The 250933-nt window shown below is 43.4% G+C and overlaps 5 protein-coding genes across 8 annotated transcripts; 3 read left to right on the top strand and 2 right to left on the bottom strand.

The window, feature by feature from the left end:
- Positions 1 to 24948: 24948 nt before the first annotated feature.
- GRK5 (G protein-coupled receptor kinase 5) lies at positions 24949 to 181247 on the bottom strand. 2 transcript variants are annotated; one of them, XM_083866633.1, is made up of 16 exons: positions 181101 to 181247; positions 118850 to 118945; positions 85557 to 85669; positions 76436 to 76513; positions 58470 to 58570; positions 55458 to 55550; positions 53239 to 53302; positions 52587 to 52727; positions 51273 to 51463; positions 46821 to 46858; positions 45924 to 46013; positions 44419 to 44627; positions 35729 to 35866; positions 33285 to 33422; positions 32354 to 32485; positions 24949 to 31573 (listed from the first exon to the last, which is right to left on the bottom strand). In XM_083866633.1, the coding sequence occupies exons 1-16, from the start codon at positions 181150 to 181152 to the stop codon at positions 31475 to 31477; spliced, it is 1773 nt and encodes a 590-aa protein (XP_083722759.1). In that variant the 5' UTR covers positions 181153 to 181247; the 3' UTR covers positions 24949 to 31474. The 2 variants fall into 2 exon arrangements, with proteins under 2 accessions (XP_083722759.1, XP_083722760.1); XM_083866634.1 differs by lacking the exons at positions 118850 to 118945; positions 181101 to 181247 and having other exon boundaries at positions 55458 to 55554; positions 85557 to 85591.
- Positions 181248 to 188614: 7367 nt separating this feature from the next.
- Positions 188615 to 194471, top strand: PRDX3 (peroxiredoxin 3). The gene is made up of 7 exons (XM_083866632.1): positions 188615 to 188661; positions 188742 to 188817; positions 188900 to 189041; positions 189769 to 189904; positions 192016 to 192119; positions 192927 to 193092; positions 193611 to 194471. The coding sequence occupies exons 1-7, from the start codon at positions 188626 to 188628 to the stop codon at positions 193662 to 193664; spliced, it is 714 nt and encodes a 237-aa protein (XP_083722758.1). The 5' UTR covers positions 188615 to 188625; the 3' UTR covers positions 193665 to 194471.
- Positions 194472 to 195203: 732 nt separating this feature from the next.
- On the top strand, positions 195204 to 205795 carry SFXN4 (sideroflexin 4). The gene is made up of 14 exons (XM_083866469.1): positions 195204 to 195269; positions 195346 to 195411; positions 196207 to 196281; positions 196621 to 196647; positions 196736 to 196790; positions 197574 to 197599; positions 199002 to 199052; positions 199138 to 199203; positions 199314 to 199382; positions 200654 to 200744; positions 201954 to 202069; positions 202783 to 202868; positions 203954 to 204068; positions 205218 to 205795. Exons 1-14 carry the CDS (start codon positions 195231 to 195233, stop codon positions 205293 to 205295), a joined length of 960 nt encoding a protein of 319 aa, XP_083722595.1. The 5' UTR covers positions 195204 to 195230; the 3' UTR covers positions 205296 to 205795.
- A 4750-nt stretch (positions 205796 to 210545) lies between these two features.
- DENND10 (DENN domain containing 10) lies at positions 210546 to 218792 on the bottom strand. 2 transcript variants are annotated; one of them, XM_083866177.1, is made up of 9 exons: positions 218729 to 218792; positions 218050 to 218246; positions 216868 to 216947; positions 215212 to 215360; positions 214913 to 215024; positions 214431 to 214531; positions 213241 to 213348; positions 212591 to 212685; positions 210546 to 211922 (listed from the first exon to the last, which is right to left on the bottom strand). In XM_083866177.1, exons 1-9 carry the CDS (start codon positions 218772 to 218774, stop codon positions 211746 to 211748), a joined length of 1065 nt encoding a protein of 354 aa, XP_083722303.1. In that variant the 5' UTR covers positions 218775 to 218792; the 3' UTR covers positions 210546 to 211745. The 2 variants fall into 2 exon arrangements, with proteins under 2 accessions (XP_083722303.1, XP_083722304.1); XM_083866178.1 differs by lacking the exons at positions 218050 to 218246; positions 218729 to 218792 and having other exon boundaries at positions 216846 to 216944.
- Positions 218793 to 220851: 2059 nt separating this feature from the next.
- On the top strand, positions 220852 to 249816 carry EIF3A (eukaryotic translation initiation factor 3 subunit A). Of its 2 annotated transcripts, XM_083866875.1 has the most exons (23): positions 220852 to 220969; positions 224561 to 224751; positions 224966 to 225102; positions 226965 to 227128; positions 228204 to 228403; positions 228904 to 229112; positions 229605 to 229776; positions 230750 to 230854; positions 231636 to 231734; positions 232408 to 232524; positions 232666 to 232851; positions 234987 to 235334; positions 235574 to 235678; positions 237414 to 237527; positions 237792 to 237914; positions 238673 to 238826; positions 239742 to 239926; positions 241608 to 241696; positions 244124 to 244441; positions 244472 to 244911; positions 246199 to 246373; positions 246797 to 246975; positions 248548 to 249816. In XM_083866875.1, the coding sequence occupies exons 1-23, from the start codon at positions 220921 to 220923 to the stop codon at positions 248787 to 248789; spliced, it is 4101 nt and encodes a 1366-aa protein (XP_083723001.1). In that variant the 5' UTR covers positions 220852 to 220920; the 3' UTR covers positions 248790 to 249816. The 2 variants fall into 2 exon arrangements, with proteins under 2 accessions (XP_083723001.1, XP_083723000.1); XM_083866874.1 differs by having other exon boundaries at positions 244124 to 244911.
- Positions 249817 to 250933: the final 1117 nt, after the last annotated feature.

Genomic DNA, 250933 nt, shown 5'->3' with positions numbered 1-250933 from the left:
ACATTTTGTACTTCTTTTTTTTGGGGTCAGAAAGGCCAGATATGTTTCATACATGCTGTCACTATCAATATTTAAAATCTATTTGTCATTTTTAGAATGCAAACTCCCTTGGTAGACTTGAGTATTTCTTTTATCTCTGAGCTGCTCTTGCAGGTATTGTGTAAAGAAAATTGTTTCCATGGGCTTTTCCCTAGTTAAAAGTGGGGATGGGAGTTCTGATTCTCCCCTTAGAGCTCCATGTCCTGTTCATTTTTAGGAAGTCAAAGAAGAAGTTGGTGCCTCCATATGCATGTTGTAAGGTGTAATTCTTATGCACTGAGTTAATGTTCTTTTTATGCTCTCGAAAGATTTGATGGTGAAGTCATATTTCTTCAGGCACTTTCAGTGGTATTTGACCTCGTCCTTAAGCTGTATTTCAATGTTTTACTGAATAAGAATGAACTAAACATGTGCATGAATTTTTTTTTTCCTCTGATGGGGCCTAGGAAATGGGAAGATCCAGTTCTGGACTTGCCAACTCTTTGTAATCTCAGGATTACCTCTTTTGAAAATCCACTGAAATAACAAACTCTTAATGCCTGCCACAGCAGAGGACAGAACTTCTGATAGCATTGAAGCCCTTGGGAGTGGGCAGCTTAACCAGTTTAGGACTTGGGATTTGTATTTTCCCAGTGTTTGCTGCATTAGCCTCAGTGATATTGAAAAATTCAGCAAGGGGACATCCATGGGAAAAATGCAGAACGAGCTCTTACCACATTCATCACATGGATGCACAGCAGATTCATTTTTAATCATATTGATTTTAAAAATGCATGAGCAAAAAAGGGAGAAGAGTCTTTGACTATCTTGTTTTAAAATGGTAATAATAGAGAATGAAACCAGGAGCGATATGAACAAAGGCAAGGGTGTTAAAGAGACAATAAGTTTGCAGCTGCTTATGAGCAACTTGGCAATATGCTCCCTATCAGGTGCTGCCTTTGCTGGCTCAGAGCAAATGCCCCACATGAGTAGACACAAAGGTGCTTTACACTAACACGAGACAAAAGTTACTGAAATGGAAATGTATTTTTTAGCAGCATCTCCAATCCTGTGGTGTTTATCTCAATACTATTTTGTTTCTCACCTAATGTACCTTAACCCACAAAATTTTTAATCTTTGAGTTGCTCTTTTACCTCAGAGGTAAAAAGTTGAGGGCAGCGTTCTCTTTGTGATGCCTGGGTTTGTTTGATTCCTCTACAACACCAACAAGTAGACTTGCAATGTGCAGAAAGCAAAGATGTTTTTCCTATTCATTAGACTATCTGTATTTTTCAGTTAAAGGGCAATCAAATTAAAACCATGCAAGCAGGTATCTGTAATTGCAATATGTGTATATGTGGGGAAAGTTAGTATTATTGCAAACTTGCTTCTGGAAATAGGTGACACTTACTCCATGTGGCACAGAACAAATCACACAGACAGAAAAAAAGAACCGTTTCCCCAGGAGTAAAACCCTCATTCCAGGAACAACTGTAAACATTGCATCCAACCTCAGGCTGTAAGCTGGTGCTCAGAGTTGCTTTATGTAGAGATTAAAGGTAGATTCCTCTTCACAGAACTTACACTGAAGGTATGAGCACACAAAACAAGCAAGAGAAGTTTCATGCCTGATTGCATGCCTTAAACTCTACCCTATATTGTGTCTCTCAGCTAAAAAATAAAATATTCTACAAATACACCAAATCTGTGTGCTGACAGCTCTTTTATGCTCTAAACAGAGTTTGGGTCGAGATGGCTTCATGTCCCATAATTATCCCATTTTCAGCTCTCAGTCCTTGCTGACACAGTTTACACTCTGTCCTAGTGTGTAGGTGTTTTTTCTTGGAAGGAAGGAATGGCACAGTGGGGGTCACTTCTGACTGGGCTGTGGTCTGGACAAATTGCAGTAAGTCACTGGAACAGGGCACCTGCTCCACCTCCCATTTCCTTTGTTCCTGCTGCATTTCTTTCATTGAACTTTCCACCCCATTGGTGTGGAGAAGGAAGGTTTGAAAAATCAGAGGGAGAGAAAAAGATTCTAATGTTCCTGTTTGGATAACAGTTTGGAATGCTGGGTTTTTTTACTGACAATTCAAACATTTTAAGTAGGTAGCATCTGCATCTGGGTTAAAAACTAATTAGCTGTGTGATACAGAGAGGTCCTAATATAGTTCTGTGACTGGTCCAAAGCTGAAAAGTGGTATATACTCCTTTTTATAAATTGTTTATAACTCTTTTCATCCTAAAACAGGGCAGCAAGTCTTCCAAAGTCACCCATTTTTGCCAAATGTCTGCCCCTGACAAGCCAGACGCACAGTTTACATGACAGTGATCCTTTCCCTGTGCCAGAGTTAGTTCCTCTTGTTTTGCATCCAGCACAGCTCATGTCCCAGGGCTTTTGGCAAAGGCACAGTTCAAAGCGAGCTGTGGGGCATCCTTTATCCTGAGGATTTCTGTGACTTTGCTGTGCTGCCATACAAGTGCTCAGCAGCTGCAGCCACAATTCCAATTACTCCAGTTTGGCTGTAATTAAGCAAAGGATGCTTCTCATCAGGGCTGTCGTATCCTGACTGATCCCTGTGCAAATCCAGGAGTTAAAAGGCTCCCCATTCCAAGGGGTTTGGGGTGGCAGGGGAGGAAACAGGGAAAAGAGGCATGTAGCCCTGGTCCTGCCCAAGGTGGATCCTGGAGGCCTTTCAATAAATCCCTACTTTATTCTATAGCTCTGCCCAGTCTCTGTTTCAGAGATCTTACATTATTATAAGTTTTGGTCCATTTGCATATTTGGGTCTAATTGGTGTTTAATTGTCCAATTCCAGCTCAGGTTGTGAGGTCCCATCCTTCAGCCACCCTTGTTTGTGCTTTTGGGCCTGAAAGTTGTCCTTGGTGTGCAGCAGGAAAAGGATTTGTTTTGTCTCCCTGCTCTGTGAAGAGCTGAGTGGCACTGACTGTGAGCTCAGAACTGCACCCCTGGGCAGCACAGAACCTGAACAACATGAAAGCTCAAACTTAAGGCATCAGCGGGAGGAATGGGACCGCTGCCAAATTTAGCAGCACCCTCTCCTGGCTCTCGGCTGAATAACTCGTGGGTGTGAAAAACGAGGTTCACTTTTTAGTAAATTTTAAGGAATATGTTTAATAAAATAATTAAGACAATTAGGAGATAAGAAAAAACCAAAAACGGCCGGCCGGGTGACTTGGCACTCAGCCAAGTCCACACCTTGCCTTCTCAGGGATACTCGTTAAATACCCTTTTCGTTATATCGATATATGAAATTCCATAAACTAGTTTCCATATTCCAGGAACTGCCCTGCATGATCCCTCCTTGGATCCGCCTTTTTAGAGCATGCGTGTTTCGTGGCTGTGTCCTTGTTATCGCGTCCAGCTTGGGCCTTGGTCCGTGCCTTCTGCGGGTGATAGATGCTGATAGTTGGTGTTATCAGTAGCAGAGTCTTCTTTACATGTTCACTGGATGTTATCCCAACCAAACAGACAGTTTAAGCAGCTGCTACATCAACTACTCCCTTTATATCTAGTCTTACCAATAGCAGAAATAAACTTATACCTTTATATCTTTACTATGTTATTAATCATATAGCACACATCTTGCGAAAAGCCAATTTTATAATACACACATATAACAAACCCCACCTCTTCTTTTTTATAATTCATTTGGCTTTGAGCCATATTCCTTGTTTTCTAGCTTCCATTATTTCCTCTTATAGACACTTACTTTCCAACCAGTCACCACTGGTCCTTAAGTTTTCCACAATTTAATATTTTCCCAATTATGAATACAACTATCTAATTTGGATGGGTTATAACAGTGACTGTCGATACGGGTATGTGCAATAAGAAAGGAACCTCAGTGTCTTTTCATATAGAACTTTCAATAGTATCTGTAGCATGATTTTGCCAATATCCTATAAGGCAAAAGACAAAGAATGAGTGAAGTGACAGAAAAAGGAATAACAGAGGTCTGGTATGGCTTATACCTCCACCCTCCATGCCTATGGGGTTGCTACCCACAGCAGGAGTAGATGATCTTCTTGGTGGCAAGTACAGCGGCCAACCCAGTCTTGCCCTCTATTTCCTTGTTAATTCTTTTTGTTTGTTTGTTTGTTAGTTTTCAGACAAATTGCCTTTGACCTTTTTTTTTTTTTTTAAACCGTAATTCTCTCCACTGTTCCTCAGGTATTTCCCACTCAACAGGCACTGGTAATCCCCATTTACTGGGATATATGTACACATGCATCACTAAAAGGCAGTAAAGTCTTTTAATCCAAAGGCCAGCTGCAAAGCCTTTTTAGAACTGACAATTAATTATGCTGGCCATAGCTGCACTCCGAGTAAAACTGCATCTTTAGTTCAACTATTCCATGTCACTTCTGATACCATTTAATTTTTGAAAGCTTCCACCTTTTTAACTGTAACTAGGATTGAGGGACAGGTTAAAAAGAAATTGAAAGAGAGAAAAAAATTTACTCAACAAAAAATAACTTAAACTACAGAGTGAAAAGAAGAAAGAAGAGAAAAAAACCAACAAAAAACAACAGAAACTTCTTTTACCCCTTCTGATGTTCGAGTTTTATCATATTGAAGGTTTCTGTTGGGCCAATCCTCTGCTCAGCCTATTCTTAGGGCAGGAAGACAATGAATTCTTGCTATTCTAGAAGATTTTCCTTCACTATTTAGGAGAACTCAGAAAGATACATACACTATAAGATTTATTTCTATCTAAGGCAAACACACTCACTCAATTTGACATGCATTGATTTGAAAGATTAGATGCTCCTTAGAAACTTCGATAAGAACCCCCTTTGACAATCAACACCACCAGTTTTGTGAGCTAGGTCTTATCTGCAGCCAGCTGGAAAACTAAGAAAAAAAAAACCTTCCAAAACAGTTTCTGCAAAATTCATAGTAACTTATCAAGCAGGGAAATAAATGAAACTACTAGAAAAATTTTGCATATACCACAATAATATTTCCAAGCAGCAAGTATCTTGTCATTCATACTATCTCTCCTTATATTCCACAAGAAAATCTGACATCTTCTTATATAAAAAAAGAAAACCAAAACACCTTCAAAAGTTTCTTAACAAAGACACACAAAGAACTGCCCACAGAAAAAGAAAAAAAACAAACAAACAACAACAACAACAAAAAAAAACTTCTCAACCAATATCTACATCTCAACCTCTGTCTCAGAGGCGAATGACAAAGTTTTTCCACCTTATAAAGTTATATAATTAGTACCTTAAATTATTTTTGATCCACCTATTTGAAGAACAAATCTTTATATCCCTTCTCATGACTTCTAAATAGTAGAAGAAAAATTTGCTCTTGAGAATAAACTTGACAGAACTAGATTTCTATCAGTAATTATCTGTACCTTTTTGTGGGGACAACGCTGCCAGCGTAACTGAAGAATGTCCTGTATTGGTTACAAATGTTGTGTGTGTACACAAAGGAATCACAGCTCCTGTATTAACTTTGACACAGTACCAGTTTAGTTGAAAACTCTTTCCTTAGTTCCCACTCTGCCGGGTAGTAGTTCACCCTATATTTTGTGAGCACTAACATATCCTCTTGGTATTTCACATAGGCGCTCTTCTCTGCCCTCCTTCTTTAAACAAAACAGATTAATAAGTAATAAAATGCCTTTAAGTTAGTATGAAAGAAGTACCTTAAACACACACAAAAATAGAAAAAATAAAAGAAGCAAAAACATATTGTTTGTTCTGTAAGATATAAAACCTAAAATAAATTAGCCAAAATGTTAGGGATATGGAGCCCGTCTTCTTCTTGTGATTTTCATGTACCTGCAATATTATACAGTGGAGTGACATAAACACTTTCAAAAAAACCCCAATATTACATATTTCAATTTCAACTCCCCACACTAGAATTACTTGAAAGTCCATTTCCTTTGTAGCTGTGAAGAAACAGAGGTAGCATTTGACAGACCGGACTGATTTTTAGGTGTTATGCAGAGAAGTAAAACAGAGAAAGTCCTTTGTCCATAACTTCCAAATTTACTTGAGTCTTTTCCAGTTCATGACCACTCAGCTCTGTTTAAAATTCAACTTTGTATCACCTGGTTTAGATGCTACAGTTCATTCTTGGGTTCTCACACCGGTCTCTTGATTTTGCTGACGTTGATTCAAAACTTGCAGCTTTAGTTTTTCAGCCATACCGCAGCTTCAGTTGCCTGCAATACCTGAAAAAGCATCTTCCCACTATGGGGTTAAAGAACTTCCTCTCCCATTTTTGCAATTGTAAAGCTATACCCTCTTAACATTAATTTCTCTTTATTTCATAATTTAAACATTATCTCAAAGGGTGTTACTTTCAGGTTCCAATCTGGGTTGCATCTGGACTCCCAACATACATTTTACTCATGGCATTTGAGCATAAATTTTGTTTAAAAAAAAATCGCCAATAACAAAAGATCTAATTTCATCCATAATTCCTTCTTCTTCTAATTCCTTCTTATCAAACACCAGAACTCTCACAACTCTTTTGACTCCAATCTCCTGTTTCATTAAAACTATTTCTTCCTATTTCTGAGGTCACCCCCCAGCATTTGATGTCTTATAGCTATCTCTTTAGGCAATTTCAATGCACTCCAAAAAAAACCAAAAAACCAAACCAAACAAAAACAACTTCTAAGACCTCTAAGAATTTCTAAAATTCTCAAAAAACCTTTCAAGACCTCTAACATAAGACTCTCCAAGCTTCTGTCCCACCTTCAGGATTCCATCCAGTCACTGCCTGGTCTCCTCTCTGCCATCCAACAGCCTGAACACCACCCCCTCCCTTTTTCCCCCGAGGCACAGAAAACTCATCAGCTCAGCAGCACAGCACCATGTGCTGCATAGACCATCTTTCAAAACAAAAACTCCTATTTTACTTCAGCAGTCTATATTACACATACATTCACTCAAGAACAACAATAACAACAACAATAAAAACTCTTCAAAATGAATTTCCCCATTAATCTGCAAAACTGCACCAATCCTCTTTTTAGACAGCCCTCTTGAACCTGAATTCTTCATTAATTCCCTTGCAGTTCCCCCTTTTCCATTCAGACATTTTAACCGTTTCAACAATTCACTTCCTTAACACAAATAAACTCCACAACAAGCACACCTCTTCAGCTGCACTTACTTCCACTTACACAAAGACAACACAAAAAGATTGGTACCCTTTTTAAAAAAAAAATTGTTAGTTTTTACTCATAGGTATTTGACTAACCCCCAGATGTTCTTAGATTATCACACTTTTCAAGCCTTTAGTATTCCTCAACCTGGCAGCCTTTTCCAAAGCCCAGGTGTCTTGGACCTTACACCTGCAAGGCTTTTTTGTGTTTCTATCCTCAATCTGGCAAAAACCCCAAAATACCTATATTTGGCCAAACCCTAAATGCTCTTGGGTCTTACGTAACCCTTTTAATTCAACAGCAAGTCTAGGTGTCCTTTGCTTTCTTCCTTTAAGGGGTTGAACCCCTTTTCCTGGGACCCCGTCCCAGACCAGGGGGTTCAAACGTTTCCCCCCCCCAGTATCCCGTTTTCCCAGTGGGTTGTATAGGAAAACTATCGGCTCCCTTTCTGAGGGTCCAACCCCTCCCTGGGACCATCCCAGCCACCCGGGGTTTTTTACAACCCCTCTTTCCTCTGGGATCCCGTCCCAATCACCCGGGGTCACATTCACACTTTTTATCTTTTGCTTCACCTCTGTGCTAGTCGTTTCCCTTGCGAGATAACGAACAGCATGAGAAGCCACACCACACTCACTTCACCAGTCTGAGGTACCCAGCCTGTCCCATTCACACAGCACGCAGACCCCCTTTTTAACCCGCTCCCCTGAGAAATACTTACCAACCATTTTCTTCCTCAGGTTCTTCGTGCACGAGGTTTTTATGGAGCAAAAATACTGCAGTTTTAGGGAGCCTTTTCCCTTTTCCTTACTTGCTTTTTTCTTTCTCCTTGCTTGTCTCTTTGGATGTTTACCTGCAATCCCCAATTCTCACCAGGAAAAACAAAGTTTTGGGCCGCCAAAAACCCAGGCGGGGCGCCTCCCTCACTCTGCTTTTCCTGGGGTTTCAGGGTCGAGGTATATCCCGGCAAGAGCCCCCAAATTGTGAAAAACGAGGTTCACTTTTTAGTAAATTTTAAGGAATATGTTTAATAAAATAATTAAGACAATTAGGAGATAAGAAAAAACCAAAAACGGCCGGCCGGGTGACTTGGCACTCAGCCAAGTCCACACCTTGCCTTCTCAGGGATACTCGTTAAATACCCTTTTCGTTATATCGATATATGAAATTCCATAAACTAGTTTCCATATTCCAGGAACTGCCCTGCATGATCCCTCCTTGGATCCGCCTTTTTAGAGCATGCGTGTTTCGTGGCTGTGTCCTTGTTATCGCGTCCAGCTTGGGCCTTGGTCCGTGCCTTCTGCGGGTGATAGATGCTGATAGTTGGTGTTATCAGTAGCAGAGTCTTCTTTACATGTTCACTGGATGTTATCCCAACCAAACAGACAGTTTAAGCAGCTGCTACATCAACTACTCCCTTTATATCTAGTCTTACCAATAGCAGAAATAAACTTATACCTTTATATCTTTACTATGTTATTAATCATATAGCACACATCTTGCGAAAAGCCAATTTTATAATACACACATATAACATGGGGATTTGGGGTTTAGGAGTCCGAACAGAGAAAGGTGTTTGTTCCTCAAACACAGCTCGCTCAGCTCGACCTTTCTGTCAGCAGGAGCTGCGGCTCAGGCAGAGCGCTCTGTGGATGCTGAACCGGCTCTCTCTGTTTGTCACCGAAGGCACTTGATGTCGCTCTGATCAACACTCGGGGGGGATCCCCGTGCATGAGATCAAAATTGCTTTGAAAGTCGGTGTTGTGGAGCAGAAAAGGCTCGGAGCTCCCGAACGAGCTCGGTGACACAAACCGCAGGGAAAGGGCCGGCAGCTGCCCCTGCCCTGAGCTGCTCCTGCCCTGTGCTGGGCCCCTCTGAGCCACCCAAACCAGGATATTTCCTGCAGGGAGCCGTGCTGAGTGCTGGGCCACAGGCTCTTACCTTTGTTCCTGCTGCACTCCGGCCTTTCCAGAGCCCAGTGTGCCCAAAATGCACCCTGCTGTCTGCCTGCACCCCCGGGTGTTTCACTCTGCACAGAACTCTGCAAACCAGCAGGAAAGGCTGGGTGGGAAGAGCAGGGCTGGGAATGGGGATGATCCACTGCTCAGGCAAGAAACAAAACTGCTGGCAGGGGGATGTCCACACACAGGGGCTTCTGTTCTCTTTGCCATATAAATTTCAAGCAGAATCCATCAGTTTTTCCCCTTAGGGGAGCATAGCAGCCCCCCAGGGCACATTTTCCCCAAGGAATCCCAGGTGCTGCCTGGCCAGACCCCTCAGCCCGTGGGGATTGTGGTGTCAGTGGGTCTTGGACAGGGTGATGTGCCAGGCTGCACTTCAGCTGGCAGCAGCTGAGCTCAAGCTCTATCAGCATTAGCAAATGTGCTTTTCATCAGGCCTATCTCACCTGGTGAACCTTTTGATTAGAGAGATTTCAAGTGTTTTTCCATGTCATGACTAAGATGAGGTAGGAACTTGAAATATTTGACCAAGCTGAAGCTCTCCCAGAGTTACCAAAAAATACACTGACTTGGCTATAAATTGAAAGCTTTCAGGCTCTTTTTCAAGCTGCAGTCCAGAGGAACAGCTGAACATAAATTTTTTCCTTAGTTCCTGTTCTGTATTTACTGATTTCATAAATTTTCCATGGTTTGAATACTAGGTTTAGACATTTTTTACACCTCTGCACTACACACAACATAAACATATCCTTTTTGCATACCTGAAGTGCCACAGAGATGGATCTAACAACAAAGAGCATAGAGGAGAAGCTCTGCCCCTCTTAATCTATAAAGAGTTACCAAACAATATGAAACCCCAAAGCATGAAGGACAAAAGGCAACACTGCTACAGATATCACTGAGACTGGGAACCTCAGTACGTGGTGAGACCTCAAGGGCAGGATTTTGGTGCAGGTCATTCCCTAAAAAGAATGGGAAATCCATCTCTGTTGCTTTTCTTGCAGTGTTCAACCATCCACTGTTAAAAGCTGTTCTCAACATCCTGACCAGGCTCCTTGGCAAATCCCCAGGCCCAGGGAAGACCTGTGGGATTCAAATTCCAATCTAACCCCATAATGAAGATAATTGGGCTCATAGAACTCTGCCTCTGACTGCTGCTCGCTCCACATCTTGGGCACCATTTCTCATTAAGGAAGTATGAAATTACTGGGGTTTTTTTTAAAGCAAATCTTTTATCCTGAAGCCAGGAGGGTCCAAGCCGTGTGTTTCATCCTTTCATTCCTTTTCCCCACCCACTTCCTTTTCTACTGTAGAGAAATAAGTGAACTCTTTGTGATCTCTGCTTTCGGGAGGTTTCATCGCCCAAGCTGCTCCGTGGATTATCAGTGACTTCCCAGCTAAACAGATGGCTGGAAGTGACAGCAGTGCTGCAAGGAATTAAGGAAATTATTTCCATCTCGGGGCCGGTCTCACTCACTACATTATGCAGCTTTTAAGCATTTTCCATCCACTCAGATGATCATTTGTGTATCATTTACGGAACGCGAACAAAATCCCTCTGAAGCAAAATTTCCAACCTCAAGGCGAGTTGTTGTTTTTGGAGTCATCACTGGGGCTTGGGCAAAGGCTTGAGGGAAATCCTATCCTCTGTATTTGGGCCAATAGCACTGCAAACTTAAAGATGATCTGTCTTTTTCTGAGCTCAAGATTAGGCAGGGAACCAGCCTCTCACTGGGCCAGTAGCAGCAGTCAGAAAAACTACTGAGTGTGGCAATTTTTTTGGTAATTGTTTGTGTTTGTCATTTTGACTCTTTGCTCTGGTTGGCTAAAAATTTCCTTTCATGTGCAAGCGTGGAATATTCTTCTGTGAGAGGAGAGCTGCCAAAACCTGAATCAGTCTTTTTTTCTTCTTCTTTCATTTTTGAAAAAGAGAGGCTACAAGTTAGGAAAACAGAACTGGGAAGTGCTGAGCCTCTTCAGGCTCAGCATTTTCAAAGAGGGATGCCCAAGGATGCAACTGACCCCCAGAGGGATGGGAAGGGAAAGCTGCAGGGCTGGGAACTGCCAAAGGTAGATTCTGTTCCAGGTTACAGTGCTGAGGATCAGCTGTCCTTGTGTACTTAACTGATGTCCCAACAGAGCTCTCAAACTGCCCAGAAAAAGGAGGGGGAAAGTCAGTTTATATTTTTTATATTTATAAGTTTTAAAATGTCCTCATGGTGTGTCAAATAAAATTAAGAAAGGCATAGTAGTGACCAAAGTGACATGGACAAAGTCTGCATTCAGCCGAGGTCCAGTTTTCATCTTGTGTGAAATGACTGATGAGACCAAGACTGGGAGAGCAGGGGAGCTCTAGCTACACCCTGAAACCCATTATTTACCTCACTGTTGTTTCTTAATTTGCCTCTGGGTGGGTGCAGCTGGGAACCAAGATCTCCCAAATCATGATATGGGTATGTCCTGACAACTTTAATTTAATTTATGTGGCAGCAATCCTCTATTAAGCAGCATTTTGCTTCAAGGCACGTCTTGCCTCACCAGGATGGGAGATTTATGAGCATCTGGGCTGGAGCAGAATGAAGCACCCACTTCCCAGAGGATGTGCAGACACCACACCCACCCTCTCTTTGGTCTGTGTGGTCTCCACCCTGCTCCTTCACCCTCCCATTTTGCACAGGCATAACGTGAACCAGGATTATTACTCTTTCCCCTCCTCTTCATATTCTCCCTTAAAGCTCATAAAAACAGTGGGCAGCAGTGGTTGTCCCTCTGGACCACAAAGCCTCCTAAATACCTTATAAAAAACCACCAATTAAAAAAAAAAAAAAAATGGGAAAAGAGACAGTGATAGGAAGAAGAAGTAATTGTTAATGAGCTGAAAAAAAGGAAAATCACAGCTCACAGTGTGGTGAGCATCACTATTTTCCATGTAACCTGTTCCATGATTATTTTTTCCCCTAACACTGGGCTGTACTAAGTTCTGGTGCATCTCTGCTTTAATAAAGAAAGAGAAGAGTTTTGCTTGGGGTTGTTTTTTGGTTTTATTCTTTGCCAGGGAGACTGGAAGCTAAGGCTTCAGTTTGCTGCTGCTGCAGCTGTGCTGATGTGGGTAGAGCTGTGGCAGAGGTTCCCCTCTGTTCCTTGCAGGGGGTCATTTCTGGAATCCTGGAGATGCCACAGGTTGGCACTGCCCTACTCTTCTGGCCTGGGAGGATCTGCAAACACGTGTTCCAGCAAGGCTGCACCCCCATTTTCTATTCTTACAGATAACAGCACTAATTTAAACATGATTTAATCAGGTGACAGCTTTTGCTCCTGCTGCAGGTTCATTGAATTAACACCATTTAATAGATTTGCTTTTTGGGGAACCTGTCTCAGATGCCTGTTTGAACTGACAGAAGCCAGAGATACAACCTCCACCATTTCATTAATGCTGAGATTTTTCAGAGGCTTAAACAGCACCTAAAATTGCAGCTGGAGCCAGGGGTAACATTTTGCTAAATGTTCTCCTTGCCCTGCTGCAGGATGGAGCTGTGGTGTCCTCAGGGACCAGAGGAGGACATGAAGATGTCCAGGGGCTGGACCAGCTCTGTGTGAGGAAAGGCTGGGAGGATTGGGGGTGTCAGTCCAATAGAGGAGACTCCAGGGAGACTTTAGAGCCTCTTTTGACACTTAAAGGGGCTCCAGGAGAGCTGGGGAGAGACTGGGGACAAGGGATGGAGGGACAGGACATAGGGAATGGCTTCCACTGCCAGAGGGCAGGGCTGGATGGGATATTGGGAACGGGATATATTCTTCCCTGTGGGGGTGGTGAAGCTCCACTCCCGGTGAGCTCTGTGTGAGGGGGACACGGCAGAGCCGGGACCCCAAATCCCCATCGCATTTCCAGGACCCCCAACCCCCCATCCCAGCCCCTGGACCTCCAAACCCTGAGTGCAGCCCCGGGACTCCAAATCCTCACTGCGGCTGTGAGACTCCAAATCCCCACGGCAGCCCCGGGACCCCAAATCCCCATTGCGGCCCCAGGACCCCCGGCCGGTGCGGGGCCCCGAAGCGCCGGCAGAGGGCGCGCTGGGGCCGCGCGGGGCTCGGAGGAACCTTTTGGGGGGCGTTATTTGGGGTTTAGGGGTCCCTGTGGGTTATTTGGGATTTAGGGAATCTCAATGTTTTATTTTAGGATTAGGGGCCCCTGTGTTTTGTTTGAGGATTAGGGATCTCAGCGTTTTATTTGGGGTTTAGGGACACCTTCCACTGTCCCAGGCTGCTCCAAACCCTGTCCAGCCTGGCCTTGGACACTTCCAGGGGTCCAGGGGCAGCCACAGCTTCTCTGGGCTTCTCTGACACAGCATCCTGTGCCAGGGTCTCATCACTCTCAGAGAAAGCAAACAAAACCATTCCTTCCTTTCCCAGGAGGGAAGAGTTGTGGTGGCATAGACCCAGATATGACACTTTTTGTGGCCATCAAGGCAGCAGTCCCAGTGAAAATTACCTGGACTTTCTAATCGTGCTCATGACCCTGATTCTCTGCCTGTGACATTTTGGTAGCACTGAGAAGAGCTGATACGATGGATGTGCTTTCCACTGACTTGCAAACACTGCCCTGATAATTGGAGACTGCCCTGTGTTATCTCAGGGTTTTTCAGCTCAGCTGGTCCCCAGGAAGCAGCAGCTGATGAGGGCAGAGGGACAGAAATGTGCTCCTGGGCTACCAGAATGAGCATGGGGAGTTCCCTTGCTGACACTGTGCTTCAGTCTGGCTCATCTGCACGGTCTGCAGCTCAGCACAGCTCAGGCCCTGAACACAGACAAAATGAATGGATCTGTGAAGTGAATCAGATCATTTCTGTACCTGACAAGCAGCCACCTTGTTCATGACATTTAATTTTACTTTTGCCTTATTTTTCCTGCACCCTGGGTGCTCAGCCAAAATGCCTCCCTGTGCTTTGGAACCTGCCATGGGATGAAGGTGGGTGGATGAGGCACTTTGGGCCTCTGAAATAACCACACTGGGTTAATGTGCCCAAAACACGCGGCAGTGTCAGCACTGTGACTGTGTTCCAGAATGGAGAGGGAGGAGGCTGCTTCTGTACCTCATAGAGCACTTTTTTTTCGGGATGTGCAATGTTGTTGAAGTGCCACAAAACTGCAACAGCAGGTCCAGGTGGATTCATTCCTGGCTCGGAGCAGCTGCGAGCGGAGACAAGGAACCGGCGCTGCTCTCCCGGAGGGAACAGCACGTTCCCTGTGCTTACAGCCAGGGAGCCAGGAAGCTCAGACACCGGGAGGCAAAAACAGGAAAAGAAACAAAGAAACAAAAGCCCCGGGAGCCGTGTTCTGGGGGATGAAACAGCGACAAACTTCACAGCTGCTTTGTTCTGCCACAAGAAGGGTGGCACCTGCTGCTGCACTGCTCTCCTGGGAAAGCTTGTGTGGAAGGACAGCAGAGTGTAAATCAGAGTGCAAATCAGTGTAAATCAGAGCATTCATAACAAACACCTGTATCATTGCTCCCAAGTCAGCTTCACATGTACTGAGAAATGTGTGTTCTCTCCTCCTGCAGCTCTGCCTTTTCCCTCCCACGAGTGCAGGAGTTATATTTTTTTATTATTATTTTTCCATCTCTTCTTTAGCACCCAATTCCAATATTCTTCTTCATGAACTTCGGGCATTTAACCCCTTTTCTATACTGCAATCTACAAATTACTTTAAAAAGAATCAGAAGCAGTAAGAGATGTAACTCTCTCACTGTGAGCCAGACTGAGTCAGTGAGTGTTTACTTCCCATTTCAAGCTGGTGATTATGACTAAAATCTGGCTATCTGGGCCATGAGCCTCTGGTGCCAATCCAATAGTGAACGTGCCACGTGAGGCCAGTGTTTGACATCTGCAAAAGGGTGCCATCTGTTTCTCCTTGTAAGAGTATTAACTGTCTAAGAAAGGAAAAGAGATGCATGAAACTCGTTCTGAGGTCAAAAAGTGTGTGAGATCAGGGGTTTCTGACTGCAAAGTGAAATGGGGAATAGATTCACCCCTCACACACACACAGAGCTCTTCCTGGCAAGTGGAGGGGAGATAATTGCAAGTGACATGAGGTCACACCTCCAGACTTGTGGGAACTCAGGATGCACAGGCAATCATAGAGTCCAGACTTCTTTTTAGGGCCACACCAAGGCCTTTTCTAAATGAGGAACTGAGTAACATCAGGAGACAAAATTTTGACTCAGCACTTTGCAATTCTGCTTCCAAGCCCTGGAACAGGGACCAGGGCCCTGCTCTGTGCCAGAAACAGCTCATTGCTTCTCTTTTCATGACACATTTTGCTCCCGTGGTCAGCGGCAATGGGGTTGGTGTGTTCACACTCATTTTTCCCACTCCTGGGCTGTTTCAGACCCCTGGGCTGTCAGAGGAACTTCATCTCCTCTTGGCTCCCCTGCAATCCTGCCTGGCTCTGGCTTATCAGGGATTTGGGACTGACTTCTCTGTCTCTGTTTTTAGGTGTTACAAGCCAGCACTCATCCCAGTCTTTGTGAAACTCCTTACAGTTTAAAAGCTTTACATCACAATTGGTGCTCTGTAGGCACTAAGGCAGCTCTGAGGGGATTTGCTGAGCTCTGGGTGTTGTAGCAGGACTGTTGCTGGTGTCCTGGCAGACTCTGGACTGTTTCTAACACAGGACAGTGCTGGAGCAGTGGCATCCCTTGAGCAGCACTGAGGAAGAGATCTGCTGTACAATTGACTTTGTTCTTGCTGTGAATGTTTGCTCTAGTTTGCCTATGCACCCAGTCTTACAGGGGAGCATCCTTCTGGACTTGGATGCAGGCTGTGCACATCCTGAGTGCCTTATCTGACATGAGGGGTGTGACTGTCCCTTAAAATACCCAAAAATTCTGTTTAAAATGACCTAAAGGTCGGTAAATAAGGTGGGTAACTCGTGAAGCCTGCACATTACCAAAAATCATGTTTCCTTTCACTGGAGGCTCACAGGACTAGGCAAAGTTGTGCATTAAACAGGATGGAGAGTTTTCTCAAGAGGGAACTGCCTTGGCCCCGCTGGTGCAGTAATGACACAGCATGAGAAGGAACACGAAAAAGAACAGAACTCCTTGAACCCCAGTTTCAGAGTGTGGGAGTAGGATCAGAACTTCCCATTAAAGCGGGAAGGGGGGACTGTTTTTCCCAGCTCCCCGCAGTCACCCGCAGTTGTGTGCAGCACCCGCAGGTTCACCAGGCACAACGCGCAATTACAAGCGAGAAGCTGCTGGTGTCTCACTTGAACCGGGGAAACGCTTTCGGGGACAACAGGATTTGATAATGAGAGGGTTTAGGCTGCAGGTTTACATGGGAAGAGGGAACTCTTTACGTGTGGCCAACCGTGTCGGCGGCAGCTGTTCCACACAGCTCCCGTTTGTCTGGGCCGGGGGACAAGCGTGGGCAGCGCCACGAGCACCTTGAGCTGTGAAACAAAAAAACTCTGTCCAGTGCAATCAGCTGGGCTCCTGCTGCAGCTGAGTTCTCTCCCCCTGGGCAGGGTAAGGCACGCTCTGCAGGGCAGATTGCTCTGTCTCTACACGCCTGAAGGCCTTTGGACCTGGAGGCAGTGACCTGGTCTGCAGACTCACAGGCAAAACCATCTCCTGCTTGTCCACAGGGACTTACTGATCCACGTTTGCCTGGAACACATCCCCAAAACAACTGTGGCTCTGAGAGTATCTGAACAAATTTGGAAGGATGAGTAGTAAATTATTTTTTCCTGCCAAATAGGACGAGGAAAGCCTTTTAGGGCAAAATCCCTTGCCAGGAAATCTTTTTGATGCTTTTTAAAATTTCTCTCAGGTACTCCTAGCAAGGCCACATTGTATCTCTATATGAAGGTATCATTATGTATACAACAGCACTGCAAACAATCAGGGCTGCAGCAGGGATGACTCAGAGATCCATTACTTTGTGAGCATCCTGATATCTCTACATGCAAATTGTTACCGTCAGCCTCATATTTGAATTTGTGTGAGGCTCATACAGAGCTGTGGACACAGACCCTGACCCCTGAGGGCTGGTGGGGCTGCAGCTGCAATGGCCACTCACACGAAGAGGAGAGTTTGTTCTCTGACTGAGAATTGCTTTACCCTCAAATGAAAAAAATGACAGAGCAGATTAAAAAAGGGAGTGTTGCACCTTTGCAGCTGGGCAGTGAAGGGCTGTGTGGAAGTGTTTCTGTGGCTCCTGTCCCACTCCTGACCTGCTGGTCCAGCAGCCAGGGGGTGTTGCTGTTGAGGGTCCTGTCCCACTGCCATCTGCCAGAGAGCCTAAAACACTAACCTGAATCCAGCCGATGGTCTCATGGATCACACCCAAAGCTCTTTAGCTCACGGTCAGGGCTCTGAATACGTGCATGCAAATGTTCATGGATACCCTGGGTTGATAAGGGTCTCCAGCTCATCCAGGGCACCCGCAAGTATTTGCGTGAATGCATTCAGAGGGGGCAAACATTTATGAATACCTCAAATAATCGAGAAGCCTTGGAGGGTGAGGGGATGGCAAATCCCCTCTGTATTCCTTCCACCAGCAGCAGTGAGCACAGTAATTACCCCACGCTGTGTGATGGGGAAGAGGCAATTCATCCCTCGGTGCCAAAGCTCTGCGTGCAAACTGGCCCCAGAGGGGCAGTGAATGGAGGTGCTGCTCTCCCAGTGACAGGAGGTGTCCCCTGCCACTGGGGACAAAAAGGAGCCCTGTCCTGCCAGAGCTTATGATGTGCCAACTGTTGCAACTACATACATTAATCTGTTCCCAGCAGATGATACCACCGTGTATCTCCAAATCACAACTGGGGAGCTGCTTCCCTGGCTGCCCTTCCTCTGCAGTGGTGGGTTGTGAGCTGTTCAGGGCAGCTATGGCTTCTTGCTGGGAACATTTGCTCAGCTTTGGCTGAAAGGAATCCTGCTGTTTCCACCATCTCTTGCCAAACCTGCACTGGTGCTGGGCTGTTTGGAGGCAGAGCATCCCTCTCCTGACACAAACAGAGAGGCAGTCTGGATCTCCTCAGATCTCCAGGGCTGTAGCCCATCTCCAGCCACACTGAGGAAGTCAAGAAACACAGGATTTTTTGGGAGGATTTTTTTTTTATTACATCTTCCTGCACTGTCTTTCCTAAACCGTTTGTTTATTGTGTTGACCTAATTCACCTTTCGCCTGGCTGAGCTAAAGCCCCGAATGTTTTGGTGTCAGGGATCCCTGGGCAGTCACAAGGGCAGTGATTTTCCTGCTCCAAATAGGCTGAGTGACGAGTCCTGCGTGTGGCCGCTGATCCCCTCTAATTGCTGCCGCGTCAGCAGCCACAGCAGCCTGGGTGAGATGACAGTGGGAGACTCTGTAATCCCTGCAAATTCTCCTCTCACCTGAACCTTTTGCGTTCATGCTGCAGATTTGCCGACCTTCTGTGAAGAGCTGTCAGAGGATAAAAGCAGCATTAATGGTTTGAGGGTCTCAGACCTCAGCAAAGGCTTCTGCTGCCTGTGATACTGCTGGGGGGGTGTTTGTCTGCTGGTGCCCAGCACCGCAGGTCCTACCCTGGGACCAGATTGTGCATTAGAGGGGGACTGGTAGGGAGAGTTATTCTGGAGTACACACTGCTCCCAAACACCTCTGGACCCTGCTGGAATGGAAGGACCTGCCTCCATGCTGTGCCTGAGGACTTGCTACATAAAAGAGTGCAAACCCCTCGGTACTGCTGAAAATCCACCCGAGCTGGGGCAAGCCCCTCTCTCCAGGAGCTGCAGCTGCTCCCGTAGGATTGTCAGACAAGAGTGGTCAAACAGTGTCAGCAAGTGTGCCCTGCCCATCATCCCAGAATATCCAGGCTTCCAGGATGTCAAGGTTTGTATGCCAGAACTCTCCTTGCAATATATGGTGACTGCTACCTATTCTTCTGCAGGATGAATAGTTCCCTTATGTTCTGGAAAGCTGATGTTTGATATGATAATAAAGTCTGAGCTGTGGTTGGGCATAGAAAAACCTAACTTGAAAGGCTTTTGTTCTGCTACATTTTAAAAACTGATTATTATTTTTAGGTTGATTTTGTTTTTTTTAAAAAAACAAACATTTTTAAGGGTTTGAGTTAGGAAGACTGCTTTGGTCAGGTTTAAGTGTTCAATTACCTAACTTATTCCAAAAGTACAACCACTCTAGGCAGGGCCATCAGATTTGCTGGGTTCCCTCCAGAATGAAGTGTGATGGAATAGTGGGAGATCAAAAACTTGATTGCTTTTCAGTTTATATGGCACGTCCAACCCCCTATTTCTCATTTGAGCTCAATGTTGTTCATTCATTACGAGCAGGCAGCGTGCCAGGGGCTGATGATGGAGTGCCCTACTGAGACATTGCTGGGCTCTCAAACCAGATTTGTGGCTGGACCCTTAGCGAGGATCTAGACTTAATTAGAGCTTGTCAAAAACTGCATGAGTGATGGCTTTTTTTTTCTACCAAAGGCATTGTCAGGCGTAATAAATGATTGCAAAATGTTCCATGACCCTGCTGAGGCTGTCATCTACATACAGTGTAGTCTTTCTTTTTATTGATTAGAAACAGTAATATAATATAAAACAGTTCTTCTCTCGAGCCAAACTGCCAAGGTTTTCAGAGAAAAAGCCATGGTCTGGCCTAACTTGCTGTACAGAAACCAGCTGTTGCTCATGGTGGCTTGGGACAGGCCAGGGTGTCTTGGAGTACTTGTGAGAAAGGTGGAAGTGGCAGAGCAGGGACTCTGAAAACCCAGAGGACATTAAACTGTGGAAAGGCAACCTTTTACATGGTGAGTTTTTGCCAAAATTTTATCTCCCAGTCAATAAAAGGACTCATCACACGGATGTTCCCCTGAAATCAACCTAAAGACACCCAATGTGGGCTGGACCAGGACTTTCTTTACTATTTAAATAATTTGAGTATTAATTTGGCTGGTTAGAAAGGAGAGAGGCATCCTGAAATGGGAAAGGAGGGAAAAAAATATGCATATGGATGATGATTATGATGATAATAATAATAAAAACAAACTTCATAGTTTTAAAAGGTAGAATTAATGAATGTGAAATGTCAAATGTAGAATTTATTGAATATGAAAATTGCAATTCTTATAAAAATACACTGAGTTCAATAGTTACCTGGGGTTAAAGAAAGGGCGGAGGGGGAAAAAATTAATCTCTTAGAAGTAGGATCAAATTTTGTCATGGGAAAGAGCAGCTACAAGCTAATGGGATTTGAAAAAGATAAACCTAAAGTTCTGCTAATATAGACAGGTGAGAAATTGTTTCAAAAAGTGAGATTTTTCACAGAGACAACACAAAATTGTGGCAGTAGGTGACGGTCAGCTGGAGGTAAAAGTGCTCAGCATTAACCTCAGCCCACTGGACTTCTGTTCCAGAGAGGAATTGGTACCAAATTGCTTGGTCTTCAGGCAATTTTGATTAAGAATCTCAAATATTGTCTAACAGCTGTTTATTGTATGGAACCTCATACCTCAGATCCTATTTCTATTTAAGCCTATATATTTTAATTCAGATTTCCTTCTTCCTTCTGCCCCCAACCCTGCCTCTCCCTCCCCCTCTATTTAAAACAGCTGTCAAAAAGTTATTTGGGAAATCCTGCCTTCAACCAAATTTTCCAGGATCTGGAAAGAGGGAAGAACTCCTCACCAAAACTCAATAATTTCCCAAGGAGAGGCTCGTTAACCCATTGCCTGGGGAGCTGCTGCTTGAAAGGCCACCAGCCCACCAGCCCTGGCTTCCAGGACAAACCCCTGCAGGAATATTTCAACGAGAGGCTGATGGAGCTGGGCAACTACGAGAGCAAGAGGTGCAGCAGGAAGACAAAGGGGTTTGCAGAGAAGCCCCCGAGCCCGTGCCCGGCGCTGCGGGGCTGCCGGCGCAGGAGCAGCTGCAGTGCTGTGCTGCTGCTGGGCCATGGCAAGGAGGGAGAGCAGCCCTGCAGCTTAGCAAACCAGCACTGCAACCGAGGGACAGAGTGCAAGGCTCAAAAGGAAATCCAGAACGTCCTCAAGCTCTACACTGGTGACTTTGTGGACCTTCAGACATTGAACGTCACCGCTCCTCTGGAAGCGTTTGTGCAAAAGAAATGATGCTGGAGCTGATCGTGGATTTTCATGCAGTCCTAGAACCCAGGAAGAGCTGTTCCTCTTCAGCACCATTCTTATTTTAGCTCATATATATCAGGCCCCTCTGAAGCAGAAAGGTGCTTGTTTTGGGATTGTTCTTGATTAACATTGCATATATTTGCTTTCAGTTATTTCCTGAAAAGAATGGGCATGATTGAGCCATAGGTGCAGCTTATAGCAGTGTTTTAAATACATGCATGTATTACTAGAATACTTAAGTTGCCTTCAGAAAAGGTGATTACTGTCAGAGGAGTAGCTTGTTCCCTGCTGTGCAGTTTGTGTTAATTAATCTGAAGAAAAACTGTTGTATTCTGTCTCGTTATTTTTCTTGTTTTAAGCCTCTTGCTTTTATCACGTCACTGTGGCCCAACTAATTTATGTTCTTACTGTGACTTATTTCTGGCACAGATGCAAATAGTTGATGAGAAATTACTGATTTTCACTCATTGCCACACGAAATCATGATTACATGCCACAAGTAATCCCACTGCAAGAGTCTGATGCATGAAGAAGCAAACACAGACATAAGATCTACTTTTAAATATGATCAGCCATTATGGTTTTATTTGCAGACTCAGAACCCCTTGATTCGAAAACCACCACAAGGGCCAAGAGGAAAAAATGCTACATTTAAGTTAGAATGATGGAATTAAGTATGAAAGAAGGCTCCTTCCCTCTTTCCTACTGTAAATACAAGAACCACAGAGTGAATTCCTAATGTAATCTGAACTTCAAATTGTTTATTGTATTTTAATGTTTATCATGGTCTTGTAAGTATAAAATGTCAGCTGCAGCTGAGTCTTTTTACTATGGGAAATGTCAATGTTTAATTCCACAGTGAATATCAGACCCAAAATGAGGCAATGATTTTAAGCTTCCAGAAAGATCTATGACTGCCTGTGGTATCATCAGCAATAAATTCCTCATTATAGTTGTGGTTTGAATTGATGTTTCTCTCTGCTTTCAGACTTGTTTTAATGTGAGTTAACAAGTAAACCATGCCTCTGGCTGCACCTCATCCCTTCCAGTGCTGACTCCTCCTCATAACTTTTCCTTCCTTGTTCCTCCCATTTCTTCAGCCCTGGTGAAACTTGCCTCAAGTCCCTTCTGCAGGTCACATTTTCCTTCTTCCCAACACCTGTTTGCAGAAATGTTTCTTCTGCATTGCCTCCTCAGCTCTTGGGACTCATGTTTGTGTTTTTCAGACTATGAAGATATGAGGAAAGGGGAGGGCAGGTGAAGGAACTTCTCACATCCCTCTGCCACTTCCCTCAGGAAACAGCCAAGAGTTTCCCCCCAAAAAAGGGAAGGGAAACACATAAGACTCATTCCACATCCTTTTCCCCATCCCGGGATCAAGATAATCTAAGAGAACTGAGATGGCATACTGAGAGCTCTCAGTCCTTTGTGTGTGGGAGAAAGCACTAAATATTTAGCCTAAACGAATTTTTCTGAATTCCCAGTTGTCTTCCTGCTTGAAATGGAGGGAGCAGCCAATTAGGTGAGATTTTCCCTGCAGGAAAATATTTTTAATTTGATTTTTTTTTTAAAGATTTAAATGAAAGTCTGAAACTCATAATGTATCAGCAGATGCCATTGAAGGGATGCATCTGGTTTTCATTGTGAGTTTGCCAGAGGTTAGTTTCTCCTCTAGGAGTGAATGCATAATAATAACATGGTATTATGTGAGGGCATAATAATAACAGAGCATGAGGGGAAAGGAACCATATTAATGGGACACAGGCAACCTTAATTCTTTCATTTTTAAAACATGTGGCTTTGCACACTTGAATGTGTCCTTTTGAAGTTGGGTTTTGCAAGTCATTTCCGATCTACAAGCTCCTCAGAAAAGGGAGACTGCCTGCCTTTTTGCTCCCGATATTTTAATGACTGTCACACTGCAATAACCCCAGATTAGCAGGTCTGGAGCATCCCGAGCCTCTCTGCCATTTAAATTAACAGAGGTACCTGGAGACTTGCACTGTTAAGGTGTGACTGACATTTGCTGACAGCAAAGGAAAACAAAGCTTCCTTAAGAAAAAAAAAAATTAGCAGCAATAAACTAATTAAAAATAAACCAGAAAAGCAGGTATTTTTTCTTCTAAAAGAGTGGTGAGGCATGGGAATGGGTTTCCCAGGGAAGGTGGTGGAGTCCCTGGAAGTGTTCCAGAAATTATTTAATGCGATGGTTTAGTGGACAAGGTGGTGTTTGGTCGAAAGTTTGACCTGAGGATCTTGGGAGTCTTTTCCAACCTGAACGATTCTATGGTTCTGTGATTCACCCAAGCATCTGTAGATGGGCTATTCAAGCTGCTCAGCCTCTGGGCAGTTCCTTTTCTCCACTCAAGACAATTCAGAGCATCAGTTTTTAACAGGCCGTATTTAAATTTTATTTGTTACTTTTACTGAATACCAAACGTGAAACAGAATTTCAAAACCCCAGAAAATAGACTCTGACTTGGCAGAAACTTGCAGTGTTTCCTCCCCCAGAAGAACCCCATAGACCTGAAATTTCACAGTTAGGCCCATTTATGGTATTTTTCATCTGTAAAGCACCCTGAGGAATTAAAAAAGTTGATGTGCCTTTTAAATTGGATTTCCTTCAAAATAGTGTCATGACTTTCCTCTGAGAAGCTGAGCATCCCATGTCAGAGATAGTGGAAAAGTCTAAGAAGATTAGATCTCCCAGGAGGGAACATATCTATGTTTCTGCACAGAAAAGACATGAAGTTACAGAGAGAAAAAAAGCAAAACACCAAGAGCTGTTAAGAGAAGAAATAAAATTTCATCTCACAGTCTCTCAGATTGTTAAAACCTTGTGAAAAAAATGGCTTGGGTTTGTTTAGAAAGTGATAATATGCATGACCTGAATTTATATAGTCTATTAACTCAGGTTTTACTGAGTTTAGCTGTTGGATGTAGCTGCTTCTTTCATGCAGATAATCTGTTTTCTCAATGTTCTTCTGTGAAACTTAATGCAGACACTGCTTTCCATTAGTAGTCTCATAAAAATATTATTTATGCCTCTCTGAAAAATTCTTCTTTTGCCTCTTATAGAAAAAGCAGTGCATCATCACTTTCCTGCTGGTGATTTATGCAGCCACTCTTTATCTCTGTTTGAATCTACCTGTGTGGAACACTGAACAGCACTCTTGGCTAGTTGTTGTTTTCCTTCTGTAAATATATTCTCTCTGTCTGACTGCAGCTTAGGCAAAGCAGGGCCTCATAAATCAGGCAGTGCTCACTTCACCTAAAAGCAGAGCTCATGCCTTCTGAAGGCTGCTGGGATTTTGTCACCCTCTCTCTGAACTTACCCCTGAGGCTGCAAAAACTGTGTTGGCTGATGGTGCAGAGGGAGGCTGGGGAAGTGAGGGTGGGAGGCAGGGGAGGGAAGGAGTTCTCAGGGGAAACACAACCTGAGGAGGACCAGAACCTGCACAAAGTGAGGAACAACCTCAGGTTGGTTTGTGGTTCCCTCAACCTCTGTGAAGGTGTGGTGGGACAGAAAACACAAACCACATGAAGCCACAAAGGCATCCAGGAAGAGATGGGCTGCACCCCACTCTCACTGCAACCATCTTCAGGATCCAAAGGGTCTGAGGAATCTGTTTGATTAGCTGCCTCATTAAAGCAAAACATATAGTTTTCATGTATTTAAATTAAGGAATTTATTAAAAAAAAAAAGCCAAAAAACCCAATCAAAACAGTGGTTTGATCTAAATACAGCAGCACTGTGACATTACTAGGACATTATGTACGAAGAATCCAAGCAGCCATAGAACACAGAAGCCTTTATCTTCAGTAACAATCTCAAAATGAAACTAGCTTCATCAAACAATGTTAAAGATCTCCCTGGAAAGAGAAACAAAACCAAACAGACCCTCCCCACCCCTAACCCTTTGGATATTAGAATGACTTTTTTTTTTTTGTACAATATCAACAGCCACTAGCTCTTCTAATTGAGAACACTTGCTTTAGTTTATTACAAAAATGATCTGTTGACTCATTTATGAAAGACAACTTTTAACATTGCTTTAGAAGTGTCTGCTCCTCTTATAGACTACAGTATTAGAAGTGCTTAAAAACATTTACTCCTGGATATGCTCTTGAAATTCAATCAGAAGGATATTCTGTGTGTGTTTATATACCAAATATGATTTGTAATTTTTAAAGCAGGTGAAAAGACTAACCCTAATATGAAACTGCAATTTTACAATTTAATTATTAGTCAGATATGGGCAACCACATGATAGTTCATGAAATCTTTAGGTCTATCTACATTGTCAGAAACACAAAATAAAGTTTTTACAGCTTTTAGCTTCAAAAGGCTAAAATGTTCAGTCTTTTAGAAGAGTGTCCAGTGTTTAAAAGAGATGCAATTAAGGGAGACCGCATTCAATACACATGAAACAACTCGTTTGAGCTTGCTAATTAACATATCTAACAGCTGCATGGGGGGTGATGAGAAAGGAAAACACATTTGCCATCCAGCCACTACCTGAGATGTTTCTTCTCTGGGAGTGAATCTTCTCTACAGACCCACTCCAGAAAACTTGGAGTTTCCCCTCTGGAGCCCACTGACCCCAGGCATGTTGCCCCTTTTGTTTCCAGACCCAGTCTGCCCCAGATCCATCTCTGGGACTTCACACAGCACCTCACACAATGGGTACCTAGGGAATCCTTTGCAGGCTTGGCCAAAAAAGTTGAACCAATGAATGTTATTTTGTTCCCTTCCTCATAACTATTTATCTCCATCCTAAAAACAGAGGAAGTGTTTTCATGTGAATAGCACAATTACTGGCCAGCTCTTCAACAAGAAATGAATACTTAAACATTTGCACTGTCACCTCTTTGTCTGCTGGAGATGTCTGACAGAAGTGCAGTTTGTTCTGTTTCAGTATCTCTAAGGAACTAAGACAAACCAATAATAAAAAAGAGTCCTAATTTAGGAGAGTCGTCTCACTAGTCATGTAAATAAAGAGCAACTATACTAAGCCTATTTCATTTAAATAATAATACAAAGAGTTGATACTGATCTGGTTTATGCACAGACTCCAAAGTGCTTTCCATTGATAGACAGAGAGCATCCCTCCATGTTTGGGAATGGGAAAACTAAATTGCACAGCGTTTTGCCCGGGGCAGTGAAGAAAAACACAGAATAGGAATACAAACCATCACTTCCTGGCTCCAATACATAAAGCAAGGAGAATACATATGTGCCAGCAGTAATATTCATGTTAATGAATAGGCAGCAATCTGTTTAAAAGTGTTTCTTTCATAAAAGCCCATTTGTCAGTACACCAGCTTAGCTGATCCAACTGCAGCAGATTGTATTTGTATTATCACAGAGACATTTGCGGGAGGTCAGCCCATAATACTATAGCATATTGTTGGCTTTCACCTTCTTTGATGAATTTTTTTATTTTCCCTAAAGGAAATAATTTAAAATTTCTCTGAACCAATTTATTTATCTTTTTGGTTTTTGCATTTAAGGGAAGTCAATTATTACCAGCCAGCACTCCAATATTATTTAGCACAAGAGAGTCTTGCCCAGCACACAAAAGAAAAGAGTTGTTTTAAACTGATGCAGAATTTCTCTTAACTTTGGCATGAGGGTGTTTGTAATTATTCTCCTTACTCTGAATCTTTAATAGCATTTTAAGTTAAAGTTCATATTTGTGAAAGGCTTGAGATAGACAACTCTGGAATCTCCTGATTTCCATGGAGCTACCAAACAGGCTGATTCTTCCAAAATTCACTGCCAAACGAACCTCCCTGCATGATGGAAGATGGTCCACATGGCAAGAGACAGAAAGGATGTTCTCCCAAAGAAAAATCCAGTCTTCCCAAAGATTGCATGGGAAATGCCTGACAAATGCTCTCCTCTGCACTAACTTAAGTGAGTATGACAAATATTAACTGAACAAAGCAATGACCACAACTAATAGTGGAGCAGGAGTGAAAACACCCACATCTTGTTGACAGTGGAGCCAGTTCCTGCAGCCACCATTCCGTGGACGCTGGTGAGAAGCAGCAGCTATGCTGTAGGGTTGTGCATTTATTGCAGAAAAGCCTGTGCAGGGAGCTCCTGACTGAGCTGGGATACACAGACCTGGGTGATGCTGTCCATGCAGGCTGGGGGGATCCCTACTTGCCTCATGCAACTGTCCCCTCTGACCCTCAGAGGGACAACTTTGTTTTTGAACCATGGGCCAGACCCTTGTGTGTGCAATTCCCAGGTCACTGATGAAACTCTGACCAACACATGATGACCCCAAGGAAGAACGTGCAGCAGTGTGGCACCACCTGCCACTGCACCCCTGCTGAAGATTCATACACCATGGGACTTCACACACTGTCCTCCAGAGCTCACAGCTTCTGTGTCTCCCTCATCCTGCCTCTGGTTTTACCACTAATGCAGGTTGGTTTCCTGTTGGGTTTTTTCAGTTTTTTTCATGGCCACGGAAAAAGATCAACTGGATTTGAAATGTGAGCAAAGAATTCAAGCTGGATCCTGAGGTTTGGGTGAATGACCTTATGAATCAGTGTCTTCAAATCAGGGTCAGCCAAGTTTGATTCCTTCTGCTGATGGCACTCTCAGCCATAGTTTCTGAGGTGACTGCCAATTGAGGTGGTATCAAGCTGTGTTTATGGAGGGCTGTTATGTCTCTGAACTGGCAAGAACCAGGAGTCCCAATCAGCAGGGCCAGGTGAACGCTGTGATATTGAATTCTGCAGCTCCCTAACACTCAGTTTGATCTGCACTACCTGTTTGGTTTGATTATCTTCACACCTTTCCGAGCTTCACCAGCAGGTTTTTTGTTCAGGAACAATATCTGAGTCATGGCCATTCTTGTGAAAAACCTCTCTTTAGATAATCCAGGTCAAGAGTGCACATCTAAGAGGTTGTTGTGGTTTTTGTTTTTTTTTTTTTTTTCTTCATTATTTCATTTGTTTAAAAAAAGTCTTTTATCCAACAGTGAGAAAAAATGCTACAAGACACAAGTGAACCTTGAGACACTGCAGAAAATGAATAGCAAACACCTGACTCATGAAAGTCTGTCAACTAATTAGTGTTCATCAGACTACTCAACAAAGATTTAAAAATAAAAGGCATGCTTGCATAATTCAGGATCAGATTGCAAAAGATTTCTGATTCTTAAAAAGAGCTAAGTTTGCTCATCTGTCTATTTAAAACAAGCAACCAGATCTGAGCATATGCATTTTTTGGAAAGGATTTGGACTGTAACTGAAGAGGAGATAAAGAAAATGAATCAGTCTGGAAAGCTATGACAGAACTACTCCTTTCTACTCCTTTGTTACGTGCAAGCCCATCTCAAAATTCACCTGGAATCAAAATACTAAAAATCTCATTGCAGTGCTCTCCAAGGTTACATGATGAAACTGTAAGGTGTTGGGTTTTTTTTTCAGAGTTCCCAGTGGTTTTTAAATTTGATTCCATGTAGCCAATGGCCAAATGCCTGTGGAAGCCTGGCTGTGCAGGGCACTGCCTTGACAGGGCTTCAGCCCTGAGTTCTGGTAAGCTGAAAAAAAAAAAAAATCCCAACAAAAATCAGAAGCAATAAAAAAGAAGTCCTGCAGGGTTTTTTGACAAGAAGATCCCGAGGATTGGTCTTTTGATGCATTTTAAGTCTTCCAGGGCTGGGTGCTGAAAAGTTCTGCTGTCCCAGCATGATAATACTGTTTGTACTTTGTCAGGACAGAGACACTTAAAGGATGTGGCATGAAATCTCCCTCGACTGGTGGTGTTTTTTGCCTCTCTCCTTCCTCTCTCACTGCTCCATCCCAGGCTTGATACTTTCAGGTGCACATAAGCACCCTTCTTCCATGCCACCTTGAGAACTCAGGATATCCAACGCTAGCACAGGGTCCTCCAGCTATCCAGGGAGAATGAATGCTCTCATCCTTCCAGGATTCTGCATTGTCCCTAAGTCCCCACTGCCTCTCAGTCCTAGAGCTGCTGTGTGAGGACTGTCCTGGCTGAAAGGAGAGCAGGACAAGGCACAAATGCTGTCATCCACTGTTCTCCCTAAAATGTCATCCACCACTAGTAAAGGCTGGTAGCATCTAACAGGTGTAAGACCAGCTATAATCAACATTTGAAATTTGTTCACCAGCTTTCAGTAAGGGATTTGCTGGTATTTTTCAACACTGGGAGATGGTGAAGAATGAAAATTTTAGTCTTCAGATGCCAAATTAGCAACATCTCTAAAATCCTGCATTGTCTATAAGATCTGCAATGCCACCATCTGACATGGGAGAATGGCTGAAGCCTCATCTCCCTGTCTTGACTTTTCTCTGTTAGTTGCTCTATGCAAGTCCCTGTTCTGTCTCTGTCTCACAACTTCCAGCTGCTTTACTATGTCATTCCTGTATGTTTTGCACTCAGGGATTTGCCACTATGAACCTTCATCCTTTTCCCTCTCAGCACTGGCCACACAGAACATACACATGGCAGTCTAATGAATTTTGGCTGTTAAGACTCCCACTGGAACATTGCTTCCTTGGACCCCAGGGTAGCTCCACTGCTGGCTAACAGGATTTTAGACACACAAGGGTGGCTTTCAGATGTTTCTGATGATCCAAAGGTTTAAGAAAATCATTGTAAAGAGTATGGGGAACCAACACACTCTACAGAGCATTTTGGGCTGTAGAGATCCTGCATGCAGCTGGGGGCACAAAGGTTTTCCAATTCCTGTGGAAGGGAAGTAACCATATTTTTCATCTGGTTTTCCTAACAATAATAGTGAAACACTTGAGAGGAGCATGATCCTGATGCCTGAGGTACTGCTACTGATCCTGCCTGATCCTGTTCATCCTAGTGGGGACAGAGCTTTTGTCGATGGTTAAAGGATCCTGGACAAAGAATGATGGAGCTGGAAGAGGGAGTTATTTCCTACTGGCATTTTATTCAGTTGAAGATCTAATTGAAGGGATGTGTCAGGGGGTATTTGCATGAGACATGGAATTATTTTAAGTGCAGGCACAGCCTGTAGATTCTGCTACTGCCCAAAAGCATCTCAGATCCCACTCTGAACCTCCACAGCTAGGCTCTACAAAGCTGTTACAAATCTCATGGTTGGCACAAACCAGACTGCTGAACTTCTCTCCTGCTGCCTCTTTGATGTGGGCAGCTGTGGAAAGACCTTGGGCTTTTGCAGGATAGACAATACTTTGAGTTTTTCTCTCATTTCAGCAGGTGCAGGTTTGAAGTCCTAGAAAAACAAATGGACATTTGCTTTCCTGGTCACCTCTCCCTCAGCTTTGTTCTATCTGTCGTTAGACACAGCACAAACACTAGCGGAGGAAAAGAGCTTAAAACAGGGCTCCCTTTCTAACTAAAAAGCCTTTGATGGAATAACAACATAAGTGCAAATCTCAGCTGTGCTGGTCCCAAGACATCACAAATCTTCAGCATAGCAAGTAGCATTCTTGAATGCATCAAAATCTTGTCTTTTAGCATTTAATGCGAGACATTACAAACTAATGAAGAGGAGAAATGTATGCAGTGTTGCTGTAAACCAAATACACAGATGTAAAATAATTAAGAATAAACTGTTCCATAAAAATGCGTGTCAATAAACCCCCCGTCTGATAAAGTGATTTATGAAGAATTTTCTAGAATTGCTAAAAAGAATGATTTCTCGTTTGAGGCTCTGGAAGTCTTGAGTCACATTTTGTTTCTTTTAAAAAAATGTCTTAAAACACATGGCTTTACAGCTGCTGCTTGGAAAATATACACCTCCAAAGTCTGACTTTCATTTAAATACAAATGTACAAAATGTAAACTGAGACAATAGAGAAATTTACAAAACTTTTCTTTAAAAATAATAAAGACAAAATTCAGTTCTAGTATGATGCTATTTAAATACGTGCAAGTAGTCATGTTCATTGAATTTCTATTGCAATGTTCTAAAGAGACAAATTTGATTCACACAGTCTTGAGTGCCACCTCCAAAAACAGACCTGAGTGGAAATTTCTTCTTAAAATGTGAGGCTCCACTGGAAGGAATGGATAGGAAAATCTCCATTTTGGGAGATCCAGATTTTCTTTTTTTCACTCAATGGTGGAGGCTCTCTCATCCACAGAAGCTCCAGAGATTATAGTGGAAGGATGCAACATGTTGTTTCATAGGACTGAGCTGGAACTAGCTGCTTCCAGTGGAGTTTGAACTTACGTGATTTGAATTTATGTGATGATTTAAACTGGCCTTTGAATTTGGAGAACTCTTTGAATTGTTCTGATGCTGTAGGAAGAGGGAGAAAATGACAATTAGATTTCCACAATATGCCATGGTTTTATTTTTAATCCAACATTGTTCATTTTATGGTACTGACTGGACTGCAAGATTCTTGTTAGAAGATCTTTGGATGCAAAATATTCTCCACTTTCTTACCTGTAGTCTCTCTAGGTCAGCAGAACCCTGGCAGTTCTTGAGGAATGCAACAAAGAAGACTCACTCGAGCTCCAGGAGACAAATCAATTCACTGCAAAATGTCAGTATCTGCTAAATCTGACTAATACAGAGGATACCTGCCAATGCTCAGGCATGGCTTTCACCCTACAGAAACAGATCAGTCTAAGAATGTTATTGACATTTGCCAGTGGTGCCATTGTGCCTCATGAAAGCCTTCTTTATTGTCTTGGTTTCCTGCCATGACTACCTCCCTCAAAATGTGCATTTTCCTTTTTTTTTTTTTTTTTTTTTTAATACATAAATCAAGGATTTTCACAGAGAACTTCTTAAATCCATAGAACAGTTTCAAAAGGCATTTCAGCATACCACTGAAAAATAGGTTGGGTAAGAAGTTTTCAACTGCTGGAAACAAAACTCACGAGCAACACTGGAACTTCTGGTGGCAAAAAATCACACAAGGTAGATGAAAAACTTAGATATGGAGGTAAATGTGAGATCCAGCCCTCTCTAAGATGCACTGTCTCTCTCCTAGCAGAAATATCACCAGAACAGGACTGTGAAACCAGGCATCTACAGGAGCTTCTTGGTCTTAGTCATAAAAGATCTCACCTGTCGCTTAAATATTCTCTGTAGCAATCCTTTCTTGGGTGGCTCTGGGGGGTAGCTTTTGTTTAGGTCTGGTGAAATAGTACCATTTGGTCCAAATACATTCAGCTCCTTGAAGCACTCTGTTTCTATCATCTAGTGGAATATAGTGAGAGAGAGAAAAAAAGGAATTATTCATCTGCACTAAATAAATTCCAGTAGTGCTAGGTTCTTCGAAGTCAGCAGCGTGTGAGGAGAGTTAACAGTTGGATTCCTGCTGGTGTCTGTAGATGGAAAATAGAGTGTATGAAAAACAGAGGCTGAGTCTGCTCTGTGTGTTTGCACATCAGACTTGCCAGAAGCTGCCCCACAAGACTTTCTGTTCATTTAGCATTGTAGAGAATATCAGGCAAAGACAGGTACTCTTACAAAATCCCAGTTATTAGCACTCCTCTGCCCAAGTGGATCTGCTGTTTGATGCAGAGCTGGATTCTGAAATCCACTGTTGGCTGTGTGTTGATATCAAACAGAAACAAAGACCCAGACATAGACATGCTGGAGGAGGTCAGGGTCCAGAATTAACAGCTGCAGCTGGGACTGTGCAGACAATGGGTGAGAGCAGGGTCACCAGTGGAGGATCCTTCTCTTAAGGATTTCCAATTGTGCCACAGAAGGTGCTGAGAGCTGTCGAAACACCTCTGTAGAAATCCAGGAGGAGGAAGTACAGTAGGATCCTTGCCAATTTACACAAATACACAGAGCCAACAGATACAGCCACCTGAACCTGACATCTGTGGTACATTACAGATCTTGAAAGGGGCCATTTGTAACTCATGAAAGCATTAGAGTCTGGCAAGTTATCCAGTAGCTATACAGTACTGGAAACATAGAGCTCCTCTTAAACCATCTGTGTTATGGGGTTTATTGCAGTAATTTTGCTATGATACATCCTTACCTCATTTTGCCATGGAATAGACACTGATCCTGTGGAAAACTTGGAATAGAAATCGTCATCTGTTTGGTCCAGGTTAACTCCTTTCACTGTGGAGAACTGCTCAATGTCTAACACATCCTTGCAGTACACTGCTCTGGGCTATGTCAGCAAGAAAAAAAAGGAGAAATGACAAGAGGAAAAATATTTCTGAGTTGGACCATGTGCTTTCATTCACAGATTCAGTCAAGTGAGAATGCCTAACAAGTGTGTGTCTGCATCCTCCTTCTCCAGACTTGCTCTGCCCGCATGTTTATCATCAAAGGCTGACTTCACTTTAAGCACATTAAGCTTCCTATTCTGAAGTCCTCAAACCATCAGTCAAAGTGGGTTTTAGTCATCTATGTACCATCTGGTTAAGAGGTGAGAGGAAAAGGACAGAAAGAGCCAGAAAAGAAAAATGGAACCCCTCAGTAGTCTTTTCATTTAGAGAGGGAACAACAGAAAACCAGAATGTTTATGAATGACACACTGGAGAGAGCTCTGAAAAGAGGCCTCAGATGGAAGTGCCCTCCTGCCCAGATAGCTGTGGCGTTTGCAGCTTGAAAATTTAAAGGAATGTATCTTAATTGCTAAAGAAAACAGATGAGGTTTGGCATTTATCCATTGTTTTTATTAATAGCTCAGCTGCTGGAAGCTGCCCAGAATTTACCTCTATTAACTCTTTTAACTTGGCTGTGTTTCTTCAAAGGAAGAGTCAAATGGCTTTGCCTTTTTGAACTACTTAATTTTCTGGGATGACAGAGACAAAACTCTTTGCAGTGACGCAACTTTCAGCTCATATTCCAGCAGACAGCCCCAGGGAGCAGAAAGAACCACCAGTGGCTACCTGTCACAGGCAGTGTGTGTGCCCAGAGATTTCCCAAAAACAGCACAGCCACCCTTTGGTGTGCAGGGACAATTGAGGGGTGCCTTGTGGGACCAGCTTGACCTGCTGAACCCCAGCATGTGTAGAGTCTATCTGTGGTACCAGGGCTGCACAGCCCAGGGGTTCAACTGTGCAGTCCCTTATTTATCTAGTTCTGAGCACTGTGACCAAACTAATTGACCTAATTCCTGACAGAAGTCCTATTTGCTGAAGGCTGTATCCCTCTGCATTCCTGACAGCTGCAATCCACAACATTTTTGTGGGGATGGAGTAACATAGAAGAGGATGGAGAGACATGGTTTGGATAACAACCTCTGCCATTGGCTATATAGCTTTGGGTGATTCAGCTAACTTCAGTAAAGACTGGGAGATCTATGGATGAAGTGCCAAATAAATTAAATTAGGGGCAGCTCTTGAACTCTCAATAAATAGCCATAAAAATTTATGTGCCTTTGCTTTTGCAAATATGTCTCTAAGAGGTGCCTTCTAGGCTTTACATGCTACAGTTTTTATGCACTCTGGCAGATCCCAAATTTGAGCCCAGAATTTTATTATTTTCTACATCAGAAAGAAATAGTAGCTTGTCTCTTATTTCTTCCCACTAAAGCAGGTCGTAACACCACAGGCTAATTGGCAGGAATAACTAGGCCGCATAGTAAAATGTAAAGCAAAACCAGAGCAACTAAAGTAAACTTTTGTAGCATTCAAACCACTTTGGTTTGGTTGAGCTTGCAGCAACCAAAGGGAATGGGAGCTGCCAAGATGTTACTTTCCTTAATATGTTAAAATGGCAGTGTTTACTTAGAACCATATGGGGACTTTAAGGATAGAAGCTCCAGCCAGAAAGAAAGCCCTGCAGGAGGGAAATAATCAGATAACTCTGTGCACTGGGCTAGAAACAGACACCACAAAAGGGTGGAAAAAGTTTTGTTGTTGCCAATGCAACAAAGACTTTCAGTATGTGAGCCTGGTGTGTAAATCTGAGTAAGGATCCAGCGTTGGGTTCCGTGCCCCATGAACACCAAAAAGCTCCAAATGTTCTCTTAGGTCCAAGTCACCTTCTCTGCTTGAGGTGAGACTTGATAGCTGAGCCTGGCTCAGATTCTCTGTAGCAAACTACTACTCATGATGATCCAGTTCCACAGAGCTCTGGACTTTGTATTTCTGGTTTCACCTCCATAAACCTGTATGCACACACGTGGCTTTCACTGCTGATTGTCCCAAGCAGCAGCTGGTTCTGAACACACTTATTTTCACAGTAATACCATGGATAAGGGAATACAAAGGTTCACAGTGTATACAGGAAGGCTGTGGTAAAAAGAGTAGGAATGGATCAAGCCCCAGATTGCCAGCCTTCATCCACATGCCCACAGAGCCCTCTCCTCTTCCTCCCAGCCTCCCCACTCCAGCCCTGCCACTTATCACACCTTCCTGGGGTAGATACCCGTGCAGAGGGCGATGACAGCCCTGAGAGAGAGAAGCTATTTTAGAAACAAGCCTCTTAGAAGAGGCCACTGGGGGTTCTTGCTATCATACTTACATCAGGCACAAAGGGAGGGTCCAGCATTCCTGCTTCTAACCGCTTGAAATTCATGCTCTTGAAAAAGGGGTGTCTCTTCACTTCTGCTGCACCTTCCCCTTGACATCCCAGCCGCTGCTTCACATCTTTGGTGAGGAGCTGAAACGTGCCAAAAGGAATGGTGAGGGTGTCAGAAAAGCAAGAGCTCCACAAAGATATTTTTATCTCCACTTGTTGTTGAATGTGCCCACAGGGAAGTACAGAGGGGAGTTGCAACTGCTGTTACTTAAAAGCTGAAGTTAAATGGATTAGGACTGCACTGTTCTACATGCCGGCAAAATCCTCAGAAAATCACCTGCTGTAAAGTATTTACAGTTGAAATAGAGACCATTTCTTTTGCCTGCTTTCAGCAAACACTTTCAAGAGGAGGTCTGACATACCCTACTAACATATAAAGATGCACATTCATAAGTTCCATGTGCTTTCTCTCAGTTCTTTTGGTTTTGTTTTTTACGTTTGTAAGAATAATTTTCCCTCAGAAGAAGAGGTACTTAGGAAAAACCAAAAATACCAAACTGTATTTCCCTCACCCATTGCACTACATTCCAGTGCATCACATAACACATTGAACCAACCCTTTACAATCATGGGCTTATCTCTGCTGAGCTCAAGGGGAGCTCCATCACAGAGCCAGTGCCCAGTAATTACCCTCAGTTCTGCCTTCTTTGTTTTCAGAGAAGGGCAGTGCACAACCCCTACCTGCTACAGCAAGTCCTGCCTGTTTCCTGGGTACCCATAATGGAGCAATGCCCACAAAGTGAACTCAGCATCTTTGGTCTGTCAGATAAACAAGCCCATGAACAGAAACACTGTGATATTTACAGAGGAGACTCTACAGCACCTTCCAGGGCAAGAGAGTTGAGAGGGACCTTGGATAAGGGCATGTTACAAACAGACAAGGGGGAATGGCTTTAAACTGAAGGAGGGCAGGGTTAGACGGGATATTAGGAAGAAATACCTCCCTGAGGGTGGTGGGGTCCTGGCACAGGTTGCTGCGAAGCTGTGAGAAGAAGACTTTGAGTTCTCATGGTCCTGAGACTAGGATTTTTGTTGTGAGGGGTTTTTGGTGTTGTGTGTGTTTGTTTTTTAATCCCAACCGTTTTATGCTCTAGCCTATTTGAAGATGGTCGCTTTGGAATTTCCAGTCAGAAGCTGCGAGAAGCTCACAGAAGCTGTGGCTGCCCCATCCCTGGAGGTGCCCAACTCCAGGCTGAACAGGGCTGGGAGTGTCCCTGCCCAGGGCAGAGGGTCAGACCGGACGGTGTTTAAGATCCCTTCAACACAAACCTTCCTGCGATTCCATCAGTGATCCTGAGCCGCCCGGGCGGTGCCGCCGGGAGGCAGCAGAGGAAAGGGCAGCAGAGGAAAGGGCAGTGTGACGGGGTCGGGCGGCGATCCCTGCCCGGGGAAGGGGCCGGGAGCGGGCCCCGGGGCTTTTCCCAGGGCACAGGGGATGGGAAGGCTCCCGCCGCTCCTCCGCCGCTGTCCCCGGCTCTGCTGGCCGGCGCTGGGGCCGGGAAGCAGCGCTCGCCCCTGCCCGGGTGGGCTGTGCACGGCAATGGCACCGAGAGCATCAGCAAAGCCCACCAGGCCGGGAAGAGGCTGGGCTGGGTCTCTGAGCCCGGGCAGCACCGGGCCCGCGGGAGCACCCCCGGGAGAGTCCCCGGGACCGTCTCGACTGCGGATGGTGGGATGTGAACACCTTTGGGAAGGCTGGGCAGCACTGCCGTGTTCTCGGGTGCGGCCCGGCAGGAGAAGGACCAGGAAGGCTCCCCCCTGGGGCAAGGGTACCTGAGGATACTGCCTGTGTGCCCAGCTCAGGGCTTGTGTGCCCAGCTCAGGGCTTGTGTGCCCAGCTCAGGGTTTGCATGCCCAGCTCAGGGTTTGCATGCCCAGCTCAGGGCTTGTGTGCCCAGCTCAGGGCTTGTGTGCCCAGCTCAGGGTTTGCATGCCCAGCTCAGGGTTTGCATGCCCAGCTCAGGGTGTGTGTGCCCAGCTCAGGGTATGTGTGCCCAGCTCAGGGTTTGCATGCCCAGCTCAGGGTGTGTGTGCCCAGCTCAGGGTTTGCATGCCCAGCTCAGGGCTTGTGTGCCCAGCTCAGGGTTTGCATGCCCAGCTCAGGGTGTGTGTGCCCAGCTCAGGGTATGTGTGCCCAGCTCAGGGTTTGCATGCCCAGCTCAGGGTGTGTGTGCCCAGCTCAGGGTGTGTGTGCCCAGCTCAGGGTTTGTGTGCCCAGCTCAGGGTTTGTGTGCCCAGCTCAGGGCTTGTGTGCCCAGCTCAGGGTTTGCATGCCCAGCTCAGGGCTTGTGTGCCCAGCTCAGGGTATGTGTGCCCAGCTCAGGGTTTGCATGCCCAGCTCAGGGCTTGTGTGCCCAGCTCAGGGTTTGCATGCCCAGCTCAGGGCTTGTGTGCCCAGCTCAGGGTGTGTGTGCCCAGCTCAGGGCTTGTGTGCCCAGCTCAGGGTGTGTGTGCCCAGCTCAGGATTTGTGTGCCCAGCTCAGGGTATGTGTGCCCAGCTCAGGGTTGTGTGCCCAGCTCAGGGTTTGTGTGCCCCAGCACCTTCTGCCTGGGCTGCTGCCTCGGTGGCTGAGGCAACAGCCCAGCTCAGCTACTCATTTCACCGAGGGGGAACTTGGAAATTGTGTGTTGCTAATGTCATGTTGTGCTCCCTCCTCTGGTGCCTGGCTAGAGTGGGGCTTTCTTGTCCTTATCAGAGATTTCCAGTGTCACAGCTTTCTAGGCTTCTCTGAATGCTCTGCTACCACTGGGGCATTTCTACCATCTGGGCATTGGTGGTTTTCTTATCTGACTTCCAACAGCCACCTCAGCTCTGCTTCTGTGTTGCTGGGGGCCTCATTTTCAGCCTGAGATGGCAAATGGCTTTGGCAATCCGTGTGCCCCATGGGTACAGAGGCCACCCTGCAGCTGCAGTGGTAGCAGCCAAGCCAGAAATGGTTGTGAAGGGGTTTGTAAACATAAGAGTTTTCTGCTCAGGTCTTTCTGTCTCAGAGGCAGCAGCAGCAGCAATAGCAGGAGACTGACCGGTTGGAGGAACGGGTTTAAAGACACTGCTGCTGGCCCCAGTAGCAACTTTCAGCTTCCAAATAGCAACATCTCTTTCTTCCCCACAGTTTCCTCTGCTTCTGATGCTGTCTAGGTGGTGACATCTGGGCTGACAGATCACAAGTGGCTGATCCATAAATGTAAAAAGACTTGAGGAAACATCTGTATGCCTTGCCATTCTCTGAGCAGAGAGATTCACATGATACTGTACCACATCCATCTGGCTCACTGCAAAAGATCTGTCTCAGAGCACTTCTCTGGACTCTGCTTTCCCTGCTAGAAGGAAAGAGGAACACTTTGCTTTCAAATAATCGCATTAGACTTTGAGTTCTCATGGTCCTTAGACTAGGATTTTTGTTGTAAGAAGGTTGTTTTTTGTTGGTGGTTTGTTTGTTTGTTTTGTTTTGGTTTGTGTGTTTGAAGATGGTCACTTTGGAATTTCCAGTCAGAATCGGGCTTGCTCTATTCTGGCTGGGCAAAGAAATCAAAAGTTCTTTTAATCTTTTATTCTCATGTCAATAGGACTTTCCTGATGGATGGAAAGAAGAATCTGAAAGCAGAAGGACCATTTTTAGTACCCATGGCTCTGATATACTTTTGGAAATGATACCTTGGACCTTTTAGGAATAGCTGAGGAGCAAGTGGTGGTAGGAAGGGGTAGATTTGGACTTGGCTGGAGATGATACAGGAGACCTCTGCAGTCTCTGCTCTCAAGTCAGCTCTGAAGGGATGAAAAGGGGGTTATTTCCCATCTCTGCAGTCTGGATTCTGGACTAAGTGGGGAGACCAAGCTGATCTGTGAATTTGCCCTTGTCAGGCTGTAAGATGTTTGGAGTGTGCGGTCAGAGAAAAGGGTAGCTGAGGACAGAAAAAGGCTGCCTGGGGATTCCTGGGTTCCTCCATGACATACAAGGGAGTATTCAGTAACTTCAGATGCAAGAAGGAAGTTTCTGGAGCATGAATGCAGTTGGTTGTGGGTGGCTGGCCACTGCTGGCTGAAAGACACAAAAGGGAACAGGCCACTGGGAATAGGCTGGGACTGAAAGAACACAGAAAGGAGAGGATTCTCCTGCAAAACCCTGCTGCAGGGGACCAGCTGCTAGTCTCAAGTCTTGAGATTCCCAGGAGAGTCACAATGAAGAAAAAGGTAAGAAATAAATGGAATTTGAAAAGCTGTAGATGCAGCCAGCTCTAGAGGTGGCAACAGGTGAAACCAGACATTCTTTCCGGCTTCTGTTGTGGATATCAAGACATAACATGGACTGGAATATTTTTCAGAAGGGAGAATTCTTCCTTTCACCATGGAATAATGAGTCTTTTGCCATTTCCTGCAGCCCCAGAAGCTTCTGCAATAGTAAACCTGTGCAAGAGCCTGAAATATACATCCCATTTGGGAATCTGACATGGAAAAGAAAATGGAGATAACAACAGTGTGTTGTAACTCATCTCTACACTTTTGTTTAATTCAGTTTCAAAGGGTTTATTTAATATGAATAGAGAGCAGAACAAAAGCAACTCCATCAGGCTGATGACAAGCCCTCCTGGGACAGCAGTGCAAGGGACCCCATCAAACACAATTTGAATGTAATTCTACAGTAGAGCCTGCAGATAGTTCACAGAGTTTCAAATTTGGAGATGGCCCGAGCCACCCAACTGTGCATGAAATTAATGCCAAACAGCAGAGCTGTGTGTTCTGGTAAAAAAGGCTCCAGCTGACACTGGACATTTAGAGTTTAGTCTGCAGAGTTCATGGGCAGAGTATGACTAGAACAGGACTTTCAAAGAGAATCTTGAGTAGCAGCAGAGAAGTTCCATCAAGATCTTGATATAAAGAGCTCTCTGATACTTTCATGTCACTCTTTTGATCCCCACTGGGGATTCAAACTCTGCAATGTCTGAGACTTTTTTCCATGACTTTGTTTTGCTTCCTTTACAAAAAGAAACAACTGTTGTGAGGATTGCTAAAAAAAGCCAAATGTCCCCAAAGCACTGTTTTATCTTCATGTGATCAGTCAGTTCATATCCAGATCATACCATGTAATAAATAATTCCAAATTCTAAGATGTTAGTCCTAAAATTATAGGAGTAAGGAAAACAAAAAATTGCCACTCATGAAAGTAGACAAGGGGAATGCTAAAAGCATTTCCATTCACCCAGTTGATCAAGCAGTGTAAGGAATCACCTAGCTGAAGTTCAGCCCCGACAGTGAAATAAACATATTCTTTTAAGCAAATTTCAGAGAATAGAAAAGCAATACTCTGATCAATTACTAAATGAGAGAAGAGAGATGAAAGAGCAGTTATCCTTGGGTACTGATAAACTGATAAACTTTAAGGTGTCATAATGTTGATTTCCATGGGATGAAAGCAGCAAGGAGGGATGGCAGCAGCCAAGGAATAGCTGTATGATGACAGAGCTCCTGATGGTAAGTAAAGAACAGGGGAAAATTGCTTTTAAGGAAAACAGAACCCATTATCTTTTAGTTGGTTGGGGGGAGGGGGGGGCACTATGAAAAGGGAATGGAGATCAAAAACATGGAACAGCTGAGGCTGGAAGCCACATGTGGACATGGTCTAGCCCAATCTCTCTGCTCAAAGCAGAGTTTCCTAGAGGAGGTTGTTCTAGACTTGTCCAGCTGGGCTTTGGGCATCTCCAAGTGTGGAGACTGCACAGTCTCTCTGGGCAACCTGTTCCACTGTTTGGCTACCCTCACCATGGAAAAAAAGTTTCCTAATATTCAGAGGGAACCAAACTGCTTCTGAGCCTCAGTTTTTCCCCTTCCTTCCTGTCTTGTTATGGGACACCAAATCAAGAGTTTGGCTCTGTCTTCTTTACACCCTCCCTGTGTGATCAGAGATTCCTTGTGTAGGGTAAAATGGGAGCTGCAGGGATAAAAGGCACCAGGGAAGACAAGTCTGTGGGAAATGCAGACAAGCAGGGCACTGAGAGAGTGACAGAGGAGCACAGCAATGTGGGCTCATCCAACACTGCTGACTTGAATGCACTTCAAGTCACATCTTTGGATGCATGACTGCACTTGTCAGGAGAAACACGCATGTACATCAATGAAGTATGAGGCACAACAACAACAAACATGAGCATTTCCTAGAAAGACTGGATTTTTTTCACAGAAAAAACACACCAGGAACAGCTATGTTATATGGGAACTATGGGTTGGGGAGCTTCCCAGAAAGCCAGCTGCCCCTGTTCCTAATTATTTGTTATTCATCTCTGTTTCAGTCCAAAATGAGGTCTGATTTATGGGAAATTACAAAATGAAACATGGAAATATGGGATGGATGATGATTAATGGGACCTATGATATGTGCCTGCAAAAATGCAGAAGGGCACAAACATTTAGGAGGGGAGGGTTGACGTGGGGTGACACTAGAGGGTTTTCCTATGAGTAAATGAATAAAGACAATGCATTTCCTGGTGGTGATGCTATTAGCTGATGAAGTGAGCTCTGAAGAGAAGTTTGGGCAACATGGTGGGAAACATTTCCTCACTCCTGCCCTGAAGAGTCCACTAAGGGAAAGCCTTTTGTGCTGAAGGCCCAAGTTTCATTTATGTATTGCAACTTTTTGTTTCATTTTGCAGATGTGATGGGTACTTTATTACTCTTTTGTTTCCTTGTTAAGATGATGATGCAAAGCAACAAAGTTCTGGCTTCCAATATAAAAAGCAAAAAGAATTTGAGAAAATATGTTTGAATAATGGATTTTTTAAAAAACATCACTTGATAAAATAAATTGCTTTTGGATGGGCAACTACAAAAGCCATCACACTCAGTATCAGGACTCAGACTCTTCCTGCCTCAAGATATTAATGCTCAGAAAGGGAAAGGTTATCTTTGGATCCGTTAATAGTTTGCACAAACCACCTCAATAAACATGCCACATGATTGGACAGGGAAGCAGTAGTGATCAAGTTTTCAGGAATGACTTATATATAGTCCAAGCTTCCCTGAGGCAAGAGAAAGAACTGGATGATCTCCTGAGGTCCCGACTCCCTGAAACCAGAGTCTCCATGGCTGGAAGATGAAAATGACCACTACAGTGTGATGACTGTCTGCTGTCCTGGGAGTGTGGTAGGTCATCTACAGCACCATCCCATCAATGCTACATTTAATTCTTCTCAGCTTTAAGTTCTCATGGTTATTTTCAAAGTATTATGTCCATTCTGTTATGCAAGGGACATAAAGAGTAACAAGAAGGGCTTCTACAGTATGTCAGCCAGAAAAGGGAGGTTGGACTATGTGATCTTTAAAGGTCTCTTTCAAACCAAACTCCTCTGATTCTGTGCCTCAAGCAGCAAGGTAAAATTTTTGCCTCACATCTCCATTTCAGATGAACAGCAGGACACATATAGGCTCTCTGCCACTCCAGCAGATGCTGCTGCTCACCTGGTGAGAGCTGAGATGCTATCTGAGGAGAGAAGGCAGCCTGTTGGGCACATGGGATGGTCTGTGAGAGCCTGTGGCTGCCCCACATCCTCCTGTGTCAGCTTCACTGGGGGCTCTGCATCACCAATTAAGGGCAGTGAAGGGCCCAGAGCATCTATCAAGAGTGATGTCAGTTAATTACCACCCTGAGGATTCAGGAATGACTTGGTGCACTGTGAGTTAATGACTTCCAGGCATGATACTTGGCAGTGCTACCATTATTATTTTGCAAGGAGACTTCAGTGTCTCTTCATGCAGCCAGCCAGCCAACCAGAGTATTGTGGATCTGCTCTTTGCTTGCCTGTTGCACAAGACATTGGTGAAACCCTCCCTACCTATTTGTTGACCTTTCCTCCCCTTCGTCCTCCCTCTACCAGCAAACACAGATAGGTCATTGTCTCCAAAGGAGACTTCACTCGTTAAGAAACAACACCCAGAAAAAGGCCACATCCTTTTCCAGATTACAATTCAGCCTTCTAAAGATGGATGTCAACAAGACATTGATGAATTCAGACGCAGCTTTGAGATTTCTCTGAGGGATTGAGGATTTCCATTGTCAGACATGGCTATTGTGCTACGAAAATGACTCCCAGCTGAAGGAGTGAGAAAACATTTTGAAGAACAGCTCAACAGTATTAAGAAAAGCTGGATACCCTGGCACCCCGGGGGAAAAGCTGCTAACAAAGTTAGTGAGATGGGCTGGGACAACATTTGAGTGTCACAATAATTTCATTGCATAATCTTTGTCCTGCTTACCCCCAGCTCTCACCAAAGACAATGGAAGCGTGGGGTTTGCAGTTCCTTGCAGGAGACAATCAGGTTCTTGCATCATCAGGCCCTTTTTATTTTTTTTTCTACAAGGTTATAAAAGACAGAAATGCATTCTTGACTGCAAACTAACATCCAAAGTCTCATGAGAACAGATACTGCTCCCATGGCCATAAAACTTTGGAGAGGACTCAGGATGACCGTGATGAATCTCATGGAGAAACAAGCCCAAATAAGCACAGTCTGAATGAATAGAGAATGCAGTCATCCCATCCACAGATGAGCTTGGTTAGCCCTTGTTTCTGCAGCCCCTCTATGGCACCCTGTTACTGCTCAGATTGTGTCAGCTGCCCCACTGGGCCTTCCAGCCCCTTACCATTTTACAGATGGACTTGGCCTCCTCAGAGAACTTATGGGAGTACACCTCCTCTGTCTCCAGCACTCTTCTGTCCACTTCTTCCCTCTTCACCTTCTCTTTCCTTCCACGGAATGGCGATTGCCCAGCAATCATTTCATAAATGAGACAGCCTAACCCCCAGTAGTCAGGGCTGAGTGTGTACCTCTGGTTGTTCAACACCTCTGGAGCTGTGGAGGAGAGTGAGATGCCTTGTGGAAATGCTTGGTATTTACACAGGCAAAGCACTTAAATGCCTAGAAGTTTCATTTTGGTGACTGAATACACATGCACAGAGAATGGTGGGTAAAATACAGAAATATCTCCTGATTTCAGTTGAGGGCATTACAGGAAATGCAGCATGCTACATGCCATGGTGTTCTCTCTACATGCTACATGCCTCGTGCATGCTGTCTTCTGACTTCTCTATCAACTCAGTCCAATTTAAAAAAATCACTGAATTACTTGGATCTAAATATTAAGCAGACATGTAATTTTAAGAGTTCCTCCAGATTTCTCCATTTAGGAAAGAAATGAAATGCAAACACACATCCTGTAAACAGCCGTGACATTTCTTCAAAAGCAAATTCTGTCTCTCTGGTTAATTCATGGCTTTTCTTTTTGCCCTTTGAAGAAACCCCCAATCCATTAATTTTGTGTTGCAACCACAGGCAATGCTTTTGGGCAGAGAGTCACTGCCTTGCAGGCACCCTCACCTCCATGCATGGGTACAAACACACGTGCTCACAAGCACAGAGCCTTAGTGTGCACGCAAACTTACACTGGGATAACAAAATTTAGACATGACAACTGATTTGCTTGCTTTCATTAAAGTCTCCATATGGTGTAACAGTGGCTCACATCAGCTAGTTTCTATTCAGTCAAATAAGCATAAGCAATTTTTACTCCAAGAAATATGCCCACCCAGAGAATGCATGAAAATAATTACATTGAGTTTAGAAAACAGGTCTAGTTAAATAAGGGAGCGTAGTTTTTTGGGTGTTTTTTTACTAATGTACAAATCTCTACTCATCTTTTGTGCAGCCTCCCCTGCACATAGAGAAAAACTCAAGATGACCCTGGCCAAGATGACCATAGGTGTGGACTTACCCATTTTACCATAAGCACACAAATACATTGCAACACCTATACAAAGCAGCAACTAGAAAGAAACCTTTATTTTGGCACATAACCCTCCTAAGATAAATCTACACTAAAATCACTAGAATCCCAGTTGCTGTTTCCCTTCTCAGTTTTCTTTGCTGATTTAAGATTATAGACCAGCCTCACTTAGAGCTGTAGAGGTGCAGCCTTTCACCCTCTTCTGATTTTCACTATCAGGATTTCTGTGGGAGTTGCTGCATGGAACTGGACCCAGCTGAATGTGAATCTTTTTATTCCTTTTCTTAAGCTTACTTGGCAGAAATATCTCTAAAACTCAAGTAATCTTAGCAAATTTTTAAAAAGATGAGCTGTGGAAGACTTACCCATATACCCTACTGTTCCTACTCTTCCACGGATTGATTCACCCTCAGGGATTTTAACAGCTAGACCCAAATCAGATATTCTAATATGGCCTGGAAGGAAAAAGAAACAAAACAATACAAAGCAGATATAAGAACATGACCCAAATTAGTCCAAAACCCACAGCTGTGGTCATTGCTAAAACACTCCTACAATTTACTGCTCAGACATTTTTAGAAAAGAGTGTTCTGAATCACTGAATCAGAGCAGTTTCATTGATGTGGAGAAGAGGAATTATTAAGGGCACTACAACACAGTGAAATGTTAACAGTAAGGCTGTGGACTGCAGCGGATTGTACTAAGTATTTTAAAACCAATGAAAATAGGCAGAGAGAAGCCTGCTATGGGGAAGTATCTTGAACTGATCACAGAGGATGGATGGGCTGACACAATTCTGTAACCCTGTGATGGCAGAAGAGGCTATATCTGGTCTCCAAGTCAGCACGAGATTTGATTATTGCTGCCTTCAGCAACAAACGGGTACCTGGGTCTGCATAAAGCCAGACTTGGCTCAGCAGAGGAGGAAAGTACTTTCAAAAATGGAGAGGGAAGCACAGAGTTAGAAATTAGAACTCCTTTGTGTTGCATCAGCCTAGCAATGAGGATGGAAAAACAACAACGAAAGGCAGAGAGCCCCAGCAGCGCCGAGCTCTTGAGAACAGCCCCTGCTGAGGGCACGGCTGCTTCCTTCCATCTGTGCACAGAGCTCCAGCAGCTCACCCACCCCAGGACAGGAATATTAGTGAATGCTGAGCCTCTTAATCACTTCAGAGCATTATTTGTCTTTGTACAATATATATCCTAAAACTAACTTAATCTACTTTACTGTGAAAGCATCTCTGTAAACCTCTGAGACTTACCATAATCATCCAGCAGGATATTTTCTGGCTTCAGATCTCTGGAAATGAAAGATAGCAGTTATGGATATGAAGCTGGTTTTGATAACATAACCATACAACTGAGTGAGTGCATTTATTACTCATAATAAACTAGCTGAGTGTCAACTCAGACAGCGAGGAACTCCTGAAACCAATACAACCTTTTACAACTCACTTCACAGATAGACTGAAACCATATGTCTTTTTCTAAACTGGAGTTACGATTTTTCACTAAGCCAAGCTTTTACTTCCTAATCTACCCTGTAATAGACTCATCCATCTAGTCCTGTAAACCCTGTAAATGAACCCCTACAGTCCTCTGTGTTGTTAAATTTCTGTAACATTTTATGTTATAAAATCTTACATTAAAAAAAAAATAAATTAGGTTTTATAATACTTTATTTACACGTGAAAATGGAAATAGCTATTTGCTGGGCTCAAATTTTCTATGTCTGGCATCTGACTCAGACCAAATATGTGAATGTGTGTCCATGCACTTGCACACATGTGCAGTAATTTTGTTGAGTTTGGAAAATGCGGAGCAGTGGGGGGAATGCTGTGCCCAGATTAAGATTCTTCTTACAAACATTTGTGAAACTCTAGTGCCTGTGTGGTTTGGAGAAATGCCATGAAAATTGGCAAGGTGGTCAATCTGATGTCAAAGATGTGCCTTTTACTGTTTCTGAAAAAAAAGGAAAAAATAATCCCCAAATCTGGGCAAGGTATAAACTTCTGAAGTAAATAATCTCAGTTTTCATATATTTAGCAGAACCTTGGCAGATCATTCTCCTGAAAAGTTTGTCTGCACAAAACCTGTCCCAATAGCTGCTGCTTGGAGATGCTTCCCAGCCCAGCCACGCCATCCCCTCCTTGACCAAGGCTGTTTTCCAAACCTTTCCAAGCCCAGCACAACTCTGCTGACATTCTTGGGCTGCTGTTGAGGTGGGAGCCAGGCAGGCTCCTTCCCTTCCTGCTCGTGCAGAGTGGGAATGAAGCCAGCCTGGGAGATGGCACCAGAGGTGTCAGAGGGGAGAGATGGACATGCTGGGCAGGGAGTGTCCCAGAACAGCCCCAGGACTGGGCTGTGCTGGCTCAGGAGCCTGAATGAGGCACCAGCAGCTGGGTGAGGCACGGAAAACAACATTGCTTCAATTCAGCACATCATGCCCTGGCTTTTATCTAAAGACAGTGCTTAGCCTGGTGCAAATCCAAGCACTGCTTGGCCTCTTCTTCTTGTAAGGCCTCCTTGCATCTGTGAACCAGCTTGGTTCTGTTAACTTCCCAGCAAGAGGCATTTCTGTGCAGAGAGCAAAGAGCGGGCGCGTACGAGAGAAACCCTTGCACCAGGGAACAGGGCAGAGCACAGAGCCTGAGCAGGAGCCCACCCCGCCCCTCAAGCTGTACCACTCCAGTATCATGAGTTTTCCTCTGTATGGAGAGGGGTATTTTATAGTTTTGACAATGCCAAGATTGGAATTTGAAACGTGCCTTGTTTTCATTTACGACTGCAAGCAAGAACACAGAGCACTGTGAGTAATCTCCTTTTCTTACTTGCTTCAGACCTTCCTGACCTCCAAGATAAACCTCACCCAGTGCTCAGTGGTACCAAGCCTACTTTTCAAATAAACAATGCTGAAATATATGAAGGGCAGCTGAATACTGAGGAGAAGCTGTGATTTTGTTTAACATACCACTGTGGGCCTTCCCTGCCTATCAGCAGAAGGCTTCCAATGCTGCAGCAGCACGGTCAGGGGCATCATCTATTTATTTGTGAAAATGTGTTCTAAATCCTGTAAGAATCATTTCTTTGAAGAACTCAACCTTCATCAGTTACTTCATCTTCTGCTCAGCAGTTATTAGTCCCACTGAAAACTGTAACTGGGGGCCAATGATAAGAATCTTATGGGCAATTTGGGTAATGTTGTCTCTGAATGAGAAAATGAGAGATTCCATAAGGACTCAGAACACCAGTTCAGTTCTTACAGTCCTCTGTGATTCAGGGCAATTCAAGGAAGATTTCCTTCTTTTACATGGCCAGCACTTCCGAGGGTTCATGACTGAAATGTCCAGGAGGGATAAAACTCCCTGGTGGACACGCTGACATGTAAAGCTGCTTCCCAAAGGCTCAGCTTCCCATTTGTAAAGTAGCCTTGCCCAAACATACTGAAACATAAACTGCTGGCACTGTGCCCATGCTCAAAAGGCAATTGTTTGTGCAGGACAGCCTAAACAACTCAATTAATCACTGTGGACAAGGCTTTACCATGTGTTTGTGCAATGCCTGGGACAATGTGAACTTGATACTGGTTGGAGCTTCCAGGCATGGCTATAGCATAAATTTAAAAAATTACATACATAATCATATTTTTATAAAACAAAAAATGTTATATATATACACATAAATAATCATATAAAAATAAAACTAAACATATAAATACATAATATAAATAATGTAAATAATATAAATAAATCATATATATATAAATAATTTGAGGAGAACCAGCAGCTTTTTACATTTGCTTTCCATGAACAACCAACCCGTTGACCTTTCCTAACACGATGCAGTTGAGAAATGTAACACAAGTGCCACGTTTGACAAGGGAATTCTGAATGAGATAAATCTGACTGTGAGCCTGGTTGTTCTCCCAGGTCACGTCTGCAGCGTGCGTCAGCAGCGGCCCAGGAGATGGGGATGCATCTTCCACTGCTGTGATTTACTCAGGAGCATTTTGTTTATAGAAAATGAAATTAAGTCTGAAGAATAAGTGTTTTGTGATGAATTATTCGCCTTGAGAAGGCAGTAGCATTTAGCTGCGAGATTTTATTGACCTATATAGCGCTTCTCACGGGTCCCACAACACGCTGTGCTCTTACAAATGAGGGGTCTCTGCAGATGCTCCTGAAATGCTGCTAGAAAATGTCACCTACGAGGATGTAGTATCATTCATCACCAAAATCAATGTGCCATCTGAGGTGTAAAGTAGCAGCTCTTTTAAGAGTAGCATGAAAGCTCCTGTTTAAGGAAGTAAGGTGCCATTTCTCTCAAAGCCACGCACTATTTTAGGTGGCCAGATCTGATTTGTTCTATTAGAAAATGGCATTAGTATGGCATTTTATCAGGCATGTTATGAATGCATCAGTCATTTTTTTCAATAAAATATGACTGTGAAACACTATACTACCTCCTAAAATGTGGTAGGAGGTTTTCTAAGGGAAAAGGAAGCCAGACGCTTTCACTTACAATTTGATTTTTCAATTGACATTAAACACTTAGTACCATTTTGTTCCTTGGGGAAAGAAAAACCCTCTTTCTTGGGTGAGCACCAACTAAATCAGCATGGTATCTGTCTGCCCTCTGTGTGCCAGCTAGCAAGATACAAGGCAACCAAGTGTCAGTTTGTTAGAGATCTCCAAGGAACAACAATATTGCAATTTCTATGCATACAAGCACATGCATCATATGTATTACACACAGGCATATCAGATGATTTAAAGCGTGGCTTGGCTTTTAAAAATAGCATCTTATTGTCTATTAATCATTGTCCTTGGAAGTTCTTTCATCAATTTACAGGCCCTCTTCTGCTGTGAATGCCAGCAACGATGATTTCACAAGCAGGGATGATGAAGACAAACATTAACTGTTGTTTACAACTACAGTGGCTGTTGATTAAAAAAAATAAATCCTCGTGGAGTCACAAGAACTCTGTCTGCAATCTGCTTGCTTATCCAGCCTGCCCTGGAAAAGTGCTTGTGTAGAGCTGCAAGCCAAACTGGAAGCTGAGAACTTGGGATCTGCCCTCCTGGAAGCGGCAGCGGCGGCGCCGGGCAGTGCTGTGCCCGCTGGCTGCACCCATGGATGGTGGGATGCTGCCAGCAGGATGCCTCTGCTGTGTGGCTGGGAATGGGCCCCCTTCCATGGCTGGCACGCCAGGATCACCACAATCCCATCTAGCTAATCACACTCACAGCAGTGGAAATCGATGCCCTCTTGTCTCAGACACCCTCTTGGGATTGCACGCCCTCTGCAACACAAGTTTTGCCACATCTGACGTGCTGCAGCCCCTCATGCAATATAACCTAAGTAATTAAAATAGAGGCTTGGATGGAATGATTTCCATTTGATCCAACTAGGAACTCAGTTCATTAATGAAATCCCTTTAAAGGAATTTCCACCACTTTCTTATGTCATCCAGTACACGCTGAGGTAGGGTTTGGGGACTTTGTGCTAGTTCTGTGTAATTTAGACAGGATGTATTTAGGGAAGCAACTGCTTCCTTCTACGATCACTGTATCATGCTGTATTTATACAAGACTGCAAAATTTCAGCCAAAGCACTCAGGCATCTCAGCTGTACAGCACCACAATGAGAAGGGAGAAAGCAGACAATTCTTGCCTACCCAGAAAAGACATCCTAAGACTCAAGAGAGAGCTTACCTGTACACAGTATTTTCTCTGTGTAGGTCTTCCAAGCCACAAAGAATCTCTGCTGCATAAAACAAAGCTCTTTCCTCCTCAAAGCCTGGGTTTCCCATGTTGTAGATATGAAACTTCAGGTCACCTCCGTTCATTATGGTCAGAACTAAACACAGTGCGTCCTTTGTTTCGTAGGCATAGGCTAAATTGACCTAGAAAAACATTTGCAGCACAGTTGTGACAGTTCAGATGGCTGCTAAGAAGGAAGTGCTAGCTTTTCATTACAGATTTTCTCCAGAAAATGAAAAAAATACAATGGATTTCGTATGGGCTTTCTTACAATGGCAAACATGTATGTTAAAAATACAGAAAAATCAGATGTTAGGATTCTACAGATTAATTTGTGGAATCCAGCCTATTTATCACCAGAAACTCTCAAGGCTCAGATGGCTTCAGAGGCTGGACAAATATACTAATTCCAGGCCTATTTTCCCATGTATGAGAAATCTTAGTAATCAAGGGAATCTACACCTCCTGCTGCACCGCTTTGCATCTCAGCTGATCCCTGGAAGGCCCAGATATCCCAGTTCTGGGGTGATCAAATGGACATCACCATCAAGGTCAGCATCCTCTCTGAGAGGCTCTGGTGGGTGCCCAAGGAAAAATCAGACCAGCTAAAATCTACCTATCACTTTTAAATATGTGCCATCCTCTGGCAGAAGCAAGTAAACATGTAAGCAAACACCTTGCATCTGTTGTATACACAGTGTTTCCTAAAATAAGTATAAAGAACACGACAGATGCTGAAATAACACCTTTTTTTTTTTTTTTTTTTTTTTTTTTTTTTTTTTTTTTTTTTTTTAATGTGAGGCAAGTTTTAAAGGATGCACAAGAGCTGCTGGTGTGACTCAGGAGAGCTCTGCATCAGGCTGACCTGCTCCACCTCACGGCTTACATGCTTCTGCAAGCCAATCTCATCTGATCTGTCTGGGGTGAATTTCCTTCAGTCTCCTCCAAGCACCTCTCTCTCTCAGACCCTGGGAATTCAGGTAATCACTCTGGATAAGAATAGCTCATCCTGATGCAGCTGTGAAGCAAGCCGAGGCTGTAGAACACACCATGTTCCCGTGGCAGGCATGGCCCTTCACTGCTGCATTTCTCACAGACCAGAGACTGACATGAGACCCAACAAAGGTGCATGAAGCAGGGCTAAGATGCAAAGCAAAGGGATTCAGCTTCTGGCACCTTTCCAGGAGCAGGAAATGGAGGAGGCACTGGATTCAACCGGAACAGTGCTCAGCAGGTGAGCCGGGAACCACAGACTTCAATACTCACTACAAACTGACTATTGACTTTTTCTAAAATCTGCTTCTCATTGAGTGCCATGGATTCGCCTTTCCTCTTCTTTATCCTCTTCTTCTCTAATCTCTTGCAGGCGTACATCTTCCCCGTGGCTCGCACTTGGCAGGCGCAGACCTGCGAATTGAGCAGAACAATTGCCGGGTAATTCGAAGCAAACGCCGTGTCTGGGCTGCACTTTACTCCTCACCATCTCCTCCGATTTAGTCCTTTTAAGGCCACAGACGGCGGCTTAGCGAGGTGGGGGCAGCCGGGGGACTGACTACTGTTTCCAAACCTGCTGTGGAATATTGGTTTAATTATTTCACTTTCCTCCGCCTGCTTCCTCTCCCACCTCCTTTTGTCTGTGCGGATTGTAATCTCTCAGTCTGCACCTCCCCTGCCTCTGCTGCCACCTCCAGACACCAGGAAAATACAAATAAGGGTGTGACCCCCCCAATTCCATTGTGAATGCAACAGCCGAACACAAAATAACTCTCAAGAGTCCTTTTGAGATTACTGTGTCATCAGAGGTTAAATAGAACTGTCAGCAATTAATGAAAATCAGCCTCTGTCACATCAGGCTCCTGTACCTGCAGTGTCTAAAAGGTAAAAAACACTCTTAAGAGGAAGTTTCAGAATTACTCACCTCCCCAAAGCCACCTTTCCCCAGTACCCTGTACTGCCGAAACGTGTTTTTTGTTACTGGTTGCCTGGAAGAGAAAAGGAAATAAATAAATAAAACCCCAACCACACTATGCTTAATGCACTCCCTGTGATTTATTTATTTCAGAGCATACTTTTGAAAAGCAAAATAGATAAATATTATATAATCCAATTATTTCAAGGTAATCATATTATATAATATAATATATAATTATGTAATTATATTACTTCAATACTATGTATGGCTTGAACTTTTCAATTCCAACATATTAAGCTGTAATAAAATACAACACATTAGTGAGTCATCAGTATAATTTCTGCTAGTATCTTAGGACCAAGGAGGGTTCTGAATCTCCATTATACAGCTTTGGCCTTCGTTAAGCAAAGAGGAAGCCTGAGATCTTCCAGTAAGATATTAATTCCCATGACATACAGGATGGGCTAACACATTGCTTTACTTGGCCAGCAAGATGAGAAAAAGAGATCCAGAATTCAAACAACTAGAAAATACTGTTGTGTTAAACAAAACATGAAACTTGTACGAATTAAAGGCAGAAACAATTCTGGGAGCAGGAGAGGTGGATTTATGTGACATTTGCAGGCTGGGAGAGCAGGAAGATCCAAGCCAGTCCATTCCCTCTGGACTACCTGCTTCCTGGGGGAGCACCACCGGCAAGAAGGGAGCAAAAGCCAAATTAAGGTTAAACAAGTCTGTCCCTGAGGGCAGAGTGCTCCCCATCACTTGATAAGCTCCCTATACAATCTCCCCAGGCTTCCCACAAAACCTGCTCTACCAGAACGGCTTCAGCTCTACATCCAGCTTTTACTTGGCTACTGTAAAAGTTTTATAACACGACAGAAGAAGAATTCTAGTTTCAGCGAGATCCCATCTTGCTTCCACACCGAGGTTTCACAAGGATCCCAGCAGTGGACAGGAATATTCCGGCTATCCTCGCTCCCCTCTGGCAGGCAGCCAGCCGGCAGAGGGAGCACAGGAACGTGGCTGTTCCCACCACAGGGACGATGAGGTTGATGACAATGAAGAGTAAATGCTGAAGTGAATCCTTTCATTAATGCCCATTACTTTTTTCCAAAGCAGGGGAAGAACAGTATGCAGACAGTTAAAACTAGGAGAGGAAAATATGTTATTTTCAGTATTCCATTAGGCTGCTGCAAATGCTTTTGGGGTTAAAAGCAACAATTAGTAGTGATAACTACATGTTCAGCAATGTCCCTGGAATAAATGGACTCTGTGACTGCTCCTTTGGAGCCAGCAGGCTGTCAGAAGGAACTGTTGATCATTCCATGCTACTAACATCTCTTTGCTAATCCTGAAAACAACTCTCCCAGCTTTTTAAGCCATGCATATCCAATAGTTTGTCACACTTGTTGGGGGAATGGAAAAAAAAGAAAATCCTCAAAGCATTGCAGAAAATTCCTTATCCCTAATGTGAAAATAGATAGGAAATAGCCTGGCTAGAGATGAATCACCCGATGTTTTTTTAATTGAAATGGAAGAGTAAATGCTGGCCTCAGTAAAGATGGCATGTGGAGCATGTCTTGGCATGGAATGGCTCTTCCCTCTGCCCACCCCTCTTGAGCAGCAGCTTTGCAGCTTTCCAGGGAGAGGAACTGGCACAGCTCCTTTGATCTGGAGGCGTCCTGCTGACACACAACGCTCATGGATCCGGCCCTAACTCATCCACCGTAATTAATTCCATTTGTGGAAAATGGGGCTTCTCTCAGCTCAAGGTCACTGTCACCCAGCAGTGACCGTCTGCTACAGCACTCCCTGACAAGGGAAAGGCAAAAGCCCCTTTCCTCGCAAATTAATACCCACTAAGGCTGCCTGGTTATTAAATGTGCTCAGGAATGTCCAGCCAATAAATAGAGTGAGAGGACCAATATGCCACATTTTTTCTCTCTTTGGAGTGATTTAATAACAGTGACAACTGGTCCAGACAAAAAGTCACCACATTCAGAGGGTAGCTAAACAGAAAGACAGCTGAAGTCGCTGAATGTACATTAATCATATCTAATAAGTTTAATGTACCTAAGACCATTAAATGGTTGAGCACTTGAGCTGTAGAAGCAAACATTATCTCAACTGTCAGATTTTGAGCATATTCACAGACTTTGCATGGAAAGTAAAAAGAAACCTTTATTTTTATTTAAAAAACCCCAACATATTGTGACACTTACCTTTCCAACCATTTCCACTGGAGAAACCTGTCGAAGTACATGCTGTTTAGGTACTCTTGGAATGGTTCCCCACTGAGGTGGTCAAGGACAGATCTATCTCAGATGAAAAGGATATATAAGCATTTTATAATCCTGAACTTTGAGCAAAAGAGAAACAAAACAAGAGAAGAAAAATCCAGGCTTCTTTTACAGCATGATTCTGTTATTTCTGTTTTATTTTGTACTTTATTTTGCTCACTGTTTCAATATAGAAACAAAGTGATGTGCTTGATGTATTTCATAACAGGAGGCCTCATACAAGCTGAATACTGGTCATACTTGCTGTAAATTATCAGGGCAACTCCCACTGGCTTCAATGGACTTTTACAGAGGTTGTTAACCACCAGACAGCGAATGTCTTTGCTTCTGTTAGTAAACTGAAACAACACTCTCAGGAACTGAGCTCCTTAACTTTGAGGGATGTTTACATCTGGATAGAAAACTTCTGGCTGAAGCCCATTTCTATCAAAGAGAGACCATCAGAGATATCATTTTGAACAAAAAGACCAGTTTAAATTCCTGCTATATAGAAGAATTAGTACATGTGACTAAAGTCAAAGGGGATTTCCTAACAGTTATGTGATTTGCAGAGTAAAACAGAGGAAGGAAAAGTCTGAACAGGGATATGGATTTGCTTCTGGATCAAGAAAAGAATTCTGGGGCTCACACAGTGGATCCAGTCTTTTGCATAATGGAAAGAACAAAGGAAAAAAAAGGTCAGTCTGCAAATATGAGAAGAAAGTCTGTTGCTTGTGACAGGCAGCAAACAGCCAGAGAGCATCAGGCATGCTGTCAGAAAGGCCAAAGATCTGAAACTAAGAAAGCATGGGCTGAGCTCGGAGTTGTCTAAAATGAAGGTGGTTATGTTGTGTAACAACTGCTGGTGTTGGTTCTTGCTTTGCTTTCTGGGGCTCCTGCATCCACCTCTGCTGGCGGCACTGGCAGAACAGAAGTTGGGTTTGGGTGAAAAGTGCCCAAGGAAATGAACATTTCTCTCTGGATGTAAAAAGACACATTTGTGCCCCTGTCTAAGGGCATACAGACACATTTCCAGATCTTGCTGGAGGGGGGAAATCCTCTCTGAATGACTGCTCTAGTCTGGGGATGGATAGTCTGTGTCTTACCCTGGGGCAGTTCTCTGAGCAAACAAGTCACCATGAGTAATGTGTCTCCTCAGTTTAGTTCCTCCCTCTTCATGAGCTAGTATTTTTGGAATTTCTCAGCTGTTTCATTATTATTTTTTTGTAATTCTTGTACCATCAGTTTGGAGAAGGCAGGTAATTGCACATGTTCAGTATTCAAAAGTCAAATTGCTGCTGTCTTTATTAGCTTTGACTGGACACAGATCATAACAGTTTCCCCTGACAAATTAAGCATTACAAAATAAAATAAAAAGTAAGTCTTAATTTGCTTTAACAAATTTACATTTTGTTAAGCTGCTTTAACAAAAGTAACGTTTTTGCTTAAATGTCCAAATTCAACATCAGAATTCTAGGTGAAGTTGGAGGGCAGGAGCAGTCAGTCAAAATATTAAAGGCAAAAGCAGAAGTTAAGCTATACACACATTTTTCTTGCAGACTGATTTTTATCTATGAAGATGGGAATGAAACTCATCCCATCTCTGCTCCTACAGGACAGCAGGCTTCATATTTGTATGTCTGCCTCCCTTTTCTGGTCTGACTGTGAGCCCTTCCAAAATTAACATCATTCAGTACCAGTAAATACCACCGGCAAGTTCTTAAAACTTCCTTTTGACCTCATTTTAGTCCGTGTGAAATGATCAGCATATTTATTAACAAGGTCCCAAACCTGGCTCATTCCTGAGTTTCAGCTGGGATGAAGGAAGGAGCCTGCATTAAGTGGTGCCCAATGCTCGCCCTTTCCATTCAGTTAATTAAAAGCTGCACGTATTTTAAAAGAACAATAGCTGCCTTTCAGCAGTTGTTTGCTTTTTAGTTCCCCTCTTTGGCAACAACAAAGTGCATTTTAGAGGGAGCTGTCAGCTTTCAAACCGATTTGAGGACTGGAAACAGGCACCAGGGGGGTTTGTGTGGAGCACAGCTCTGCCTTTGTCACTGGGACTGGCACCCACAAGTGGTGCGAGTTACAGAGCATCTCTACAGGACACCAGGCCAATGCAAGGAAACTGCCTGTGCTATAAGAGCAGGCCAGAAATAACCCACAGCTCCTACCAACGCAAAGAATAACTGGAACCAGAAAAGGTCAATGAAATGAGTCAAAACAATGAATGACAGCGGAGCAAATTTTACAAATCCCCATTACATCACCCAGGGAAAACAAACCGCGCTCGGCCAGAAACCGCATGGGCCCGCGTGCCATGATCCCTCCTCTTCATATTTTTATTGGTTTATGATCTACTGGCGTGGACGGGCTCGGGGCAGGGTTTGCAAGGGCAGATTGCATACCTGGAGCTTTAGCACATAATGGCACAAATCACTGCAGAAACTGATAAGCCTATTCCCAGACAAAGGGTGAAATAACGCACGTTCATTGAACGCCACAGACAGACATAAAGCATTAAAAAAGCCCCGTTCTCCTGGTGAAGATTTTCTGGAAAAGCCATGCGGAGCAAGTTTGCACATTCCTCTGCCTAAATGGACTGTATAGCCACTTAATTTTTATTCACTTTGAAACAGAGATGTTTTCTTTGGATACATTATCATTGTAGCTCTTTTCACACAGCATGAAATCCACGGCTGGTTTGCTTGGCTAGAACACTCCGTCAAATACCTGAAACAGTAAGTGCCTGTGTGCAGCCTATATAATGGCATGGAAATATTTATTATATTCTGTTCAGATGAAATGACTTCACCACTTGTCAGCTCTGCCTCTAGGAATGTGAGCAAAGATACCTGCCTCAGGTTGAGACTGAAATGTCTCTCTCTACCTGACACGTTCCTGACAAGCTGCTGGCTGAAGCCCTGTGATCTTCGGGTGTCGTGTTATACTTACTTTGTACAGGGAGAGAACAGCTCTTTGCAGGGGCTGTTTTCGAGTTTCTCCTCTGTCTGTTGGATAAGTTCTTGACTGACTTCGGGAACATAGGCTGGAGACTGGGGAGAGAAGAGAGGGGCACATTAACTCCCTGAAGAGGTGCAGATTCTCCTCTCTTAACGTGTGAGAGGCACATTCATTATTTATGCCCCTGAGCTGCTTCCATTCAATTCCAGCGGTTGTGTAAAAGCAAAGGAGCTTTACGTCAAAGAGCAGTAAAATAGGATACCGTGGCAACTCGCTCCACATTCCACTCTATCCTCACATTGCTTTTCTGCCTTCTCCTGTACCTTCACCTCCTTGCCCAGCCTCATGAATATGCAGGACCCACTCCTTGCCAATTCTTTGAACTGCTCCCTTGCATCCCATGAAAAATGTGCTGGCCTGAACTGTGTACAGGCCATTCTATTAAACAAAAGAGAATTTGCCCAGTGTTTTCACTTCATGGGTGATTCATTGTGCTGTCTGAAAAATCCATTTTTTTTTCCTTTTTTTTTTTTTTTTTTTTTAACCAGCAAAGCCAAACAAGAGCAGAGCATTGGTAGTTACTGATAGAGACCTACATCTATCTATATATAAAAAGATGTTCACGAAAGTATTTGGACACCTTAGTTCATCCTTGGAAAGACAAAAAATAATTCAGCAGCTTTAAAAAATTAATTTCGAAAAGGAACTTTGCCAACCAACCACATAAACTCTTTTCATCTTCTCCTCCCTTTGGAGAGAATATATATTCAACCCTGCAAAAAGCCCTTACCAAAGAGAGGTCTCTTACAATATGTCTTGATGGTTAACCAGTTTAGGACTTTTGGGACTAATTATCCAAAAAGACAGTTTTTAGGCAGTCCACATTCTTACACATTGACTGTATACTGTAATTATATTACAAAGTGTATATTTGTGTGTGTATGCACCTATTTATAGGCATTTCTCCCATGTACATGAAAGTCCCTTTTATATAACCATTTAGATTTGGGTATTTTCAACAAACCCAGCCACAGATGACAAAATCCTCTTTCCTTTCAGGAGCCTTAATGCTCAGTAAGGTCCCCCATCCATGCCCAGTACCACCAGATGTGCTGAGTGGGTGGGTCACAGAGCATCATCCCTCATTCCTGGCCAGATGTTCTCATTAACTCACCCCTAGTTAGAGAGATCTTGGCAGGCACTGAAATGCATTGCAGGCAGAGTTCAAAAACACTGGGAATGAGGACAGAGGAAGGGGCAGAGGTGGAGCCACAGAAAATCTCCAGCATACTGAAAGCTGAATTAAGTCTTTTATCTTTTCCTTCCCACTGCTGAAATGTGAATATGATCCTGGTTGTGACATGAAAAAGTAAGTTTGTTCCACTTGAATGTTTTTAAATAGGAACATGGTTTACAGAACTGTCTGTGCATGCTGTGCAATGCACTCTCTCTGCTCAGCCTTGACAGACAATCTGCAGAACGTGCTGGGGACACCTCTGACCCCGCTGAAATATTTCCTCATTTCCTCAATATATTCCTCCTTTTCTTCAATATATTCCTCCATTTGTTCAGCAAAAGCTATCTAGGGAACACTCACTTTTAATCACAGACAGAGTAGATTACTAATAATTAAGAAGTCTCATGGTTTCTTGAGAGGTAGATAAGCCCCTCATGTTATCATCTAAAAGACAGAGGCTGAGACGAAGCCAAATTTTCTCAGCTTGATTGACCAGTGAGGTAAGTATACATGCCCACAACAAAACCTAAGTCCCAGTTTTAGTTCAAGAGAGTAAGTAGAGGCAAGAGGGAAGAACTATAAATGAAAGAACTACGAAAAAACCTCAGAAGTCCAGTTTCCCAGTCCTACTGAAACTACCGGGGGAAAAGACAGGGAAGCAGATTAAACCAAAGGCTTTAAAACCAATATTCATATATGAACAAAAGCCTAATAATTAGCAGTACTTCAGCTGATTTTGGCTAGAAATCAGATGAATGAATACCTTTAATGTACAATTTATGTACTCAGTGGATACACATTTGCACACACGTGCTCACTGGTAGCCCAAAGCTGGTAGGTGGCTGTGTGAATCCAGTGGTCCAAGCCCTGGTTCAAGAATGATCATCTCTCTGATTTACAGGGAACAGAAACACCCTTGAACTCCACAGTTTTGGGACTGCTGTGGACTAGGAGTGTCATTTGATGTGAATGGAGCAGCACTCCAGTAAAATCCATACCAGGGCCTCTAACAGAAGTTACTACTGACTACATCTGGAACTTGTTCTGCATTTAGAGGTCAAAACTGGAATCCAAAAGCTAAGTACTAAACTGCATAATTAGTCATTTAGACCAAGTGATCTGATTCTTACTCATGCCAGGCAACTTCATCTCCCATTGGGAATTCATTTCCCAGTGGAAGGTAAACTGCCTTGAGGTTAGTGTTCAAGTTCATGCCCATGACACATAACTAGAGCACTAATTCCACCAAACTTTGTCTGAGATCAAAGTACATTTAAAAAAATAAAGTATAAGCATCAGCTAACTCTTATTCATAAAGAGGAAATTAAATTCTTGTAGTGAAAGGGGGGAAGAATGGGCAAAAGAAATAGTAAGTAAGACAATGTGGGAAGTATTTAAAAATTGCACAAACTGTGATTCCTCTCTCCAAATTTGTGGGAGATACAGTCACCACTTGGTTTTTCAAAACCACTCATTGTTGACCTCTGAATCTTTACTTCTTCTGCTTAAACTGAGAGCAAGGCAACAATATCAAGGTAGGCAAAGACATGAGCACACTGAAATCCTGGGCATGGACTAAAGGCTTAGAGTGCAGTGCAAACGCTTCCCTAGACCACTCCATTTTGATAACAAGGAATAGAGTTGGGTTTCTTTTTTTTCCAAAGGCTGATCATTTCCAAAGCTTCTGTAGACTCAGCAAAACATTTTGTGTCATTCTACAGCCCTTCACAGAGTTCAGGGCACTACATGCCTGGGAGGAACGTACCCAACCCTTTCCAACTCTGCAGTTCCAGGGAGCCTTTGTATGATCCTTCCTGAGAACCTCCTTGAGACTTCACAGCTCCCACTGCTCCCATTAAACAGCCATGGCTGCCATTTTCCCTGTGTGAATACTGTGCATACCCACAGCCTTCAGGAGTTCAAACAAAGCCAGAAACAATTACAAACCAAAACCCAACCCACCAACGTACTTTTGCTCCCCTGGAGAACCATTAGGTAGCACAGGTTATGCATGCAAGGAAGCATTTGGATCCCAAGAGTGAAAGCTTCCAAAGGTAATACTTTGGCCATTTACAGATGAAAAAGTTGCTTCTTCCCTGGAGGGGTGCAGAAGATTTCTGCAGCCACAGTGAAATGGTTATTAACACCATTCTCCTGCTGCATTATGGGCAATGGCTGTAAAAGCAAATTTGGCTTTTACAAGGGAACAGAGACAGCTTTTCCAACATATTAAATGTCCTGTGGCAGCTAGGAGAGCCATATACTGTGATTAAGACCATTACATCTGCGCTTGTGACAAAGAATATTCTGCTAACTCCTCAGAAACACCTGCAGAAACAAGTTACACTTTCTTGCTTTCAAAAGAAAACACTGGGGAGTTATAACAAGTATAGTTCCATATTTCCCCCAATGGCTATTGTGTTTCCTGAAGGCAAAGAAAGAGATTCTTGATCTCACTTACAATAATGTAATCAGAAATTATACCAGTCAAATCAAATTATTAACACCAGGATAAAGCTGATGGAACTGAAGCAGATTCTTGGCAGCACAAGATGTGCTTAAATTGATCCTTAAAATTTTTCTCATCACATTATCCTTATTGATCATACATTTTAATAATACTCCAAAAGTCCACACTACTTTTAGCAGGTTTTAACCAAAACCTCCTACCTCCTGTACCTTCTCTTTTAAGGCCAAAATCTGAAAACCTTTGTAGAAATATTTTGCTGGCATAGAAATAGATCAGTTTTATGATACTCTTCCATTTAATTTTTAAGAAAAGAATGCAACTAGGAATTGTGTTAGTGGTTATTCGAGAAACAAGAAATGGATATTCAGTTACTTCTGAGTGCCATTAGCCCATCCTGAGAATAGTCTCCACTTCTAATTTTTTTTTTCTGTCTTTATAAGACAAAAGAGTTCCTCTCAGATGCTCCTCCCTTTCCATAAAGGGCATGAGAACAGCTGATATGTCTCACACTTGCTCAGGGTTAGTTGTGTTCACATCCACAAAAAGTCTGGATGCCTGCAGAGTCCTGTCCAGCAGCAGTGTCTGGTGCTGCCCATGGCCTGGCACCCCACTGAAGTACTGAGGAGCAGCAAAGTCTGGTTCAGATCAGATGAAAGCTTCCAGGCTGTGTGGCTCCCCATTATCTGTTATTTTGAATGTCATGTTGCATCGCTGCACTTTAAAATGTGGCCTCTCCTTTTCTGACAGCTCTGTAAGTTTTGCTACAGGCTATTTCACTCAGACCTCCAAGATCCAGTCTTTGCTGAGTTCACTGAACAGACAGCCATCAAAAAAACCTTCTCCTAAAGTCATCTCTATGTGTTTGCATGGGACTCACAACATATCTCAGTGTTTCCCATGCAACTCTGTGGGGGACACCCAAACTTTTGTTTATCTATCAGGAAATCAATTTCTTTATCAAAGAAGCTGAAGTGCTGGCAGTACCAAGGGAGGCACTCAGAAGACCTTCTCTTTTATTTTTTCATGAAGATGTGTTATTTGTTCTACCTTTTCTTATGAGATAACTTCCAAATGTTTACTGTGCATGACCTTGGTCAAGATGTGATGTGCTACAGGTGCTGCCTCCAAGCCTGTGCAAGTGAAAGCAGGCAGCCAGCAAGCAGAATTTGGCACTTTCAAGGAACAGAAGCATTTTCCTGGCAGCCCAGCAGCTGGGGTTCACATTTCTGGAACTGGGGTGTGGTGAGAAGCAGGTGTCCCCAGTTATTCCCAGAGCCCAGAGCAGATGCACCCACAACACAAACCTGCCTGGGCAGGGCTGGTTCATTGTGTGTAATGCTGCTGTTTTCCCTGGGAAAAGTGCCCAAATGACAAAGTGGACGGAGAGGGATGTGCTGAGGCTTCAGCTAAAGACATATCCAGCCGGGGTCACCACCATCTGAGAAACTTATAGAGAGCTGACAAGGGCACCAAGTGCCTGGAGTGTTTGGAAACATGCTGGGAAAAAAAGCCCAGAGGAAAGCATTGAGGAACTAGATCTGTTTAGTCTGGAAATGCAAGGGTGAAACTTGATAAAGGTCTTTTAATATAGAAATGTTTTTAATAAAAAGGGCAGGGATCAATTATTCTGCATATTCTGCTCTGCTCTAGGGGAATGATGTGAAGAAATCCACTTAATTGGATATGAAGGCTTTTTATTCTAATTTTTCACACAGGGAAGCAGAAGACCAGGCCTATGAATATTGTGGAATCTGTTCTCAGACCTCCAAGGGCACTCAGACATCTGTTGATCATCTAAGTGTATTTGATCTCTGTTCAATGCAAGAGGCTCTTGAGCCCTTTCCCAGTCCTTTGTACCAATGATTTTGCAAAACACTGGGCTTCATAAAGCACAGGCACATGGCATGACCATGAGAACAGATGAGGAAGGAAGTTTGTTTGCTGAGTGCTCACCAAAGGAAACCTGTAGCTCTGAGTAAAGGAATAAGAATCTTCCTCGCAAATCAACAATCCTGCTTCAAAGACTTGTCTCAATCATCACTGTCTCCTAAAAAATAAACGACGTGGCTTGCAGTTCCCTGAACTTCAGACCAGAAAAAGGGAAAGCACTGAGTTTGGCCAGACTGACTTTGTAAGAAGCAGAGCAGGTCCGTAGTTCAGAGGTAATTCTTCATCCTTATACAATGACTCTCATCTAAGAACCTCAAAATATTAAAGCTTTATTGCAGGATTAAGTCTTCATGAGCTAGGTGGCAATCTCACAATATTTTACAGAACAGTGAACAGGAGGTTAAGAGATGTGTTATGCAGAAGATTTGATCATCACCTGTGACTGAAATCAAAGAAGTCTCGCTGAGATAAATGAAAGCTAGAGATGCCCAGATTCCTCAAATCAGTCCAATTGTTGCTTGCAATTAGTGTTTAAATAATAGAAACCTAGAAGTACAGGCTTTCATTTCATACCAGCTCCTGCCAGTGGATGTGAGTCATCAGGGTGTCTTACAGCACAACTGTTCATCACTACAGAAACTATATGAACCAGAAAGATTCCATACTCTTTAGATTGAATAGACCTCATGCAAACTTCTGTCACAAACACAACTGCTTTCCTGGCAAGTTTCAGGCATGCAGCTGATACTGAAACATGATGAGTTATTTTAGAAGTCACTTGCGTAAAATAAATAACGTGCAGCATATGTTATGTTTCAGGTTATGAAAACATTCCACAACAAACTGGCTTAAAACAATTAAAAACATTTCAGTCAATGGACAAAAGTTCAAGCTGTAACTTTTCTTGAGCTGCCTCTGCTTCCAAGCATTTGTCTTCATGATATGTGTATTTTCAGATGTTGACAGCAATGTTCCACATATAATCTGTTTGAAAATCTCCACACAGATTTGCTACTAGTAGAGACCTCAAAACTATGACAGAAACAGGCTAAAATGAACTTCTTGTGTGAGATGATGCATGATCAGACAAGAAGAGTTCATACACAAAAACCTGGAAATTCTGGCTTCATCCAGCAGTCTAAGCCACAGCCAGGGAAGTTCCAACCATGCAGCCAGGGACTGACTGAGGGAAAGTGTGAAGTGGCTGACAGGGGGAATCCAAAATCCTTTCAGCTGAGAAAGACCTTTCAGATCACTGAGTCCCATCAAGAAATTCAGAGGAGAGCAGTGGATGAGGAGATGGAACGTCTCGGTTGTATTTCAGTTTTGGGAAAACAAGGCTGGGCATTCCTGGTGAGGGAAAGGATCTCAGCACTGTCACAGCACACGCAGTCTCCTGATGCCTTTTGGTGTTACACACAGAAATGTTGGAACATTCTTTTGCCTTTTCCTGTGTCTGATCTTATCTGTTCAGTTTGAGCAGTATGTGCAGTAAACAGCCAATTCTACATCAGGAGCAGCTGCAACACTTTAACTAATCAACTTCTGCATTTTCTTTTCACTTTTTTTTTTCCTGCCACAGTCATTCGGGTCTGTATGAGGCAAACCAGAAAAGCAAAAGGCTTCATAATTCCAGGATATTTACTTTGAGATGAGAGATGTAGGAATTGGCAGTGAGGTGGATAGGAGCATGGAAGGCAGCTGTGTTATTAGTAGCAATATATCTATTACAACAGTGTGTAGACATGACACCTAAGAATGGGGTGCCAGGCACTACAGACACGTCATGACAGCCAGAGCTTCCAAAGCAAACCAATCTCACAGCCCTGGGACTGGGAGCAGAGGCCAAAGATATGAAATACCACATCCAGGATTACAGAGAGGGTCAATGGCAGAGAAAATATTGAGCCCAATCCCAATACTCAGGGCAGGATCACTTGCTGTATCTGAGTGAAGCAAATCAGCAGTGCCTGTCAGCTGTGGGGTTTGTTTTGTAGCTGCAAGCTGATCTAGAGTCATGACAAATCTGTTTTCCCTCATATGCTACTGAACTATCAAAACACATGTTGACACACAGAAAAATACAATGAGTGCAGACAACAGAGCCCTCAGCAAGCAGCTGAGCATGTTCTAGCCTGGAGGGGTTGTACTAATACTACACAAAGGGCCACGCTATCACCTCAGTTCTTGGGGTAGATCTGAAGTGGCTTCAGGCTCCCTCACTTGCCTGGGACTCTCTGGGGTACCTCCTGTACCTCAGCAAGGCCAACAGCAGAAAAATGACAAGTTTCCTGCCTGGGTTCCCAGCATTCTTCCTCTTTGGTGCTGGGATACAAGCTGCAGTCTAGAACCGTGCCCTTCCTTGGAAAAACAGCAGCCTCTGAGGTTTCCTTTCTGACAAGTACATAGGAAGTATATGAACTATTTTTTGGCTCTCCTGTCAGTCAGCAACAAGGCCTCCTATCTGGCTACACCTTGTTTTTCCTCTTCTCAGTTGACATTTTTGTAGCTGCTCCTTTCTAGAAACCGCATTTCTGCTCCTGATAGTGGCAAGCAAGCAACTGCCATGCAAATGATGTGAGTCAACATGTTTCCTACATAAAGCTTTTCGGTCCAAAGTGTGGTTTCCTTGGAATGTTGACTTATTTGATTCAGAGAAATCTGGGGGCAAAACCACAACAGGAGTTTCGGAGCAACAAAGGAAAGGACTGCCTAGGCTCAAGAAAGAGAAAACTCTTCCTGGCTCCTATTGGTGACCAGAGCTTAAACATCCAAAGTCCCATAGAAAGTAATTTTGAAATAACAAATTGTCCCATGAGACAAAATTAAGTTGCTTCATCATCTCCTTTTGCAAGTTCAGTGAATCAGCTGCAGACTTCATACTCTTCAATTAAACAGAAACACTCACCGCAATCCCAACCAGCTACAGGGTTTTTGGTACAGCTTATTTTAAGAATCTAAAATGGTCAGCACAGAAGATATGCTTTTGACTTCAATTAGTGAGAAATTTGGCCTCACAAGAAGTGCTTGGCAGGATATTTTCCTGGATCTTCAAACCTTAGTCTTTCCCTACCTATAGTTTGAAAATTATTCTTTAGAAACATGCTCATAGAGGTTTCTTCACCAAAGAAACACATTTTTCCTCCTTTCTGTAGACAATAAGTTTATTGGAGGGGTGCTCATAAACCAGCCAGCTGAAATTGTTTTAAGTAAACTTGCTTTTAAAGCACGGGAAAGGAAAGTTTTGTTTTACTTGTTGCCCTTTTTCTGCCTTAAAAGCATTTTGCACTCAGATTAAAGGATGAAAAGAGATGAAATAATCTGTACCTGCAGCTGTTAGCAGGATGAGGAGGGCAGCTTAAGGAACAGAGAAGAGAAGGTTTGTATCAACCTGGATTTTCTATCCACCTCACATGAGGCTGCTCACAATCCTTTGGAGTGTCACAGAACCACTTTTGTTAGCAACTCAACAGAGACATGGCTACAGAGCACTGCTACCAACGCTCAGATATTTGATAAAGCTTTTGGGAGAACAATGTATTCCCACTATCACTAGCAGCAAATACAACAGGACAATTTTGAAAGCTTCTCTTCTCAGGAAGTTTTTTTTCTCTTGTCACATGTGCTTAATAGCTTTGGATAACATCCAGTGTCCAGCCTCTTATCAGGACTTTCCTACCTTTTAACATCCTCCTGCACTGATGGATGGCCTAAACATTAGCAAGCAACCTTATGTTGCAACAGTCATAGCTTGGCTTCCTCTGGTAAACCAAATGTCATTTGTTCCATTAAAAAAAAACAAAAAACAAAAAAACCCAAAAAAACCTAAACATATAAACACTCATTTACAACCTCAACCTTACTGAATGGCTTTCTTGCAGGAAAACAAACAGATCTCTGCTTGAATTCACTCCTGAGACACAAGGCTGGAAACAGGAGTAACCCTTCCATTGCAAGCTGAAGCCTGACCAGCACTGTGCTCCACTCAAAGATTGTTTTGCCATCACTTGCAGGGCGGGATCCTATGGAATTTGCCTTCATCTTTTTTCGTTAGCAGGTCAAAATCCTGAGGAAACACTTGAGAGAAAAAATGAAAATCCAAAAGAGAGTCCAGGAAGGTCTTGAAAAGAATTAGGAAAAGAATTAAACAAACATCAGGCAGGGACCAATGGCCCACTCACAGAAAGTCTGGAAACACCAGGAAGGCAAACAAAATCACTGCTGGAAACAGGGCATTCCCATATCACCTGGATCCCACAATCCATTAGCAATCATATGGTAACAGCCATCTGCAAAGAGCTGAGAGGGAAGACATTTATTGTAGGGAATGACATGCTGTTTGCAGTGGCATATTCCACTCCTCCTCACTTTTGCTTGTTGGACAAACAACATCAGTGCAAGGATAATAAACTTGCTATGTGCTTGATTTTTGACTCAGGTCAGAGTCTGACTTGGGTAAAAAATAATAAATTAGCATACAAGCTAAAGCTTGGCAAGCAGGTTAAATTACTTTCTTCAGTGTTGTTGGATTACTGGGAAAAATACTAAACATGAATAGCTTGAAGTGTCACATATCCACAACTTAAATATGTTGATTATTTCTAAATCAAATTGTAAAAAAACCCACTAAAAATCCAAGCTTTAAAAAAATCTCACTTTTTACACTTATTTAGCAATATTTTAAGGAAGTTAAATATTTTTTTTCCGGTGAAATTTAAAACCCTGTGATTCCTGGTTCCAAGTTAAAATAGCACACTCTACCAGCTTACTGATTCTTCTAGTTGCATCATCCCAGCCAAAGGTGTCAGCCTCAGACATCTCATCTGAATTTGCCTGACCCATTCTTGTGAGGCCACTCAGATGCTAAAGTCTCCAGATGTTTTTTCCAGTACAAGGGAATCAGGTGAGAAATAAGATATGATTAACCTCCATTCTCACCGTGTGCCTCTTCATTCTCTTCTTTTTTGGGATCAAGCATAGGGTTGCCTGTTACTGCTTCTGAGTTTAGCACAAGGAATCCTGAGCTCAGGGAGACTTTGGTTGATCCATTATGCTTTTAGTCTCAGAAATCTGAAATGGAACCAACCAGCAAAGTTGCAGCAAGTGGAGGAATAGAAGGGCTGTGAAGGTCAGATCTTCAAAGGACTCCTGAACTATTGAGAAATTGTGCACAGAAACCCGTGTGTGTATGCCATGCAAAGAAATTGAATGTGTTCTGCATTACAACTAGCATGCAATCCACCTCATCACACTTTAATCATCTAAAAGCTGAGACTCAGAGTCTCCCCAAGCTTCCTGTAGCCAGTGGGCAGAAAGAGTCATCTCATCTCTCCAATCTAGATGCCTCCAAGGCTGAGTGCTGGGAATGCAAGAGGCTGGACTCACCAGAGGTCTATTTTAATGTCATTCTGTGCAAACACACAAAAGCCATCTCCTGCAGATTTCTGGATGTTTTGCAAGTCAGTGTTCCAGACAGCTGGAAAAAGCTGATTCCTTTTTTCCCATGTGAGCAAAATTTTCAGGCAGAATGGACTGTTTCTGGGAAAGCTGAATGGACCTGGAAGTCTTTTAGAATTAACTTCCCTGGCCACTGGATAATCCATACAAACCAAATATAAGTCCTGAGGGGCATGCAGAGGGGATAGGGAAAAGATGACCCCTGAAAAAGGGAGCAGGAAACTATAATTAGCATATTCATTAGCCAAGGGCAGGCAAGTACAGCCTTCCTGTTGCCAGATAATCCTAAGCAGATCTGGTCTTTGTTTGCAGAATCCTTTTGGATGGCCTGGCTGCTCTCTGAGAGGAGCTGGAGCAGGCTGGGGGGCCTGCCCTGCCTCACAGACAGATGTAAGCCAGGTTTACATGTGCGGTTGACATCCATTAGTGGAAATGAGTTTCCATTTTCCAAAGGGTCAAGTCAGAGTAATTCCAGCAAGCACAGGGAAGCCAGAAGGCTTTTGCCCAATGACTAAGGCATCCCAATGCTTTTCCTGACTGAACATGACAAACAATTATGAGGCATTTGCACACTGGGGAGTGCAACCTCTCCAGAAAAACAGGGAAAGAGAAGCAGAGCTTCAATAGCTCTGATGAACACAAAACCAGTGGAGTTAAAGACTCCATTCCAGACCTTCTACCAGTGTGAGCAAAGACATTGCAAATGCAGCCCTTCCTGAGTCTAAAGGACCACCCAAGGATCTGTTCTGAGGCAGCATCATCAGGACAGGGCAGGCTCCTTGTTTTTCCCATGGGCTCTCCTGCAAGTTTGGCACCACTGCAAGAGACAGAAGCCCTCAGTAAGTGTTTAGTTAACTAACATTTGAATTATAAACAGTGGGTAAAGGATGAGGAAATAGGACTCGAGCAAACCGTGAGAAAAAAGCCTTTTTGCCTGAGACCACAGCAAAGGGACTCCTAATCAAGGCAACACTGTGATTTTTCAGATTCCCTACCACACTACATTACAGCCCGCCTTCAGTGGCCAACAAATGTTTATTAAAATAAATTCTGACTAGAAAGCATTAATTTGAGTAACACGGTTGCCGTTCTGCCGCTCAGATATTTTCCCAGAACTGAACTTTGGAAAGATGAGCTTTTTCATAAAGCCCACTGAGAAGGTACTTTCCTGGACTCAGACACAGTGATCAGCAGAGATATTGATCGAGCTGTCTCTGCAACAACAACAGGAATTATACATTGATTTCTCTGGAGACTGGATTATGTATTGATTATGCGAGAGGCCTAAGTAATGCTATCATGTCTGGCTAAAATGGTGCTCGTAGAGTAGAGAAGTCAATAGAAAGGGGAGATGAGAAATCCATTGAGGCAAAGGGCAAAGTCCCAGGGTAATTAATTAAATGGCAAAATTCTCCTGGCTCAAGTGATGCCAGGATTTCTACTTAAGCATTTAGCATCCTGAAAAGTCTCCTAATAGGAGCCTGAAGGACGCAGTGAATAACGCTTTGAGCAAGTAAATAATTCTAGCCCATCCCGAGTCCATGTAACACACTGTGGACAGACAGGCACTTCATTCATTGCTTACTTCAATTGGGTCATTAATGAAATGCATAGGGTTTAGAAAAATTTGAAAACTAGCTGTGGAGATAACTCCTGGACCAAGCCTTAAGGGGCCATCCACTACAGCCAGTGAAAAGAGATACTGTGCTGGCCTTTTATCAGCAAGATAATAAGCTTACAGGGGGACAGAGATGACTTGCTGGATATAAGTGCCATAAGCTGAATTTGTAAGAGAAAGATAACAATGTAGAAACCAGTCCCTGAAGGCTCACCTTTCAAAACACAGAGCCTCTGTCTCACATTAAACTCTGCAGATTGCTTTACAGAAGCTTAATGTTTCTATCTTCTACTGCTTCCCTTAGAATGGCATTCAGCTTTTGTTCTGGCCATCTCAAAAACTAATTATAACATGTTCCCTAGGAGGCATTTATTAAAACTAAACAGGTAGAGGAAGAGGTCTCAGGACTGGAATCCAATTCTTAGTACAGTGTGACCTGCAGGATTCAGCCAGAATCATTAAGAAGTGATAGATGAAACTTCCCTTCTGAGAGATGGAAGGGCTTCACTGATCAGCAAAGATGACTCACCCAGAAGCACAAGTGCTGAAGTTTGCTTTTATTCTGGGGGGTTAAAATAGGACGGAGAGTAAGAAATCTCAAGGAGAGAGGCAAAGGTCCTTGTTCTCAAGATCAAAGCAATGGCCAAAAGGAAACTGCTCTGATGGTGCACAGAGATGGGAGAGGAGTCTGTCAGCAGGAGCCTGACTCAGCTGCACAGCCTGGCCCAGCAGAAGGCCTCGTGTATAATTTTAATTTCATCTCACCCATCTTATGGAGATGTTTTCTTCTCCATAAACAACTGATTTGAGAGAAGGGCACATTTTAGCCAGTAGACAAGTAGAAGGCCAGGCAGTGCTGATCAGCCAGAGTCCCTTTCAAGGGACTTTTCTCTCCCTTCCTTATCCTATAATTGTTCATAAAAAACAAAGAGATTGTTTTGTTTACCAAAATGCCCACTGATAGCCTTAGACTGGAGTAAGGAGGTTATTGCTGTGCCCAGCTAACCTCTTGCAGCAAAGAAAGTGCAAACATGGCCTTTATTCTGTGCATTTCCTGGAGGAAAGAGTACTGGACAGGAATTCAGATAAGAAAATTAATGCTGTTGCTGTTCTTCATATTCTGTGAAGTATTTTAATGGGGATAACAATACACATTAGACATCCTGTTCAGTAACATTTTTAGTACCCAGCTGAGTCCAAATATAAACTATAATGGCATATGGAGACTGTCTTAAGAGCCATTTCAAATCAATTTAGTTTTATATAGCGTCTCTCCAAGTCTCTCAAGGTGATTTACAGTGAAAAAGCAAATAGTGGGATAGTGATTTAGTAGAGTAAGGCATGGCAGCTGTCAGGCAGGAAGGCAAAAATGCTGCATGGAGACATAAAACTCTGATTTAAAAGCAGTTCAAAGGTAAATATATCTCTTTTCTCTTCCAGTACAAGAAGCAGTCAAGTAATGAAGCCAGACTGGGTTCAGTTTAACTCAACAGTTCAATGGAGCCATTTACAGATGGAACTGGACCTAAAACTGAACCTTTTCCACTCAACTGCTGAGATTGGGAAAAAAACAGGGAAGAAATATTTGTGACCAATTCATTTTAGCAGTTTTACCATCATATTTCACAACCTCAGAAATTTCAGACTTCCTGTGGGTTGGACTTCTGCCCTAGGGGCTTATGAAGTCAAGAAGGCAGCTTTAAGTGCCTTTTTCATGGAAATTGTTAAAGTCTTTTTTAAAGAAACAAGTTTCTAGTCAAGAAACCTTGACCTGGCTGGTGTGACAACCATTGTGCTGCTCCTGTGCACAGAGAAGGAATACTACTGCAGAGAATGTTTCCCTCAGCTACAGGACACCTTTCCTGTGGGTTTTTGCCCTCCTGCTCACCCCTCGAGTGAAGCTGCTACAGAAGCCATGAAAACACTCATATTTTGGTGTTCTGAGTGTGAAAATCATATGCGCTCCTTACATTTCCCTCCCACCAAAGAGTTCAGAACAGGCTGTTGGATGTGGCTGTGGATTGAGCAAACTTTAGGTAAGAGAGAGGGAATACTACTGTCTTCCAAGGACCTGAGTACACAGAATCTTGGGACAGCTCAGTGTGGAAGGGACATTTGAAGATCATCTGCTCCAACCTTTCACGGGAAAGGAAGCCTAGATGAGATGATCTAGTGCCCAACAGCATCTTGAAAACCTCCAGTGATGAGTGATGAAGACTCTACCAATCCTTAGGGAGGTTGTTCTTATGTATCTCTTCTTTGAGAGGCCTAAACCACCCATGTTTCCTTCCACCTAAACCACCCATGTTCCCTTCTAGGTGCCAGTATTTGTCAGAATTTGTCACTGCTGTTGTCTGTAGGTCAGGGATGTGGTGAAAGCCTGACCTGCTTGTCCACCAGAACAAAGATTTCATTTCCCCAACAAGCTGGCAGGGGCTGTTCAGGATGCCAAGGCTGTGGAGGGCCTGAATTGTGATCACTTGAAAAAGTACCTCCTTGCTCTACATCCTTGCATGTGCAGGGTTTGTTTAGTGGCCTCAGGGCAGATATCTCAAGGCAGTGACTTTGTGAGTCACACGGCGCTGGGAGGCCTGCTGGCATGTCTGTTCATCTGGGAAAGTACCTTCTCCTCCTCCCTGCTGTGGAAGAAGTGTATGTTTTATTAAATAAAGTGCATGTTCCCTATGCAAACGAACGCCCTTTGGAATGGTGATATACTGACACGTTGTATGTTAAATATGTATGCCCTTTAAAAACTGAAGCAAGAACTAAAAATCATTTATGAATATTAAAGAGCAAGAAGTCTACTTTTTGTTTTCACTGTGCTTCTGATCCTGCACTCTGGGAAAAACACTCCTCACATTTTAAGACTGAATTATCTGTCCAAGAACTAAACCTATAATTTTATTCTATCAGTCAAGCTGTATGTCACGCTATTTTTGTATCAAGACAATCAGGTTCTTTGAAGCACAGACACACACCTACTTAAAAGAAGCTTTCAGCTGAAAGCAGAAGACACCAGAAACAGCAGCAATTTGTACCTTTCAAGGGACTGATAATTAAATAGAGAAATGGTGATCCCAATGAAAAGAAGGTTTCTTTGCTGGCCAGGATGATGTTCCATAGGACATTTGGGTCCAGATTCATCTGTTTGGACTGCAGACATCAGTCCTTTGAATCACTGACTTCTAATGGCTTCAGATGTGTCCTTTGGAGATAGTTATTTCTCTTTCTTGACAAGAAAGGACAGTAGGCCATCAGCACTCCTAACCTGACTACCTTAGTCAGGGATCTAAAATGAAATTACATTAATCCAGGCCTTGCTCTAGTTTTTTTAAGTATTTGTTGTATGAGACACCTATTAGAAAGTCTAGTATTCAACCCATTGTTACAGCACAGTCAACCTTGCCTTCAGGAAATATTTTCTGCTATGCAGGGTTTCCACATCCCTCTGGGAAGAAGCAGAAGTTTCTCATTAAAGAAGAAAAGTGCAGAAAGACCAATGCAGACCTTAAAGCACCACCAGGGAGGCAGTTTTAGATTACAAGTGAAGGAGAGTAGCTCTGTTTCACAGGATCACAAAATGGGTGATGTTGGAAGGGACGACTGGAGGTCATCCAGTTTCCTTCTGCTCAGAGTTGTTAAGGTAACTTGCAAATACCAGGAAAGTCTCAGGACAGACTGTAAATATGCTGTGCCAATTTTACATACTGAGAAACCAGGTACACAGGTCAAATAAGAAGCACAGGACACGGCAGAGAATGGAAACTCCAGCTCTGGAGTCCAGTATTTTTCCTTCCTGTAACACCACCGTTCTTTGTTGATGAAGAAGCAGCAATTTTCAGCTTGGTCTTCACATTCCCTAAATTATTCCATGTGCTTCTGGCTGCACCATGGATGGCAGGAGAGCCAATGGACAGCAGTGAAAGGCTTTTGGAAACCTGCAGCAAGACTGGCTGAAGTGAAGCAATGCTATCCTACCCTCACTTTACTAGCTCTGCTATCAGCAAAATGCCTTTCTCCCTTTCCAGATGGGAGCTGGAGCAGTGGTAAATATTTTCCCTCAGAGTTTGTTGCTCATTCCTCTGTTGACAGGAATTTTAAGACAAAAGGTCATTTTGGTGGATTTAAAAAGCAGTGGAACTTCATGCCCCTAATGAATGGGCAGCAGGAACTCATACTGGCAGCGCTCAATGGCTGCACATGAAACTAGCCAGGCTCAGTAAATGAAACCAGATCCCAAAATGCAGCCTGAGATAACTGAAAGTATGCATCAAAGTTTATTGTAGGAAAATGACTGAGTGGAAAAAGAGTGGTCTGCTCTGCCCTTGCACCTCCAAAACATATTGTACCATTTAAACCCTCCAGAAAGACATCTGCCAAAAATGTGATTAACTCTCCTGAAGGTCAAATGTATTTCTTTCGTAAAATAGTTGAAGCAGCAATTGTACGTCTTTGATTACTCTTACGAAATCAACGTAGGAAAAATCCTAGGATTGCTCTTGTGTTTGAAGCTGGATGTTTGCTGCTTACTGGCAGTGACTCGTGTAGCAAAGGTGAAATGTGGTCAGGAAATGATTGTAACCCCCTCCAAAGGGGTTAGTCCCAGAGCAGCCCGTCCCAAATTCCAGCAGCACAACCGTGCCTCTGTTTGGAGTGCCACCCTGTGGACACGGCTGCTCCCATGAGCTCCTCTCCTTCCCACAGCCAGAGAGGCAACACTCAGGACCCACCGTGGTGGACACAGGATGGATGACAGCACCTCTGAGCCCCCAACCCCACTGTCCTCTGTCAGTCTTGCATGTCCCTGCCCACCCTGGGGAAATGGTGCTGGGGGAGGAATGGGAATTTCTGTACCAAAATACAGTGTTTGTTATGAAACACCATCTTTGCCTGTGCTTTCTACACAACAGAATATGAAATGCCATCACCACTTCTGGGCTGGATAGGAAATAATTGAGGTATCTGTTGGTGACGACTGAGGTCTCTTGCATTATACCCCCAATGCAGAGCTTTGTACACTGAGAAGAAACCAGAGAAGCCCTCTACTCATCCACAGATGAATTAAACCCCTGGTAAGTCAAGTTCATCCTTAGAAGTCAATTTCTGGATTGCATTATAATTTTTTTTCTCCCCGACTGTTTGTGTAAGACTTGCAGGTTTATTCACTGGAGATTGCCACCATAAATTTTAGGAGTCTGGCTTACAAAGCCTGTAACAACCTTGTTTAGTAAAGGTGTGCCTTGTAGCATTCCTTCAGTAATGCCACTTTGGCTGCCCCTTACCTCTGGGGTGAGGTATTTCATCATGATTTCCTTTCCTTTCTCTCCCAGCTTTTCATCTGGAGCAATTTCATATTCTGCCTGGAACAGACATATAAAAAATAAAAGTCAATATTTGCACCCATATTTCACTATTATAACTTCATTTTGGATGTGGCCTTAACAGAACACTCTGTATGAAAAACCTGAAGGACAAATATAATTTTCTAGTGGAAGTAAAACCTGTACACACAATCTTATTAAAAACCTTCCACTATATTTTGACCAGACCCTAGTGGTGCCTCTTCTGGGGCTTTGTCTCTTAATTAACACCAATAGAATTTAATTAATTTATATTTTATAACCTTGCAAAGCCAGCTTTCAGACAGCATTCAGTGACAAGAGACATCAACTTCATTTGGTTTTGCTCAAAAGGAAGGTGGACACAGAATGTGAAATTATTTCCCTGAGTAGTAGAGAAAGTGAATGTTTGTTAACCCTTGCCACAGTGGTATTTCAAGTGCCAGGTGAATGCATATACATATACATATACATATACATATACATATACATATACTCTTCAAAATATTGTCTTTTTTGTTCAATGTGTCTTTTCTATGTATTTATGCCTCGACCTTGGTCTAACGGTACTGGTGCAAAGCAGAGAGACCTGCTCATCACTATTAGTGATCCTTGGCTCAGTCTCTCCAGAAGACTAATTTCTTAGGTGGATTTCTTAGGACCAAGAGGAAACAAGAGAGATCATTTAGAGGAATAGACACCATAAGCAAAGTTCTCTTTAGCTTCCTTAGTTCATGAAAAAATGGAGCATCCCATCCTCACACACAAAGTCTACCCACATTTCAAAATTCCGACTCCTCTAGGCATTGAAGCATTACTGACTGTTGATGAGCTTTGTTTACATTAGAAACAAAAGAAGCACTACATGTGTAACACAAAGCTATTAATCACTTCAGCTAAAGTTCTGGATCCATGGCAGGCATTCGAAGGAAACACGTGCTGCAGGGGACACCGATGGCAAAATGACAACAAGTTCTTAGAGACAATCCTGCTTGGCACTGCCTGGGACATGAAGCTTTAGCCTGCAGATCAAAATATTTAATATTTTCCAGAAGTTAAAAAAAAAAAAAAAAAAAAGGAAAGAAAAAAAAAAAGAAAAGAAGACGACAGCCTAACAGCTTTCATGACTGTATTAAATAAAGGATCCCAGAAAATCCTGCCAAACCAATTAAACAACCTGGTCCAATACAAGCTGTCTGCAATGATAAATGAGGAGGAAGCTAAGAAAAAAAAAAAAAAAAGGTAAATCAGACTGAACTGGCAAACACTTGGAAGAACAAATTTCAGAACTATTGCCCACTGGAAGATGTATGTACTGCTCCAGGCTGCATGCAATAAATCTGCAGGCTGGCTGTAATGGATACCCCAGCTAAGCAAACCTAGGAATGACATGGAAACCACAATGTAGTAATAATGCTATTCCCCTTCTATCTGGCCAGTGCTCATTTAGCTATTGCAGCTCAAGTCTGGAGCTGAATATTTACACACAGGCATAGCAGGTTGCTTGAACGATCTGGAATTATGATTTGATTTGGTTTGGCAAATGATAATGGCCACAAATAAAAATTACGTAAAAACAACCAAAAACCTAAAATCCACAAGTACAGTACTTCTTTTTGAGTGACAGTTTTGGGGATGAAACTGATTATGTTCCCATAAAGCTCAATACAAGGGTTTAAAAAAATCTTTTATCTAATTTCCTGTCCTTTTAGATGGTATCTGAGTTTGGGTCATTTCAGCTCTTAAAGTACAGAAACTCTGAAATGCTTAGAGCATCTTAGCAGCATTTTTCTCTGTGATTTCTCTCTCCTTTATTTGCTTTCAAACTCTGATAATATATTGTCTCCCTAGCAAATAAAACCTGATTATAAGTCATCATCTCCGAAAAATTTTATGTTCTTTTTGCCACACGTAACCTGTAACAGTTACATCCCATATGAACTGTACAACAGGAAACAAGTCGGGACAGACCAGAAGAGAGAAACTCAGCAAGAACTGGATGTCTTGAAATGCAATTCCTGATGGGATCCAACATATGCAGAGCTAAATGCACACCTATACATGTACAGAGTATCTCATTCTGCCTCAAGATGGATAGCAAAGAATAAAAGGAAAGTTTAATTATACTTGCATCTGACATTCCCAGGAAATGTGACATGGTGGTGGTGAAGGTGGGAAGTGACAGACAAGTGAGGATGTGAGAAGGAACCATAAGCTCCAACTGTGCACAGAGGTAATTTCACTGTAGGTCTGCACTAAAAGCCTGTTCCATCTTGTTGCTAAGTTCATTATTATTTCTCCCTTCAGTGCCATTTTTGAGCTATTCAGCAACAGATCCTGGTACATTTTAAGCCATGACCTGTTATCACAGGAGATAGACAGGGATGCTCCTCTGCCACCTGCCTGGGAAGCCACCAAGGTCCTCAGCTCCTGGTCTTTAAATCACAAGACACCTCCTCTTCTTTCCCAATACTCAAAAGCATGGCTACAGTGTGCCTAATTGCTAGAAATAACATCATTACTTAAAATCCGTGTGGAACAAACTATTTTCCATTATTCCTTTGATGAAACCAGGCATGTGTTTCAAGGCTCCTGCTCTGAAGTCTAATAGCTTCTCCATGCCCTAGTTAGGTCAGACAGGGCCCTATTCATAGCCCATAAATGAGGGGAGGATTTATGATCACCCTGAGTCCGTGGGACAAGCTGCAGGGAAGGCTCTTTCTGTGGGCAGGCACAGATTCTCCAGCCCAAATGGGGAAAGGATGTGGGCTGGCCACTGTCTGCTGCTGACTTTTCTTCTGGCTGCTGTTTTGGAGGTAGTAGTTACATTGGTGGCTCCTTGCTCCACAGAAGGAGCCCTGGCTGGATGGAGGAATGGGAGTGCAAAGTGTCCTTCCCTTTTGGAGTAGCTGCCCTCAGGATGGGCTGAGAGAGAGATCAGATGGAAAAATGCTCTTCAGCTGGGAAAAGGAGCAACATCTAGCCTGTGACTGGATGTGGGATGGGGCCACAGGCTCAGGGACAGCTCAGGTTTGGGCTGTGATAGATGGAGAGCTACCAGGGCAATGACACAGGGACCCCACAGGGGCTCACATTGATTCTGACACATCAATTATGTAGTATTTGATTTTCACCTTAATATAATTTGAGCTCCTGAAACTGTATGGCTAAAAATATGTGAAAATGGAAAAACATACCCAAAGTGATCTCTCTGCAGATCTGGGAGGACGCCCTCCCACAGCAGGTAGCTGATTCCCATGGCATGGCCAAGGGAATCATCACCCCTTGTACCCACCAGGAGATGAAGATGGGAACAGACACTCCCACCAGAGCAGTTTTGGCTTCTTGGTAAAAGTCAGGAGCAGTGGAATCACCTTTTGAGCATCTGCAAGAGGTTACTGGCATTTCAGTCCCATTTTTTCACCTCCACTTTCTCAGCTCCCTCCTCTGTTATCTGAGAATATCTCTCTGCTCAGTCCTTTCTCAGACTCCAGGCTCTGCCCTGTTACTGCTCTGTCTTCAGTGCCTGTCCTTACACTTGCCTCCTCTGGAGATTTAAAATCTGTGACTGAAAACTGGAAGGCGAACCCCAAACAGCTGGGACTCATAATAACTCATATTTCTAAATGAAAAGTGAACTTGAAACCATATTTTTCATATTTAAAAGCAGGGCAAAAAGAGCCCTTTCAACTGTTTGGAAACACGTTTTGAGTTAATGAGTTTGTTGATACCAACAAACTGGCATTTCTGATGGGAAAAGCCTCGAACAGCTTTAAGACACACACACACAGATGGTTTATATACCACAAAAGGGACTTAACCAAATGAAATCTCCCTAACAGCAAGACAAGGTTTTTTAAAATGGCATTAAATGGATGCTCACTCATCTTTTCACCCCAGATAAGTGCAATGTCTAGTGAAGCGTTCAGCTGAAAAGTCCACCCAAGGAGATTGGGCCTCTCACCCCAGACCCTGAGCCCAGACGTCACAAGCAGAAACAACCTGGAGAGGCAGCAGGACTATTTTCTTCCAGAGGATGTATTTTTGTGTGACTTCAGTGCAAAAAATGCAACCCTGTTCACATTAGAGAGAAAATAACAACCAAAATTGTTCACATTCTCCTCCAGTCAACCTAAATCTGGCCCACATTAAATTGTTAAAAGCCATCCCTTGGAAAAAACCCATTATGAATATGAGTAGATGAAGCAGGAAAGGGAGTCTAGGAGCTAAAGCCTTCATTCTAATGACACATAAAAATCATAGGAGAGGAGAAGGAAATGTCAGGAGCTGGCACCCTGGGAATGTGCTGATGAGACGGGGACAGGAGCAAGAGGTCCCTGCTGAACTGATCTGCCACCTTCTTGTGCTGGAGGCACTGCCTGTGGAGAGGGAAACACGTCTTGCTAGCGCCTTGCCCGCCCACTGATCTGCCTTTTAGCACAGGAAACATTTCCCCTCACACTTTGTTTTAATGGCTCTCTTTCAACAGCTCCAAAGTTGAACCATGTTGCTAAAATATTTGTAAGCAGAGCAAAGTGTGCTTCAGGGCTGTGCGTGATTCCTTGGGGTAAGGGCTTCTAGAGGAGCTGATTTAATCATAAACCATCTCCATCTAATGATAATAGTTTATGTTCACATAGTTCCACCATCTGAATGGCTACATCAGGGTTTGGTGAGCCATTCAGGGGAGGTCTCTGTGGTTCCATGCACCCAGATAAGCACGCAATGCCTTCAGAGCCACATGGGTGCTCCGTGGATATTTTATCTCAGCAATCAGGACCTCTGTCATGAGTTTGTTTGCACAATACCCACAGTGAGAGATGGCTGTCTGTCCTTACAGCCCTTTGTGCCAGCTGGGGGAAGGGGTTGCTGTTGCTCCATCTCCCAGACAGACAGACAGACAGACACACTGACAGGCACTCACTGGTCCCACAGCAGCAGTGGGAACCAAACACCCACAGCTCCACCAGTGCTGTGCTGCAGAGTTCTGTCTCTCTTTGTTCTTATCACTGTTATCATCTAATGTTGGGGCCTCCTGCTTACAAACCACATGTCGTGTTAGTCTGGGCTACAATCGATTGTGACTAATTACCCAAACACTGCTCTCAGAAAACATGTAGAGGCTTTATGCCTCTGAGCACTTTCATCTCTATTACTGGTTGAAATTGGCCAAGGTATTCACAGGTTTCAGAGGGAACTGACAGCTACACACCTACATGCATGCAGAATTTAGAGATACAAATCCTTTTTCTTCAGAAAGCAGCTTAACAACTGTTTAACAGACAAAAATCCCCAAATGCTGTCATAATTACATTTGCAGGAGACTACATCAGGTTAGTTATTTCACACAACAGCTGACATAAATGTCCAGTCAAGAGATGATTTTTTTTTTGGTCTCTTTACATATTCTAGTCTGCAAGGTCTGGATGATTCTGCCAGCCTTTGGAAGCAAAGGTGTGAGAGAGCTTAGCCTCTCATAAGGATGTTGGTAGGTTGCTGAACATCTGACTCAGCTTCTGGTTTTCTCCCAGAAGCCTCAGACACTTCTTTCCTTGCAGACAGTTGAGTGCGTGAGTTGAAAAACTGTATAAAATATTGAGAGGCATCAAGTACTGGTTTCTGCCAGTGACTTACTGTTTCACTTGGTAAAGTCACTTAGATGGGCTCTGAAAAAGAGAGGTGGTCCTCCCTTTCAGTGTGAAAAAAGCTCTGTGAGTCCCTCGCGAACAGCTAAATATTATCCCCTTTTAAGTTTTCCCTTTATTTTACATCACACAAAAGCTAATTTTTGCATCTTGTGCTAGAAAAATAACCAAGAGAAAAGAAAATGAAGGCTATTGGCTTTCCCTGCTTGTTACAGCAGGTGGTCTTGAAAAGGTTTCACATTCTTGGTGGTCTCAGATTAGGGCTGTAAAGTCAGACTCCTGGTCTCATTATAGGGCTTTTTTTGCCTAGCATAGGGCTTGGCTTGAATCCCACTACTCATTAAACACAGTGTGACCCCGCTGGGCAAATTTCAGTAGCAATCATCCAATTTAATGGCAAAGGGCTGTGTTGCTTGACCTTAATATTGCCTAATGCAGGGATTTTCATGGGCCAGGAGCAAGCTTATACAGAATTTGAAATCAATAAATAAAGGAGACTGCTGTTAATTAGTGTTAAGGAGAAGAAGAGGAAGATCAAATCCTCATAGTGCCAGTCTGAGCCTAACTGGGAACAGACCACTGGCCCAGTCAGTCAGGGCACACAGGGCAGCTCCAGTCTGCAAAAGCAGCTTAGGGTGGGTGCAAAGCACGCCTGTGCAGGATTTGGGAACATCAGTTCGGGATTGCTCGGAGACACACCTTTAGAATAAAGCCAGTGCCCCCACGAGCTTTGCAGGCGCTGCGGGGCTGAGGGGAGGACACGGATCTCGGGGCCTGTCACTGGGCTCGCAGGGCGGGGTGACACAGTGCCCTCAGCTCCCGGGGCCTGTCACTGGGCTGGCAGGACGGGGTGACACAGTGCCCTCGGCTCCCGGGGCCTGTCACTGGGCTGGCAGGACGGGGTGACACAGTGCCCTCAGTTCCCGGGGCCTGTCACTGGGCTCGCAGGGCGGGGTGACACAGTGCCCTCAGCTCCCGAGGAGTCCCGGGGCCTGTCACTGGGCTCGCAGGACAGGGTGACACAGTGCCCTCGGCTCCCGGGGCCTGTCACTGGGCTCGCAGGACGGGGTGACACAGTGCCCTCGGTTCCCGGGGCCTGTCACTGGGCTCGCAGGACGGGGTGACACAGTGCCCTCGGTTCCCGGGGCCTGTCACTGGGCTCGCAGGACGGGGTGACACAGTGCCCTCAGTTCCGCAGCCGCGGGCGGCTCGCACAGTGGGAGAGGCTGTCACACGGTGCCCTGGGGTGCAGGGATGTTTCCCGTGCCCAGATGTTGTTCCCGCTGTCAGTGAGGGCACGCAGGGCTCGCACATTGGGGCTCCTCCCGGGCAGCCCCGGGAACCGAAAGGTGCCGCCCGCAGCTGCGGAGGGCGAGAGCACAGAACAGAGCCGCCAGCCCTCAGGCTGAGCACGGCCCTGCCTCACATCAAAAGCACCTACAAGCGCTCTTCTGTGGCTGCCTTACTGGGGATTTCTGCAGTGCCAGCGCCTGTCGCGGTACTCTTGGACACTACTGCTCCTTTACTCCCCTGGGCCCTGTGTGTCCAGGCAGACACCTGGGATCAGCGTAAAGAATGGGGGACAGGCCGAGCCTGCAGCTCCCAGAATGGTTTGTTATAAAACCAAAACATAAAACGCAACCTAACTCGAAGACAGAGCAGAGGCTAGGACCTAAAATCTCTCAGCGAAAGCAAAAGGTCTAACTAAAAGAGAAATGGAAGCAAAAGTCCTCTCTCAGGGCAGGACAGTGGGTTTTAAGGGACTCCTCTGGGGGCCAAGTTCAGGGTAAGGATCCAATAAGGAGAGGGGAACAAGGCGGGGATTACAGTACTGAAACCAATAAAGAAACATAAAAATCCAAACAAATAATGAGGCATCAAAAATTGGGAGATTGATAGGGAAGAGTCTGGAAGAAAAGGCAGGGTTTAGGAAGGATTGTATTGGTGAATGCAACCTGGACAATACTAAGCGTACAGGGAAGAGAGGGAGTACAACTTAGGGCTAAATTATTAATATAGAGGACAGCAAAACAACCCATTTAACATAAAAACATACTGCAACGATTTCCCATCTCCTTGGGGCTGCAGGTGGCACAGCTGATGTGGCATTTCTGAGGGGATTTCTCCCCCCTGGATGGGTGTGTGGTGTTTCATCAGTGGCAGACACCTCACTGGTTCAGTGCAGGACAAACACATTCAGGGTACCCAAAGTGTCCTGCTGCCTGCTGGCCTTGAGCTCAGCTGCACAGAGTGCTTGTCAGATGTCTCATGTGCCTTGATGGCTATACCTTTCACCAGAGAAAATCACAAGCAATGCTAGGAATAACAGGTAGAAGTCATAACCAACTAAAACTTAGTCAGATATGACTTTATCCAACACTTTTTGTGATGCTGTAGATTTGCTATTGTTACTGCATAAACCTTAAGGGACCACATGTTCTCTCTAGAATGTTACTTTTACAGCTTCAGTACAATCCTCACATTTCCCTATACTTCAGAGTAGCTTCACCATGGTTCCAAGAAAACAATTTTATTCCTGTTGGTATGCATTGTTTTGCTTCTGACTGTCAGTGTTAGCCAGGGAAGTGAGACCCTACAGACACTCACAAGAGAAAAGTTCATCTTCCTTTTTGGTATCATTTCACCTTTTGGCCGATCAACACCCTCCCCTTCCACAAGTTCCCAGCAAAAGAAGTCACTGAGAGACTTTTCCACTGTGAACAGCTGGCAGGACACATGGCCAAGTGCTGCCAGACTGGAAAAGAGCATCAGGTCCCTCAGGGCTTGGGGGTGATGCTCAGTGGCTGGGTTAACTGATGGCTCACTGGGGTGGAAAATGGAGCAGATTTGCTTCTCAGTGACCTCAGTCAAGTTATTTCTGTACCTTGTGCCTCTGTACCTTGTTCTCCTATTTGAAAAAACAGGGTGTCCTTTGTAAATCGTTCCAAACGCTATGGATGAAAAGGCTTGGTAAGAGATATTAGGATTATTACACTCCCCATCCTCTCTTGTCAGCCTATTCTCAACTTCCCTTTCCTCCCAGTGCTTCCCAGCATTGCTGCTGGGGTGTTGCCATGAAGGGAGGCCACAGCAGTAGCACTGTGGGGGTGACTGTCCTTACCCCTCTCTGATGGCTCATGTCCCCCAAGGGTGGCACCAGCCCCACATGTCCCTGTACCTCCAGTGGTGCTGGCTGGTGCTGGGGCCAGCCCTGCCCACTGCCCGCTCCAGCATTTCAGATACAAAATCCCATGAAACAGCGATTTCTTGGGGTCAAAGGAGTCTCCTCTGTCAGGGGAACATTGCAAAGCACTTCAGATACAAAATCCCATGAAACAGCGATTTCTTGAGGTCAAAGGAGTCTCCTCTGTCAGGGAAACATTGCAAAGCACCCCAAAATACCACAAGAATTGACTTACCACCGAGTCAAGGAACCTAATGCAGCACTCGAGCTCAGGCTGAGTTTCACAGAACTGCCGAAACAGAAGCCTTCCGATGGGCTGCTTTTCACATATGCTGCAGTAATCTCTCTCTAGAGGCAATAAAGAGAAGAACAGAGGCATGAAAATGAGAAGAGCTCTGCCTTTTGGGTTGCTCATGAGTTTAAAGCATTGCAAGTGAGTGCAGAACTACAACCCCAAATCAAAACAAACCTCCTTCTCCCTTCCACCACATTTCAGGGATCCAAATACAAATATAATTAATGACTTTAAGACTCAATTCAGAGAGGCTGAATATTATAGGGCTGATGTTGGTAAAGGTCAAGCAAAAGCCATTCAGCTATTATGAAAAAATCATTTCATATTTTTCTGTGGTGGAAATGTATGCAAAGGTACAGCTCAGACTGGTGGTATTGGTGGGAATGTGGGGAGCAAATTGCAAGTCCTTGAAATATGAGTCATACATTAAAGGGTAGAAAAAGCTGGAATTTGTGGAATCCTTCCTGGATGCTTCCTAGATATGCACTAAAGTGCCCCATATCGCTGGAAATGCTTAGCCTGCATTCTATTAAACAATTATAGTAAACTATGCATTTTCAAAGGTTTCAAAATTTCTGCTATTTAATTGCTGAGCATTAAGGAATGGATAGAGCATATGGCATCTGGCTCATTTCAGTTTCACACAGCACTCCCTACAGAACTGTATTTCCCCCTAAAAGCCATGTTTAAATGCCATTCCTCTGTACTGGTGCATCCCCAACCATCACTCGCAGTAAAGCAAAAGGTGCTTTGCTCATCAGAAGGACTATCAGCAGGAGAATATGGATGAAGGGCAGGCGTCATTAACTGGCATGGCACCAGCACAAATGCCAAGGGCTTTGGATATTTTTCTGGTGAGAGCAGAAGATCCCTCAGCCTGCTTGGAGCAGCAATACTTGCTTGAGACACGTTATTCCTCTACAAGTACACACATGTCAAACAACATACTGTGTTTCCTTAGGCATTCTTCTCACCACCCTCCTCGCTGCCATATGGCACTTGCTGTTATTATGGAAACAACCAGCTTCTAAACACATAACACAGCACTGCAAACAGACATACCAAACCCACACAAGTTGTCAGCGCCTCGGTTACTTCTCTCTTGGGCCTGCAGTTGCTCCTGCAATGTCTTTGATTCCCCCTCTGCTTTGGCCCCCCACGTCCTTCAGCTCCTCCCACTCCATGGATGCAGGCACATGTCTGTGATGGAGCTCTCCTTTGCCATTGAGGCACCCAGCTGAAGGACCTGCTCATCTCAGCTTGAGCCCTGGGGACCATGTTCTGCAAAACCAGGACTGCACAGAATCGTCACAGAATCATGGAATGGATTTGGTTTAAAGGGATCCTAAAGATCACCTAATTACATGTCCCCTGACATCTTCCACTATCCCAGGTTGCCCCAAGGCTCATCCAACCTGGCCTTGAACACTTTCAGGGATGAGGCATCCACAGCTTCTCTGAGCAACCTGTGCCAGGGCCTCACCAACCTTATGGGTACATTTGTCCTGAACAGAAAATGCTGTATGAGGTGTTGGACTATTGCCCTGTAGCTGGGTGACAGTGGGCAGGAGCAGCCAAGGCTGTCAAAGGAAAGAGGGAGCCTGCCCAGTGCTGCACCTGGCTGTACTTCAGGAACTGATTCCTGAAGCACTTCCAGAGTGGTCACTAGAGACATAGGTTGGGGTTAGTTGAAATGTGCTTTTAATTCAGTGTGGTCCTGCTCTGGTTTGGTCTTCTGAAGCAAATGGGAACAACACACCAGCAGCATTTTTTCGCTGGCACTGCCATTCCATTTTGGATCAGGATATCACTCAGTCTATTGAGAAGATTGCAATGTTTTGATGCTCTCTCACAAGTAAAACTGGATCAAAACCACTGTGTAAATCCTAACCTGACCTCCAGTCAATATTATTATCAGCAGCCATCCCCTGGCACTGGTTTGTTTGCCTGAGCTGGAGCCTTCAGCATGGAACATCATGGCACTGATACGTGTGGTGGGAAAACTAGCGGGATCACTGGGACATGGAGCAGCCTTGGGGTGTCCTTGTGGGTGGTACCAGCTTGTGCTGCTTGACCAAGTGGCATTTTTAGTGAATCATTGCAGAGGGGATGTGCAGACATGTACAGTGCTAAGGGAAGTGAAGGAGTCAGGAGAGTGGATGAAGTCAGCCACTCACAACATCCCAGAGGCCAGCACAAAGCCAGAGGCTCAGCAGCTCAGGTGAGCTCTCCTGGGAGGTGTGAAGGTTTAACTACATCTGTCTGATGCTGTTTTCTGCTGCCTTGACTAACCAACTCTTGTGAGGGTATGAATAAAACATACACCCTGGATACCAGCAGCACACGGCCTGCCTGGTGGCAGGACTCAATCCCTGCAGAAGCCCAGACCCACAGCAAGCTTCCCCATGCCAAACAAGCAGTGAATGAGGCTGTCTGGATTCATAACAGAGTAAACCAGAAAGGAGCAAACACAGTAACCAGCTAGTTTGCCCTGTATTTTCTCTTGTACAATATCATTTGAGGGACAGTAATAATGTTTGTTGTACAAAATGCAGTTAGTTTATCAAAGTTGTTATGACACGGTGACACCCAATGCAGCAGAGGATGATCTACCAAAAGGCCCAATGAAACCAGCTAAATTAGTGTGCAAATTGCACATCCATAACTGGACTTCACAGCAAGGAAAGAAAACAAACAGATAAACACTATGACATATGTGGATAAACACAACATAAATAAGACATGAGCACGGACTTCCTCCTACTCTACAGAACTTGGCCAACACATGAGAAGGGTGACCCATTCGCAACGAGGAAAAAGGAAATACCAGAAATAATCTCTGAGAACCCAACAGCCAGAGCAGTTCCCTGGAGCCATCCACTCCTCTGTCATGTGCATTTAACTGCTGGATATACCAACACAGACAATAAACACATGAGGAAAATGCTTTCATTCCTTGTAGGTGACACAAACTATTTTCTTAGGCCCTGATCTTGCCGTTGGCCTCACTAAGTCAGCTAAAGGAATCTGCACTCAACTAATTCTTGGGATGCATTGGGCCCGGGGTGGACTAAGAAAGAAAAACACATCTCTGAGCTAAAGCTGAGAAAGGAGCGGGTGGTTTTATTACAGCAAGAAATGCTTTACCAGTGTGCTGCACCCCAGAGAGGTGGCTGGAGCACCCCAAGCCGTGCTCAGGAGCTGCTGCAGGAGGGAGGGATGGGGAGGCAGGTGGGCACTGCAGCCGGGGGCTCTCCTGGGCTGGGGCTGAGCCTTGTGTTGCTCTCGCTCCGCCTGCCAGCAAAAATATCCATCCAGTTTCAAAAGTTTAAGAAATAGAAGGAATGATTTCCTGAGGAAATGGAAATGTTAAACACTTGGAAGTGAAACCATATGCTTATGATGATGAGGTGTAACTAAAACAGCTCTGAGAGTGATATCTTTGGTAGTCAGACCCTCCTGCCTCAGCGCCATCCTGTTTAACACCTGCAAAGTCGCCCAAAACGGGGGTGAAAAGCTGGGTGGGTCAAAGTCTTGGGAAAGCAGACACTTCTCACTGACGCCAAACTCTTTATTTAGAAAATATTACTGGCAAACAACGCACACATGCAAGTGAATTCTCCATCTTCCTAACAGAGCAACAACACAGATTAATATAGAAAAGGTATTATATAAAATGCCATAATTAACATTCATAAGATAAATAAAGATAAATGATGTTTATTCATAATTCTACTGACTCATTTTTCCCTTTACTTCATAGCTTATGTATTGAAATACTAATTTCTAGAGCACCCAGCACAAAGAACATACCAAAATAGTTGCACCTGCACACATCACGCTATCACCATTCAAAGCCTATGGCCAAATTTGTTCCCCAACAGATATTCTGGTAAGGTTCCGAAAAATATCTGAGCCCACACATAAGAAAAACAGTCCTATTAACAAAATTTCCTACCAGTCAAAACATACCATTGATGAAGTGAAAAACTCAGCACAAGGTAATAGAGTTGCTGAAGTCAAAATTCCCAACTTCCAAATAAAACGGGGAAAAACCTAATATTTTAATTAGATAAAAACCTCCCTATTCATTGTGAAGATTTTTTGTCCTAATTTCTCATTTAAATTCCTTTCATTTTTTTGGCTGGCTCAAAATATCCCCCTTTGGAGAGAAACAGTGGTCTGCAGAGTGACCAGGTCCCCCCTTCTCTTTCACATTTGCAATATACTTGTAGGTTTTGATGGGTTAGTGATGAACTAAAAAACTGTGTGATAACTCTTGGCTGAAAATCAGTCTTTTATTATATTCAGTGTGAACTGCAGGTGTCTAAGTAAGACTGCTATAAAAGTTGTATTTCTGCAACTCGTTCTGAAGAGCTGCAAATCCAAGCCCTGCAATCAGCTGGTGAGGCTTCCTCCTGTAGATGTCTTTGGGGAGGGATGAGCTCAGTTTAAATCTCACTTTTAAAGTCCACAAAACCAGGAACATCTTTTCAGCTTTTTGGTAATTTATTGGTATGGCCAAGGATTATATTTATGTACTATCTATTAAGTAGTACATTTTATTTTCCAACATACTGGAATCCCAAGAGCAGATTTTCCAAAGAAATGCATGGAGAATTGCCAAGAAGACGTGCACCATGCTGCTGCATGGGAACATTTGGACTTGACCTCTGGATCCCTGCTATCCTTGGCATTGAATCAGATGAAAACTGAGTAAGATCCAAATGCAAACTATTTATGCTGCCTAAAAAAGCCCCCACAAAGCAACAATAACAACAGAACCCCACAAACCAACCAACCAACCAACCAACCAACCAACCAACCAACTAACAAACACCTGGAACCTCCAAAGAGGATGTAGGAAGACGTAATGTTTATTTCCTGCTCATGCTCAGTGATCCAAGATCAGAATTCATCTTTCCTTCCCTATTTTTCTTCTTTAAGGTGAACCAAAATCATTCAGATGTTGTTCCAAGCCTATTATTTGTCTGCTGCTCTCTTCCTCTCACCTGCTCTGTTCCAGAACAACAAAAAGCACCCCAAATTAATGGAAGAAAGCATTTGAATGCCTCAGTCCCTACACTCAACCTGGGCAATAGGAGCAGCATCGGAGCCTGAGGGAGCAGTCAGCTCCTAAGATTGCTGGCACACCAAAAGTAAAACTTTCTTCTTCCAAGAAGCTGTGGCCTGTCAAAGTGACCCCCAACATCCCTGAGATGAATGGAAATTCAGCTAAAGATGTCCTTCTCAATCAAACTCGGGGATGCTGCTAAAAGAGATCCTACCCTGCCCAGCCCAAATACAAAACCACTTCTGGGTTTTTTTTGCCCATCTTCGCTTTCTTCATAAAAATTTCCTTACAGGGACACACAATGAAAAGGAGGACAAAGGCAGGAACTAAAAGCAAGATTAAAGAATATGCAGCACAACTGAACTAAACAGACTTTCACAGCCCATCATACACTGTGCACTTGTAGCAATTTCCTTCTTTTTGTCAAAAAAAGGCCGAATACTATAAGGTTCACAGAATTATTTTGTGTCCATTCAGAGTACTAATGGAAAACAAATTGCATCTTTAAGCACTGAATAACCCCATTTAGAGCTATATTAATATAAATACATTTTTCATTTTAAACCAGCAAGTCTAACACTGGTGCTTATAAAGATGTCTTATAATTTACTGCTGCTCTTCTCCAGCCAAAAGTGGAGTTACCACTGTCTACATATAAACTTAATAAACAGCACACATTAAACTGCCTAGTCTTTCAGGCTGATGAAAGTCCCTTCTTATCAAAGGATCCTTTGTGGATGTTTTAAAAGGATTTAAATTGCTTTGATTGCATTTTTAACAGTGTCTGTGTTGCTCTTGTATTTCAGAATAATCTGGAAAGCTTGAACATTAGCTCTTGCATTCTACAAAAGATGGTTTTCCATCTCTAATGAAAATGCTTCAATACAAAAGATAATCCTTGTGTTCAAGATCAAACCCCCAAGACGGGTCATGTGAAGACCTTCTTATTACCTTTTTACTCTTACTCTTAATTTTCTATGGTCTTCAGTCCTGGAGAGGTCATGGCCAGTCAGGACTTCATGAGCTTTGCTGGGAACCCAGTGGAAAATATATCAGATTTTTCTCTCTGAGAAACTGAAAATAGGGGACCATTTCTGATGAAGAAACTGGGATATTGCTATTTAAACTGCAGAGCCTGATCAAAAACCTGTACAGTAACATAGAGAGGGATCTCTTTTTTCATTGTGCCTACTTGGGAATGTTGCAGGAATGGGAAGAAGCAACAGGAGGGAAGTTCCTTTTCTTTCTTGTCTGTTATTTTCTGAGGTTTGGGGAGTTTTTTTGTTGTTTGGGGCTGTTTTACAATGGAAACCTGTGGTTAAGATGCTGAGGACTCTTCATTCGCCCTGTCTCCAGCAATGCATTTAAAAAGTGAGGCAAGCCAGATGGTTAGAGAGCACAAGACAGGAATAAAAATGTCACATTTCAGTTCATTCAAAAATTCCTATAAACTGTGGCAGTAAGTCCTGTTATAAAAGCCTAATACAAGCATCCAGGCTCCCGTGGGAATTCAGTTACCAGCACAACCAATATTCTGTGCCCTGCAGACCTCAGTGGCATGCTGTATTTATAAAATGGGGCTAATGGCACTGCCTGCCTCCCAGCAGCATGGCCAGAAAAAGTCCATTAAAGTGTGGGAGCCCCGAGTGCTGCTGCATGGCCCTGTGGCTCCTGGCTATTTACTCATAATGCAAACTCCCGGAGAGGAAATTTAGTCCAGGAGAGCACAGCAGAGCCTTTTTTATCCATGAACTGCTATACTGCTCCAGAACTTCACCTGGCACTTCCCAGAGATTAAAAACCACGACGAGGCTCTGTCCTGGAGAGTGTTTATCTTGGCAGGTCCGGAGGCATGCAGGTGCTGGACAGGAACTCTGAAGCCAAAGGCCGTGATGAAGTTCTCTTGCTGGTGGCAAAAGCACACTCTCTCTAGCCATAAATGTTTCACCTGCTTTCTTTGTCTTTTTTATAAAATGTGGAAATTCTTATGACCTGTGACAAGATAGTGGCTTGATAGATTCCTCATTCTAAACAGCAGCTCGTCCCAGTCTGCAGTTCAGACCAGCCCTTCATTGCTGAGGAAAGCTCTAGACCTAACATATGAAATACTGGGGGAGAACATATTTTTGGCTTTTGTTTTTTTTTTTCCTTCCATTTGAATATAGGATTTTCTACAAAAGACTTGGAGACCCTCATCTATGCTGTTATAGCAAGAGTGGTTCTGGCACAGACTATCTAAGTTTAATTAATTAAAAATAAGAATGCAATCAAGCTTACTTGAGACAATGGAATTACCCCAAACTGGTTTTAAGTCCTGCCAACTTAATTTTCTCTGCTTGTCAGCTGTCTTTTTTAAAACAAACAAAATTTAATCTCCTGATCATCAAACACCAAATGTAATTATTCAGATGCAGACAGTGTTTGCTTTGTATAACTTCCCTTATTTTCACTCTTTTCATGGCATTAGGCTACAGGGACAAACTCCACACATCACAGCAGCATTACACTGGAGATGGAAACAGTCCAGTTGGACCAATATGTAAAATATGCTTGTAGAATATTGGAACAAACTCGCAGTTAAATACACTTCAGTGATACATATGGGTCTTCTCATTTGTTTTTTGAAAGCAGCTGCATTGAAGCTTTGCTCATGGAATTCTATTTGAAAGTCAAATCCTACAAGCAGTTGCATAAATACATTTGCACGAGTACTTGAACCAAAACGTGTTTGGGGCTTTGTTGATTTTGGACAAAGATTTTGACAGGAGGGATAACAACCCACCCACCCTTTTTGTAGCAGCAGCAGGAGGAGGATCAAACAAGATCCTGTGAGCTCAATATAATCACAGCACAGGAAAACATGAGTGGGGTCCAGAGCCTGGGGAGGGACCCTCAGCTCTCACAGGGGAGACATTTGGTCATCCAGCCTTGTGCCAGGAGCACAGTCAGATGGCAAAGAGAAAATGCTCTGCCCTGAGACCAGGCTGTCTGCCAGTGGAAGACAAATTCTCATCCTAACAAAATAACTCTGCTGAGTTATTCCAGCCCTCCCCCAACGCTTCTGGTATCTTCCAGAAGTTAGTCATTCAGGCAACTGTATCCCTTCCATAAGGGCCACTGACCAAGCCCCGTGTTCAAAAGCAGAAACTGAAGGGTCAAGGTCCAGCTGAAGAAGATGGAGTTTGCCATTAATGCCTGAGCCTCTCATTCAGAGAAGCAAAAATGCTGCTGTGTGAATTATGGGGTGCAGGGAAAGACAACAAATAACTGCTGCCAATAATGAAGACATTTGTTAAACTTGCCAAAACCAGAGAATATTCTGAGTTGGAAGGGACCCAATCATCAAGTGCAGCTTCTGAGTGAGCAGTCCATATGGGATTGAGACCCTAGCCTTGGTGTTATCAGCACCATGCTCTGACCAACTGAGATGGAAAGAATGATTCCCATCAATTCCAGTAGCTCTTTGATCAAGCCCACCTTAGTTTTCCCACCTCTCCTCTGTCCAGCACGATTTACATGAACAAACCTCTTGGTTCCACAGTGAACACCAGCAGGACAGTGGAAATGCGTGCACCAGGATTAATCGCCAGGAAATCTGGACTGCAAATGTGCAATGGGAATATTTTAAAGTCTTTTTTTTTTTTTTTTTTAAACTTAAATTATTAGGTACCATGTTCTTAAACACATCCTTTCTTTTACATTTGGCTGCCAGTTAAAATAACAGTGCATAGAAAGGGAACAAAAAGCAAAAAAGAGCAGGGAGACAGACTGACTGGCTGACAGACAGATGGGCAGGTGTGTTACACTTCTAGTCAAAAAATTACCATTACTAGTAGTAAGCTGCTTTCCATTCCCATAAATTACATTTGAAAAGCACATGGCCCTGGATCAATGCCTTTGGTGAGGTTTCCCAAGCACAGTGTTTGAACAGTTGTCTCTGTGGCCAGTCACAAAGGTATTCAGGCCAGGGTGGGCTTCCAAACTACTTCTCACTGATCACCAAAGATGCCCCACCAACATTTCCCAGGACTTTCATGTGGTAGTTGTGCAGCCCCAGGGGAAGGGCTGCCCACACCAAAACCCTGACCACCACCCTGGCTAGAAAAGGAGTTCGCCTTTATCTTCTTAAATGACTTTCAACAATGTCTCTGTGGCAAGGCCAGAGGACTGGAAAAAAAATCCCTCAAAGAAATATGAAAGCTCACCTCAGAAATGCCCTGTGAAATTCAGGGAACAAACACTTAGTTGTTCTCATTTTGTTCTGCCTTGGATGGGAATGACAGAATTGGATGATTTGTTCTCAAAGACCGTAGCTACTGAGATTTTTTTTTTTTATTTGGGACTTTTATGTCCAGTCTGAAAGTTTTTAACTGAAATACCAAACTTATTTTCTGTCTAGTGCTGTTATTTAGACTCCTGCCTGGTGACATTCTGGGTAACACATGCTGAAAGAAAATTTCAGTAGAAATTGCAATTTGAATGTTTAATGTTATGAAATCTACAGAACTGTTGCTGTTGTACATAGCACAAAATAAACATCTCAATTCCAGGAAACTAATGGAGACATCTTGTGAATCACTTTCTTAAGACGAAAAGACTTCTGCAAAACTACTCTCTGACTTCTAAACCAGCCTAGGTAAAAAGCAAAGCAGCTTTCCTTTTTCAAGACTAACTTTTACCAGGTCAGTAAGTGGCAGAGTGCACAGAGCCACCCTGTGAGTGCAAATTTAAGCAGCACACGTTACTGACAGGCACATAATAAAACTATTCACAGGGATTACTTACTCTGCATGCTGTTCAATAGTCACTGCAAGTCCTAAGCATCCCAGCCATTTTATTAGTGAATCCTTCAACAGAATAGTAGATGCTGTTAGTTGTTACTTCATTGCTAAATTTTCTTGGGTATTTTTTTTTTCAATTTTTCCTCCTGAGGTTTTGAAACTCCAAGCTTCAAGTACAACTAAACTCCACACTGGTAAAACTCCACTTATTTTATAAGTGTTTGTCAATCCCAACCTTTAAAAAAAATTGCACAATAACCTTAACCACCAACCTAAGTAATCAGAGACAATAATATACTGAAAAATATAATCAATCCACAATGATTTTTAAGGGGTACCACTGACCTGTGACAACACTGCTAAATTACCACTTAACTGGATCTTTTGCTCCACGACAAATGGCTTATTTGTAATAATACAGACACTGCCTTTGCCTTGGTTTATATTGACAGGCTGATTTGACTGCCTGCTGAGAGACAGCCCCCTCTGAGTGGGCGTGAAGGAGCTGAGCTGCTGAGTAAAATTGATAGGAGGAGTGGAAATGAGTTTTAAAGTCATTTAGAAACTCCTAATGCACTGAAAGTAACTTGTGCAAGAGGGGGATTGCCAGTGGGAAGTATTTTTTTCTCCTTTTTGACAGAAGTCTGCAGTAACAGGGATCCCTTCATACCAAATTACTGGGATGGATGCAGAGGGTGTGGCAGCTTGTGTCCAGACACAAAAACCATGAACAGTCTTACTTAGGTCTACAAAAGAAAAAAAAAAAAGAGGCAATTTTAGAGAGAATTTCCACTTCATTCTTATGAAAACTGGACTGTCATAGGGAAAACATGTGAAAACTTTTGCAGTTTTAAAAGTTATTCTAGTATTTGAATTTTTTCAGTTTATCTATTTTTTTTCCTGGTCATTTCTTCGTTTATTTTCACACTGTCATAAGAAAAACATCTTACCCTTATGAAGTGTTTTTTCCCCATTTTGTTTCCTAAATTTCAGCATACACCTACAAATATCCAGCAACACAAAATAATGGTGTTCAGATCTGCAAAACAAGAAGCCCAGACTATCACCTACAAAGTTACTGAAAATATTTCAGTGAACAAAAGGCAAATTTAATAGGAACTTGAAGTAGGGTTGTCTACCTCGTAAGCAGTGATAGGATTTTTAGATGCTGAAAACGTATTTAGACATTTTACTTCTCATTTGCAAGAGGATACTTTCAACATCTGAAAGTATCTGAAGAAATAAATGAATAACTGAGACCCTAATGCTTGCCTAAAGCATTCCTCAGCACCTTTCCAGCCAGGTGTTGACCCACAAAGACATTGCTTTTCTCAAATACATCAACTGGATACACTGAAATCTAATCTGGTTTTCTCATAAACTTTTATACCAGAGTGACACACAGCAAGGAGTAACTCTGGCATGGCAAAGCAGCCTCACAACTACATGAGAAATCCATTCCCAAGTTATTCTGGTCAATAACATATGAGGAAGTGAGGTGGATGAAGCCAGAAATAAGAACTGTGCAACTCCTCATGCTCCCTTTTCTCAGTTGGGTGACACCACCTTCCCTCCTGTGTGAGGCATCATCTCTGAGCCTGTAAATGTAAAGGGATGCTCAGACATGAGGAAAAGTATCACTTTTATGGGGCATCCACTTAGATTTGGATTGCCCCTTCAATTCTACCAAGCAGAGTAGCCTCTTGTGCTTGTACTTTCATGCTGACCTCCAGAATGGGTAGCACAGATATTCAGAGCAAGCTGTGGCTTCACCAGCAATATTCTGTGTCCCATGTGCACAGACAGACTGCTCCTGTCACCTCATCAGTCAGTGCAACAGTTGCTGGGAGTTCTCAAAAAATGGAATTCAGGATTGCTGTGTGCAATTATCACTTTAGAGATGGGAGGTTCTCCTGTGAGAGTGAGATATGGGAACACTCAGCACAGTGCACGAGGCTGGAAGAGAATCATCAGCTAAGGCTTAACAGCTCCATTCCTAGGACTGAGGTGCACTGTCTTCTGGGTCCTCAGTCCAGGAACTCTACAGAAGACAGGGATTTCCTCTTCAGCAGACACATAAAATGTACTTCTCTGAAAGGAAAAGGGGGAAAGGGATGGAAAAGAAGAGCCACATGGCTGATCTGAAAGGAAAGCATGCTTGCATCGACACTGAAACATTAGAGACATTGTTCGAGTGCAGTTCATCCTTGCAAAAATATTATCCTCGTCTGGATGCCAAGGTCGGTGAAAGTATGGGCTACTTGCCATGGAAGTGCTGGGTATTTAGGCTAGACCTGTCATAGGGCTTATTTACTCTCTGCGCCCAACCTTTCAGACACACTCAAGTGTAGTGTTCGTGTCTTGGCAGGAACTTCTCATTCATGCATTTTCTCCTGGTCCCCTTTGAGGAGTCTTCCTCCTCCGACATTGCAGTGGTTGAAATTTCACTGCTTGCTGAGAAAACCAACACTGATTAATTTCATCCTACTTGCAATGGAAGAGGTAAAGTATGCAGGTCTCCAGCCAGGGACAAGGAAATCCCTGCTGCTTACATGCCACATTGAATAAGCAGCCCATGGTTGAGGCCATTGGACTTCAACAGTCTTCATTCCACCCGCAGGAAAGAAGCAATTATCTGTAGCAGCATGGGGAGCAAACAGGAAGTAATGCAACACATTCACTTTTGATTATGGAATATCTTTTTTTCTAAGACATAATATTCCACAAGGAAGAATTCAGCTGCAGCATTATGTCGATGCATCCCAAATTATTACAGGAACGTGATTGAGGTTGCAAAGCTAAGCCTCAGAACCTGGGAAAAACCTAAATTAAAGTTGCTGGTGCAGCCTGAATGCCACTGCTCCCTGTGTGTGCATTCTGGTACAGTCTTTAATTACATCACTGCAAACTGCTTTTCCCACAGGGTGTTTGCCTCATTCAGCAAACAGAATGGACAGTGCTTAATAATGAGCAGCTATTCAGTGTTTGATCCTCTCCTCTGCTTCAGTGTGTGGCCCTGGACTGTATTTACTGCACACCAGTCAGGCCTGCTCTGAAGACATAGTAATTCATTTCCCCATGGACCTTTCTGTGACATTCTCCAGTGCAGCCTTTGCATACCTCAGGTGTATTCATGGATTTATTTGCACCCCACCTCTGGGAGACAGAGACTCCAATTTTGCAGATAGGGAACTGGAATACATAAACCTTAAGGTAAAAAGTGTCCACTGATTGGTGCTGCTTGATTTTCTGTGTATTTAACTTTAAATGCTGTTCTCTCTGTCCAAAGCCAACCTTCCATTTGCTTCAGTTGGACAGGCTGGTAACCGAGACTCAAAAATCTCAAGGCAACTACTCAGAAAATGGAAAAAGCACAATTAGAGGCCAACTGTGAAAAACTAATTTTAAGTGACTTGCCTGTCATCACATAAGATCTATCCCTGTCCAGTTCCTTAGTATGCTATTCAATTGCTTTGGCTATGAGACCATTTCCTTTGATGCTGCAAATCCCCATTTAAATTTATCACACACCTTTTACCTCATGCAGTAAATGAGTCAGCCATTCTATGCTCCTTTATTAGACAACCCAGTTCCAGCCCCAGACTAACTGAGGCCTTTTGAACTGACTGCATTAGGGCTCCTGGGGAAGAAAATTAATTATTTGATATATATACAGAAAGATGAATTTAAGCAGCATAGGCAGCTTTAATATAAAATTTATTTTAGGAGCTCATTGTTTTAACACATATTTTTGCATGCTTAACTTCCTAAGCTTTTAAGGAACTGAAAAAAACTGAAGAAAAAAAAAAACCTGCTGTGGACCAGTGGAGAAAATCTTGCGCATTTGGAAGAGTTTACACAAAAGGCTGGGAACTTTCAACTTGGCAACTTGAAGAATGTTCTTTTAACACAGCTTTTCTTGAGCTCTTTCCTAAGTTTTCTTTGAAACAGAAACTCCATCATGTTGACACTCACAGTGATACCCATACCATCAGAGCTGACACAGGGCTGTCAGTGTATCTGCTTGTGCTGCTGGGAGCTGGGAAGGAAGCTGTGAATTGTGTTGGCTGATCATCCTGGGTTCTATGGACTCTGTGGACCACAACTGTCCTATTTTTTCTTTCACCCTCCCTTCCTAACTTTTGCCATCTTCTCCAGCAGCACTGCTCCTCCATTCTAATTCCTCCAAGATGAGCAAATTTCCTCCACTTCTACAGTCAATCTCAATCTCTCTATATAATGGGTCCCAATTTCTCCATCCATCTGATCCCATCACTTCTCCTACACTGATAGTCTGTAGCAGTAGAGGTGGGATATGGATTTACTGCACACCAGCAACTCTGCCACAGCTCTCCCATCTCCAAAGGGATGTCTCCCTTTGGGAGACATCTGGAAAACTTTGAGTCTCAGTCTGAAGTGTCTGCTTTCTTTCACTGGAGGGAAAAGCATAGAGAGATCCTCAAGATGGGATCCTTCCCTGAAATGCACCATAATGGCCTCTTCCATTTTTGACTGAGAGGATGAACAGGTAGATGAGTTACAGCAAAACACCGTTAAACTTTTTCAACTCCCTCAGCAATGTGCAATGCAACTAACATCCTCTGAAACTGCAACAGATCTCATACTTAGCCTGGATATTTAAGGAATAGTTATTATGATGTTAATTCACCAGTGCTCATTCCCTCATCATACTGATGCTCCTTCTTTGTCTTTCTGATCAATCTTGGCTTCCACCTTCAGACTGTTAGTGTTAATAAAACAAAATTAAAAAGTAGGAAAAAAAGAAAAAAGAAAAAATGTACCACAGAAAATATCCAGCATGGAAAATTTCAGTCTACATAACTCTGGCAAGATTTTAATCTTTAATGTGCAATATTGGACAAATTCAATAATGGCTGGTGCTACCCAGCCCACCTGTAACAGCAACCCTTACTCAGAAGGTTTGGCTTTGGGAGAAGTGTTGGTATTATTTATCCTGTGTTACAGGGCCAGTTCTGTCCTCCTGCTGGTGTTTGGGGACCTTGACTTGGGGAGCCTCACTGGATATTGACTGCAAAACTCTGAGAGGATGCTATCTTTGAGGGTCATATGGGAACCAAAACACAAGCAGCTTCTATTTCCAGAGTTTCAGCCTAAATAGATAAACATAAAAGAGCAGAAGATGAGGAAAAATAAGACTGACTGCAATGTTTTGTATAATTTCATGATTTGTAATAATTAAGCATCTTTCTCATCTTATCAGGGATTAATATTACCTTACTTTCCTTGAATTCTATTCAGTTCTTACATTATACATATTCCACATGAGCCCTCTCTTCTCCCAATACTTCTGGCACAAATCTGAGCCTCTTTGGTAAGGACTCATAAGGTTATGAATGTCTGGACAGCCTGAGTAATGAAAGGCCATTTGGGGCCGAACCATTGACCACAGCTTTAACTTGCCAGGAAGCATAAAACATAAAATGTAAATTAGGTACTAATAACCCATTTTTCTTCTAAATCCTTGGTACAGATGCACAGCATGAAGTACAGATTATGTTTTGAGAGAGATTTTGGAATAATTTGCAGTTAAAAATATTGCATGGGACCTTGTGTTGTGGCCTCAGAAGAGACTGAATTGTGAGTTGTTACTGCTGCCCTTGAACCCACTTCAGTCGACGGAAAGTTTCATTGGCACCTGGATTTGTTGCTTTGGGTAGCTGCCTAGCTACCAGCAAAACCCAGCACATAATACTGTCATCAGGGAAAGAGGAATGTGCAGTCCAGCAAGCAAGACATGCATGGAAAAGTACATTTCTCCCAGCATGTTTTGCAATCTCCATGCTATTCCCTCCCCATCTTCCTTTCCACTGATCTCATCTGTGGAGATGAAGTCAAGAAGAAAACTTAGGAAGTAGCACTTGCAGGGCAAGATCATTTTACTGCCTGTGCACGACCAGCATCATCCTTAACACAGCTCTGACCCTCTGGATGGGGCCAACCCCGTGTGAAAAAACAGACGTACAGCCCCAGCGTTCCTCAGTCAAAGGATCTGAAGGCAGCTGGAGGTTGGCTGGGCACGTTTGGCTCCCATGTGAATTTGCCATTAGAGCTGTGGTCTTGGATTCTGCCAGCAACAGTGTGCATGAAACTGCTGGGAAATGGAGCTACACGTTATGCAAGTCACAGCACAACTGCTTTCAGAACACATATGAAGACTTGTCCTTCACATGTGAATTCCAGCTGCTTTATGAAAGAAGGCTGGAGCCATCAGTCCCCCCTCAGAAATCATTGCTTTTGTTCTGTTCATTGCAACCCAGCTATGAGGAAATGACCAGCTTTTTTCTTTCTCATCTCAGCCCAGGAGAATCTAAAAATATAACCTGTGGAACTAGCTTCTTGAATTAATTATGCTTAAGGTAAAAATAAAATAAGTGTACTTGGCCTTAATGAGATCTGCAACTGATTCTCCATCTCATGGCACACATCCTTTTTAGGCAAAACCTGGATTCTTGTTATGTTTCAATAGGTCGGTACATCTGATATGGCTGAGTCAAACCACTGCTCTACAGCTCAACCATTTCTACCATTCTTTGCACCTAGAAAATGAGATCATTCAATCAATAATTTTAAAAATTAAATACCTGGTTTTTGGCATGCAAAGAAGGGAAACCTGTGGCTATGCCTCTGGTGCAAGACCTAAAGAGAAGACAGGAGTAGATCCCTACTGTATCTCTGCAGAACTGCCTTGCTGGAATAGATACCTTCTCCCAAAGCAGCAATGCAGGGGAATGCAAACTCATATCTCCTCATTCACTCTTCCTGTTAATAATTTGCAGCATTTTTACTAATAAAGATTATTTTACTGTGCTAATGGCGAATCATGGCACAGGACCAAATGGAAGGGAGCATGGTGCTAGGCACAGAATAAACACAGAAAAACAGGACAGTCCTACCCCGATGAGTGGAAAGGTTTAGAGAATACAAATAAATATTCATTGCTTTTGGATGCCTGTCAGAGACACCTTCCAAGTCTTCTCAGGTTCAACCACTACTATTGATGTAGCAAAAGAGAATCATGACTTAAATAGGGAAAGGAGGAGACTCCTAAAAACACACACATCCTGGCAAAACAGAAACAGACTAAACAAGCCTCTTGAAGAAATATGCATTTGAGAAACTACCCTGATTTAAAAGATCTGGCTTTTTATCCTTCCCCCACTGTGTGGACCTGTGGTACAGCAGCATGCTGGAGATACATCATGTGATAACTCAGGGACACTAACACTGCAGGAAAAGCAACAATACTGCAAAAGCAAGAAAATAAACCTTGAGATTACCAAGAAAAAAACAAGAAAAAGAATCCACAAGGTCTGGTCTAGTGCACACTATCATTATTGATGTGAATCATGACTTTGTGATCCTCAGAGGAGGGTTGATGTGCCTCTCCATAAATCAGGTCTTAAGGGTATATACATTACTAGCAAAGGACAAGCACCACAGTTTGCTTTCACATAATGATCCAGCAATGGCATTTAATTGAGCAGAATATAAACACCCAGACTGGAATTTAGCCAGGACACTACATTTAACATCCTACTCTAAATAAGAAATTCCATATAGGCTGCAGTGCCCAAGCAGAGCAGAGACAAGCTAAAGTAAAAGATCTCCTCTGATAATCCCTCTCCCAACAAACTACACAGACCAGAATTTATAGTCCTGGGCAACATCAAGAGTTGAGTCGACCCTGGCTACAACTGCCAAACGTGGTGGAGCACTTGGAGAACATTTGCTGTGGATAACAGCAAGTGTCTTTTGTCTTGGAGTGTCCCCACAATGTCCCCCAGGGAAAAAACCAAACAACCATCTGCAAGAGGTCCCTTTTCCACCCTGCCCTGTTGGCCAGCTTCCCTTGACTGATCACTGTGCTCTCAAATGAACTCACTCATAAATGTGACGACAGCCTCCCCATTTTTTGGATGTTGGACTTCAGACAAAAGGAAATCAGAGTGTTTGGAAAGTTGTCACCTTATCCTCTGCCAAGGACCAGGAGAATTTTCTTTCTTCATTTTTTAGGAGTGGCCAAACCACTTTTGAATCACACAGTCAACATCATGAGCATGGCTGACTTGCCTTACTTTCCCCAGAACCAACCTACACTGTTCAACGACAACGGCTTGTGCAAATACCACCAGGAAGTCAGCAAAAATATGGCAGAAGGAAAATGTAAATTTTCCAGCACAATTAAGAAAACTGGCTTCAGTTACTCTCATCAGTTGCGACTAATTAGGTCAGTGAGAGTGGTGAGACCTGGCTGAAGTGTGGAATAATCTGCTTGTGTCTCCCACAAATGGTATTTCCACCAAACAGACCCAAGACAACGCTCCCTTTGCCTTAGGTGTCTGTGTTGACCAGTCTGATTTCATCCATCCTGTCACCTGGTGCTGCCCTTGGCACAGACTCACTGAAAGTACTGTAGCACATTATTCAGATAATTCCCCTCTTCATCCATCATTGTGAAAAGTCTTACAAATGTTGCAAGATAGTCCAGGAATTCATACAAAGCCCCTTGATTTCAATGGGAACTGTTGTACTGTGAAGTTCTCCAAATCAGATAATTCATATAATTGAAATGGTCTGCTTCTCTTTTTTTCCCAATTCAGCATTCTTGTGAGACAATATTTTAATTTGTTATCTTCCTAAGTTTTTTATCAGATTTCCCTGCATTCTTCACTCCAGCCTTCACATAATTTTCTGATTAAATAACTGAAAACACCTGGAACAGACCATGTCTTTCAGCATGTACTCAGAGGAGCCCAATGACTTTGAAAAGCTCAGTAAGCAAGAGCTTTAAAATCTCCATGAAATCTCAACATTTCAGTTGGAATATACTTGGGTTCAACAAAATTATAAATAGGGAAGGTAAGAAATCACTGATTAACAAACCCTGTTACTGCCCACAGTTAAGGCAGAGACCACCTTTTACTTTTGTCTGTCTTACAGCTCTACATCAGTCCAGCTGTATGGCATTGACTTCATTTCTGGACCCCACAAATCTAACTGTACATAAGTACTTGGCTGTTGAGTCCTGAGTAAGAGCAGAGGTTTCAAAGAGCTACAGTAGGTCATTAATACTAAGAATAAATGCTTGGGACAATGCCTTAAAACAATCTTTCTCTAAAATTAATAGGGGCATAAATTTCACTTGCTGCAAATTAGAGACCAGGAGGTCCAACCATGATCCATTTTCTAAGCATTCTATTTTAAAGTAGCATAGATCAACACCATGAAATGACAGTGCATGTACACTTTGAAATAAATGCCTGCTAGGCTATCCCAGCTGCAGTGGGCAACAGCATGAAACACCCTGGCATGTTCCTCTTGAGGCTGGGGGAATCCTCTCAGAAACACTGGTTGCTCCTTTTGCGTCTTCACGGGCCTGTGCTGCCACTCTTTTCAGGCTGCTCCCATGCCCACTGCATTAACCATGTGCAATCACACCTGTAATTCATGGGCTGCTTGGCAAGGGCCCTGCGCAAAGAGATTCTGTTAACTCAGTCAAAAGATCATGAGAACATCCACCAGCCCAAAAGCAGAATGCCTGTTGTGGTACTGGTTTTACACTTCTCCATTTGATCTTGCCTTTTCATGATGGGTTTTTATGGTGGCAGTAATGTTTTCCTACTCATCTCAAGCTGCCTGAGACATTAGGTTTTGTATTCACTTTTCCTTGCCTTGAATTAGAGCACAGTCTTTCACCATGGCCATAGCTCACCTTTAACTGTGATCTGTTTGATTCCAGGGCTGAATACGACCCAGAGTCCGCATTCCTTGTGCTGACTGACAACCTCCTCCAGGCCACAGATAAAAATTCACCCACAGCAGTTCCCTCAGATAGGTCAGCAATATTTATTACAGCACACTGACCACATGGTCTTCCCCTTCTTCAGCAACAGAAGCTGCAGAGCAATGCCAAGCCCTGATTCTCTGACCCCAAGGATGTCCATGGGAGATCTACACCATCCCTAGCTTTATTTCACATGCAGAGCTCTGACAAAATATCACATCTGTATGTCACTGGATACACTCTTAGGCAGCTGAGTGACAGGCCAATCTAATAGGATTCAGAGACATTAACTGGTGCTTTCAAGCCTGAGGTGAGGAATAAAACTGATTTCCTAAAACACAATGAAAAAGTCAGCACTTATGAGAAGCCAGACTGAAGGAGGCTGCTCTGTCACTCAGGTTCAGGGCTAGGCTGGATTTGCTAAGTGCTTTTCTCCTTATGGCTGATGACAAAACCGTGGGCTTGACATTTGACTATGGAGCTCTCTGCAGGGACTCTGCCTCTGCTGGCTGCCCGTCTCCCCTTTCAGATGGCTGAGAGCAGCAGGACGCTTTGCAATAGATTTTTCCTGCCGGGTGCCCTGCTCAGCCCTGCACTGCACAGGGTTCCCATAGCTGTCATTAGCTGAGAGCTGAGTTCCAGCTTGAGTGGAAACAGCCATAATACCAGACATCTGCTGTCCCCTGCCCCAGGCTGTGTCACTCCAGTGGCTGGAGATCGGCTCAGCGGTGTGGGCTGGAGCTCTGCTGACACTCCTGGTGCAAGGCTTGTCTGCTCTGGAATGTACTTCCCCACTTCAGCTCTAACAGCCTGGATTTCATGACCTCCCCCCAGGTCACTCTGTAGGGTCCATCTGCTTTCCCAGGCTCTGAAGGGGAGGAGAAATTTGGGAAATTGTAAGGCTGCTGTAGACAAGGCTTAGTCGTAATGTGGCAGGAGGAGTTTGTGCCTAGAGACATTGGCTCAGTGGGTAGAAATTGCAGTGATATTGAGTAAATCTGCCCAGAAAGCAGAATAGGGAACTGTTACTGAGCTGAATAAGCAAACACTTATTGACTTTCTGGGACAGGATATAAAGGATTTTTACAACCTGATAAGTAAAACTGTTCTGATTAAGGCTTAAAGTCTATAAATTTATAAAAGAGAACTAGCAGGAAACATAGACCTTACAGTCCTAAGAGGAGGTAGGGATGGGGAAGTCCATTACAGGATTGTTCCAAGAACCGACTTAAAATATTCAATGTTCATCCCTCTGCCTTGTAGCTCCTTAAAAGAAATCATCTCTTACATCATGCCATTCAAAATGAATTATGCTTTCAATTTTCCTTGCTTCCTGCTATATTCATATTAAACTATTACATTGTATGTAGGAAAGAATCCAGCAAAAGCAACTCGTTGTATGCCAGGAATGGTTTTCTTCAGATGGCTTTAATGCTGAAGACAAAGGTCAGCAATTTACCCCAAACAAAGCACTGGAATTTAATCTTTCCTCTGCTTGGGAGCAGCATGATTCCACAGCCTTCGCTGCGTTCTTCAAATACATTCTTACTGGAAAGCTTTAAAAAACCTTTTATAAAGTTGGGGAGGGTTTTTTGGTTTTTTTTCCCCAGAGAGACTCGAAGCCATGAATACTGTATTAGGGAGCTGCCAAGTTATCTGCAGAGGACCTCTACCACTTTACCTCTTCCAGAGATTCTTGTTTAATTAACGCATTCCACAAGCTGTAGGACTCCTCACAGCTGAGGATTTCTTCTGATCTGTGCTGGAGGATAAGGGCATGGACAGTTCACGTCAAATCCTGCAGCCCCCTGACCAGCTTTGCCTTGCATGCCAACTACACAGCCTGGAAATGCAGCCCAGAGCAACGCACAAAACCAGCAAGCTGCGTTCTGGAATTGGGAAGGAAGGGGAAGACAGCTGGAAATGTGCATTATTTAAAATGCTGTAGGATGAGAAACAGATGCTGGCATGGCATTTGTGGAGTTGAAAGTCACCCAGCTCATGCTGCCAGTTGGCAAGCTAGCCTGGTATCAAATCCACAGCTATGCAAAACCCACCACCACAACTGGCACCCAGGCTGGCAGAGCCGGCCAAGGGCCAGCGATTGTGGTCACTGGAATGTTCCCTCTCCTGCCATTGTACCTCCACCCTGCACCAGAGCACAGACAGGGAAGTCAGACTGCACCTGCCTGGGAGATACACACAATATCTCCCTTTCAAAGGCTGTCTGTGCACCACCAGGACCTAAATTTGCTTAAATGAAGGGTAAAAAAGGCAGGAGGAAAAGTGACAGGGTGCGTTTGCTCTCTAATTCGTCTTGATGACCCACATCTCACAGGCAGAGCCTCCAGCTGAACTCCCAGTGCCTTCTCTCTCTGAGGCAGTCAAAGGAAAGGCTTTCTGATCCCTTCCCAATTCATGCTGTAAGTGGGTGAGTTGGCAGCAAGATGAGATTCCCTTCCTTATTGCTGCCTACCAAAAAGGGAAACCCTGGAAAACTGCCAGATCTGAGGACTTGTTAGGGAAATACGAGTTTGTTGATGGGAGGCAAAAAACAGATGAGGCAGAATTCCACATAATTCTGCCAGCCAAAGCATTGTTTTGACTTGCATCAGTAGAAGGAAGCTATCAGCTAATTTACACAAAGAATAAAGGCTTTTGAGGAGATGTGATTTAGCATCATCAGCCTCCAGCAACGAGTGAGACAGAAGGCTAGAATCATAGAATAGTTTGGGTTGGAAGGGATCTTTAAGGTCACCTAGTCCAACCCCCCACAATGAACACAGGGGTTTAGGAAAAAATTATAATCTGTCCTTGGAGATGGAGAAGGACAAGTTTTCTCATATGATATAAACAAGGAGAAATAAAGGAATATCCTACCTAAGCTAAGAGTTACAGTGGGCACTAATGGAGCACTCTGTAGATTTCAGAGTCTATAGGTGCTTTACTAGGGATTGGTTGTGGGTGATGGTTACTTTCCTCTCAGTTCAAGGGTATTATTGGGAACAAAATCCTATCCCTTTGTTTTTGAATGGGGATGGCAGGTCTCCACCAGAGCTCCTTTAGGATTTGGAACAGAGGCCAGTGTGTGCCAGAAAACTTGCGAAAACCACATGGCTACAGGGTGGATCCGTGTCTTCCCTGTCTCTGTGCTGGCCCTGCTGCAATCCCAGCCTGTGCTGGTGCACAGAGCCCTTTGCAGAGCACAGTGGGAGTAACCACAACCTTGTGTGACCTTTGCGTTGGCAGCTGCTCTGCAGAGTTTGAAACTTTGCATTGCCTCCTTGCACTCCTTAAGATCTCACCTAAAGAAGCTGATTTTTAACCCATAAGAAAGGTCCCTGCCCCCTGAGGAGACTTTGAGGTAGATTCTAAAAAAGACATTAGTCCCAGTCACAGTACTTGGGGCTGTCCATGGCAAAGAACAGGGAGAAAAGGCTGTAATTCTCCCTCGCAGCTCTGACCACTGATTCATAGTCACACTGGCATAGACAATACTGACATAGACAATATTTTTAGAAGTTGGTTGGGTTTTTTTTTCCATAGAAGAGAATGAGGTTATGGCGCCCCATGGACACCCACAGTCTCCTGGGCAGGGATGAAAGCAGTCTTAGAAGGAAAGAGTTTCTACCTTGGAGGAAGAAAGCCTCCATGGAGCTAAGGACAGTCATGAGGTCCACTCCCAGCACTGGGGCTGCTAAACAGCTGCTCTTTTCATGCTGGCTTTTCTCCTCCCACAAGCAGAACAAGCCTTGGGAATACTCCTACTGATGATAGAAAGGGGATGTATCTTTATTTATCTACAGCTTTCCCCCCCAGCTCACCCACTCTCCTGTCCTCTGTACTTCATCCTCCTCGGGCACAGACCTGGGCACACAGAGGCTGCAGGAGCCAGCACTGCTGTTGTTCCCTCCCCAAGGACAGGTTTGTTCCTCCCATGTGGGGCCCACCCTCTCACCAGCACAGAGCTCTTTACCAAAGATTTCCCACCTAGTTACTCATGGTCAGGCTTAGCAGGTTCAGCTGAAGAGATCTGAAAAGGAAATCTGAAAAGGATCTTGCTTGAAGTGGCAGTGCTGCCAGTTGGCTTTGGCTGCTGGAGGGCTGACCAGCATAAACATGTCATACTTTGCTACATTAAATCAAATATTCCCTGTTATTCAGTGAGTTCCCCACCACGTGTTTCTCCCTTTTGCATTATAGAGTCAGTATTGTACCTTTGACGGTGTCCCTACTTCCTTTCTAGACCCCTCTTGAAACTCAGTGTGCTGCAGTCACTGCTCATGAAACAAACTATACCCACACCAAAAGGTCAAAAGCGACGAACCTGGTGCTCAAGTGCTGAATGTTGTTTGTTTGGACTGATCAGAATAGTTCTGAAGTGACTTACACCAAATTCTTCCTGTGCTCAAAACTGTGTTTCTCCATAAGCCATGTTTACAAATGCCAAAAATATTTTGAAGCAGGAGTTATGAAAGCCTGAAAGCACTTACTTATAGAGAGCTGTTTCAACAGTGCAAATACTTGTATGTAGTTGAGCCAGGTCCTGTTGCTCATGAGAACAGCCTTTACCAATCTGTCAACACTGACCTAACTTGTCCAAGAGAGGGCTCAGAAAATCAATGTGACGTGGAGAGACCTTCAAAGGGCCACTGTACAAATATAAAGCTGGTGCAGGGCTGGAGGATGGTGAAACCTGGCAGGTACAAAGAAGTTTGTAACCACCTCCAAAGATTATATTTTTGAGTGTCATTCAATACTACAGAGACTCCCCACCTTTTGAAATTAGTAATTCTTCTGGAAAGATAAAACCCTTCACATTTTTCTTAACATGCTAAATTGAATTGTAACTTAAATGTCTTAGTACATAACATATTTTAAAGGATTATAACAGTTCAGACTATTTGTTGATCCATTTTTTACTGGCTTTACCAATGCCAGAGCAAAAGGGGGGTTCTTCAACAAAATCAAGTATCAGTCTACCATTCTGCCCAAACTTGGGAGAGTTTTTCATAGTTTGCATTATACTATCCTGCTCTATTATTTTGTTTCCTTTCCCTAAATTGGAATTTCACTCATCCTTTCCATTAGTTCAGCTAAGGGACAGCAGTTTAAGGCAAATACTATTTTATTTTACCTGTCTTAGAATTCCCTGGAATCAGCTTAGCATGGTAAAAATGTGATTAATAAGTAAATAACAGTACTGGCACAACCAGGGGCTCTGTTCAGAAATGCCTCATAGCTCCTGCTTTGATCCTGCTGAGTGGAGGTTCTATTTTAATAGCAATATTTAGCAGAATTCATGGCCATGTCCTGATTTCTGACCTACAGAGCACAGAGAAATATTTCAAATTATCACCTCCAAGTGTTTTCAAAGCAGCACAGAGTGATTACCTGAAAAATAAATGGAATCTCTCAACGACTTCAGGGACTCAGCCAAACCACTGAAAAATCAGGCTTGTAACATTCCACATGTGAATTCCTTCATGCTGCCTTGAAGCCAGAATTAAAAGATAGGTGTGGGGTTATCTTAAAAACATTCAACCTCTCTTTTCCTTGAAAGCTGGAAGCCATGAGCACAAGGACAACAATGGGCCCTATTTTCACTAAGGGACCTTCCCTGATGCATGACTGTTCCTAGAAAACCCTAAAACAAAGCCCAGATACAATCCTAGAGGCTTCTGTAGTAACCAGCAGAAGCCAAGTCAAAAAACGGTTCCTCTACCAACTACTCCAAATGAGTTCTTTTCCTCAAGAAGCATAAACTTTGGCTAATTCCATCCCCCCCTGGAGTGTATCCCCAAAGGGGAGAATTTCAGGCTGTTCACTTCACAGCACCCCTATAAAGTAGGTCTGGTAGATCTTTTCTCTCCCTTTTTCCTCCCTGCAGTTCCCTCCTTCCCTTATTAGAGGGCTCCTGCACAGTTTAATTTAAGGGAGACTTTCTCTCTGACTCCAGCAGAGCTGAGCAGAGCCAGCCAAGCCTTGTCCTGCCACCACCTTCCCATCACTACCAGGAGCAAAGCTACAAGGGAGTCCTGCAGGGATAAGAGCAAGGTTTTACCATAAATGAGGCCCGACCTCTCATTCCCCATACCCAGCAGATGCTGAATTGGTTTTAAAATAAATTTCCTTAACAACCAAGTACTACTATTTAACAGGACCCGTGAGCACTTCTATAGCATTTTACAAATCACTGCATAAGTATTAATTAGACTTAATGACTCATATTACCTAATGAGATAATGAAAAACCCTGCAGCTCACAATATCTACTTCTATTTTCAGCAAGAGATGAAATGGATCTTGTAAAAGGATACATTCTCTTCTAATTCCCTTCCTGCACATCCCTGCAATAACGTTGGAAAGTAATTCAAAACGTGCAAGTTGTGGCATTTTCTTCCCTCTCAGTTTGCAAATGCTAATACTGTCTTTGCCACAGAACACAAATACAGAAGTTTAGCGATATTATCTGTTCCTCAGGAGGCTTTCTATAGAAGGATGACTGGTGAGGGCTCACTTTTTGGTGAGGAGACGTGGATTAGCTGCCTGTTCTTTATGGAGAATAGCAACGTCTTTCTTGCTTTCTTTCTGGGTTGCCCCTGCCAAGGTAATACTTAATGGATTAAGTCTTGTGAAATAAATTCTGTAAATAGAACGTGGACTGAGATCATTTCAACTCATTTCCCCTGCGTCCCCTTCCCGTCCTGGAAGCTGTCAAGCACAAGCAGCCTGCAAGCAGCCTGTTCTCCCAGTGTTAGTCTTGAGTCTCACTAGATGCATAAAACAGCTTGTTTTTCACATACTTTCAGTGATGGCATTAAAAAAAAATTACAAGGGAAAAAAAAAAGCCCCAACCCTTCTCAATTCCACCCATAGCTATAAACTGGATATAGCTAATCTTGCAAGGGCACCAAACATTGCTCTGTTTGTCCACATTTGAGCACTAGAAACCTATGTTTATGATGGAATTATAGTTGAATCTGAAGGATTTTAAAGAAAGGAACTGAACCAACTGTGGGTTTGTAAACAAACAATATGGTTTTGACGTCAGCCATATCATTTCATGTGCTGGAACTGTTTCTATCATGTGGCCAGTTGCTGCCCCTGAAGAGTATCTAATTTAATTTAGATGTATTCACGATATGGGACAGCACGTCAAGTCCAAGAAACTACAGGGTAACTCTGCAGGAAGGTCTGTGCTGGAAAGATTGCATAAGCTGTGCTTAGAAGGAGCAACAGAGACCTTTGGGCTCAAGGAAGAGAGGGGAAAGTGATGTCTACTGCTGAAAAAGGAAAAAAGAAAGTGAGGGAAAGTGTATGGAGTGGGCACTGTCGAGGGGAAGGACCTTCTCCTTTAGAAATGAATCAGTTTGAGGTATTTTTCTGCAATAATGTAATCCAAAAAACTCTGCATAACTTTTTCCAGAGCAATAAATCCTATCCACAGCTTTCAGGAGTCTTTCCAACTTTCTTTTTGGTCCTTCTTGGGTTCTTCTCTCTGCTCTTGTTGTACTGGCCCTGCAGACAACCACCACAGAGGATAATCATCCCAGGAAATCTTCTGTTAGGCACCACTCCAGCATCCATGGGATCACCCACAAGAAGCCCTCAGGTCCTGGTGACCCCAGGGGTGATGCAGAGCCCCACTCCTTCCCCTGAGCACCTGGACTGTCAACAAACACCCAGGTGAGGGGCTGGTGCTTGGGTGATGGGAGAACAACAGCAGATATCCCTTTGCTGCTGCTGGTAGTGACTGAAATATGTCTTATGTTGCAGGTATCTAAGGGCATCAGTGTGGGAAAACTGCTTTTCACACAGGGCACGATTCTGATTGCTAAAATCTCCCCCAACCTGGCATCAACTGAATTTAAAGCAATGCCCTGTGTGGTTAAAAAATTCTTTTTGAGTCTACAAGGTTACTGGCTTGGGTCTTAAATGATATTAATTTCTCTAGAAATATATTTCAATTAACAGTATAACAACAATACAGTATGTTGTCCTATTTATTTATTTCAGTATTTTTACTAGACAGCATTTTCTACTCCAGCAGTTCTGGTTCCCCAGGTTTCCAGAAAACCCAGTTCCTGCCAGAAGTGATGTAGAGCTCTGTGCTGGGTACTCAGCTCTGGCTGTACACACACACTCCCCACCAGCATCTTCCTAACACACCTACCCTGATTCCTACACATTTGGAAAGAAAAGAGAAGATGGTTCCCCTTTGCAGTTATTTCATGGCATGGAATCCTGACTGTTTGTTCTAGTAAAAATGTAAGGGCTTTTTCCAAGGAAAGCTAATGCTTTCTACCAAAAACATATTTCTCAAAAAATTAAACTCCAGTTTTAGCCAAAAACACGAGACCAGCCTTAGGTGTAGGACTCAGACCAATACTACAAGACAATCACAGAAGTTATAACCAGCTGAGAGCTTGGTTATCTACAGTGGAAGGCAAGCTGCAATTCCTTCCTTTGATCTATTTGTTCGCTTCAGGATTACATTTCCCAACCATGCTTTTTAATCACTGTAAACATCAGAGGTGAAGAATTTGGTGGAGAGAAAATTGGCTGCCTCTTTGTGTTTTTGATCAGACGGGGCTTTGATGCCTTCTCCTTCCCAGTCCCAGTGCCTGGGCTCTGTATGTGACACCACCACAGCCTCAGGCTCTGGGATCTGCACATGGAGTGTATTTCCTTGCCTACAGCTCCATCCCCTGAGGGGATACAGCCCCAGGGGTGATGCCCTTCCCAATCACCCTGCCATGGACACTGACAGGCCATGTTGTCACCCACTCCCTCAGGGACAGCTTCCCTCCTGAGCAAGCCTGGAAACTCACACTTTGCTTTGGAAAGACCCCTCACCCATGAGTTTCTCCCTGCAGTGCTGGAAGAAACCTGAGAATGGCTGGTGGGAATTCATGAAAGATGTGCCAGCACTGTGCAGCAGAGCAGGGAGGTCCAAACTACCTTTGAATGAGACAACAGGGGGACAGCAGGAAGCTTTCTGCCACAGGATGGAGCTCAGTGCAGGCTGCAAAGCATTTCTAGGAAGCTCCACAAATACTTAAAGCATCTGAATCCCCTTGCAGAGCCTGCACCTCCAGTTGTGCCTCCAGGCAGATAAACTGCAAAGCGACTGGAAAAAAAAATCGTGTAGGTGAAGGTTTTGATCATGTCTGAAAAAGTACAATATCCAAGAGAGTTTGGGGGTGGGGGGGAGAAGAAAAGAAGCAGCTTTTGTAAAAAAAGTGAACTCTGTGGCTTTTATTCTGTCCCACTTACTTACTCTATTCACCAGCTCTACAAAGTTTTTCTCACACAGAAGTGTATTTTTACCAACACTGAAAAGAATGTGCCAGAAGTTCAAACTACTTTTACTCTGGGTAAAGGAGATGCAAATGCCATGTAAGAGGTTAAATGGCAAAGAAAGGATTTATTTTTTTTTAGCCAAGAATGGCCAAATTAGAAATAATGGGGCTGATCTTTCTGACTGTGAAATCTCACTGAAGAAAAATATTTAACAAGAGAAAACCTCAGCATTCTCTTCTACCTGAGCATCACACACATCCAGAAACTGCTTTACCAAAGGAGTTAAAAGTTTTCTGCAATAATGCAACAAATCATTCTATGCAACAAACACAGACACATTCTGTGGCAGCTTCCCCACAAGGTTCAATCTATGGGGTAAAAAACTCTTGATTTATTATAGAGCATTTGGACGGTTGTGAATGAAAATTTGCCAAAGATCAGAATAATCAGCTCTTTCACCCAGGCAGGTTTTTTATGCAAGAAAAAAGCACAGAATGGGTCTGAGCAAAATAAATAAAAATTCCACACTTTTAACCAACAGAAACTTTTGCGTCATTGCAAAATTTTACAGACATCCAGAATCTTTTATCATCAAAAAAGATGTACCGGTCTTTCAGATTACAACTTTTTCTGATATTTTTGTTTACTGATGGCCTTTAAAACCAGTGGATATCTCTAACTTGTGGCATCTCTTCATGTCGATCCAAATGCAGGAACTTTTAAAGCTGCTCCTTGCTATTTTTTTCTCTTCCCTTGAAACATCTCTCTTTTGCTAAGCTGTCATCTGTGAGTTTTAAAGATAGCAGAACCCCATCTAGAGCAGCATCCATCACATGAGTCATGGTAACTGTGCCTCAAACATCAGTTTTTATCGATTGACTGGGCCTCTGGTGCCAATATGGAAATCTTCCATCCTGGAAAGGGCTGGCTGTTTTAATACAATTAAATGCAGCCAGGAAGAGGGCTGCAAATGGAAACATGCATTAGCCATTCATAGTATACAAGCCTCTCTCAGAGCCCAGTAAAGTGCAGCATCCCTGCTTCCCTTGCTTATTTAATTAGCACACAATGAAAGCCACTGAATTTCCCCGAAAAAGGTGTTGCATACTTTGGACAAAAAAGAAAAGAGAAAATAAGTTGCTTTTAAGTCTAGTCCAAAAAACAGCTCCTTGGCTAAATGGCACTTTTAATAAAGATGTTTCCAGTGTTTGTTTATTTATCAAAAAGCAGTGTTTCTCTCGGGTGTTTTGATTTTTATTTCTGTGCACAAGAAGGAGGGGAAAAAAAGGGCTTCACTAAGCAAGTCTTTCAGTGAGACACCAGATGATGGATAGTCAAACACAGAGTCTCCTGTAAACACAGAGGTAACCAAAAGGTATGAACTGACTCATAATTGTGTCAACACAGGTCGCAGACCCTTGGTTTATTTCAGCCTTCCTGTTTTTCACAGATTTCTTTTCACACTACACTATTTTTTTTAAGACACAGACTCTTTTCAGTACATCTTAGCAGGGTGCAAAAGCACACACGTTTTTACACCAAAATGTGGGCATCTACACACACATGTAGGCTGTACTGCCACAATTAACACAGCAGCATTTTCCAACTATTGCTTATGGCTGCATTAAACTAAGCTGCGCAGCCCGTGACTGCTCTAAATCAAAGAAGTCCATCCCATTCCTGCCTCCAGCCTTTCCCTGGAGGCTCTTGGGAAGCATCCAGAAGAGAAGAATACAACAAAACCTCAACAGCCTAGTGCTCCAGTTCATCCAATCCTCTCAGACTTGCTGTGATTTTATTTTTTTTTTAACCTAAGTGGCAAGACTCTGTCTGATGGAAAATGCTGTGAGGAGAACAGGCAGCAAAGAGGTCTGTGATGAGCAGAACTATTTGTCCTGATCTCTAAACAAATTGAATCAGGCTGTAGCCATTTCCTTGTATAAAGTTTAGAACCATGGAGGGTCAGAAAGATCATCTAGTTCCAATCCCCCTGAAAGACCTTCCACTAAAAGCCCCATCCAACCTGGCCTTGGAGGAAAAAGCCCTTTTGGACTCTCTGTTTCATTATTAGCACTGACTAGAAGGTTATGAAGTAGTTAGGGTAGGGGTTGATGAGCAGAAACCCCAAGACATCAAATCCCCTTCAAATCCCAGAGCAGCTGAAGGGCCTGGAAAGATGTTTTGTACATCCCCTCTACCTGTGCAGACACGAGTCTGAAATCCTGAGATCCTTTTAAAGGACTCGCAGGAAGTAACAAATGAAGAAGGGTTAGAGCCAGGGAAATCGTTCTTCCTCAGCAGAGGCAGGAAAAGAAGCCATTTAAGGCCAGACTGCAGTTTCCAGTGGTTGTTTCTGGGTGTTCAGGGAACACAGAGCCCAGTGCAATGGATCAGCACATACATGAAATGGACTCAATGCTATAGACCCATCCACCCAACATGTGTCCTGTATGAGCAAGGATGAGTTCACACAACTGTTTGTCTGGGATGTTTCAGCTTCAGAGATTCACTGAATGGTAGAGCCAGCAAGGTCAAGAGACTCCCTCAGGCCGAGCAGTGCCTGATTCCTTGTGTAATCACATCCAGCTCAGTGGGAAAGGGACTCAACGAAAATCAGAGTCACAGAACCAGGATTTGGACCTTATTTCCCACTGTGGAAAAGGCAGTTGCTAAATTTCCCAGTTAACAGGTAATCGATTGTAGTGACTGAAATCAGATCCACCCAGAGATCCCACAATGGCTCTTGCCTGGTTACATCACCAAATCATTCACCAAAAAAAATGCAAAACAAATTACATTAGGGTGAAGCTGACACACACACACACAAAAAGCCATAAATAGCATTTCAGAAGCAGAAATAATTGGCAGACTTAATTTTTTAAAGACTACTCATTTTAGGATAGTACACCTCTGTAAAGAGAAAGCATTTTATCTGGAACCATTTTCCCCTCTGGAAACCAAGGCTAACAGAACAATGGGAAGAATTCCCTTTGCAAATTACAATAATATATTAAGTCAGATTTGCTTCCGGCAGGTTCTGTACCTTCAGAAACTGGTCAGGCTTTCTATGTTTATCAGCTGGGGAAAACCTAAACTCTGTTTTCATGCCTCCTCTCTTTTCTTTACTTCCTTCTAACTCTACACCACAAGGTGAAGGAAGAAAATTTTACTGGAGGAGACCATGAAAAGAGTTTTCAAAACATTCCAGATATTTTCTCTGCATAAACACACTGTGTATTTCTAATGTAAATAGTGCCAGGGCACTGTCACTCAGACCCCAGGAGTTCACCCAAGTTAGACAAATTATGCTTCCTGTTATCTCTGTTGTTACAGATTCTTGCCTTTCATTCATTCCTTGCCAGTGGCTGGATTTTATGTGTAGGGGAGAAAAGGAGCCTCAAATGCTGAAGTTAACCTCTTGTGGTGAGACCAGCAATCCTGGACTTTCCTGGGGAGAATGCAGAAGGAGATAGCTACTAGCCTTGTCTGCCAAGGCAGCAGTCAAAAGAATGCTGACATTTGGCATGTATGAGCAAGATAAATGCAGTGCTGTGAAAATGGACACTGCAAGCTCCCTGCCAAATCTGCAGCATTTGGCCCACATGAATAAAACAAATTAAGTTAAATAAAGTTTTCTACATGTCCTGTAAAAAAAAAAAAAAAAAAATCCACAAAGCTGTGCTGTGGCTGTGAATAGGGGATGGTGCTGCTGAGCAAACCTGCCTGGTAGAAGCAGTGGCTGCTGCCTCAAACATCATATCCACACTATAATTAATACTAATTTCAACTAGTCAGCAAGTCTCATTTCCTCCCAGATAAGGAGATACCTATTAGATAGAAGGGAATGCAGGATGTGATGAGGGGATTCCTTTCTGGATGTGTTTTTCTAGCCACACTGGTAGGGACAGAGTGAAAGCCCCTGTCCCACATGCCAGGCATTGTCCAGCTGTGAAACCCCTTTGGATCCTGGAACCTGTGTATGGAAAACAAAGGGCCTGCATGCTGCCAGCCCCGTGCTCTGCCCTGCAAGTGCATCATTCCGGTCTCTCCTGCCTGGTCCACAGCCCCTTTTAAGGAACAGAAAACACTGAGTTTGCATGGCAGCACCATGAGAGGAATGTGCATTGCATGCTCACCTGTAAACTGATTCCCTGTAATGATGAGTACCTTTAATGCCATTCTAATGAGCCAGTTCTGATAGAATGTTTTATTTATGCAGTACTTTCAATGAAGGGAAAAGCTCTTACCTATTGTTCTTCGGAGATCTTCACACTGGCTAATGTGAGGGAATTTCAGGATTTCCTTCCACTTTTTGCTTTTGCCTTTGCGTTTCCCTCCGCCCCCTGCAGGGAGAGAAATATCAGGATTAGATTGCTTTGGGGGCACAGTTCCACCTAGAGTTTACCTGCCCAGTCACAGTTTTTATGGATACCATTAATAATTAAAGCTGAGACATTGTGGGTTGATGTACAAGCAGATCCCTGGAAGTGTTCAAGGAAAGGTTGACTGATGCTCTGAGCAATCCGGTCTAGCAAAAGATATCCTGCCCTTTAAGGTCCCTTCTAAGCCAAACCATTCTATGATTCTATGATACAGATCAAATCTCAATTTGTTTGAACTTGAAACAGACCAAGGAGGTGGCACATCTGGCAGATCAGCTCACTAAAGGTTGGGAGTCCAGGCCTGTTGCCCATCAGGTCCAGTTGAGATGACAGTACTACCTCCAGCACTTCCCCAACCAAGAGCTACATCACATGAGTCAAGCAATCCTGTAAAATTACAGTTCACACCTTTTCAACACAGATACTCCCCTTCTGGTTTTGGGACAAGCCCTGATTCTATCCCAAAAGAGTGCTGAAAACTGAAGATCAAAATTCAATTTCCACCATCCCCTCCCACCCTCACATTGCATATCCTGCCAACATGGCACTACTGCTGCTGTTACACACTCTGGCCACTGCTGCTTCCACAGGAGAACTGTAGGAGAAAATTAATAGCTTCATTAATTCACTTATTGGTTCTTGGTTATTGGTTCAAAAAATCACTTATTGGTTCTTCTTTCTGTTCTGCTTGGAGAGGCTGTGCAGCCAACAGAGGAGGAGGATCCCTCTGGACAGGAAAGCCCAAACTGGGATTCTCCAAGTCACAGTATCTGCTGAAATTCAGTCCCTGCACACAAAATCTGAATCACTTGAGTCTATTTTACATGCACTGGCATGCTGAATGACTAATTCAGAGCTCAGTTAATTCTGTAGAGGGGTTGGTAGAGTCACAGTTGCAGACTGAGAGTGTGTTGGGTCCTGCATGACATTGCAGGCTAAATTAGGAGAGCACTGACTCAAAAGGTAGCAGACCACCAGTGAGAAAACAGGAGCCTCAGAAAAAATACAAGTATTGCTCTCTGTGGTGCATTTCTGATCACACAATGTCACCTTTGGCACAGGAGAGCTTCTTTTGCATCTCACCTATTATTCCTTTGCTTTTGATGGCCAATGGTTTTGTCGTCATAGAATCTGCTTTGAACTATTTTAAACTTCTTATTGACAGGAACTGATTATATTTCCACAGTAGGCAATGTAGAGCTGAGATATCTGCACTGCCCATACAGGAACCAGCTTGTCTGGACTTTCAAGAGCACAGCCCTGCTGTCCTTCCCAGGAATTAGACAGCAGCAAAGCACAGAGAGCTGTGACTGCCTCCCCACCACACAGTATTATACAACACAGATGTACCCCTTAGGTCTGTAATGAATTCTGCTTCAGCCCCCCCTCTTCATTGCATCCCAGCCACTGCTGCTGAAGTCATTTCCTTCCCCATCCCTCTGCCCATAGCATCAGAGAGCTTGTCTTGCTCTCTTGGTCTTGCAGGCTGAGGGCCTTAGGTGAACTATAAAGTGCTGTTAAGCATTTTGTGGGCTGGGGTGAGCACTGTGATCATCTGTTCACCACCTTCTGGAGCACATCTGTTCACAGATGGCTCTGCTCTGGCTGCCAGTGGCCATGGGGGCTGGATTCAGCAACCCTGAGGATCTTCATTGGTTTTCATATCCCCAAAGGCTACTCCTGGAATCCTGCACAGCAGCTCCTACATGCCAGGCTGCCACCTCCACTTGCTCCTCTTTTCCTTCTCTTCCAGGGGCATTTTCCTTTGTGCTCCTACCCTTATGCCTCATCACACTGTACTTACACTTCTCTCCCTTCACATACTCCTCTGGGAAACATGATCCTTCCACCAGGAATTCCTGCTTCCTTCTTTCTTCCAATCATTCTCTATGGCTGCATTTTCTTCTCTGAACCATTCTTCCCTGAACTTTTCTTCTCTTTGTGTTTTTCCTCGCCCTCATTTATCTTAGAATCACAGGATTTTACAATATACTGAGTTGGAAAGGACCCATCAAGATCATGGAGTCCAACTCCTGGCCCTGCACAGGACACCCCAAGAAATACACCTGTGCCTGACAGTGCTGTTAAAATGGTTTTTGAACTCAGGTTTGGTGCTGTGACCCTTTCCCTGGGGAGCCTGTTCCAGTGCTCAGCCACCCTCTGGGTGAAAAACCTTTTCCTGATACCCAACCTAAACCTCCATGTGCCCCTCATTTCTGGCTGCTGCCACTGCAGCACCTCTGCCCTTACCGAGGGTCAGACAGAGATGCTACTTGGGGCAAGCAGGAGCTCTCTGCTCAAGGGATCTGCAGCTGCCTGGGCACCAGTGCCTGCTCCAACAGCATTTCCAAACACTTCTGGACACAGGAGGCAGTGGGGGTCAGCCAGATGAAACCATCCTTTAGGCTGAATCTGCTCAACACTGGTACATCTTCACCCACTGAAGGTCTACCCTGTAGGCACAAGCACTAGAGATTCCAGAGCACACCTGCTTCTCCAGCCACCTCTGCAGAAGTCCTCCCAAAAAGGCTGCATCTTTAGCAGCCTCGAGCAACACAGAATATTGCAAAATAGCCCTCTGCTCTAAACGACAGCTCTGAGATTTGTGCAGAGGTGATATGATTCTGCCAAGCTGGGCCAGAACATCTTTAAACTCCATTCAATGTAAAATATTTATTGATGTATTTACATTGGATGATGTATTTCTGACATTAAATTTCCATCAAAACTAGAGAAGGGCTCTGTGGTCCCCCCGTTAAAACCATGATCGATACAAGCCAGCATGTTCTCTTCTCTTTTGTGGCTATCCTCCAAAAATAAGCAGCCTTGCCTGATGAATCATTTGCTCTTAGCTGAGCGTGAAGCAGCGTTACTGCTTTGCTTGTGACGTCTTTATGTTAAAGATTCTGATCAAGTGCTTTAATCGACCTGACCTTTCTGCTCTCAGCTTTTCTTGTGGAGCCAGCAGTGTTTGCTGGCTCCAAATGTGAATTCTGGGGAGGGGGGGTTTGAAGGACATAATGCAGTGAGACAGCTGAAACACAGTGAATTGTCTAGCAGAGCTAAAAGCTAAAAGGGGAGGTTTCTCTGAGTAAGTCATGGTGCAGGTTGCAGAAGGAAGCTTTCACAGGTTGCCTTGATTGCTGCCTTTGCACCGACTACTCCATACAGGAGGATTTGCATTCTTCAAGGCAGCTTCTCAGGGCAGGACTTGACAGATGTGCCATGTTTTAAATGTGAGTTCCATCATGCAGCGTTGGAGGGTGTGACTGCTTTAAAATTTTGCTTTGTTGCTGACGACAAAAGGTGAGCTGCCAGCAGCAGCACGAAAGCTCAGCCCCGCTTCCTTGCCTGCACTCAACAACTCAGCATTTGCAAACTGAGGGTTGAAGCTAATTCTCTAACATGTCAACCAGTCCTGCAGGAAACAAAAGCATTTGCTCTACATCTTACCTACTGAAAAATACATGGCATTTTTCACATCAGCTTGTGATGCTGCGTGGCAAATCTAGCTCTGATCTCTGCCTGTGAGGAGAGACATAACCAGAGGCACACATGTAAAACATTTGCCAGCAGGAGCTACCTTAGCCTAAAGTGCCTGCCTTTTTTTCCCCCTCCATTATTCAGTATATACTTACTCTCCTAACACCAAGAGGAGACAGGAGAACACCTGCATATTATTAAGCCAGTGAGATATTAAGTGGCTTGTCCAAAATTAAATGAGAAATCAGAGGCAGAGGATGGAGCTGAAGATGAAGCTGAAGAAGCCAAGGCTTTGAGCCTGTTAATTCTGCTAAAGAATCAAGCCATGCTCCTGCTCAGATGATTGAAGATTATTCACAACACAGAGTAAAACACATTGTTGGATGAATTTATTGCAGCACCACGCCCGTAGCATACTCCATCTGTACCTCATGCCACCATGCAAGGTGGATTTTAAGGATGGATAATCTGGCTTCCTACTGCTGCTCTGTTCTTGCCCAGGTTGATAAAACAGCAGCATACCCCACACTGCCAGGCCTGGCTATTTCAAGACAGCCAAATGTTTCATCCAACTGTATTAACTGCAATCTAGTTAATCCACAGATCACTGAAGGATGACCACAGCTTCTATCTTCCACTTCACAACAGTACCTGGGCTGTCACCCAAGACCCTCCCAACAACAGCAGAGAGCCCTGTAGCCTCAGAATGCAAGGCCTTGATTACACAGTGAAAGCAGTGAAACCAACTCAAAAAATATTGAAAGTCAAAAAAATCATGGTTATTTTTCTATTTCCACTCATGAGATATTGATGTTTCTTTTCTTCTTCCTCTTGTGACCCTTTCTCTGCTCTGTCTCATGGAGGTGTTTGAATCTATGTGTTATATATGGAATTGCCATACTAGAGTAATCCTCTGGCCAGTACAGGATGGACTGCAGGCAGCTTCAGCTGAAGATCTCGGAAAGCTGTTTCTGAAGTACTTGGAAAACATTAAATTTGTTCCATATTCTGTTAATTAGATATGGTTAACAAAACATGGAGATATATGGCTTCCAAACAATTTCTTCTCCTTTTTTAGCATCTGTGCTACTTAGAATCAGGCTGTTCTTATGATCCTGGTAAACGCCCTGCACTGTTGAATGCCCTCATGTCTCATGTGGGTGTGAACACCAAAGATTAACTGTGTATTTGTGAAGGAAAAGAACACTAATTTTAATCTTGTTTTCCTAGAGCGCCTCGTCCTAATGAGACAGCATGAATAAAACTTACCAGCCCATCATTTTCCCCTAGGAATTTTTCATGTCTAATACATCCAGCCTCTAGGGCAAACAGTTTCACCCTTATTAGACCTGTTTCATGTGGAAGTTCTCCCAGGTTCACTATTCTTCTTCCTTATTAGTTCCACCTACACTCAGCTGTAGTAGCAAATAAAACCAGCTTGTTTTTAAAGAATGAAAGACTGCTTGCTCTCTACCCTTCATTCTGCCTCTCTCCTCTGGGAAAGCAGCAAAAAAACCCCTCAGGAATCCTTTTTTATTCCATAAAGATCTTAGATGATACTCCTGATTAACCTGTGCTTAAAACAAGCACTTACAAGACCATTAGGAACCTCCTTATGAATGAATTCCCCCTTCCTGTCATCCCAAGGAAAACGTGAAGAGTACGAGGCTGGATTTCCAAAAGCAGCTGGGTGAACACCAGGCACTGGGGTGCAGTGCCTCTGCAAACCAGTCTCTAGAGGCTCTCTTTATCAGATACAATAAAAAGTCCACTGCAAGCCCTCAGAAGAGAATCATGTTACACAGCTCCTCTTATCGACGCTAATCTGTCTTTATCTCCCGCAGCCTCTTTTGATGAGCACGACTCCGAGGAGTCACAGACCATGATAAGGGTTTTGTGCCCATCTCCCCTGCTGCCACAGCACATTTCCTCATAATGCTGCTGCTACAAATACCTAAGCCTGACAACCACTGTGAAAAACACCTCAGTGCTTTTTGGGAATGAAGAGCAGATGTGTTTCGTGTTTAAGCCTCCAGAACCACATTGATGGGAGTTTCACAAGCAAAAGCACAAGCAGAGTCAGGCTGGCTTTGCAATCTGGTTACCAGAGGGCAAAATATTTTGTATACAACTGGCATTTAAAGTACTATTAACCTTGGCTCAAAGAAGTCAGTGTTGATAAACACTGCAGGAATATCTACCTATGATTTAAAGAAGAGGTCAGGTAATACAGCAAATACTGGGAAGTGGCTGAAACACGACTTTAACAACACATTTTTTAATGTCAATAATAATGTTAATAATATGCTTTAGTAACATGCACTGCCCTGAAGGGACAGAGGAAGCTAAGGGATTAGTCTTTGAAGACTGATCCTCAGGGCTTAACTATCATATGTCAAGGCCATTTTGTAACTATCCTAGACATATAAAGGAGTCTCTACACAAGCTACCTTCATGCCTGGTCAGAGCACATTGAAAGGACTTAAGTAAACTTAAAAATCAAGCCTTTAATTTCTTCTGTAAGTCTTAAGTAGGCATCCCAGTCTGTGGCATTCTCCATACAATTCTGCCTATATCTTCCACTGGATATTTTTAATGCATCTTTGAGATTATTTGAACAAGTTTTCTTTGCGTTTTGTGGGTCAGTTCACATATACTGGGGTTATGTTTTACTGCTATGCTAACAGAGGGTTGTTTGGTCACAAATTTCCCTGGATGCAGTTTAATTTCCTCCAACATAAACACCTATAGTTTGTCTATTATGGTGTCTCTCTCTTTTATACCTTGCATTTAACTGCATTGTGTTTATCTGCAGCTGATAAAAGAGCAAAAAGAGATTGTTGGCTTTTATACCACAAACAAAAATAATCCAAAAGATATGAAGTCTATGGAAGATTTACAATCTATTAAAAACCAAACAAATAGTAAGTATTACAAAAATAAAGCCAGTTATAATCTAAAACAGTAAAATTAAGAAGAGCCCAAAATTTCAATTTCCTATTCTTGACCTCAAAGTAAACAAGGCTATTGGCACAAACCCAGGCATTTTGTTGGATTTAGAATGCACTACCATGTACTGGCTGATTCAACATATCTGGGGGACTTTCTGGGGGCTATTGAGAGGTTTTCTTCATCAATAGTGTGGATAACAGAAAAAAAAAAATTAACATCTCCGTATCAATGATTACTATGGGAAAACCAAGCTTTTGAACTGAGTTGTTGAGATTCAAGGCTATCACCCTGCTGAAAATATTCAATCTCTCGGTGGAGCCTTCCTCCAAACTGGACCTGAGACTGTATTTCAAAGTTCTACAAAATTCTGATGCAAAGACATTGAACCATTTCACTGTGATAACATTTGAGTCATCTCAGTTCTCTAACGTCAAAACATTATCATAGAACATATCAAATAGAGTACTAAGATATCACTGGAACAAAATGGGTATGGTAAACTGACATTCTTTACTTTGTTAAAATGATGTTTCTATATTGTCAATAAGAAGGTAGAAAAAGCAAATCATCTTTTCTTTTAAGCAGACACTTTCCTGCAAACCCTTTAATTTTAGACAAAACTTCATTCTCCGAAAGGAAGAATCTTTTGTCAGAAATGTTCTCAACTGTCACATGCTTTGAAGTACACAGGAATTAAACAAGGAACGTGGTCTCCTCGAGTGACTTTAAATTCCCACATTTCTTACCAATTCCCTTGAGTTAATTTGCACAGCTGTGAGTTACACTGACTGTAAGAGACCTGCTTCCCATTCTTCTAAAGGAAGAATGCAAATCCCTGCTCCAGAAATCCTTGAATAAGGCTTGATAACATCTTTCCAGGAAGGAACTCCTCTTTAAGCAATGGCTTTTAAACTTATGACCTGTTCTATATATTTATTACCCTGTTTAACAACATGCATGCAAGCTACCAACCATGCCTCCAAATCCAAACCTGAAAATGCAACTTGGGGTGGTCCTGTGCATGGTTAGGATGATGATCTTTGTGGGTTCCTTGTAATTCAGGATATTCTATGAGTCTATGAACTCATCACCCACATACAGTCCAGGTATTGCCCATGTAGAGTGCCCAGGAGGATGTGTAGTGCTCCTGGAGACAGCTGTGTTCCTCAAGCAGCCCAAATGTTCTCAGGGCTGGTCCCTAAACCCAAAATACTTTACAGGGACTCCTGGATCCCAGTTAGACACTGAGATAAGTGACTAGAAACCTAAAAAGCTCTGCTGATTTGCTGATCCATAACATCAATGCAGTTCTGATGTTGTGCAAAACAAGACAGGCAGGAGGATTGCAAGGAAACCTGGCCCTGGTACATGAGGCTCAGCTCTCCTGAAAAATATGATGCCAGTTACAGAGGGAGAACATGCAAAAACCCAGGCCTGAGCAGGAAACGATGTGGGTTCTGTCTGTCCCTGTCAAAGAGCTGTGTGGGCTTTTTCTTCTGCAAATAGTTCTGCAGTATCTAAAAAAATAACTTAGCCTCTGTGTTCCTGACATTTGAGTCTTAAAAGGAGTATTTCTGAACTGTGGGGAGGAGATCCAGCTGGAGGGGAGGTGAGAATTCAAGTGTTCCTATCAGCAGTCTGTAGCCAAGCTCTCAGAATTATGTTCTATTCTGGTTTTTTAACCTCACGTAAATAAACTTACCAACAAGACTAAAGTAAAGAATTTTCATAAACATCATGAAAAGTTAATGGCTCGAGACAGGCTGTTTTATTCGGCCTGGCTGATTTATTAGTTCCACCAAACTGGCAGAATTGGTAAAGCTTTGAGACGTTCTGACAAGAACCCAGAAATCCACATGTTAAAAATGGTGACAATTAGGCTGGGAACCTCCTTAGTACGTGTGTATGGGCTGTATTGCTAGAATTGCTTCAGGGGAATTTCCCTTCTGTGACACCTTTTGCTTCCAGAGTCAGCCAGGAAGAAAAGTACAGCATCATAACATGTCTCAGACTGAGTCACTTTCTATTTGGGATCAGGATCAGACACATCTTTCTTCACCACAAAAGCAGATCACTACCATCTTCCTTGCTCCCTGTGGTCAAATAACACACCAATTTCTCACACATATTCATAAAACAGAAATGAAAGCCTAGATATATGAGGAGCCTTCAAACATGCCATAGGGGCAATGTGGAGAGGGGATGAACCCCCTCTGAAATGCTTGGTTACAACAAGCATTTGCCAGTTGCAGTGACTGACTGGCAGAGGGGGAAAGGTGTGAGCACAAGCATTGATTTGGAGGAAGGAGATTCTATGTGGATACCAGGGAAAAGCTGTGAGAGGGTGCACAGGACTGATGCAAAAGGACATGGCCAGTTTTAGGGGAGACTTCCCCCTTACTTAGCTACAAAGCCTGGCTTTGGCCTCATCATCTTGTCCAGCAACAAGGTACCAACAGCTGCTTCCTGTGGATTGTGCTGGCACAGCCTGCTAGATCAACCCTGAAGCCACAGAAAACATCCTCTTTAAAAATCATTGACAGCCCAAGACGTGATGGTAACAGTATTGTGTGATGGTAACAGTATTGTATGCGTCAGCTTTTGGGATCATTATTGTAAAAGGTTACAGAAGGGATTTGGGTTAATGGAGGTAAGCTGTGATTATCTGATGCAACAGATTGCTCTGCCAGTGACTCATTCCTTCTGCCACAATATACTGTGGGCTGCAGCTGCAAAAAGGGAGCAGGATGGAGATGGCTCCCAGGCTAAGACTGTCCCTGTTGTTTGGAGAAACCCCTAAAAGAGGGGCTGCCAAGGCATTGCAGGTGTGTGACAGCCTGGCACAACTTTCCTGAGGGGAGTGGGCTGTAGAAGTGTGCTACAGTCACTCATTCATGGGGGTTACTATAGCTACCAGTTGAAGGACTCAACATAAAAAGTAGAACAAAAATAAAAAACTAAAAAAAAATAAATTAGGAGGTAGAGGACAAAAAAGAAGGAAACTTGCAGAGCAAAGGCAGAGGGTTCCTCTGACTAGCTAATGAAGTGCTTCAAAAGCAGTGACTGAAAAATGAGGCTTGAAGGTTGCATGGTGTAAGCATCAGATGATGCAAGCAGCTGGCCCAGCTCGGCTGCCTCTCCCACCCACCCACCCACCCACCCGGCCGTCTTAACAAACACAAAACAGAGCTCTGTGCCATGGATGGATTAACTATTTCCTCATGGCCCACACACTCTTGCACTTCCACTGGCTCTCCCTGCAGCCAGAACTAAAACAAGGTATTGATCTGGGCTATCAGCAGTATGGCAGCAAAGATCCCACCACCAGGGACTCCAGGAGAGAGCAAAACCAAAGTACTGTCATAACCTGGGACATGAAGCAGGAAGAACAAACAGCACCATTCAGCAATCTCACATCAACCACACCTCCCAGTGGAAAGCCCCAGCCTCTGGTCTGGATGCCCAAGGTAGCCCAAAAGCAGCTGCAGCCGAGGATAGACACTACTAATGTGTATATAAATCTAAATAAATGTATGATGCCCACTCACATGCTTTCCTGACAGCCAGCTGTTCCCTTTGCTTGCTGTTATCGTCACTCAGAGATTAATGTCACTGCCCAGGACAAGCTTATTAGCAATTTTTATTACAAAGCATATACATTTGGCTGGTGGTGGGCAAGAGCTAAGCCTTTGAGTAAATAAAATACTAGGACAGCTCACAGGGAATGACAGAGAACAGATATCTGTGGGGTCTTTACCCTAGCTCTGAAAGCCAATAATGGCAGGAGGTCAGAGATCAGCTGCTTAATTGTCCAGTGAATTAATGGTGACAAACGTCTGTTTCCCCTCTTGTTAAAACTGACACCAGATATTTCAGAGAAAGCAGAAGGACTCTTGGCTACAAAGGAATGTTTTGATGGCAGAGGCTGAGATTGTTGCCAGCCCCAGCCTGTCAGAGCAGTGCAGGTCAAATGAAGTCACTGTAGGAAACTGCTGCTGACTCCAGCACAAACCAGAACCTTCTGGGCCCAGTCGAGCAGACACAGATTACTCTGCTCCCTTTGGAAAAAAAAAAAAAAAAAAAAAAAAAAAAAAAAAAAAAAAAAAAAAAAAAAAAAAAAAAGATTGTTTGTTTGTATTTAATAAAAAAGTCAGATCTAGAGCTTTGAATATACAAGCATAAAAAAAATTGGAGGAGTGTAGATTGCACCATAAAAATCAGCCTGCACTCGTTTCCTCTCATGTTGAAGAAAATAGAGAGCAACAGGAAAAAAAATAAAATTACCAGAACATATTACAAAATGCAAAAAAATTCTGTACATTTTCCCTCTCCAGAAAATTTCCCTCTTTCATTTCCCTGCACAACGCTGCTTCAACAATGCATCTCTTAGTGGAAATTGTCATCATGGGAGGAATAAGGAAACTGGGAAATACATGGGGACCACTTTCACCTAGTTTAGTGACACTTTCTGAAACTGGCTAATACTTTTCTATTGAAACAACTTCCACAGGGAAGAACGAGGTCTACTTATTTATTTTCTTCCTGTTGCTCAATCTCATTGCAATTCAGATTTTCATGTGTTGCTGTAGGAGCAAGGATGAAAGCTTCCCTTTGTTTTAAGGTGGTTATGTTAGTTTTGAGCTGTTGTGAAAGAGACTGTAGAGCACATCTTTCCCCTCCATCTATGTGAACCCCTCTAGTGTTTAATTTAAGCTTCATGAACAAGGAATAAGCACTTTCTGAACATTAAAAAAACCCTCACAGTTTCAACCTACCAGTCAGTTTTTGAGAACCATAACATGACTTCTTACGTGGCAAGTAATCCCCCTCATTATGGGACATGCTGATACCTTTAATTAACAGTGGTAATATATAACACTGTTAACAAGGATGTGTAACACTGAATTAGGTGACTAAAGCCTAAGTATTCTTTCAGCAGTGTTTTCTACAGGGGTCATGACGACCACGGAACAGCCACACTGGTTTTCAAGTCAATCTGTGTGCTCAGTCTCTGGCTGAGCTAATTATAATGGTGCCTTTAGCACTGCTGTCTTTAAGTGTCTGCCAGCATGTCCCTAACAAACCACCAGGTCCATTTTTTCCTAGCCCAGACAGAAGAGTCAGAGATGATCAGGTCAGAGTTAATTCATCTCCAATGCCACACAAATCCAGCTTGCTGCACTTCAATTACCAATGGAGAAGCTCATGACATCATTGAACAGTGTATTTGTTTGCTTCTTGCTTCTGCCTCAATTAATACCTGGAGGAGGAAGGCTGCTGGGTCCTCAAAGGCTAAAAGGACTTAACATGGTCCTCCAGGGCTAAGGGAGGCATCTGGCTCAGCATTTCCAGTGTGAGGACGGTCTGACCTTCACCAGACAGACAAGTGTCCCTGCATGTCCTCCCAGCTGAGCAAAACTAACAGAGAGGCTTCTGAAGCCAAGGCCTGTGAGCTGCAGCTTTGGAAAGGGCAGTGGTCAGGGTGCAGCCCACACAATCTGCAACAGTGCTGGTGGCACAGAGCACTGCAGTGCCAGAGGCCTGACTGGGTATAAAGGCAATTGCATGGAGTGTGGTTCTGATAAATGAGGTCTGTGGACTGCTTGTGTGGCACTTGGAGTTACTCTAGAGCTGAACTGATCTACGAGGAAGTCAAAATCTCTGCAGCAAGGAACACTTTCTGTTCAGGTGCTTCATGAAATCCATTTTTTAAGCTTGCTATTATCATTCCTTGTCAGGTATCAGGGCAGAGAACAGAAATTCAGCTATTGCTTTAGATAATATTCTGATTTTCAAACTCATGAGAGGAAAAACCCCCAGCAGCTAGCCAGAAAATCCCAGGCTCCTTATCTCATCCAAGTGCCCCAGTGACGCAACCCGCTCCGCACTGTGCTGAGCAACACGGCAGCAAACACTGATCCTCGTGTCTAAGCATCTAAGCCCAAGTGGCACATGTGCTATTTTAGCACCTCCTGGGACCATTCTGGGAGATAATGTAATTAATATTATCTTGGTGACGGCTATTTACCACATCCCACAGGGAAACTGCAATCTGTCTGGTGGAACTTGAACCCAATTAATACTCACTTCCTACCAGTTTCAGGTGTCTCTTAATTTAAAGACACTTTTACAGACAAAACAGGTCAGTAACTCCTCTCAGTGAGCCAAACAGCATCTTAATCACTCGTGTTTAATAGGAAACAAATGACTGAGCACTGATAAAGTTCGCCATTATGCTTTTGAGGAAAAGAAAAGTGACTACAGAACAATCTGATAACAGGAGAATTTGCTTCCTGTGTAACTCGATATTTATAAACCCTCTCAGTAAGGGGGCAAAAAGGAAATCATTTCAGCTGGCTGAAGTTAACATTCCAAAACACGTTTTTAAGATGACAACACAAACAGGAGCCCAGCTGAAAGCAGAGGAGGCAGGGAGGCAGCTCTGGCAGTTCCTTGGCATGGGCTCTCGGGTGCCTTTGGACCCCTCTGCACCTCTCACAGCACAGACCCACCTTCAGCCTCCCCAACACCAACAGGAGACACAAGATGTCAGGGCAGCAGGTGGGATCAGGATTGTCCTGGCTGTGCTTTCCCCCTTTGATGGAATGACTGGATTTAACACCTCCCTCTGTCTCCAGCAAACACACGAGTGCCCCCATAGGCATAGAGGTGTGGGATTTTTTTTTTCAAGGTAAAGGCCAGACTTTCAGTCTTACTAGGATCTTCACTTATTTTCTGTGCTTTTCTATAGTGAATCCTCTGGAAATGCAGGCTGTGATTGCCCTAAAGCCTGACTACTGACTCAAGAGCAGAACTAGTTCTCAACCCCAACACCCTCAAGTCCACCAACTACAACTCCAGCTGATTTTATTGGGAACCACAAATTCCAGCAACCCCTTCAACAACCCCCTTGTGAGAGGGAGAGAAAAGGACCTGGACTGAAGAGTCTGCCCTGCACAAAAGTTTAAGTGCAGAATATCTCTGTTTTCCAAGGCTTCCTGATATGGAAGTTTTTCATGGGAGTATAATGTGGGAGATGTGGAAGAGTGCTTACAGTGATAGTAAAAATAAATTTGTATTTTATACCTAAAAAGGGTATGTTCTAAATTATTTAAAAAAATAGGTGTTTATCTCCCAGAAGCAGATGAACAATTATGGAGGGGAAAAAAAAAAAAACAACTGTAGAAAGTGCATCTATTTTGTTTCATGTTTTCCACTTTAGTAGATGACAAAGCCATTTGCACTTTGCTGCCTTGGCTTCAGATATCAAGAAAAAGATTTCTGAGTTTGCTTTTAAAGTACATAAATAAAAATAATAAAACCAACACAACCCTTGACTTTTCAGCAGTGCCCTCTACTTAAAGGCATAAAAGCATTTTGCAAACAAAAATAGCGAAAGCTTTTCCAGCTTAAAGATTAATTTTGCCCTCACGTAAATTAGCATGACTTTTACAGTCCTGTTGAGACACTCCACATGTGCAACTGGGAAAAGAAATTATCACAGGCAGTTTAAATGCCCAGCTTTAATTAGGAAAAAGAAAGAGAAAATAAAACCAGATCTATTCTTCTTGAAAAGCTTTCCAGTTGATAGTGTCAGAGGACATAAGAAAACTAGAGCTGCTAGATGCCAGTGAGAAAAATATTCTTAAATTTGTTTTAAGCTGCCCAGCTCTGGAGAGAGAACACACACAGGTGGATCCTCTCCACCAACTCCAAATGGCTGGTCACTTGTCCAGGGGGTTGCACAGCACCTTCCTGATGCTGAGAGAGGAGGCAGCTGGAGAGAGCAAAAAGATCTGCTGAGAAAAGCCTGACACTCCCCCTTCACCAGACACCTGAGGATCCAATGGCACCAATGTTTAATTACTTTCACTGCTCACAGGACAACTTAGCATTTGCTTTTCTGCAATGCCTGGAGGCAACGCATGAACACAGATCCCATCCCCGAAGAGTTTCCAGCTCACTACAGCAGCCAAAAGCACTCCCCATGACATCCTGAACCCGTTGCTGTCACTGGGGATGCTGCCCTTGCCTTCAGCAAGGGTTAGGATTTCATCCCCTGTGGCTTCAGAGGGTCACAGTTTTCCCACTCATCAACACAATTACTTTCTGAGGAAGGCCCATTTTTCAAAATGGGGTGGTATTACTGAAAAAACATTTAAAGTTGCCAGGAACAATCAAGGGCTGTAAATGCACTGTTGTCCAGAGCTGACTGCATTTCAAACAGATTCAATAAAAACATGATGATGGAAAGAACACTGAAAAATTAAGAACAAGTCAGACCAGGTGTTTCCCCTCACTTTCACCCTGACATTTCTTGTCTTTCTGTCTTCTCCCCATCTCTAACATTTCTAGCATTAAGTACTTTATTTTCCAATTTTGTCCTCTTTTCACCTCTTGTTGACTATCAGCCTCTGATGACACTTTCTGTCTCTGACCTGTTCTAAACTGCACTGCTATCCCTCCACATCCTTCCTACTCTTGAAAGCAACCTTAGGAGTAGGGGCCTGGAGCCTCTTGCTCTTCTCTTCCCTCATTTCAGGGAAATGCCTCTAGGAAAGGACTGCAACAGGCATGCACCCATCTCTGAAGAATAAAACATAAGGGATTTTCCATTTGAAATCACTCACCAGAGGCCTGTTCATCCTCTTCAGGAGCTGATACATTAAGACAACTGAATAGAAGGAATTTATGGCAATTTGCTCTCACATACCAAAAACAAAACAGAAAAAAGGGCCTAAGAACAGGACTTTGGTCTTGTCTTGAAATCCAAGAGAGATACAACAGCATATGTCTTTCATCTCTATGACCTTTTCCACTAAACAAAAGAGAGACAGGATATTAAATCACATTTTAAGATTTTTATGACTCTTGGCAAGCATTTATTTATTATGGGTTTGTTTGTTTTGGGACTTTGTTTTTAGGCAAAGTGTTATTTTTTGTACTTCTCATGGAACTCCAACTGAAATACCATAAAAACATCTGAGACAAATTTCTTTTGGGTGATTTGCACATTTTCAAAGTCACAGGCTGACTCCTCTTCCAAGTCCCATTGCTCAGACCAGTGTGTTTAAACCAGAACAACCATATGACACAAAGACTGCAATTATTTTTTTCACAAAGTCATGGGAAACCTTGATGGTATGTGCCATCATCATGTGAGGGGGACAGCAAATCCTTTAATCAGCAGATCTAGATCAGGAAACATGCTCAAAAAACTGTACCATGTCCAATGAACATCCCTCAGTGACTACAATGGGGAACACATGGTGACAGCAGGACACAGCACAAGGAATGTGAGAGAAAACACAGATTAATTGCATTTGGCTTCTTCATTTGCTTACACCCTTGGCTGGGGAGGAGATCTCCCTACCATGCTCAGCTTACCTTACAGATGACTAAGCAGACAGGAGGATACGGAAGGTACCAGGAAAGACAATCCAGGGGAAAGGACATTAACCTCAGACCCAGGAAGGATTAGTTTTAAGTCCTTCTTCCAGCACAGATTTCTCATGTTATTTTAGGCAAAGAGTTAGGCTGTGTAAACACCTTGTGAAAGATGTAAGGGCTCTGTGATCACAGATGGACTTGGAGATGGCTGAAGCAGACCCAGGTCTGTTCACCCAGCCCCTCTGCCAGGACTATTACCCTTGGAGGACAGCAGGTTTAAAGGGCTGTGCTCCTGGTTCACAGCTGCTGAAACTCCCATTATCCCAACAGGCTCTGATCCCTGCCTGCAGGTTCATCCCACCTAAAGCTGCACAGCATCTCAACTCTGAGCCCTTCATCTTGCCCTCAATCAGTTCCCAGGACATAACATGAACCCAGAGCATTTCCTAAGCCTCCCTTTGATATTGATGGGTGTAAATACATTAAAAACTGAGAAACCCTAAAGCCTGATAGAAATTTTCTGTGAAACATTTTTCCCTCAGAAAATACCACTCAGCCAAAAGTAAATGTTTCACAGATGTGTCACTTCTGATAACATTTTATTTTTAAATGTAAGAAATTTAAAAGGTCCTCAGTGAGATTAAAACAGTGTTTCAATTTCTGATTCCAAACTATTTTAACCCCTTTAAAATATCACATTACATCATAAGGAATAAAATACAGTTGTTCTTACCATTTATTCCCAAATAAAATGTATAGGCTGAGTTCAAACACTTTTCTCCCTCAGATTTATTTCACAGCACATTAGAAACGTTTGTATTCCTTTTGTCTTAGGACAGAAATGTTTTCTTGAAATTTGGGAAGGAAAACAAGCAAACAAGCAAAAAAAAACCCCAAAACAGGACAACAACAGGACCTTTGGCCCTCAAAACCTCCCTAAGGCCCTCAGCTCTTGCAGTCGTGAGGGCAGGTAAGGACAGGCTGGAACTCTGCTTGTTCTTTCTGAGTGACTAAAACACGACATGGGCCAAATGCAACCACATGATACTTCCAAAACGAGAACACATATGGCTGAGCATTTCTGAAAAGTCAAAATCTGCTCACTCCGAAATCAATGGGCGTTTTACTCTTGACTTCTTGGAAGCAGGGTTAAGTCAACACCGGGTAAAGACGGGAAAATCCCAATCAGAGATCAAGCACAGCGTTCCCCCTGAAGATTATTCATAAAGTGTGTGTAGACGTCACGAGAAAACAGAAGGTGCTACAGTGCTGTTATTTTTAAAGCTGAGGGTGAGAAAATAGGCAGTGAAGCGTAGAGCAGAACTTCGTACGTTGCTTTGTCACCAGTCTTGTTAAGGAGCTTGGGGAATTTATTTTGGGGAGAAAAAAATTCATAGTTATTTCTGCTTCTCCCATTCAGAACAGACTTAATTTTACATGAACTTTTACAGGGTTTTTGAACACTTCTGTATTTTCTGAAGGTATTTCTTTTTGAATGCTGTTTTTCTATGACCCACCCCATTTCAGGACCACTAAAAATGTCCAAGAATACTTCTTTAAACTACCTAGAAGACATCAGAAGTTATATTCAATTTAAATCAAGTCCTAGCTGCCTGCACAGCTTTGCAAAGCTTTTGCAGAATTGTACCTTCTTTCTTTTGCAAAGAGCAATCAATCTGGAGAAGCTGAGGCAGTCACTGAAGTGGATCACAGGGAGCATCTGTGCACAAAAGAAGGAGACCAGTCCTAATCATCAGCATTGCAGGACTGTAATTCTTGAGCCCAGGCAAGAGCAATTATCAGAGTGAGAGCATAATTTATTCCTTGTAGTCAGACACAAGATGGATATCCCATTGGGCACCAGTTAGATTGTTATACCCATTTTAGAAAGCTTAGCAATATCACTTATCATGTATGAAACAGCACTAATGGCAGGCAGCCTGAGCCATCAGAGGAGTTTAATATAGGGATTCACTACTCTCATCATGCAGGGGGGGCAAAAATCCTGGCATGTAAAAAGAACTACAGCAGCTTCTTTGACTTCCATACTGAAATCTTCCTTTCCTTGAAATCTCTCAACTGACATACACACACCCTCATTCATGCAAACTTTTAGAGTAGGCTACTTAATTCACCACAAGAAAGGAAATGTAAGAAAAGTATTGGATTTTGGACCTTTATATTTGAACTTATGGACCAGGACAAGAAGTTAATTAGATTAGACCACCAGGATTAGATCTAACTGATGGCACACAGCAGTAATCCTGTCTCCATTATGATTAGTAACACTCACACCCCACCTGTCTGACAATTAAGGATAAAACCCAGAAACTTCTCTCTGTATCTCACAGTCAGGACTGCAGCCCCCACGTCAATAAATACACTGGCAGGTCACAGTTTGTAAGCACTAGCTGGGACCTTCCCTTGCCATCTGCTGGGACGTTCCCTTCCCTTCCCTCCACTCGGGACGACGCTCCCCAGGAGCCATCCCTTCCTTCCCTGTAGCTGCTTTTTCCCATCCCAGAGCTGACCAGCCTCAGCCACCCGGCTCATGGAGCTGGACAAAAGCAGGCACTCAGTGTGGCTTGGCCAAAGTGTAAAATATATCAGACAGGAATTTGGGTTTGCTCAGCCCAGCGGTCCCAGGCGCAGCTGCGACACCCGCAATTAGGGCTTGCGGAGAACACACATCGTTACAGCTTCACCCCTGGGCATTCACCAAAAGAGAGATTTGCTTTTCTAATTGGCTCAATATTTTGAGAAGGTAAATGGTGAATAATAACAGCCTCAGCAGGAACATGAGACGGGATGAAAGCAATACAAACTCCCCGTTTACACTCCCGGCTTCGTGGCGTGAGCCACATGTTGATTGACTTCCAGCCCTGGGAGGAAACTGTCCTGCAGAAGACATCCCTCCTCCCTCACAGGACCACGGGGACACCCAGGGACACCTCTCCTGGCTTTGGTCACCTCAGCTGGCTTTTGGCCTCGGCCAACTATGCTGGATTTCTGTGCAGCTACAAACCTCATTTGCAGAGCGATAAGTTCCCCGCAGAGTTAGGAACTCACTTCCCTTATTGCAGAGAAGAAATAAACAGTTCTTTGAGGGGAATGGCAGTGTTTAATTTGCATGGGCTGGATACTATTCCAAAGTTTAAGCTAGGTAAAATGTTCATTTCTGCAAAGCACTTTCTCAGCAAAAGCAGCTTTATAAATGGAATTTGATAAAAACAACATATCTAATATTTTCTTCAGAGATTCTTAAACCCATATGCTCAGTCCTCTCAAATACAAGGAAAAAAAATCAAAATAGCAACATCCATCATGAGGTTAACTACAACCAGTCACACTTAACCTCTGATAATTTAGCCATGAGGAGTACCTTTTGCTCATAAAAGCTGCAGCAAATGTAATGCAATCTATAAATATCACTGAGGCCACCGGTGGTTGAGCTGTGGAGTTTAACCTCTGGATTGCTGAATTAAATGTGCTGGGCTATGAGCACAGCGTGCTGCAGCCACTGACTGCTGCCTGGGTTCAGGGCTGACAGATGTCCCTTCCCAGAGCTGGAGAGGGGGATGAATGAATGAAAATTCTCCACACCATTCATGGCTGCCAAACAGCTCATTTTTAAATGCCACCGAGAGTCGCATCCTTCCACCACCTGCTGATACAGCCCCAAATGCTTCTCCTGTATTCAGTCTACCTTTTTATTTTTCTATGCATGCAATTGTTTCAAGTCTTTTTTTGTTTTTGTGCAAAAGCCTGGAGCCTTCTCAATGCCAGGGACATAATTCTCCTGTTTGCAGGGAGGAGCGTGACCTCAGTCTTCTGCTCTCCCCGAAAGAGCGAATCTTCCATTGACGTCAAGGGCTCTGCACACAGAGGGAGGGAGACAAGCATATTGGAGGCAGGATCTGCTTCGTGAATGAGAATTTTGCTGTAGGAATTTACAAGCCTCTCGCAGTCTCCTCTCTTGATTAAAGCCGGTGGGATTATTTCACAGATTCAGCTGCTGAGCCCCGGCTATTGGAAATCTGTCTCACACAGGGCTCTGCTGTTAACCCATCCTGGCTGCTCAGGCAAGCCAAAAACCACCATTACCTGAAAAAAGCACGTCAGACCTAGAGAGGGTCATGTCAGAGGGGAGCTGCTGACGCCTCTCTGTATGGCATCTCACACCTGTGAGCTCTGAGGAGCTCTAAGAAAACCTGCATCCTGCTTGTGGTGCAGATTTTAAGCAACATGAACCTGTGGGTTAGGTCCCCCCAATTAGGGGGGGTTATTCTCAGCCTTGTGCATTTCTTTCCTGAGGGAGAAGACTGGGCTGTCCATGGGGCTCAGCACAGGGCTGCAGATGAGCTCTCTGTGAGTCAGTAGCCAGGGCAGGCAAGGCAGAGTGGGCAGAGCAGGCACACTGGGAAGGATCCCTGGGAGCAGGGCTACACTAGCTGAGAGCCCCCGCCCATCAGCCTAGGCACAAAGCCACCCCAACGTGGCACTCCTGTTCACATGTCTGCAGCAAACCTGGACCGTGGGGTCAGGGACCTTTGGGTCATGCTCTGCTCCATGTGCAGATGAGCCTGGGGTCAGCAAAGGGCCGACAGCCTCGTCTGCCACCAGCTCCTCCTCTGCAGTGGAGCTTCCCAGCCTCACCTGAGTCCTTTGGGACACCAGAACTGTGCAGCAACCTTGAGCTGCCCTGTTTACACACAGCACAGCACCCTCAGAAACACCCCCAGAGAGCACAGCACTCTGCAGGAACACCAGCCTTCTGAGCAAAGCTGCTTATTACAAATGCCATTACAACAACACAAACCAACAGCACAATCTGATTACACCATGGTGTACATTTAACCAGGATTATCTGATCCTACATTTGTGTGCAAGCTTTCCCCTACTCTCACACACAAGGCTGTTTCACATTTATTTTTATGCTGTTTTGCAGTGGATTGCTTGGTTATGCTCTACCTTCCTTTACCATGTGCCACTTGTGCAGGTGTTGCAACAGTAAAGTGATAATGGCTGCACATCAACAGCAAGGTTTGGTCACAAGCAAGAGGAAACAGAGGTTTGAAAAGATGCATGCATAATAACTGAATGCCAACTTTCTGCAGCAAAATCTGAAGGGAAAGGAATGCTGTCAGTATGTCAGCAATGCAGCCAGTGATCTTCATGGCTGGACTATTACACCTGGTGGGAACATTGTAGTAGGAACTTTGTGTGTGAGGTCTAGGTAGGACACCTGAAGGAAGTGATGCCCCTCTATGCTGAATTTAAGAGATATTCATGACTATACACTTAAAGGCTGAGTGAATCCTCTGTGTGACCTGTTAGGCTTTCTGCTGTTACACTCCAGCAGAGCAGGTGCCCATACTATCAAAGGCTGGAAGGAATGGGGAGAGGGGCTGATTTATGGGTTTATGGGTGAATAGTATTCCACAAAGAAAAAAAAAAAAGGCAAGAAAAGAAGAAAAAAACCAACAAAACCCCCTTGTTTAAACAAAAGGTAAACAATGTGAATGAAACATGAAAGAAAATTATGGATTTCCTTACCAGCTCAGCCTACTTCAGGGTCAAAGCTCATTCACAAACGTTCTGGCATCACAAAGGAAGAACAAGATACTCACTCACAGCCAAGACCCTCCTCCTTTCCTGTTTTCCTGCAGCCTCAACAGAGCAGGGCAGGTATGTTAGAACAATATAGGAAATGATCAGCTTTGATATACATAAGCCAGTGCTGATGTGGTTTGCAGATAACTCACACAGGCAGCTGCAAGCTACTGCTTAAGGTTTCCCAGCCTCGATCACAACATTCGGTCATTGTTTCTGCTTGATACTTCACACAGCAACCATTGAAAATGCCTACTGAAGTGTTTAATATGAAGCTGGGGAAGAGACAAAGGAGAGATCATATCCTGACGTACAAGATCTCATTTTCTTTTTCTTACTCTTCCTACGCAAAACCACAAACTCTATAATCCTGATAGTACCAGGGTTTTTCAAGACAAGAAATGAGACTCTGCCAAAAGGCTGCAGCAGTGATTTCCCCAGGTTGACTGCCCTTATGCCCATTTTTTTTTTTCAGCCTTTAGGTATTGCTTTATATCTTCCCAGCATATTAGAATGTAATTAGAAGTCCCAAAAAAACCAAGGAAAAAATATGCTAAAGTTTCAGTATGATTTTCCTAGCATTATTTTTTCTATTCTCTAGTTATCTCTTTTTTTAAAAAAAAATAGGACAGATGTGAGCTTCCAAAATATTCCGATCAATTAAATTAAGGCATTTCCTCCAGTTCTCCTTCTTTTTCCTCTCCCCTTAGGATTTCAAATAAATTGCTGTTTGTCTAAATGCCAGGGGAAATCAAGAATTAAAATACAGAGCCATTCAAAACATCCTCAAGACCGTAGCCTGACACTGTGGTTTCTGTCAGCGACCACACTTTCATCTTATTGGGATGCCCTTGAAAAAAACCTCCTGCTGTCGGAAGCAAAACCTGTGCCCAATTCATGGAATACATGAATGCAGTATAAACCATCCCAGGCCAAGAAATTCCAGAGACACCGCACGGATTAGCTGTGATAACATCTTTTCCCATAATATTGAACCGCGACAGAAATAAAAGATGAATGTTTTTAACATTTAAAAACCTGAGCCCGGCCCCTGAAGCAGGGCAGTGTGTGCACCACTGCACGGGAAGAAGCTGCCCAAAAGCTGGCTTGTCTCAGAGTGGAAAAGTCTGCCTCAGGTATGGAGATCTCAGGAGGGCACAGAGGCTTCACAGCAGCACAGCATCATCGCTCTGACACTCGCCCTTCTTGCACCCCAGCCATCAGACCTGTGCTTCAGGCACACCTGGGCACAGCAGCCCTTGGGATGCTTAGCTCCTTAGGAAGGGATCAGCATAGTGTGTATCTAGGGAGAGGAAGCTTCAAATCCACACTGTAACCACCTCCACGTTTTCTTTCTGCTCTAAAATCCCCTCATTCAAAGGTGAGATCCTGTTTCCCAAGAACATGGCAGATGCAGACAGTGACAGCTGGAGGGACAGGGTGTCAAATGGGTTCCTGGTTGATTTAAAGAAATCCTGTAAGTAGCTTGATTGGTTACACTTTTTGTATTTCAACCACAGGTCTTGGCAGGTTTTTCCCCCAGCTTCTCTCCTCACACGTTGGCCACTGCAATGAGATGTGCCCACTGCTCTTCAATGTGCCACATTTCAACACCCCCTACACAGAATAAAAAGCTTCAGAGGCCCCCCCCCTGGCCCTGCTCAGGGACTAGCAGGTATTGACCATGTAAATCCTCTCTGTGAATCACAGGAGTTTCTCAGGCCTCCAAAAGCCAGATGTTGAAAGTAGACTCATTCTCTCCTGTGGCCATAAACCAAAACTCTGTGCAACCAAGAAATAAGGGCCTCAGGAAACAGGAGTTACAGCATTTCAGGATGGACCTGTGTACAGAGTCAAACATGCCTATATTGCAAACTTCCAAGGATTCTCTAAACTTGACTAGGACACCCTGAGAAGGATGACCCTTCAAACGCTACCAAGAAGCTGGGACATGGCCATTGGGATGGGCTGCATAGCAGCAGCATTTTTGGGAGTGTGATGGTCAAAAGGAGAAAATAATATATTTGAGGTGGTGACTTTTCTGGCAAGCACAGCTCAAGACAACAGGTGATCAATCACTCACCCCTTGCTCAAAGGGCTCATGTTCCAGATGGCAGTGCCCCTTCCTGGGCTTGCTGCAGGGGCCATGCCTGAGGGACCAGTGCAGAGGTGTACATCCAGAAACCCTCTGCTGAGATACTTTTCCTTAGTCACACCAGCATCCTTTCTATAGCATCTTTATGTGAAACCCAGCAGGCCAACATAACTGCACTCCTGCAACTTTCCTGCTCATCCTTTATTAACCATCATCTTGTGTCCTGTGGAGAGCTCTTCATATCCTGTAGGCAGGATGTTGGTCAGTGAAGTGAGGAAACTTCCAGGCTGCCATAATCTGTCCCTGGCTGCCATTCTCCTGGAGGCCCTGACACAAACCCCAGGAAGGCTATTTTGAGAACTTTAATGGTCTTATTTGTTATTGAATGTGGAGATGACACTATGCACCATATCCATCTCTGGTGGTGCTCCTACCTCAGCCAATGATGGTCAGAGTGGATTCATCCCTGGCCTGTCCTCTGAGACCTGGGCACCACACACAGACAAGAGAGAAGCTGAAGGCTCTGTGGGGCTCTAGTCACACATTATGTTAAGCAGTGGTGTACCATCCCCTCCCAGAAGCTCTCAGTAGTTTTCCACACTCTGTTGATCTCCACACCACACTCACTGCAGCCAGATACAAGGGAGACTTCCCACAGCAAGCTCAAAGAGCCCAGTGAAGAATTGAAGACTGTTTTGCCCTGCAGCCCAGATAAAACAGGAGGGAGAAGAGGCGGCTGGCACAGGCACTGCTGGACAGCAGCGAGCTCAGACAGACATGTGATGGGCCCCAGCCACAAAGGCTGGGAAGGAGAGCTGTGTTTCTAGCCCCAGGTGTGAGCTCCTTCCCCAGAAAACAGATTTCACACTCCTCAGTGGTTTTCTGGCAGCCTGTGCTGAGGCCTGCTGTCAAGAGCAGCGAGGTGCCTGGTCAGGGGCTGGCTCCAGGCCCTTCCCTGGCCTGGCATGCCAAGACTGCTCCTCTCAGACAGCTCCTCACCCACAGCACAGGGCAGTCATGGCTCTTCCCCCACACATGTGCAACAAACACGTGTCACCCCATGGAGAGATGTGTCTGCAGACCTCCCAGGTGGTCTTCAAATATGGAATCTGAAAACACAACTCTCCACAGCCATCTTGGGCAAGAAACATCACTTCTGCCAGTTTGGTGAGCCTAAGGAACAAAGCAGTGCTCCCACATGAAAAGTTCAAATGTGACAAGCTCTGCTCCTGGTGCCCCAGCTCCCTCCAGCTCTGTTTCCACCCCTAGGACTGAGGGGAAAATGGAAGCTTTGTGCTGTGTTGAGACAGCTCAGCCTCTGCTGATGGATTCAGCACTCCAAGGAGATCATTTGGCTCCTCATTTCACTGTATGGCAGCAGGAACAGGACCCAGAGAAAGGCTGGGTGCCTCCAACACCTGCTGAGATTTCAGCATTGCATTCCTGCACACAAGGCACACGTTTCAGGAGAGCCCTCACACCACAACAAATGGGAAGACTTGAGAAAGGGCAACGAGCACTCCACACACCTCACGTGTGGCACAGTCACTGTCTGTGGTGACTCTGGCACTCTGAGGTCAAACCTTGATGACAAGGAGGGGATGTGGGATCCCTGCCTACAGAGGAGTTTGGAAAATGCTGCCCAAAGCCTCAAAGTTTATTCTCAAGAGGACTGGATGAGTCAGGGCCACCCGTGCTGACACACAACATCCTCATCAGTATAAAGCCAGTTGAGACTGGCAAACCACCATTTTATCACTGAGCCTCCTCTATTGCCTCAGTCTAATTCAGAAAACACTGGTGCCAACTTCAGCATTCACAGCAGTCTCTTTGGATGGCCAAAGATGTTATTTTGGAATAAACAGGAGACATCCTGAAGATTCTACATAAAAAGCACCACAAACAGGTTTTAAGAGTAGAATCACCTATTGAAAGGGGTTAGATGGTACTTGTGGTGCTCCTGCTCTGGTCCCACCATGAAGCAGAATGGTGCAGGTGAGGTTTTACCATTAAACATCTAGTGAAGACTTACAAAGAATGCCTGAAATAAAGAGAAAATCACACTCACCAACAGATCAAACACTAAGAAAGCAATTAACTGTGATGTGGCAGTGGTGGGAATTAAGGGTGGCTGAAGAAAAAGAAAACATCTAAAAGGCAGGGAACAGTGCTAGGGGAAGGAGACAGATCCTCTACAAAGACAGTGTCAGGCAAATTAGAGAAAGAACACAGAGGCGGATGTTAGAAAAATATAATGTTCCTGTGGGTGTATCACTTATCAGCCATTCTTGCACATAAAACACATTTTTTCAACATTGAGAAAAGAAAAAGAATGACTGATCTGTAATTAGCAGAAATAAAGGCCTGGCCCAGATCCTAGGATCGAATAACATTCTTGCAAAAGTGAATTTTCCTGAAATATTGGTATTAGACAGGGCAGGGCTGCTGCAGGAAAAGGGCAAATCCAGAATAATTGGAACAGTCTGCCCACTAAGAGCCACCCAGCTGGGGACCCCATTTAATAAGCTATTTAAATCCTATTTAACAATCCATTTAACAACAATGTGACCCCACTGAAGGGAAATCCTGGGGGAACAATTTTGCATATTTGATACAGGCACCTTTTGCACATCCTGCTGCCAAGTTTCCCTCTACCTCCTCCTTGCTGGGGCTCTCTAAGGAAAGAAATCCCATGGCACAGCTGCATGGTTTGGAGTTTAAATGCAAACTGCCTTGACAATCTCTCCTGCCCTCCTCTCTCACAAACCCACACTGCATAGACAGAAGATGTCTAATTTTATAGTTCCTCTGCCTCTCTCAGCAGCCTGCAGCCTCACAGGCCTACTTGTTTTGATGGTCATCAGCTAATGTCAAGCCATGAAAGTATCTTTCCTACCACCAATCCTGCCCAAATCCACCTTAACACTCACAGCTCTGCACAACACCATCACTGGAGCAGCACCCTGTCCACAGCACATCTTTAATCACTGTTCCAACTTCACCTTTGCTACATGGTCTGAAACCTCCTCCTCCTCCTTCTCCTCCTCCTTCTCCTCCTCCTGTCTCAGTCTCCTTTTTTCCTCCCCAACCTGTGCCAGCTGATGGAAAGCCAGGAATGAGGGCAAAGCTACCACCCCCTTGAGTGGGTTGATTCTTCAAAGCAGCTAGAACAACAAAGGGCAGCAATTTATCAGGAAAATATCAGCTGTCAAGAAAAGCAAATGCAAATAATTTCTCTGCTGACTGTTCTTTTCACGACTGCCACACAATTGTCTTGTTGATTCCCACAGCTGGATGCTGTAGATTTCTCCTTGGCATATGTAATTGAAAGTGATGCTAGAACAACTTGAGTAAATTGAAACTGATTTCATCAACTGTGTATGTGTGTGTCAGTGACATGTGTCTTTTTTTCCTCCCCTCCCATTGTCCACTAGCATGTTCTCCAGCCCAGCAGCTGTTGACATTTTGTTTAATGGCACATTTTCCCACTGGGAAATGATGCTTCCATTAAACTCAAGTGTTCCATGAGAAGATACACAATTTGTCAACATTTTCACTAAAAATGGTAATTCAGACTTGACTGGTCTGGAATATTACTATGTGATAAGGTCAAAATGTATCATCTTAGCTTCATGATTTAGATTTTTATATTATTATAGAATCAAATAACTCGACATCAGCTGATACAAGTGGAAAGCTAAATATTTCAGTCTCAGTGAAATATTTCACTGAAATACTAATATGTGAGAGAGGAGAAACCCTTTCTAAAAAGAAATTGCATGTGGGAAATTTCACAGCTTTCTATACTTGTCCTAATTGGAATCTCATTGGCTTCAATACTGCCCCTGGAATAAAATTTCCATGTTCCAGCCAGATGACAGCAGCCTGTAGTCCTGGGTGTGGGATGACCAGCCAGGGATGTTTGCAGAATGGATTGATGAAGAAACTTCTCTCTTGTTGCCCTTGCAAACAAACATAAATCTTCATTACCTCAAGGCTAAAAAGGAATTGACAGACTTATCAGTGGCTCTGGGCTTTGCTGCAGCCAACTTTCCTGGTACATGCTCTCATCTTTCTTTTGCCTCCTAATCTGTTTCCTCCTCTATCCTTCCCTTTTCTATCCAAGAAGCATCTCTGTAGCTGTGAGATTCTCAAATGGCAGTGTCCAGAGTCTAATTACTTGGGAGGTCCTCCCAGAAATTTGTCAGGTATGAAAATTTTCCTTGCAACTGATGTTTTACAGGTAATAGCTGTTTTTAAAACAGAAAGTAAACAAAACACCAATTGCTTTGGTGCATCTGAGCAAACAATTGAAGTGTAACCTAGATCGAAATTTTTTAATTACAGTATTAAAAAAAAGGCATTATCAACTAAATACAGCAACTGGAGAAATTACTCATGAATATGCAAATTACCTGACAAAACCTTTCTGTAAATGCTTCAGTAATTTTTAGAGATAAACCTTGAACCAGCTGCCTCTTTTATTTGCAGTTTTATTTGTTGATAAATATCCAATGCTCTCTACCTTATTTTGAGGAAATATTTTTAATGCAGTCATCCTTTAAAAGCACTTCTTGTAGATGAAACGCATTAAATGGACCTGATGTTCTCTTCCTGCATTAAAGGACATTTTAAAGCCTGAAGTACAATTTTTATTTCCTTTTAACATTCAACATAGTAAGTGATGAACAAAAGGCACCATGAACTTCAATGTCTGGCAGTGCATAATGCAGCAAAAGCCCAAAACCCAACACAAAATCCAACATCAAAATTTTATGGCCATCTAGGACAAGACTTGAGCCAAATGAAGACCTCAGGGAATTTTAAGAAGCTGCACTGATGTTGCTCCATGGACTACAGCAGGAGTTTCACTCTTCTGCTCAGCTGGAAGTGTGAGAGAAGTGGGAGACAGGGAATATCCACTGTTAAAATTTTGCTTGAGTGCTTTGCTAAAGCATTTCAGATTGCCCTGGAGGGGAGCACCAGGCTGCCCTCAGTGAGGAGGCCTGCTCTGAAATGTGTGTGTTGAAGCCAAAGAGAGCCCTTCATTTGCTTTGGAAGGAGACTGGTTCCTACCTGACCTGTGCTCCCAGAGAAGCCCAGCACCCTGGCCAGAGCCCTCTGTCTTATCCTGCAAGCTCAGATGGGTGAGATGCCATCTCCACCTCTCACCCATGACTGTAACCATCTCCACTACCCACACAAGTTTCCTTAGAGAAGGAATTATGAAGTGTGACCAGTTGATGTGTGTTCCAAAGAGAGCTGGCTCTGCTATCACACTCTGTGCTTGAAGGAGGCCCTGAGCAGATCCCCACTGCCTGCAGTGTGAAACCCAGAGCTGCTGCAGGAGAACCACTTCTTGCCTCTCAGCCTGTGCCACTTTCTCTTCAGCTGTGGGAGACTTGGTGGGAAAGTGAGAACAGCCAGAGTCTGACACACGGCAGCAGCCACAGACAGCAAGTGTGGATGGATCCCCATTCCTGTTTTCCATGGCTCTGCCCCTTCCTGCAGCACTGGCCAAACTCCCTCTCCTCCTGTGCTGCCTGCCCTTGGGAAAACCAGCCCTTAGGGTGGGGAATATCTAACGCAGCTAGTATGAAAGCACAAGCAGGTTTGCCTAGCTCACACCCACCAATAGAACACACTGGGTTTTATTCTGATCACTCTAGGCAGGAAAACTAACACATCATCTAGATCTCACTTGGGGACAAAAACCCTTAGGAGAGTTAGTCTGCCTTAGCATAGACATTTCCCTAGCATGGTCCCAGGGCCTCCTTGGAAGCCACTCAAGGCTCTTTTGTTGTCACACTTCCCCCCTGCAGCCATCACACACATAATTATCCCAGCCTGAGACCCAACATGTGCATTCACATCCAGGGGTCCTGAGGGCAGCCAAGGCCAGCCTGAAGGGCGTGTGAATAAGTGAGGTGGGATGTGTGTGACACTAAACTGTGGACCTTTATCATCTCTAGGCTCTAATCCTACAGCCCAAACCTTCATCTGAAAGGTGATGTCACATGATTAATTATTTTGCTACACTGAAAATCTTGTTTTATCAGTAAAGAGGAAGCACACCATATATAAAAATGTATGTGTATATAGTCAGATGTATACAAAAGACCGAGTATTTATTGCTGGAATAACTGAGGTCTTAAGACCCTATTCAGTATTAGTCAAGATTTTTTTTTTAATTACAGAAAAAAAAATAATATTAGCATAGTGAGAACTGATATACACAGACTTAGTTTCTACCCTGTTTCCTGGTGCTGTCCTCTCCCTTTCCCAGTCTCTCTGGGTCCCAAGGCCACAGATTTCATTCTGGCATTTGGGGGTGTTTTGGTGAACCCACATCACCCACATCCTTCTCCCAGCAGGAATATACAGTTCTTGTTGGTGTTCTTTTTCTTCCTCACACTTGGATCCCCTTGGAATAATTTTTATATGTTTGCTGAAATGCTTTTACACCTTTGCTTTTGCTTCACTAGCCTTCAGCTCCATCTGCATTTGCTATATATTATGGCTTTTACGTGTGCTAGATACCATTTCTTTGTTTCCCATAAAAGCAGTTCTGGACTTACCACAGGGGACTTGTTTTCATGGGATTAAGCTGCTGTGGACCTGAGCTACATAGGAAAGGATCCCAGGTAAATCATTTTGGACAATTTTGGATCATCCAAATTCTGGATGAATTTCGGAAATCTGTGCCTTCCTTAGATGTGTTTCTATAGGCAACTGTTGTGCACATCAGAAACTTCAAACATGTTTGTTCAAACTGCTGTTTTACAGCTTGACCACAGCCTCACTCTTCACAAGAGGAAGTGAAGCTTTAGGAGGTGACAGCTCTGTAGCCTCCAGACACACTGGGTTTGTTAATTCTGGGGGAGCAATCCAGGATCCGGAAGTGCCTGTAGCGTGTATTGGGGAGATGCAATTCAATCCCCTGTTTGGGGAGTAAGGAGGAAGAAACTCTGGTCTAAAACATAACAAGAATGGTAAGGAATGCTTTGGGATTTGAAGAGAGAACAGCGCCACACCTTGCTCTGCCATCGTTTCAAGCCATTGGATGATGAAAACATTAAAAAATAAATAACAAACAGGAAAACACAATATTTACAATGTCTCTGTTCCTCCTCTGTGCAAACAAAGCATGTCCATATGCACATAAAGCACACACATATGGATGCTTGAACAGATCCTATCCCTCTCCTCTACCTGTTATTTTTTTATTGTCTTAGACTTCAAACTATTTGGTCATAAACAGTTTATTCCTGTGTTGCCACAGCAGCAGGATGGCAAGGCTCCAGTTTTGTTTAGGTCTTGGAGTGACAGCTATGATGAACAGAGTACACAAAAACCAAAAACCCTCCATAATTTACCACCACAGAACTTATGTAAACATGCATGAAGATCTGGAGGAGACTTGGGCAGAGCCTGTGATACTCCTGTCACTGGAAGCCAGGAATACCCTGACTATGGGCTGTTTCTCCAGAAAAGAACGTGTGTGTGATTGTCATTCTGCCCTGTAGAGTTATTTGTTCCTTTTCCATCTCTGCAGTAGGATGTGCATTTCCCACCTCGCAGAGTTGGAAAAAAAGCTCAGTGACTTTCTTTTCCTGCTCCGACTGCCAGGCGACTGTCAAATCAAGGGATTAAGACACATTTTCCTCAAAATCCAGCCAATCTCATCTGGCTTTGCACACAGTTATTAGTAATTACTTTTCTTTTCCCTTAAAGCCAATATAATTTTCCTTTGGACTTAAGAGCCAGTTGTACTTTTTAATGTAGAAAGTAAATGCTTTTTAACACACAGTTCATTCTGGTCTTAAAAGTAATTAATTCTTAGCACCGGAGAGAGAAAATTACTTCATATCAGAGCAGTATCATAACAAAAAGGACTACATCACTGAGAAAAAGATCCTGAGCAACAAATAAAACAGGCGTTGACTTTTTTCATTCAATTTTAATATTCAGCATCTTGAGGCAGCACTTGGTATGCACATTTTAAGAGGTGTGTTAAACTGAACAGGACTTAAATACTGGAAGTGGCACTGGCATGAAGCAGAGTATGCTGAGCACTCCAGGCCTCCCAGGGAAGAGAAATGACTTTTTAGCCATCTTTCCCGTAAAGCCATCCCAGCCTGGCCCACACGTGACTTTCTATCAGTGCAGTCAGTATGTGACAGCTGAAATGCAGAGATATTGATGGGTAATTTCGTGAATGCTTCTGCCAACAGATGCCTCTGTGATGTACTTGAGGGAATGCTGAGCCATGCTGACCGTCTGTGACACCCCCTCCATTTCCTGGGATGAAAAAGCACTCAGGACCTCTCAGGACGTGGGCTCGCTGACAAAGACTGAAATGTCCTTTTCAGCGTGCTGGGAAGAAGAATAATAAAAGGCCAAAGCCACACCTGAGACAGAGTGAGAATGGCTGTAAGTCTGTGCATTAAAAGTCATCATTAGCAGACAAGTCCTTGGCATCCACAAGCTCTGACTCCCTCTGACTGGAGACACTGTTGTCACTTACTCGTGACTCATTTCCTAATAGGGAAAAATAAATAACATTGGGATCTCCAAACACCTATTTTCAGCCCTCTGATTAAACTCAGCACGTGGAAGAAGTATCTCCTCTCTTGAAATATAACAACAAAGGAATGAAATGCTCAAATATCTAATACAGGTCAGTTGTTCGAAAAGAAAAAAAAAGGGGAAAGCTGAACACTAAAGAGGTCCAGTTGGCCCTGTCCCAAGAATGGAGAATACATCCAGACAAGCATGAAGATCTCTATCTGCAAGATTATTCTTTTTACAGCTTTCCTAAAAAAACCCAGGAACACTCCTGGATGGAAAGGAGACTGTGCGTGCTATTGATGTTACTGTGCTTGTGGAGATGGGGGGGGGGGGGGGGAGGGAAATATCAACAAAGAGTGAAACTGGGGGTCTGAACACACCAGTCTGTAGAAGGGGTGTGACCCCAGTTACTGCACCAGGTTCCTCCACAAAGGAGCAGAGAACATCTCATGAGCCAGCTAATGCTGAAGTGGGAAATGCAGATCTCTGCCTATACAAACACCCCAGTTTTGGGGGACATGAGGAGGAGAGGTGTTGGGAAGAGGTAGGGTAAGTTTCTTTACAGACTTGGCAAGCTGAGATTCTTCAGTCACCATTTGGATTCTGATTCTGAGCACAGCATTTCAGCACTAACCTCAATGAAAGTCACCCAAGCCTTTAAATTCACCTACTGCTGGATACAACATTGCCTCCAGGTCTTTTAAGAAAGGTGCTACCACAAAGCAGGGAAATGGAAAATACTAAGAAAAAAGTAATAAAATAAAAAGTCTGCAGATGTTCTCAATTACTCATTACCAACACCCACAACCCTCCCCACTCAATCTGTGGGCACCATAATTTTCATCCTACTTCTCCCCTCGGGTTATGTAACGTTCTGCGTATTTACTTTCGCTGAAGTCTGGTGGCAATAGAATTTAACCCTGGCCCGGACGACCTTTACATAACGTGGGGCTGGTGGTGGCCAGGCCACTCACACCCAGCAGCTAAACCACAGCAGAGCCACCACAGCAGAGCCACCACAGCAGAGCCACACCGAGTCCCTCAAGCTGCACAGAGGCGGTGCCGCTGAACAACGCCGCGCTCTCCTCCACCCTCACATTCTCATTTTCCAGTGCTAACGTACAAGAAAGCACAAATAAGCATTTAAAACTGTCAGTGCGGCCTCGCTGCAGAATTTGAGTGTTTTACTCCCACTCTTTTTTCTTTTTTTTTGGTTTTGGTTTTTTTTTTTTAAGTTATACTGAAATGTCCCTACCAGCCACAGCTGGAAGGGCGAGTTCATGAAGTGCTACAAACCCTCACCCACTGCAGCAACAGAAACCAGGAAAGTGGCTCAAAAAAAAGGAACTGGGAATTTTGTTTCCAGTCTGGAGAAAGAATATGAGCCTGGACTGCCAGGCAGATTTGTATGAGGGAGCTCTGGCTACTGAGACCTGGGGAGAAATGTAGGGACATGGAAAAACAGCGATGAACCTCAGTTCTTAAAATGTACAAATGCATAAAGCGCTTCTTTCTGTAGGTCCAGCCTGGATCCCACTGGCAATGCTGGCCACAGAATAAACATGACAACTAGGACGTGACATTACACACAAGCAGACATTTCTACTGTCATAAAGCAGTATCAGAGAGCAGCATGCCAGGCTCAATCAGCACATACCACAAAGTACATACACACACCATGCACTCCCTGGGTACAGCACAGCCTGCACCTCAAACAGACACCATTCAGCTGAAAGGAGGGTTTTGAGGGGCTGCAGGTAAGGAGAGAGGAGTTTAAGGGGACAGATGCTAATTTGGGTCCCTGAATAGCTCCAAGTGACAAGATACCCTCCTTGGATGCCAGTGGGGATCAGCTGGAGAACACAGGGATGGGAACACAGCCTCATGTGAAAGATTAGGAAGGGTAGGTGGAAAAAGCACCTCAGGACCATCGATGGAGAGATTGGAGCAGCAGAGGAGCTGGTAGCTTGGGAAGGTGAGCTGGCAGGAAGGGGACTCCTGCAAGCAAGGTGAATCAACAGCTCTAAAATGCCAAGCTCTCCATTACAGGAGTGATGAGGGGGGAGGATTTATTGCAGCTGGCATTTTCTAGAGGAAAATAATTTACCTTAGCTTTTTAATGTATGATAAATGCCTACAGATCTTGCTAGGAAGAAAAAAACCCACCCCGATATGGTGTGAAATATCACGGTATTATCTTTAGGAGAAGATTGGTTGAGTAAGCCTTTGCTGTTTTGCTCAGGCTGCAAGGTCTGGATGATGCATTAAGAAGCACACTTTTACAATAATTTTCTCCTCAGGCATGACATATAAATGTGTATCTAGAATGCATGCCTATGGATGTCTACCACACTCAAATTATCAACACAATGTACCAAATTCCAGGTTCAGCTTATTTTTCCCTTTTTCTTTTTTATCTCAGTGCTGATAATGTCAAGAAGCTGGAGCACTTGGATGCAGCATTTACAAGAAGCATTAACCACGCTCTCTATGAGCTGATCCGGCTTCCTCCTGACAGCCCTCTGAAGTTAATACAAATACAAACCTCACAAACACTGAAATGAAGAATATGGAGAGGCTCCTAAGCCCCAGATTGAGCTATGGAACCTTTCCAGGCTCAGGAATGTTTGGTGTTCCTTCCAGTTACCCAGGCCAGGTCTTCAGCTGCTGCAAATAAGCAGCAGTGGGGCTGCTGTGCCCGAGCTCCTGTTCCCCATCCTCTCCAAGGAACAGGCTCAGAGCCAAGCCCTGCTGCGGGTCAGCTCCAACCCACAGGCCACCAGCTGCAGCCCCACGGTCTCTGCTGGCCACAGAGCATCCACAACACTCTCTGCTCAGCAGAGAAAAGGGAGAAAGACCCAGCAGGAGAAAGGAGAATCAACTCCCTGTTCATTTCTTTGCATGTCCCTGAGGTGTGCGAGCACACACCATCTCCCCATCAGACAGAGCCAGTTGCTGAGCTCCTCGAAGGATTTAAACATCAACTTCCCAGGGAGGTCTCCTTAATCTTTGTTTATAAAGGGAGTAAACAGAAAGGTTAAGAGAAATGCCTGCCATCTGACTTTTTGGGAAGGCAGAAGTGAGTTGCTGAGAGGAGCACTGAAAATGCTCATGTTCTTCCTGAAAATAAACAGTCAGGAAAATCAGGCTGTCATCTGTCAAGTAACAAACCAGTGTCAAAACAAAAAAGTTCAGCCCAGGGTCCTCAAGTCCTTCTCTAGAGATCTGGTAGCATTCAAAGCTTTCCCTAAGCATTGCACATAATCCAAGAATTTCTCTGTAACGTTCGAAGTTTGGCACTCGGTGGACTTTGTGTATCAAAGATTCAATAGCACACAAGTCTCCAAAGGGAAAGCATTAGATGGACACAGGGAAAGCATTAGATGGACAATTAAGATGCTTAGTTTCAGATGCCAGACCAATTTCAAATTGAAACCATGTCACCAGTACAATTTCCAAGTATGGCATATAAAAGTGTACATATATCTACACAGCATAAAAAAGAAGTGCTTGAAGCCTATAAACATCAAGGCTACAACTGTTAATTCTTCCTTTCACTACAGAGGTGAAAACATAGACAAAAAATCAAGGGGAAAATAATATTAGAAGTCTATGAAAATAATCCATAAATATGAAAAGATTAGGGGCAAAAAAACCACCACTATAGAGAAACCTGCCTTGCATTTGCAAAGTCTTAAGAAACACTTCAAACAACAGAGATCTAATTCTTTCAAAAGTAAGTAAGGCTTCTGACTCTAAAGGAGCTTTAATCCTAGGCATGTTTGGTTTCATTTCATTCAGTGTTTGTGCCAAGCCACAAAATTTGGGTCTGACCATTTCCCGAAGTTTAGAGCATTTAGAATCCAAAGATTTTGGTTTGGACCCACCACTAATGCCGTTATTGTATGGGTCAAATATCTTATTATAATGATAGTAAATGGCAAGGGAAAGTTCTCAGGCCCAGCCACGGCTCCCTCTGCCAGCTAATCACCGAAAATGTTCACAACACTGGGATGAGGGATGATGCTGTGGATACCAGAACTGGCCACAAACACTGCAGCACTTACACAGCAAATCAAGGGAGTAGTCCCTGCACCCTGGATTATGCAAATTCAAAGTCTGGAGTAAAAATGCCTATTAACTATTTACTGAGGTGCCACCAAGAACCTTCAGGCTATCAAGGTTGCATTCAAACCTGCTCCTGACCCTGTCACTTTTGGCCACCTGCTTTCAGAAGTTTCCATTCATAATCTATGCAGATGAAAACATCTCCCATTCATCTCCCACTGCCTTACCAATACTGAGTGGAAGGGAGCAAAGATCATGCACAATTGAGCTGAATTTGAATTAAACAGCATAGAAGGGTGAAGGGAACGACTGTCACACATGGAATGGCTCTGTTTTCTGCAAGGACACAAACAAGAGAAACAGCCACGAGCAGGAATTGCTAGAAAAAGCACGAGAGAGGTAGACAAAGCTGCAGAATGTATCACAGCAACAGCCACATGCAGAAATAAGTACATTTTATTCATCTGTAGAACAAAGCTTGCCTATGAAGATCTTAAAGCACTTCTTACATGCCTGATGATGCATTCATCCTGGTGAGAAACCGGGTTCATTGTCATTCATCAACAGAAACAGAGGCCCAGGTGACAAGAGGCTTTGCTACAGGCTCAGCGGGACGCTGATGGAGTTTGGGAATGAAACAGAACCAAATCTCTCCCCAGCTCCTTCCCTACACACCAATATCACTGCCCTAGATGAGACTTCACTACAACAAAAGTAAACCACAAAACTGCCACTTGCCTGAAAACTTCTCTTCAATAAGCACAAACTGTGACTTGTACAGCCTAATCACTTGGCATTAAATTCCATTTTGGTGCATTAGCAGGAGAGCAGTTTTTAAGCCTTACTTTAGCTTGGGAAGCTCTCCCTGCAATGAGCTGATTCAGTGGAGGGTCTCTGCCCTCATGCAAGCTAAGAGCTTGACCTGGCAAGTACAAATGAGTACCAGGCTTTGTGTGCAGGAACAAGTTGTTATGGTTCATTTTAAAACCCTGAAGGAGGCACAGGATGTCTAAGGAAAACATACTGTAGGGCTTAATGAATGGGACATCAATTTCCTTGACAGAGATGTCCTGCCTGGCTGCTTTGCTCTTCTTGTATTTTTGATACACAGTTTGGTGCCTTCATTCTGTAATAGTGGGACCTCTGCCAGGTGTTGCTACAGGCATTCATAGTGAATGGCTTCAAGTGTGAAATCAACCCAGTTTTCTCTCTTTACAAAGTAGGGAACTCTCTTTGTGATCCAAATAAACCTTGAAGAAGGCTTCAAGCCAACTTCGTCACTGTTTGCTCTTACGTAACTGGACTAGGAACACTCAGTACCCAGAGGTAACAACAATTCTCCTATATACCTAAAAACTACATTTACTTTGAACTTATCAGCAGCAAAAAGCCTGTCATCTTTGGACATCATCCACTAGAACTGCCCAAGACAACTTATCTGTTATTTCTGGGTGCCAACAACAATGGACTTGATATTGTCTGCATTTATCAGAACGGATTTGTTACCCAAGATGCAGATAATAAAAAAAACAATTCCTTGCCTCATGGACAATATTTTTTCTGCTGAACTGAAGTGACTTTTTATATTATATTCACACACAAAATTCATGGCTTTAGGAATTCAAAGCAATTTATTCTTCAGGGCATGGATGAGCACAGCTGAAACCTGTCCACAGGGATCAGCTTCCACCTCTGCTTGTGGTTAGAGCAAACAATGCAGAAGCTACAGTCCCTCTTGTCTCCACACTGATGTTCTCTCAGAGGACACCACAACCTAAACAGCCGTGCCACCCTTGGAATCCCAACCAGTTTGCAGCAGGAGCACCTGAAGATTTCTAGCTGGAGCACTGAGGGACTGAGGTCCTGCAGGAGCAGATCTTGCCAGGGTCAGCCCCAGCCCAGACAGTGCTGAGGGACTCCCCAAAGCCAAATCCTCTCCAGTGCCCACCAAAGTCATCCTGACCACTATGGCCTTAGCCTAAATCCTACCTGGCATTCAACGCTAAAAAATGTAGGAGAAAAGGGATTCCCAGACATGTTGTGGAGCTATCACTGGAGAGCTCTCTCCCCAGAGAAGCAGGGGAGCAGAGGAGGCTCTGACAACCAGACAGAGGGAGGTGGCCAGAAATGGACTCAGGCACCTCAGGGGTGGCTTCCTGATTTAAGCATCTGACTTTGGGGTGGTTGTAAACACACAAAGCAAACAAGATTTCCCATCAGGGAGTTCTGGTGCAGGACCCAGCAGTGTGGGGTGGGTGCCTGCATATGGTGCTCCAAAGCACCTCACAGCATGCCTGGCAGAGCCTGTGGCAGACCGAATGGCCTGCAGAGAAGCAGCCCTCATTTCACACAAGAGAGAGCACTTGTCTGCTAGGTACTGAGATTGCTCTCAAACTTCTGGTTTGTTTTTCATCCTTGGTGGCTTACAACCATCTGATGGGCATCTGTAAGCAGCTGAGCCAACACAGGTTCTGCAGGGAGACTCCCAAGTCCAGTTGCTTCTGGGCAAGCTGTGCAGGCAGACTCTGCTGCTGGGGCTGCTAACAAATTTCTAAGTGCTCCAGAGCAGGCACAGAGGGAGGACTGTAACACGTACTCACCGCTGGGTTACACACACAGCCCAGACTGCTGGGTGACACTCAAGCACAAGTCCCAGAATGTTTAACCTGCATAAAGGGCTTTAAGTTTAAAATGAAATGAAATAAAAACAGCATTTAACTGTGCATACAGCTTGCTGCCACCTCTGGTGGCCAAGCCAAAAGTATTAGGTAGAGTTAACTTTGGCTGACACCGCAGCATTTACTGTTTAATTTCCTGATACTTAAAAAATAATTTTTTAAAAATATCTGTATCTTGAATATATCTGTGCTGGTGGGAACAGCTTCTCATTTTCTTTAACAACAGCTGTGTTTTTTGAGTTCATATTTCACAGATTTTTCTCCTCCTAAACTCAACTCCACTCAGCAGCACCCACAGCATCTTGGCACAGGCTTCTCTCCCTTGGACAAATATGTCACCAGATATTTCTGGCAGGCTGTCCTCTTACAGATAACCAGCATGCCGAGCTAAGAATAGGATTAGCTGCTTCTCTAGCTACTTTGTCCAGGTGCCTGCAGAAGATCACTTGGTGTGGCTGTTCAGCTTCTCAGTAATGCAGGACGGGGCTGTAACTCCAGCCAGTTATTAGGAAGCCTGTGGAAGCATGCGTGGGTGCTTGGATCAAAACATATCAAAAATCAGTGCTAAGCATCAGATTTCAGCTGTCCAATGATCCCAGGAAAAAAAAAACCTTTCCCAAATATTTTATTATGGGACAGTCAAAGCATTACGCCTTCCTCAGTCATCTGGCTCTAGTTACTGTCACAGAAAAAAAATTCAGATTACAGAGACCAGTAGTACAGTCCAAGATGTGACTCTGGTTTAAGCAGAATTGCCTACAATTCTTAAGTGCCTAATTTAATATACAAAGAGTGCAAATTACGTATGTAATTAAAAAGTAAAATAACTCAGGCAAACAAGTGTAGCCTTCACTGGAGAGCCAGATGTAGTGCAGGTGTGCTCGAAGGATTGCTGAGCTGTATTTATCATAAAACAGTTACAAGAGGTCCTAAAGCTTTCTGGCCTTTTGTAGCTGCAGCATTCTGCAAGACATCACTGTTTTTTTTCTTTTTGTTTTTTTTTTCTTTTTTAACTGTGAAGGTATCAAGTGGCAGAAGATCAAAAATATACCCTGGAGAGACTCCTGTGGGGAAATAAGGAAAGAGGGGTTTTGTATGGGAATTGAGTGTTACAAATGGCACAAACACGGAAGGTGGCCATGTACATGTCAGACTGTGCCATGAGGCAAATGTGGGGTGATGACACTGGCAGGAGAGCTTGTGGACCTCGAGATAAAAATGTAAGAACCAGAGTTAATCACAGCAAAGCCAGCTGAGAGCCCCAAGAAAGGCTGCAGCACAGGGAGAGGAATCACAGCCAGGAAGAAAGAGTTGGCATCTCCTGCACAAATTCTGAGTGGTTTCAGCCATTAGTGCAAAAGGACTAATTCTGTAGAATTGTCCCTCAGCTGACTGCATATTCCTGTGCTGTATGTGAGAATAATACGTCATACAAAGACAGGATGGAAATGCAGCTATTCAGTGATTACCCATTTTGATCCTTTTCTGTAACTTCACTTCCTCTGACTGCTTTGAAAGAAATCTATGGCCTCTTTGCCAACGCTCAGCGGCGAAACTGGAGAAAATAACTCCAGCTAAAATATCCACTTTGTCAAGTGGAGGCTTCCTCCCTCTGTGTGCGTGCGAGGACGTAGTTCCCCTCCCATTGTGTCCCGGGGACACCGATTGTCCCCCCTGAACAGTGCCTGGCCAGTCTCTGATTAGGCTCAGCTACCTTATCAGCCTGCCAAGCACGCACAATCCACATCTCATCACCAGCCTACGTCCCCTTCTTATCCCTGCTCCAGCACTTCCCTGATGGTTTCTCTTACGTGACTTGAGGGCTGCGGTTTTGGTGGGGACAGGAGCCCTTAGAGCAGAGCAAACAAAGCCAGAGAGCTCTGGGCAGCCTGGTCCAGGTCTTGGCCAGATAAGGCTCCGTGAGCCATGCAGGGACTGATGACCACCACCCCTGAGGTGCCACAGTCTGCAGTGCCCAGCGAGGCTGCCCTGCCTGCTGCTGGGCTGCTCACCATGGCTGCTCATGGCTCCACGATAAAGATGTGGCAACAGCTGTTTCCACACACACAAAGGAGCCAAGGGCTCTGATAAGAGACTGAAACTCCCCGCACCAAAAGGGAGGAACAGGCAGAAAAACTTGAGGGGGCACCACTTCAGATGGCCAAACACACGCAGTCAAATAACTCTTTTCAGCAGGTAGGAGGAAGGAATAGAGAAGTGACCTTTCCCATTAAGAATTACGTATTTGTTTTGTTTCCCTACAAGCCAATTTTTCTGGCATCGTGACATGTAAAACATTTTGAACACATTTTGAACTTTCTAAGGAAACTGTTATTAAAGCACTGAACATTACTGCAAGGGTGCGTTTGAAAAACAGAACAATTAGGCATTTCAAAGTTTATCTAACTTAGTCACTGGTACTTTTCAAATTTGTCACCGTGAGACAAAAACATTTGGGGGGGGGGGCAGTTAAATTATTCCTGTATACAATACCTCTGCCTATAGGAAGAACAAATCCTTTGGAAATCTATCCTTATAAGCCACCCTTCACCTTCCTGCTGCAGTCTGCTTGTGCATATACTGGAAAAGGAAAATTTTCTGAGACAAAGGTGGGGTTTTTTTAAGCCTGAAGAGCCTTTAGGGAGTCACTGAGAGCAGCTCTGTGGAGCTGAGGGCCCAGCAGCCCCAGGTTTGCACATAGAGCCACAAGGCTGGCAAAGTGAGAGCAAAACCTGAATTTCCTGGGGAATTATGTGATGTTATGTTCTTTACTCTCGTTATAATTCACCATTCCAGCTCAGCTTCTACCAAGCTCCCCAGAAAAATTTTGCAGAGCCACTGCCAGTGTTTAGGGCTCTCCAAAAATTCAGGCAGACAGAAGAGGAAATTCCATGCAATGTGCAGAAAGTCTGAATGAGAGGTTTCTGCTAGATAACAGGAAAGATGGGGCTGAGCTTGGCCTAGCACTTCCCTAACCAATTGCAGGAACTTCTCAGAGGCGTTCAAAGAGGAGGTTTAAGATGTTCAGAGGAGGTTTTCTATTGATGTCAAGGGACTGCCTTAACAGAAAAGTAATTGTTAAAAAAGCACAGAATTCAAAAGGAAATATGTTTCACTAAAGGAGAAAACTATCTACTTCTGAGCTGCTCTGTGAGAATAGTAATGGGGAATTCATTAGCTTGTTCCTGCTGGGAGGGTTTTGAAGGATCCTGCCATATTTCATGAAGTCTCTGTAACTGAATCCAACCTGTCTTATTTGAAGCCAGATCACCTTTCCCCTTTTTAAAATAAAATGCAGGAGGTCTCTTTGAATTTTATCCAAAGTCCTAAAGAACACAGAGTAGCATGGTGCAGACCCTACTATTCTTGGAACATGAGGCATCTCTGACCAGAAATGTTAGGGAGGCCTAGAAATAAATGTCATGACTGCATTACATTGCTGCTGAGCTTCTCAAAACAATAATCTTGAGAGGAACTGTAGGTGAAGAAAGGACAGAGGACGTGATGGCATTTTGCTCAGAGAAGCAGGAGGGGACAGAACAGACGTGACAGCCAGTGGCTGAGACCTGGTGTACAGCCAGGTCTGCAAGTGGGGCTATTTTAGCTTGGGTGAGAGGGAGGTACAGGGGCAAGAGCTTGGTGTGAACAGCATTGCTTGGAGCTGCCAAGCCTCTTGCACAGCACTGCTTTAGGAACTGAGGCAAAATGTTAAAATGGGAGGAGATGACAGTAAAAGAACCTGGGACCTGGCTGTTGTTTTAGGGGTGAATGTCATTAAACACAGCTGGAGGTTCCATGGTGGTTGCAAAGAAGAGGAGCTTTGATTCTGGAAGAGGGGGTCACTGCTGGATGCAGCAAATAATGTGGTTACAGAAATCCACAAAAAGGATCCCAGCTCCCAACAGGCTTAAACAAATACACAAAGAAGAAAAAAAAAAAAAAGAAACCCCAAAAATCCAGGAAGACTTCATAACATGTACGGAACCACAGAGGGCTTTAGAGCCTCACACCCAAACTGGGAACCCAAATAACTAGGATTTCCAAAGAATCCCATTGCTTTCATTCCCTTTCAATGGTAAAAGTCTTTTCCATACAGGAAAAGTGTCTATTTATGTTTCATTAGTGCCAGTTTTGTGTGTACCAATAGACTGTGTGCATATAGGAGAGCGGGGAGTGTGCTATGCAGCTGTGAGCTTTCTTGGCTAATTACTTGTTTTCTCTTTCCCAGCAAAATAAATACAACAACAAAATTCAACAGGGCATACCAGCACATCTATTAAGGCTGTGCATTTTCCACTGGTATTTGTCTTAGGCTGAGGAACCCAGTCTAGGGTATCATTCATAAACAGGAGTTGCACAAACACATTTCCTAAACCAAATAAAATAATACCCCGACTTGACACGGAGCAATGTAAGGCAGTGATGCCAAAATGCCACTTACACTGATGTTAAAGTATTTAAGAAAGAACTGCCTCTGCAGCATCAGCAGCATCAAAACATTTTGTCCTAAGCCTGGGAGCCTGTTCCTTACATACACACCCTATCCCCCAAGTTGAAAGGTTTTATAGGACACCACAGACTGAACTGGGTTACTCAGTTTTTTAAAAAAATAGTTTATTTCAGCATCAGTTTTGGTAATGAGAAACGTTCCTTGTTCTGAGAATGCTTTTGGAGTTTAAAACTCCTAAAATGCATTAAAACTGTGATTTTAAAACAGAAACATTGCAACACTTAATACCCTCAAGCTTAACAACACCCTGGGCAGCAGCTGAATTACAAAGTTTTACAAGATGAAACAAAAGAAAGTTTTCATAAATGATTTGCAAACACCAGCCCTCTAAATAACAGTCTGTAGCATGGTGTACTTGCACTAAGTAATAACAGATATTTCAGGTCCCAGGCTGCCAACTGGCAAAACCTACTGGTGTTCATATACTTTGGAAACAGGTCCCAGACTAGGCCTTAAAGCAGACTGACTTGGGGATGACTGCCTAATGATACAAAGATTTAAGAAGAAGTTTTGAAATTCTTACAGGTTCTGCTTTTAAGTCACCTTTCAGAGGTGGACTCTGAAGCCAGATGTGTTCTACTTTGAAGCAAGATGAACTACTCACATGTATACATTTCCCCACACATAAAGCTTTGGGGAATAAAGTCATATTCAAAGGCGAAAATCAAATATCTTTAATAACCTGTCCATACACCAGTCATATTCCTTTGCAGGAAAGAACATTGTCCCTAAGTGTTTAAAGTAAGTTATAAATCAGAAAACAGAAATGGAAATATTTTCCATATGCTTAATTTTACACTGTAATTATTCATTAACAAAGTCTACAGCTACATGTTGTTACACTTATGGGAGTTCAAACACTATTCTTACTATTTAAAATACGTTATTCGATTTGCTGCTAACTGCAGACATTTATTAGCTCCATATTTCACTGGCAGCAATTATTGCTGGGAGCCATTCACTCACAATCTCTGCAGATCACAGGGAGGCACCTGTGTGGATGTAAAGCTTAGCTAAGCCCTAACTCTCCTAAACTGCCTGAAAACCTTCTCTGCCTTTAAAAGAGCAGGTTACAAAAAAAACTTGCTATCGCCACTATTTTTTTTTATGCATGCTGGTATTTGACACAGCCTGAGGGAAGGCAGTGTGGCAGTGACACACAAGTGGCACCAAGCTGCAGCTGGTTTAGCCAGAGGGAGCCCCACTCACTGCTCTGAGCACTGGCACAATCCACCCAACACTGCTGAACACGTGGAATCTGGAGTTTTATCATTTGGGAACAAAGGCCCCAGGATTTTCTCTTCCTTCTTTCCACTCCTTCCCCTGAGAAGCTGTGGGTTCCCAGACAGCAGTTATTCCTTCAAGGCTTTCCAGAGCAGCTCTTTTGTTTTTATTGTAAATGACTCTGTTGATGCAAACCAAGATTTGAATCCCACTGCTGTCAGATGGGGTGGGCAGCATGTTCTGTCTCAAGTCCCCTGTGAGTTCAATAGGTAGCCACAGTATAGCTTGTTTTCCACTGCATTTTATTGCACTTGTACTTTGGAAAATCTCAGATCTTAATCTGCTTGAGTAAATTGTTTGGAGGAAACCAGCAGCCCTACAACCGACACCCACTTTTCCTCCACGGCAGCTATGGCGAAACGCTGCCCCAGCTGCAGAATTATTTGTAATTTCAAATTCTTTGCTGCAAGAATTTGAAGCTGCATGAGAGGACGACTTTCTCAACTGGTTATAGCCAAGAGGTGAGGTGGTGAAATAACAGGAATTAACCTCATGGGCTGCAAATGGCTGCTAGAGTGGGGAGCTGACATTTGTGAGTGTAGTGATCAGCAGTTTCCAGGGACCTTCTGCTGCTTTCTCTTGCTCAGAAGCTCTGTGGGACCACAAGCAAGGGGATGCTCCTCACCCTGCACTCTGCCCACCTGGGCCCATGGATTAGTTAAGCTTTATGCTGCTCAGGGAAGAGGCTGCATCCTCTTTCCTTGTGTTTGCCAGTACTGAGCAGCACTAAAGGATTCTGCATCTGGAGTGCTACTATCATCAGAGGTAAACACTGAATATTTTTGGGGTTCATAAGGAGGACAGGAAACACTAATGGTCACTTCTGTAAAATTACTGAGCTGTCGACACAGCCTCTAGCAGCCAGCTTTGTGAGGAAAGGTTAAGTGCCTACATAAGGCTTTCCATACCTATGTGCTTTTAACTGTTGCTGAATTCAATATATGTGAGCTTACTGTAAGCTTATAAACTTTGCAGGAGTAATGCTATCACCCTGAAGGTATGAGCATATTCCCTTTCACATGTCAGCACAGAGCTGCCCAAAAGTGAGAAAGCAAACCAGGATTTTCAAAAGCTTTCAGAAAGCTTTCAAGAATTTCATTAAGCCATTCCTAGGAAGAAAAATTACAAATTTTGGTGATCAAATATGGATACTTAGGAAAATGTGAGGTATGCTTGATTTCAGTGTCTCAGGAAGAACATGATATGCAGTTATCTCAAAATAATGTCATGGAGAAGCAGAAAGAATTCATGTGGCTTAACTAATTTTGAGAAGAAAGACGAACCTGGACATAGTGCTGAGGTTTTCAATCAGCCAAAGTCTAAAGTGACTTCAAAGGGAAAGTTCCCAGGGTGTCAGCTACAGGAATGTTCCTTGATCTGCTTAGACATCAGAGTGGCATTAATCATGACTCCTCTATAAGATAATTAATGATGACATGCATTTTTTAAAATTTGCTTACATGGCACAGCTAATGGAAGAACCAGGCTGAAAAATTAGTCCTAACAAATAAATAGGGGATCATTCCTGAATAATTAGTGTAAGTTCCTGTAGAAAACACTGATCCATGTATTACAAATTACTACAAAACAAATAAAGTATGCTGATTTATACACAGAAAATAAAAAACACATGCTGCTCCAGAGCAGAAGGGAACGTCATTGCATACTCTGTTTTCTATGTAACAGAGACACCTGCATTAATATTCCTTTATTAGATCCTTAAGTTGAGCTGCTTTACAGAACACAGGTTGTTTGCAGAAGAGATTTTGACCATGAAAGATTAAACACTTGACTCAGATGCACCAAGTTAACTGGTGGTAGTGACCATTCTCCTGTTCTCCAGCCTCATCTATCACAACTTAAAAGGCAGGGAAAAAAGTCTTCTCTGCCAATGCTGGGATACACAACTGTGAATGGTGTTTGGTGGCCTGCTCTGCTCCAGTTTCAGTCTCCTGAGCCCTTTCCTCTTTCCAGGTGCAGGATTTACTCACAGTTAGAAAAAAATTGCTCACTTTCTAACTGATCCCAGGCCCCTCTTAAACAGCTGTGAGTCCCCTGGTATGTCTCCTAGGTCTGGAAGTTTCTTGCTCCCAGGGGCTGGATGAAGGGGCCATACCCTGAGCCCTCTCCCCCTGGCCCTTCCCAGGCAGACAGGGAAGGGGGCTGAGCCCCACGGCACTGCACAGTTGGGATGCAGCAGAGGGAGTGTAATTTCCACCACTCAAAAGGCCAACTACAGCATCCTCTAAGGGATTTGTACTTTACCCAAAAAGTACTATTATGTCTTCATGAAAAGTGTGTACAGTAAGAGAACAGGCAGACGTAGAGAGCCACAGACAGGAACATTTACAAATGACAGAGTGCTCACCACCACAGGTCATGTCCCTTCACTTCTCACCACATTGTAGTGGTTGCTATGTGGGTTACCCTGGCCAGAAAAGGAGCTGCTTGTCAAATAACACTCCTTCACTGCTAAAAACAAGGTAGAGTCGGAGCACAAATTACACCCAGGTCTGTGCCAGTTGTTACAGACTGACTTGAAAGCCTGAGCATTTGATTATGTTTTAAATATCCAGTAACCAGCCTGGTCAACTGGACTGGATTCTTCCTATAGGCAGGTTACTGTATGGAGATGAATTACAGGATTCTTGCTTTTAGTCTCAAAATAGAGGTTCAGGACCCTGCAAGAATCATAAAAACAGTAAATCACAATGGTGAGGAGAAAATTTTACAAACCCTACAGAATTCACAGAGTTCAGTAAATGTTATTTATGACCTCTGTGCTTATCCCACTGATACAAAGTGATTACTAATATTCCTGCATAAGCAGTAAGCTGAGCCTTTGGCTTATTTCTCAGATGTTAAAGGAATTGGCACCAAATATGCTTTCTTGTGCTTTTTAGCTTAGAAGGAAAAAAAAAAAAAAGACACTCATGGCTAGTGGAAAATGATGGTGACTTTGCCATGTTCCATTAAAAAAAAATATCATTGAGCTTGAATTGAGCCTTTGCCTCCTGCTCAAATTTTGAGGCTTCCTTCTTTTGAAAGAAAACAAAGACTTCGTGTAGAAGATCAAGACAGTGGCATAAGACAGGAGCTGTTGGAAAGATCAATGCAAAGCCATGTCAAGCTAAAGAAAGCTTCTCTCTAATACTAAAAAGAATGAATAAAAACAACAAGACCTGAGGTTAAAGAAGAGAAGAGGGAAGAGATTCCCCCTCCCTCAAATCAAACGTGAGCTATGGCATCAAACTAAGCCTTAAGCACAATCAAAAATGGGGGAGACTTAATGCCTCACACCAAGGAGTGCCTTCTAGACTGCTAAATCCTAAAATAAGTATCTAAAAAGTAGGGGCATGTCAGTTGTGGCTCTTATTACTGTCTACAGCAAGTGTATCAAGCAGGATTTGTGGTGTGGGTGATGGCTTAAGAGGGAAGAGATTAATATTTTATACAGCAGAAGTATCAGGAAGCTGTTCCAAAGCATGGACAAAGCATGCAAACAAAAATGCAACTGTGGCCCCTGTCAGGATCTATTTAAAATCTGTTTAAGAGCTGAATTTGTACCCACTGAATAGTGTCAGGGAATGCAGCAGCATTATTCTCAGACTAAGACAAAGAGTATAAGATTCTAGTTGTAAAATTAATAGCTGTGTTTACAAGGTCTTTAAGATGCTGCCTATTTTTACTCAGTGAATCATTGCCCTTCTTTACAAAGTATATTTCATTAATCTTAACAATGAACTCAAATCTCAGTGGAGTTGCTCTGCTTACATACCAAATCTGACGTTCTAAGTCTAAACTATTTGTCACAGTATTCAACTTTAATAAAATCTATTTATTGAAAGATACCGTTTCCTCATATTCACTTAAATCAAAACAACTGATTCCTGTCAAACTATTTCTCTCCCTCTTCCCCCTCCCTAGAGGAAAACAGTAAGATTTATGAAAAGCAAAATTCACTCCTGTGCAAAATTTTGCAATCTTAAAACTTAGCTTTATCCTCCAGCTGAACATCATCTAAGATCAAATGAAACTTTATCTGCAATAAGATATTAGAGGAGTTAATACATCACTTGTTTGTGTTTCTTTAAACACAGTCATTGTGATTTGCAATCAGTCCAGATGAAAAGATAACAGTGATAGTGCCTATCTGTGTTAGTGAAGCATCTGCAAATGTCATCACCTTTTTAATGAAACAAGCAAAACCTCCTTAAAAAAACAGTCTTCCCACAATTATCTACTGGAAATAGGCATCGGGCCCTCTAACTACTTACACAAAATGTGATTTTTTTTATGCAAGAAGGCAAGAGCCAGGAATGTGAAGAATTTACTTTCACTGACAAGCAAGTGCTCAAAGTGCCTCTGTCAACAAATTGTTCACCTTATGCGCCTGTTCATGTCTGAAACTTATTACCTGCTTCAGTGTTTATAAAATGGCATCTTCAGCTGGCACCTGCACTGGCAGGTTCACTCAGGAAGCATTTCTACATTCCCCTTTTCAAGATGTGATGCTGCATCTCAAGACCTGAGTGATAACAGCGAGCACAGAGATGAACAAAGGGCAGAGGTCAAAGCTTTGCTGCCTGCCCTCCTTGGTTTCTGGCCCTAGAAACATGCCAGACCTCTCACGTTTACCTCTTCCCTGCACAGAATGCATATTTTAACCAAGTTTAATATCCAGTAGTTGATTTGCCATTTTAATTTCTTCTTAGCTCATTGTATCTGAAAGCTGAAATAGATTAAAAAAAAAAAATATCACTAAGTATTTTTTAAAATTTAGGCCAGGGATTCTGAACAAAAGCATGCTCTGTCCTCACCTTGTAAAATATTTCTGGGCTTCTCAACAAGCTTCATGCCTTCACACAGCTGGTAAACGTTTGCCTGAAAATATATTCCAACAATCCCTTTGAAAAAGATTTGTAACATATAGACTTGAGCTTCATCTTGGATGCGTCATTTACACAGCACACCCATAAGTTTTAAATAGCTGCCTTCTACTTACTTCACTCTTTGCAATTACCAGTTTGTTTATATCAACCACCACACAAAGGTCTTGGAGAGGTCACTCAATAAATAATAAATTTCCCTATCTGCTTTCCCAACTATGCTGATGGAGCCAGAGTTTACTTCCTTCACTTGCCTCCATGAATAATCCCAGTGTCGTGGTATTATTCAAGCCATAAGCTGCTAATAAGCAAGGATAAATTATTAGCAACCTGAAATGCTGGCAAGGTTAAACATTAACTTGTTCTGCAGTCAGATTACAGCATTACTTTTAGGCAAGCTCTGTGCAGTGCAGGCTCCTACCTGTGCCACCTCCACAGCCCTTCGTGGCCTCTGGTATTTATGATACACAGAAAAGAGAGATGTGTTCCCCACGAGAGCTGGAGGCAAACAGCATCCCAAAAAAGGAAGAGAAAACAATATGCTGAATCCATCAAAGATTGTTACTTCATAGACTTTTCACAGCCAAATAAACATTCTGCAGCTGGAGGTCTGCATGAGCCAGAATAACAAATGTCCTGAGACCTGCTAGAGATTTTGGATTAGGCTGTTGGATGAAAGAGGTTGACACTGTGCATGCATGCATGGACAGAGGTAAGTATTTAGGGTACAGGTCCTGAAGAATAATTACCTGAAAACACCTTTCATTTTCTTTCCTTTTTTTTTTTTTTTCCTCCCCATGACTGGCAGGGTTTGGGGATGGGATGGGGAGATTTGGGTTGGGTTCATTTTTCAGCGTGTCGTGGCCAGTGGCCCACTGGCAGATATCACACTCCTCTGGGGCATTAGGAGTGATCACTGAGCTTACAACAGCCTCAGAGGTTCGGTGGGTACATTTTACAGAGCCCATTTTAAGAGTGTTCACCTGGGACCTTGTCCCTCAGCCCTTGGTGCAACCCTCATTTCTTTGCCAATCTTCAGTTGTCTCAGGAATGGCTCCTTCAAACACTGCCATCAGCTGGCAAATTCCTACATTTCTCATTCCCTTTTCCTCCCCACCTCTGGAAGAAGTTGGCTGTACTCACAGCTGCCTGGGCAGGTGGATTTTGACACTTTTGAACAGTGATTTTCATGGCAGTGACTTTCCCCAACAATTCTTAAGAAACTAAACTGTTTCTGGAGAGGGGACCCTGCTGTGAGCCAGTAGCAGTTGACAAGATGGAAAATCAGGGATAAGAATTTGACAGTGGAGCAGGGCTGCTCACAGAGTGCCACAGAGATCTGCAACAGGACTCAGACTGTTCAGTGTATTTATAAATGGTCTGGAAAAGAGATAAATAACAAGATGGCATCTGCTGCCAAGATGAATTTCTTCAGGACAGTTGTAACAAAAACAGCCTGCAAAGAGTTGCAGGAGTATTTTGCAGTCCTAAATCACTTAAAAATTAGGAGGGAAAAAAAAAAAAAAAAAAGCTATATTCTGTGTCAGCACAGTATTGCTCATGAAGGAAAACAGCTCTTGCTATATCCACCAAACAATGGGCTCCAAATTAAACATTGCAGGCTCAGGAGACAAATTTCTGAGGTCACCATCAAAAGGCCCGGTAATGAATACTTGTGGCAATGGGGAAAAAACACAAACAAACATCAAGTTAAAACGGTGACAAGAAGAAAGTACAAAGTGATCAGTATCACTGTGCCACTGCCCACAGTGCACACCAGTGCCAGGTAGTTTTGGTCACCCAATTCAAAAAAGGACGCAGAATTAGAAGATGCAAAGGGACAGAGATGACAGACTTGGACCTTTCAGCTTGGGGATACACTATTTATTAGAGGATGTGATAAAATCATGGATGGTCTAATATAAATCACAGAAGAAATGAAATCAACATATTAAAAAAAAAACAAAAACCAAACCAACATAGCAAAAACCCAGAAATATTTGATTGATTTGTGGATAATTCCCTTTCTTCCCCCTCCAAGACACTTCCACATCTTCACAATGACTGCTTTCTGAGGCTGCCAAAACATAAGTCATACATTGACCAAGTCCCTCATGAAGGACACGTGGGGAAGCTTGCACGCTCTTCTTACATGATGGAACTCATTGCCACAGAAAGCTGCTCAGGCCAAAAGCAGAAATGTGATCCAAAAAATGGATCCAATAAATTCACAAAGGATAGATCCCTCTGATAAGTCCCACAGGGTAAAGCCACCTTCTCCTCAGTAAGTCCCTTGAATGGAAGGCTGAAAAAATCAGCCTGAGGAGGGATTGTGATACCCACACCTTTCCACAGGCACCTGCCGCTATTCAGTGTCCATCAGTTACATGTGACAAGAAGGAGATTTACTTCAAATACTTTTCTGTTCTATCTCCAGCTCTCCAAACCAGAGTGCTCAAGTTTTGTGTTTTGTTTTTTTTTTTTTTCATTCCTGAACCATTCCTGTCTCTCATCCAACAGAGAGTGAAAGGAGATGCACACTAAACACACCAGGTGTATGGTAACTAAACACAAGACAGGTGTATGGTAACCCTGAGAGAACCTTACATCACATGTAAATCATCTGGATAGCTCTTCCCAAAACTCTGCTGCTGCTGAAATAAACAAAGCACAAACTCTCCCAGATGTGTGCTTCACGAGGAATTCTCACTCAACATATGATTTATAATTTGGCATCCTCAGAAAACACAAAACCATGATTCAAAGATGGAATGTAGATGTGGAATTGCTAAGGAGGGAGATAGAAAGGGTTTATTCATGGATTAGTCCAAACTCCTGTATTTGTAAGCTTTTTCAGCTTCCAAATGTTGCACTGGGCAACTATCCTTCCTCTTATAGTAAAATTAAGGATGAATGTCCAGATTCCCTTAATTTTCCATAACTGATAGCCAAGTAAAATTCCCTCTGCAAAACTTGGAAAGTGAGCAGTTGGATTTTTGTGCAACAAAAGAAGAAAAGGAGGTTGTTCCATTGATTTCTGCAGGAGAAAGGTTTGGTGTGCAAGTTGCAAGATCATCCCTACAAAAAGCAACCCTATTGATTTCCAGATTGCTTTTCACTAAAACCTCTCCTTCATAGAGACCCAGAGTACTGGGAAAATAAAGAAACCACGTCTATAACAACCAAAACTAAAGAAGATGGAAGAGAGAACATTGGCTGAAAGAGATTACCAATATAACCTTCACCCCCAAGAAGAAAAAAAATCTTCTAAGAGGGGAGAGGAAGATGAAATCAGCATAAAGCTAAGGACAAGCATTAAACAACACCAGTATGAATGAATATATATCTACATATAGATATTATCATCTTCCACAGATATTTTGGCAACCTTGGCTAAATGATGATTTAGCCTGGCATCCATTCTTTCCAATTCATCTGCTTGTTCAAGGTGTCAGTTCCCTTGCACTGCCTACGGGAATATTTTGACGGAAGTGTCACAGAGGACTCACTGGTGCCATTCTCACTTGGCATCATTGACATCTTCCCTTTGTTTCTGAATCTCCTCTTCTTCCAGCTGCATTTCTCTCCTTTTTTACTCTTTTTTTCCCCCCACAAGATCTGATCTTCCATCAGTGCCTTCTGCAGATTCTGCCAAGCAAACACTGCTGTAATGTTACAGAATTTCTCCATCCTCCTGGCAGCTCAGCCCTTTCCTGGGGCACACAAGATAAAATTGAGGGAGAGCTCTGAGACAGGCAGAGTCTAAAGTTGTAAATAAAGACTTCCTATAGAGCCACGAAGGTCTCTCATAACACATGCATGGAGAGGAAAAAAAAAGAACAGTTTCAGTAATTTTAGCCAGGAGCCTTGTCACGCAGACTAAACACTGACCAAAGAGCAACCAAGGATAATAGGAGTGTGTAAATACATAAAGCCTTACATGTGGCCAGGAAACTGACATTTAATCCAAACTAATTAAATGTGTTTTAAACAGTACATCAAAGACCTCTCAAATTCAAAGGTGGTGTCAGAAACAGAAGACAGGGAAAATAAACTAGACAGAGAAGTGGGAAGAACAAAATATGGGAATTTTGGTCTAGAAAAATTTAGACTACTCCAACAAGGAGAGGAAATAAAATCATCCAAATTTATTCACTGGGAGAACGATACTAGGAAAAAGGGATGGGTTCAGGAGCACTGGGAACCAGCAAACAGCATCCAAAATGTCATCATTCCCCACACCCACGCAAGGTAAAGATTGGCTCTTTGAGCAGTGAAGCAAAAGAGGTATTGTATGAAAAATACGGTAACTTCTAGAACTTGCAACATAACCTCAGCCTAGCAGGAAAAGCCAGGCTCATAGTGAAATCATGCATTCAATGGGACCCAAGAGAATACTCAACCAAGGCAAAAAATAGCTGCTCCAGCTTATTAACCGCCTCCCCGGCATCCTGGGGACAACAGGGAGCTCCAGCAGCAACCTCAGCAGGAGAAACTGCTCAGCAATACCCTGATGAAATACCCAGTGTGTCCTGCCCCTTCCCCAGGGCCTGTCCCCACCTCAGAAGCTGTTTTGGCTGGTCGAGGTGGGGCAGGGTGAGGAGCAGGTTCAGTCTCCCTGTGTGGCCAACCTGTCCCTGGGCACGAGGAACCCACTGTCAGGAGGGAGCTGGAACTGAGGGCTGAATGCACAAAATCTCAGCTGGGCCATCCAAGCTGGACAGGCTGGAAGAAGGAAAGAACAAATCCTGTTCAATTCAGCAAGACCGTGACTAGTGAGGAGCAGAAAGCACCTGGAAAAATGAAAACTGCACAAAAGGGATTGCATGAGTAAAGGAGATGGGAGTAAGGGAAATTTAACCAGGGGAAAAAAAAATCAAGGTAATCAAGGTTTCTTGGGCTCATTAAAAAAAATTTAGAGAGACAGACCCATAAATGGAGTCATTTTGATACAAAAATGTTTCATACCTTAAAAAGTACATGGCAAACCAGGGACAAGATGACGTAGCAGGCCTTTCCCAATGGCTTCCAGCAGTTTCCCTTTAGCTCTATCCATGTGGTTTTACTGCCTGGAACAGCTCTGCTGCAGCGAGAACTGCCTGATCCCTGAGCACAAACAAGCTGCATTTCCAACCAGCAAGCAGTGCCCATGAAGTCCATGGGACTACTCATGCATAGCAAACACATCCCTAGGTGCTGGAAATGATGGATATAGACATTTTTCAGCCTTGGCTGCACCACCAAAATCTTATCTGTGAATAAGTCTTCTCATCCTGGAACACAGACAGCCACCCTTCCTCCATTCACTATTTGTGTTATTTGCTCCCGGGTCTGAATTGAGGCTCGAGTACCTGTGTGTAATTCTGCTCCTTTCAGCCTGCCCTTTCTCCCTGAATAACTGCTTCTGACAGTTTCTTAACCATATCTGAAAGGACATTATATGAGCTAGAAGCAGCTGAGCCAGTTGAACAGCCTCATCCATCTTCCTCCTCACCTGTGTTTTGTTCCCTCCTTTCATTTTTAACAGGCAACTTGGTGCATTTTTTTTAATTAAGTAAAATACCCATCATCTTTGCAATGTTTTCTTTAGATTGTTTACTTTAATTTTGGTTTCTCTACTTAATCTTTTTCACAAAGCCGTATGCATTTTTAAATCTTCCAAGGAAAATAATTACAAAGATAATCCAGCTGAGTGTAATCAAACTGCAGGGTTCTTTATTTTCCTGGCCTTTTAATTTAATTTCACATCCTGTGGTCTTAAAGAAATATTAGGATTATATCATCTTCTTATTGTTTAGATTACATGCCAGTAAAAATAGGGGGCAACCAATTCTTTTCTTCCCCACTGCCACACAAAAATCTCACACAGCATACAGAATATTTTAAAAATAAAGAGCAGGGGAAGATTTCAAATGAGCATGAGTTAGAACTCTAACTCCCAATTTTCTGTCCAGAACTTGTGTTTATTTGGCTGAGTTTTTACTAAAGCACAGTAACAGCTTTGATAAAACAATCTGCTTTTAAAGTCTTTCAGTGCAACAGTATGGATCCTGATGTGATATTGCAGTTTTCCCTGGATCAATACAAACCAGAAGTCACTCACAGAGTAACACTGGCACAAAACCAGTGTGGGAGATGAATCAGTCAGCCCAACAACAAACCCACAGCTTGTGTCTCTACCCATGCAGGAGGACCCTGCCCCCACCCTAGCAGTCAGTTTTGAGGTTTGTGGGATCAGGACACATCTGCACTAAGTCTGACTACACAACTGGGGCTTCAGACCCTTCCCTGCAAACACCAAAGTCTTCAGCACACAGATCTTCACCCTCTGAGCCGGTAGGAGATCATTAGTAGCTCTCAGCTGGCACAGCAGTACCTGGAAAGGGAGCTCATTTTCCAAGAAGTCAGCCAGGATGCAATCGTGGGGTCTTTGTTGTGTATTTTTTTTCCAGGAGTAAAACATTGTGCTGTGCATGGGTATGAAGGAAAAAGGAAGCAGGATCAGCCACCAAACAGGTGTAACATACCCCAGGGCCTAAAGCAGCAAAACCAGAGCTGCTGAATTCCTCTTAAGCTGTTTCTCCTTCAAAGTGAGGCAGCACTTGTCAGTCCAGACTCACTGGGGACAAAGGCATGGACAGGCAGGGCTCATCTTGGGGCACAACTGTGTGAGACTTTCATTCTGGAGCTGTTTATCACAAAGACATGTGGGTTGGTTTGGTCCACATGCTGCTGCTCTGGCAACACTCAACAGAGCACCACTAAAACCACCTCTTTTGGGTGTTTATGACTAAGTTCTCAGAGTATTCTCAACTAATACAAAAAAAAAGAGTCATGAAGTTATGTCAATGTCTTGTGTAAGTACTGAAAATTCTTTTCTGAGTGGATAATTTCAGCAACACGAAGTTAAAATCTTCTCAGAAAAAGAACACACTGATAACAGAGACAGGCAGTCTCTTCTTAGATTTATTATTTTGCACTTGAGGAAAGCAATCCCATGAGATTAATGGAGCAGATGTAAGTAGTTCTACTCAAACCTCCACAGTTAACATTTGTACTAAAAGTTTTACTACATAATAGGCTCTCTGTGTTAATAACCTGACTCACTACTAAATATTTTTTAAATGCCTACAAACCCAACAAGACAGATAGCAATCAGGCCATAACAGTTCCACACAACTGCACAGGAAGGAGCATGGTCCTCTGTCCAGTGAAAAGGTTTGGATAGAAGAGCTCTTGATTTCTCCAGCATTGCCACATCCCCAGCCCTGCTGCCCATGTCTGCAGACTGGAGAACCCTAGAATGCCCACCAAGGGCATAGCTATGGCTCTACCTTGCTCTGCATCAGCCCTGCTTTCAAAAAATATTTTAAAAACCCAGAGGAAATATATTTCAAGCCAGTTCTACACACACACATTTGCCCAAAGCCAGGTGTGGCTACAGAACTAATTCCTTTCTCTAAAAATAAATTTTGAAGTGATTCAGACTTACACATTCTTTTCAGAAAGGCCTGAAAATTCCTCTTTTCTGAATTTCCTTGATTAAAATATGAGATAGTCTTGACTCTTCCAGGTACTTTTTTTTTTTTTTTCCAGAAAGAAATTGTTCCAGGAAACTAATTTTTTTAAACTACTGCTTAAAAGCACCCTGTTGCATCTGAAGCAATGGCTGACTCCATTCTTGAAATACTTTTCTTGAAAGCTATTACAGTGGTGAGCTTCTCTTGAACTCTAAGAAGAAAACTAAACTGAGACACCACATGGAAGCTTCCTCTGCTTACAATGTTTCCCATACAAAACATTTTGGGTTTACATCAAGGGATGGAGGATAGAACCTCAGATTTTGCATTCAGTGAACTGGTTAATGAAGTTGCAATAACCATATTCTCCATGGAGCTTTGGCTGTCACTATAGCCACCTTCTTTCCTTCAAAATACGCTTTTCATTGTTCTCCTGCCCTTTTTCCAACTGCTCCGCAGCCAAGTTCTTGGAAAGCAATCAGGCTTCATGTTTAGGATTTATTGCTAGTCCTTTGCCAGTACGGACACACACAAATCTCTCCTGTGATCATCCTGCAAAAGCAAGCTAAAAATACAGCAATTTATGCACAGGCACATTTTGCATGTTATATGGCATCAGTGTGCACTCATCAAAAAATCCTGAGAGTATAAAAGGTCGCTCCTCTTGTCTAGGCCACTAGAAGGCTCTGCTTGGATGCCATAAATAAGCTTATTTTAGAATTCCAGCCTACCTAAAAAGGGAAAAAAGCATTTGCATTGTGTTTCAGCGGTTGAAGGGATTTTTCTTCCTTTTACATGGTAAACTTTGTGCTTTAGAAACTCTAGGTTTGACAAAAAACCCAGTCCATCTTCCAAAGTGGCTGCTTTAAAACCAATGACTAAATTAGACATCACAGTTGTCATTAAAACTTCGAAGGGTTGAGAATTGTCTGTTTGTCCAAATTTTTAAAGGGTTTTGCAATTTCAGAGTCAAGTTGTATTTCTGTTTTGAAGTATGTTTCAGGTTGTCTGAGGAAGCTCATGCCCACAGAAGCAGCAGGAAACATCAGGGAAGGTTGATCTTATGGCTAGGAGGGAAAGGTTCATGAGGAAGAGGAGTTAGGTAATCACCATGTCTGGTCATGCTTTTCAGACCATATTGTTTATTTTTCATACAGACACTGTACTTTAATTATCAGTCTCTTTGAAAGACTTGTCTTTTATCAGCTTATTGCTTTTGACAGGCAAGAGTAGACTCAAGACTCTGTGGATACAATTTAATCTTCTCTGGATTAGGACTGTTAAAGTTGCTCTGAGCCCTTGGGAGAATTCAGTTCTTAGTCTCTCCCGGCTCCTTGTTTCTGATGATGCCCTCTGTCAAGCAACCACAAATTGGGGAAGTGAACTGGGACTCACTGCCCAGCCTGGACTGGTTGCTGACAGCGTGGTGGATCTCCAGGAGCCATGGCTGGGTGATTTTGTGCCTCAGACACCACTGCTGAGACTCAGGAACAAGAATGCTGATTAAAAGAAAGGTCAGTGAAATGGCTTTGAACTGATAGAGGGCAGGATTAGATGGGATATTGGGAAGGAATTCCTCCTTGTGAGGGTGAGGATGCCCTGGTACAGGGTGCCCACAAAGCTGTGTCTGCCCCTGGATCCCTGGAGGTGTCCAAGGCCAGGATGGGGCTTGGAGCAATCTGGGATGGTGGAAGATGTCCCTGACCATGGCAGAGGGTGGCAGTGGATGAGCTTTAAGGTCCCTTCCAATCCAACCATTCTATGATGTCATGAAAATCCAGATAAATGTTTTACCACCTCATAATCTGGGGTTCTTACTCAACCCAAAATGACTGTGATTGTTATTGTTTTGATTTGCTTTTTATGACTCTCATCTTTCTTGTCTTCTCTTCTCAGCTTATTCGTCTCCCCAGGCAATACTAGGTAGTTCCCAAATACCTATTTGGTTCCTATAATTAAACCAGATGTATTTTCTATTCAGTCTGAAAAGGGATTAACGATTTGTGAAATGGGACTTTGCATTCAAGAAATGAGAAATTATAGTTGAGGAAACAGCATAAATTTACTCCTAATAAATAATGAATGGACTTTCAAATGCAGTAAATCTCCATTCTTACATGTTCAAACTGACAGACGTCTGAGTATAACAAGTAACTTATGTGTAATTTTGTCTCAAAACCTTCATATTCTGCAAAAATATTAAAATTTCCTGAAATTTATTCTCTGCTCAAAACCATTCACTGAAATGCATTTTTGTATGTGAACCACATTTACTCTTTTTGTTGCTCTAATAAGATTACTCATGTATCACATGGCCTCAGTTAATTCTGGGTGTGCTTCTCATTGTGATCATCAGGATTTAAGTGCAAGTATTTGTGTAGCAATTATAAAACTTGCCCCCTGGTATTTCAGCTAAAAAAAGCTCACTTTACATCAGGGGTGAAGGAACTTAGACAAGGGACCACGGGGAAAAAAAAAACAAAAAACAAACACAACAACAAATGCTACCAAGGCCAGAGCAAGAGAGTTGCAAAATTTAAACCAATATTTGCTATAAAAGATTTGTGGTGGGGAGTCAGCCCTACTTCTGACTCCCTCAAATGTCCTCACTGCTGGATTTCACACTGCAGCTCTACCCGAACCTCTCTTTGACATTCCCTTTGCTACTGACAGTAGGTTTGTTGTCCCCCTTGCAATTCTGACAAAACTTCTGTCTTTAGTAACATTTGCAGAGTGGATCCCATCATTTTTTTTCTCCTAACATTAAGGACCACATTGCAGGCACCAACCAGAATGTGGCTGAGCTAACACAGCTTTTAATTTTGACTTCACAAGTGGAAACACACAGGCATGTACTTGGCTTAGGCTACACGTTCACCCAACTAAATCTATTGATGGAGTCTGCAGGACCTGGAACAAACTTATTTTTAGATACCGTAATCTTCAATATACTAACTTGCTTTTACTCTTGGTCTAACATATGTTGTCTGCCTTCTTCATCTGCAAGGAAAGCCAGCTACATTACTCGCTGCAAATTTTAAAACAACTTTACTCAAAGCAGCTTGCAACAATAACTGAAGTGTGGCTATCTCATACAGGAATAACACTTGTGGCTCTGATGTCAGGTACATAATTTGCCCTTTGTTCTTCATTAAAAAATAATTCATATACCCTAAAAAGAAAAGAAGCTTTAAAAATTAATTTGCACCAGGCCTCCAAAAAATGTTGTTGGAGGCTCATACATGGTTTAAAGAACAGTTGGAATGCAGTTTGGAGGAAATCTTGATAAATTTCTGCCATTTGGATTACAGCTAACAGCTTCTTTAACACAATTTTAATACAATAAAGCAACACGACTGTAACCATCTTCCTGAGAATGGCAGAAAAGGACCATAAAACTGAGCGGCACATTTAAAATTACTTGCAAAATATCGGCTCTCTGTAAACAACACACAATAACTGTAATTAATACCAGTCCTTTAAAGTATTCCTAAAGTCTACTGAAATCTAAACCGGCAGTGTGCGACTGGGAGCCACAACTGCATCCCAAACGACATTAAAAATGACAACAGAAAATGAAAGATCTCCATCAGAAGTCAAAAAGTTATAATCCATTGATCTGCTGAATGGGGTGACACCTTTGCCCTTATTATTTGTAGAGCTTTTCTGGGAGGATCTCAGGACTTTACTCTTTAGCTAAGCCTCAAAAGTTCAACAGCCTGCCAGTTATATAAACACTATTTTACAATTTGAGTTATTTTCCCAGCAAAAGGACCGCTCCAGGGGCGGACTATTTGAATGATCTCTCTCACAAAATGAACGCTGCTTTAACTCGTAGTTGCAGAGCTCCAGAGCGGCCGAAGGAAGCCCACCCAAGCGGCGCCCAGCCCCGCTGGCAGGCGGCTCCGGCGGGCAGCGGACAGAACGCGCTGCAGGTTGGACCGCACCTAAAAACGCCCGCTCCAGCAAGTGCCTTCAGGGAAGAAACTCTGAGCGAGGGCTTGGGAAAAATGCCTTATTTTAAGCAGCAAGCAAGTAAATAAACACAAACATAGAAATGGGCTGGAGCAGAGGGAAGGCGATCGCGCCCCGGCAGCGATGCCGCAGCCCTAAGCCGTGTTGTGTTGCTGGTGCGCGGCGCTCCCGCTGCAGGGAGGGATGGATGGATGCTCCGGGCGGCCCCGCGGGGAGCCCCGAGCCCCGCCGTGCCCGGCTCCCGGCTCCGCGCTCCGCGGCCGCGGGGGGATTTCCGCCCGCGCGGGGAGGAAACCGCGTCTGCTCCCGACGGGGGAAAGAAGCCCCGGGAGCCCGACCCTCCGGTGGGTGTCTGGTTGGGCTCTGCCAGTGCCCGGGGTCGGGACGGGGATGCTGCCGGAGCCCCCGCCGCAGCCCAGCGCCTTTCCAGGGCGCCCCGCGCCGAGAGCGGCGGCCCCGGCATCGCCCCGAGCATCCCCGGGACCGGAGCCGGGGGACAGCCCCGCTCCGAGACCCCCCGAGCCCCCGGCCCCGCTGTCCGGCCCCGGCTGGGCACAAACACGCTCTCAACAATGGGCATGTTTGCAGCAACATGATCTCACCTAATAACGCCGAATAAGGCAATGACTGTACGGGGAAGCGATACGATCCTGCCGGTCTCACCACACGGCGCGGAAAGCTATTTGCAGATTTGCTAAGCCCTTTTGAATGAATGCATCTGCAGCTGACCTTTAACAATAGACGCTGAAATAGCACAATCTGTGGGACCAGATTTGAGGGGGGGAGGCGGGAAGGGGGAAGGAAGAGATGGGTGAATATTGTAATCTCTGCAATCTCATTCACTTCCTTTCCCAAACCCCCGCGCACAGGGAAAAACAGCGGTATTTTCCTTTTCGCCGGGGCTCTGTCTCAGACGAGCCGTTCCCAACGCCGGCGACAGCCACATGGCACCCGACAGCCGCGGCCGGCGGGACCGGCGCGCATCCCCGCCGTGCCCGCCCGCATCCCGCGGGCATCGCCGCGCTCCGCCGAGGGGCGACTGCGACAAGGATGCTCCGGCCCCCTCTCCCCTCCCGCCGCTCTCTCACCTTCCCTGGCTTTCAGCAAAACGGTGTTGGCAACGATGTTTTCCAGCTCCATTGACGAGCTCGGGCAGCGCAGGCAGCGGCACTGCAGCAGGACGTCACTCCGAGGTGCGGAGTCTCCGGGCGACCACCCGCCGGCTGCCCCTAGCGCGCTGTCCCCCCGCGCATCATCCCCGCCCGCTCCCCCGCGCTGCCCGGGCGGAGGCGGCGCTCCCCGCACCGCCCGCTCCGCCGCGCCCCGCTACTCCATCCTCCGCCCCGCCGGCTCCCCCGGTGGTTTGAGGGCTCGGGCGCTCCTGCCTCCCTCCTCCGGGGGTGTGGCACCGCGGAGCGGCCCCGCAGCCCCGCGCAGGCGCCGGCCCCGCCGGCCCGGGCACGCCGGGACGTGTAGTCCGGGGATGGCCCCGCCGCACCTGGCGCCGGTTCCGCGGCCGCGCGGGGTCCCCAGGGAGGGACGGGCGCTGTCCGCCTCGGGCAGGGGAGAGCACGGGCAGGGCACGGGCGGGGCCGGAGCGCCCCGGGTGGTGCGGTGGGTGCTCTCCGCCGGGGATGCGCGGGGCGGTGCGCGGAGCTCCCGCGGTCCCGGCCCCGGCACAGCCCTGGAGCCGCGCTCCATCCCGGCCCGGGGCTCCCCTTGTCCTGCCCACGGTCCCCGGGGCTCCCGGCCCGGCTCTTGGTGCCCGTCACCCCCGCAGGTGCCCACACCGGTGGGAAGGGGCCGCCGACACCCGGCAGACGTGTTCTCCCCCCGCCCCTCTCCGCCCGGGGCTTCTCGCCGCTCTCGGGATCTCAAAAGCCCCCATGGAAGAGCCCGAAGGGAGCCCCATCTCTCCTGCCACACCGTTGGCTTCACCCTTGTAAGGAGCTGTGTGAGGCATCGGCCACTTGTGGAAAGTTTGTGAATTTTAAGCGTTAGATTACAACATAAACTCTCTCCTGTCTACAAAGGACAGATGCTCATGTCAGCGTGATTCTGATTTTCCTAGCAACGGGGTAGATCGATTCATCAGGCCAAGCAATGAAAGAGGAATAAAAACGACCCATTACTCTCACTGACACTCTTCCCCATCTGTATTTGCATTGATTAAATCCACACGAAGCAAATCAAATTAACATGCACCTTCTTGTAAGTGGAACGTAGACACTACTTTTTTTCTTTTTTCTTTTTTTTTTTTTTTAATTGTACCAATTTATTTTTTTCCACAGGCACACAGAAATGACCTGCAATAGCAGAGCTTGCAGACAGCCTAGAACACAGTTTCTGAACATAGGAAATAGATGAGAATGCACTTAATGAATAATACCTTGGGGGTAAAATTGCTACAATAAATGCCTTTTGTACCTGATTAAGTGTCAAAGGTTTGACCTTTGAAAGTTATTGTGCATAGCAGGTGGCACTGCTATGTACAATCTTCCACAACCTCTCTCCTGTAGCTTCAGAAAAACATTCAGCCTTCAGAGCCATTCTATGCTGTGGTTACTTTCTTTGTAATACAAGTCCTATACAGCAGCAGTTGTGTCTGTAAGTACCGGAAGATTTTTCTCTGATTAAATAATTCTTGAGGGAGAAATTGCTTCCTGGAAACCAGAGCCTTAGCACAGAGATGAGGCTCCTAAGGAGCATCTGCCCTGCTTGTTGTTTGAACTCTTCTGTGCAAGCACTGATGTAAACAGAGCAGATTATGTTCAGTTCTAAGTGCATTTCACATCCCTGCCCAGCCTCCCACTAATGATCATCATAAGGACAATGCAAACATCCCAATGTGGCTGATGGTGGAAGACAGAACTTTTATTATACAGAATGTTTTTAGTGCTACAAGCTACTCCTCTCTCCAGAGGACAAATGAAGGCATGTGTCTAAGTGCCCATTTTGTGAAACACCACTCACTGCAGCAGCAGTGGGCTATTGCTGTGTCTGCTGCACTTCAGGATGAGACTGATCAGTGGGGAGGGATTTACCTTCGTGGGAGACTCCACAGGGAGCACTGACTGTGTTCGCTGAGTTATTTTTATAGAGGTGCCTGAATGAAGAGGGCAGATCTTTAAGAGCTCAAGTGTGAGTTGCACTGGCACGTGCACCCAACAGCTCACTGCTCCTCTTTTATCTAATATCTGTATGTACCTCTAGATATGTGGAGTCACTCGCAGTGTTGCCACATACTTCTGTGGGACAAAAGTATGACTCCAGCACGCTGATGTTGTCCTGTGTAGTTTCAAATATTTAATTCTTGAAAGGGCAAACCTATCTATCAGAAGAGTTACGACAGATGGGGTTTGGAAATCCCACGGAGCTACCTAGTGTTCATGAGCGGCGCAGCTCCGGCGCGCTCCACGATCCTGGCAACCACAGGCACACTCACCCAGCTCCTGCAGGAGCAGGGACAGCCAGCCAGCAGCGTCTGTGCTGCTGCCACAGGGGTTACTCCAGCTCAGCTGCACGGCTTTGCATTGAAGTCGACCAGAGGCAGCCACATAAATGTGGCTGAATGCAGGAAATGGGGATATCTGAGCTCTGCTCCCAGACTGCTGAGGGTCTGCAATAATTTGTGTGTCTTAGTTACACATCTATATGGAGAGCAGCGATTCTGACTCCATGCTTACTGGGAAGAGCAGTGGAGAGGGTTTTTTCAATATTCTTATGTTAACTGACAACACCCCCCACCTTGTTTCTAATAAACCTGACTCACTGTGGTGCACTAGGACATGGAAAGAGGTGTGTTCACTAGCACTCACTAGCACCACTTTGAAAAACAAAATCAAGGTGATTAGTCTTCACTGCATCTCTCTTTTCTACTACATTTTTAAAGCCTGATTTAAACCCCTGATATATGACACAGGCCTAAGATGGATGGCCCCTCTCATGGATGTGGCTCCCCATGTGTTGTCAGAGCAAGTTCCATTGCACAGAAAGTCCATCAGTTGGCTTTTGAAAAACCCACTGCAGCATTTGGACTCTTACCTCATGACTGCTTCACAGCTGTCAGTATCTTCATTCTCACGTCACCTGGAACAACTGGTTCTCAAAACCAACATAAAAATTAGAAAAAAGTAGATTTATTTATATCCATTTTCTCTTGTGGTGACACATACCTTTAATTTCAAGCTATGTCCACACTTGATTAAATGGAACAGTCAGGTTCTCTGTGAGTGAGGGAGAAGGAAACAGAAGACCTGTAAATCTGTTCCACTGCTTATCTGACTCTATTCACTCTTGTAAAATGGTGCTGAAATATGTGGACTCAAAGACAGGGTGGCAGGGAAGGAACACAGGTCTCTGATCTTGATTCAACACTTGCTAGGAGAAAAAGGAAAATTTAGTCTGAATCATATGCAGAAGCAACTAATATGAAAGGAAAAAAAAAAAAAAAAAAAAAGGAGAGGCTACCAAAAAATATTTCATATTCTGAAAAATGTGCTTTCTAAGGTGCTTTAAAAATGTGCTTTAAAATTTCCATCTGAAGTCATTCAGGAGAGGCTCCTAAAAACCTCCAAGTGCTGAACATGAGGGCGAAGCCGGGCTGGCAGCCATCTTTCCTTTATAGGAAAAGCGAGGTTTGTAAATGAAACGCCAACACCGAGCGAGACCCAAATGCATCAGTGTAATAGGAACAGGGAGGCAGCGAGGCACAGTGTGATATTCTGAGCCACTCGAAGGATGAGTCATCGGCAGGGTGGGCTCGCACAGCTCCAGCCAGAAACACAGCGGCAACACACCCAGTTTGATCCTGCCACCAACCAGAGAAAATCCGCTCGGCCTCAGCACGGCCACCTCCAAATGGAAGGATAAGACCCCTGGTGAACCAGATGTCAGAAAGGCTTCTGTCTATACTTATCAATTGGAAACATACCCTACCAGCAGCTATCTCCTAAATCCATGTTCTAACAATTAATGCAGTAAAGCCCGGTCATGATTAGCCCTAAGCTGGATTGTGCTTGGAATTGCTTCTGAAACTTATTGCTACGAACGGGCAAATTCTTTCTCCTCCTGCTGAGCTTGGGTATCAGCAGGTGGGAGCACACAGGCCTGTGAGAGCATTTGCAGGCAGCTGGAATATTTTCCAGCGCCCCTGTGTGCAAGGACAGAGGCTGCCATCTACCAACAGTCACGGGGTGATGCATCGTGTTGCCTAAGCCAAACTTTTTTCTTTGGTTTAGATAAAAATGTTTATGCCTCTGTTGTTGTTGTTGTTTTGTTTTTTTTTGTTGTTTTTTTTTTTTTTGTTTTTTTTTTTTTCCATTTCCCAGCCTCTTTTTCAGTTATCTATTTCCTCAAGGAACATAGAGGACAAATGATTGTTAGAGCATTTGATCACATGGAATAACATAACCTTCTAGAAGATGAGCAGATTTTATTTTTAAACAAGCAGACATATGTATCCCATACTCTGCACAGAATTTGCCACTCAGTGATCCACAGCAGTAGTTCTGATTTAGGATTTGCTTATCCCTTTCATCAAGTTTAGAGAGGAACAGCTATTTTTTCCCTAAAATTTTATTGTGTGAAAGATGATCTTTCAAAGAGCTCTTTAAAATCTAACATTTACAAAACAATAATGGAAACAACCCACAAGCATTGTCTAGTATTTTTTATCAATGAATCTTATAGCTTTTCACCAGAAAAACATAGTTTACTATTCCCAATTAGGAAAAGAGAGGCACAAAATGGGAGCAGGCAGATAAGTATCCTAACCAAAAAGAACATTCACATCTCCCATTATCTATTCAGGTGCCTTATGGACTACTCTGCAACTCGTATACCAGCTTCTCCTTAAAGCTTGCTGAAATCCCTGGAGAGTCTTTCACCAACTTCACATCTCAATTTGAATCAGGTTTGAAGACAGCAAAGGAGACAATTAACAAGATTTGGAAAAAGACATACATACGGTATCACTCGGTAGATTGATTTTGAGCTTTGGATGTCAGAAAGAACCAGGTTTGGCTGCTGCTCTAGCCTGTGCCAGAGCTTAAGAAAAGGAACAACTTTTATCAGGTGCACTTTGGTAGTGACAAGGTCCATCTTCAGATTGCAGGGATGCTCATTTTGCCAAAAGCAAAATGGAAAATACCCCCCATTAAATGGCAGTGTTTCAAGCTTTTGCACAGAGGTCTGAGAAGCTGAATTATGCTGCCTCATAACAAAGCATGAGCAATATTTCCCCACCTGCAAGCCAAGAGTTTAAACAAAGAGTTTTAAACAAATATAACTTTCCGGGGATGGGGGGGAAGGGCATTGGTTTAGAATACATCAACTTACAAGTTTTGTGAATAATCATCTGTGGATGAGACAGCCATCCTCAGGAAATCCGAGCAACAGCCCTTTTCTGGCTGCCACAATGCAGCTCCCGCTGCTCAGGGAAAGGAACCCGGCCATCCTGGGCACACAGTTTGTGCCCAGCCCCAGGGCACTCATCTGGGTGAGCACATCTCTGTGTCCAAGGGCGTGTAACAGGTATTTCTTGCACACAGTCATGCCATCCTGCACTGCTCTGAAAAGAATCAGCCCAGGTAATGGCTGATGGTTTTGCTGCTCTCCACCTACAGCCACTGTTCCACAGGTGTCCCAGGCTCAGCCTCACAGCTCACTGCTCTGCTTGCAGCCCTCAGCAGCAGCACAAAGCCCTCCCACACCTCCACCCTGGTCACAATCTCCACAATCGCTCCTTCCCTCTCCTAATCCAAGGCTGCAGACTAGGGCAAAGCTCATCCACACTCTACTTGACATACTTTCGAATGTACAAATTGTTCACTCACTTCCACTTTCATTAGATAACATTAGATAACATAATTCTGGCTGCTCTGCTAGGAATTACTTTTTTTTTTTGAAAAGATTTTCAGAGCCACATGTTCAGCTGTCACTGGCTACATCTGGATTAATAAATTCAAAGTGCCAGTGACTGAAATTTGCCATGATGTAAAATGCCTGGTGTTCTGGAAAACACCAACTAATACTGTCCCAAACAATTCCTAGGCATAGTAGAGAGTTAACACCAGCTAGTTATCAACCCTAACAGGCATGTTGAACACAATCTCTTTCGAACCTATTTTGAAGGCTGAGAGGTTTCACTATTACAGAGGTGACTGGACCATGCAGATGGATCAGCACCAGGAATAAGTTCAGAAGTGTAGATTTAGCATTCATTGAGTTCATCCCAGGGGTAGCTGACATTGCTCTGGCTGCCTTTGGCTTTGCCCCCGATGCTGATGGCTGAGCTTATCCTGCTAGCAGAGCCAGACTTTTCTCTAGTTCACAAGGCTCACCCATTTTAAAATGTCATGGATATTAATAAATATGTGAAAGCAGAAACTACTAAAACCCAGAAGAGAAACTGAGTTCAACTTGGTTTAACTGTTTAGATGAAGGAACACAAAGAAGCAAGCTAGGAGCTGTGAATATGGTGAAGGGCCTTGAGGGGATGCTGTATGAAGAGTGGCACCTGGTCTGTTCAGCCTGGAGGAGACTGGGGGGACAACATTGACACATTGCAGTCTACAGCTTCTTTGTGAGAGGAAGAGAAGGGGCAGACACTGATCCCTGCTCCGTGGTGATCACTGACAGGACCCGAGAGAACGGCCTGAAGTTCAGTCAGGGGAGGTTTATATTAGAAAAATATATTAGGTATATTAGAAAAACCACCAGGTTTTAGGAAGAACAGAGGGTGACTGGGTGCTGGAACAAGCTCCCCAGGGATGTGGGCACGGCACCAAGCCTGCCAGAGTTCAAGAAGTGTTTGGACAACGCTCTCAGGCACATGGTGTCGCTCCTGGGGCGTCTTGTGCAGGGCCAGGAGCTGAACTCTGATGACCTCTCTGTACTCCTTCCAACTGAGAATATTCTGTGATTCTGCAACTGTAATCTGAGTGAGTTCAATAATGTCAGAGCCAATTGCAAGCGCCTATGTGGAAGGTTTCTGGGCACAGGCCGGGCTGTATCAGCCCACAGCAAACAGCACCCAGCCCTGCGAGGCCCGGGCACAGCGCCGGGGGGACATGGCGCTGGTCAGGCCACACCTGGAACCCGTGTCCAGCCCTGGGCCCCGCTGTTCTGGAAGGGCACAGAGGTGCTGGGGCAGCTCCAGAGAAGGGGACTGCGGGAAGGTCTGGAGCACAGGTCCTGTGAGGAGCAGCTGAGGGAGATGCGGGAGGCTCATTGTGTTACTCTCCACAACTCCCTGACAGGAGAGGTCGGGCTCGGGCTCTGGTCCCAGGTAACAAATGGCAGGACAAGAAGACATGGCCTCAAGCTGCACCAGAGGAGGTTTATGCTGGACATTAGGAACAATTTCTTCACAGAAAAGATGATTAGACAGAGAATAGGCTGCCCAGGGATGTGGTGGCGTCACCGTCTCTGGAGGTGTTCACGGAGAAAGACTGCCTGACCCGGTGGTGCTCGGCGGCCGCAGGTCGGACTCCGCGGTGGGAAAAGCTCTCCCAACGCGATCGATTCCGTGATCCTGTGCCCGCGCGTCCCTCCCCGCCCCCGGCGGGTTCCGCCCCCGGGCCCGCCCCGCTCGCCCGCCCGCCGCTCGCCATGGCCGCCGCGCTGGGGAGGCTGCTCCGCGCCGCCGTGAGTCCGGCCCGCCCGCCGCCTGCCGCCCGGCCCGGCCTGGCCCGGCGCTCACCTCCCTGTCCCTCCTGTCCCCGCAGGTGCCCGTGGCCGCTGCCGCCGCCAGGAGGGGGACGGCACAGCCCCCGGCCTGCGCCCGCCGTCACTTCAGCCTCGGTAAGTGCGGGAGGGCGAGCGGGGGACGCGGCCCGGAGCGCCCCCGGGCCCGGCCCGCAGCTCTGCCTTCTCCCCTCCGCAGGCTCCCCGCGGCTCGCCGCTGCCGTCACCCAGCACGCCCCCTACTTCAAGGGAACGGCCGTCGTTAACGGAGAGTTCAAAGAGCTGAGCCTAGATGATTTCAAGGGGAAATACCTGGTTCTCTTCTTCTACCCCCTGGACTTGTGAGTGCGCGTTTCTCCCCTTCCCGACGGGCCTTCTGCCCTGATGAAGGTCATCACAGGCGCTGCAGGTCGTTCTGGTTTTGCCCGATTTGAGCCAGTCTTGCAGGGCAGATGTGCCTGTTTCTAGAGCGTGAGTGATAAGATTGGGGGCACATGGCCATTGTGTGTTAAAGCAGCGGATAGGGTGGCTGGAGAGCATCTTGTAGCTGTGGGGACTGCATCAGGAGCTGGCTGTGGTTCTGTTACAGTCAGATCCCAGGGGTGAGGGCATTGCCTTGCAATTCGGGCCTGCCTTGGAGTCTCTGTCCTTGAAGCAGCAAGGCCAGCAGAACTGCAGATACACGACTTCAGGGCAAAACATGACAGGAGGGGGATCAGTCTGCTCAGAAGATGTGAATCACCAAGAGCATCCTAGTGCATGTGGGCACATGGAGAAGGGTTTAACATGCAGACCTTTCTGCTATAGTTTCCAAAAACTCTCTGGAGAGTCTCTAGTAGAGACAGTTCCTCCATCTTTTCAAGGAACCTCTCTAGAGCTCAGAGACAGTAACTGATGTGCCAGCTGTGTGGCTATGACTGTTGATTTGGGATCAAAACTAACCTTGAGCAGGCTAAAATTATCCATCTAAAGAAAATGCTCTGCTGCATTTGTGCCTAGAAACACACAAGAGAGTCTTCTCTAGAGAAGATGGCAGAATTATTACAGCCTGATCTCTCTTCCCACCAGCACCTTTGTCTGCCCCACGGAAATTGTGGCTTTTAGCAACAAAGCGAAAGAATTTCGTGATGTGAACTGTGATGTGGTGGCAGTTTCAGTGGACTCTCATTTTACTCATCTGGCCTGGATAAACACACCACGAAAGGTAGGAATTGAGTATCTTTTCAGGGCTTTCTCTGTTGGTTTGGTTCCTTTTCAGAAGAGCTTCAAAGAAGAGGAGTTGAATAAATAATTGTGCCAACACTGATTTTTAATAGATTTCCTAAAGTCGTTCTACATTTGATGACATAATTCTGACCTCTTTCTCTTTTTCTTAATTATTGGTTTGGGTTTTGGACTCGTTCTGCTGTGACCCTTGGTAATATTGTATCCTTGTACATTTATCTCAAAAGACAAATGTTCAGTTTACATATCACTGTCCCAAGATGCCTGTGTCAGCTGATAACGCACAAAAACTGTCACAGAAAAGGAGCAGCAGCTGTTCAGTCATTACTGTTAAAACAGTGGTGGCTTCAGGATGGAAGCAGAAGAACCACCAGTTTATTGGAGCACTTGTATCCTTAACTCACTTGCTGAAAGGGTTCTGTTCTTGCAGTACAAGTGGAGTTTTTTGGCTTTCTTGAAGAAAGGAAAGTGATGAAGACAGCCTTTTACTGGAGAGGAGCCTCTTTCAGATGTATATAAAAATACATGCTTTTGATGACACAAAGCATCTCCCTGGTTTAGGTAGTTGTAGAGAACCAAGTGTCCCAGGAAGGTGCAGAAGGTGTTGCTGTGTGGACAGCAATGTGCAGGAGTGCTGCAGGCTGGGTGCCTTCTGGCACCACTGAACATGCAGGGGAGGGAGGAGAGTTTGCTGGATTTAATACACCTTGGCTGAGCCTGTCAAGTGTATTTCTTTTCTGCATGCTTTGTTGAAAGCTCAGCAATGTGGCTGTGGCCTGATTTCACAGCTTTATCCCAAAGGTGTTCAGGCTATGTCAATTGTGCACATCATATTTTACAGATGCACTGACTATTCTGAGTTGGAAGGGACCCACAAGGATCATCGAGCCCAACTCAAAACACCCTGTAGAGGGTGGAAAGAATTCCATGGTGGCACAGGCAGGAAACTGACACCCAGAGAAGCTGAAGCCTTGGTTTCTCTGACATCTGTGCTCAGAGCTCTGTGTAGGGAACTCTGTTGCAGACAAGTGTTTGCAGGATCAGGGTCTGAGTGGCTGAGATTACACAGTGATTCACTGATGATGCCAAGAATAGCAAAGCTAACAAACTCCAGCCTTGTTTCAAGGTTAGAGAGCTTATCTCTCTTGCAGTCTCAGTATGTGGCAAAACTGAAAGAAATCTTGTTTGGCTCTTCCAGTAGTATTTCAATTGATATGTGAGAGGCAAAACCAAAGAAAAAAAGTGCACTGAATAGAGCAGCAGAACTCTGACATACTTAGTGTGCTGGTAGGAGCATTGTGTTTGGAATCATAGAATTGTTAAGGTTGGAAAAGACCTCTAGGATCATGAAATCCAACTCACCACTGCCACCATCACCATGTTCACCACTAACCATGTCCTCAACTGCCACATCCATAGGTTTGTTTCCCAAGCCCTGGGAAGCCTGTTCCAATGCCTGACAATCCTTTCTGTGAAGAAATTTTTGATAATATTTGATATTGGTGCAACTTGACACCATTTCCTCTTGTTACTGTCCTGTCCCTTGTTACCTGGGAGAAGAGGCTTACCCCCATCTGTCTGCACCCAATTTTAAGTAGTTGTAGAGAGTGATAAGGTCACCCAGGCCTCCTTTTCTCCAGGTTAAATATCCTCAGGTTCCTCAGTTGTTCCTCCTCAGATATGTGTTCCAGTATTTGTTTGTTCACAGGTTTGTTTCCCTTCCCACTATTTTCATCCTATTTAATTCTTAAATATGCAGTAGAAATTTTTCTATTCAAAGCTCTTGAATAGGGTACAAAGGAAGTTTTTCTGGAAATTTATGGCTGTTGCCATTGGTAGCCTCTTACCACCAAAATAAGCAATCCTGAAATGCTCAGTGCAAAAGAAATTTTTGCTTTCTAAAGAAACAAACTGTTCCTGAATAAAACAAACAAAGCAAAAGCAAAGCAACACTGCACACACTTTCTTGGGGCAGATGCTGTGGTTGTGTTTTGTTGTTACTGTGCCCTCAAGGACATAAAATCAGCAGTTCAGGAAGGATGATCCTATGGAGCTTTTTGTAACCAAGTGGAATCTTGCTGTGTTTTCTAGAGCGGCGGTTTGGGCAAAATGAATATTCCAGTTCTGTCGGACCTCACAAAACAGATCTCCCGTGATTATGGGGTGCTGCTGGAAGGACCTGGCATAGCACTGAGGTAAGGCTGGACTGTTGCTGGCTGTGCTGTGACACAACCCAGCATAATCAACATAAGGCACATCGTCCCCTCCTGTGGGGAGATGGTGTGCGGTGTCTTCTGCTGCAGGATGGCTGGATGCCACCCTAGGAAAAGGGCACATGGCCATTTTGGCCACGAAGCTGAGAATGGCTCCAGGCCTCTCTGAAAATGTGTGAGGGAAAAGCCAGTTCTTCTGCTCTGTGAGAGGGGGAGCACTCCATGTCATTAAGGAAAAAGCAGCACAGAAGGGCAATTTCTGATAATTTTTTCCATAGTAGTCCCTGAGATGCAGTGGATTGGGTAGGAGTCTTCTGGAGACCTTCAGTTCCTGATCTCTTTGGATCAGGAACTTTTGACTTTTGTTTACTGACAGATTAAGTTAATTAGTAAGGTAAGATTGGGACTTTGGTTTTCACAAATACTTGTATGCAATAGGATTTAATTTAGTAGCATAATGCACAAGCAGCTCTTCACTCAATACCTACAGATTGGACAAAAAGATGTGGGCAGGATGCCAACTTTCAATTTTGAAGTACAGGTAGAACATGGAGTTCTCCCTTTGCTTTATCTGCCTAGATTGAATAGTCTCTATGCATACTTTGTAATTGCACGGTACCCTAGCAGTGGATCACTTTGCTAACAAACAAGACACCAGATGCTCCCAACTGATGCCTGTAACTTGGGAGTTACAGTTAACAGGAGTTAGTCACTGAAATCGTGCATCCAGTTCCTTGTGTTTGGCTTTGGAACATGATTTGCCTTCCCTAAACTCATGCTCCATTGCAGAGGTCTTTTCATCATTGACCCAAACGGGGTCATCAAGCACCTGAGCGTCAATGACCTGCCCGTGGGGCGCAGTGTGGACGAGACACTGCGCCTGGTAAAGGCCTTCCAGTTTGTGGAGACACACGGGGAGGTGTGCCCGGCCAACTGGACTCCAGACTCCCCAACGGTGAGGGCTGCTCAATACCATCCTCCTAAACATAGCCACTGGCCAGGTTGTGCTTGGCTGAAGGGCTGGGATCCACTCTGATGGGGGGTGCTGGACTGAGTCTGTGCCTGTTGTCTGAACACAAAGCTTTTATCAGTTGAGCTACTTCAGTCTGTTTATCTAAGTGTGGGATTTCTGTGAAGAAAGTTAATGGGTTCCTTTTAGGAGATTTGTGTTCAAAATTATGTTCAAAATTATGTTCAAAACTCCAGATTTGACTTGGACTCTCCATTAACTGAGTTCAGATTTTTTACTTATTTAATGCATTGTAATTTAACAGGAAAAATGTGGTTCATACTTAAAATTTTCAAGTAGGAATTGTACATGATTTAGGCTTTTGTCTTTCAACCAAGTGCAGAAACAAAAATACATTACTGTTTTTATAAAATATGCATGGATTTTCTTGGATAAAGTGTCAAATCTGTAATTTTTTTATTATAACCATACCAAGTAATAACTATACTTTCTTTTCTTGACAGATCAAACCAAGCCCAGAAGGTTCCAAGGAGTATTTTGAAAAAGTGCATAAATAAACACTCAAATATGTGGACAAAACTCCTAGTTTTGTCCACTGAAGACATTAGGAAAACAGCTATGATTGTAAAAATTAATAATAAAAAGCTCTCATTTTCTCATGTTTAAGAAGAAATTAAATGCTGAAATATTTACTGACTCCCTTGTTTTGCTTTAAAAAGGGTAAAACTAAGGCTTTCCCCCTGTCTTCTGCAACTTCAGTTGCATGGATTTCTGTTACCATTGATCATCTTCCTGAATGTGATGAGTACACAAGTTACAGTTGCCTTCTACTGGCTTTTCCCTCTTTCTTTAACTAGTTTTGGACCAGAAAATGTCCTGCATTTCTTTTTCTCACACAATATAAAATTCTGTCAAAAAAAAAATTGAAATAAAACAAGGATAGAACTTTGATACATGGTTGGTTTGTAATTGTTGTTTGTTTGAATTTTGTAGAGGAAGAGATTAATGTAGCAAGTAAAAATAATTTAAAAATCATTGGGTTTGTGTGTAAGTGCACTAAAACATGGAATGAATGTAAATATGTGCCATTTTAAAAAGGCAGCTGCTCATGAGCACTAACAAGCATGAATTAACTTTTTTATTATTATTTTTCATTTTTTAAATTTTTTTCTGCGAGATGGTAAAAACTTGAACCCCCACAGTGCACTTACTGGAGCTTCATGCCAAGTGGTGTGTTGTTTCTTTTTTTTTTTTTTTTTTTTTTTTTTTTTTTTTTTCACTTGAATTTGCTTGACTCTTGTACTGCTTGAAGCTGATGTAGCATCTCTCCAGCTATAATAAAATAATCTTAACGTGGCCTAGCAGCAGGTGTGGTGCTTTGTTTTCCTTTCCCTTTCCCCCTAAGCCCCGTTTCTGTGTTTTGAAGGAATGGGATGTTCACTGCCTCGGCAGCTCTGTCCTGGACTTTGCTCACAGCAGTTCACGGCTGCCCTGGGGAACAACCCCTGGGGGGCTGCAGAGATCAATACAACACCCAGTGGGTTTTTGGGTTTCATCTCCTGTCCCTCTGAGCAGAGAAGCGCAAGGTCGCCGAGTCCTAAGTTAGCTCTATAATGGGGATCAATGCTCCAATGTGACAAAGGATTAGAACGTGAGACTGAAGTGGTGCCGTGCCTGCTGAGGCTCCAGATCCCACTGCGTGCAAAGCTTTTCAGTCCTGGTGTTTGGTGAAATGTAGCCGTGGAATTATTCCAAATAACCCTGGTATGTAACCGTGGAATTGTTCCCAACACCCCTCGAGTGTCCGGTTTGTGCCTGCGGGGCCGCGACACCCCGACCTTCACCCGGCCGGGCCTTCTCCTCCCACCGTCCCCTGAAGGCCACGGGAGTTTCCCCGCAGCCCGGCCCCCCGGCTCTGCCATCCCGGGGGCAGCCGCTGGAACGGGAAAAGGCCATGAGGCCCTGCATTCCCGGGGGAAGCCCCTGGAAAAGGAAAAGCCTTGGGGCCGCTCCCCACGGCGGTGCGCTGCCCGCGGCGGGCCCCGGCGCGGCGGCTCCGTGCCCGGGCGGAGCGTGCGGCAGCGGACCGGGCCCGCCGCGCTTCCGGCGCCACCGCCGGCTCCATGGACGCCAACCTGCGCCTGTGGAGGGCCGAGGGGCAGGTGGGGCTGCGGGCCTGTGGGGACCGGTCCTGCCTAGGGGAGGTCCCAAATAACGCCTCCTGTCTCTCTCTTCCAGTCTTTCTTCCAGAGGTTCCTCCTCTGGGCGGACGCCTTGGATCCGCTGCTGCTCCTCAAGTCCTCCGTGAGTACCACGCGGGGAGCAAGCGACCTCAGGGGCTTTGCCGGGCCGGGGAACGGGGTCACTGCAGGGCTGATGAGGAAAAGGACATACATGAGGAACGCAGCAGTGAATGTAATGTTCCGGTGACTAAAGGGGCTGCAAGGGAGCCGGGGAGCTGCCTTGGACAAGGGCACGGAGTGACAGGACAAGGGGAATGGCTTTAAACTGACAGACGGGAGGGTTAGATGGTACAGCAGAAAGAAATTCTCTCTGTCGGTGGGGAGGCCCTGGCACAGAGTGCCCAGGGAAGCTGTGGCTTCCCCTGGATCCCTGGAAATGTCCAAGGTGAGGGATCTGGAAGTGTCCAAGGCCAGGGATCTTGGGATGGGGCTTGGATGGCCCTGGGATAATGGAAGGTGTCCCTGCCCGTGTCAGGGGGTGGCACTGGACGGGCTTTAGGGTCCCTTCCAGCCCGAAGCGTTCCACAGTTCTACCATAAACAGAAATACACGTGTATGCACTTCTCTATCTGATTGCATAAACCAAGGGACATTTCTAGGCACACACAGCCATCTCAGCAGCCCTGCTCAGACCGTGGTGCTGTGCCAGCAGTTGAATTATCCCAGGAGTTTAAAAGTTTCTGTGGTTGTGAATTCGTTGTGTCTAGCTGTGTTCTTGCTTTCACTGCTCAGGTGAGGAACAGCTGCATCCTTAGCTCCTAGGTTTGTATTTGTGGTGTTTTATGGCTGATATGTTGCACACAGAATATTGAAATCTGAGGGGGTTTTGTTTGTTTTTGTTTTTTCTCAAATACAGAATGAAATAAAAAGAACCAGGTTATTGATACAAAGTGATGAGAAGACCCTAAGTGAGCCCATACAGAATAATCAGGTATGTTGGACTGCAGTAAAGTCTTAACAAAAGCGTTAAGCCATATTTAATTGTTGGTTTATGTTTTAAAATACCTACTATTTTAAACTTTTTAAAATTAACCTTCTGTTCTGCCTTAGTGTGTGCTTTGGTGTTGTTACACAGCCCATGGGATGTGAGTGCTTAATATTCAACAGGGAGAGGAATTTTCGGGGAAAATACAGTTAAAGGGATATATAAATATAAACTCTTTGTATAAAAGGAAATGATTAGAAAAAGAGATAGAATAAATTTAAAAAGGAGTTTTTACCCAGCATCTTCTGAAATTTAGTTGCTAACCTAATTTTCCAACTGTTGTAGACCAAAGAAGCTTTCTTGCTGAGCCTGGTAAGTTAACAAAATATTTAGATGATTTTTTTTTTCCTTATTCAAGTATGGCAAAGATGTTCTAATTTGCATTTTTTTTCTTTTTAAGTCTAGTGTACATCCTGATACAGACAAGATCATTCCTGTTTTGCTTAGACCTCCAGGTACGTTCCCTTAAGTGAAATTTTATGTGTGTGACTGAAGCAACAGGGGAGAATAGCTCATGGTAAAGAGCTGCTGTGGTACCACAGTAACACTCTTCTCCATATAGAAAAGCAAGCAGACTCTTCTGTTAGTTGCATTGTTATATGTGTTGAAGATTTATTTATTTATTCCTATGGTCCTGTGGAGGAATTTCTCCCCAGGATAATCTGCTCATCTAGATGGAAACATTCTGATTAGTCACTCCTTCTTGTTGCTGCAGAATGAGTTCCTAAATCCCTCCACATTTGACTGTCTGCTATAATTTAAGTTCTTCCCTTGATGGCTGTGGCTGCTGGATGAATTTACTTTCTGGTGACGGATCAAGTGTGCTTGGGGTGTTGTTTAGGCAGCACAGGTTGTTAATCAGATATAACCGTACTGAGGCTATTTACTCCTTATCTCCTGTGACCACTCACAACTGTGGCAGCTTTTGTTATACTTCTTTTTTTTGAACAGAAAGCTGAACTTGTGTTCAATTATTTGGTTTCCAAGCAGGCGTGGTGAGTGGAGTTCATGAGGGCTCCTTTTGGCTGTGAAATCTCAGCAGGGATTGTGGCTTCCTGAGCAAGGAGTGAGAGATATAGCTTGAAGGTTGAAGTTAATGGTGATGCTGGGGTTTGTGGGCAGTGTTTTACTTGGAGATGGAAATAGACAAGGGAAGTTAGGGGAATTTTCTGCTCAAGACCATCCACCTGCACTCACAGACATGATTTTTACTGAAATAAAGTTTTCTTTCTTTTTAGCTTTCATGCCCATAACTCTTCCCTTGGTGAGTAATTATGACAGATGCCAGTGTGCATCCAGCAAGGCTTCCATTTTCCATGGCCAGGGGTTGGAGGGAGGGAATAGAAGTTTTGGGGCTTTATTGTAGCTTCAGCATCAGCTGTTTGAAAGACAGTAACCTGGAAATCAAGCCCTTAAAGAATCTCCCTGGAATTCCAAAGCTGTTAGTTACCCTTCTGCAGCAGCATTCCAAGAGATTGTTCATGTGTGAAGGACAGCTTTCTGATGCAAGGTGAGATCACTCAGCAATGAGAGCAAGGCCTGGGTTTGGTCTGTTCAGCCTCAAAAATCTGGAACTGCAGTGGGAAGGACTTGGAGCCTTGTGTTCTGTGTCTCAGACCCAGAATATGATTTTTTTTCTTAGGTGGATGGTGCATTTGCAAGTAGGAAATGGTGTTGGCAGTAAATTACCAAAGATATAAAAATAAACTCTTGTTACTGTGCTCAAAAATGGAACCATTTTTTTTCATAAAATTTGTAGCTGTAATTATTTGCATATTGATTCCTTTAGATTCTTAGGGTTTGGGCTTGGCCTAAGAGTGCCCATCCTGAGAAATGTCATTCCATACAGGGATAACAGCATGAACTTACATGGCACTGCTGGAAAGTACAGTGAAAGTCTGGATGGCTGTTAAAGTCATTAGCAGTAATAAAATTAGTAGAAATACTTACATTTTATATTTACAGCTTAATAGGTATGGTTAGAGTCAGTGCTGGTATTAATAATAAAGATGGTTGATCCACTAATATTGAATGAATTACTGATCCTTCTCTAGGGCTTTGGAGATTCTCAGCCTTCCTCTTATTCAATATTTTGTATTCTTATCTTGATTGACTCTGTTTTTTGAAAGTGCTCCACACCTTGAGCTTGAAACATCAAGAAAGGTTGTGGTTTATTAAAGCTGAAGTTCTTATTCACTATCTGAATTTGAGAATAAGCTGGGAATTAACTACTAAAATCTTTGATCTTAGATCAGTTAGATCTAAGTTAGTCTTCATATCTCCAGCAAAGCCAATCTGACCCTTTCTCAATAATTTCTGTAATTAGACTTTTGTTACCTTAGTTATTTTATTTGCATCTATTTAAGCTTCACAGGCACAAATACATTTCTCTTTTGGGTAAGAAAGCATCTTGTTGCAATATTCTTGCACATAATGTTTTATCACTATGTGTCTGTGTTTTATACATGTCTGTGTGTTTTCTGTCGAATAGAAAAATGAGTGTGTCACCTCTGTAACAAGAGAATGTGGTAGCCTAGAGCCAAGGCTGATGGCTTGGGGCACTGGCTGGAGCCTTTGTCGCTGCTGCCAGTGGTGCCTCAGCAGTTGTCCTGCACCAAAAACCTCTACACTCTTCCAGCCTCTTTTTTGTGCATTTTTCCTCTTAGGTCATCATTTCATCTGTTCAGCACCAGGCAAGGCGTGCTTTTTTTGCACAGGTAATTGCCTCTTTCTTTCTACTTTTACAGGTCTTCCAGTCTCAATCCTGAACTCAGTTTTTCTTACTATCTCTTGTTTCTGCAGTTTCTGTTTCACTCATACACCACAGCATTCACTCTGGTAAATGGAAATGGCACCCCAAAGGCTGAAGTGAGTGTTGATTTTTATTTTTGTAACCTTAATTGTGCAAATGTGATTTTGAACTTGATTTGCAAGTGTTTCACAATGTACTTACACAGTGTGTTTTTTTCTGTCCTTAGGAGTACTCACTTCAGCAAAAGCAGATGGTGCTTGGCTTGGGAGCCATTTCCTATGCAGCCTGTATTGGTGTAAGTATTTGCTCAATGATTGCTTTCCTAACAGGCTCTCCTGAGAAGGAGTAGGCATGAGGTAACCACAGTGCCAGATATCCTTCAGGACTGTGTTCTGGTGCTCTACTCTGATGTCTTGCCACAGAACTGTTCAGAATAAGAATATTTTCTGATCATCTGTCTGCCATTATTTTGCTTGGCTTCCCCTGATGCTTCCTCTTGTGTCATTTTCTTTATTGTTTTGCAAGCTTAGCAAACAGGTAGTGAGAGGAACTGGCCAGTGTTTACAAACACAGAATGAGCCACTGGGGTGTTGTGGCTGATTTTTGATGTGATGCTGTGGAAGAGATCCAACTGCAAACAAGTGGTGAGATCTGCAAGCATCAGTACTGGACAGTGTTTGCTCAAATTCCAGGAACAGCATAGCCATGAAAATACTGCACTGGATGCAGGGAAATTAGTCTTCCAGAAGGGAGCTGCCCCTGTGCTCTCTGCTGGAATAGGAATTTGTGGTTTCTGGAGTTTGCTACATCAGAATCAGCTCAGGTATCATCCTGACACTCATCACAAGTGTAGATGTCTCTGTAATGCCTCTCCTCACTCTCCTCACAAGAAGCAGTGATTTTCATAAGCATCTGGCAGAAAAACGTGATTGTTCTTGGTTCTGTTAGAGAGAGTTTCACCTCTGCCCACTGCAGGGCAAAGCAGCTGCCCAGGATTGCTCAGGGCTTACAGATACCTGGAGAGGCAGCCCTGCCCATGGGTCATCATGAGAGTGCTTCCCTTGGTCCTTCAGGGGAGTCTCTGAGGGCCAGCTGGTGTCCTGGCCATTTATTCCTAAATGAAACTTCTGCAAGTGTACTGTGGGAATATAGAATTGGACTGAAACTGCAGAGAATCAGGAAAAATACACAAGTAAACCAGATTTCCTGTTTGGGGGAGAGAGGAGTGTGTGACAAAATGCAGTTGGATGAATGTCCGAGGAATATTAGTCAGAGGTAATTATTTTCTTTTTTCTGTCTTTGTATTCACACTGCTGCTGTTCTCTACATAATAATGTTGAATGCTTTTTTAATCATATTTTCTGTTCTTATCTAAAAGATTGATTACAAGCACCTTCATTAACTAGAGAAGGTGTATATTTTGTTGGAATATTAAACCAAGTACATTTGTTTATTTTCATAGATAGTAACCATGCACTAAGTCACAGATTTATTTTCCTAACCTGTTACACTGAAATGCTGCACATTTTTTCAATGGAAGGTGCCTGTGTCCTCTCCATGCCTTAGGCTCTCCCTCTCACCTTCATGAATCGTTACGCGTTGAAGAGCTCATTAATGCAACTTGTTGTCAGGAAACTGCTCCCTGCTCCTCTGTTTGGTGAGTAGGAACAAACTGTGCATCGTGCAGCTGCCCTGAGGGCCATTTGCCTGTCTGACTGTAGAGTGTTCTTGCTTTTGCAAAGGTGTGGTGTCACTGTTTCTTCTGTGGCTGCCTTTGCTGACTCCCTCCTTTCTGTGGGAGACAGCTCTCACTGCACAGTGTCCCCCACCTCATTGGATTCTTGCTGGTTTTAGTTTGCAGAGTGACCTTTGTACACACATGCCTGACAGCACCAGGACAGATCAGGAGGGCAGGAGCAGTGGCACTGACATGACCTGGTGTGGCACATCTGTGACACCAGAGTGCGACATTGCTCTGGGAGTGCAGAAAGTGAGACTTGTTCCAGCAGGGTATTACTAATCCTGCAAGGAAAGTGGGACTCAGTTCATTACTGCAACAGCTCTACTGCCATGGTGAATTTGGATCAGGACTAGTTTATTTAATGTCATTAGTTGTGTTTCTATTGCAATTGTAATAATTTTTGGCCTTTCTTAGGGGAAAATTGATAAAAAAGCATCATCTCTTCTGTTTCAGGTTACGTGACATGCCTTCTCAGATCTTTCTGAGCTCTTACATTAGAGGTTTCTGACTTGTTTCCTTTGAAGCAGGTGTTAAATGTGCTTCCATTTTCTTAAATGTAGAGAAAAGCCTGAGGGTAATTGATTAATGTTAGTCCAGCATTTGCAAAGTGTCCTCTGGTACACTGATGTCTTTATTGAATAGCCCTACCAAAAACTAATAAAAAGAGCAATCTCTTTTTTCAAGCAAGCTCAGTTTGACAGTTTATGCTCTTCCTTTCAGTGCAGGATACAGCCTTTTCTGAAACGCTCTTCCTTTCAGGATTTTGTCTTTCTGTGCTGGATTGATTTTGTGCTGAGCAGGACAAAACCTAACCACAACAGAAATCCCTCCACTTTCTCTTAAGACAAAATACTCACAGTTTGAGCTGGATAGAAATGATTTTTAAGCTCTGAATCCATAATGACAAAGCACCTTTCAGGACTGAAGCCATGAAGTCTCTCTCAGGCTTCTGAAACAGAGATTCAGATCCCAAGTAGATTTTCATGGGGCAGTGTCTTTTTAAGCTGTCAGGTTATTCAGTTGTGAACTGTTGAACTGGAAATGCAAAATGCACATCATTATGAATGTTACTATTGAGGCAGTCCTTATGGATCTGTTAAAGCAAAATCTCCTTTAACCCTGCAGGTTTGACCAGTGCATTTACTGTGGCTGTGGTGAGAAGCCCGGAATTTGAAAATGGGATAGAAGTGATGGACAGGAATGGCAATGTCATAGGAGTGTCTAAGAAGGCTGGTGAGAAGGTAGGTGAGGGGGTGGAGAACTTTTTTGGCTTGCCTTTCATTCCCTGCTAAGAACAGGATGTGATGTTGAGAGTAGATAGGGTGGATATATTGAATAAGGAGTCCCACATCAGGTGCTGAATCTTTGGGCAGGCTTGGATTAGGTCTCTGGAACCAGATTCCACAACTTTTGTGTCATCAAGGGCTGGCTGCCTCCTCAGACTAATATACTGAGGACCAGAGACACTGGCACAGACATTTCTGTTTTCCCTGGTCACCTCCAGGAGATAAGACTCTTGGATCTTCTGATGGGACACCTCTGAGAAAAGCCCTGTATTGTGGTAACAACTGCACGAGCATAAGGATTTGGGGACAGCTGGAGAGAGAACTTCAGATTTAACACAGACTAGTTAGGATGTCCAGAAAGTATAACCAATTGTATGAAGTTCAGCACAACTTCAAAAAGCAAGTCTTAGCAAAATTATTATAATGGCAGGAAAACTCCTCAGTAGTTTCACCTTCACCTTCCTTTTAAGGAATTTCTCAGTCATAAGCAGAGTATTTGCCTCTAAGTTTCCATTTAAGAAAGAATTCCTCTAATAGGTGTTATCCCTCCTTAACCTGTTGCTTTAAACTCCAGAATGTAAGACAGAAAAGCACTCAGGGAAGCAGGCAGTGTTTGAAGCTGCCCAGAGCACTCTTTTGACAACACTTGTTTTGCTCTCTCCCTGAAGGCTGTTATGGAAACGGCATTGTCCAGAGCAGCCTTGTTTGGGACAACGTTCTTCCTGCCAGAAGTGCTCATGTACTGTGCGCAGAGGTGAGAGGCACTGCAGGGGGCTGGGGGTGGTGATACTCTGCTTTTCAGTCTGGCTGGTACCATTGGCCAGGGTTTTTTGTGGGTTTGCAGTATTGCTTGCCTTGCTGGAAGTGATGATGTGGGAAGCTGCTGCTGTGGTTCTTTGAGATCTTTGAGGTCATTATGTCTGACCCATGCTCCAAGGTTTTGCAGGAATGAGGTTTTCCTCTCTGCTCCAATGCAGGAAACATGTTTGTGCTCTCCTGACAGGCACCTACCTACCTCCAGTTCCCTTACTTAAGATTTGAGTTTCAATGTCTGTATCAAGGTTGTTCACAGCACTTAGCTTAGGTTTGTATTTTTGAAGAGGTAATGTGGCATTTGAATTTGCAACTGAAGCTGAATCCCAACTTCCAAATAGTTTTCCACCTATTGTAAAATGTGTTCTTGCTTTTAAACATTTTAAATCCCTGTATCCTAAGAAGAACACATTGTATGCTTTCTGAAAAGATTCTTAGCCTGCACTGAGTTTTGGTCATCATCTTTTGTCACGTGAATAGTACAGGTAGGGATCATCTCTATCAGGTAGTTTGGTGTTGCTTAAATTGATTCCCTATCAGCTTAAGGAACTCCTGTTACCAGAAGACAAATGCAGATGTAAAATAAAATTTTAAATATATATGTCAAGTAATTCATTTTTGCACAAGGCAAAATAGGGCTGCCCACAGGAACTAAATGTGTAAGGAAAGAGGGAAATGCAAGAAAAATCTTAATCAAGGAACTGAAACACTTTGAAGCACTAATGTACTTTCTCTCCTTTTGTTGCTTTTTTTCTTAATCTTGACAGTCTGAGCTTGGAAAATGCTGCAGGCAAGCACAAAACAAAGGGAAAGCACAGGAAGTTAAGAGTAAGAACATAGAAAATGAAGTAAGGAAACATCTTTAGGTTATAAGCTTAGATTAAGGAAACATGTTATGGTTATAAGAATAGATTGTTACTAATTTCAGTGTAATTTCAACCAGTAAAATAGTAGCTAATTCTTTTTTGTGTCACTGCCAGGTTATTTTTCAGTAGACTCACATACTTTTTTCAATGTCTCGGACAGAGCAAGACTGGTTAAAACCTCTCGTGCTTTGGGTCCAGTGAGGATGTTTCTGGTCATGTCAGTCCTAGCAGGGATGCTGCCAGTCTCATTCAGTATGTTCCCACAGTGTGGGGAGGTAAGTCCTTTCACAGGAATTGATTTAAGATTATTGTGGCATTCGATCAGCCTTTCAGAACTATGGCCACAGTCTGAAGGCCACATATAAAGAAGCCCACAGGATTAATGTGGTACATCTAAAATGGGGCAGCAGAGAGGCTGCTTGTGAAGGGCCATGTACAGGCAGAGGCTCACAGGACTATGGAGGCCTGAATTGCATTGTGTATTATTTATATTTACACTTTTCAATGTAGATTTATCAGACTTTCACAACAGTCTGAAGCAAGCATGGTCAGGAGAAGTATGTTGAAGATTTAAGCCAAGGCTCTTCCAGCACTGTGTTCAGTCCTGCAGGAGAAAGGAAAGATGTAGATGAGATTTTTTTCTCTCATGCAAAGTCAGCATGAGCTCACTGGAGAGGTAAACCTGCTCACATGTGACATCTCTTCACGCTGCCTTGCTGAACTGGGAAGTGTAATCTGTTCCCTGGGAAAAAGTGGCTTCCTGGCAGGTTTTAAATGGAGGATGTAGCTCCTGAACCTTGGGCTTTGGAAAAGGCCAAATGAGAGAGGAGCCTTTCTGCATTTGTTTCTTCTCTGTGAATATTCTTAGCAAATCACAGACTGGGCTTTTGCAATTTTCAGCGGCTTCTTTTATTTTCCTAAACTTTCTGGCATTTTAGCTTCTTGGGTTTTTTTTTTTAGATTTCTTAATCTCCTGTGACAATAAAGCAAACATAAATGAGGGGACTTTTGAGGAATTATGTACTGAGATTAGGGCTGGTTGATGCCCTTTGGGCTTCCCAATGGCTCAGCCCACAGCAGTTCTCCTGTGTGTCACCCAAATATATTTACAGCTGGATTTGGTGATCCTAAAGGTCTTTTCATACTTAAATGAGTCTGTGATTCTATAGTGAACAGAGATAATGTCACTATTTTAAAATAATACTCCTTCCCATATGTGTGTGCATGTAGAAAATACTGGAGGAGGAAAAAAAAAAGCCCCAAAACAACAAAAAATCCCTCAAATCCCCAAAGAAACAAAGAGCCTCAAGTCCCAAATGCTGAATGCAGTACTTGAATTTGTGCAAAGTGCAATGCAGTAGCAAGGACTTAACATCCACTTACCAGGCCGTGGTGGTGCTGATTCCCTTTTTCCTACATTGCAGATAAAGCGAGCAGACCTTGAACCAGAAATTCTGTCCTCTACAGAAGAAACAGAGTTCTTCTACAACAGGGGAATTTAGAGCCTGGTTTTTATATATGAATGTGTGCTCTGATCCAAGTGAATTCTGAGTGCACCACTGGCATCTGTGACTGAATTGTGATTCTGTGGTGGCAGATGTGCCAGATCTGGTGTACGATGGTGTGGGCTGTAAAGAGGCAGAACTTGGCAATGTGGCTTTGCCAGCCCCAGCCTGGAGGCACAGAAACACACCTCACCTGCTGCTGAAAAGTACTATAAAAGCACTGTAACACAACCCGTGTTACACTTTGTCACAACCCGTGCTCTGTGGTTCCTCAGGTGATTGATTTCTTAATTAAAGGACTGTTGAGTACATAAATTTGTTCTGCTGCTGCAACTTTGGGTGTGCTTCTTTCCAGGAACCCAGCTGGTGAAGGCTTTGACATCAGTACTCCTGTGGTAAAGTCCAGCTGGTTCTTCTCAGAACACTTTGATGTTTTCAGTGATCTAACAATGCTCATTTTGAGGATGAGACCTGAGTGTGGCAGCCCTTGAAGTGACATTAAACAAAGCAACCAACCCTGATGGCAACAGAATATTGGTTTAATTTAGTTGGTTAAAAAGTGTTGAGGAAATGGGTGTCAAACTTGACTACCAATTTATTCCTGGCTTTCTAAATATCCTTGAAGGAGTTGTGAGGCCTGATGGCCCTTCAGCTTTAGAATTTGGTTTTTTACACTGAAGCCATGAGGAGATCTCATGTCTTTCTGACCTTGTGGTGGACAATGAGGTATTCCACTTTTTTGGGTTGGCCGTGTTTATCCAGAAAAAAAGAAAGCTCTTTTGATATGTGGCATCATTTTGGTATGCTGATCAGCAAGGTGATGTTTTGCTGATCCTATAAAATTATTCAGGAACCCTCAGCTGTCTGGGAAGAGCTGCAGAAAGAGCTTACAGGAGACCCTGTGATTGTGACATCATGTTCAGTGATTTTTGAGCCACCTCTCCTACAACCCCTGCCGGTAGTTATGTGAGGTGCTGTGAAGGCTGTGTGACAAGGATGAAAATGCACTAAATAATACAAAACTATTTATTTGAAAGTTATTATCACAAGTGCAGGCCCCAAAGTGTGCCATAATTTAACTTCTTAGGGCACAGTGCCCAGATCACTGCTCTCCTATTGCTGGAGGATTGGATTTCTTTTCTCAGTGTGAGGAAAACAATGGTTGTCCAGTCCAATCCATGCTACAGGAAGCAAGCAGCATAGAGCAAAGTAAGGAAGAATAGCAGGCCTGGGTTCTTGCAAGAAGAGATTCCTGGTGTGCTTTTGGCACTGAACAAAAGCAGGAAGTTGGGGGTTGAGTTTAATTTCTTGTTTGAATTCTGCCTTTTTTGAGCCTTCCTCTAACAACTTACTGGAGGGTAAGGTCAGACAAGGGAAGAGGAAAGGAAAGAGGAGCAGCAGCACATCCTCAGGACCTGGAACTGGAGGGAAGCATGCTGTAAAGCTGTTCCAGGAAGACCATATGGATACTGTCTCTCAAACTGGCAGAGTTTGCACTACTCCACTGGAGGACTGTAGTGAATTTTTAAAGGTAAAGGATTGTTTACACCTACTCAACTTGGCAGGCTCACTCAGCCTTTGTGGGTGATGTTCTTCAGGACATGGTAAAATTTCATCAGGGTGAAGAAGATAATTGTATTGTGTCAAACCAAAGGGTCTGCTGAGCCAAATGTCATCTGCTCCTGGCAGGAGGTTAGAACTGGATGATCTTTAGGGTCACTTCCAACCCAAACCATTCCATGATTCTACCACAGGGTCAGGTGGAATAGGCTTAAGCCTCAGCCTGCCTCTCTGGGTGAAGTGTTTGTCTCCTTCCAAACCTTTAATAGCAGAGGCACAGATAACATCTTGCAGTTAAATTATCCAAACCATGTTTCTCTATTCCTATTGCAGTCACATACCAAAGGCAAATGCAGAAGGGGTCTGATTCCACTCCCTGTAAACTGTAACTGGCACTACAGTGAAGACGTGCACCTCTCCCCGCTCCTTTTTTAAACATAATTTAAAAATGGCTAAAGTAAATGCTAGTTACATGAACCACAGTGGGAACAAGGAAAATAACCCAAAACCTAAGAGTAGGGCAAAATCAACAAACAGAATATATTGGTGGACTTGGGATCGTCATGGTAACTAGACAAGTTATAAATTCACTGGCAACACACTTGGATGTTTTAAGCAAATTGATGTCATTACAACTCCATGAGTAAGGCTTCTGGAATAGGTCTGGTAATAGTGTCTGTTATTACAGCTGCCCCTTCTCAAACTCCACCAGCTTCTTACTGGAGTTAAAATTTGCCATATTAAACTCAGCTCCCTCAGGATTATTAAATACCCCTTTCCCCCATTCTCATGAACGTTTCTATTGCCCTAATCAGAATTTTCCAGAAAAGGAGGGCAGGCGCCTGCCATTTAAATAGTCAGCCTGGCTGATTCAGCTGCTTCCTGAATCAGGGAAAATACATTGCTAAAAAGGGCCCTGGCATCCTCAGCCTTGAGCAGTCCCTGAGATGAGAACTGCCAGGACCAGACACCTGGCACTCCAGAGGTACAAGTCAGGGAACAAGACTGGGACAAGCAGCAAAGCATCATGTTTGAGGGACCTGGGAAGAGGAAACCTTGCCCTTTGTAATGTGGAATAGATTAACAACATACCAGCCCAAGGCAGGTCTGTCCCTGCCTTAGCTGGCCCTTGTGTTAAGTGACAGTGCATTAGTGGTGGAACCAGTTTAAGTTGTGGTGAATGACAACAGATGGAAGCTTTCAGCTTCAAGGAAAACAGAAGTCTTAGCACAGCACAAGATGCTGTGCCTCACCCACTCAGCTTGAAATGTAGGAAAATCCAGTGAGGCTTTCAGGCCCCTTTAATGTAGCTTAAAAAAAAAAAAAAAATCAGCCACTCCCATGTTAAGAAATAGAGATCAAAGCCTTTCTCAGCTGGAGCTGTGTCCCTGCTTTACGCCCAGGCCTCTAACAGAGCCATGCTGCTCTTCCCTTTTCTCCACATGCCGGGGGTGGAGGAAGGAAGGATGAAGGCAGGGAGGGAGTCCTGCACTGCAGCTCCTTCCCTGTCAGAGAGCAAACACCACGTGCTGCACAGTGTCCCTCAGGAAGGAGCTGCTGCCCAGGCTTTGGAGCCTCCTCCCATCCCACATCACTCAGCAGCTCCAAGGTATGAGTTCACCTGACCAGAGATGCTCTGACTCAGACTGCAGCCAGCTAGCTGCCAAGGAAGGGTGTAAGGCACCATGAGGCAGCTGGGAACTCCTTACAAGGAGCTTTATGGCTTGTTTTCTATCTGGAAATGGAGCTGCTTCAACTGACATCTCACACCATGCAACAAACCCTCAATAGCCATTTCAGGAGCAGTCAGAGGCTTTAGCCTGGCAGAAGCAGCCAGGATGTTCAAGACAGATTCTGACAGATATCCCGTGTCAGGTTTTTCCAGGTTACAAAGCATTACGCTGCTCTCCAGTGAACATTCCCCCTTCACACATTTGCCTGCAGGGAAACAGGGCAGGGCAGCTCATACCAGGAACTAAAACCCCAGGGATGAAAGCAGTAAAGCAAGTAACCCAATTTACTCAGCAAAATCTCAGCTGCAGGGACTGAGTGTTTATCCTGCTCCCCTTTGCAAGCCTCTGCCCTGTTCACTCTTTGCCTTCCAATTTCTGCAAATGTAGTGGAGATCTTATGGTGAAAACCATTCACCAGTTTGTATTTCCCCAAGAACAAAGGTAGTAAGATGAAAAGGTATGAATAAAAATTCCATTTTAGATGGCCTTTGCTTCTAGGAGGAAGAACGGATGTCATCTGACTGCCATAGAGCAACTGCACCCACAGTGTGCTTGTGGGCATCTTGAGGAAAGGGAAGTGAGAAGTAAGTAGTATTACATTCCTGTCCTGACCTTGCAATTTTTTCTATTTTACTTTAAACATTTTGGAAAAGAAACAGTGTCAAAAGTCATTAAGAAAATGCAGGAACATTAAGACAATCCTTTGAATGCATTGAAGCTGAGGGAGGCTAGTGATAAAGTCAGCAGTGATAGAAGTGTTTGAACATTTCCAACCTAAAGACCGAAGCATAGCTCAATCCCAGTATTGCAAAACTAAGAGCTAAGGCCTGTGACTCCATGGTCACAACTATTCAAGAATAAATTTACATAAATTAAAGGGTAGGCTGTTCAGGAATTTTTTAATAGGCATAAGCATGCTATGAGTCCAGTTCCTTAAGTGCAAAATTGTATTTCATCTGTGTTGCAGAAACGTCAGGAGATCTAATACAACACTGAGATTTTCAACTGAAATATTTCCAGAACAGAAATCAAAACAGGCATTCAAGGTTTAGTTTGCAACTGAGCTCCTCTGCTTTGTGTGGTTGTCTCTAGAGATGCCTTAAGGCAGTTTGTTAATTAGAAATGGTGGGAATTTCTTCTCAGTTACACTGTGGTGTTAAGACAGCTGGCTGAAGTAGATTCAGGTTTTCCATAGTGAAAGAATTCCATTTCAGTGGACTTTAAAGTAGGTCCTGAATAGAATTTTCAGCATAGTTTTGCAGTTCTTCTAATCCACCTGTGTTATAGGTCTCAGAAGAGAAGCAGCAATATTAAAGAACCATTAACAAAAAACATTAATGGGCAAATGGGGAAAAAAAGCTGTAGAGCACTTACAGGTAAACAAAGGCAGTTGCAGTATTTTTCTCAGAAGTTAAAAAAAATTACATGCTACTGTGTTCAGAATTTAAACTTTAGACTAAGTGTTTAAAGCACAATTTTACACCCCTGAAAATAGGGGATTGTTCTGAAGCACTTTCATTTCCTGACTGTAATAACCACCCATTGTATACACAGATGCCACATTCCTTAATCACATTCCAAAATAGATTTCCTTAAGGTATCATACATAGCAAAAGGACAACTCTATTTCCAACCAATATTGCTTGCACATAGTTATTGTTGAGCTCTACCAGTTTCAGAATAGCAAACATCCAATTATTTAACAATATAAATATTGGTTACTAAAGTTTTAATCATAAGTATAAAATCTCTATGTAAAACCACATGCTACAGCATATCTGTACAAAGGCCAGGAAAAAAGTTATTTTTTCTTATAACAAAGTGCTACTGCAGAATTGACTGACTTGTTGTGGACATTTCTGAACAAATACAGATTGTTTGGCTCAGAGCATTTCCTTACAGACTCTAAATTCTTCTCAGAAGATTGTAAAGCAGTTAGTTTCAGGCTGCTCAGTTAAAAAAAAAAAAACAAAAAAAAAAAAAAACAAAAAAAACAAAAACCCACAACCAAACAAAAAAAACTCCAAAACAAAACACCCAACAAAAAGCCTCCACTCTTGAGTTATGGCTGTGCAACCAAACAAGTAGGCAAATTTTAATTTTCTCTAAACTCTTTCCCAGTTTTCACTATGCCTTCAGAAGTTTCCATCTAGATTTAATTTACACAGAGCACCATCAGACAGTACCTGTGTTCCAGCTCCAGTCACTGAAGAAGCTGCTGCTCCACCTGTGGCACCTGGCCATTTGAGCATTCCTGGTGCATAAGGCTTTGACTCATCTGACTTTGTTTCAGGTGGATCAGGAATGAATGGCCAGGTGTCTTCTCAGCTGAGAGCCCCAACAACTTCTTAAATGACTGCAGCTGTAAGGCAGCACTTGTCCAGGACCCCCTTAGGAAGCCCCACTTCAAGCACAGTAATCCTGTATCTTATCCCTCCATCAGAGACATGGGATGGAGTGAAAGGGGGAAACCTCTAAGGCAGGAGTCCAAAAGAGGTGCTCAACTCACACCTGAGCTTCAAAATATCCCTTCCTTTCCATACTAAGGCTACCACATCGGATTTTCCCAGACATCCTTTATTCACACCTAGAGACTTTCAAGTAGAAAGAGAGAACTTGTCCATTTATTTGGGATTTCCAGGTATCAGACAGTCCAGAGCAAGAGCAGCATCTGCCAGGCTGACATCCCTGGAAGCCCAGAAGGAGCACTCAGAGCAGCTGCATGTTCAGGGTGTCCCTGTGCAGAGATCAGCTGTGCTGGGTTCACAGCTCTCGTGCTGCAGCCATGTTCCAGACCCCAGGCAGACAAGTCAGAGCTGTCCAGCCTCTGGAATGTGCAGGACAAACAGCCACTGCACTGATGTCTGCCACAGCCTGGACACACTGGCCTGTGCTACTTGTACATCCACTCATTTTGTGATGTGAAATACAGGAGCCATAGATACACAGAGTTAGGGGGAGATAATGACACCAGGAATGTTCCCAAATATGTCTCCATATGTTCCCAGTCAAGCTCCAATATTCTGCATTACATCATGGTAACTGGGACATTGACTCATACCTTGAGTTTTTCATATAAAATACCAGGTATACCTATCTGGATGGCAGAGACAGCTTTTTCAGAATTGGTCCATAACACTGCAGTGCATCAAAATCAGATTTTGAGCATTTGTTCAGCAGCTGCTAGATGAAAAAGGAAGTTTTCTGTGGCTGGTGGAAATCGCTTCTGTTTCAGGGCCTCAGCATTAAGGGTTGGTTTTCCATTGCCATCAGAAACTTCAGTAAGTGAGGCTAAAGTAGCCAAAATTTCTTTTGTCTTCAGAGAGATGTCCTTAAGGAACAGAAAAACAAGCAATCATTAATACAGTATTAGGTATTAAAAGGGTTTCACATACACTTACAATAAAAAACAATCAATACAGAACAAAAAACGGAAATAATTATAAATAAAAATAACTCATTTAAAATAAGGACTCTATTTATTTCAAGGCAATCTAATAACAGTTCTTCAGCCTGCTCTTGTGCCATATTGGATAAAGGAAGCACAACCACTTCTCTCCTGACCTTACTGAGCTCTTACTAAATCACTCAGTTGTGAAATGTCTAATATTAGATGGGGGAGGGAGTGATAAAATGTCATCAGCATAAAAATCAGGTTTTATAGCTCAGAAGCCATATTTAGCAGAACATTTTCAAGGTATTGCCAATACTATTGACAAAGCGTTGAGCAAAATCCATGCCTTGTGGAATAAAACTGGGAAACCAGTCTTACAATCAACAGAATTTCTGAACTTTCTTCAGCAATGTTGTTACCCAAGAGATAATATAAACTAAGTAAGTTGTCCTTAAAAACCTGCATGATGAATAAAAATGCTTATTTGTAAAAAGGCAGAAGGTAGAAGAGACTGACTGATTCTCAGTGACACTCTTCCTCCTACTCCCTCCTTCTGCCAAGATTTAGCAATAGAAGTTAATTAGATTTAAAAATAAAATATTAACCTTAATGACTTGGCTGTCTGATTTATCTGGATCTTCTGCAGATTGAACAATTAGTTGTCCAATTTCTTTGTGAAGTTTTCCCATTGTCATTGCCTCTGTGTAAGAAACAAACAAAACACCACACATAAAATCACTTTTTTTGTGATATGTAGAAATACATAGGAATAACACACCAAACTGAGGAATCTTTTCATGACTGCCATTTGAAATCTGTTGGTAAAGGCAATAACCTTGTATCAACAGCCAGTACCTCTGAAGTGGCCTAAAGCAGTGATAAGGAGCAGCAAGGTGATAAGCAACATACAAGGTTTTCTTTCAAATAATCCCCAGTCTTCAGGTATTTAGTGCCATGTTTTACTAAAAGCTCATGTAATATTTCTCCATTTAGCTGAAAGTCTTTTCCATGTCTAATATGGATGTTATGAAATCCCAATTGTGCATTTGTTGGAAAACAAAGCACATCTTTCCAAATTCCAACTTAAACCAGTCTCCCAGAGTGGCAATAAAATGAAGACAGAAACTTACATATTAACTTTTCAAAACATGGAAGGACGTAGGATTAAGATTGTTTGACCTACAGCAAGGTTGAGCAATTACTGTCAACCCTGGAATAAACTGCCTCTAAATCCAAAATATAAACAGCAACCAACCTTTTACTACAGGTGAAACTGTAATCTCACTGTCTGCCAAATTCACATACACATCATAGAGGTCTGATCTGCTGCTCACTTCAGAGTCTGTAAATCCAGCGATGTACCCTAGAGCATGGAATTGAGCAAGATTAGGATCTTCATAAAACCAAAAATCACATTCCTAAAGTCTAAGAATATTTGACACAATACCCATTGGACCCAGGAGTTTGCTCTCTTGATATTATCAGTCACTCAACAAGTGTTCAGCAGATTCTTCATTTCCAACAAGCTTAAAAATCGACTTCTAAAACTGCTGTGAGCATGGATTAACTGCTAACACTACAGCAATATCACCGAGTTCTCAGTCTGAAATTTCAGACTCTCTTCCTACCTTCCCACTAAAATTACTCATTTGCAACTTTCTCATTACAAAAATCTCCACTCTGGAGCCTCTTGTCACGAAATCAGTATTAGACTGGAACAGAGGAATAAACCCAGCAGACTTTCTTATTTATAGCATGTCAGATGAGCAGTTTTGGAGCAGTTTTTCTCCATGGAAGAAGCTTAGTGAGCTGTAGAAATGTTGAAGATGAGTAGTCTCCTTGCTCATATTCTGTATAAAGAAGCCTCTTAATGGCCACATGATGTGTCACAGTAACCTCTGCATAAAGCAAGGGCCTGTTCCTGGGTTATGCATTAAGCACTGTGCACACACAGCACTGTGTCACACAGACCAAACTCCTACAGGTAAAGTTTACCTCCTGTGCTTAGGAGCCTCAGACTTCACTGACAGCAAAAGAGAAGTTTGGGACTTCAGAGTTAGGAATTAAATAAAAAAAACCAACCCATTCCATTACTAGTAATGTGTAGAAGCTGGGAAAAAAGTAGCTTATCTAAGTGAGCTGCTTCTCTCCAACAGGAAAACTTTCAATCCCTTCAGAGCATCAAAAAAGTCTTAAGGCTGCTTTGCATCTGTGATTAGGGATAGACTATGATCCACCCAAAGCCACCAGATTAACCAATTATCTTCCCACATGCTTGTTTACTTGATCTGCCTTTTCCAAAGAAAATAATGTTTAACTTTGATCAGTATCATTAATTGCAAAATAACCGTTTTTTCCCTCCAAGGTTCTCTGGTGCAAAACTTGGCAGCAACAGAAGCTGAAATTGAATTTTCTTGGTATTTTTGTTTAATAAATTATCACTACCTGTGCAGGCTTTTAAGGCTTCCAGTTCCTCCTCATTTAGATGCACATATGAATGAAGAATTGACCAGTCTTGTCGATGCCACACTAAAGCTGGCAAAGTCCTAAGGAGATCAGGGTGCAGCTTGAGACACAATAGATTTTTACTTACAGCAACTAAAGTTTCACAGTAAAAATTCTATGCCATGAAAAAGAACAACTATCACTAGGTCTCATTTATGGTGTGTATATATATATATATATACACGAACTGTAGAGATTTCTACTATCAGTGCAATCAGAGTTTATCACTCATTCCACCATTAAATTTTCCTGAGTTGAGCAACATACAGCTAAACCTTAAGAAGGATTCAGCAGAATTTCTATAAACAGGTTTAAGATGGATTTTTTTTTCCTTGAAATACAGGCTTTTTTCTCAATGAAGGTTCCAAATTTGTTGGACTTCTGGGGGTGAGTGAGTAGGAAGGAAGAAACTGATAAAGTACCTGGTAAATTCCTGGATAGCTTCTATTCTAGGATGGTACACTACAATTCTCTTCTTTAACATCAGTGCAGTATATAAAATGACTGTTTCCATTCCAAACTGAGACACTATATCTAGAAAAGAGGGGAAATTATTTTATAGAAGATATATATGCTGATATTATCATGTTTTGAATAAGCTTAATAGCAACAGCTCAGGCTCAGCTCAGTGTCAGCACAGTTTACTCGAAGCATACATGAAAACAAGATTGTATTTTAGGCTGTAAGAAAGAAATGAGAACAGACTCTGGCAGAGATTAACCTTTGATGGAGCCAGCAAGGTAAGCCTTCCGAGCATCAAAGTCCTTGCTGAGGAAGGATCCATTTTCTTCGCTTTGGCAGATGCCCTTTGTAAGGACTGCAATATAACTCTCCATCATTTTAACTGGACTTCCATGCTTCAAGTAGATTCTGTGTGAAAAGAAGAGAGTCTGGTATTCTAACTGCAATCAGTGCACCTATATATATGAAAAATAAAAAATTAGAAATCGGTTTCACTAATAGCAATATTGCTGGCAATAATTCCTATTCTGGATACCTGGTTGAGGTTTGAAATACTAAACTAGAAGTCTTCCAACAGGCACACAAACACATTTGTCTTTTAGAATTTAAAATAATCCTGCATTTTTATTTTAGCTTTCTATTTTATGAATGAACCAACATGGACTAAGGTAGAAGCACACCCCAAAAGTGTAGGCAGGTGTCCAGATAAAGGATTCTTTGCAGACTTAGAAGGTGTCTGCTTAATAAAAAAGCACCTACCACAGCAACTCCTGTTATTACATGCAGACTATGACTAGGTAGCTTTTAATTTTTTATCCAAGTATCTTTTGCCATTCTTCACTACTCTTTTCTAAATGATGAAAGAAAAATATAAATGTGTCCTTGATACTCATTAAAAACCCAAAATGACACAGAAAAAGCACACACTGAGAGCACCCATGTCAGCTGTCTTCCAAGAAGCAAAGAGACACTGTAACCTATTTTACAGGTTAAGATATTTCAGGAGTAGCACTGAAGTTGTCAACTACACATTTTCCATGTTAGCTATAGCACAAAGCTACATCACATTTGAAACTCAATTATTATCATGCTTAGAAGAATCCATTCTAGATTTGAAAGGAAGTACTAGCTGGTAAGTCAGCAGAAATATGATCCACAGTGAATCTAAGTATTTCATGTATCACCAAAAAAGAACAAATCTCAGCTTTTCAGTACTCTGCACAATTGGTAAGCCTGAAGGCATTCCCAATTCTACATTATTTCTAGTAAGTCCCAAGAGCACATAACCTCACAGTTGCATCCAATTACCTGCAAAATCTCAGTGAATACTCTTGGTAACAAGAACTGGGACTGAACTAATTCAGAAACTGAAGAAAAAGCAAAATAAGCAGCAGAGAGAGAGCACGAGAATGGGGACGTGAAGGGAAGGGAGTAAACAGGACAAGGAAATGAGAAGAGGTTTTTTGGTTGGAAGAGGGCTCTCACTTCTCTATAGGAAAAGCAAAAACATCCCTGGGTACTGTGATTAGCTCAGAGGAGCAGCAAGCAGCATTTACAAAGATGTTGTGGAGGGATACAAGTCATTCACCATACACATGGTGACCTTTAAGTCCAGCACTGACATCTTCCCAAATATTTACACTTTTAAAAAATACATTATCAGAGAAAATGAGTGTGAGAGTGGTGGTAATGTGTCTGGAGAGCACACACATTAAAACCCAATGAACATCTGACATTCACCCAACACGTTCTGAATAACACAAGCTCAAATCAAGGATTTTTATCATCTGATTTCATTTGTAGGACTGAGTTTCCAGCAATTTGTTTGAACAAATGCAACACAATGAATTCAACCTTTGCTTTGGCAAGATGTGAGCATGTACAGAGGAGTACCTCAGGCAGCTTTTACACAGACCTGCAGAGGATCCTGGTGAAGGCTGCGTATTTCTCTGGGTTGAAGTCTTTGGCTGTTAGGACAATGGAGAAGTGGGTCACCTGCACATGACACAGGCACAGAAACACACAGAGCTCAGTTAACGACCCCACACAAACAGTCTCGGTCACTTTATTGTCAAGGCTCCAAGTTCCCAACTGCAGGAATGGCCTGGACAGAGAAAGGACTTCTGATGTGATTCAGCTCTAGTACAGACTATCTTTTGCTGAACCTACACACAAGAGTTGCTTTCCTCTAATCTCACGAGGTTATTAAAAAACAGAAAGGCATTTTTCTTTCCCACAGCAGGGAGGAAACTTCCAGAATTTGCTGCCAAAGGAGGCTGTGGAGGCAGACAGCATCAACATATTTAGAAAGAGACAGGAAAAAATACATAGCAGGCCCACAAACAGAACTACCCTAACTTCCTCAATCAAATGATTGTGGGCTGGGGCAGGACAAGACTGAAAGTCTGCAGACAATGCCCAGGCTCACGTGTCCTCCTGAAATAGCATCTCCCGCTGCAACTGTTGAAGACAGCACTGTGACATTTAATTTTATTTTACCTCACAGGAAATATAAACTTGGAGTGAGGAAAGGCAAGCAACATTCTGCTGTGGGCATACAAAATTACCACATTATCTTTCTACTTAACAACATAGCATGAAACATGAAAATTGAACAGACTTAACTAACAGTTTAATGATTTTCATAACAGGGAAAAGATAGAAGATACAACTGTATTTGCTGTCTTCCAGCAATCAATGCAGTGGAAAAGAAAGTACATAACTCAATCCTTTGGGGAAAAAAGGCAGCAAGTTCTATAGGAACAAGATTCTGGACACTATGAAACAAACTTCTTAGAGAGATAAAAATGCTGAACTCAAAATGCAAATTAACTAGAAACAGCAGTATGAAATAGCATTTGTACATTAACACAAAGAATTGGGTAAGGACTCAATCATTCTGCAATTCCATGCCTGGGTGACAAATGAAACACAGACTGGCTGGACACCTGGGCAGAGCTGCATCTGTGAGCACAGAGCACCCTGAATCCCTTCTCTCCCTCACGTTTCTCTCCATGGGAAAACACTGCTTAACCCACAGAGGAAACTTGGCAGAAGCCCTCCCTGCATCCTACTGAAAAACCCTGCCAAGTCATACCTTTTTCAAGGCTGGAGAATCTTGAACTTCTACCGTTGTGATGTAGAACCAAGACCTTTTATACTGGCCAAACACAAAGGTGTGAAGCAATTTGTTTTCATCTGTAAGGCAGCACTTTCGCAGCAACAGAGTCCTCAGTTCAGCTGTGACAGACGGGTAACACCAAACCCACAAAGCATCTCCGTTGGTGTCTTTTTCTATGGTGGAAAGATGTTCACTGTGAGAATGCCAAACAGCAGCAAGGAAGTAAATTGATGGGTTAATCAGGTTTGTTTCCTGGAATCAGATTAAAATTCCACCTTACCCTGACCCTAGACATCCAGTTCTGCCACTACGGTTTAAGCCTTAAGGCAGGAATTCTGATACAGGTTTTATTTTTTAACCATTAATACATTTCCATTCTTGACCTGCTTCACGAGGTCAGAGAAGCACCAAGTTTGAATGTACATTCAACACGAGCACGGCATTAAGGAACGAGCACCGGGGCCAGCTTATTTATGATTTTCTCCGTTTCTGATTTCGCAACACGGACCTCGGAAGCCGCGAATTTCAGACACTTGGGCCGAGTTCGTGCTCGGCTCGGCTCTGCAACAGGCACCGCCCGGGCCCGCGGCCTCACTGGGCCCCGGCACCACCCCTGCCCCGGCCCGGCTCCCCGGCCCGGCTCCCCGGCCCTCACCGATCAGCCCCACGGCCCGCAGCAGCTGCGCCTCCGGCTCTGCCATCTTCGCTCCGCCGCCTTCCGCCCGCCCGGCCCAGCCCGGCCCCGCTCCGCCCGCCCCGGCCGGGCCCGCCCCCCCGCCATTACGGGGCGCTCCCCGCCCGCCCGCTCCCCCTCTGGGGCCGCCCTCCTGTGCCCGGCGGTGCTGGGGGAAACGCGCTCCGGGGAAAATGTGTCGTTATGCTGTCTGCGCCACAGAATGCCTGGCTAGTTCAGGCTGGAAGGGACCATGAAGCCCAGCCGGTGCCGCCGGTGATGAAGCAGGTGCCCGGAGCACGGCACTCCGGAGCGAGCCCACACGGCTCCTGGACACCGCCCGTGAGGGAGGGAGACTCCAGACCCGCCCGGGCAGTGTCCCGGTGTGCCATCACTGTACAACACACAGGTCCTTCCTCGTGTACAGGTGGAATTGTGTGCGTTTCTGCCTCTTGTCCTGCTGCCGGACAGCACGGAGCAGAGCCTGGCCCATCCTCTGGCACCTCCCTTCAGAGAGTGACGGCCATGGGTGAGATCCCCGCTCAGTCGTGTCTTCTCCCTCTGAACGGCTCCCTCAGCCTTGCCCTACAAGTGAGGAGCTCCAGTGCTGTCACCATCTCCGCAGCCCTCTGTAAGCCGTGGGGCAAAGTTTAATGTGAAATGTTACACACAGAGTGCTGGCAGCCCCCTCCCGAGGTCACGGCCAGGAGTGTACCCCGGGTAACCCAGAACACAGACATCCATCCCTGTGTTTCCCCACAGCCGGATAAAGGCTGCCCTGGGTCCAAGCGGGGACTGAGTGGCGTGAGGAACAGTCATGGAAGCAGAACTATTCCTGAGTAACTCCATGCATCAGCAAGTTTATTGAGAATGTAAAGATCTCATTTGCAAGTTTGTGTGAATGGTGGCACTTGAACATTGGACTCCATGATTTTAAGGGTCTTTTCCAACCTAAATGATTCTAGGAATACCATTAGATTAGGAAAAGAAACTTCTGAAATAACTGGGACAACTAGACAACCATCAGAAGCTGCTAAGAAAACATATGAAGTTCTGGGAGAGGCCAGGCAACACACTAAAGGGCAACCTCCCACATGATTTTCATGAAGTCATGAAGCACACACATTAAATATACTCAACTACCATGTAGGAAGAGACATGACAAGTTAGACAATAAAAGCTGCTCTTGATACAAAATCATTTTAATCTCAGCCTGGAGGCTTTCAGGAACTTCAAAGATCCAGAAAGACGGACTAGGCTGCCCAATAGCAAATCCAGCAGTGAGGACATGCAGTCCCCGTGGCAGCACAGCTGCCCTCATGAGAAGGCTCCAGTGACACGGGCAGACCTCAGGTAGTCAACTGGCAGACTTTTAAAAATAATTTTATGAACACAAGAAAGGCACCTGTTCAGCACTATAAATACCTCAGTGATGACTCTACTTACTGCAGACCGCAGTGAAATACAGGTCTGTCAGGGTTTAGGAATAGAATTCCCCAGTTTAGTGTTCCCCCTGAAACACCCCAGACCACACACCGCTCCCCATCTCCCCCTGCCATAGGATGGAGAACTGGAGGTACAAAACTGTAAAGATCACGGGTTGGGCTAAGAGCAATTTACTAGAAGCAGCAGTGGATGAAGAAAACGAACAGTAAGAACAATGCCAGTAACAGAGTGTGCGAGACAGGCGAACGAGCCGCACGGCGCCCAGCGCCCCCTCGGCAAACTCCGCTGTGCCCCCCCGGGATCGTTCAGGGCTCGTTCGGGCAAAGGGCCTGTGGAGCCCCGCGATGCCCTCCCGATCCCGATCCGCCTCACGGTGCCATCTCCTCACGAGCCCTTCAGGGTCCCGGTCCCAATCCCCATCCCGCTTCTTCTGCGATTCCCCCACGATCCCCTCCCGCTCCCGATCCAAATGCTCCGTCCATCCGGTCCCGGTCCCGGTCCCGGTCCCGGTCCCGGTCCCAATGCCCCGTGGTCCCGGTGCCGGTCCGTGTCCCGGCGGGCGGTTCGCGCGCGCGCGGGGCGGGGTTTCCGGTTCCGGCGCCGCCGTCGGGGCGCGCGCGGGCCTTTCCCTCCCCTTCCCCTGGCGCCCTCCCTTTCCGGCCGCGCGTGCCGCCTGGCTGGAGCTCGGAGCCGCCGCCGCCCCGTGAGGAGCCGCCGCCGCCGCCATCATGCCGGTGTACTTCCAGCGGCCCGAGAACGCCCTGAAGCGGGCGAACGGTCAGTGCGGGCCGCTCCCACACACACAGCGCCGGGTGGCCTCCCGCGCCGTTCCCCGGCCCCCGGCCGCGCCCGCCCCGGAGGCCCCGGCCGGGCCCACCCGGGAGGGCCCACCCGGAATGCCCCGGCGCCGGGCGGAGGCCACCCGGGAGCGCCCGCCCGGGAGGGAGCGGGCGGCGCGGGGAAAGGGCCGGGGCGGCGCGGCCGCGCCGCATGGCGGAGGGGAGGGAGGCCCGGCGGGTGCGGGGAGCGGGCCCGGCCCCGCCTCCCGCCGCCCTGGGCCCCACGGCCGCCTCTGGGCCAAGGGGGAGCCGAGGCCGGCACGGCTCATCCCGCGGGGCTCAGCCCGGGCGGCCGGGGCTGGGCAGGAGCGGGCCGGACCGCGCTGCCCGGCCGGGGTGATCTCAAATCCGGACTGATCCCGGGCCCTGTGGGCTTCCTGTGTTGTATCCTGTCCTTCACATGACTCCGGTGAGAACGCGAATGGTAAAACCCCGTCCCTGCTGCGCAGGCTGGTAACACTGGTTTGCCCCTGGAAGACCAACCAAGGGAGACAATTCAGCGCTGTAGCCACCGCTTGCTGACTGCCACATAAAAGCTGGACCGGTTATATTTATCAGCTGGCTCATTTCGGGCCAAACATATGGCTTTGACGCTTCTGTTTTTTATAGTATCCTATTTTAAGCCCTTAGCGAGACCATTTAGGCCCTTCATTGTCACAGGGCTGATGGCAAGCTCACACTTAAAGACATCCACAAGAGATGATGTATGGGTGTCAAAATGACAGCAGAAGAGGCTGTGTGGTCTGGGGACTATGCATTATTCAACTACTTAGTATATTAACAAGAAAATTTGAAAATACTGCATGTCCTCAAAATTTTTAATCAAAAATTCATTGTAAAAATCTTTCCCACAAAGATAAAAAGATGAAAGAGAAAATCAGCTTCAGTCAGCGTTCAAGGGTGAAGACATGTTGTATCAGTCCTTTCACTAGAAAAGATGCACGTACCATAATATGTAAACTTTATTTATACTTGCAAATTCTTGGGCAGAGTAAGTGGCACTTGGTGTGCAAGTCACATTTCTGGAATATTGACTTTAAACTGCTCATTATTATTATTGATGCTTTCCTGCTATTTAAGTTCACATTTCTTATTCTGCTGCCAATCTGCTAAATTGTGTTGAAGTGAAGGAGTTGAGTTGAATGGAAGGGTGGGAACTGAAGGGGGTGTTCTCCAGACAGATGCTGGCAATCCTGAATTTCAGTGGACTGCATGGGAAACATGACAAGCAGTGTCAAGTCTTACAAGCTGCAGGGGCTCAGTCTTAACCACAACCAAGCATAATAAAGAGTGGAAAGTCTTAAGGCAGACTGTGTGTTGCAGGAAGCAGTTTAATGTTAAACTGACATTTCAAATGGGGACATTCAGTGCAGTTTCCAGAGTTTCAGTGTGTGTTTTATATGTAAGGCTCAAGTGAGCTATAGAAACACTTCATGTTCTCAGTGGCTTCAGCATACAGAGGTGATATTTGGAAGTATGAAGAGCATGAAGGATTTTATGTGTATACAGATGTGTAAGAAAAGCCTTTTTATATTGATAAATATAGGTCAAGGCCAACCCTCAGCCATTGTTTGTATTTGGCATTGCTTTGTACTCAGGGATGTAATGCAACTTTAAGGAGTGTTTTATTGTTGCAGATACTAAGTTATTGCTCACTATTAGAGATACTGTAAAGGACATGACATCTTTGTCACCTCTTGTAGTGACGGGTTTTCTCAGATTGAAAACTGAGCCTAATTCAGGATTTTGGGTTAGCAGTAGGTGAATTGTTGATGTGTATTAGCTGGTTCTTGACCACTCAGCTTCAGTTGCTACTCTGGATACCTGTTAGCATTTTTATAAAAGAACAAAACTATTAGAAGGTAACTCTTACAGCTACTTATGAACCCAACTTTACAATTTGGATGTTACAGATCTGAGTTTCACTTACAGTTTACAGTTTAACGTACAGTTACTGCTGTGTACTGTGCACACACTGTGCTTTGTGTGCCATATTTGAGTCTTCTGATTAATTTTGTGCTTTTACTGAAGTGTCTCTTAAATTAGCCTTAATTATTTGACTTACTTGTAAGAACCTGCTTGGCCAGAATTAATTAAAAGTTTCAAAACAACATAAATTAATTTTGTGCTTTGTCCAGTTGGGTATCGACCAATGTAGTTGGAGTGCCCTGGCATTGTTGCAGGATTAAACTTGCCTTTCAAGTTTATTTTCATAAATAAAGTGTAAAGCTGAACAGTAATTGTCTCAAAAGCAGCTCTGAGATAGAATAGCAGTGTAAATTATGGGATGGAGGGTTGCTTTATTAGAATTCCCTTGGTGAGTAAAGTACTGCTGGGCACTGTCACACCGTAACTTTGATTATCTTCAGTTGTATCGCAGTGCTTTCTCTAGAAAGGAACTTGCTCATCTTCTGCCAGGTTATTATTTACATAAACTTAGCCCTGAATATGAGCTGTTGTGGTCCTTAAATTAAAACCACTCTGCTGCTTTCAGTCTAAACCTTCTGCCATGTTTAACTTTGAATTTGAGATTCTAAAACTTGGAAGCTCTGTCTGGTGCCTGAGCCCCTGGAGCAGGCCCCTACTTTAATAGTTTCTGCCATTATTTCTTTAGGAATTGAGTGTTTTCCAAAGTACTTTATGGAAGTACTGACTCCACTCCTCAGCCTTTAAGAATAGGCACTTTTCCCACTAGCTGTACTTGACCTCCCTTATCTTTTAAAAACCTGTTTGTTTCCCATTCTGTGTGTTCATTTCTCTTGCTGTTGTGCAGTGCAGAGGACATTCGGAGTAGGGTCTGTGTATGTGGGTCGCTGCCTCAGTGTTTCCTGTGGGTGGTTTGCTGTGGGATATCAGAGGTGGGAGTTGCTGTGATGCTGAGAGCTCCTGTTAATAACAGCAGCTGCTTAGGGATGAATAAATGGGGCACCAGTTTCAGCAGCAAGGCTGATTTTAAAAGTGTCTGACCCTTCAACTGAACTGCAGCAGCTTTTGATGTAACTTCTGTAAACCGAAGTGCTAAACCACTGGAGTTAAAAACAACAAATTAACACCTTTTCTGAGTGAAGTTTTTTTCCTTCCTCTCCTTCTTCCACCTGAGAGCAGGACTTTGTCTTTCAGTCACATTCCTGGCATGCTTTGCACCTTGTTAAATGCCCTTGGTAGGTGCTGTACCCACAAGTCTCCTGGTGGGTATTCCTTGTCCTTGATGAAACCAGGATGGTTAAAACTGGATGTGTGCATTCATGCACATTCACGTGTATGAAGTGCTCAGTCGTGCCTGGATGGATGGAGAGACATCTCTGCTATCCTGAAATTCCCATGTAAATTTACTGGGTAACATTTGTTTGCCAGCTATGTCACTGAACTACTGGCACTGAGTTGCCAACATTTTTGATCTGGCCAACTAAATCAAACTATCAATGCAGTCTGGGTAGAGTTGATTAAATTCTGAGCGTTTCCTGTGTTAAGCATAAAACATGCATCTTCTGCTGTGCAAGTCTTCTGCTAACTGGAATTTTACTTTCAGAATTTCTTGAGGTTGGCAAAAAGCAGCCTGCCCTTGATGTTCTCTATGATGTTATGAAAAGTAAGAAACACCGAACATGGCAGAAAATCCACGAGCCAATTATGCTGAAGTACCTGGAACTCTGCGTGGATCTGCGCAAGAGTCACCTGGCAAAAGAGGGATTGTACCAGTACAAGAATATTTGCCAGCAGGTATGGCTTTTGATTTTTTTATTGTACTTATTTATAGCAAGCATGGTATCTGTCAGCTGATACAATTTAAAAGTAACTGATTTGTCCCCAATTAGGAATAATCTGCCTTTTAGATGTTCTTGGGTTGGGTTTGTAGCAGTTACATTTTAAAAGATTTGTTGCCTGTTGTGGGTGGAAACATCTTCCTTTTTTTTTTTTTTTGCCTTTGGTGTAGGTTAACATCAAATCTTTAGAGGATGTTGTTCGAGCCTATTTAAAATTAGCTGAAGAAAAAACAGAAGCAGCTAAAGAAGAATCCCAGCAGATGGTACTGGACATAGAAGACTTGGATAACATCCAGACTCCAGAAAGGTGTGCAGCCTGTCTTTAAAATGCAGCAATTCACAGAAAGTATCCTTATTTTCATTCACAAAGCTAAGATATAAATGTGGTAGATTTGAAATTAAATACTAGTAGTGTTCTAGAGGTTTTAAAGGAAGGGATAAAAGCAGGAATTTTACACTGAATGAAATCCTAAGTCTGAGTAAAGAAAAGTAAAGAAAGCAAGCAAGCAGTAAGGGATAGAAAATGTAGATGAAGTAGGAGTGGTTCTGGGAGTTGGGTCACCACTTTCCAGTGTCTGCTCAGATCTACATCTGTAGTGGTATTGGAGAGTTTATTATGGTAAACTGTTCATTAATAGTTGATGTAGAAATGCTATTAATTATATCAAACCAATGTAATTCCTGTATGTTATATTCTCCTTTTTTTCTGACCACATTGTGCATGTACAAACAAAAGGAAATTTTACTTTATAATTGCTTGCTTAAGTGATAATAGAAAAATGGGCATGAAAAGTACATTCAAGAGAGAAATGATAGGATGGGTAATGAGAATGTAGAATGGTGATAGAAATGATAAAAAATTGGAAGAAATTACTGAATATTATTCTTGAGTAGGAATAGAGTTGTAGTAGTTAAATAATACTCAATAAAGACTTGAAGAAGGCTCTGTATTTACATGTTAACAGCAAAACTCTCTAGTAGAAGTTGTTTGCAGAAAAGAAAAGGTGACAGATGTATCTTCAGTAGGAGGGGCAGTGCCATTCATGTTATTTCCAGTGCCTGAAACTGTTACAGAGGAATCCACTAGTAGTTAAACAGTAAAAAATGACTGACCTCTCTTTGCCTTGTTCTCCTTTCTATAGGAGAGGACTAGAGAATGGATCTTTTCAATCACACTTCTCATCTAAACAAGCACAGTTTCCTTAGTGTGACCTTTTTTTAGGTCCTGTTTTCTAGACTTCTCATGCTTTTTTTCTGGATTCACCTCTTGATCTGTTAGAAAAAGCACTGTGGTAGCATGTCATGTTTAATAGTGTATGTAGTACCCAAGGATGCAAATTGCTACTGGAAATGGTGCAGTAGAAAAGAGTTACAAGAGTTGAGACTATATTAAGAGCCGTTCAAAAAGAATTTTAAAAATGAAGACTTAGGGAAGATGTCTTTTTGTGAGATTAACATGTTGAGTGGATTGTTCAGCAGAAAGGGATCATGTGGGACATAGCACTGAATTGGTCTCAGTATTTTGGGAATGTTTTCCCCTGCCTTATATTCCTGTGATGAGCGAGTGAAGTTCTAAATGCAAGATTATCATATTTTACTTCCGACATATTTAAACATCTCTTTCATGTCAGAATTTGTAAAGGATTTGAAATGTTAATGTGAATATTCTGGTTTCTGATGTGTGTGGATCATAACACAGCGCTTGTGTCACATGTCAACACAAAATGAACTCTGGCAGCAGTGCTGGTGACTAAAAGGGAAGTGTCAGCAAGTACTAAAGTGTCTGCATAGACACTGATACTTGATTCTAGCAGAGATACAGAACACAGCTCCCTGCTAGGAAAGGGAAGGTGAAAATCCTGGAGTTAGTTTCCTTTGAAGGATACAAGTTTCTGATGTCTTACCTCTGGAGCTTGGACATGTCAGTCGGATATGCAGCAGCCAAAGTTTGAGACTTAAAAGTTTGAAATAATTATCTACATCCTTTAAAGGAGAAGAGAGCAGTCTGAGGGACCAGTTTGAAAATAACCAGTAGGCTATTCAGGAGAATTAGCTGTTCAGATTTGTCCAGTCTCATCTTAGAACCTGGTAAGAAAAATTCCTGAGAATTGTAGGGAATAAACCACGTCTCTTTTTTTCTCTTTCCTTACCCCTCTGCCCTGACTAAAGTGTTCTTTTGAGTGCTGTAAGTGGAGAAGACACTCAGGATCGTACTGACCGCCTGCTTTTGACACCCTGGGTTAAATTTCTGTGGGAATCCTATAGACAGTGTTTGGATCTTCTCCGAAATAATTCTCGAGTAGAACGCCTGTACCATGACATTGCACAGCAAGGTAGGTGCAAAAGATGGAAACCTGAACTGTAATGATGTGGTTTGAGGGGATGTTCCCCCCCTTAAGGGGAGGGGAAGATCCAAGATTTGGAGATGCTTGTGGTCAAAAGGAACAAGACTCAGAGGGTCCTCAAAAGCTTACAAAGTTTTAGTAGTAAATGACACACTTGGCATGAAAATTGGTGTGTTAGTCCCTGACTTCCCAGTATAAGCACATGGCAGTGGGTTTTGGGTAAAGGGATAGTGTGGGAGAAGAGAGGATTGAATTGAGGAGAGGGTTAGAGAGAAAGAATGGGAGGTAAAAAGAGAGAAATCACCAGTCCTCACTCCAGTGTTGCTCCAGCTGATGGGGATGTCTAGGCCCCTGGGGTGTACACACACCTGGGCTTGACCTTTTTGTAGATAAGTTTCTCACTTGTTATGCGAATCAGTTCTCATGCTCCATCTGTTGTTGTGGACCTTTCTAGAAATGAGTTGGAAGGCTTCCAGGGTTTTGGGTGGTCTTGATCCCCCTCTACAGTCCATCCCTCTTCTTGACCTCTTTTCTGCCCTTGTGTTGTGCTGTGTTGTGCTTATCTGCAGAAGATAGAACAAGGACTGTTTTTTTGAGAACTTTAGGATTAATGACAGGGTTTTTGTCTGTGTCATTTCCAGTCATTTGAAAGCTTCATTTGACTTTACCATATTTAGATGACTTGAGAATTTTTTTCTTTACATTTTACAAAGCCAAAACATGAATTAATGCCATTCACAGGAGGATTTTTTGTGCTCTTAGTTCAAACTAAAAGCTGGAATCACTGCATAAATTAGAACATTTTTAAAGAGGTTTAAAGTATTCCCTTTGCTCTTTAAGCTCAATTATGTAGAAACGTCTTCATCGTTTGAGGTCAAGATGAAAATGCTCTGCATTGTCACTTACTCATTATGTGTGACAGATTGTATCATGTTTGAGATGTCTTTTGACTGCAAATGAAGACTCTTTAAGTGTCCCGATTTACATATTTGAATCCCATTTTAGAACTACCATGAAGTCACCATTAGTGAACATTTTAAATTGACATTATTCCTTTTTGCAGCTTTCAAGTTCTGCCTGCAGTACACGCGGAAAGCGGAGTTCCGCAAGCTTTGCGATAACCTGCGGATGCACCTGGGGCAGATCCAGCGGCACCACAACCAAAGCACAGCCATCAACCTCAACAACCCTGACAGCCAGTCCATGCACCTGGAGACCAGGCTGGTGCAGCTGGACAGTGCTATCAGCATGGAGCTGTGGCAGGTATGCAGCGGGGCTCCCCAGCACGCTTCCTCTGCAGCCTTTTCAGAACCTGCTGCATGCTGTTCATGTCTCATGTTACATGCAGCAAGGTGAAAAAAGGATAAGAGCTAAAGTTTTAATATCTAGAATATTGAATGCTTAGTCTGGTGTTCCTGCACAGCATTTCAAACCAAGCTTTGCTGGTAGAACTTAGGGAGATTTTTTTTTTGTTTGGTTTTTCCCCCACCCCCACCCCTTGGTTTTTAGCTTGAAAATCTGAATGAAATAAGTTTTCAAAAATACCAAGTTTTTAGCAGACAGTTAAAGGAGTATGTCCAAATAATTTATTATGAAAGAAGTATTTCATTTCACGTAGCTAACAAAACTGAAGATCACAGCTTTTAGTAGTATTAAGTATTTTATAGTCTTACAACATTTAATAAATTTATATTTTTCCTTTTTTGGGGTGTTGCAAAAAACTTCCTAACAGTAGTGTCTTTGGTTGTTTTGGGGTTTTTTAGGAAGCTTTCAAAGCAGTGGAAGATATTCACGGACTATTTGCACTGTCTAAGAAGCCCCCCAAACCACAGCTGATGGCAAATTACTATCACAAAGTTTCAACTGTCTTCTGGAAATCAGGAAATGCTCTTTTTCACGCATCCACCCTTCACCGCCTTTACCACTTATCAAGAGAAATGCGAAAGAATCTCACACAAGAGGAGATGCAGAGGTGGGGAAAGAGACTTGCTGTGGTCTTAGAATCTATTTTTAATCTCCTAGGTTCAAAAATAAAGTAAATTGTACCCCAAAAGAAGCAGATGACATATATGGCTATGAGCAGCTCTGTCTAAATTGGCCAGTACTAATTGCCTCAAAAGAGATCTAGAGCAAGGAGGATGATTTTACAAAGCTGCAGTGTAAGTATTGTGAGCATTAGTGTCACCTTAGTTACCTTCCTTCTTTTTACTGACTGAGAAGATATGCAAGTCAATAAATATCTGGGGGTTTGTTTTCTTTTTCTCCTCTGAGTGGTGGTATTTTCTTCACTAGATTTCATGATTTCCTCTCGTGGTGTAGTTAGTGTCTCGTCTGTTATTTCTGGTAGTTTTACAGTTTTGCATCATGGATGCTCCCCGTTCCTCTTTTAACTGGCACATACATGAACAGGAATTAGTAAGTGTTCCCTAGCAGTTCATCTCTTGCACATGTGCTTTGTCACCAGGATGTCCACTCGAGTCCTTTTGGCCACGCTGTCCATTCCAATAACGCCAGAGAGAACTGACATTGCTCGTCTCCTGGATATGGATGGGATCATCGTGGAGAAGCAGCGGCGCCTGGCCACCCTGCTGGGGCTGCAGGCGCCTCCGACACGGGCCAGCCTCATCAATGACATGGTAGGTACTGGGCTTCAGGTGAGCAGCCTCATAGCGCTGAGTCTTTCCTTGCAGAGCACTCTGCTTAGCTCTGTGACAGCAGTTTTAAAGCTAAATCAGCTGTATGGTTAATTGGGGCTTAATTGCAGATTCACAAGGACTGTTCGGAAATGGCAGCGATAATTAATGCTTGTGTGCAATTCAGTGTGGTCTTTTATGTCACTCCAGCAACAAATATTGATTTGAAACACTGAGGGGTCTGAAACATGTTGTGATCTAGAACTCTGGCGTTTTTTTCCGACTCTGAAGTCTATAATTATCTGAAGCAAGTGCTTATTTTTCTGTTTTAAATGTGTTTTGGATAAGCACAAGCCAGATGTCAAATGTTGGACCATATGGATCTGAGTGATTATGAAAACTTCCTTGTGTTTAATTTGAAGGGATGTTAGATTTTTTTATCCTCAGACCTCCCCCAATGCTCATAAACAAATTAGACTTTAAGTAATGGTATTTTCAGAGAATGTTTGAGCTTCTTGCAGTCATTTGCACTCATATCTAAAATTTAGGTTCAAAGCTCATTTTACAATTTGAATTAATTCTTCTTGCAGCGCCTCTCCAGTCTGGAGAGGCCTGGACTGGGAAAACCCACAATTTAAGTCTTCCAAAATTTAATAATGAACAGTCACATGTGGTTTTAGTTTGGATGTGGACTTATGTTTGTATAGTAGGCTCATGTCTTAGAAATGGCTGAGGATGGCACTCTAGTCTATTTAACTTGTTTGTTTTTTGTCTACTCTTCCATTTTAACTATGTTTAAATGGTGCAGTGTAGAATGTAATTAACTGCAGTTAATGTAATGAAAAGTACAGTTTCCTGTATTAAAAACCACGTCTGTTGCCTGTTTAACATGTTGAATATGAAATTCTTAAAGCATTAACTATTGGTTAATATTGTATTTATGTTGAGATCTTTGGAATTTTTTTGTTGACTGTAGGTCAGGTTCAACGTAGTGCAATATGTTGTCCCAGAAGTGAAAGAACTTTACAATTGGCTTGAAGTAGACTTTCACCCGCTCAAACTCAGTGCCCGTGTCAGCAAGGTAAGTTTTGGTAGCTCTATGTGTGTAGTAATTGGTCTTGACTAATAGCCTGTTATTTCAATATTGATTTGTGGTAAATATCTACTAGCTATTTCTATTGCCAGATTTTTCAGTAGTAGCCTTGATTTGGTGAAATTCCATCACCGTGACATGTGCATGACATCTTACAGAGTAAGCCTGGTTGTTGAAATAGAATGAAAATTCACTCAGGGATTTTGGGTGCTATTCAGAGGGCTCCATAAAGGTGCAGAGTTTTGGAAATGTGTCAGAAGGTTTTGTTGGTGGAGATGATACTGAGTTAATTTTGTTTAAAGGTGCAGAATAAGAAGACTCTGTGCACACGTGGGCATATGCTGGCAAGTGGGTTGTGTGCTAAGTGGAAAGATGAACCAATGACTTGTTTTACTATTAAAAGGTAGAGTGTTGGGAGGTAGAATAATATGAGAGCTGTTGATTAGATTAGTGTAAATTCTGCAGTTGATGAAGCACGTCATGTTCTTTTTCTTTGATAGTGGGAACAAAGATATTTGAGGTGCTAAAAAGAACTTGAAGGTAAATTAGCAGTGTGGTAAATGTTGCCAGTACTGTCAGTCGCCTTCATACAAAAAACTGTCAGCTCTCCTTTGTAACTGTAAGTGTTCTGATCAAAGGATGCACTTCAGTAAAACAGTATCTGGACAGAAGTGCTCTTGTTTTAAGAGCTGTAAACCAGAAATGTTACTTTATTGGTGGAGTTTGTACAGGTCAATGCAGATAGAGTAACTTTTCAGACTTTTGATAGGTTCTGAACTGGGTGAAGGACCAAGCTGAAAAGGAACCTGAACTGCAGCTGTACATTCCTCACCTGCAAAACAACACCATCCTTCGCCTTCTGCAGCAGGTATGAGTAAAGACAATGCAGGTTCCTAAGTATACATAAGTTAGAATATGCTTTGGAGGAAGATTTAGTTGGGACCTTTAATACTGAAATAATTTTTCTTTTTATCAAATAGAAGACTGATTTTCAAACACATTTTCTAATACATAACCCGTACCTTCAGTTTGTGCATCATTTAAATATAGCTATAGCAGCTATACTTGGTAGTGGGGTACAGTGGTATAGTCTCTTCTCTAGATTTTCTTCATTACCTACCAAGTTTCTTAAAACTTCTCTTTGGAGCAAGGCTGGGGAGAGGAGTATTTCACTTTGGTTTTTAGTGTCTTTTTTATTTGTATCTGAGTTTTTTATAAAATGCACATTTCATTGACCTGCTCTCGTTACCAGTGATGAGCAGTGTTATTTCTGGTGTGCTAAAGAAATAAGTGAAGGCTAATTAGCAGCATAGCTGGATGTAGTTACTGCTGCCAGTCTCCTTCATACAAAGCAGCCATTCAGGAACGGGGTTTAATCTGACTACAGTACAGAAATAAAGTCCTCAAACAGTATTTGCAACTGCATTAATATGCACACATTCATTTATTGACAATTCAGCCAGTTAACTTTAAAGCCTGTACAGTAGTTTCTGATTTCTTTTTATTAAGGAAAAATACCTAATGTTTCTGTTCACATACAGGTGGCCCAGATTTATCAAAGCATTGAGTTTGCTCGTCTGTGTACCCTGGTTCCTTTTGTGGATGCTTTCCAGCTGGAGCGTTGTATCGTGGATGCAGCCAGGCATTGTGACTTACAGGTGAGTGCTGTAGGAAGACTTTGTGTGAAGTGATGTCTGGGTTCATGTCTATTGCATGCGATGAAAAGGAACTGGTTGACAATGTAGAGGAGGAGGTAAAAAATAAAATCTTTTTCCTTCCATTTTTCTGTTTTTGCAAAGGTTCGCCTTGATCACACAACTCGAACATTGAGTTTTGGGTCAGATTTGAATTACTGTACTAGAGAGGATGCTCCACTGGGCCCTCAGTTGCAGAGCATGCCTTCTGAGCAGATCAGAAACCAGCTGACTGCCATGTCTTCAGCTCTGGCTAAGGCTCTTGCAGTCATTAAGCCTCCTCACTTAATGGTAAGTCATTTAAAGGCTTATGAGAATGTTGACAAAGCTTATATTTTAATGGATGTGTTTTCTCAGCTGTACATTTTACTTTCTTTTTTCTTCAGCTTAGTGGTAGTCAGTTATTTGTGCTTTTAAAGAAGTCATTCTTAAAAGCACTCAGCTAGTTAGTTTCTGGTCGTAATTAAAATATGGCAAAATACACACAAGAGGCCTGAGTTTAAAGTTTCCAGTCTTGCAAATACCAGGTTTAGGATATAACAAATAATAACTGTCCCAGGAGCTTACAGAACCAGGATTTGTTTATAGTTTTGTATGCATTTTTGAAAATCCAAGAGCCTGCTTCATTTATTCTTCCTGGAGAAACTGCTGTTGTGAAAAACCTGGAATGTAGCTTTACAGAACACAACATCCCACAGCTCAAGAACTGAACTGTCTTTGTCACTTCCTTTCCTCCTCCCTGGGGCTCTTGGCTTCAAGGTCGGACTCACATTTCAGGTTTTCCAGAGCCCTGTAGCAGCAAGGTGTAAACCAGTCTCAGATTTCCAGCATGTTTTGGTTGTGACAAGTTAAACCTTCACTTCTTTCACTAGAGCAGTAGTAACTTTTTCATTTGTTTTAGGTTTATGAAAGATTTCGTAACTAACACATCAGATATTTGTTCCATAGGGAAAAAAAGGCTGATAGCAACATGTCCATGTTAGATTCTCTACAGGTTGAAATACTAAGTAATATTCTTAAAATCTAAATGCAGAAGGTAGAACTGTCTCATGACACTTAGTGCTCACTTCCTTATGTTAACTTGAACATTGACTTGTAATTAAAAAATGTTCAGAACAGGTTAAATGTTCATGGTTTTATAGTGTTTAAGATAAAAATATTTTTATATAGGTTTTCCCTTAAAAAGATTTGAGTAGTGATTGGTATTAGATTGTCATTTTGGAAGAAAAAGCACACTTTAACTATACATTTGTGGATAGAAATGACACTTAGTCTTGCACTTTACACTTACTCAGTAGCTGAATAAGACATAAATCCTCATTTAACTTATTAGTGGTCATTACAGTTGTAAAATTGGAGAACAGTATCAAGGTTAATGTCAATCTGTGTGGTTAGAGAAGCTACAGAACAAGTTGATATCCTTTTTCCCTTCAGTATTCAGGTCAAAACTTTCCACTTTTGCCAGGTGCTTAAAAGATTTTAATTTGTCGCCTTTCTAATAATTTACAAAATCATTAAATTTGTCTTAAGCTTTTTACTTTTGTGTTTCTGGCACCTCCATTTAGCTTTGAATGTGTACAGATCTGCAGCGAAGTCTGGATGTTTTAGTGTTTTTGCTGAATGCCCTAGAAGTGACAGGTTACTAAAAATATCCCTGCGGGTGCTCACATTTCAGGGGTAGCACGGCTGGGGGAGTGTGGGGAGCTGATTTGGGCTGCAATGTTTGGCTGGACTCATGGAAATGAACAGTGACACCAGCTCATGTGCACAGCATGAATGTCCACAAAGAGCTGTGGGGGTGCTCTGGGGAATGCTGGGGGTGTGAAGGCTGCTGAAAGAGCAGTCTATGTTCTAGTGTCTAGGAGCCTAGCGTTTTTTATAAGGTAATGAAAATGGTTTTAATTACCATGTTTGAATTGCTGACTTATTTTTTATCATCTCACAGACAGTGTTTTGTGTCAATTAGGGTACTTTTTTCCTTCTATTAGTGTGTTTGGAAAATAACAAAATTTTAAAAAGAGCAAAGCAGCTTTGGTGAAATACAGTACATGTGATATGCCTGCAAACACATACAGAGACAAGCAAGATTGGCCCACACACCCATTGCAGTTAGATTTCAATATCAATAACATCTGCATGTACAATATTTTTGGATAGAAAATGGTCAAACTGTTGTACCCAAGCCATGTTGTAGATTATTGGATTTTACAGACAACTTTCTCCATGTGCACATGATTCTGGGCAGTTGGTACTGCCTCAGATGCTGCTTGGATGAGTGATTAGATTTGCCACTACAGCTGTATTTCCATTCAGTTGGCAAGTTTGGAGAATAGAATTGCATTTTCCTTGAGGAGCATTTGCTTTGCTTATTGCCTTTTGAAGAGGAACTGTTTCACATCATTGTCTTATTCTTAATTTAAATCCAGCAAGAGAAAGAAGAACAACATCAGCTGGCAGTCACTGCCTTCCTCAAAAATTCCAGGAAGGAGCATCAGCGTATCCTCGCGCGCCGTCAGACCATAGAGGAGAGAAAGGAGCGACTGGAGAGTCTGAACATCCAGCGTGAGAAGGAAGAGCTGGAACAACGGGAAGCAGAACTGCAAAAAGTCAGGAAAGCTGAGGAGGAGAGGCTGCGCCAGGAGGCAAAGGAGAGGGAGAAGGAGAGGATCCTGCAGGAGCATGAGCAGATCAAAAAGAAAACTGTTCGGGAGCGCCTGGAGCAGATTAAGAAGACTGAACTGGGAGCCAAAGCATTTAAAGATATTGATATTGAGGTAGGGGGTTTGTTGTTGCAGTGGGGAGTTATTTTGTTACGCTTTCAGTGGTACATTGCTACCTGAATTTCATGGGTTTATACTGCAACTACTCTTACAAACAGTCTCTCTTAAAAATGAGTTAATGTAAGTAAACTTCAGTTCTGGGTTTGAATGGGACCTTTATTACCTGGGGGAATAAAGACCACCTTTTGTGGGAGCTTTTTCTCCTTTTTGTTGATAACTTTACTTCCTTGTAGGATCTTGAAGAATTGGATCCTGACTTTATTATGGCTAAACAAGTGGAACAGCTGGAAAAAGAAAAGAAGGAGCTTCAGGAACGACTGAAGAATCAGGAGAAAAAGGTACGAAGTAGGAAGGGTAAAAATGTCCATACAATCTTTTAGTGAATTGTGATCTGTGTTGATACATATATGTGCATACACACATCTATAATATGGTGTTGGAAATATAACTGTTTGAAACTAAAGAAAGGTAAATGTATTATATACCAATTGGGTCTTTGGTTTTTGTGCAAAAAACTGTTCTAATTTAATGGAGTTGATTTGAAAAAGGCCCTTTAAGCCAGATGTAAACTGAGTCTTTGTTGGGAAGACTTGTAATTAAAAAATGTTCAGAACAGGTTAAATGTTCCAAGAAGGAGAGGCCATTATGAAAAAGCTAAATTAATCAATTGCATTAGTACTCACTGAAAGAGAAGAAATTCCACTGCTAGAGCCCTCCTAGATGGCAGAAAAGGATCTGTCTGAAATGTGGGTAGCAATAAAAGTGTGAGAAATGTGTCATAATCAGTAGAAACAGATGACCTGGGCAAGGTGAAACTCAGCCAGACTTCTGCTGTATTCAGGGAGGAAACAGGGATTCTATGGTACAGTGACTCAGATCACTTAAAACTAGTTTGAAGAAAAATGGCAAGTGGCAGGTTAGTTAAAAAGGTTCCAGTGAGGATCTTTGACGCTCCAGGTCTGTAAAGCTGTTGCTTATACTGGACAGAGGAGCAGAAAACACATTAACAGTAGAATTAGTAGTCACCTGAGTGAATGTGGTCTACCAGGAACAGTCAGCACAGCTTCTGCAAAAGGAATGTTAGCAAGGCCTTCCTCTTAGAGTTCTCTGAAGCTGTCAAAGCAAACATATGACTAAGACTGATCTGATGGGTGTAACTAAGTTGGATTTAAAAAAAAAAAAGCTTTTTACAAAGTTCTTGACAAAAAAACCCCAATTTAGTAGTGTGACAAAAGAAAGTCTTTGAATTATGTTCTGGTTAGATAGATTTAAAAACTTTATATAGGCAAAGCAGAGAAAAGAATCCCTCAGTCTTTGGCTTTGCATATTAAATGATGGGCTTCAAACTTAATATTTTTTGCCAGCAGTGAGTACTTGGTTCTTCTGCATTTTGAGCACTGTATGCAGTTCTGCTCTCTTTATGTCTAAAAGGATGCAGCTGAACTGGAAATTTGACAGGAGACCAAGAAAAATTGTCAATTATGCAGATTAGCTTCTGTGGGAGAAATGTCTTTGTAAAATAGTACCCCTGTGTCTGACAGATTTCCAGAGAGAGAATGTGGTGGCAGTCTGTAAGAGTGTACCTGTTGTAGTTATTCTCGCACTGCCTGCAAGGGGTAGTGGAGTGAGGAGCATTAAATGAAGCCAGCAGGAGCTGTGTTCAGAGCTGTTTGTAGGTAGAAGTTGGATCTTCATGCTGTGAGCCTCAGCCACACAGGAGTTCTTTCCAAAGTACATTGTTCTATATGAAAAGCTTTGAGTTCAGAAGGACAAGAGAGGAAATCCACTAATGTTTAAAATATAAAAATACTTCCAACAGAGAAAATGCTGGGAGCTGAAAATGGATGATGCTGAGAGAGAATTGTGATGTGTCTGTCTCCATTCCTGCATCCTTGCCTGGGAGTGCACTTAGTTGCCAGTGGTAGAGGCAGGTTCTTGGTTAGGTTGACCTTAGATGGTCCGGTGTGGTTGTTGCTATTTTGCCTAATATATCAGATATATTGGAGAAGTCTACAGAAATCAGGGGTTTATGTGTGCATTATGCCACACTAAAGGTGTGCTATCTTTACTCAGATTGACTACTTTGAAAGAGCAAAGCGCTTGGAAGAAATTCCTTTAATAAAGACTGCCTATGAGGAACAAAGAGTGCATGATATGGAGCTGTGGGAGCAACAGGAAGAAGAAAGGGTAAGAATTTTTTGTTCAGTTGATAAAGTGCATTAGCAATGCATGAAAAATAGTGGGTTTTGCACTGTTTGTTTTTTTTTTTCCCCAGCTCTTTCCGAAAAAAAAGATTGAAATGTTAACTTTATGATTTCACTGTTCTAGTAGACAACAATTTCTTCTGCCTTTGCTCTGAAAGGAGAAGAGAAAATTTCTCCTTCTAGTGGCTGGCGTCTATTGAATCCAAATGTATAGTAAAGTTATACTTTGTATATTTTCTGTTTTCAGATCACCACCCTGCAGCTGGAGCGTGAGAAGGCCCTTGAGCACAAGAGCAGACTCTCCAGGATGTTGGAGGATAGAGATTTATTTGAAGCCAGGCTCAAAGCATCACGACGAACAGTTTATGAGGTACATGAGATGTGGCATTGCTGTCAAAGTACACCTCTAAAGTGAGGAACTAAAACTGACCCAGTGATTCTTCATGAAACTAGAAACAAATTAGTATTTTAAATGGTTCAGAACTGTGGAATTGCTTATTTTCTGCTTTGACTTTTAAATTAAATTTCTTGCACCCATTCCTAGGTACTATCACTTAAAATTTTTGAAGTTTTGGAAGTTTCTGGAATAACTTACATGGAAAATAAAAGAGGGATAAATTGTTTATTTCAGTTCAGCTCTTAGTAAGGGATCACTGGGTGTCAGAAAGGCAGGCAGCTGTGTCTGCCTGTTTATAGCTTTGAGTATTTGGCTATGTTGCAATAAAAACTGGCTTTACAAAAAAAAAAAAAAAGCAGAAGAGGTGTTATGTTAATATAAATTAGTAACTGCGTATGATTCTTTGCAATAATAGGGATGATTTTGGCTAACATGTTTTAGGTACAGATAAATTATTATCTAGGCAATTCCTTTTCTGAGAAAGTAGATAAAGGACTAATAATGTGCATGATGATTTGATTGTCTTTGTTCTACATTGGAGGGTATTGTCTAACACAAAATTAATTGCAGAAGAGACTGAAATGGTGAACAGGTCATTTTTCAGTGGAGCAAAATGAATGTGTTGCAGCTTGTTTGTGTTTCTGTATAGCTTTATTTAGCAGTTTATGTTAAATGCCCAGCTCTTAGACATTCCAGCTGTGGTGTTCTGAGGTGCACTGTTGGTATTTCAGGATAAGCTGAAACAGTTCCAGGAGCGGTTGGCAGAGGAGAGGCGGAACCGTCTGGAGGAGCGCAAGAAGCAGCGCAAGGAGGAGAGACGCATCACTTACTACAGGGAGAAGGAGGAGGAGGAGCAAAGGCTACGGGAAGAGCAGCTGCTTAAAGGTGTGATTGAGAATGTCACTGTTTCATCCTTTGCATCCTTGAGCCTTTCCATTTTCTAACACAGCTAATATCTGATTTTCCTGTCTCATGAGGGAGTCTTTTCAACTTCAGTTGTCGCACCTTCCTTGCTTATCTGTGCAGCATAGACAGGAAGGAGAAGCTTTGTAGCTCCTAGACATGACTGAAGGAGGAGATGAAGTAAGGGAGGCTAATGAAAAAATGAGTCTTAGTCTATAGTTGGAGTTCTGGTCACTTGTTTGTACCCATCTTAAAGAGAAAAGAGGGGAATATTGGTGTCAGATCAAGAACTCCAAATTTGTAAATGGCTCACACACCTTTCTTTGTGAATTGTTTGTCTGATAGCCTTAATAGCCTATTTCAGGGCTTTAGAGGAGAAGAGGCAAACTGCAGGATGAATTTTTGTCAATTGGAGGATGAAGATTTTATGTATCAGAGTTCATCATAATGGAGTATTTAAAAAACAAACAAAAACTGAAACAGTCATGAATATCAAATATCTGACACTGTTAGCTGATTTTTTTGTTTGACCTTTTCTAAGGAAGGGATCTTCTACCATGTTTGAGGTAGTTACTGATACTTTAGTTGCTACAGCTGTGGTCTGTACATTAATTCAGTGTACGGGTATTGTAACTTCTTTTTTTCTTGCTTACTGTTCAAGATGTCTCATTAATGGATGTATCAGGGGTCCTTTTCCTACTGCTTTTGAGTTAGGAGACTTGCAGAGTACAGATTCTGTAGTTACTAAACACATCATATGAAATGTTTGTATTTTAAGGTGTTAATTTCTTTATGGTGTCCAAAGAGGGGGATTGTATTGTGTAACCTTTCTGTGGATAGAGCACAGTGATGGAGTTTGTGTTGGTAATGAGTTGTCTGTGTGTTCCCAACTTGCAGAGCGCGAGGAGAAGGAGCGCATCGAGCGCGAGAAGCGCGAGCAGGAGCAGCGGGAGTACCAGGAGCGAGTCAAGAAACTGGAAGAGCTGGAGAAGAAAAAACGTCAGAGAGAAATGGAGATAGAGGAAAGAGAGCGCCGCCGAGAGGAAGAGAGGAGAGGTCTGGATGACCCATTCTCTAGGAAGGTGGGTAATACCTGCAGGCTTGTTTCTTTCTGACTGCTCACTCTTCTGTAGGTTATTTGAAAGAAGGTGTTGGCATTGCAAAGTCATAGGTTTATTTATTTATTTATTAAGGTATAATGTAATAATTTAATAGTTAAATTACTGTCACTTAGTTTCAGCTCACTGTCAGGATCTGGAATCTCTAGTTTAGCAATAGAGTAGAATACGATTTCCAAGCTGTTTAAATCATGAATGAAGACTAAAATGAATATTGGACAAAATTCTCTTTAATATAAAAAGAAAGTAAACTATCAGAAGCAAGTGCAGTGACTCCTGCGGAAGTCAGGAATTCAAGTAGATATTGAGGAAAGTCTCCCCCAGATTAAACATAGAAGCATAGTTTTATTTTTTATAAGAAATATGCAATAACATAAAACCAAGAGGTGTATTCAAGTTTCTGTTTAGAAATAAAACTTAGATTGAGGGAATTTGTTATCCCAATCCAACAGGAAGCAAACCAAAAATTTCTTGGAAATGTTTTATAGTTTAAAAGAATGTAACAAAGTACCATATGCCTTCTACACTCCCAGTTTTTCAGAACTTACCATTCAAGAGAAGTAGTTTTAAATTTCATCCCCCACAGCCTTTCTCTTTGTTTAATACATATTTCATTGAGTAACACCATGAAGATAAGTTATCAGCTTGTATAAATTGTTTTGATAGTCTGCCAAGTAAATAATCATGATGGGTATTTTTCACGTAAGAGGTTTCCTGTCTGTGAGCACTTGATTATATGGAAAAGCTGGCTCAGGTTCTGAGAGAGATACCTGTACCACTGCAGAAATTCCATTTGCAGTTTTGGGATTCTTTGCTCACCATTGTTATTTGGGGTAATTTCAAAAGCATTTAAGGAGATGGAGTAGTGGATATGCAAGATCTTGGTTAATCCATATTGACAAATAAAAGCACTTTTCAAAGTGGGGTTTAAAACTGGAATACCCTTCTTATAAAGAGGTTGTGTGATTATGTGGAATTGTATTTTGGATGGTTTAGCTAACTGGTTTCTTGTGGTGGAGGTAAGGCATAAAAGTCTGTTTAAATGGTTTGTCTGGCATTGGAAAGAGACATTTTATCTTTATTTTTTAAAAATACAGGTTGATTATTGCTCTGCCCTGCAACCTGTGTGACTCACTAATATCTCACCTCTTCTGTGTACTGAGGTATTGGGAACAAAACTGTCCTTCCCACAGAGAGCTTTCAGTGTATTCAGTTACATTTTCTGATGGGATCAGAAAGCACGAAAGTAAATAATTACTTAAATTCATTCCTGTTGTCATAAAGGCTCAGGAAAAGTGAAACTATTAGAACATCTCTTTGTGTCAACAGGTGGCTGTGGCTGACTGCAGCTGTTGTTCAATTGTTCATACGCTTTCCATAAGCCTTTTAGTGTATTTGCATACAATCCTACCCTGCTGGTAAAGCATGTGGCACAAAGGGAACCATGTTTTTGTTTGAACTGCAGCAGAAACAATAAAGTCAGTTAAAATCATACTTGAGTTACTCAAACTCCTGATAGTTCAGTGTTCTGCAGTGTGACCAGTAAGTTTTTAATGACATAACATGCTCAAGGGTAGATTTTATGTTGAAAATCTTTGTTTTAAAGTATTCAAAGAGAATGTTCCTAATTTCTTCTGACACACAGGAATCTCGTTGGGGTGACAGGGAGTCCGAAAGCTCCTGGAGAAGAGGTGGTGAGCCGGAATCTGAATGGCGCCGAGCACCAGTGGAGAGGTAATCAGGGGTTACTGAGCCCCAGTGAGACTGGGGTCAAAGGATGCAGGCTCCCATTTTGTTACTACTGCTAAAATTGCACTAACTGAGGAATAATATCTCATGCCTTCACATCTCTGAAAGTTACCTTCTATTAAAATTTGCTTTGTAAGGATCTTGGAATGAGAGAGAGGTTTTATCTTGGAACTATGCTTAGATAAAATTCCTATTTTATTTGGCTTAGATACGTGAAGGCAAGCAGACACCTTCTGTGCGTGATAAAAAACTTGCTTCCCTGGATTCCTTTTTAAATTAACAATTTCTCTCCCACTCAAACATTGGTGTCAGTTCTATAAAAAAAGAATGGGGAAGGTTGACAGGCAAATGCAGTGTTCCTGGATGATGAAATTCTGAGATTTTTCACTTAAAAAACTGACAGTAACTGTGCAAGTCACAGAGCAGAAAACACATGTCATGAATTAAACAAAGTTCTGAAGAACTGTGTTGAACAGGGAGGGATAAATTTCTGAAGGGAGAATATAATGAATGTACTTTAAACTTGAAAAAGAAATCCACACTTGTTTACATCTATTTTGGATATGTTCGCTAATAATGAAAAGTGTTTATACAGTTGCAGAAAACAGGATTTTTAACATTTGTCTGTTTTTCTGCTCCACATCAGGATGGACTGTAGCTAAAAATATTTCTGATGGTGCACATCTAGTTGTTCTTAAAAGCCTATGCTGAGAGAGAAAACCCTGCTGATTCCAATTGGCAGTATGTTTTATGGCTTAATTAGCCGTGCAGGTAGATAGATTTTTGTAAATGTCTAACCCTAATTTCCAATACAGCAATTTAAATCCATTACTGCTTACTCTGAATCCAGTGGAGGCAAATTGATTGACTCTCTCTAGTAATTCCTTATAATGTTTTAGAAGGATGTGATCTCTACATAAACAAAATGGAATTACTTCTTTCCTTAAAAGCTGTGTTGCCATTCCTGCTAGTGATCCATTTTCTCATGAACTGCAGATTCTAACAATTGGATGAAACTGCTGGGTGAAGCCTTTCACTACTCATATATTGCATAAGTTGTGATGCCCCATCCCTGGAAATGTTCCAGGCCAGGTTGGATGGGGCTTGAAGCAACCTGGGATAGTGGAAAGTGTTCCTGCCCATGGCAGGGGGTGGAATGACATCATCTTCAAGGTCCTTTCCAACCCAAACCATTCAGTGATTTTGTGAAGTGTTTAATGCACTTATTTGTATACTTCAATGGATTTATTCTTTTTTTCCCACATAGAGTGATACAGCTTGTCTTAGTCATTTCTCATTCAACTTTTCTAGAGATTGATTAGAGGTCGTTTAAAAGTAATAGTTTAAAATTAGGTTTAAAAATCCTAAGACTCTGAGACAGTATCTGAATGAATTAAATACTTGTTCATCTGTTAAACATTATAACCATTCTTCCACATGTCTTTTATGGTAAAATAATCAGATTTTTTAAAGGGGAAGATTATCCAATTTGAGTCTAAATGGAAATTAACAATCTCCATGTCTTGGTTTTTACCTCACAGATCAATGATAATTGCATTCTCCCTTATTCTTCCAAACCAGGAAATGCACTGCTTGCAATTCCTCAAAATTCTTGAGACTGAGTTGTCACAAACTGTTGTCTCTTTGTTCTCACTTCTTCAAGTCCTACATCTGCTGTTTTGTAGCAAGTCGTTGCTAGTTTTTTGGGTTTTGTTTACATTTTAGTAGTATAGTGGATTTCTAAACCCTGGGGTGCTCTTTTTGTTGAGTTTTGGTTTGGGTTTTATTTTTTTAAAATCTATGAGATTCAACCCCAGTGCAGCTTCTCTTCTCCTGCCAAGAAGCAGGAGACACAACTTTTCTGTGATGTTCCATTTCTTGTTTCTTTTCATTGCTGAGGAAGATTAATTTCCTGAAGTAAAAAAATTAATTTGGTGACAAAAACAGGGTTTATAATCTAAACGTATGTGCAAAATCCTGTAGATGGCAGATTTAATGGTGTGTAGGGTTGGCAGGTACTTGGAGAGGGGGGATACTTAATTGATGGCTGTGGAGTTTTTTAATATTGATTCCTTCAGACTAAGGTCAAGTTTGCCAAATTAGGCTTGATGTAGAAGCCAACCCCGTTCTCAGTGATGTTGCAGCAGATAACCAAGAAGGGACTGTCCAAACTGTAGTTTTGAAGGAGATGATGATGCTCAGTCTTTACTGAAGCTGCAGGGACAGAGCCCTACCACTTTCCCATAGCAATGAAGGTCATTAAAGGTGCATTTTGAAACTGCACACCTCATGTTTGGAGCTCCTCACCAAGTGGGTGCAGTCAGAAATGGCTCTGAGGGGTTTGATGCTGTTGCTGTAAAGCTTTCCTGGATGTCACCTTCCCCTTTTCACTCATTGCCTGTGGTTTTACAGAGACTGGCGTCGAGGAGATCCAAGAGACGATGAGAGGCCTTTCCGGCGTGGGGACGATCTGCCCCGGCGAGGGGACGATCTGCCCCGGCGTGGTCCTGCAGATGAAAAGGAGCGTCCTCCAGAATCAGCAGAGGACAGGCCACCTAGACGGGAAGGGGATGAGGACAGGCCTCCGAGGCGAGAAGGAGAAGAGGACAGGCCCCCCAGACGTGGCTTGGATGAGGACAGGCCGCCCCGGCGCGGTTTGGATGATGACAGAGGAAGCTGGCGAGCTGCAGACGATGACAGGGGTCCCAGACGTGGCCTGGATGATGACAGGCCCCCTAGACGTGCTCTGGATGATGACAGGCCCCCCAGACGTGGCCTTGATGATGACAGACCACCCAGACGTGCCCTGGATGACGACAGGCCCCCGCGGCGCGGGCTGGACGACGACAGAGGCAGCTGGCGCGCGGCGGACGACGACAGGGGACCCCGGCGCGGGCTGGATGACGACCGGCCGCCCCGCCGGGCTCTGGATGAGGACAGGCCCCCCAGGCGTGGGCTGGATGATGACAGGGGCAGCTGGAGGGCTGCAGATGATGACAGAGGGCCCCGGCGAGGGCTGGATGATGACAGAGGGCCCCGGCGAGGGCTGGATGACGACAGAGGGCCCCGGAGGGATGACGACAGGGGACCCTGGCGGAACGCAGACGATGACAGGCTCTCCAGAAGAGATGATGACAGGGGCCCGTGGCGTGGTGGTGAAGACTCAAGGCCAGGTCCTTGGAGACCATTTGGTAAACCAGGTAATACAGTAATATAATAATCCTCCCTCCACAGTGTATGTTATCCTCATAGATAGTGGATGTAACATACTTGATGGCAGAGATGGAGGAATCAGCTCTGAAAACATCTAGATTAATTTGGCTGATGTGGACACTCCTCTACTTAGTATAATTAAACCTTTTAATTTGGTTCAATTAAAAAAAATAATTTCTTGTCTGGAAGATAGATGATGGTCACGCACTTAACACTGGTCACTTCCCTGTGTGCAAAACCAAAATACACAAGTTGAATGCTCTGCTGGGAGTATTCTCACTAGATTAGCACACCTTGGACTCTTTCCCTACCCCTTCCATGTGTCTGAAGTTAATCTCTTTCTAAAGGAGGATTTCAATACCTCATTCAAGTGGGTCTGGTTTTGATAAGCCTTTTCTATGTTTACAGAGATAATGTTTTTAACATTCCCTTTTTGTTTTTAACCCTTCCTGAAAGTCCTGCTTAGAGCAGAGCTTGGATTAGATGACCCTCTGAGGTCTCTTAAAATCTGAATTATCCTATTCTTGTATTGTTTATTTCTATTCTTAAGTGTCATGGACGGAGCTGTTTCTGATTCTTTCTAGAACTGTTGATGACATTTGAATGTTAGATACGATTTTGATTTCCTGGTTCTTTTCATTTCTGTATTGGCAGACACCATGTCAACTTTCATAGACACTAATTCTGTAATCCAGACCTTTAGAAAACTTACTATAAATATCAAAATTTGCACTCCAGCTTTTCCTATTTAAGGTCAAAGCAGGCTACATAATAAAGAACTCCCATTCATAAATAACTCAGAAGTATTGCAGGGTGCACTGTGTTAAGTGGATGGTAACAAAAGTGACATTTTAAAGTAGTTCTTAAAAAACCAGTAAGTTCTTTAAAAATCTGCTTGCTTAAAATCTCCTCACTTGTGGATTTTCACAAAGGAATTTGGTGTCTGAGCTACACCCTTTGCTTCTTCTTGCACGTGTTTAGCACCAGACCCTTGTGGTTTGTGGCTGAAAACTGCAGGGTGCAGCCAGCTCTGCTGGACCATTCCAGGCAGCCCTGACATGAGGTGTGCATTATTGGTTTTACATTTAGCAGCTTGCACAGTGTTTTTTCTGTTTGACCTCCCATGTTCAAACTTCTTACAAGCATCTTGAGTTGGGTCTTCAGGAGTCAGAACTTGTAAAACCAGTTTCTGTGACAGAAGTAAAGGGCTCTTTGTCTATAAGAGAGGTCATAGGTCAGTCACAAACTCCTTTGACTGTGTTTCTTTCTTACAGGGGGCTGGAGAGAACGAGAGAAGGCTCGTGAGGACAGCTGGGGCCCTCCTCGAGACTCCAGACCTTCAGGAGACCGTGAATGGGATCGAGACAAAGATCGGGATGAAAATGAGAAGGAGCGGGAATTTGACAGGGAGAGAGATTTTGATCGAGACGATCGTTTCAGGCGTCCCAGGTCTGACTTCTCTGTTTAAGTACTTCTAGAATGTTTCTGCTGAAAAAAAAAAAGGGGCCCTGCTGATACAGAAATAATGTGGAATTTCTGAGTGAAGGGAACATACAAAAGTGCTTTGTATGAAACTAAGCACTTTAGGGCAACAAATAAATATAGGGACATTTGGGGGCCTTTTTGGTTTGTTAATTTTAGGATGATGTTATCTGTTTACAGGAGAGATTCCAAAATGTTTTTAAATTTTCTTTTTAACCTATTATCAAGAGAGTTCCATGCCAGACTATGGAAAAACAAAACCAATTTTGGAAGTATGTTAAATAGACACCCACTAGGTCTGTAAATATCCATGTTGTGATTTACTAGTGCTCCTTTCCATAGCAAAGGTAAAAATATTAACATTCGGGTTTATGTTTTGCATGGCCACAGGGATGACGGCGGCTGGAGGAGAGGGCCAGCTGAGGAAGCTTCCAGCTGGAGAGACTCAGGTCGTCGTGAGGAGTGGGACAGAGGTGGCCGTGACATGAGGGACATGCGAGACCGACGTGGTGATGACAGGGAGCCGCCCCTCAGGCGAGGGCCACCCCTCCGATCCGAGCGGGAAGAGCGTAGGTTCATTTCTGTGTCCCTAAAGTCCCACATCCAACCCAGAGCCTCCCTCTTCCTCACACTGCTGGGAGGGGCTCACAGGGGAATAGATTATATTTTCAGCCTGTATTTAAACTGCTTTTCCATATACAAAACAATAAAAAGCACCTTTGGTGTAATTGAGAAGCCTTTGGGCAGTCTTAACTATTCGTATCTTTTAAATCTTCATAGCATTTCACATCTACAGTAGGAGGTTAACATTTCAAGTATGCACTTCTCGTGGGATTGTGTTCTGGGTGTATGTAGTCCTTGTGTTTAGATTATCAAGGCAGACATCCCAGAAAGTAATTTCTGGCCCTTTCCTTAAACCCATTAAAATGTGACAGAAATATTTCTGAATGAGGGTTTCACACTATTAATGGTATTAATTTTGATGACAGACCTGTACTAATTTTGTATATTTATTAATCCTTTGCTGTGTTCTAAAAATACAGTAACAGCAAATCATTTGGCCTGGAGGGGCCACCACATGATCCAATTCTGGCATTCTTACCTTCAGAATCTCATTTTGTCTCTGCCCTAAATGTGGGTGTTCCTGCACTTGGGAGTAGAACATGGGATCAAACACAGGAGTGCTGCTGACAGAAAGGCAGAGTGTTCTCAGTGTGGAGAATTTTTTTTTAATGTATCAAGGGGTTTTGGGATTTGACTTCTTGGCATCTGCCACAGCTTTGTTCACACAGCTGGTGGAGAACTCTTGGCATCCTTTTTAGTGTAAATGGATGAACAGTTTTTCATACAGTGAAGGGTGGTGGATGCTGTTACCAGTGTAGTCATGTAATTCTGTACCATTTTACCTCTGATTCCAGTAGGCTGAAGAACAATTTCTTGTCTTTTAATAACATCAAACACTTAAACATTTCCACAGATGTCTTTAAGTCAGCATTTTTCTGTTTTCAGGGTTCAGTTATTTCTAAGGAGACACTTTTGTGGTTTTAATTCTGATAATATAAGAATATATTTTTATACCATAAACCTGTGTGCGTCAGTAGAACATCCTTATTGCAGTTACTGTGTTTTAGAGATGACATTGGGCTTGTTCACCACAATCCCAAACCTGAGAAGAGGTCTGAGTAGTTCTGTTACTTCCCTATGAAACTAAAGTGTGAATTTGGCTGTTGTCATTGTATTCCCTGTTGGCAGGGCTGAGGATCAGTAAATCCCACTGCTGGGCTCAGGGCTGTTTGTTTGAACTCTTGCAGGCTGCTGCTGGGGTCTCTTTCTCCAGGCAGCAACTAACAGAATGAGAAGACACAGTCTCAGGCTGCGTCAAGGGAAAATATAGGTTGGATATTAGGAAGAAGTTTTTCACTGAAAGAGTGATAAAGTACTGGAATAGTCTGCCCGGGGAGGTGGTGCAGTCAGCATCCCTGGATGTGTTTAAAAAAAGACTGGATGTGGCAGTCGATGCCATGATCTAGTTGAGGCGTTAGGGCTGGGTTGGACTCGATCTTGATGGTCTCTTCCAACCTACACATTCTGTGATTCCATGGAGCATGACTGAGTTGTTGTTATTTCTTCCTGTGCCGTAGCGAGCTCGTGGCGACGCGCTGACGACAGGAGGGAAGAGCGCGGGGAGGAACGGGAACCGGTGCGGCGGTCGGCCCCTGCTCCCGCTGCCCCTCCAGCTTCTGCTCCCCCAGCAGCATCCAAAGAGCGGGAAAGGGACGGGGAGAAGGAGAAAGGATCCTGGAAAACAGAGAAGGAGCGTGAGCCCGTCCGCCGCGCTAAAAACGAGACAGATGAAGAAGGCTGGACCACTGTACGACGTTAAGTGGGAATCACAGAGTTTAACCGATGTTTTAGCTTTGATTTGATCGAATCCACAGATTATATTTGTGCTTATAAACATTCTGAATTTGGAATTCTTTAACCGATGTTTTGAGGTAACATGAAAGCATGAATTACTTACTCATATAGATTGATCATGCACAAAACTCACAGCAGAAGGTTGGAAATTGAATGCCGGTTTTTGGAAATTTCAAATGATGCTTATTTCATGGGTCATTTGTTGCTAAAATAAAAAGATGCAAGCCCAACAGCTGTCTTCAGTACAGCTTTTCTCTCGCACCAAAACAGGCTGCCCTTTTTATTTTTAGTCTTTCCTAGTTTGGAATGGGGTATTATTGTCACAGGACATATATTTGAAAACGCCTCTGTTCACACAGTGGAATTATTGAAAAAGCAGAGCTAAAAGAATTTGCATAATTAGCCAAAAAGTAAAAAAAGCCCTCTTTTACATAGGTATCTTGGAGGGAAGACAGTTTCTGAGATATTTTATCACTATCTAAATTCAGTAAGTTGTTTAAATTCGAATTGAATACAATAAACATTGTGAATTAGCTACACTGGGATATTTTCTGTAGATTTACTTGAATCCATAATGCCTCTGAGGCCACTTTGTAGTCATTGTTCCAGTAATGTACACACTGCTGCAGTGTACAAATCAAACTTGCAGCTTTTACAATTTCAGTGTTTTGGTAAGCATATGGCTATGTACTTTCTGTTGCCACTATCACAACTGCTTTTTCCATTACTGGATAATTCATGCCTTTCAAGGATTTATAAATATTGTCATATTTAAAATGTGTGGTTTTGGAGAAATTGTTCAATTTTCCCCCCAATTCTTTGTCTTCAGGGTCAATTCTTTCCCTTTCCAAAAAAGTGATTTGTAGTAATGGCTGTGTTGACTTCAAAGCTGGGGTGCAGTAACAACGAGGAACAATCTGGTCACACTGAAGCCAACACAGAACTTGCTGCTGTGTGTTTCTTCAATGATAAATAAACAACTTAAGGAATTAGCTGCTGCAGTGTCTTGACTTTTTAGTGAGTCCTGCACCTTGTGTTTGTGCAGAACAGCTGCTGAGCAACCCCTTTCTGTTCTCAGACCTGTTCTGTACTAGCTGAAGAAGGTGAGAACACCTGGGCTAGTTTCTCCCTGAGAAGCTGAAGTTGTAATACTCCTCCTGTTATTTTCTTGCCCTCTTCTGGGTTATGCAGGGCTAGTAGTTTTCTTGGGAAAAGCTTGCTCTCAGACCCATCTTCTCAGGGCTTGATTTTTGTGTCTTTGGATATGTCATGTCATTGCTGGTTGAGTCACAGGACTCCTTCAGGGAAGTAGTGTTTTCCAAGCATAAAAAAATACTGTATTTTTTGTTCTTTATACAGTCACAGAAAGGATGGAACTGGAGAACAGCCAGGCAGTAATGGTGTGTTCTGGATATGGAGTAGGGGGTCCTGCTGTCCTTGCATTCTGTCCCACAGGATCAATGCTGTTAAAGGGACCCAGGAGCTCGCTTCACTGCTGGCTGTGAATTTCCTGTGTTACTTAGAACCACATTTGGTTTTGAACATCTCTGAGCCTGTGGGCTGCACAGCTGTTCTGGGAAGCCTCTTCCAATGCTTGACTGGCTCCAGACTGAAAAAACCACGTCACAGAATGGTTTGGGTTGAAGGGGACCTTAAAGGTCATCCAGTCCAACCCTCAGCTGCAATGAGTAGGGGTATATGCAGCTAGATCACATTGCTCAGAGCTTGAACGTTTCCAGGGATAGGGCATCCACCCTTTCTCTGGGCAATCTGTGCCTGTGTTTCCCACCCTCATTGTTAAAAAAACTCTTGTATCTAATCTGAATCAACCATCCTTCGGTTGAAATCCATTACCCCTTTTCCTATCACAACAGAATCTGCCAAAAAATCTGTTCTCATCCTTCTTACATGCCCCCTTCAAAGGCGCAGTTAGGGCTTTGTGGAACCTTCTGTTTTCCGGGCTGAAAAACCCCAGTTCCCAGGCTTTCCTCACAGGGTCATTTTTGTGGCCCTCAAAAAGTTTAAACCTCTTTCTTTTGGCTTCTGCTCTGTGTCTTTGCTCACCATGTGCTACTCTGGAAAGCTGGAATTTTCCAGATAACGTTGTAG

Source organism: Zosterops lateralis (genome assembly GCF_965231275.1).
Source record: "Zosterops lateralis genome assembly, chromosome: 8".
NCBI lineage: Eukaryota > Metazoa > Chordata > Aves > Passeriformes > Zosteropidae > Zosterops > Zosterops lateralis.
Note: the sequence above shows the minus strand (reverse complement) of the source record. Positions and strands in the feature narration are given on the sequence as shown.

Excerpts from the sequence above, each read along its gene's own strand:
- PRDX3 (XM_083866632.1), top strand. The coding sequence starts at position 188,626 with ATGGCCGCCGCGCTGGGGAGGCTGCTCCGCGCCGCC. Across the intron at positions 188,818-188,899 it reads CCGCCGTCACTTCAGCCTCG|GCTCCCCGCGGCTCGCCGCT; the intron begins GTAAGTGCGGGA and ends TCCCCTCCGCAG. Across the intron at positions 192,120-192,926 it reads GGACCTGGCATAGCACTGAG|AGGTCTTTTCATCATTGACC; the intron begins GTAAGGCTGGAC and ends GCTCCATTGCAG.
- EIF3A (XM_083866874.1), top strand. The coding sequence starts at position 220,921 with ATGCCGGTGTACTTCCAGCGGCCCGAGAACGCCCTGAAGCGGGCGAAC. Across the intron at positions 220,970-224,560 it reads CGCCCTGAAGCGGGCGAACG|AATTTCTTGAGGTTGGCAAA; the intron begins GTCAGTGCGGGC and ends TTTTACTTTCAG. Across the intron at positions 238,827-239,741 it reads GGAAGAGCAGCTGCTTAAAG|AGCGCGAGGAGAAGGAGCGC; the intron begins GTGTGATTGAGA and ends CCCAACTTGCAG.
- DENND10 (XM_083866177.1), bottom strand. The coding sequence starts at position 218,774 with ATGGCAGAGCCGGAGGCGCAGCTGCTGCGGGCCGTGGGGCTGATCG. Across the intron at positions 216,948-218,049 it reads ATTCTCCAGCCTTGAAAAAG|GTGACCCACTTCTCCATTGT; the intron begins GTATGACTTGGC and ends TGTCATGTGCAG. Across the intron at positions 212,686-213,240 it reads AGTTTCACCTGTAGTAAAAG|AGGCAATGACAATGGGAAAA; the intron begins GTTGGTTGCTGT and ends TTTCTTACACAG.
- GRK5 (XM_083866633.1), bottom strand. The coding sequence starts at position 181,152 with ATGGAGCTGGAAAACATCGTTGCCAACACCGTTTTGCTGAAAGCCAGG. Across the intron at positions 51,464-52,586 it reads AAGTCAATAGTCAGTTTGTA|GTCAATTTAGCCTATGCCTA; the intron begins GTGAGTATTGAA and ends ATGTTTTTCTAG. Across the intron at positions 35,867-44,418 it reads CCAAGTCCATCTGTAAAATG|CTCCTCACCAAAGATGTGAA; the intron begins GTAAGGGGCTGG and ends GGCACGTTTCAG.
- SFXN4 (XM_083866469.1), top strand. The coding sequence starts at position 195,231 with ATGGACGCCAACCTGCGCCTGTGGAGGGCCGAGGGGCAG. Across the intron at positions 196,791-197,573 it reads TGTTTTGCTTAGACCTCCAG|CTTTCATGCCCATAACTCTT; the intron begins GTACGTTCCCTT and ends CTTTCTTTTTAG. Across the intron at positions 204,069-205,217 it reads TGTTCCCACAGTGTGGGGAG|ATAAAGCGAGCAGACCTTGA; the intron begins GTAAGTCCTTTC and ends CCTACATTGCAG.